Source organism: Leuciscus leuciscus (genome assembly GCF_965113295.1).
Source record: "Leuciscus leuciscus genome assembly, chromosome: 25".
In the NCBI taxonomy this organism is placed as follows: Eukaryota; Metazoa; Chordata; class Actinopteri; order Cypriniformes; family Leuciscidae; genus Leuciscus; species Leuciscus leuciscus.
In genome coordinates this window covers 29,474,390-29,762,747 of record NC_138724.1, presented here as the reverse complement: position 1 = coordinate 29,762,747, position 288,358 = coordinate 29,474,390, and the positions used below count along the sequence as shown (strand labels likewise).

The window sequence follows — 288,358 nt, the reverse complement described above, 5'->3', positions numbered from 1 at the left end:
CATCAACTGGTCACATGATAAGCAGGAAGTGCAAAATAAAAGCAAGTTAGATGAGCGCTTCCTGCAGCACCGCTCACAACCTCAGCGCCGGGGCTTACCATTTTTCCCTGATTTACACAAAGAGATCTCGAAATCATGGGATAAACCCCACTCATCTCGTGTCTCCTATCCTTGTGCTGTGGATTATAGCCATGTGGTAGGCGCGAGAGAGTTGGGGTATGGAAAGATGCCGTAGATGGAGGAGGCTCTTGACAGCTACCTCTCTCCTGAAGCGGCATCATCCCTAAAAGCCCCGGCGCCGCCCAGCAAACCATGCAGAGATACCTCTGCATTGGTGGGTAGGGCATATATGGCGGCAGGTCGGTTCATGTCTGCACACTATGGCCATCTTGGACAACCCCTGTTTGAACTGTTACCGTCAGGACGGCGACACAGATCACTGGCCACAAGAACATCCAGGCACAGGAACAGTTTCTTTCCACAGGCCATTTCCCTTCTGAACACTTAACATGCCCCCCAAGGCATATGCCTGTAAGTGCAATACTCCCACTGTCTAGTGCAATATTCTCTAAGTCAGGTGATATTTATATTTATATTATTCATACTACTCAAAATACTGTAAATATGTTCATAATCTGTAACATGCACTAGACTCCCACTGTCTAGTGTAATATTCTCTAACTCAGGTGATATTTATATTTATATTATAATTCATACTACTCAACATACTGTAAATATGTTCATAATCTGTAAATGTTTATTCAGACTAAACCCAACTGTGACCCCTTTTTTTACTTTTTATACTATTTTTTTTTTATATATATATTTTTTTAATATATTTTATTCTTAGAATTTGTATTACTATGTTTCTTTTTGTATTTGTATTTGTATATGTGCACTGGAAGCTTCAGTACCAAGAAAAATTCCTTGTGGGTGCAAGCACACTTGGCAATAAAGCTCTTTCTCATTCTGATTCTGATCTTGCAGGCATACTAGGCCGACCTATTGAAGGATTTAGATGAGGGCGAGGGACCTACGCTAGAGTTCTCAACGGGCCTGAAAATTACAAGCCGACCCGACCCGGCCCGTGGCTTTTAAAGCCCGGACCCGATGTAACCCGACACATCAACATGAATTATCTGCCCGAACCCGGCCCGCGGCCCGACGGTATTTTTTTTTCTCATACACGTATTATCATGACCAGCAGACGCGAATTCAAATCAACCTTTAATGTTCACGCCTTTTAACAATACAAACAACTGAAACAATAAACTTTAAATATATAAATAGGCTGTAGTAGCGAGTAGCGATGGTGAATTCACCTGCAGCAAGTTTACTTTCACCAACTCCATCTTCTTCTCCAGGCTAAAGGCGTGCACGCAGCGGCGTCTGCCCCCGCCCCTCTCCATGATGCACGTTGCGCGCAGCAGCCAGACTTTCTTTACGGTGAACAGCAGCAATGATTAATAAATGTTTTTTTTTTTTTTTTTTTACTGAGCGGAAAAGATTAAGCCCGAGGTCCGACCCGACCCGAGTCATTTGCTTATATTTTCGGCCCGAACCCGCGGGTCCAGTCGGGTTTGTCGGGCCGACCCGACCCGTTGAGAACTCTAAACTACGCCTGAAGATATTGCTGAATTTCGAAGAGCCACAGATTTGTCTCTCTGGGCTACTAAGGAGACGGCACGTGCTATCGGCCGCTCCATGTCAGTTCTGGTAGCCACGGAGAGGCATCTGTGGCTGAATTTATCAGGCAAAAAGGAAAAAGACAAGAGTTTTCTCCTGGATGCGCCGCTCTCGCCTTCTGGCCTGTTCGGTGACACAGTTACAACTGTCGTTGACAGGTTTTAGGAGGCGAGGAAGCAATCTGCGGCATTTCAGCAGTATCTCCCTCGCCGCTCAAAATCTAAATCCTGGCCAGCCTCAGCCGTCAACGAGCTCCTCATATTGGCAAGAACAGAAGGAGAGCGTTGCCTCTAGAGCCTCTCCCTCGGGAGCCTGGCAACAGAGGAAACGCTCTCACCCGAAGTCCTCTAGTAGTGCAGCAGATTAGTAAAAAAATCGTTCACTTTGGTATAGAAGCATGAAATTTGGCACAGATACTCTCTAAGGGCCACTATTTTGGAAAAAGGCGTTGGCCACTCAAAAATTCAATATGGCGGCCATTTTTCAAAATGGCCGCCATTGCTATTCAATGCTTATTATATCAATTATTCAAACAGTGATCCAAGCATAAAATTGTATACAAATACTCTCTAAAGGACATGTTAATAGAAAAAGATGCTTGTCCCTCAAAAATTCAAGATGGCCGCCATTTTTAAAGATGGCCACCGTTCCTGTCGAATATTAATTATTTCAAGTGTTCAAATGGTGATGCAAGCATAAAATTAGGCAGAAATACTCTTCAAGGAACACTCTTTTGGAAAAAGGTATGTGCCACTCAAAAATTCAGGATGGACACCATTTTCAAGATGGCCACCATTTCTGTCAAATAGTCATAATGTCTGCTTTGTCTGCCTCCTCTCCTTTGACCTGTCCAGCTTAGTTAAACTTGCCAGGGATATAAAATCCCCACCGGCATAGGTCTCAGGTTCATTGGAGTACACAAGCCTCTCCACCACGGCAAGGTGTAGTCCACAGAGAGGAAGTGCCACTGTTAGAAAAAGGATACGCTGCTGGTACAGGTTGCACATACAGTGGGGAGAACAAGTATTTGATACACTGCTGATTTTGAAGGTTTTCCTACTTACAAAGCATGTAGAGGTCTGTAATTTTTATCATAGGTACACTGAAACTTGAGAGACGGAATCTAAAACAAAAATCCAGAAAATCACATTGTATGATTTTTAAATAATTAATTTGCATTTTATTGCATGACATAAGTATTTGATCACCTACCAACCAGTAAGAATTCCGGCTCTCACAGACCTGTTAGTTTTTCTTTAAGAAGCCCTCCTGTTCTCCACTCATTACCTGTATTAACTGCACCTGTTTGAACTTGTTACCTGTATAAAAGACACCTGTCCACACACTCAATCAAACAGACTCCAACCTCTCCACAATGGCCAAGACCAGAGAGCTGTGTAATGGGCTACAGGACAATAGGCAAGCAGCTTGGTGAGAAGGCAACAACTGTTGGCACAATTATTAGAAAATGGAAGAAGTTCAAGATGACGGTTCATCTCCCTCGGTCTGGGGCACCATGCAAGATCTCACCTCGTGGGGCATCAATGATCATGAGGAAGGTGAGGGATCAGCCCAGAACTACACGGCAGGTCAATGACCTGAAGAGAGCTGGGACCACAGTCTCTAAGAAAACCATTAGTAACACACTACGCCATCATGGATTAAAATCCTACAGCGCACACAAGGTCCCCCTGCTCAAGCCAGTACATGTCCAGGCCCATCTGAAGTTTGCCAATGACCATCTGGATGATCCAGAGGAGGAATGGGAGAAGGTCATGTGGTCTGATGAGACAAAAATAGAGCTTTTTGGTCTAAACTCCACTTGCCGTGTTTGGAGGAAGAAGGAGGATGAGTACAACCCCAAGAACACCATCCCAACCGTGAAGCATGGAGGTGGAAACATCATTCTTTGGGGATACTTTTCTGCAAAGGGGACAGGACGACTGCACCGTATTGAGGGGAGGATGGATGGGGCCATGTATCGCGAGATCTTGGCCAACAACCTCCTTCCCTCAGTAAGAGCATTGAAGATAGGTTGTGGCTGGGTCTTCCAGCATGACAACGACCTGAAACACACAGCCAAGGCAACTAAGGAGTGCCTCTGTAAGAAGCATCTCAAGGTCCTGGAGTGGCCTAGCCAGTCTCCAGACCTGAACCCAATAAAAAATCTTTGGAGGGAGTTGAAAGTCTGTATTGCCCAGCGACAGCCCCGAAACCTGAAGGATCTGGAGAAGGTCTGGAGGAGTGTGCCAAAATCCCTGCTGCAGCGTGTGCAAACCTGGTCAAGAACTACAGGAAACGAATGATCTCTGTAATTGCAAACAAAGGTTTCTGTACCAAATATTAAGTTCTGCTTTTCTGATGTATCAAATACTTATGTCTTGCAATAAAATGCAAATTAATTACTTAAATCATACAATGTGATTTTCTGGATTTTTGTTTTAGATTCCGTCACTCACAGTTGAAGAATACATATGATAAAAATTACAGACTTCTACATGCTTTGTAAGTGGGAAAACCTGCAAAATCAGCAGTGTATCAAATACTTGTTCTCCCCACTGTATCTGCGAGACGGAAGGCGGAAGGACCATCAGAATTGAGACTGGTTTCAACAATATAGGTCACCAGTTCAGAAAGAGCCATAGGAAAGATGGCTGGTTGAATCGTTTCACTCTGTGACTCTTTCTCAAGCCTTCTGAGGTTTCTCTCTGTTGTAAAGATGAATGAGACGCAAATGATGGTATTTCAGCTCCTGTGCAATGGCATCAGCACCACTTAGTTGAGACAATAATTTAGCATCATTCAGTGTTTGTGCACATTCATGTAGTCTGTCATTCAGTTGCAGTGTCATTACCTGACGTAGGTCAGATTCAGGAGATATGTTATCACAAAGAAAGCAAACCTGATCATCTAGACTTTTCTGCATCATGGTTCTGCGATGCTTTGTTTGGCCTTCATCTATCTCACTACATTGAGCATCGGATTGTTGCTTCTGGGCACGAAGTAACTTTGTGTTGTTGAACCGAAGTCGACAATTGTAGTGATACTTCGCTTGGTTCCTTCTCAAAGCTTCTATACCACCACCTTCATCCAGTCGTTCCAGGTCCAGGGTCATTGGCATTTTGTTCATCTTGTGTAAGAGTGGAATGTTGGTGGCAATCATTTTATAGCCATCATGTTGAGAAACATGATGGGTAGGTGGTGATTGGAGGGGTTCCTTTGTGTCTGTCTGACAAAGACAACATTTCTTCCAATCAGTTGGCCTCTTGGCTGACATGGGATTTTCATTTGCCATTTTGGGGGTTTGTTGTCTGATTAAGGCCGAGGGGTTATCCTTTTACCACCTCAATCATAGACATAGTACACATTCAGGTATGGGATACAACTAGGTACGGGTCACCTACACCTAGCCCGATCATTCATCCAGTGCCATTTAAGTCCCGTGTGATCTGTACACCTTCCAGGTAAGCATACATGAACAAGTCATGTATTGCCCTGCTTACCCTTGGCTCGGCTCTCCCGCGCTGGCACAACCTGTCAATTCAGGTGCGGCTATCTAACTACATCTATTACTAGCTAATTGATGAGGGGCTGGTAGACAGCATTTGGGACACTAAACTTAGCTATACTATTACTACTAGTCAAGAACTACAGTGTAAGTAAAACTAGATCAGCTGACACTGAACCCCATGCTGAGTTCCACAGCAGTTAAGTCACCAGTGTGCCCTGGTTGTGTAATGACGTTCACTCTATTAAACAAAACCTTCCTTAACACATTAAATTGAGCTCTGACAGAAATGGTGGCCATCTTGAAAATGGTCACCATCTTGAATTTGAGCGGCACACACCTTTTTCCATGATAATGTTCCTTGAAGAATATTTGTACCAAATTTCATGATAGCAGCACCATTTGAAAAAAAGATGTAAGGATTCAAGAGAAATGGCGGCCATCTTGAAAACTGGTAGCCATCTTGAATTTTTGAGGGACAAGCACCGTTTTCCAAAAAAAACATTCTGAAGAGAGTATTTTCACAAAATGTTATGCCTACATCACTGTTTTAACAATTGACATAATGAGCATTTTAAAGAAATAGCGGCCATCTTGAAAAAATGGCCGCCATGTTGAATTTTTCGGTGGCCAACGCCTTTTTCCCAAAAAGTGACCCTTAGAGAGTATCTGTGCCAAATTTCATGCTTCTATACCAATTTGAACGATTCTCTTGAAATATGCCATTAATCTGCTGCACTATAGCTAGAAGGGCGACCTGAGGGATGTCCTTCAGGCGAAGAGGGCTTCGGGAAAGAGGTCCTAACTGGGGTGCTAGACTCAGATCGCGCCCTCTATCCAGACTAGTGCATCAGATTATTCTATGGTCCCAGGGGAAAATATTATCTATCAGAGCAATATATGTCCCGGGGGTTCAGAATCAGGGAGAAGACATCCTGTCGAGGCAGGGGCTGAGGCCCGGGGAATGGAGACTTCACCCAGATGTGGTGGAGTTGATTTGGCAGAGGTTTGGACCAATGGAAGTGGATCTATTTGCGTCTCGAGAGACGTCCCACTGTCCACTTTGGTTCTCCACTGGGGTTGGATGCCATGGTACAGGTCTGGCCGAGGCTTCGCCTGTACACTTTTCCCCCGATCGCTCTGCTCCCGGGGGTCCTGGAGAGGGTCCGTCAGGAGGGCATCAGTCTTCTTCTGGTAGCCCCGTTGTGGCCGGCCCGAGTATGGTTTTCAGACATCATTTCACTCCTGATAGCTCCGCCGTGTCAGATTCCTCTGAGGAGGGATCTGTTGTCTCAGGTGGAGGGCACAATATTCCACCCTTGCCCGGAGCTGTGGAAACTGTGGGTCTGGCCCCTGAGGGGGTCCAGTACCTAAATGCTGGTCTATCAGCCGGAGTGGTTGAAACCATACTTAGCTCTAGGGCTCCGTCCACTAGGAGATTATATGGCCTCAAGTGGAATGTCTTTTCCACTTGGTGTAGAGAATAGTGTTGTTTTTGGCGGCCTGTTTTAATTTTAGTTTTAGTCTAGTCTTTGTGTCAAGCTGTCGTTTTAGTTTTTATTAGTTTTAGTCACGTTCATACTCTTTTTAGTCTAGTCCAGTTTTAGTCGACGAAAACTGATGACATTTTAGTCTAGTTTTAGTCGACGAAAACTGATGACATTTAAGTCTAGTTTTAGTCAATGAAAATTTTATTTTAGTCTCTTTTTAGTAATGCAATTCTATTTAACCCAGTCAATATAGAATTTCAAACAAGGTTATCTTATTATATTTAGTATATTTAGGGCTGTGACGGTGGCAGTTTTTTTTTTTTTTTTTTTTTTTTTTTACCACCGCGGTAATGGACCAACTACCGGCGGTGGTTGGGGGGTTAATAAAAAAAAAAACTCGTTTTATATTTCCACACAAAGACGCGTGATATAGCCTATACTCTGCGCTCTGAGAGGGATGTGGGACACGAGCAGGAAAGAGACCATCGATCTCTTCATGATATCTTCGTGTTTTCTACTTGATGTGAATTGGTCTGAAGAGCGAATTTTATCCTCCACAAGGGCGAGATATATTTAGGCGATGTTTGAGATTGCGCTGCCAGAGAAAGCGAAACTAAAAATCACCCGCGCGTGTGAAACGCGCTTTACAACTAAACTTGACGCGACCTATGTCTAATATAACAAGCACAAACTGTGTTAAAAAGAATTTGACATGCAAGTACAAATGTAGGCTATCTGTCCTACAGCGTTTTTCTACTTTACCACAGTAAATAATACGAATATAATAGGCTTAAAAGCGAGCCAATGAAGAAACGTTTATAATCCCTTTAGAAAATGGGTGAGACGTGAGTGAAGATTTGGGAAAAGAAACAAGAGATTCCATGCAGGGATGAGTCACAATTTTTGGATATTCGATTAGTTTATTTAATTATAGAATATCGAATAGGTTGTGCGTGCGACTATTCTCTAATATAAAATCTCCATGTTCTGGTGCTGATGCGGTGACGCGTTCATGTAACCGCGGGTGACGCTGCCAATAACATACAGCTGTCACAAAGAACCGGCAAAAGTAATGATTATGAATGTGTCAAATATATCAATGAGACATTTTAATAGAATAACTAGAGTAATATTGTTAAATTCGCTGATAATCGGGTGACCAGATCGCAAACCAGAATTTAAACCCGACAAAGCTATGGGCACGCACAACTCTCATTCGTTGTGACGTTATAACATTTCGTCTCGTCTCGTTTTGGTCAACTAAAATGAAGAGACATTTTAGCATAGTTTTTATTTTGTAAACCACATTTAGTCTCGTTTTTATTCGTCAACGATATTGCATTATACATGTATTTTAGTCATCGTCACATTACCAGCATTTACGTCTCGTCTCGTCTCGTTTTCGTCAGGTGATAACGGTTCGTTGACGACAATATTTCGTCATAATTTTCGTTGACGAAAGCAACACTAGTAGAGAACATGAGTTAGATCCAGTTAACTGCCCGGTGGCTTCAGTTCTGGAGTTTCTCCAAGATCGTTTCTCTGCGGGTCTCTCCCCGTCCAGGTGTACGTGGCTGCCATTGCGGCTTTCCATGCACCACTGAGTGATGGGCCGCTGGGGAGGAGTTCCTGCCTGGGATCTGGCGGTGGTTCTTGAAGGGTTATCCCTGGCCCCCTTCGAACCACTTCAGTCGGCTTCACCTAAGGACTTGATGTTTAAGATTGCATTTCTCTTAGCCATTACCTCGCTTAAGAGGGTGGGAGATCTCCAAGCCCTGGCAGTTTCGCCAGCTTGCTTGGAGTTTGCCCCAGGAGGAGTTAAGGCCATCTTGCATCCGAGACCTGGCTTTCACGGAGACAGAGACGACAGACAAACTTTTGTCGTTAGCCTAATATGAATAAAGTTTACAGTTTTGAACGATGTAGGCTACTCTACTCTTATCTGTATGACCGAAAAACTACAGAGTAACCTATTAAGTTATTTTAGCTGTTAAGAGAAACATAAATCCAAATGAACGCGCCGCCGCGTTTGTCGAACACTAATTCAACATGCCAGAATAAAATAAATAATAAATCCTGGCTTTAGAACAATGCATAGCGCCACTCGTCGTGGTGTGCCAAAACACTTTATATATTATTATAAACTTCAATATTTCATTCAAAACAATCTCAAAACGCTCTGTGACATTTTGAAAAGCCGTGCATGCATTATTGCCACTGGAACCATGAACGTAACAGAATATTGGCGTGCCTCTTGCATATCTTTATTTTATATATTTTATGTGGTCTATTGAATTAGCATTATATATTTATATATTTTTTTAACAGAACTGCTTTTGAAATTACGATTGGAATTATTATAGGCTACAGAAGTAAAGTCATTGTATAATATTTGTTCCTTAGTGTAAAATAAAAATGCATGGTAATTTTATAAATATAAGCAAAAAACTATGGTGTAACAGAGTTTTAGAATTAGACAAATCTCTCTGCATCAATAATAGGCTATAAATGCATTAATAGGCTAATATAAAAATGTCAGTAGTCCAAGTTGGTTCGGGATTTGAACCCGTGTCATCAAAATGATCGCAACGTAAGTTCTACCACTCGCCCATGACTTTCTGCTCCGCCACCCGATGGACTTTCTGCTCCGCCCTGGCCGCCCGATGGACTGTCTGCTCCGCCCTGGCCGCCCGATGGACTGTCTGCTCCGCCCTGGCCGCCCGATGGTCTGTCTGCTCCACCCTGGCCGCCCGAGGGGAGGTCTCTGCCTTGGCTGCCCGATGGACTGTCTGTTTTGCCCTGGCCGCCGGCTAAGCTGTTCCCCCCTGTTCCTATTCCCCTCCATGGACCTGGCCCCCCATCCCGCCCCCTGATCCTCCACCATTTCACCTCCCGCCTGGACTCTTGTTTTGTTTATTGTTGGGTCTTGGAGCGTCTGGTAGCCGCTCCGTAGAGGGGGGGTTATGTCACAGTGTCTGGTTTGTGTTCCCTTGGTCTCCACTAGAGGTCCTCTTCCCCCACGGTGTCATTCACATCATGAACTGCGTTTCCCGTTCCCTTGTTAGTTTTGTGTGTATTTATACCCTGCCTGTTTTATCACTCGTTCTGGTATCCTTGTTTTATGTCACCCGCTTCTCTGTGTTCTTCATGACTGTTTATTGTGTTTTGGACTGCTTATATGGATTACGACCTTTTGCCTGTTATTGGATTATGATACGGATTACCCTAAATAAAACTGCGTTTGGATTATCACCTTTTCCTTCGAGTGCGTGTCGTGACAGTTAGATAATTGTGTCATTGATCAAATATATTTAATAGGTCTAGCTAAAAAAAATGGGATTTGTGTCTATAATGTTTTAAAAATAATAATTGGAAGATAAATTTTCCTCATTCATGGAAAGTTTCAAGGACATATAATCAATTTATAAAAAGGCATCAAATTATAATATTTTATAACAGTTGTCTACTTTCTACTATTACATCAGGGCTCACCTTCATGTCCTTTCACTTTATATTTCTCTTTTAATTATTTTGATGTACTAAAAATTAAATGTAATATTTGTTTCTTTCATGTCAGACCTGATGGAAGAGAGCGAGGAGAGAGAAGAACTGAGTGAAGTGGAGGAGGAACATCATGTCAAACGCTCAAAGACTAAAAATATATTTTTAAAGAAAAGAGCCAAGAAATGTTTCACCTGCACTCAGTGTGGAAAGAGTTTAACAACCAAACTAAATCTTGAGAATCACATGATGATCCACACCGGAGAGAAGCCGTTCACATGTGATCAGTGTGGGAACAGTTTCACATGCAAAATAAATTTTGACCGTCACATGAGGATCCACACCGGAGAGAAGCCGTTCACATGTGATCAGTGTGGAAACAGTTTCACATGCAAAATAAATTTTGACCGTCACATGAGGATCCACACCGGAGAGAAGCCGTTCTCATGTGATCAATGTGGAAACAGTTTCACATGCAAACAAAGTCTTAAGTTTCACATGAGGATCCACACCGGAGAGAAGCCGTTCTCATGTGATCAATGCAGCAAAACATTTTTCTGTGCATCACACCTGAAGAAACACCTGAGAGTTCACACGAAGGAGAGGCCGTATTCATGTTCTCTGTGTGGAAAGAGTTTTTCACAGTGGCAAAATTTACATGAACATGAGAAAATTCACACTGGTGTAAGAGAGTACATGTGCTTTGAGTGTGAGAAGACTTTCATTTCAGCGAACAATTTAAAACGGCACCAGAGAATTCACACTGGAGAAAAACCTTACAAGTGTTCACACTGTGACCAGAGATTCAGTCAGTCATCATCTCTGAAAACACATGAGAGAATTCACACTGGAGTAAAACCTTACAAGTGTCCACACTGTGACAAGAGATTCAGTCGATCAGAACATCTGAAAAGACATGAGAGGATCCACACTGGAGAAAAACCTTACAAGTGTCCACACTGTGACCAGAGATTCAGTCGATCATCATCTCTGAAAACACATGAGAGAATTCACACTGGAGTAAAACCTTACAAGTGTCCACATTGTGACAAGAGATTCAGTCGATCAGAACATCTGAAAAGACATGAGAGGATCCACACTGGAGAAAAACCTTACAAGTGTCCACACTGTGACCAGAGATTCAGTCGATCATCATCTCTGAAAACACATGAGAGAATTCACACTGGAGTAAAACCTTACAAGTGTCCACACTGTGACAAGAGATTCAGTCACTCATCATCTCTGAAAACACATGAGAGGATCCACACTGGAGAAAAACCTTACAAGTGTCCACACTGTAACCAGAGATTCAGTCAGTCATCATCTCTGAAAACACATGAGAGAATTCACACTGGAGTAAAACCTTACAAGTGTCCACACTGTGACAAGAGATTCAGTCGATCAGAACATCTGAAAAGCCATGAGAGGATCCACAGCAATTCCCGGTTTGTTAATAATAGTCTCTACTTTATTTAACTTTAATAATACACCGCACATACATTTCTAAATCAGCCATTGCAATAATCAAATGTGGACAATGAAAGATTTATGCAAATATTCAATTACAAGCTACCCTAAAAAATTTGTTTTAAGGTAAGATTTAAAAATGCTAAGAGATTTGTGACAAGTGCTGAATATATAGACATTCAATAGGCCTAATATTCAATATTCAGTAAAAGACTATACTTGCAGTGCATACAGAATACTATATGTTCACCTTATCAGTTGCAATTAGTAGGCTTTTTATGTAATTGCAAAAATGTTTTACTGCATACAATATTATTATTTTCTGTAATGTTCTGGAGGCTGTTTTCTCCATTTTTTGATGTAGTGTCTAATGGATGATCTGTAGTGCTTATTTTATTGACTCGTGTGTGTATGATCTGAAAGCATTGTTTGATTTTGAGAAGAGTCAATGGTTTTGTGAGTTTAGTTGAAAATTTGGATTTGTGTTTACAGTTTTTCTGAATTGCTAAAACACTAACTCCCATTCTCTGAACCAGGAATCAGTTTCCACAATCTCTGATCAGTTTCTTCAGTTCTGCACAGTTACTTTCACTGACATGTTTTTCTATTGACTTATTTTTCAGGCCATCTCCTCCAGTGAACAGAACGATGCTGAACTGAGCAGCTCTTGGACTGAAGATGCTAGGCTGTTCTGTTTCTTGTCTGTCGTCGCTATAGGCTGTTCTGTTTCTTGCCTGTCGTCGCTATAGGTTGTTCTGTTTCTTGTCTGTCGTCGCTATAGGTTGTTCTGTTTCTTGTCTGTCGTCGCTATAGGCTGTTCTGTTTCTTGTCTGTCGTCGCTATAGGCTGTTCTGTTTTTTGTCTGTCGTCGCTATAGGTTGTTCTGTTTCTTGTCTGTCGTCGCTATAGGCTGTTCTGTTTTTTGTCTGTCGTCGCTATAGGTTGTTCTGTTTCTTGTCTGTCGTCGCTATAGGTTGTTCTGTTTCTTGTCTGTCGTCGCTATAGGTTGTTCTGTTTCTTGTCTAGAGTGTTGGGTTGTTCTTTGAAAATAAAGTTAAGCTGTTGCAAGTAGATCCTGCATCCTTCCCTGCTTCAACCTGCTTCGTGACATGTTTTTGGTCATCACATTAAAAATAACAATAATATTTAGAGATGTGAAGAGCTGGAAAAAGTGTGAATGGCTTGAAAGTCCGTGAACGTAGGCTCACTATTGGCCGGCGCTGGTCATGGGTGTGATGCGTGTAATGCTGGCCAATAGTGAAGCCTACGTTCTGACGTACAACCCAGACGCGCTGCGCTATTACACTACGTGAACTCACTCAGAGGCCCACACAGAAGAACATGAAGGGTTGAATAAAGTCGTTATTTTTGTGCACAAGAAGTATTCTCGTCACTTGATAAACTTAAAGGTACACTTCACCCATTTACTTTGCATCGTTAGAAACCCAGTCATATTTTTGAATGGTTGTGCATTATTCCCTCATTTTCCCCTGAAAATAGATTAATATGAGTTCCGAAGATGAACGAAAGTCTTTTCCGGTTTGGAATGACATGAGAAATGTCAACAATTTTACACTTTTAAGTCAACTAACCCTTTTTTTTTTTAAATAACAGTTTATCTAGAGACGTAAAATGTACCCCTAATTCTACAATGACTCACACATGACTGAAATCAAGGCTTCATGAAGTCAGAACAATTGACCTTTCGCCGGCCCCTCCCCCAAAACGGCCATTGTCCAATCACACATCATAGCAACCGTTACTATGTGAGCAGGTCCGACAAACATTATCAAGATGGTGAAGCGTGCGCCCATGGCGTTTGTAAATCGGACACTAGATACCCCGAGAGATTGTCTGGAGGAGTTGTGTTCTTTCCATTCCCAAAGCCGAAAACACAAACAGTGTGGACGGCCCCACTCCCAGTTAAATGTGTTTAACATTACGAAGCATAAATACGTCTGCTGGCTGTGGTATCGATGGCTAACGTTACTTAATTATTATTTATTTTTTTCTGATCTGAAAAACTATCCTATCTGTAACTCAAAAAAACATAATATTGTCTGAACCGCGATTTTTATGATCCGTTGCCCCGGCACTAATAAATATTATGGTCTCAACCGCGATCTTTGTGATCCGTTGCCCCCCTAATAAATATTATGGTAAGTGCATTATGAAAGACAATCAAGGAAAGTTATTTAGATGCAAATTAAGGCTATGTCTGGTTAAACAGTTATTGTGTGATTTCGTTTATTGTGCTTTGTCAACTTGAAGCATGAATTTGAGAAAGAAAATCATTTTTGGAAGAAAACGCACCACATACATACTTTTGTCAATGATATAAGTAATAGCTAAAAGATTGTAAAAGCTTTCAGTTCTCCCTGCCTAATTGTAGTTGAAAAGTCAAATTAAGCTTGATTAATGATATAGTGACTGATCAAATAAACTACAGCATCGGGAATATAACTCCCATGTGTTTTGCAGCATTTAAAATGTCAGTCATTGTGTTATGCGAAAAAACACACATACAAAATTATTGCTAACAGCACTTTTATTTTCAGAGAGTTTTTTCTTTCACACAAAAACACAACAGTAAGTGTCTTTCAATGCTTTTAAACACTTGATTCCTCGTTCTTTGTCATATCACAAATGATGTGTGAACACCGGTAAGCATTAGCCTCGATAGAGAGACGTAGATAGTAGTCGTGTCTCCTTCATTGCGTATTTTTATATTTTGAATATATCCCTCCACTGCACTCTGTAACCCCTTTTGCCTCGATCTGGAGGATATCGCGGAGGTATTGCTCCAAAAATGGTCACTGACACGCACGGGTATACCTCTTTCCGTCATGGCAATCTGTCGCGCTGGTCGTGTTTGACCATTTGTTTGTCGGACGTAGCAACAGTAACTAAGGGGGGCGGGGCTCGGCGAAAGGTCAATTACTATGAACTTTAAACAACACACAGTTTCTACTAAAGTAAAGGCTTTGGGTGAAAGTACAGATACTACTGGTCAAATATTACTCCGTTACAAGTAAAAGTTGTAAAGACCTATTTTTACTTAAGTAAAAGTACAGAAGTACTCGTTTTTAAAAATACTTAAGTATCAAAAGTAAAAAGTAAATGTCAATGCATTGTTTTATTATTGTTGCATTGTTGTATGTAATACTTAAAGTACCGTATGCCTCTGAATCTATGCCTGCATATGTACCTTCCCTCATATCAATATCACATTTATTTCTAGAACACAGTTCCAGTAGTGGGATTGAATGTGAGATTGAATAAGTGCACTCAATAACGTCCACAATGGTTTCGGACACCCAAATGGCTGTTCCCTCAAATATTGCCCTATTTAAAGTTTTTTGGCTTTAAGTATGAATATGTTAGCCTTACTGTTATCTATAAGCTAGTGTGCAAAAAAGTGACAAAATTCGCATTTAGAAGACCAAACCCAACGTTGAAAATGAAAATCAGGTTTATGTCAGAATCCAATGCCAGATTGACGTTGATCTCCAACGTTGGACAGACGTTGTATTGTGGTTGAAAATGAAAATCGGGTTGACGTCAGAAACCAACATCAGTCGGGTTCTGACGTCAACCCTACTTTTATTTTCAATCAATATCCAACGTCAATCTGACGTCGGGTTCTGATGTCAATCAGATGCAGGGTTCTGACGTAAACCCGACTTTCATTTCCAACCAAAATGCAACCCCTGCAACCAAAATCATCCATTGACTGATGTTACTTTCTACTCAAGGACCTTGACAGAATTGTAGTGGAGTAAAAAGTACGATATTTGTCTTTCAAATGTAGTGAAGTTAAAGTAAAAAGTTTCCAGAAAAAATAATACTCAAGTAAAGTACAGATACTCAAAAAGTGTACTTAAGTACAGTACTCAAGTAAATGTACTTTGTTACTGTCCACCTCTGCTGTAAAGTAAACGTATAGGTATTCCACAGTCTGCTCGGAACCGATGCTCGAGCCAGATATGGTTCTCTCAGTGCTTAGGCCTAAATGGCTCGACGGCAATTTTTAAACTTTTTTTTCAATAATAAAAGGGAGAATAAAAGGCACATATTTTAAAATATCATTGAAGCCTGTTTGTTATGTATAATACACCGACCAATCAAGTAGTATTTCAAGTTACTTGTCACAAGTCTTTACTGTCACTTTTCTTTTAATCACTTTGGCACATCCTTGCTGAATATAATTATGAATTTCTTTAAAAAAATAAAGAAAGAAAAAACTGACCCCCAACTTTTGAACGGTATATATTGGTACAAAATATTTATATTTTAAGATGCTGTACTTTAACTAAGAATCCTGAAAAAAGTATTAAATGTTATGAGTATATTATAATAATTTGAATAATAATCAAAAATAATTATTTATATTTGGAAGAATTGTTTATATTATTTTCTTTATTTCTAGATACTTGTATTTTAATGAAGAAGCAGAATAATGTTAGGATTAGCAATAAAAATAATTAATGAATTGGCATCAGTTACTGTACGATGAATAGATAGACAGACATAAATGCTTAGAAGTGTCATTTATTATAAAAACAAACTCAGTAATTTAAATTTTTGATTTTGACAGATCAGCTCCTCCCACGTTGGAATACATCATCAGTGAAGCTCCTCCCACTGCAAAAACAAAGAGAACAAAGAAAGGTTGGTGTTTATTCTTCATTCATTCATGAAGCTGAAGAACATTCTTGTCAGAAACATTCAAGCACTTCATCAGATTTAGATAAACAGTTAAACAATGAAATGCAGAGCTCCAGACTGCTACCAAATATTTGAAGAAATCCATTGAATTCGCCCAAGAATTGATAACATCATCTCTGCGAGATCCAGTGGGAAACATCCCGATTCGGCACAGAGTTCTCTGTTATAAACCATAGCCTAGATATTAGATCAAACAGCACTGACGTGGAAACCAGGAGAGACACTTATAGAAGGCTTTCAGTCCACAAATCAGCAACATTCACCATGGATTTAATGTAACTGTAACCATAATGTGACAGAAAAAGTCAAACGCTTACAAGTACTACACATCTTTTTCCAGCACTTCAAAACTGTCATATTATATAAATGTTTTTTTTAATGTGATGACCAACACATTTTGGTTCATCCTTCAAAGATTGTCCTAAAACAAATCAAAATAAGATGTAGGAAAACTCTTATTTAAACTCTTATTTAAACACTTATTAAAAATAATAAAATAAATAAATTACCATTGTAAACAGTAGGATGCTCATTGGCTATTTTCACTCCCTAATATAATTTTTTTTTCACTCATTTAGCTTTTTAATTAATATTAAGACATAATGAATAATAATAATTAAAGTTAAAGGGACTATGTGTAGGAATTTCTCCCATCTAGAGGTGAAATTGTGTTTTGAATTCAAGCCTCACTTTTTCAAATGCGCGTTGCATCTACGGTAGCCGTTATGTACCAAAAAGCTATGACAGGATGTATTATAATAGCACTTCGAGTTTTTCTTCGCGTGAACAGGTTTGTTATTTAAAACAAACTGAAACTTGAAACAACGAAAAAAAGAATGTTACAGTATGAATTACTGACTGTGAAAAACATTAACTATGGTAACTAGTAGTAATGCCTTCTTTACTCGTTATATTTTTTGAAGTACGTGCATTGTTAGATATCATCATCATCAGAGCCTGCTCTAACATAGCTGCTATTCATCAAAGAGCCTGTTTAACTTTTAACTATAAATGTTCTACTGTCTATATAATAAAGTACACAACCAAGCAATGAAAAAAAAGCTTGTAATTAAGACCGTAACATTGACTTACCTGTCGAGAAGAAAGCAGGCAACTTCAGGATCTCTTTTGAAAGCTTTCTCCTGCATTAGCTTTCCCGACATTAACCCTTGTTTTTGTAATCTCCGGTCACGTTTCCTTTTACGGTCTATTTTGGACTTTTTCGACGACCAGGACTCCTTATCCTGTGACTCAGCATATGTATGAATGAACGGTGTATAAATAACCGTGCAGTGCAGCCTTTTAAACTTGCCGGTGCAGTGACAAGCGCCTCTCACTGCTCTGCTCCTCCGCTTCTGCTGGCTTCAGTCACGTGACGCTGGTTCTGAACGAAAACGCGTTGTGGAAACGCGTTGGCCTAGTACTTTTTGTCCCTCTCTGCTATTATAGTATTCAAGATGGCGGAACTACATGGAAGCTTCCGTGGACCTACCCGTCCCATGTATATAAAGATAATAAATTCTTCGTTTACGAGGATTAGTCTGATCATTGGCGAGGTATTTGTGCACCATTGAGGGCATATTTATGAATAAAAAATATTGATTTTAGATAATAAAATACCTAAAAAGCTACACATAGTCCCTTTAATTTCATCTACACCCTAAATTAACCCTCTGGGGTCTGAACTGTTTTCTGGCCCTGGAGGTGTTCTGACATGCTCTGACATTTGTGCTTATTTCTGTTACTTCTGACATTTTCATGGCTAAAGTCTGATTACACTGTATTTAGCACAAACTCTGCTACAATAATATGTCAGCAGCATGTATGTAAAAGTTTGTAGTTTTGAGATAATGACATTTATGCGTGGTTTGTGAAAATACCCAAAAAAATTGTCACTGAAATAAGGCCATGAAACCCATACTGATTATTTCTTCACAAGACTTTTGAAAATTGTATCACGTAGCCTAGAATATTTGCTCCAAAACTTTGTGAAAATCATCCTGACTGCTCATTCAGATAAGACAATATATTGATGCGGGAGGTGTAAACACATCCTGAATATGTATGGTTTTCACACCTGAGAAAGACAAAGACACTCCCCTAATGGCCCTATTAGGAGTTATCAGGCCCTGTCATTCTGAGCAACCTTGCACAAAGAATGAGGAGATTTAAAAAAGAATGGCTTTTAAATTGTTTGGATTTATTTACAACACAACATAATCCAAAGATACACAACAAATGACAAAAAAGCACATTATTGAAAACAATGATCCAAAGACAGAGACCTTTGTGCCATTCCTAAAAACATTGTACATACCTTTCATTTCCAAGGTGTTTAATTTTCACTTTACCATGTTCATGTACAGAGACTCATGTGAATGTGGAAGTCAGCAGCCCTGTTAAAAAAAAATAAAATAATAAAAAAAAACTGTCAAGTCATCTTCATTTATATAGCGCTTTTAACATTGTAGATTGTTTCAAAGCAGCTTTACAGAGATAAACGTATAATTTAAGGTAACAGAGATCGTTTTGGCTTTATAGCGGTTCTTTAATAAAGTTATTTTCCAGCTAAAGTTAGTTTTGATTGATTCGCTTCCGTCGCAACAATCATTTGTTATTAAATTAGGGGCCGCTAAGACGACACCATTCTCTCTACACAGACTTTAACGCGAACCGGTGAGAAACGCTGATGGCGTTCACATGCGCATTAAGAACTGGATCTATAGTTATGTGCGTTTGAATATATGTGCACAGGTTTGGAATTCTCTACAAACCAAGCCTAAACAAAGTACTGGTGTTTCCCTATAATTTTTGATACAGAATTTTATTTTATTTAATCAATTCGGGGTAGATAAGCGAATTGAGTTTCCCGACGACGCTTTATCTGTAGAGTGTAAAGGGATCCTCCATAGGGAGAGACTACATACTGAACATACTGATATCAAGAGAAACTATAGGGCTGCACGATTTTGGGAATAGATTTTAGATTTTTCTGGTTAAAATGTCTTTAAAATTCACAGAATACACACACACACACACAAATGTTTCCAACAATATATAATGAACAGGTTTGTTGTGCCTTGTAGGCATAGGCTACGCGCAGTGCTGCATAAAATAATAATAACAATAAATTAAATCTTCCAAAATATTTCAGTAACAACTACGCTAGAGAAAAAGATATTGATTACAATATAAAAACATGAAGCCTATTGTTTGGTGCGTTTTGCTTTTCAAATGCACAGCGTGCTCCAAAATCTGAAACATTCAAACGCAGAGCGCGCTCCAAAATATGATACATTCAAACGCAGAGCGCGCTCCAAAATATGATACATTCAAACGCAGAGTGCGCTCCAAAATATGAAACATTCAAACGCAGAGCGCGCTCCAAAATCTGAAACATTCAAACGCAGAGCGCGCTCCAAAATATGATACATTCAAACGCAGAGTGCGCTCCAAAATATGAAACATTCAAACGCAGAGCGCGCTCCAAAATATGATACATTCAAACGCAGAGCGCGCTCCAAAATATGATACATTCAAACGCAGAGTGCGCTCCAAAATATGAAACATTCAAACGCAGAGCGCGCTCCAAAATATGCAACATTCAAACGCAGAGCGCGCTCCAAAATATGATACATTCAAACGCAGAGCGCGCTCCAAAATATGAAACATTATGGTTACCATATTATACATATCTACGTTTGAGCAGATATCCACAGTAACGGTTCAACTGCAATGTGAAGTTTATGCAACAATAACATAAACTAATAATTAAGAATTTCTTACCTTACATCTTTCTTGTCTTCAAATCGCGTTCTTCTTCTTCTGAGGTAAATCCAATGTAAGCTCACGGCGTGTCTTCCAAACTCGACGAAAAGCAGAGACTTTGGTGAAGTTTGGTGCTTTGTTTTAGAGGTAACGAGCGCGTTCGTGTGAGGCGTGGGCGATTTGCATGTCAATCTCTTTTGCGCATGGGCGTGGTCAAATTAAAAATAATGAGCAAGCGCAAAAACTGGACATCTTGTTGGTTTTATACAAATTACTTAAGCAGAGAATATTTGTTTTCAGTTTGAATCCGATCATTTAAAAGTACACACTTAAATGATTATAAAGATATATGGCTCATAAATGTGTGACAAGTATTCGCTGAGTTTTGTTTCAGTTTATAGACGTGCTCAAGAAAAAAAAGTTCAGCGAGACAGAGAGGCAGAAAGCACACCCTGTTTATTTTATTTATTTTAAAAAAGCACAATGTTTTGATTTGATTGTAAGTGGACACATACAAAAGTAGAAATATCACAGATTCTTTTTTTATATTTCTTTTTTCTGTATGACCATAAATGACGGAGTAATTTAAGTTTATTGTGCTACAATGTGAAGAAAATCCAGCAAAACGCGGGGGCGTGTTTGCCGACCCCAGAGGGTTAAAGTGTGAAAAACTGTCTGCTAAATATTCTATATATAATAATTTACCCGCTGGCTTTCTAGAACTTTGAATCAATGTTTGCAATGTTGAATGGGCTTTAACCTGTCTTTGCTCTTTCTCACTCTGTCTTCTTCTAATTTTGTGAAGGCATTGCTTTTTGTCTACAAAATCTGCCGACAACAGAATATGTTATTTATTTATTAGTGTTTTATTTATTTATTAGTGTTATTTATATTAGATTAGATCAGGTAAAATAATTTGATTGAACAAGAATTCTAATTTTCTTCCAAGAACATGGATATTTTGCACAAGTTGTTAGCACTATTTGAAGACCAGGAGCAAAACATTACAGACAGAAATACAAAAACAAATTACCAAAATACTAATTTCATGGATCAACCACTGTCTGTAATGTGGATTGTAATTTCGTGGATCAACCACTGTCTGTAATGTGGATTGTAATTTCGTGGATCAACCACTGTCTGTAATGTGGATTGTAATTTGTAATAGACCTGTCAATGGGACGACATTCTATTCTGAAACTGTCGTCGGAGAGCGGGCACATACTTGTCTGTGAGTGATGCTGCGGAGCGAGCAGGAAAACATGGAGCGGATTAGCAGAATCAGTGGATCTTTAGCGGAGCGATAACAGAACGTTTTTATGGGAATCCTCTGGAGGGTTAGGGAGGGGGGCGAGAGGGGCACCTCAGCTGATGAGGGCAGAAGGGCAGTGGCTCTAGCCACCGGGCCACCCCCCTGTGCACGGCCCTGGTGCGCTGTGAGTTCTGCGCGTCTCGTGTGTGTAGTGTTGCTTTCGTCAACGAAAATTATGACGAAATATTGTCGTCAACGAACCGTTATCACCTGACGTAAACGAGGCGAGATGAGACGTAAATGCTGGTCATGTGACGATGACTAAAATACATGTATAATGCAATATCGTTGACGAATAAAAACGAGACTAAATGTGGTTTACAAAATAAAAACTATGCTAAAATGTCTCTTCATTTTCGTTGACCAAAACGAGACGAGACAAAATGTTATAACGTCAGGAGCTCACGACGAATGAGAGAGTTGTGCTTGCCCATAGCTTTGTCGGGTTTAAATTCTGGTTTGCGATCTGGTCACCCGAATATCAGCGAATTTAACAATATTACTCTAGTTATTCTATTAAAATGTCTCATTGATATATTTGACTCATTCATAATCATTACTTTTGCCGGTTCTTTGTGACAGCTGTATGTCATTGGCAGCGTCTCTGGTTACATGAACGCGTCAACGCATCAGCACCAGAACATGGAGATTTTATTTTAGAGAATAATCGCACAACCTATTCGATATTCTATAATTAAATAAACTAATCGAATATCCAAAAATCGTGACTCATCCCTGCATGGAATCTCCTGTTTCTTTTCCCAAATCTTCACTCACGTCTCACCCATTTTCTAAAGGGATTATAAACGTTTCTTCATTGGCTCGCTTTTAATTAGGCCTATTATATTCGTATTCTTTACTGTGGTAAAGTAGAAAAACGCTGTTGGACAGATAGCCTACATTTGTACTTGCATGTCTAATTATTTTTAACACAGTTTGTGCTTGTTATATTAGAAATAGGGCGCGTCAAGTTTAGTTGTAAAGCGCGTTTCACACGCGCGGGTGATTTTTAGTTTCACTTTATCTGGCAGCGCAATCTCAAACATAGCCTAAATATCTCGCCCTTGTGGAGGATAAAATTCGCTCTTCAGACCAATTCACATCAAGTAGAAAACACGAAGATATCATGAAGAGATCGATGGTCTCTTTCCTGCTCGTGTTCCACATCCCTCTCAGAGCGCAGAGTATAGGCTATATCACGCGTCTTTGTGTGGAAATATAAAACGATAAAAAAAAATTTTTTTTTTTTTTTTAAATAACCCCCCAACCACCGCCGGTAGTTGGTCCATTACCGCGGTGGTAAAAAAAAAAAAAAAAAAAAACTGCCACCGTCACAGCCCTAAATATACTAAATATAATAAGATAACCTTGTTTGAAATTCTATATTGACTGGGTTAAATAGAATTGCATTACTAAAAAGAGACTAAAATACAATTTTCATTGACTAAAACTAGACTTAAATGTCATCAGTTTTCGTCAACTAAAACTAGACTAAAATGTCATCAGTTTTCGTTGACTAAAACTAGACTAAAATGTCATCAGTTTTCGTCGACTAAAACTTGACTAGACTAAAAAGAGTATGAACGTGACTAAAACTAATAAAAACTAAAACGACAGCTTGACACAAAGACTAGACTAAAACTAAAATTAAAACAGGCTGCCAAAAACAACACTACGTGTGTGTAGAGTTTGCGTGTGTAGAGTTTGCGTGTATGTGCGTGAGCGACTTTAGGTGTGTTGTTGTGCATTTCATATGTATTTGTTTGAGCACTGACGTTGACGAGTTAACCCCTTAGGTATCGAAATCTGGTACCGAACAAGAAGTCATTTTTCGATACTCGATAGTATCGAGGCAATTCGGTCGGTACCTAAAAAGTATCGAACTCGATACCCAGCCCTAATCATAACAAGCAAAGCGTCTCAAAAAAAAAAAAAAAAAAATGCTGCGCTGCCAAATGCTCTCAAGGGCCCATAGCTAGTCGTTTTCAGCAGAGAGCCTAGCGTTTTCAGCTGGCTAAAAGCGGTTTGGTGGACACACGGCCTAAGGCAGGCAAAGGCGTTCGTTTTCAAGATGATTTCGCACGCCACTGCGCAATACACACACATTACGGTGGGATGAAGGGTGTTCATTTCATAAACTGTGAACAATGGTTAATTTAATGTATACATTTCATAAACTGTGAACAATGGTAGCTTATTTAATGTATAAATTAAGGGTATATGTCCCCCAAAAAATGGGCAATGTCATACTTTGTAGTAGTGCTATGGTGGCGTAATAATCTGTTTGGTTGTAAAATGTATTACCTGAATGAAATGAAATCGAATGTATCGTCCTGTGGAATCATTCATTCACAGACAGCTTACGAAGATGTTCAACTAATAAAGATCTTCATCGCTGGCAAACAATATGATGCATTTGCAGATTTGCTTTCACTACTGTAGGTCCACGGCCACTTCATCCAAAGCTCTTGATGTTCCCTTTCGAGGGAACTCGCACTACGTCGTTAAAAACGACTCTTTGGGGAAGCTCCCTGTAGGGATGGGCGATATGGCCTAAAAGATTTATCACGATAATTTCAGGTATTTATTGCGATAACGATACAAATGACGATAAATTATTTTCTTATATAAAATATCAGATTATGTTATGTTTAAGTTGTGTTCCAGTGACTGTGTTGAAAAACATCACACAACAACAATTACACAATAATAATTCAAATCAATTACAAGTTTAAAATGTAAACACAGATTCTGTATTTATTTATACTCTCATGGTGCAAAAATAGTGCAAACAGCAAAAGTAACAATCACCAACCATGTCTTCAGTTGTTGTAAGAAAGGTCACGCAGATGACTGTAAAGTCGTGTATGCACACCTCTGACGCATATTGATGTGCTCTAACGCACCCTTGAGCGCACGCAATGAGTAGCGCTCTGCTTCTGCGCAGATTCACGGACGATTCTGAAGCAGATGTGTGACAGGACGACGCGGCTGAGATTATTCTCCGTTTGGAGAGTGTTTAGATAATATTGTGTGCGTCACTGCTGAATAAAACACACATACATTCATCTAAATGCATAATGGAAGACTGTATGCCCATGTCTACTGCAACAGTTTATTAAACACCATTCATTCAGATCTTGGTCTGGTTCATGTGTTCTGACCGACACCCGAGAGTGATTACCACACTAAAGTAGTTCCAGCAATAGCATAAAATACAGTCCTTATAAGTCTCCCCAACAAATGGTCCTTCGAGCCGGAGGCTGTGGTAATTTCTCTCTAGAAGATGGATGATAGATTTTCAACCAGACCTAAGCGTCAGACTTATCCACCACGCCATTATGACGAGTATGAGATGGGGTACGTGCTGCCACCACGACATCCATCTGAATTAAGAATCAGTTGGCATGGGCAAGAAGAGGAGTTATATTCGTATGAGGAGGGAGCCGCCAAGATGACACCCTCTCCTTTCAGCGATCATCAGACACTGAGGGATGCTGGCTATACAAAAGAAGACTCATATGCTGAATTGAGACAGCGTACTTACAGACCTGGTCCTGGGAGTCAGCTAGCTGAACAGTACCCAAAAAGAGCACATCCTGAAAGGAGTATAGAATCAGCTCCACGTGTCTGGTCTACGACACTGCAAAATACCTTAGCAGAAATCCGACAGACTAGATCGGAGCTGAAGTTACTCACCGAGAAGGTGCGCAGTCTTCAGCAGACCCCTCAACTAGCTATAACACACTCTCATTCCAGTACATCGGACCCACTTATGCCTGCTCAATTCCCTACCTCCTCCCTAGACCACAGATATGTGCCTCCTCCTTGTGCAGAGCTCGACAGGGATGAAGTCAGCGAATGCAACGAAGTAGACTGGCCTGACCCTTCACCCTGGCCAGAGCCAGAGGAGCCACGGTCTGTTGGTGATGCTCCCATCATGGGCATTCTGGAGAAGATGATGAGTGAACTGCAAGTATTAAAGCAAGCTGTCAGCCATCCAAGTAGACCTCTTGCAGTTCCATCAGCGAGTCTTCCTGTCATAGATTCCAGACCTTCAGATCCTCAGACAAGTAGAATGCATCTGGGCCGTTCAAGTCAACGACAAAGCCTTCATCCTCAGCCACCTCTCAGAGCTGGTCCAGCTTATGAGTCAGAGCAGTACGAGAGTAACCTTCAAGGTGAGCATGCAGCAATCTCCCAGCCGTACCTGCAGAGGAGGGCTCAGCCAAGAACCCCACTTGATCTTCACCACCAGACTGTCCCACTCTCTGAGCCGACATACCGAGGTCCAATGCCAACGATCCCCCATTTCAGTCACAGAGACCCCAGCGAGTTTGCTAGATTGAAGATAGCTTTGGAGAATTTACTACCCCCAGATGGGACAGAGCTGTTTAAATACCAAATCCTAGTGGATCACTTGAAGCTGGAAGAGGCAAGGCTGATAGCAGATTCGTATCTGAACTCCCCCACACCTTACAGTAATACCATGGCTGCTCTTAACCAGAAGTTCGGCCAACCCCATCAGATGGCATTGAACAAAATAGCCAGTGTTATGGACTCGCCTGATATTCGACGTGGTGATCAAGCTGCCTTCGAGAAGTTCGCCCTACAGATCCAGGCACTCGTGGGTATGCTTAAATCCCTTGGCTCCCAAGGAGAGATAGAGCTACAGTGTGGATCTCACGTAGCTCGCCTGTTGAGTAAGTTGCCGCCAGAGATGAGAGCTGAATTCCGGCGCAGCAAGGTCCAATCATCCAGGAATAACCTATACCCTGACTGACCTTTCGGAGTGGCTGCAATATGAGTCCTGGTGTCAGGAATATGATGGTACGTCGCAGTTGAAGATCTCCAAGGAGAGACAAGGGCCTAGACAGGAACATCGCCAGAAGAAGTGGACCACCACCGTCTTGCATCGAGCCAGAGAGGCGACGGAGAGAGAAATTTCACCAATGCCTGCGAATATCCCTGTCAAGAACAGAATTAAGTCTTACTGCCCATTCTGTAACAACTCAGATCACTTCTTGAGCCAATGCACAGAGGTTGTAAAACTGACAAAGAACCAATTATCAGAGTGGATCCGTACAAATAAAAGGTGCTGGCGATGCGCTAGAAACCACCAAGCTGCGCAGTGCAACCTGCGGAAACCCTGCAGCATTTGTCAAGGTAAACACTTACCAGTACTGCACGAAGTTAATTCCATGACACCTAAGACTGTGATCAAGACAACCAAAGAGGAGAGCTGTCTGGTGAATACACCTTCGGACGTGCTGTATGTGGACAGACCAGTAGATGGCAGTCGTGTGCTATTAAAGGTTATTAAAGTATTACTCCACCATGGCAAGCACACCCTGAGCACATATGCCATCCTGGACGATGGCTCAGAACGGACTATGCTCCTACCGGCTGCAGCACGCCACCTGGGCCTCCGAGGGGAGCCAGAAGACCTTGCTCTGCGGACTATACGTCATGACATTCAAATCCTTCACGGGTCCATGGTGTCATTCCGTATTTCACCTGCCGAAAAGCCTCAGCATAGCTTCCTCATCACTGGTGCCTTCACCGCAGAACAACTGGGTCTTGCACTTCACTCTTACCCCATGGACAAATTGCAGAAGAAGTACAAGCACCTTGTTGCTCTTCCAATACAGTCATTCGAGCAGGTGCAGCCCTTGCTGCTCATTGGAGCTGACCACCCTCACTTAATTACACCAATCAAGCCAGTAAGGTTAGGACCCCCTGGAGGACCTGCAGCTCTTAAGACACGTTTAGGATGGACATTGCAGGGTCCCACTAGACTTGTCGAGCAGTCCATTCACCCGCAGCAGTGTTTGTTGACCTCCACCATTCCCCAAATGGCAGAGCTCTTCAGGAACGTCGAGAAACTGTGGCAAGTTGACGTACTTCCCTTCAGGAACGAAAAGGAGGTCACCAGGTCTCGACAAGACCAATATGCTGTTAACATGCTTGAATCGAAGACTACCCGAGTTGAGGTGGACGGAGTCTTACGTTATGCCACCCCTCTGCTTAGGCGTAAAGATATGCCACAGTTCCAAGCCTCAAAGGAAATGGTAATCCCCAGCCTCCGGAACACTGAACGGTGCCTCGCTAAACACCCAGATCGAGCCAAGGCGTACAGTGCTGAAATTCAGAAACTGACCCAGGCAGGAACTGTCAAGAAGTTGAGTTCCCATGAATTGACACAGTCAGGGGAATCATGGTATATCCCACATCACATGGTGACCTACAACAATAAGAACCGAATTGTGTTCAATTGTTCTTATCAGTACCAAGGTCTGAACTTAAATGAGTGGCTGTTACCTGGTCCCACCTTAGGACCTTCACTTTTAGGAGTGCTGTTGCGGTTCCGGGAACACACCGTAGCCATAAGTGGTGATGTGAAAGCCATGTTCCACCAGGTCCGCCTGCTCCCTGAAGATCGTCCCCTTCTGAGATTTGTCTGGCGTGACATGGAAGTAGACCGAAGTCCATCAGTGTTTGAGTGGCAAGTCCTGCCCTTCGGTACCACGTGTAGCCCGTGCTGTGCCACCTATGCCATGCAGCACCACGTTATCAGTCATAGCCAGCCAGAGGATGATGTGAGGTTTTCTATTGAGAGATGCTTCTACGTCGATAATTGTCTGCAAAGCCTCTCCTCCCCTGACCAAGCCCGGACATTGGTAGATAAGCTAAGGGAGCTTCTAGCCTCTGGTGGATTTGAACTCCGCCAATGGGCCAGCAATAAGCCAGAGGTCATCAGCCATCTACCTAAAGAAGCCCGATCAGACAGTCTAGAACTTTGGTTTGCTCACGACCTAAGAGATAATCCTGAATCCGCTCTGGGTCTCAGCTGGCATTGTCCCACAGACACACTGAGGTACAAACATCGACCAGTAAATTATGATGCTCCTACCATGCGGAACATCTACAAGGTTTTAGCCAGTCAGTATGACCCCCTCGGGTTTATTCTGCCGTATACCACTCGTGCCAAAATACTAGTGAGACAGCTTTGGGACAAACACAGGGACTGGGACGATCCCCTACTGCCCCATGATTTGCTGCAAGCTTGGAGAGACTGGGAGGGAGAGTTACAAGTCCTGCCAAGAATCTCCTTTCCCCGAGCATATGTACCTCCTGCCATGGATGAGAGAAACATTACTCATGAGATACATGTGTTTTGCGATGCTTCGGAGCAAGCATATGGAGCTGTCGCTTACCTGAGGACAGTAGACCGTCAAAATCAGCCTCATCTCTCCTTTGTTGTGGCCCATTCAAGGATTGCACCTAAACGACTGCATTCAATGCCCAGATTGGAGCTTTGTGCTGCCCTCACCGGAGCCCAACTCAGTAGGTTGATGGAGCAAGAACTTACCCTGCCAATAAGCCAGATTACCCTCTGGACCGATTCAACTACGGTCTTATCCTGGTTACAATCCGAGTCGTGCCGGTTTAAGGTATTTGTTGGCACCCGAGTGGCGGAAATACAGGAGCTCACCGATCGACATTCATGGCGATATGTTGACTCTGTGAATAATCCTGCGGATGATCTCACTAGAGGTAAGAAGCTAGAGGAGCTGGTTAAGCCTAACCTGTTGGAGCCATGGACCACCATTTCTCCTCCAAAGCTCAGATAAATGGCCAACCCTGCCAGCAACAGTAGTTGAGGAGTGCCATTCAGAAATTTGCAAGTCTGTATTCTGTGGAGTCGCGACCATACCTGATGAAGAGCAGCACATACCCAATGTGCATCAGTACACCACTTGGAAGGAACTTTTAGAGGCCACAGTGCAGACGCTTCACGGGGCGGCAGGTCAGAGTGGGAACCCTAATGCTGACAACTACCGTACAGCTGAGATTCTTATCCTGAGAGGGGCACAACTGGATAGCTTTGCAGAGGAGATCAGACTACTGCGAAATGGGAAACCAGTCCAACGAAGTAGCCGTTTACTTTCCCTGTCTCCAGAGCTGGACGAAACAGATGGTCTCATTAAGGTCGGGGGCAGATTGCGGCAATCTGAAGACTTAGACCTGGCTGCTATGCATCCTATCATCTTGGATCATTGCCATCCTACCACTAAGCTTCTGATTCAAGACTATGATACCCGGCTTTGCCACCCTGGCCCTGAGAGAGTGTTTGCAGAGATCCGTCGTAAGTTTTGGATCTTACGAGGTCGAGAGGCAGTTCGACGGTATCAACATGCTTGTACAGAGTGTCGTAGATGGAAAGCAAGCCCTCAAGTTCCTAAGATGTCAGACCTACCTGTAGCACGCCTACGCCTGTATAAGCCAGCATTCTATTCGACAGGCATGGACTGTTTTGGGCCCTTTATAGTGAAGGTGGGTAGGAGAACTGAGAAGAGGTGGGGAATTATCTTTAAGTGCCTTACAACAAGGTGTGTACATCTAGAGATCCTTACCAATCTGGATACTGACTCCTTCTTGATGGCCTTGAGGAGGTTCATCGCCAGGCGAGGGACACCAGCCGAGCTGTTCTCTGACCAGGGAACAAACTTCCGCGGAGGAGAAAGAGAGATGCGGGAGGCCCTTGCAGAATTATCCCCAGAACTCAGACTCCAGCTTGCCAAACACAAGATAAAGTTTCACTTTAACCCACCTGGTGCACCCCACTTCGGCGGAGCGTGGGAGAGGGAAATCCGCTCAGTGAAAACTGCACTGTACCGAGTGGTGGGCAGTCAAGCTGTTACAGAGGAAGTGCTACATACTGTTCTCCTGGAAGTGGAAGGCATGTTGAATGCTAAACCATTGGGATATGTGTCCTCCAACCCTAAGGACCTTGATCCGGTGACGCCCAATGTTCTGCTGATGGGGCGGCGGGATGGGTCCCTGCCCCAAGTTGTCTATCCTAAATCTGAGCTTCTGAGCAGACGTCGCTGGAGACATTCCCAAATTCTGGCTGACCAGTTTTGGTCTAGTTTCATTAAGAACTATCTCCCGAACCTCCAAACCCGCCAGAAATGGAATGCCAACCCTACGGAAATGACCCTAGGATCAGTGGTACTGATGATGGACCCTCAACTGCCCAGAGCATGTTGGCCGGTTGGTCTTGTCACCAAAGTTTACCCAAGTGCAGATGGACACATAAGGACAGTGGATGTAAGGATAAACAACAGAACTTACACTAGACCTGTAGCCAGATTGATAGTTCTACCAGAGGTTCCAGATGAAGATGATAACTAAGCCCTTATGCCTGTTCCCGGATACTAGACTGATCACCTATTCAGAAACAAATGTGCTGCACACATTTGGGGGCGGCTGTAAGAAAGGTCACGCAGATGACTGTAAAGTCGTGTATGCGCACCTCTGACGCATATTGATGTGCTCTAACGCACCCTTGAGCGCACGCAATGAGTAGCGCTCTGCTTCTGCGCAGATTCACGGACGATTCTGAAGCAGATGTGTGACAGGACGACGTGGCTGAGATTATTCTCCGTTTGGAGAGTGTTTAGATAATATTGTGTGCGTCACTGCTGAATAAAACACACATACACTCATCTAAATGCATAATGGAAGACTGTATGCCCATGTCTACTGCAACAGTTTATTAAACACCATTCATTCAGATCTTGGTCTGGTTCATGTGTTCTGACCGACACCCGAGAGTGATTACCACACTAAAGTAGTTCCAGCAATAGCATAAAATACAGTCCTTATAAGTCTCCCCAACAGTTGTGTTTCAAAATTACAACAGAGTACAACTGCAAATAAATCCTGATAAAGTAACAAACATGTTAAAGTAACCTGATAAAGTAAAGAAGTTCAGTGTGAAACAGTCAATGACACACTCTTAGAATGTAAATATAATACGTAAGTGGAACATGCTACCACCAATTAGGTAGTTACATTTTCAACACTCTTGTCCCATGGAACAAATTGTAAAAATAGTGCAAACACTGTGTCAAAAAGTAACGATCCCAACTATGTCTTCAGATGGTTTACAAAATAGTGCAAAACAAGATGATAAATTAAAAAACAAATCAATAAATTACATTTAAATAAAAGTTTAATTAAACTGTAAACACTGATATACTCTTGCAAAATGTAGAAATGAGGCTGACATGAACATGTCTGGTAGTGCAAGTTGTATAACACACATACTAGTGTGATTCAGTAGCTTTCAAAAAGAGAACAGGGCTCACACCTTAAGATTTTTGGTCAAGAAGACCAAAAGAATATTTTAAAACTATATTCACCGTAGCTGGTTTCAGAAGAGACCTTTGGCATGTCACTACATTTCCAGCAGCGCTGAACACCCTCTCTGAGGGTGTACTAGTGGCGGGGATGCACAAGTACTTTTTCACCAAACGACTGATGTTAGGAAAATTCACCTCATGTACCTTCCACCACGTAAGGGGATTGCTTTCACCATCTGCAAGTGGCCCATGCAGGTAGTTGTTTAATTCAGCCTCAATTTTCTCTGTTTCAGAAAGGGTGGTCATCTCAGCAGCTGGTTTCTTGAAAAAACTTCCAAGACTTTTCTTCTGCCTTTTAAATGCACTCTGAGCTTCTTTTGTTGATTCAGATGACGTTACAGGGGCAGAAGAGCCAGCATCACTTGGCATGACAGAAAGGGATTCCACCTCTCTGACTACTCTGGCTTTGATGACCAGGATCTCTTCTTGACTCATATACTGAGTGCGGAAGTGTGGATCAAGAATTGTTGCCATGTTGATCAGTTCCTGAACCTCTTGGTCACCATATTTGGTGTTCATGTAGTCCAATATTGAACTTTTAATTGTCCTGGTGAGATCTGTGTCTTCATCTTTCCCCTGCAGCAGCTCACTGTTGAATAGGTGAAGAGTAGGCTTCAAGCATGACACTGTGACATAGTTTTCAGAGGAGAGAGGGCATCTGTAAAATCAAGAAGAGGCCCAAGTGCTTTACTGACAGAGTCTAGGACATCAATATCCTGCCAAGTAGGCACCAGATGCCTGGTTGACCTGTCAGCAGCCAGGACTTGCGTAATGGCCTTCTCTAGCTCAAGTATCCGCTCGATCATCTTCTGCCTTGATCCCCATCGTGTTGCCGATTCAGTCACAAGTTTGTGTGGCGGAAGGCCAAGTTCTACTTGAGCATCTTTGAGTGTTCGCTGCTTTTTCCAGCTGTGCGAAAAAACACTGACAATCTTCTTACAGACTCCCACAGCTCTGTCAATCCTGGTATCCCTCATGCTTCTCTCTGCAAAACAACAACAAAACTTTTTGTTTATTTTTATGTATTTATTTATGTTTCTTTTGCACAAGAATAAAATAAATACAATAAAAAACAAGCAAAAACAAAAACCAAAAAGTTAAAAGAAAAAAGTTAAAGTTCAGTTAAAATTAAAATAGATGAAACTAAAAAAAATCATTTAAATAAATAAACATTTAATATTAAATGCACATAATATAAACATTAGCTAATGTAATGAATTACTGTTAAAAATACTGCATAGTCACATTACTAATGCAGAAACAAATACATAAATACAGTTAATATTAAGCTCATGTTTGCTCAGTGTGCATGCATTAAATATACTAACACTAAGAGAGAAAGAGTAAACTTACCAATAGCAATGTGTAGACAATGGCCAAAGCAAGACAGTCTTGTCCACATGTTTAGAGTGACTGCTTTTACTATATTGGCCCCGCTGTCCGTTGTTAGGCACACCTGTTTCTCCTCATCTAAATTCCATTCTTGAAGAAACTGCTCGCGATGTTTTCACCCGTGTGGTCATCTGGGAAAAAACTTGTCTGGATGCAACAGCTGTTCAAACTCCAGTCACTCGTTATGTAGTGGACCGTAAGGCTAATGTACGGCTCAGTCGCTCTGCTACTCCACATGTCTGCAGTTGAAGCATAAAAATCCGCCGTAGACAGTGATGTTTGTACCCTACCGCGGCACTCTTCATACATCGCTGGCAGGGCTGTTTTGGAAAAGTACTTCCTTGAGGGCATGTTGTATCTTGGGTCCAGTTTATGGATCATTCACTTGAATCCTTCTTTTTCGACAGTTTGGAATGGCAACATGTCTTTTGTCAAACAAAACGCCACTGCTTCCGTCAATTCGTTCCATCGTTTACTTTGCTTATCATAAGGGACGCAATTAGCAAATGCGCTGGCAATTTTCGTCTGGGTGGGAATTTTCTTACCCCTAGGTCCACTTGTAGTTTTCGCCTCCGTTGCCTCGCGTATCTTCAGACATTCTTCATACTCTGGTTTGTGTTTGTGTTTCAGATGGTGGAACAAATTGGACGTGTTTCCACTCTTTGTAACCACCGTTTTTCTGCAAACTTTGCATATTACGGTAGTCTGCTCCTCATCTGATTTTCTGTAACCAAACCAGTTCCAAATTGTGGAGGTAGCTCCTTGCTTAACAACAAGCTCCTCCTCAGCCTCACGTCCGCCTTCCGCCATGCCTGTTTTCACTCCGCACGTGAACAGTGAATCGGGCGCGCACAAAACTACGTCATCAACTAGACTTATCGTTATTATCGTGAGGAGACAAATTTTTATTGTGAGGAGAATTTTCAACGGTATATCGCAAACGATAAGATATCGCCCATCCCTAGCTCCCTGAGCGTGCGCCTCTGAAGTATGAATGAAACTATTCCAGTCCTGATTGGTGTTGCGTCATGACGTAACGTGACGGCATACCCGGAAGTATAAATAGACACCGGCACACACATGTTAGCTTTCGCTCTTCAGCAAGCGCTCTCTGTTCTGTCTGTTATATTTGGTGTTGTTTGTCACGTATATATCATTATTATGGCGAGTGAGCAGTTCAAGAAATGTGTGCACCCCTGCCCTAGATATATCACGGGTGGGGACACACATCAATTATGTGTGGACTGTTTGGGAGTGCAGCACGCACTCTCTCGAGGGAGCTGCTTGCGGTCATTGTGAATCACTCCCTATCAGAGTGCTGCGCTCCCGCCTGGCTGTATTTGATGATGATGGCCAGGCTCGCGTTCCCCGCGGTCCAGGTCCCGCGTCCGTTGAGGTGGCGCGGCGACTCAGATCGTGGGGTTCGCAAAAGGACCTTGCAGACGAGAATGAGACTGCTGCGGCACTTTCTCATTCTTCTTCTACCCGTGACGAGGGTCCGATGCTTGAGTTGTCTGCTTCTGAGGAAGTGGATGTACTCAGCATCGAGGCGGACGAACGTGAATTAGACTCGCCAGTTCACATTCCCGCCAGACTCAACATCAACTGGCCACATGATAAGCAGGAAGTGCAAAATAAAAGCAAGTTAGATGAGCGCTTCCTGCAGCACCGCTCACAACCTACCATTTTTCCCTGATTTACACAAAGAGATCTCGAAATCATGGGATAAACCCCACTCATCTCGTGTCTCCTATCCTTGTGCTGTGGATTATAGCCATGTGGTAGGCGCGAGAGAGTTGGGGTATGGGAAGATGCCGCAGATGGAGGAGGCTCTTGCCAGCTACCTCTCTCCTGAAGCGGCATCATCCCTAAAAGCCCCGGCGCTGCCCAGCAAACCATGCAGAGATACCTCTGCATTGGTGGGTAGGTCATATATGGCGGCAGGTCGGTTCATGTCTGCACACTATGGCCATCTTGCAGGCATACCAGGCCGACCTATTGAAGGATTTAGATGAGGGTGAGGGACCTACGCCTGAAGATACACTGTAAAAAATTCACCCGTAAATTTACAGTAAAATACTGGCAGCTGTGGTTCCAGCCCTTTACCGTAATTTTACGGTTTCAACAATGCTGTTATTTTACAGTAAAATACTGCTCTGTGGTTCCAGCCCTTTACCGTAATTTTACGGTTTCAACAATGCTGTAATTTTACAGTAAAATACTGGCAGCTGTGGTTCCAGCCATTTACTGTTATTTTACGGTTTCAACAATGCTGTAATTTCACAGTAAAGTACTGGCAGCTGTGGTTCCAGCCATTTACCGTAATTCTACAGTTTTTAATTTTATGGCTGTGCTTCACAAAGTACTGGCAGTAATGGTTCCAGCTATAATTCTATAGTATAAAAAGTTAGAATATAAATACTGTTTTCTATTTACTCTATTGTCCGATATCTATTAACATCCCTATATTTACTCAATGGAAAAAATGAAGAAAATATAGATTATGGTACAGTATTGTTTGCCATTTATTTAAAACAGCTAACAAGTTTTAACAATACACTAACAGTTAAGGAAAAAAAGTCACAGAAAATACATTGTAAAATTCAATGTGAGGAACCAGTAGGCAAACAAAGAAACCTTACATTCAAAATGTCACATCAGCATCCAGGCAAGAGAGGAATTCTGAGTCTGAGAGGAAAATATTGAGAACCAATGGATGAAAAATCCTTGATAGAGGCAAAAAAACTGCAGAAAACATCTCAAACATCTCATCTGAAAGATCTGGCCTGAGAGGAAGTCCGGATCTGAGAGGACAAGGGATCCAATGGGTGAAAAAACGTCAAACGGCAAAAAACAGCCAAAACGTCCCACATCAGCTTTTGACACATCTGGTCTGAGAGGAAATCCAGATCTGAGAGGAAAGAAAATCAAGAAAATCTTAGTGGTAAAATAAATCACATGACAAAAACTAGTGATCACATATTCTACGAACACTTTTAAAAGAGACATAAAATGATCATGTTATTGTACATAACTAATCTTAGAGATTATCTATACTTTACTAAACACATCTCATTAAATATTCACAGTGCTGCAGTAAGTGAACTTCTTGTTACTTAATGACCCACGAATGTTTTTTTGTTTGTTTTGTTTTTGTAATAGTTGTTCATGATTCACTTGTTTGTTCTGAGCAGTTAAACTGTCCACTGTTCTTCAGAATTAAATCATCACCCTGGCACCCTATATAACTAATGAGTAGTTCTCATTGTGAAAAGATGGATGTTAAAACCATGCAGTCACTATTGTAAAGGGTTTAATTGTTCAGAATGTGCTGGAAAACCAAAGACTGTGCAAGACATGGTGGATTTTTCTGAAGAACATTGGGCAGTTTAACTGCTCAGATCAAACAAGGTACTCATGAACAACCATCACAAAACAAAAACAGCATTTGTGGTTCATAGAGGTAACAATGTAGTCACTTACAAAATGTACATTTTTATTACACTGCACTGAGAGTGGCTAATGGGATGTTTAGTAAAGTCATGAAAGATTATAATTGTTTGTGTAGCTAGCTTAAACACTTTGTTTGTCTATACATGAACATTTTATGACCAATTAATGCAGAAAATCATCCAATTCCAAAGGGTTCAGATACTTTCTTACCACTGAATATGAATGCAGTTAAGAGGTGTTGATTCTTTTAGGAAGCTGCACAAATGTGAGTGTCAGTGGACATTTAAGTTTAGTTACCTAGACGAAGTTCCATTCAAAATCGATGAGGTTCTTCAGGAGAGAAGCAACTTTGGGACTGACAGTGGCAGACTTCTTGCTGACAAGTTTTCCAGTCTTCTTTGAAACCACCTTGCCTCTGCAGGTCTTCAAACCTCTTTCAGGGTTTATCCCAACAAATCGTCTAAGGGTAATAAAAAAAAACACACCCACAAACACATTAAAAAATAAAACTTACTAAATCTACCTTTTATCAATTTAAATATTAAATATAAAGGGTACTATAAAAGGTGATAAAATACCTTTGAATGAATTCCAAGGTGCCACATGCCTCCTCTAGATACTGAAGATTGAAGACGTAGAACATTGCAAACATGGTTGCTATTGCAGTCAGGAATCTTGGTTGTATGCCATCACAAACAACACAATCATCCAGCGTTCAGTACAGTTCTCTGCCCTCCCTGAAATGAATTTTATTTATTTTATTTTATTTTAAATAACAGTTTACACAATATTCTCAATTTTCTGATTATTTACTCACTCTAAGGCCATCCATGTGAAACTCACCAAAGATTAGGGCTGTGTACTGTCTCAGTAAAACATTTACATCAAGTGAATGATTCCTAGAAGAAAAAAAAGAAGAAATAATTATTATTTCGTCATCTTAAACCAAGCAAAGACATTCGACGTCGAGCACGGAGAACATTGAATAGTGAAATGCCTCAGCTGTTGATAACTGTCTGTCTTCAAAACGTGTTTCGCGCCGAAAAGTCGAGAATATCCGCCTCGTCTTTCAGAAATAACCTCTTTGACATTTTAATAGTATGTAAGTTACATGTGAATCTCACAAAAACACAGGTAACAGTTACTCGCACCACTATCTATTTTGCTTTGAGAATTTGAACAGCTTTACAACATAATTTGCATGGAAACTAAACAAATTGACCACTAACTTTTAATTATTATAATGAATCTGGATATTTCGAGTAGTTTTGTAATTATTCTCCATCTTATGTGCATGATATTATACGATTTACATTAATGCATCTGGTAAGATTCGCATCGTGTAACATTACTGAATCAGACATTCATGTAAATCGAGTTAAGGGTTACTACAAATGAAAGCCAAACTAATTTCTAAATGGTAACTTAACTTTAATCAAGCAAATAGTTCGCCGTGATAATCGGAGCTCAGAGAACATTCATTAGCAGGCGAAATGCCTCAACCGTTGAGAGCTCTACAAAACGCGATTCGCGCTCAGTAACAGCACAATCAAAAATACCTCATGAAAAAGGCGATTGTACAGGTTGGGGGAGCAACATAACAGAATAACAGTAAAGAAATAACTTACCTTGAACAGTGTCCTTCTTTAAGACCGTCTGAGTGTTGCGAAACAATTCTGTTATTTGACTGCTTTCTGTTCGAAATAGACCGCGTTGAAGATGCCCCGCCCCCACGTGCTATTTTTTACAGTCCAATACTGTTTTTTCCAGAAACAAATGGGTTTACACATAAATGCTGTAAATTTACGACAAGTAATTTATTTATGGAACATAGACTGTAAATTAACAGGATTAAACTGTTTATTGAAATAACAGTATTTTACTGTTGGAAATTCACTGTATTTTTACAGCAATTTTTAACAGTGTATTGCTGAACTTCGAAGAGCCACAGATTTGTCTCTCTGGGCTACTAAGGAGACGGCCCGTGCTATCGGCCGCTCCATGTCAGTTCTGGTAGCCACGGAGAGGCATCTGTGGCTGAATTTATCAGGCATAAAGGAAAAAGACGAGAGTTTTCTCCTGGATGCGTTGCTCTAGCCTTCTGGCCTGTTCAGTGACACAGTTACAACTGTCGTCGACAGGTTTCAGGAGGCGAGGAAGCAATGTGCGTCATTTCAGCAGTATCTCCCTCGCCGCTCAAAATCTAAATCCTGGCCAGCCTCAGCCGTCAACGAGCTCCTCATATCGGCAAGAACAGAAGGAGAGCGTTGCCTCTAGAGCCCCACCCTTGGGAGCCTGGCAACAGAGGATACGCTCTCACCCGAAGTCCTCTAGCTAGAAGGGCGACCTGAGGGATGTCCTTCAGGCGAAGAGGGCTTCGGGAAAGAGGTCCTAACTGGGGTGCTAGGATCTCGGAGGGCTGTTCCCCCCGCACGAGAACAACAGAGGTTGTTCTCGCAGCGGAGCCCTCAGGAAATCGATATCGGTTTCCCACCATCCACGACGCTTCGGGCCACATCAATTTTCAGCGAACGCACACGGTGTGGCGAAGAAAAAAAAGAAAAAGCGAAGAAAACAACGTTTCTTGGCGTGGTATGGAATTCGGTTACGATGCGGGCACGTATGTCTCCCGCACGTATCGAGTCCATCCTGGCCATGGTGTCCGGGATAAAGCTAGGCCAGGCCATCACTGTAAAGCAATTTCAAAGACTGCTGGGCCTCATGGCAGCAGCATCCAACATCCAATACCTTTGGGCCTTCTACACATGAGGCCCCTTCAGTGGTGGCTGAAAGCCAAGGGGTTTTCCCCGATGGGAAATCCGTTCCGTACAATCAGGATCACGCGCAGATGCCTTCGTTCCCTATTAATATGGAAGAAACCTTGGTTCCTGTCCCAAGGGCCAGTGTTAGGAGCGTCATGTTGCCGGAAAACCGTTTCGACAGACGCCTCCCTCACTGGCTGGGGCGCGGTCATGGACGGCCGCTTTGCCAGGGGTCTGTGGCAGGACCATCATCACTCTTGGCATATAAATTGCCTAGAGATGTTGGCTGTGTTCAGGGCTCTGAGGAGCTTCCTCCCAGACATCAAAGGTTATCACGTCCTGATACGTTCAGACAATACATCGGTGGTAGCTTATCTGAACCGACAAGGGGGACTCAGATCGCGCCCTTTATCCAGACTGGTGCATCAGATTATTCGATGGTCCGAGGGGAAAATATTAACAATCAGAGCAATATATGTCCCGGGGGTTCAGAATCAGGGAGCAGACATCCTGTCGAGGCAGGGGCTGAGGCCCAGGGAATGGAGACTCACCCAGATGTGGTGGAGTTGATTTGGCTGAGGTTTGGACCAATGGAAGTGGATCTATTTGCGTCTCGAGAGACGTCCCACTGTCCACTTTGGTTCTCCACTGGGGTTGGATGCCATGGTACAGCCCTGGCCGAGGCTTCGTCTGTACGCTTTTCCCCCGATCGCTCTGCTCCCGGGGGTCCTGGAGAGGGTCCGTCAGGAGGGGTGAGGAGGGATCTGTTGTCTCAGGTGGAGGGCACAATATTCCACCCTCGCCCGGAGCTGTGGAAACTGTGGGTCTGGCCCCTGAGGGGGTCCAGTACCTAAATGCTGGTCTATCAGCCGGGGTGGTTGAAACCATACTTAGCTCTAGGGCTCCGTCCACTAGGAGATTATATGGCCTCAAATGGAATGTCTTTTCCACTTGGTGTAGAGAACATGAGTTAGATCCAGTTAACTGCCCGGTGGCTTCAGTTCTGGAGTTTCTCCAAGATCGTTTCTCTGCGGGTCTCTCCCCGTCCACACTTAAGGTGTACGTGGCTGCCATTGCGGCTTTCCATGCACCACTGAGTGATGGGCCGCTGGGGAGGAACCAGCTGGTGATACGTTTTCTCCGTGGTACATGGAGGATGAGACCGACAACCAGGACCAGAGTTCCTGCCTGGGATCTGGCGGTGGTTCTTGAAGGGTGGTTCTATTGTCTCAGCCTACCAGGTGCGCAATCTGCCTTCACCTTTGGCCATAAGGGCTCATTCCACTAGAGCAGCGGTTCCCAAACTTTTTTTCCTGCGCACCCCCTACTATGTCCCAACCGGGTTGGCGCACCCCCAATCCCCACTTCAAAAAAAGAACGCAACAAAGCTTTGTTTTATCGCCATATAAAGACTCATGTTTAATCATGCGCAAATAACCAGAACACGCATGACAATAACAACATCAACAAAGTTTCAATATATTGCAACAAAGCTACGCTCAAGCTTCCACTTTTAAGAGGACGAGTGACAGACACAGGCTCAGTAACAGAAAGCACGGTTATTTTCAGCCGCGTAATTTAGTTTTATTTAAAAACGAAATATTTTGTAACATTACACGTGACATATTTTAAGGTCACTTTTGATCACTTTAATGCATCCTTACTGAAAAAAAATTCTGACTAACCAACACATTTTTGAACGGCAGTGTACATTCAGTTGGTCATTATTGCAATATAAACACTATCAGAGTGATCAACAAGGTATATCTTCATTTACCAGTCGAAGACGGAGCAGCTTTCTGCTCTTATGTTTACTCCGTGCACTGTCAAGGGCTTCATCATATTTGTCGTGGTACCGGTCTTTGCAGCAATTATTTTACCGCACATACTGCATCGCGCGCTGTTGGCATCGAGCCTGGAGAAATGTAGCCACTCTTTTGATCGACTTTTCCACATCTTTATGGTATTGTGTGTGTGTGCTCACGTCTCATATGAGTATGTGCGCGGAGAGTTTGTGTGTGCTCGGGTCACATTGAGTATGTGTATGTGCGCGAGTTTGTGTGTGTGTGTGTGTGCTCGCGTTTCATATAAGTATGTGCGTGGAGAGTTCCGCGCGTCTCGTCTGTGTAGAGTTTGCTTGTATGTGCGTGAGCGACTTTAGGTGTGTCATTGTGCATTTCATATGTATATGTTTTATCAAAAACTAATAAATTATAGTTTTTTTTTATTTAAAATAAAAGGAAAAGGAATTTACAAAGGAAATGTTTACTGTTCATGTTTTTTTTATTATGTGGAAAAATCCCACTTAAAAAAACAGACCGCCATTACATTTTTCCTCTCGCGCACCCCCTGGTGGTAGCTCGCGTAGCAGTCATTTAGCAGATGCTTTTGTCCAAAGCGACTTACAAATTGGGACTAAATTAAGCAAGTCATGGTGAAGAGGCAAAAAACAACGCAAGAAGTGCTCAAAATACGAAGTTCAGGCATTATTCAGAGTAGCATAAGCCCGATAAGCAAGAATTTACAAAAAAAAAAAAAAATATATATATATATATTATTTTTTTTTATTATTATTATTTTATTATTTTTTTTTTTTTTGGAGGTTAAGTGCTCACGGAAGAGAAGAGTTTTCAGCTCTTTTTTGAATGTTGTCATGGATTCTGCATTCCGGATGCCGGTGGGGAGATCATTCCACCAGCATGGAACTGTGAATGAGAAATGTTTTCTCTCTTTTAATTATTTTGATGTACTGAAAATTTAATTTAATATTTTTTTCTTTCATGTCAGACCTGATGGAAGAGAGCGAGGAGAGAGAAGAACTGAGTGAAGTGCATCATGTCAAACGCTCAAAGACTAAAAATATATTTGTAAAGAAAAGAGCCAAGAAATCTTTCACCTGCACTCAATGTGGAAAGAGTTTAACAACCAAACAAAGTCTTGAGAATCACATGAGAATCCACACCGGAGAGAAGCCGTTCACATGTGATCAATGTGGGAAGAGTTTCACAACCAACCAAAGTCTTGAGAATCACATGAGAATCCACACCGGAGAGAAGCCGTTCACATGTGATCAGTGCAGCAAAACACTTCTCTGTGCATCAGACCTGAAGAAACACCTGAGAGTTCACACGAAGGAGAAGCCATATTCATGTTCTGTGTGTGGAAAGAGTTTTTCACAGCAGGAAAGTTTACATGAACATGAGAAAATTCACACTGGTGTAAGAGAGTACATGTGCTTTGAGTGTGAGAAGACTTTCATTTCAGCAAACTGTTTAAAACTGCATCAGAGAATTCACACTGGAGAAAAACCTTACAAGTGTCCACACTGTGACCAGAGATTCAGTCGATCATCATCTCTGAAAAGACATGAGAGGATCCACAGCAATTCCCGGTTTGTTAATAATAGTCTCTACTTTATTTAACTTTAATAATACACCGCACATACATTTCTAAATCAGCCATTGCAATAATCAAATGTCGACAATGAAAGATTTATGCAAATATTCAATTACAAGCTACCCTAAAAAATTAGTTTTAAGGTAAGATTTAAAAATGCTAAGAGATTTGTGACAAGTGCTGAATATATAGACATTCAATAGGCCTAATATTCAATATTCAGTAAAAGACTATACTTGCAGTGCATACAGAATACTATATGTTCACCTTATCAGCTGCAATTACTAGGCTTTTTATGTAATTGCAAAAAGTGTTTACTGCATACAATATTATTATTTTCTGTAATGTTCTGGAGGCGGTTTTCTCCATTTTTTGATGTAGTGTCTAATGGATGATCTGTAGTGCTTATTTTATTGACTCGTGTGTGTATGATCTGAAAGCATTGTTTGATTTTGAGAAGAGTCGATGGTTTTGTGAGTTTAGTTGAAATTTTGGATTTGTGTTTACAGTTTTTCTGAATTGCTAAAACACGAACTCCCATTCTCTGAACCAGGAATCTGTTTCCACAATCTCTGATCAGTTTCTTCAGTTCTGCACAGTTACTTTCACTGACATATTTTTCTATTGACTTATTTTTCAGGCTATCTCCTCCAGTGAACAGAACGATGCTGAACTGAGCAGCTCTTGGACTGAAGATGCTAGGCTGTTCTGTTTCTTGTCTGTCGTCGCTATAGGCTGTTCTGTTTCTTGTCTGTCGTCACTGCTATATGCTAGGCTGTTCTGTTTCTTGTCTGTCGTCACTGTTATATGCTAGGCTGTTCTGTTTCTTGTCGGTCGTCACAGCTATATGCTAGGCTGTTCTGTTTCTTGTCGGTCGTCACAGCTATATGCTAGGCTGTTCTGTTTCTTGTCGGTCGTCACTGTTATATGCTAGGCTGTTCTGTTTCTTGTCTGTCGTCACTGTTATATGCTAGGCTGTTCTGTTTCTTGTCGGTCGTCACTGTTATATGCTAGGTTGTTCTGTTTCTTGTCTGTCATCACTGCTATATGCTAGGCTGTTCGATCTGTTTCTTGTCGGACGTCACTGTTATATGCTAGGCTGTTCTGTTTCTTGTCGGTCGTAGCTGTTATATGCTAGGCTGTTCTGTTTCTTGTCTGTCATCACTGCTATATGCTAGGCTGTTCTGTTTCTTGTCGGTCGTCACTGTTATATGCTAGGCTGTTCTGTTTCTTGTCGGTCGTCGCTGCTATATGCTAGGCTGTTCTGTTTCTTGTCTGTCGTCACTGTTATATGCTAGGTTGTTCTGTTTCTTGTCGGTCGTCACTGTTATATGCTAGGCTGTTCTGTTTCTTGTCTATCGTCACTGTTATATGCTAGGCTGTTCTATTTCTTGTCGGTCGTCACTGTTATATGCTAGGCTGTTCTGTTTCTTGTCTGTCGTCACTGCTATATGCTAGGCTGTTCTGTTTCTTGTCGGTCGTCACTGTTATATGCTAGGCTGTTCTGTTTCTTGTCGGTCGTCGCTGCTATATGCTAGGCTGTTCTGTTTCTTGTCGGTCGTCGCTGCTATATGCTAGGCTGTTCTGTTTCTTGTCGGTCGTCGCTGCTATATGCTAGGCTGTTCTGTTTCTTGTCGGTCGTCACTGTTATATGCTAGGCTGTTCTGTTTCTTGTCGGTCGTCGCTGCTATATGCTAGGCTGTTCTGTTTCTTGTCTGTCGTCACTGTTATGCTAGGCTGTTCTGTTTCTTGTCGGTCGTCACTGTTATATGCTAGGCTGTTCTGTTTCTTGTCGGTCGTCGCTGCTATATGCTAGGCTGTTCTGTTTCTTGTCGGTCGTCACTGTTATATGCTAGGCTGTTCTGTTTCTTGTCGGTCGTCGCTGCTATATGCTAGGCTGTTCTGTTTCTTGTCGGTCGTCACTGTTATATGCTAGGCTGTTCTGTTTCTTGTCTGTCGTCACTGTTATATGCTAGGTTGTTCTGTTTCTTGTCGGTCGTCACTGTTATATGCTAGGCTGTTCTGTTTCTTGTCTGTCGTCACTGTTATATGCTAGGCTGTTCTGTTTCTTGTCGGTCGTCACTGTTATATGCTAGGCTGTTCTGTTTCTTGTCGGTCGTCGCTGCTATATGCTAGGCTGTTATGTTTCTTGTCGGTCGTCACTGTTATATGCTAGGCTGTTCTGTTTCTTGTCGGTCGTCGCTGCTATATGCTAGGCTGTTCTGTTTCTTGTCGGTCGTCACTGTTATATGCTAGGCTGTTCTGTTTCTTGTCTGTCGTCACTGCTATATGCTAGGCTGTTCTGTTTCTTGTCTAGAGTGTTTGGTTTCTTTTATGTTCTTTGAAAATAAAGTTAAGCTTCTGCAAGTAGATCCTGCATCCTTCCCTGCTTCAACCTGCTTTGTGACACATGTTTTTGGTCATCACATTAAAAATAACAATAATATTTAGAGATGTGAAGAGCTGGAAAAAGTGTGAATGGCTTGAAAGTCCGTAGGCTCACTATCGGCCGAGTTCCGAAGATGAACGAAAGTCTTTTCCGGTTTGGAATGACATGAGAAATGTCAGCAATTTGACACTTTTAAGTCAACTAACCCTTTAACCTTTTGCAGTTTAATATCTTGAATTAAAGGAACACTTTTTGGGACTTTAGCTTATTCACCGTATCCCCCAGAGTTAGATAAGTCCATACATACCCTTTTTCATCTCCGTGAGTGCCGTAACTCTGTCTGACGCACCCACCGCTAGCCTAGCTTAGCACAAAGACTGGAGGTAACCGGCTCCAGCTAGCATACCGCTCCCAATAAGTGACAAAATAACGCCACCATTTTCCCATAATATATGTCAGTTGAGGCTAATATTTCCGAAAATTCAGTAATGCAATACAATTTAAATTAGGGCTCTAACTATCATGATAACAGAATTGACAAATAATGAATCTGCTATTGGTGTACCCTAAACATTTTGTACAAATGAATGAGAAAAGAATAATGACATACCTCACTGCCTTCTAGAGTTTCCTGCCAGAGGAAGTGACATCACTTGGTACAGTTCACATGCTTTTTCTATGAATACTTTGGAGATTTTTATGTTGTTTTATAGACACAAAATACATTTTTTAAAATCAATTAAATTACATAAAATACAAAAATATGAATATTCTATGCAACTGTTTATACAAGTAAAATATGACTTATTACATGATAGTTCAAGTTGAATACATGAATCAGGAGGCAATGACAGACAATAATAGGTGGAGTGGGAGTCATATTAGAATATTTCAATAAAGAATATTTTCTAAAAAAATGTCCCTAAATATACATAAATCATTATTTTAAATGATAGTGTAATATATGTAAGGGATAATGTAGACCGAGGCGGTTGTTATAGCAAATACAACCCTGACAGGCTGATCGGGACCCCGACGCGGAGCTTGAATCAGCCTGAAGGAAGGGGTTGTATTCGCTATCGCCTCGCTCTACATTATCCCGCTTATTACATGGCTACCCACCAAATAAATCCATAATTTGATACAAAATATTGATTTAAAAAGGAGTTTATTGATTTTTAAAAAACGATTGTATTGCTTCAGCTAAAGAAAATAGTCCGCTCCGTCTCTCCGGTTAGAATCCTGCGTCCATAGCAACGCTCTGTTTTTCATGGCAACGGTGTGTTATACTTCACAGCGTCTGTTATCAAGAAATAACACCATATTCTACATTAGAATTCAACCAAGCCATGTAATAAAGTATATTATTATTCAAAATTAATTAAATAAAGTTTTTTTTTTTAAATAACAGTTTATCTAGAGACGTAAAATGTACCCCTAATTCTAGAATGATTCACACATGACTGAAATCAAGGCTTCATGAAGTCAGAACAATTACTATGAACTTTAAACAACACACAGTTTCTACTAAATAAACTGAAATGATCTACATCTCAACACAGCTTTACACAACCAGCAGAAAGAGAGCAGTTGGAATAAAGACCAGTTTTTTTTTTTTTTTTGTGTGTGTTTTACTAGCCAGGTTTCCATCCAAGTGTTTCTTGCGAAAAAAGGTTTAGCGCATCAAAATGTTTACCGATATAGCTGATGGAAATGGCAATTATCGATATTTTTTTGCAAATGTTGACACAATCCTTTTCCGTTTAACTTTATTGCATACATTCTATGTCGATACTTTAAATGACGCTAAAAACTAGTTTGGAAACACTTTTTGTCGAGAAAAAGGGCTTTAACGCAAATAAATGTGGTGTCACATGATTTTCATCACGTGCAAGGTGCAGTCGTCACAACAAAAACCATGGCGGACTCGGAGCGGTACTCATGGACAGATGACGAGACTCTTTATTTTCTCCATTTAATTGAAGAAAATGATATTACATGTATTTTTGATGGAAAACGGCAAAGGAATGCTACAACATTTCAGGAGTTGCAACGAAAAATGGGTATTAATGGCTACACTAAGCCATGGCATATTCTTCGCAGCAAATGGAAGGAACTGAAACAGCGTTACCTGGTAGAAAAGCGTGACCTTTCACGTAGTGGTTCTGGGGGGAAAAAGAGGACGAAGTTTAAATTTTTCAGTGAAATGGATCACATACTGGGGCCAGAGGCCGATAGTATCGTCGTTCTCTACAAACATCAACAGCTCTGGTAAGTTCTGTACGGTAATTTGTTGTATCACGGACAGTTAACTCTATTTAATGTTATGTAATATTATATAGTTTTTTTGTGCAGTTTCTGTGCAATAGGTCTCTAAAACCTTTAAACAGAGTGTCTTTAAGAAATGTAATATTAAGAGTGTACGTAAAACTGCTTTTTAACAGACTTGTAGAGTCTTGTAAGAAGCGTACTTCTATTAGATATGTAACTTTACAGTACGAGTGCTATCTAAAAGTGAAAAGCTAAAGTTTATTTAAAGACTTACAAATAAACTAGGTTATTTTTTCATTGTATTAAACAGAGACCTCTGAGCTCTGTGAAGAGCAGGGAAATGAAGATGACTACAGTGTGTCTACAGGTAAGTCGTGATTTGCAAGCATGTCCCATTTCCAGTCATTTTGATGTATTTTGGTGTTGATAAAATTTTTAAGAAGTAGTTTTCTAGTTTTAAAAAAAATAGAAGAAAAAAATGCTTTGCTTATTCAATTTGATATGTTTGTAATGCTCCTTAATGAGTATGCTGTATTTAGATCGTGATGAATGTGAATTACATGATTGTCTTGTGGAGCTGTAAATGTTCAAGTAAAAAAAAAAAGTAAAATAAATAAGGTGTTTATATTGTTTAAAATCTTGAAAACTAACTCAAGTTTTTGGATTGTCTAGATCGTCCACCAAATGATTCACTCACCCCCTCTGATAGTGGACCAGTGACTGATTCAAATACGGAGTCACCCTCCCTGGACCAGCCTGATGAAACCGTACAACAGGATTCTGACCCACCACCCAATGCATCAAGATGGAGGCGAAGTCATCAGCATGCCCCAAAAAGGAAGCAGTTGGCTGAGTTGAAAGCCATTTTTCATGATTTCCTCGATCAGCAGCGTGAGCAAGCAGAGCGAGATCAGCAAGTCACTCAGTCAATTGCCAGTGTTATCTCTCAAGCTGTTCAATGTTTTGAGCGTTGTGCTAATGCTGCTGAAAGGCATGCTCATGCATCTGAGGTGATGGCTGGTTTGAGACAACCAACCCAGCTGCTCTAATCATCCAGTGCCCCATCTCCCCTACAACCAAGCAGGCATTTCAGCACCTTCTTTGAATACTCATCCTAATATGTCATTCACCACATACCTAAACTTGGATTAAGTAGTTTTGGCTATTGGTGAAGTTGGTGAAGTTTATGGTTTGTTCATTTAAAACAATGCCCGCAGAGAATGTTTTCAGTTTGTGCTCTTAAGAGTATCTTGAGTTTAATTTATATGCCATTTATTTCCACTATTACTATTGTTGTTGTATTCAAGAGAACAAAACAAAACATTGCAACTTTGTTTTATATACTTTATGTACCAGAAGAAATGTCTTATTTGAAATTAATCTGTTTTATGTTGCCTTAAATGTGCTACTCATACAACAAAGCTTTACAACAGGTTAAATATAGGCTATATATAAAATCTTTATAAAGAAAATGTACCACATATTTCTGTTACAAATAAAATGATTATTAATATGTTCGAGTTTGTGACTTAAATTAATAGTTAGACAGTAACAAATTAGATTTTACGATTCAAATACATTTTCCCATGACAGCCTACTGCCTTCCCAAGTGAGAAACATATTGCATGAGAGCATCCCTGATAAGCACAGCTTGTGCAGAAGGTCGGTCATCGCATTGCAAGCAACACAGTTGTCTCTCCCCTTCATTACATAAGTCTTCACAAGGTTGTATGAATCCTTGCTTATCCATCTCACAGATGTTATGTAGTACACAACATGCTGCCACAACTGTAGGCATGAAAGAGTGGTGAATGTCTGACCAGGATTCTGGCGCATCTGTTGCCAGGATGCGCCATCTTCCTTTCAGGTGTCCGAATGTGTGCTCCACCTTAACTCTCAATCCATTCAAGTGACGGTTGAATGCTTCCTGTTCTTCTGACAAATTGGGTCCAGGATAACCTTTGATGAGCCAAGGCAGTAGTGGATAGGCTGGGTCTCCTGCCACTAGCAGAGGCACCTGGACTCCCTCCACAACAAGTGTAGCCTGGGGGTGTCTCTCAGGGAGTCTGAGTAATAAACATACAGCAGAGCTCATTTACTGTGCAGGTCAAAAGATTTGACACACCTCACGTATTTAATTTTTTTTTACATTTTTTTTTATTAAATTGCAAATATTTCAAATTCTTTCCCATAATAATTGTACATACTTTAATACCCCCAATATTATTATTTTTTGTATAAATTAATGTGGTTCAGTGATGTTAAATAACGACTAAAGAAACCTGTTAATGTAGATGTTACCATTTTGTAGATGTTACCATTCAATTAGGAGCAGCATAATTCATATAGTTGTAAGACACAGAACAACAATTGTTAGCTTGTTTTAATCATAACAACACTTTAACAAAGTATTTTCATGATTTATCACAACTTTCTTTTGTCAAATAAAATTAGATGAACTAATATTTTTTACAGTGCACAACTTTTACAGACATTTTATTGTGTGTAAAGCTATTTCCGGCCTGGTAAAATATGTTGAATGGTTAGGCTTACCTGTACAGATCTGAGGCTGCAAACACAGCTGCGTCATGGGCACTTCCAGGAGTGCCAACACATATGTCTCGTATCATGCACCTGTCATCAACAAGTGCCTGGAGAACAATAGATGGCCACCCTTTGCGATTAATGTAATCGCAGTAGCCTTCTGTCGGGGGGAGAATTGGGATGTGCGTGCCATCCAGCGCACCAGAAACCTGTGGCACAAGATGCGCCAAGGAATTACGGTATGCAATTTCATTGGCCTCCGCTACATTTGGCAGCCTGATATAACGCCGCATTAATTTTTCTTTAATAGATGTGCACACAGCATATACATCGATGGACGGTTGTTTTACTAACCCCGAAAGTTTCGCCCACTACTCTATACTCGGCGCAGGTTGCCAGCTTGTACAGGGCAATGGCAATCCGCTTTCGTGTCGGAACCGGTGGTCGGTGGCAACCTGGGGTAGGCGCAACATCAGGACCAATGAATCCACACAGCATCTCAAACGTCGGCCGTGTCATTCTAAAATGTTGCACCCAGAGACTTTCTGTAAAGTGTCTCTCCACAACTTCCTCCCAGAACGCCTTATTGCGTGGTCTCTCCCAAACCCTTGGGCTTCGTCGCATAACGGTAGTTAATTCGAGCCCTATCAGATGAGCAACTGTTTCATTCTGCCGTCGTCTTCTGATATTTCGGACACTTGCAATTATTTGTGAAATTGAAATGACAGTAAGCTGGCAAATTTCAATTAACTGCCTGAATACTCTCTCCATTATTTTTTTTATTTTTTTGGTTTGTTTGTTTGGTGTTGGGGGGTGTGCTGACTGGAACCCCAAAAGGTAGAATTTGCGATAAAAAAAATAAAAATAAATAAATAAGATGTATGGAAACGGCTCAAGGGCACATTTTTTTGTGATACACCAAAACATATGCGACAAAACGCTTTCGTCATTCGTGATGTCATCACGCACTCGGTAAAAGGCCAATTGAATGGAAACAGTCTGGAGACGGCAAAGTTCGTAATGTTTTTTTATCGCATATTCACTTTGTCGATAACATAACAGCGCAAAAAGTGGATGGAAACTGTAACATATTATGTATGTTATACATATATGAGGTTATGAGGACATCTAGTGGTCATCTGATAGAATGACATCCAGAGTCACGTGTGTATGTTTTGTTACTGAAGGGAGTAAAATAAAGTTATGTGATGATGCAGCAGCTGGTGTTCGTCTATCTGTCTAAAGAACAGAACATGGTGTCAGAAGAAAACTGATAAAAACGCAGAAAAAGAGGATGGCACAGTTACAGCCACCACCGCCATTGATCCTGCAAGGAAATCTCTCGGAAAATTGGAAGAACTGGATACAGAGGTTCGAACTTTTCTCGCTAGCTAGTGGGGTAGCAGAGAAGTCTGAGACGGTGCAGTGTGCTACATTTCTGCACGTGGCGGGGGAAGAGGCCATAAAAGTATGTAATACATTTGAGTTCTCAGCAGAGGAGAGAAATAAAATACAAATACTAAAAGACAAGTTTAAAAATTACTGTGAGCCTCGAAAAAACCTCTTCACGAGATCGCAAGGGCCTGCTGAAACAAAAGACTGTGAGTTTGGTGATCTGCACGATTCTTTAATTCGTGATAGGATTGTATGTGGCATAAGAGAGGATCAACTAAAAGGCAGACTTCTAAGAGAAACGGATCTCACATTGGAAAAGGCCATAGACATTTGCAGGGCCAGCGAGATCACGTCGAGTCAAATGAAAGCACTCAATGATGAAGTAAATGTACACAAAGTTGAATCCATAAAGCCAAAGAAAAGAGACACCAAATCAGAGCAGACGTCAGTGATGAGAAAGGAATGCAGCAGATGCGGCAATAAGCACGAGTACAGAAAATGCCCAGCCTACGGGAAAACATGTAAGTCTTGTCAGAAGAAAAATCATTTTGCAAAGATGTGTAATAACAAAGACCTGCAGAGTCAGAGTAAAAGAATGCACGTGATTGAACAAGATGGTAACATGTTTATTGGTACAGTAACAGTGGAAAAAGAAAGAGCTGTACTCTCCATCAACTCAAGTAAGGAGGATGAACAATGAGTCGAGACAATCCAGATAAACAAGAATGATGTAAAAGTGACACTGGATACAGGAGCTGAATGTAATGTCATGTCAGAAAGAGTGTACAAGTTGCTAAACATAGCAGGGAGACTGCAGAGGTCAAGCTGCAAACTTGTTACATATTCTGGACACAAGATGGCGCCATTGGGCAAGAAAGCACTGAATTGTGTGTACAAAGGACAGAAATACAAAATCCTGTTTGAAATAATGAAGCATGATGCACCTGTCATTCTAGGACGATCTGCATGTCAGAAAATGGGCATGATTAAAAGACTGTACGAAATTGAAAAGAGCAGTGACATTCTCAAGGATTTTGACGATCTAGTTGAAGGATTAGGCTGTTTACCAGGAGAACACCACATACAAATTGATCCAAATATCAGACCAGTTGTGCATGCGCCAAGAAGGATACCTGTAGCTCTGCGGGAGAAAGTGGTTGAAGAACTACAAAGAATGGAGCAGATGGGGGTCATCGCAAAGCAAACTGGACCAACTGAATGGGTCAACAGCATGGTTACTGTAGTAACGTCGAAGAAAATGCGCATTTGTATGGATCCTAAAGATCTCAATCTGGCAATAAAAAGAGAGCATTATCCAATGCTGACAGTAGAAGATGTGGTCTCAAGAATGCCGAATGCAAAGTACTTTTCTGTACTAGATGCGAATCAAGGGTTTTGGCAGATAAAGCTGGATCATGAAAGTTCAAAGCTTTGCACAATGAACACACCAATTGGGCGATACCGTTTTCTTAGGTTACCTTTCGGTATATCCTCAGCGTCAGAAGTCTTTCAGAGATCCATTGCACAAATGATAGAAGGACTGGAAGGTGTGGTAAATATCATCGATGACTTGCTGGTGTGGGGAGACTCCATTCAAGAGCATGATGAAAGGCTAACAAAGCTGCTGGAATGTGCAAGAAAAAACAATTTAAAGCTCAACAGGAACAAGTGCAAAATAAGAATGACGGAGATCAAATACATAGGACACATACTGAGTGCTCAAGGAGTTAAGCCAGATGAAGAAAAGGTAAGGGCAGTGACTGAAATTCCACCACCACAAAGCAAGCAAGAACTGCAAAGATTTCTTGGAGTAGTGCAATATCTGGCAAAGTTCATTCCCAATATGTCTGACATAAGTGCACCTTTGAGGAAATTGCTGGAGAAAGAGACAGAGTGGCACTGGGAGGATGCTCAACAGCAAAGTTTCGAAAAACTGAAATATTTGGTTACTCAAAGTCCTACTTTGAATTTCTTTGATGTGAGCAAACCGGTCACATTGTCGGTAGATTCCAGTTCAGAAGGAATAGGAGCTGTGATTCTGCAAGAAGGAAGGCCAGTGGCTTATGGCTCGAGAGCTCTGAACGACTGTCAGCGTAGATACGCACAAATTGAAAAGGAATTGTTAGCCATAGTTTATGGATGTGAGAAATTTCACCAGTATGTGTATGGGAAGGAAATCACGGTTGAAAGTGATCACAAGCCATTAGAGAGCATATTTAAGAAGCCACTGCATCAGGCTCCTATGAGGTTACAAAGAATGCTTCTGCGACTACAGAGATACAGTCTGAAGGTGATGTACAAACCTGGGGCCGTATTCACAAAGCATTTTATCTTACCACTAGGAGTACTCCTAAATCGCACTAAAAGATTTTAGCTAGGAGTTTTCTCTTAAAAGTTATTCACAACGCCTTTCAGACCTACTCTTAGTAAAGAATAATGACAACTCCTAAACTAAGAGTGAGTCTTCGTTGCTATGGATGACGTCATTACTCATGCACGAGCTTGACTGAAGTGACCACCTTGATTGGCTGATGATTGTAACGCGGGAATGATTCCAAACACCTCCCCTACGATGATGAGTGACAGGTGACAGGTCTGAGAATGCGTGCGCTACACAAGTAGTGCGAAGGACGGAAGATGATGAATAACTGAATAAATAGCCTAAATGTATAAAGAGTAAGGCAAAACAAATAGCCTAGTAGCCTAATGAAACATATGGATTGATGCAATATCTTTGCAACATTATTGAATTAATCTGTCACTATATGCCTCTGCCTACGTTTGCAAAGAGAAGAACATTTTAATTTGAATTTATAATTAAATGTTACAATTAGTTTAGTAGCCTAGTTTTGGTTGTTGTTGGTGGCGTTATTGCATCCCTAGTTATGCCTACAATGCAAAATTGTTCCCTCGCGATGGGAAGCTCCTGTAGCCGCCGCATACGCATTTCAAAACATCGCAACGTGAAATGCCACAAAAAGCGGTTTGTGAATAGGTCTTAGTGAGTTAGGAGTCCTCTCGACTTCTTTTAAGCTGTCCCAGGCTTAGGTGCTACTTTTAGGGCTAAAATGCTTCGTGAATTACTCTTAGTCAAAAAAATTAGGAGTCCTAAAGTTAGGAGTGACACGCCCATTATTTTTAGGAGTTGCTCCTAAATTCGACAGTTACTTTTAGCCTTAAAATTCTTTGTGAATACGGCCCCAGGTAAGGAACTATACATAGCAGATGCTCTAAGTCGTGCTTATCTACACGAACAGAAGGAAAATCTGCTGGAAGAGGATCTAGCAGTGAACTGGATTACGCCACAACTTCCTATTTCAGAACAGAAACTGGATGCTTTCAAAAAAGCAACAGCAGAGGATGCAGAAATGCAAATGTTGAAAAATGCAGTGCTGAATGGGTGGGCGAAAGAGCGATCTATGATGCCAAGATCAATACAGCAATACTGGACATTTCGAGAGGAAATCAGTCATGAAGATGGTCTGTTATTTAAAGCAAATAAGCTCATTGTTCCAAATCAGCTAAGACAGGAAATGATCAACAAAATACACGAGTCACACCTGGGAATTGTCAAATGTAAGGCAAGAGGCAGAGACATTTTGTACTGGCCAGGTATGTCGACACAAATTGAGGATGCAGTATCCAGATGTGCTACCTGCAATGAGAACAGGAACAACAATCAAAAAGAGCCATTGTTCCAACATGAAGTGCCAGGGCGACATTGGGAAAAAATAGGTACGGACATTTTTTACCATAGTGGTTCAGCATTTCTGTTATGTGTGGACTACTTTTCGAAGTACATTGAGGTAAAACTACTCAGGGACACGACAAGCTGTGGAGTCATCAGGGAAATGAAGTCCATCTTTGCAAGACATGGAATTGCAGATATAGTAGTATCTGACAATGGACCTCAGTATGCAAGTGCTGAATTTTCAGGTTTTGCAGAGGAATGGGGATTCAAGCATGTGACTTCAAGTCCGGGTTATGCACAGTCTAATGGACAAGCCGAGAGAGCAGTGCAAACAGGGAAAAATCTCTTAAAGAAAGTACTTACTCTTAAAGTAAATACTTACCTGATCTGCAACCTGGAGAAGGAATAAGGATGCAAAAGGGAGATTCCTGGAAGCCAGCTGTTGTTCTGGAAAAGCATGAACAGCCACGTTCTTTTATAGTAAAGAATCCTGATGGAAAGCTGTTCAGACGAAATCGCAGACATTTGAGAAAAACAAGAGAAACAGACTCTTCAGCATTTGAGAGAAGAGTTGACATGGATACTGATAGTCAGCAGTCAGTTGATGCAATACAGAGCAATGCACTTGACAGTAAAGACATTTCAAATGAAAGAACTGAGAATGAAAGTGTAGAGAAAGAGCAAGCTTACCATACAAGGTCTGGAAGAAGGGTAAAAATACCTGAAAAATACAAAGACTGAGAGTTAATACAATGTATGTGCATTGTTAAATGTGCAATAAGTTGAAATGCAACAGTTTGTGTAAAAATGCATTTGTGAAAATGTGTTAAATAATTTTGTTGTTATGCTGAAAGTTTGGTAAATGAAACTCAAATGTTGTGTTTAAAAGTTTGTGCAAAGGTTCTATGCATCAGTATAAAGGAATATACTTAAGAAGGGGGATGTAACATATTATGTATGTTATACATATATGAGGTTATGAGGACATCTAGTGGTCATCTGATAGAATGACATCCAGAGTCACGTGTGTATGTTTTGTTACTGAAGGGAGTAAAATAAAGTAATGTGATGATGCAGCAGCTGGTGTTCGTCTATCTGTCTAAAGAACAAAACAGAAACTACTGTTGATGTCTATAGATGTTTTGTCGTTAAGAATAGTATTTTGGCGCGTCTTCGATCCTCTACAGTTGGCGGCCGATGACGTCACCGCTCGTTCGCGCCTCTTCAGTCTTTAGGTGTGTTCGACATCGGCTGCGGCTGGATGTAACCGATCGGCGAGAGTAGCCGCGTGCAGGCGGGGAGGAGCTGCAAACGGAGACGTGAAGTCGGACACTTTCTGGTTCCCGTAGTGACCGCTCACGTGGTGTTCGCGTACTTTACCACAGCTGAAGTGAAATAAATGTAATATTTGCCAAATAATACACAGATGTTTCAGAGACATTTTCATTCAATAGGCCTACTTTATGTACTGCTTCATACAGCGTCTGTTTGAACAAGAATAAAGTTCAACATAAGCTACTATCAATGAAGTGGAGTCTATATGTTTTTTAATCAGTTTTAATTTGATAACCATGACACAATATAACATCGCAACGACATGAAAAGAGTGTTTACTGTTATAAAAAAACTGATTTGTGAGCTTTAGATGAACTAAAGGTATAACCGCCAAAATTACACAGAGGGTTTGAAGTGGGCTAGTTGACGCGCTTCCCGTGGCTTGATTGTTTGTTTGAGAAATAACGTGACAAGAGTTCAAGTTCTGATTTCAACTCTGTCGTGAGAGATATGATTTATTGTCACACAAAGTCTTCATTATCCATAACAGAACAATATTCCATCTTCATCGACACTGTCACATTATCTAACATGTATTCACCACATCCGTAGCGGTCAAAAACTAGTTGGCCATTTCCCCTCTGGCAACACCTGCGTCTGATTACACCTACCCTCCCAAGTAGATGAGCCCTATTTAGCTATGCCATGACCGTAGTACCACCTACTGGCCAAACCTGGACATAAACACTGAAATGGCTCTTACAAAAGGTGTTCGAATAAACACGAAACACAAGTGATCGTTGTCATGCGGTGAATCCGGCCAATCGTGGAACAGCTGTGTTGTCATCAGCCCTCCTGCAGCCCAGTGCAGCCGCTCTTGAGAAGCTGCGCTGGCTGAGTACTCCGGCTACTCTCGAATCGCTCTCGCGGTACTTTGATGGCATACGTCACAGTCACGTGGCGTCGGCGCTGTATCAAGTCGGACAAAATTTCTAACCGGCATGCACTGCTTCAAGTCAGCCGCCGATCGGTCTGCGCAGAGCTTCATGAAGTCGAACAAGCCTATTGAGTTTCAGTCGAGTCAGAGCTGAGCAGGGGGGTAATCGAGCTCTCGATTTCCGTACCACCCCCGGCGGCCGCCATTGGCTAACAAGCCTTCACCTGCTGTTAGCATCCCATTGACTCCCATTCATTTTGGCGTCACTTTGACAGCGAATAACTTCACATCTGAGGCGTTTAAAGACTCCATTTGTCCATTATTTATTTCTAAAGAAACACGTGTATAAAATGCTCCATTACCTTGTATCTTACGTTATGGCCACGTAGAATCATGCTGAGTCCCAATTCGCATCCGTAGCGGTCAAAAACTAGTTGGCCATTTCCCCTCTGGCAACACCTGCGTCTGATTACACCTACCCTCCCAAGTAGATGAGCCCTATTTAGCTATGCCATGACCGTAGTACCACCTACTGGCCAAACCTGGACATAAACACTGAAATGGCTCTTACACAACCGGCCCCTAATTGAAATGGTTAACAAACATTACAATTCAAAACAAAACAAATTAAGGAGCCATTACCAACCTGACATAACATTTTATCCAAACATTTTAGTCACAGTGAGTTCACACACATTAACACTAAAATTGCCCATTTAACCAGCAGCCTCAAGCAACAGGCAGAGCTTTGTTACAGGACGTTGAATGACACTTGACTTTGTTTGCAGACGCACTGAACGCACAAATCCCTTTTTATCCCGGAAAGCTTCCAACACTCTTCCCAGTGGCCAAGAGCCTCGTGGGGCAGTAGGATCCATAATGACGACAATATCTCCAGGCTTTAGATTTCTCCTGATTTCATTCCATTTTTGCCTCTCTTGCAGCAAAGGTAGATATTCCCGTACCCAACGTTTCCAAAAAAGTTCAGCAATATACTGAACTTGCTTCCATCTGCGTTTTAAATACAAGTCATGTGGCTCAAACAATCCTGGCGGCAATGATGGATTTCCTTTCATTAGAAGAATGTGGTTGGGAGTAAGTGGCTCCAAATCATTTGGATCGTCAGAGAGTTTGGTGATAGGCCGATCATTTAGGATGGCTTCAGCTTCACACATAACTGTATGAAGCCCATCATCGTTCAGGGCCTGCTGTTGAAGAACTGAACTTAGAATCCTTCTCACCATGCGGATAACCCGCTCCCAAACCCCACCATGATGTGAACCTGCTGGAGGATTAAAACTCCACTTAACTCCCCTTTGCCGGAGAGCTCCCTGAATTCTTCCATGATCCAAAGCTGCGAGAGCCTCTCTTAGTTCCCTCTCTGCTCCTATAAAGTTGGTTCCATTGTCAGATAAAATACGAACAACTTGACCTCTTCTACAGATGAAACGCCGCAGAGCATTGATACATGCATCAGTGTCCAAAGAGTCAGCCACTTCGAGGTGGACTGCTCTGCTTGCCAGGCAAGTTAGTATCACGCCATAGCGTTTGGCTGTACCACGTCCTTTCCTCACTGTAATTGGGCCAAAATAATCAACGCCAACGTTGGTAAATGGGGGCTTGTCAGGAAGAATCCTTTCCTCTGGCAAATCTGCCATCTTTTGCTCCTGCATTTTTCCATTATACTTCTTGCAACAGACACATTCTGTAATGACTTTTCTTACAGCGGAGTTGGCACTAGTGACCCAATACTTCTTCCGCAGTGTTGATAGCGTGTGATTCCGACCACTATGGCGCTGCTGCTGATGGATGTGCCTGAGAATAAGAGTGGCCACATTTTGGTCCTTGGAGAGGATCAGCGGATGTTTAATCGACTCTGGCAAGGAACTTCTGGTCAGCCGCCCTCCAACTCTGAGAAACCCATCATCCAAGCATGGATCCAACCTGTAGATTGTACTAAGCCTGCTCACTGTAGAGTTCCCAGCTGACAACATGGCAATTTCCTCTCCAAATCTCTGTTGCTGACAATATCTAATGATTGCCAGCTCTGCTCCCAAAAGGTCATCAATGGACAAAATTTGCCGTCCCGGCTTGTCCTTAAACCCTCGTCTCCTCGGTGGCACATTATCTGTGCTCTGCTTACCAGTGACAGCAGCTGTCTCCTCCTCCCTCCTCCTGCAACTCCTTTCCAACAGAATGCTTTTCCATTTAAGAAACCAGGCTACTGCCACCTTAAGCTTACTCCAACTTGAGAAATAGGTCAGTAACCGGCTTGTGGCAACATGTGAGCCCTCCACAGACACAACATTCACTGTGACTTCCTTCTTGACCTCCTGATCATCTGGTTCTATGATAGTTTCTACCATGTTTGTTGTCCAGTTAGATTCTGGTTTACACAAAAAACCTGGACCCTCTATCCACCTCCTGCCATGAATGAAGTCTCCAACCCTCACTCCTCTGGATGCCTCATCAGCTGGATTCTCCTAGGAGCTGATATATCGCCATTGTGAAGTTTCAGTGGCCCCTCTTATAGTCGAAACCCTGTTCGCCACAAATGTATGGAAACGTTTATCCTCGTTTTTTATATACTTCAACACAGAAGTGCTGTCAGTCCAAAAGATGGACTGCTGCAACTGGAATCTCAACTCAGCCTTCAGCATCAGATCAACACGAACTGCAAGCACAGCAGCAGTCAGCTCCAGGCGAGGAATAGTAACGGTCTTTAAAGGTGTAACTCTGGCTCTGCCCATCAGGAATGCAACATGAATATCATTTCCATCATTCAGCATCCGGAGATATGTGACTGCTCCATATCCTGTTTCATTAGCGTCTGCAAAGTGATGAAGTTGAGCATGTCTTGGTTGTCCAAAGCCCTTGGGCTTAACGCAACGATCAACCTTAAATTCAGACAGCATATCCAAGTCCTCCAACCACCTGAGCCACTGTTGCGCAATGTCTTGTGGCACAGTCTCATCCCATCCAAAATTTCTTCTGCAAAGTTCCTGCAGCAGGATTTTGGCAGGCAATACCACAGGCGCAACAAATCCTAGGGGATCGTACACAGAACTAGCCACTGATAACATTCCACGCCTGGTGACTGGCTTTTGTTGGATCTCCATCTTGAACTTGAATGAATCACTCTCAACACACCATTGCAAGCCAAGAGCTCTCTCAAGAGGAAGTTTGTCTCTATCCAGATTCAGTTCAGTCAGGTCTTTAGCTCTGTGTTCCTCTGAAATACTCTGCAGTGTGGTGCGACTATTGCTCATCCATTTCATCAGAGTGAATCCTCCTTCCTGACAGAGAGTACTTAAATTTTTAACCATGAAGGCGGCTTCTTCTTCAGAGGGCATGCTCTTCAGACAATCATCCACATAAAAATTCTCCTTGACTGTTTGAAGCACTTCAGCTGGAAATTCAGACTGATTGTCATCTGCTGTTTTTCTCAGAGCAAAACTAGCACAACTCGGGGAGGACACCGCACCGAACAGATGGACAGTCATACGGAACTCAGCTACTTCCTTGGTGAGATCTCCCTCTGGCCACCATACAAAGCGCAGGAAGTCTCTATCCTCCTTTGCAACTCTGACCTGATGGAACATTGCTTGTATGTCACCCATAACTGCTACAGGTTCCAGCCTAAACCTGAGCAGGACACCAAGCAATGTACTGGTCAAATTGGGGCCTTGCAAGAGCTGCTGGTTCAAAGATGTTCCTTTGAAAGTCGCACCACAGTCGAACACCACCCGCAGACTCCTCTTCCTGGGGTGGTATACACCATGGTGCGGGAGATACCACACCCTACCACTGCTGTGATCCAACTGCTGTTCTGGAACTTGCTCTGCATAGCCCAGACTGATCACCCTGTTGAGGTTCATTTTATATTCCTCAAAAAACTGTTTATTATTAAGGAACCTCCTTTTCAACCCGAGCAACCTTTGCTTTACCACAGATAAATTGTTGGGCAGAGTGACATTGTTTCTTTTAAAAGGCAGCTTCAAACTGTAATGACCATCTTCAAGTGTGGCAGAGCTTTCCATAATCTCCATAAACTTGATGTCTTCCATTGAAGGGCCTTTCTCCTCTGTAGCTCTTTCACCGAAATCATGGTTATACTGACTGTTTAGCATTTCTTCCAAACGGCTCACTGAAATCCTGTTGACCACTACTGAAGGAACTTCTGTTTGCAAGCTGCTGTCATTAGCCTGAAAAGGGCCATTAAGGACCCAGCCCAATACTGTCTTAATTGCATATGGTCCTCCCCCTTGGCTATTTATGACCTCCCAAGGTTCCAATATCTTGGGAGCATTGCTTCCAATCAATAGGTCAACATTAGCCTCTAAACTAGGAATCTGTACCTTTGCCAGATATGACCATTTTGCCAACTCTCCTTCAGAGACAATACTGTCTGAACTTACAGGCATTTTCTTCTGTGTGAGGACTTCTGGTAGCTTATAAAAGACGTTGCTGTCCACACTAGACACCTCCAAGTCAAACAATAATTTTGCTGGCACGACCCTTTCCTGTCCCATGGTTTGTAGCAGAACGTGGGTTTGTTTACCAGACAGACCAAGCCTTTGCATAAGATGCTCTGAACAGAAAGTGGCTGAACTGCCGGGGTCCAGAAATGCGTATGTTTGTATTACTCTGTCCCCTTTGATGGATTTGACTTGGACTGGCAAGATGGAAAGAAGGCAGCGATCACTTCCGACCCCTACACTACCACAGGCTTCTTTAGATGCTGTGGTGTCAGGTCTCACAGGATCCTTAGGTCGCTCTGTGTCTACATTGGCTTTATCTCTCTTGTCAATATGAAGCACACTAGGATGGTTTTGACCGCAAATCCGACAAGTCGCACGCTGTCCACAATTGCGACTTATGTGCCCAGCACATAAACAGCCAAAGCAAAGCTCTTTCTCCTTTAGAAAGATTATTTTGTCCTGGTGCTTCTTCCATTTGAACTGTTGACATTCCTCTAAAGAGTGACTTTGCGAACACCACACACAAATTGACCCCACAGTAGAATTATTTTCTGACAAAACTGCCTTTCTCTCTCCAAAGTTCCCAGTTGAGTGTACAGGTCCAATGGTGGTGGCAAAGCTGTTTCCTTTAAATCTGTTGCCTGGCTGCAACTTCAGCCTGTCGACCTTAGCACCAACTGTTCCTGGTGCTGGGTCCTGAATATCACCAAACAAAGAGTCTGACAGAATACGAACATGTTTCTCAATGAATGCCACCAAATCTTTGAACAGAGCTCTGCGTTCAGATGTATCCATTATATTATGAGCCACTGACCTCCATTGCTCCCTCAGCTTGAATGGGAGCTTTGACATAACTGCCCTCATGTTGCTCGTCATGTCCAACTCCTGCATATATTGTATGTTCTCCATGACATTACAGCATGAGCGCAGAAAAAGTGAGTAGGCCTGCAGTGCGTTGGTATCTTCTGCTCTTATAGGTGGCCACGCCAAAACCTTTTCCATATATGCAGAGGCAACTTTATACTCGTTGCCGAAGTGTTGTTTAAGCAGCTGCTTTGCTTTAACATAACCTAGATCCGGTGCCATATGCTGGCAGCTTCGTACCAGTTCCCTCGGCTGTCCTCTCGTGAATTGTTCCAGATAATATAAACAATCACCTTGACTGACCTTATCCTCCACTGCCTGCTCAAACGCTCGCTTAAATGAAATATATTGAAGAGGATCCCCATCAAATAAGGGAATCTCTCTTGCAGGCAATAACATGAAGCGTTGCTGTTGGATCAATGCTGTAGTTATTTCATTTTGCCTTTCCATTATGGAACAGATGTTCCCCAGTTGGTGTTCTTCTACTGGCTGAGCACTAAATGGGTAGGATCTCAGAAGTTGTGGTGGTACAATATGGTGATCGTCCATTTGAGAACCAATCCTCTGGTTTAGCCCAGCCTGGCCTTGTTGACTAGCCTGCTGAGTTAGCATAGCTGTAGGTTGTAGATTGCCTGTTGGCAATGACCAATCCTGGCACTGCTGTGCTTTGTGGTGGTTTACAGGCCTGTATTCTTTTGCCATAGGATTAAGCTCGTTAACAGTTGCCGTTCTTTTACTTTTACGCATGTAAGAACTCATTCCATTAGATGTAGTATCAACAATGTCAGAGGCAGAGACCAGCACTTCTAGCTTAGCATTGGAGGCAGCTAGCATAGTTTCCAGCTCAAGTTGCTCTCTTCTCCTTTTTAAATGTTGCTCCTGTTCCTCCAATGCATGCCTTTCCTTTAAAGATGCAGCCCGAGCAAGCAGTGCAGCTCTTTCTGCCCTTTCCATTATTTTTGCAGAATTAGTGGATTTTCCACTGAGAAAACTCCTCCTGCTTGATTGCTTGCTAGGGACATTTGAGACACTATCCTCTGGCCGGATATCATCACCACATTCATCATCTTTTTTACCTTTCAATGAGGGAATAACACATAACCAACGGTTCACCTCAGATCGTAATTCATTATTGCAAATCATTTTTGCTTTGAACCAAATACCATGTTTTTCCCTTTCACTCTCAGGTAACATGACCAACAAGGAATCATGAACACATTTTGCATCATCACACAGATCAACAAGAGCACCCAGAGCACATTGTACTCCTCTTTATCACTTATTTGCATAAGCTCTTTAATACGTTCCCTTAGCTTAGAAGCTTTATTTAATTTAGCCTTCCTATCATTTTGCAGTCTTTCCAGCTTTTGTTCAAATGCCTTTGCAGTTAATGTTACAACACGTTTTTCTTTCTCTTTTAACACATCAAAACCGTTTGCTTTACTGTTCCATTCAGCTGATTGCGCAACCGCCTCAGCAGCTGACGCGTCTTTTTCAAGAAGACTCATTGTGTACATGAATGAACGTCACAAAGCTAATAAACAGTAGTCAATGTCATTTGCTTTCCACTACAAAATTCCTTTGTTCAGCTCTTTCTTTACCAATGCATTGGATTTTTACGCCCGGGTAAGTATAGTGTGCACACTTTATGAATGGCCATTCAAAACTTGTAGCGCTACAACATACCTTACGTGGGACGCCTTGATGAAATAAAAACAGCTCACGATGTCCTCACACTGGTGGATGATGAAAGAAGTTTCGTGTTGTCCTTGAACAGCTGACCAGACCTTGACTTAGCTCCGGGTCGGATGGAACAGCACCGCCGCATCCTCTCACCGATGCTACTTTCTCTCGCCGGGTTCCGATGTATAACACAGCCAGACAGATAAACAATGAGCAGCTTTCAGATGTCCGGTTTCCAGCGGGCACTCCGCATGGCTTTAAACTGTGAACATATAACTCCACACGCGACGATCTTCCAGCTTCATAAAGCCTAGTTTTTGACTTGTATAACCGCCAAAATTACACAGAGGGTTTGAAGTGGGCTAGTTGACGCGCTTCCCGTGGCTTGATTGTTTGTTTGAGAAATAACGTGACAAGAGTTCAAGTTCTGATTTCAACTCTGTCGTGAGAGATATGATTTATTGTCACACAAAGTCTTCATTATCCATAACAGAACAATATTCCATCTTCATCGACACTGTCACATTATCTAACATGTATTCACCACATCCGTAGCGGTCAAAAACTAGTTGGCCATTTCCCCTCTGGCAACACCTGCGTCTGATTACACCTACCCTCCCAAGTAGATGAGCCCTATTTAGCTATGCCATGACCGTAGTACCACCTACTGGCCAAACCTGGACATAAACACTGAAATGGCTCTTACAAAAGGTGTTCGAATAAACACGAAACACAAGTGATCGTTGTCATGCGGTGAATCCGGCCAATCGTGGAACAGCTGTGTTGTCATCAGCCCTCCTGCAGCCCAGTGCAGCCGCTCTTGAGAAGCTGCGCTGGCTGAGTACTCCGGCTACTCTCGAATCGCTCTCGCGGTACTTTGATGGCATACGTCACAGTCACGTGGCGTCGGCGCTGTATCAAGTCGGACAAAATTTCTAACCGGCATGCACTGCTTCAAGTCAGCCGCCGATCGGTCTGCGCAGAGCTTCATGAAGTCGAACAAGCCTATTGAGTTTCAGTCGAGTCAGAGCTGAGCAGGGGGGTAATCGAGCTCTCGATTTCCGTACCACCCCCGGCGGCCGCCATTGGCTAACAAGCCTTCACCTGCTGTTAGCATCCCATTGACTCCCATTCATTTTGGCGTCACTTTGACAGCGAATAACTTCACATCTGAGGCGTTTAAAGACTCCATTTGTCCATTATTTATTTCTAAAGAAACACGTGTATAAAATGCTCCATTACCTTGTATCTTACGTTATGGCCACGTAGAATCATGCTGAGTCCCAATTCGCATACTATCCGTCCTAAATAGTATGCGAAACTAGAATTAGTACGTCCCAAATCGTAGTATGTTGAAATGAGTATTCCAAAGATACCCGGATGGTCTACTATTTCCGGTTAGAATTCGAAGTGCAGATCAATGCATACTCTAACGGCTAATATTGCCCACAACCCATTGCGTCCGGGAGGGAGGAGCTTTGCGCTGATGGTGGTGATGTAAAGGCAGTCGGATGCAGCAGCGGAGATGCGCCCTCAGTTTTTAAGTGTAAGAATTCAAATGTTTAACCCTAATTAAAGTTATATTTTATTGTCTCGTAATATTAATGGGTTTATGTTGTGCCAATAAAGCACCGTGTTTATCTTGTAGTGTCCGATGAAGATACTGAGCGCCTCATTGCAGGCTACAAAACAATAAATAAAACGGCTCTAGTACAGTTTCATGCAAGTGTCTTTTTTTATGTATTTCTTTTGATGTTTCTGTCTGACTTATTTGTAGTAATTCTGTGGCTGTACAAATGTTAACATTATCAGTCCAACCAAAGAAACAGGGTTACTACACTTTTACTATAGTAAAAGCATGGTTCATTTTCATCTGGGTATTTTTAAGTATTATACATAAGTATAAGATAAGTATAAAATACGTTAAACAATAGTTACACTATAAACTTTAAATATTTTAACAGCCGCCTCACACACGACCTGCGTTTGGTTGATCTACGACGACGCCCTGCTTCACTCCTACATTTGGTAAAACACATTGTAAATGTATTGTGGAAAAAAAGATGGGAATAGTAAATAAAATTATATTGGATATATAAGAATGAATGAAATGTTAAATGTTTTGTTAACAGTCGCGGTGTGCGTAACTAGGCAACAACGTTCTCGTTTACGTTGCATGACGTCATCGAAGTATGTCCCAGAACGTGCATACTCTTTTGCTACACACTCAAAAGTATGTACTTTTCATCACAAAAAAAGTACATACTTTTAGGTCGTAGTATAAGTAGGCGAATTGGGACTCAGCCGCAGTTTTTGTAAAACAGGCTAATGATTGCGTCATAACCACGCGACTGTCTAGAAATTACCGTAGAGACAGGAGGAGAAGCTCGTGGTCAATCGGGGGGACGTGGAGGCATAAAGTCCGATAAAGTCAAGGGAGAAGCCCCTAGAGAATCATAAAGTTGCTCCTGCTCCTAGCACATGGTCAGCTCCTACTCACGCTCTCCGTCTCTGCAAGTTTCGGAAGGGAATGATTCAGATTTCTCTTGGCACAGCTACTAGAAGACTTACAACTGTCAGACAGGCTGCTCACGTCACATCCACGTCGTCAAGCTCAGTTTGAGTCTGCGCAGTTCGCTCGGCAATCAGGAAATGAGTGCTTCTAATTTGCTTCACTTTTCTCCGTTGAAACCTATTTTTTACAGTCTATGGTTGAAACCTATGGGGTCGCTGTGTCCAGTTTATATACTGTCTATGGAGCTGAGTCGAGTCTTCTGAGGTGAGGAGAGAAGTTCACGGTATTTATCATATTTACACAACCATCAAACACACTTTATACAGTTTGATTAAGTGACAGGCTCATTTCTGTATTGTTTTCATCGAATTGTGCGTCTTTTCTGTCGTCTTCCTACTGAAAAATGTACGTGCAGGGGTGGGGGGTCTTTGGGTGCCCCTTCACTTCAATAAAACAAAATGAATTTGATTATAATTAACATGACAATGTGTACAAAATAAAAGTTGCCTAAATTTACGTTTATTTTTACGTTTCTGTTAGTCTGAGGTGCCATAACGCGTTGCTATGGGTTACGTCACTTGCGTGTGACTGTCTTGCTTCGGACTTGACTGAAGAGTCACTCCGGATTAGTGTGTGTGTGTGTTATGCGTTCAGGTTATGCGTTTTAAAATGAAAATGCACTGGTGTAAACGTACAGGTATTCCACAGTCTGCTCGGAACCGATGCTCGAGCCAGATATGGTTCTCTCAGTGCTTAGGCCTAAATGGCTCGACGGCAATTTTTTTTCCCCAATAATAAAAGGTAGAATAAAAGGCACATATTTTAAAATGTTATTTAATTCATTGAAGCCTGTTTGTTATGTATAATACACCGACCAATCAAGTAGTATTTCAATGTCACTTGTCACAACAAGTCTTTACTGTCACTTTTCTTTTAATCAATTTGGCACATCCTTGCTGAATATAATTATGAATTTCTTTAAAAAAAGAAAGAAAGAAAAAGAAAATTACTGACCCCAAACTTTTGAACGGTATATTGGTACAAAATATTTCTATTTTAAGATGCTGTTCTTTAACTAAGAATCCTGAAAAAAGTAATAAATGTTATGAGTATATTATAATAATTTGAATAATAATCAAAAATAATTATTTATATTTGGAAGAATTGTTTATATTATTTTCTTTATTTCTAGATACTTGTATTTTAATGAAGAAGCAGAATAATGTTAGGATTAGCAATAAAAATAATTAATGAATTGGCATCAGTTACTGTACGATGAATAGATAGACAGACATAAATGCTTAGAAGTGTCATTTATTATAAAAACAAACTCAGTAATTGAAATTTAGAATTTTGGCAGATCAGCTCCTCCCACGTTGGAATACATCATCAGTGAAGCTCCTCCCACTGCAAGAACAAAGAGAACAAAGAAAGGTTGGTGTTTATTCTTCATTCATTCATGAAGCTGAAGAACATTCTTGTAAGAAACATTCAAGCACTTCATCAGATTTAGATAAACAGTTAAACAATGAAATGCAGAGCTCCAGACTGCTACCAAATGGTCGACTGGAGCCCTGCATTTTGCGAGCATTTTTCCTGCCGGTGCGACCAAATATTTGAAGAAATCCATTGAATACACCCCAGAATTGATAACATCATCTCTGCGAGATCCAGTGGGAAACATCCCGATTCGGCGCAGAGTTCTCTGTTATAAATAGGGTTGGGAACCGAAATACCGGAACAGTTTCGGTTCCGAAAACGGTTCTGGTGCGCTGTGTGGGCGATGTGCTGGGAGATTATCCTTCAATAGCGACGTCTCACCTCATATTAAAATAGTAATGAATGCACTGAAAAGCTAGCCTGGCTAACGTCAGACCAAGTCTCATTTGAGACTTGGTCTGGGAACCACATGTTAATTTTCTCGTATTTGAGGCGTGGTTTACGAATGCCCAGAGCCGTTTATTGGGCGCTATGAATGTCTATCAAATGCGCCTGTACGTAGCTCATAGCCAATCGATTCAATTATACCAGATGACGTATGTAGAGTGACAGAAATTCGACGAGGAAAAAGACGATGGGTCAAAGATTTATTTGTACACGATGGCGTTTAGCGAATATTACCGTTTGTGCAAGATAAACATGAGGGTAGAGGTAACGTCGAGTCTGATGCCATGTTGGATCCATAGATATAAACAAACTGCTTCGGTGTCGTCATCGTCTTGCTGCTCCCTCCCCGTTCTGTGATTGGTTCCCTTTTTCAGGGGAAAATCTGGTCCATGGTGTCCAGGCTGCCTAGCAGCGTGAATAAAATCGCGCTGCGAGCAAGGCGGCATGGGGAAACCCAGGCTACTGAAAAGCCCTCGCGCTACTCAAATACGTTTTGCGTCAGATATCGAGAGAGAGAGAGAGAGAGAGAGAGAGAGAGTATTAAAGACAGTAGAGCTGCACGATTAATCTTTAAAAGATCTCGATTCAAACACCCACGCGATCTTATTCCTAAATTACAAAAACCTCACCCCTGAACAATCAAATCTGTTTGCGCTGTCGCTGACCCAGAGAGAGCAGTTGTCAATATGAAACAGCTTTACAATCACATCACAGTATCGATATTTCTGTTACAAATATTCAAATGATCACACATCACAGAAGTACTGAGATAAAAGTTTATAATTCGAGTATAAACACTGATGTCTACGGTAGCAACCAAAACAGAGTAAATCACCTTTTGAAAGTCGCTGCCTTCAAATAACGAGTATATCGATTACATCTGATGCTTCAAAACATTCATAAAGACGCAGTCCGTAACTTTTTTGTGTTCAGAATTTACAAAATATATACAATGAGCGAGTGCATCATGAACTTATCCTGAATTACTACGTTAAGCCTGCAATAAGCGTTTATACTCGGACTATACTCTAGACTGGTGGATCGCAGCCGCTGCGGAGTAGCCCAGTGCCTGCGTGACTCGTCATAGACATAAATAGAGAGAAGTAGCTCCGGCAACAATGTTCTTCCGCAAGACGCATGCATTTCTTTTTATTAACTGCTAGAGCGCTGATTTATCCAGTAATGAAACAAGTAAAGTCTTTATGAATCAATCATTCAAAACGATTAAAAAAATAATCTGTTCTACACACATCTTATATTCAAGCGTATTCTACCCCTTCTGAGAGGGTATTCTCCACTGCTGGAGATTATACAATAAGCTATAGGAGAGGTCCCAAATTATTCTAGAGAATGCAGAAATTTTTATTTTCCTTCAGAAAAAACAATATTTTTTTGCAAAAATTGCTTAACAATAATTGAATTTGTTGACATTACCAGTCTGTTAAACTCATTTGACAAGTATAAGAAATAAACACAAAAAGGATTGTGGATTTTTCCCTTGCTACTATTTTTTTTTTGTTGTTTTAATATTTTTTATTGAATGGGAACCGGAACCGGAATCGTTTGGCGGAACCGGAATCGGAAAATTTCTTACGATTCCCAACCCTAGTTATAAACCATAGATATCAGATCAAACAGCGCTGACGTGGAAACCAGGAGAGACACTTATAGAAGGCTTTCAGTCCACAAATCAGCAACATTCACCATGGATTTAATGTAGTAACTGTAACCACAATGTGACAGAAAAAGTCAAACGCTTACAAGTACTACACATCTTTTTCCAGCACTTCAAAACTATCATATATAAATGTTTTTTTTTTTTTTTATGTGATGACCAACACATTTTGGTTCATCCTTCAAAGATTGTCCTAAAACAAAACAAAATAAGATGTAGGAAAACCCTTATTTAAACACTTATTTAAAAATAATAAAATAAATAAATTACCATTGTAAACAGTAGGTTGCTCATTGGCTATTTTCACTCCCTAATATCTTTTTTTTTCATTCATTTTGCTTTTTAATTAATATTAAGTCATCATGAATGATAATAATTAAAGTTAATTTCATCTACACCCTAACTGTGAACTTAAAACCTGCACATTGTAATATCTGTACGTTAAGTCTATTTATTATTAAATAATTTGTCAGTATTCAGTTATTTTGGGGGAAATTTGAATAATTGCATTGCAAGCTGATTTAAGGTGTGCCCCTACATTTTCTGCTTGCGCTCCTAAAATGTTCAGGCCATCCTTAAAAATATTCTTGTTTGCCGTAACCCGACCGACCCAATACATTTTTTTTTTTTCTTTTAGTCCGACCGACTTGCCGGTTTGCCGGTTGTAAACTTGCGTTTAAGTTTAACTTGCGGTTTTTTTTTTTTTTTTTTTTTTTTTTTTACTCTTCAAACAACTAATACAAATGCAATAAAATGATATTAATTATATTTTAGTAAGTATTGTGAATATAAATTATCCATAGGCCTACATAAAAATGTAGGCTACGCTCTTGCTTTTAAATAAAAACCCGTGGCGTCATCTATGATTATAGGGGCTGTAGGCTATATGCGAAATAAAACCGAAATCGCGACACTCAGGGCCACGAACCTGTGTCGCGGTGTGAGAAGGCAGAATGAGAGGCAGAATCGCGACACACCTCTTCCAACTCCCAGAGTTATCCTTCCCGTCCAGATCCAATGCTACCACATCTTTACATTATTATTGGGCAGTTCCAGCGTTATGGACGTGACATTTGCAGTCAAAACTTGAAATATAAATTAATATAAATACTAAAATATTGAAACGTCTGTTTATACATTCGTACTCCCTTAATAATGGAGTCCAGACCTTAGAAAAAATATCAGTATACACATGGGTTTTATATTTAATATGAGGGGAAATACACTTGCGTTACGGTCCGGACGTGACACAAAAAATCTTTAACTTTTAGGTGGTAAAATATGTTTAAGTAATTCTATGAATTACACTGCGCAAACCAAAAGTAATATACCCACCGGATGAAGAAGGGTCGGCTCTCCACAGAACATAATATATTCATTTTATTTAATTTTTCGTGTTCGCATTTATGAGGAAGAAACAATGTTACGGACGTGACCGCTCTGAAAGCGGCACTACAAGACTGCTTTAAAACTTTCACAGAGACCTCAAACAGGCATTTAAAACACCAAATATTAAGGATTGGAATATCAAGCAAAATAATATTCGATGATTGATCGAAAATCGTATCTCTCCCCCCACATGCTCACCGGCAAGACGCTCCGACATTAAATTTCTCTGTAGGCTACTGGCTAATATGCCTATGTGTTGTAGCCCAGTCATTAAAAAACGATTTAGTTTCATATTCATGTTTAAATAAAATAATATATATATTTTTATTTTATGTTGATTATATGAAAAGTGAAAAGCATGAATAAGATAAGATGATCCCGAAAATATCGGGAGACAAATGGAGTGGGCACATGATTCTGACCACTTCATTTAGTTTGTTTTTATAGAAAGGCTTTCTTTAAAGTGAATTTCGTTTTGTATTAATTGTATCTTAATTTTAATCAATGTTTCGTCAACCAATTGCCTGGATTTAATAAATAAGAAGTAAATATAGCCGGCAATATAATCAGGACACGGAGGCGCCGGCGCGTGAACTGGAGATCGTCTCTTAAATGAACCGAAACACAGCGTATAAGCTACTTGCCTCACAGACCTGAGAAATATAGATATATTGAAAGCATGAAATGTGTTCTTTTAAACAAAACAATTCAAAACGAAAGAAAACAGACTGCTCTCTGCTTGTAATCCGTATGAAATGTGCATTTCTCTCTGGCGCGTTCACTGCGAAGATCGCGAGTCAGCGCCGTCAACTTCATCTTTGACACAGAAAACACTTCTTTATTAAAGTCCCTGTGAACCGGAAGTTGCAAACGACTTTTCTCCAGTGTTATGATGTATTTCCAAGTGAAACGGAATATTGAACAGAGGGCAGGGTTTCACTCTAGCGCTCCTCCTCTCCATCTCTCGCTCATAGCAGACTAACGGTTTGAGGGGAGTGGTTAAGCGTTTTCAACCCAAGCCGTCAAACCTACGTCATCAGAAAAAGACGCCATTCCAGACCGGAAGTAACGTTTCAGATTTTGATTAACCCTCTGGGGTCTGATGTGTTTTTGGGGCCCTTGGGATGTTTTGACATGCCCTGACATTTGTGCTTTTTTCAGTTATTTATAAACATGTTAATGGCAAAGGTGTAAATTCACTCTATATAGCACAAACAGGGCTACCATAATATGTGAGGAACATGTATGTAGATGTTTGTATTTTTAAGAGAATAATGTTTATGCGTGGTTATTGAAAAAAAAAAAAAAGAAAGTTGCTGAAATAAGACCACAAAACTCATACTAAATATGCGTCAATAAGACTTTTGACTAATGGATGTTGTCGCTTCGAGTTCTGGCTTCAAAATTATGTGAAAATAGTCTTGCTTTATCGTTCACAATAAAACAATACATTGATTTAAATTGTGTAAAACAGGTTTTGCTTGGAAAGCCAATATGCGAGGGGGGCGTGAAGGAGGAGTGGTTTACACCTGAGAATACAATGTCCCACCCATTATGCGTAATGACTCGGCATAATGAGCCATTCATTCAGGTGTGACACTGACTGAGCCAAGAATGAATGCAAGGACAAAAGATATATTTAGAAGAAGACTTATATTGACCATTTAAGATTTTGCTCACATCTATCTTGTAAATATGTTTTGCTATTTTATTAAAAAGGTTACAATTACAACAATAATTACAATTTCAACAATATTTCAAGTGTACTCTTTCTTTGTAAAAAAAATGATTATAGCCCTACATTTTATCATATGTACTCATTAGTTTGAATATAGCCAACATTGGAACAGCTAACATCTTAGTTGATGACTTTATTTTTGACAAAAATAGTATTTTATATATAGTGTATATATATATACACTACTGGTCGAAAGTTTTAGATCGGTAAGATTTTTTATGTTTTTAAAAGAAGTCTCTTCTGCTCACCAAGGCTGCATTTATTTGATAAAAAACAATAAAACAAAACAGGATTATTGTGAAATATGATGACAATTTAAAATGACTGTTTTCTATTTTAATATATTTTAAAGTGTAATTTATTCCTGTGATCAAAGCTGAATTTTCAGCATCATTACTCCAGTCTTCAGTGTCACATGATCCTTCAGAAATCATTCTGATATGATGATTTGATGCTCAAAAAACATTCATTATTATTTTCAATGTTGAAAACAGTTGTGTACAATTTTTTTTTCAAAATTCTTTGATGAATAGAAAGTTCAAAAGAACAGCATTTATTTAAAATAGAATATTTTGTAACATTATAAATGTCTTTACTGTAACTTTTTATCAGTTTAACTCATCCTTGATTAATAAAAGTATTGATTTATTTTATTTATTTCCCCCCAAAATAAAATTAAAATTCTTACTGACTCCAAACTTTTGAATGGTAGTGTTTAATGTTACAAAAGCTTTCTATTTCAGATAAATGCTGTTCTTTTGAACTTTCTATTCATCATAGCATCATGAAATAAAATTGTAAAAAACAGTTTTCAACACTGATAATAATCATAAATGTTTCTTGATCCTCAAATCATCATATTAGAGTGATTTCTGAAGGATCATGTTACACTGAAGCCTGGAGTAATGATGCTGAAAATTCAGCTTTGATCACAGGAATAAATTACATTTTACTATATATTCACATAGAAAACAGCTGATTTAAATTGTAATAATATTTCACAATATGACTGTTTTTGTTTGTATTTTTAATCAAATAAATGCAGCCTTGGTGAGCAGAAGAGACTTCTTTTAAAAACATTAAAAATCTTACCGATCTAAAACTTTTGACCGGTAGTGTGTATATATATAGAACATATGAGCAGAAATTGCTAAACAAAAGCTTATTTGATGTGGCAGTATATTCTACAGTAAAAACTGTACCCAAATCTAGTCAACAAAATGTTGTCTTTCATATTTCGCCTGACTGTAACGTTGTTTTTATGAAATATTAGGGCATATAAATATTAATTTGCAGTTTAATACGTTGCTTATACAAAGACATTTTATTTCAACATATTTCAGTCGGTTTTTACTCATCTCAGTAGGCTATAGCAAAGCATTTTAGTTTATTAAAGCGGTTTATTCTTTCACACACAGACACGCGATTCATATTATAGAAACGCAATTCATCTTTTTGCGGTTTACATAGGCCTACACTAACGTTATTCCATAACGTTATTTATTCCACATTAACACTTGAGAAAAGATAACTTAGCCTACCTCACTCCTCAGCGGGATCTATTGCTCCTCATATCAGCACTGTTCTGAGGAAACTTTCCTCCAGGATTATTAGGTAGGCTATATTATGCCTCACTCGCGGCGCGCTGCATGTGTTTAAAGCTGATGTGGGCGTTTCACAGGTCTGAAATGGTTCTCAGAATTTGCGTTTGAATAGCGCGCGCTCTCCGGGGCGTGGTCACATTACATTTGAATGAGCGCTAATGAGCTCGACTGGAATCGCTCTCTTTTAATACAGATTTCACAAGCTGAGAATATTTGTGTTTTATATAAATTACTTCATTTAAAAGAAGAGAATTCAAGCTTCATGCCTGTGTGTCTGTATGCCTGTTTGACTGAGTATTCACTGAGTTACAGTTAATTTTTGGACGCGTTTCAGAATGGACTTCACTGACAGAGAGGAGGCAGAACTCACATCATGTTTATTTTTCTTTATTTGGCAAAAAGCACAACACTTTGTTTTTATTGTGAGTATACACAAAAATAATACACATTTAACAGAATCGATTGATGTATGAAACTTGTTTGTAATATCAAAGTCAACAGAGCAAAATGAATCTCTTTTGAACTGATAAAAAAAAAAGCGAGCTGGTATCGCTGGCGATACGGCCGACCCCAGGGGGTTAAAGATTACCATGGTAAATTACATTTTTTTTTTTATATATTTACTTGCACGGATTAATTGTTCACCACAAGACTAGTAATATGCGCTAACAAAGTAAATAGGGTCAATTTTGATTTCACGGGGACTTTAATAAACAATTGAAATGTCTCCTTGATATATGTGACATATTAATAATCATTACTTTTCCCAGCAGTTCTTTGTGACAGCTTTTAGGTGCGTTATTGGCAGCGCCACCCTTACACATGAACACGTCACCATGTATTTTTTTTTTTTTTTTTTTATCAAAATCTCTCTTTTTTTTCTCTCGACACCTCTTTAACTTGGCATGAAGTTCTGGAAAACTGTCAGTGAAGTCCCGATATGCAAATTTGTTTAAATTCTTACCTACGTAATCACCATGACCAAAATTTTACTTTTTTTTTTTTTACATTGAATCTTGCAACAAAAAAATATATAGTCCGACCTACCGACCCTTTTATTTTTTTATTTTTTTGCTGTTACGGCAAACCAAAATGTTTTTAAGGATGGCCTCAGTCAGGGGCTACAGCGCTCCTAGTAAAAAAAGTTAGTCTGGAGCCCTGAAATAATAGGTAATAGGCATTCTGGTTGGTTACCATCTGTATGTCTATGACGCGGGTGAGTCACTCAGGCACTGTGCTACTCCGCAGCGGTGCCGGTGTAAAGTAGTCAGAGTATAATCGCTTATTACAGGCTTACCGTAGTGATTCAGAGTAAGACAAAAACACGGTTTGAAAAAAGGCATTTATGATGTACTCGCTCATTATATACATTTAGTAAATTCTGAAGCGAATTTTCGTTATTTGAAGCGACTTTCAAAAGGTGATTTACTCTGTTTTGGTTTAATGCTACCGTATATTTGTATATTTCAGTACTTCTGTGATCATTTGAATATTTGTAACACCGAAATACCGATACTGTGTTGTTGAAAAGATTGTGAAAGTAAAGCTGTTTCATATTGACAACTCTCTCAGTGACAGCGCAAACAGATTTGAATGTTCCAGTGTGAAGTTTTTGTCATTTAGGAATAAGATCGTGTGGGTGTTTGAATTGAGATCGAGATCGTCTCTCTCTCTCTCTCTCTCTCTCTCTCTCTCAAAACGTATATGAATTTCGCACGGTTCCGGTATTTTTCAAAAAACACTACCGGTTCTGGATAAGAACCAGTTTTCGGTTTCCAACCCTAGTTAGTTGAGTAAGAGTAAAAAGTATACTATGAAAAAACGACTTAAGTAGCTAGTTACTAGTTACTTCGGATCATTTATAGGCCTATGTATATTCCTATACATACAACTACTGTATGTTCCAGTATTTGTGTTCACTACTGAACATCTGAACACAAACAACGATCAAATGCACATCGACGGATCTTCTTCCGTCTGTTCTCCAAAACATGCAATCAAATGTATATTTCTGCAAGCATGTTTAAACTGGTTAACTGTGTCTAAGGCCCTGTGTTCACCAAAGCGTTGTTTTATGCGTCTGGCGTATTTTTCCAATTGTTTTCCCGTGTTTCCCGTCCCATGAGCGTAACGAGGTGCTGAGTGTTTTTTTTTTACATGCTGAAGCGCTGAGAGCGTTTTTTACAGGTCGCCGAGAGTTGAAGAATGCTCAACTTAGGCATGTGCCGGTATCAAATTTTCATGCTGCGATTAATTGATTGAGCTTTTATCACTGTATATGGTATATCACAATATTTTAATTGCACAAGAGAAATGGAGAGATTGGGGGGGATGAAAAAAAAACAACTTGCATCACAATAGGTGTAATTGTGGTTGTCAAATCATAACTAAACAGAATTGTATTAAGTTTAGTGACAACATGTTACAATGTTTACACGGTACAATGACTGGTAGACTACTGTTTGTATTATTGCTTAACACAATTTTCACGATTTCAATTCAATTCTTGGTTTTTGATTTCAATGTTGATTCAATATTGACTAATTTGGATAAATATTAGGTAGGCTACAGTAGATAGCCTACATGTAAATTTTTCTTAAGAAAAAATACATCTCACATAATGCTGTAAACATACAGAGAGCCCAATCAGCTGGTATTATTAAAGGTTAAAAATATCAAATTAAATTAAATATAATGCGGTTTCCATTATAATAATGGTAAATGGTAAATGGACTGCATTTATATAGCGCTTTCACAGACCCAATGGCCACCAAAGCGCTTTACAATATTGCCTCACATTCACCCATTCACACACCGACGGCGGTGTCAGCCATGCAAGGCGATCCAGCTCGTCGGGAGCAGCTGGGGTTAGGTGTCTTGCTCAAGGACACCTCGACACTTGGTCAGGTGGAACCGGGGATTGAACCACCAACCTTCCGGTTTGTAGACAATCTACATGAACCACTGAGCCACTGCCGCCCCAATTATGTACAATTACAATAACAATTATGTAATGACACAAGTAAAAATATAATAAATATGTAATATAGTACACATATTTAGCAAAATACTCCTCTCTATATTTTTTCTAGTCAACTAACATGCTGGTCATTAAATGGCTTTCCTGAGGTAAATGTAACGTTCTATGACATAATTGTTGTCCTGCAGTTTTATTGACCTCTTTCCGTGGCTGAAAAACACTGATTGATTGATATTAAGAATGAGGCATATATACCTTTCGGTAAGTTGTACTGTATCTTTAAATAAAAAGTAACAGATGATCGGTTTACGTGAACTGAGGCGCTACAGCGATCGGTCACGTCACATTTACAAGCGCCAAAACGGTATTTTATTGTCTGAATTTCGTAATAAAATGGACGGAACCTGAGAGCTGAGAATTTTTTTCATATCAAAAGTAACCTGCTCTGTCTAGTCTGTCGGTGTCAGTGTCCTCTTTGCTCCGCGATTTTTCTCTGCGTGAGAAAATGGATGTGTGGCGCGAGAGCGTGTGAAAAGTGTAAATTGCGTGAGTCTCATGCTGAATGCGTAGAGTTGACAGCCCTGCTTTTAGAAGGGGGATAAAACGACGGCAGCGTTCCTGCCTTTAAACAAGTCTTTAAATGCCTCAGATGTAAAATGAATGGAAGTCAATGGAATGCTAACAGCAGGTGATGGCTTGTTAGCAAATGGCGGCCCCCGGGGGTGGTACGGAATTCGAGAGCTCGATTACCCCCCTGCTATTACAGTGGAGGAGGGGCGGGACTAATACCACACCGACCAATGGCCACATTCTGCTTGTAGCGTCAACAGATGACGACAACAAGCATAATAACGGAGCAAAATAATTTCAAACTAGAGCCAGAGCAAATACTTTATAATCTATCGACATTTTTATATTGAAACAACACAGACACAAAATATGTGTGAAATGAGATACTAGTAATACTTTCGCGGATATTCCATATCATAACAAGCAAAGCGTCTCAACTGAAAAAAAAAAAAATGCTGCGCTGCCAAAACGCTCTCAAGCGCCCATAGCTAGGCGTTTTCAGCAGAGCGCTAGGCGTTTTCAGCTGGCTAAAAGCGGTTTGGTGGACACACGGCCTAAGGCAGGCAAAGGCGTTAGTTTTCAAGACGATTTCGCACGCCACTGCGCAATACACACACATTACGGCGAGATGGCCGGTGTTCATTTCATAAACTGTGACAATGGCTAATTTAATGTATAAATTTCATAAACTGTGAACAATGGTAGCTTATTTAATGTATAAATTAAGGGTATATATCCAAAAAATGGGCAATGTCATACTTTGTAGTAGTGCTATGGTGGCGTAATAATCTGTTTGATTGTAAAATGTATTACCTGAATGAAATGAAATCGAATGTATCGTCCTGTAGAATCATTCATTCACAGACAGCTTACGAAGATGTTCAACTAATAAAGATCTTCATCGCTGGCAAACAATATGATGCATTTGCAGATTTGCTTTCACTACTGTAGGTCCACGGCCACTTCATCCAAAGCTCTTGATGTTCTTAAACCTTCCTGTTACGACTCCGAGTGTGAAACCGCTTCAGACAATTCAGTGTGTGAAGGAAACTGAACAAATCATTCAAACTGATTCGCAAACTGATTTAGACAGATCTGCCAACTTGTTTGATGAAGTCTTTGAACAGAGAATCAACTAAGTGTCACATGCCTGTCCTGTCTTGTGCTGCACATGGGTGTTTTGTTATTTTGGGCCATGTGCTCGTGTCTATTGTCTAGCCCCTCCCATCTTGTTATCTGATTATTGGTTAATTTGTCCCACCTGTCTGCCTCCTTTGTTTGTTCCCCTATTTAGCCTCCTTGTGTTTATAGTCTGGTGCTGGTTCGTTGTCCTAGTTGCTTGTTCCTGGTGTTTCCTTCCCGTTTTGCAAGTTTTTGAGTTTGTACCTTGTCTGCCGGTTAATAAATTTCCTCTGCATTTGAATCCTCGTCTCACATTCATCCATTCCGTGACAGAACGAACCAGCCTACTATGTGGATACAGCGGAGTGAGATTTTTCCTCAGGGAGAGGAGAAAGGATCTTCTATTTCCTTATTGGAATACTTCGCCAGGTGCGCTCAAAGGACTTTGGAGGAGGAGAGGACCACGGCTGACGACAGTCAGCTGAAAGGAGAGCCTTCACCGCTGATCCCGAAACGGAGGAGAGGGAAGAACCCCTCCGTGACAGTTCCGGTGGTCCCAGTTCCGGTGATCCCGAGTCCGGTGGTCCCGAGTCCGGTGGTCCCAGTTCCGGTGGTCCCAGTTCCGGTGGTCCCAGTTCCGGTGGTCCTGAAACGGAGGAGGAGAAGGAAGACTTCCTCCATGCCTGTTCCGGTGGTCCCAGTTCCGGTGGTCCCAGTTCCGGTGGTCCCAGTTCCGGTGGTCCCGAAACGGAGGAGGAGAAGGAAGACTTCCTCCATGCCTGTTCCGGTGGTCCCGAGTCCGGTGGTCCCAGTTCCGGTGATCCCGAGTCCGGTGGTCCCAGTTCCGGTGGTCCCGAAACGGAGGAGGAGAAGGAAGACTTCCTCCATGCCTGTTCCGGTGGTCCCGAGTCCGGTGGTCCCAGTTCCGGTGGTCCCGAAACGGAGGAGGAGAAGGAAGACTTCCTCCATGCCTGTTCCGGTGGTCCCGAGTCCGGTGATCCCAGTTCCGGTGATCTTGAGTCCGGTGGTCCCAGTTCCGGTGGTCCCAGTTCCGGAGGTCCCGAAACGGAGGAGGAGAAGGAAGACTTCCTCCATGCCTGTTCCGGTGGTCCCAGTTCCGGTGGTCCCAGTTCCGGTGGTCCCGAGTCCGGTGGTCCCAGTTCCGGTGGTCCCAGAACTCCCTATCATCAGTCCTGCCATGGCCAGGAGGGCCGTGCATCTCTTCTATGTTATAGTGGTACTGCATGCGTGGAGGAGACACAGCACGTCTGCCCAGCCAGACTGTTCACGTCACGTCTGCCCAGCCAGAGACTGTTCACGTCACGTCTGCCCAGCCAGAGACTGTTCACGTCACGTCTGCCCAGCCAGAGACTGTTCACGTCACGTCTGCCCAGCCAGAGACTGTTCCTGAGCCTATGTCTTTGGACAAGATGGCCGCCGCCGCCGAGCCTGGGTCTTCGGACAAGATGGCCGTCGCCGAGCCTGTTCACGTCACGCCTGCCGAGCCTGTGTCTTCGGACAAGATGGCCGCCGCCGAGGCTGTTCACGTCACGCCTGCCGAGCCTGTGTCTTCGGACAAGATGGCCGCCGCCGAACCTGTTCATGTCACGCCTGCCGAGCCTGTGTCCCCTGACAAGATGGCCGCCGTCGAGCCTGTGTCTGTTCCTGAGCCTGAGCCGGTAGTGTCTGTTCCAGTGCCTGAGCCGTTGGTGCCAGTTCCAGTGGTGCCAGTTCCAGTGCCTGAGCCGGTGGTGCCAGTTCCAGTCCCTGAGCCGTTGGTGCCAGTTCCAGTGCCAGTTCCGGTGGTGCCAGTTCCTGTTCCTGAGTCGGTGGTGCCAGTTCCTGTTCCTGAGTCAGTGGTGCCAGTTCCTGTTCCTGAGCCGGTGCCTGTTCCCTGGTCGCCCGATGGACTGTCGTCTCCGCCCTGGTCGCCCGATGGACTGTCGTCTCCGCCCTGGTCGCCCGATGGACTGTCGTCTCCGCCCTGGTCGCCCGATGGACTGTCGTCTCCGCCCTGGACTCCTGAACTTTTTGTGCCTCCCTGGCCTTCTGAACTGTCCGTGTCTCCCTGGCCTTCTGAACTGTCCGTGCCTCCCTGGCCTTCTGAACTGTCCATTCCCCTTTTCCCGCCCTGGTCTGTCCCTCCCGTCCCGCCCTGGTCTGTCCCTCCCGTCCCGCCCTGGTCTTATGGAGCGTCTGGTAGCCGCTCCGTAGGGAGGGGGTAATGTCACATGCCTGTCCTGTCTTGTGCTGCACATGGGTGTTTTGTTAGTTTGGGCCATGTGCTCGTGTCTATTGTCTAGCCCCTCCCATCTTGTTATCTGATTATTGGTTAATTTGTTCCACCTGTCTGTCTCATTACCCTCCTTTGTTTGTTCCCCTATTTAGCCTCCTTGTGTTTATAGTCTGGTGCTGGTTCGTTGTCCTAGTTGCTTGTTCCTGGTGTTTCCTTCCCGTTTTGCAATCTGAGTTTTTGAGTTTGTACCTTGTCTGCCGGTTAATAAATTTCCTCTGCATTTTGAATCCTCGTCTCACATTCATCCATTCCGTGACACTGAGTGATAATATCATGTTAGATGATTGTGTCATTGATCATATATATTTAATAGGTCTTGCTAAAAAAAAACATGGAATTCGTGTCTATAATGTTTTAAAAATAATAATTGGAAGATAAATTTTCCTCATTCATGGAAAGTTTCAATGACATATAATCAATTTATAAAAAGGCATCAAATTATCATAATATTTTATAACAGTTGTCTACTTTCTACTATTACATCAGGGCTCACTTTCATGTCCTTTCACTTTATATTTCTCTCTTTTAATTATTTTGATGTACTGACATTTTTCTTTCATAATTTTTTTCTTTCATGTCAGACCTGATGGAAGAGAGCGAGGAGAGAGAAGAACTGAGTGAAGTGGAGGAGGAACATCATGTCAAACGCTCAAAGACTAAAAATATATTTTTAAAGAAAAGAGCCAAGAAATCTTTCACCTGCACTCAATGTGGAAAGAGTTTAACAACCAAACAAAGGCTTGAGAGTCACATGATGATCCACACCGGAGAGAATCCATTCACATGTGATCAGTGTGGAAACAGTTTCACAACCAAACAAAGTCTTAAGAATCACATGATGATCCACACCGGAGAGAAGCCGTTCACATGTGATCAGTGTGGAAACAGTTTCACAACCAAACAAAGTCTTAAGAATCACTTGAGGATCCACACCGGAGAGAAGCCGTTCACATGTGATCAATGCAGCAAAACATTTCTTAGTGCATCAGACCTGAAGACACACCTGAGAGTTCACACGAAGGAGAAACCATATTCATGTTCTGTGTGTGGAAAGAGTTTTTCACAGTGGCAAAGTTTACATGAACATGAGAAAATTCACACTGGTGTAAGAGAGTACATGTGCTTTGAGTGTGAGAAGACTTTCATTTCAGCGAACTGTTTAAAACTGCATCAGAGAATTCACACTGGAGAAAAACCTTACAAGTGTTCACACTGTGACCAGAGATTCAGTCAGTCATCATCTCTGAAAACACATGAGAGGATCCACACTGGAGAAAAACCTTACAAGTGTCTACACTGTGACAAGAGATTCAGTCGATCATCATCTCTGAAAAAACATGAGAGGATCCACACTGGAGAAAAACCTTACAAGTGTCCACACTGTGACCAGAGATTCAGTCGATCATTATCTCTGAAAACACATGAGAGGATCCACACTGGAGAAAAACCTTACAAGTGTCCACACTGTGACCAGAGATTCAGTCAGTCATCAAATCTAAAATCACATGAGAGGATCCACACTGGAGAAAAACCTTACAAGTGTCCACACTGTGACCAGAGATTCAGTCGATCAACATCTCTGAAAAAACATGAGAGGATCCACACTGGAGAAAAACCTTACAAGTGTTCACACTGTGACCAGAGATTCAGTCAATCAGAACATCTGAAAACACATGAGAGGATCCACACTGGAGAAAAACCTTACAAGTGTCCACACTGTGACCAGAGATTCAGTCACTCATCATCTCTGAAAAGACATGATAGGATCCACACTGGAGAAAAACCTTACAAGTGTTCACACTGTGACCAGAGATTCAGTCAATCAGAACATCTGAAAACACATGAGAGGATCCACAGCAATTCCTGGTTTGTTAATATAGTCTCTACTTTATTTAACTTTAATAATACACCGCACATACATTTCTAAATCAGCCATTGCAATAATCAAATGTCGACAATGAAAGATTTATGCAAATATTCAATTACAAGCTACCCTAAAAAATTAGTTTTAAGCTAAGAGATTTGTGACAAGTGCTGAATATATAGACATTCAATAGGCCTAATATTCAATATTCAGTAAAAGACTATACTTGCAGTGCATACAGAATACAATATGTTCACCTTATCAGCTGCAATTACTAGGCTTTTTATGTAATTGCAAAAATTGTTTACTGCATACAATATTATTATTTTCTGTAATGTTCTGGATGCTGTTTTCTCCATTTTTTGATGTAGTGTCTAATGGATGATCTGTTGTGCTTATTTTATTGACTCGTGTGTGTATGATCTGAAAGCATTGTTTGATTTTGAGAAGAGTCGATGGTTTTGTGGGTTTAGTTGAAAATTTGGATTTGTGTTTACAGTTTTTCTGAATTGCTAAAACACTAACTCCCATTCTCTGAACCAGGAATCAGTTTCCACAATCTCTGATCAGTTTCTTCAGTTCTGCACAGTTACTTTCACTGACATGTTTTTCTATTGACTTATTTTTCAGGCTATCTCCTCCAGTGAACAGAACGATGCTGAACTGAGCAGCTCTTGGACTGAAGATGCTAGGCTGTTCTGTTTCTTGTCTGTCGTCGCTATAGGTTGTTCTGTTTCTTGTCTGTCATCACTGTTATATGCTAGGCTGTTCTGTTTCTTGTCTAGAGTGTTTGCTTTCTTTTATGTCCTTTGAAAATAAAGTTAAGCTGTTGCAAGTAGATCCTGCATCCTTCCCTGCTTCAACCTGCTTTGTGACACATGTTTTTGGTCATCACATTAAAAATAACAATAATATTTAGAGATGTGAAGAGCTGGAAAAAGTGTGAATGGCTTGAAAGTCCGTGAACGTAGGCTCACTATTGGCCGGCGCTGGTCATGTGTGTGATGCGTGTGATGCTGGCCAATAGTGAGCCTACGTTCTGACGTACAACCCAGACGCGCTGCGCTGTTACACTACGTGAACTCACTCGAGGCCCACACAGAAGAACATGAGTTGAATTAAGTCGTTATCTTTGTGCACAAGAAGTATTCTCGTCACTTGATAAACTTAAAGGGACACTTCACCCATTTGCTTTGCATCGTTAGAAACCCAGTCATATTTTGAATGGTCGTGCATTTTCCCCTGAAAATATATTAATTTGAGTTCCGAAAATGAACGAAAGTCTTTTCCGGTTTGGAATAACAGGAGAAATGTCAACAATTTTACACTTTTAAGTCAACTAACCCTTTTTTTAAAAAATAACAGTTTATCTAGAGATGTAAAATGTACCCCAAATTCTACAATGACTCACACATGACTGAAATCAAGGCTTCATGAAGTCAGAACAATTACTATGAACTTTAAACAACACACAGTTTCTACTAAATAAACTGAAATGATCTACAATTCAACACAGCTTTACACAACCAGCAGAAAGAGAGCAGTTGGAATAAAGACCAGTTATTTTTTAATTTTTTTGTGTGTTATTGCTGATGTCTATAGATGTTTTGTTGCTATGGATAGTATTTTGGCGCGTCTTAGGCCACATCCACACGAAGCCAGAGCTTTCCCTATCTGCTATTTTTTTTCCCCGTTTAAAAAAAAAAATTCCGTAAACACGGCGTCGTTTCAAGAAATATCTGCGTACACACGAAAGCACTGAAACCGACTCAAAACGATGTAGTATACATGCTAGACCATGTGGCGCTGTAATTCTGCCACAGACATACACTAAAAACGGAGAAGAAGACTTAAAGCATGTGCATAAACCTTGCGCGCTGTAAGTTATACAACAATAATATTAGGCACAGTAGCTTTTTTTTTTCTTTTCTTTTTTCTTTTTTAATCAAGAACTTTGTTGAACAATATGAAAAACCATAAATGTAGTTGCTGTGACTTAACGGTGTCTGACTAGTTGACACTTAGTGTGATGAAATCATCGTTTCACAAAAGGCTTCTTCGACTTCATGCAGCTCTGCGCAGACCGATCGGCGGCTGACTTAAAGCAGTGCATGCCGGTTCGAAATTTTGTCCGACTTGATACAGCGCCGACGCCACGTGACTAATGGCCAAATGGGAGGAGCTAGAGCTCCAGCTCCGTAAACACGGCCTATCACGTTAATGACGTAGCCTACGACATTGCAACCCAGTCTCACGTCAGTTCGTGATATGGTCACGTAATTTAATCTATTGATTCGTGCCACGGACACATTTATTTAGTTATTTTCGTAATACCAGCACGTTTTTTAAACTAATGTATTTTCAATGGGAAGCGTCTTTCGTGATCACAGCACGATTCTTTCTGCCTGTCGACTGCAGCAGAGAAGCTGTTTAATCAACATTTATTCACGAGACCTTATCTTATGGTTTATGTATTTTTTTATGTTATTATTTCGGTCTTATTGCCAGGGAAGCTGGATTGCTTTGCTGTTTATTGATAATTTTTTAATTATATTTTATCAGTAGGAAATCGCACTGAAGAAGTCTCGTTCCGAACACATCGCGATATTTGGCATCAGTTCACGTGTGTCAGATGTTGGTAAGTAGTAAATACCTAAATACGCTGTCCGAATAATGTGTGAAATAATGTCTTTTCTGTTTGTCGATATTAATCTGCCATTATATCTGCCATCTCCACGGAGACTTTGCGTTTCATTGCTTTCTAATTCAAAATAGGGTGATTAAACACCGCCTGTCACGTGACGTGCTATAGGCCTAGATATTCATATCAGATTAAAAATAGTACAATTAGTTCCAAAGTTGTATTTGTAGTTGAAGCACAGTACAAACAACACTTACCATGCTTTTACCACAGTAACATTAGTTTTACTGTGATAAGTGTAGTAAAAAGACAGTAATCACAAAACTTACCACGCTTTTACCACACTATTAGTAGTTTTAATGTGATACTTATTGTAAATGCACAGTAACCACAACACTTTTACATTTTACATTTACATTTATTCATTTAGCTGACGCTTTTATCCAAAGCGACTTACAATTGTACCACAGTAACCTTAGTTTTACTGTAATTGGTGTAGCAAAGGACAGTAATCACAAAACTGACCATGCTTTTACCTCAGCATTGATAGTTTTAAAGTGATATTTGATGTAAATGCATATTAACCACAACACTTGCCATGCTTTTTATGCTTTATAATGTAACATCCAATGTTTGTAAGGTAAATCAGTACTTTTTCCTTTAAATAATCCTATATATTATACATAATGATATTTTCTTTTCTCTTTTTTCAGCTGAAAAGACCAAAAAGGACCTTTCGGACTCAGTCAGCCCATTATTGTTTGAGGAGAAGTAAACGGAAGAGACGGACAGCTGCAAAGGCAAATATTCACAATGGTATGTATGTGTTGGTTTTAACCCTAAATCAAACATTTTATCAAGCATTTGTTGTTTCTTAAAACTTTTCTCACAAAACCCATAGCCCAATCAGTACGAACATAGTCTCAAAGTCTTAATAATTCACAAGATTTAACAAGTTGTCAAATTCGTATGATACTCGTACATATTTGTGTACTCGTACACAATCCTGCAGCTTTTACTCCTAGTGCTGTCATTGGCTACTGCCTCAATTCCTGTACATATTTATCGCGATATTTGTAAATCAGTTGCGCCACTTCTTGGAAAGTTGTTGGATGTCACACACACTGTCAGAAAGTTTATATTAATTGCAAATTGGTCCCCGTCTGTTTATGTTCCTGTGATACATGATGTCTCTCCACACCTCATAACCTAGCTCCTGTTTGCAAGAGTGGAAAAGCTTATCTGGCTTGTCACATGACATCAGATACTCGATTATTTTGTCATAATCAGATCAGTTACACTGCTGATAACTGTCCCGTTTGCATGTAAATCATTTTCATATGATTATTGCTTGCTATTAAAGACATACTTTTATTCATAGAAATGCCCACATATCAGTGAACTTATTACATAAAAATGCTTTTAACATTTAATTATGCAACACTCTTTACAGAAAACATATCCTACAGTTATAAACTGACTATTTGCAAGTAATGTATTAAAATTACCTCCTTTCTGTTACTTCCTTTCTGTTTTGCAGGATTACTTAGTCCTTTTTTTAAAGCTCTACCAATGTCAAACTCAACAGCTCTTTTAAGAGCCAACCCTCACAAGAGCTACTAGTGAGTCGCAGCGAATCTTGCCGGGATCAGCCCTTCCCAGGTGAAGTTTCTAGAATATTTCAATCAGTATTTACTCATCAAATGTTCTCTCCTGAATCATATGGTAAATTAACTTATTTATAACTGTCTTAATTTATGTTTCAAGAACAATAGTAATTGCACATAGAGTAAGTCGAGACTTTCTTGTTTTACAGCAGAGAAGGAAGACCAGTCCTTATATCAACGCAAGCTAATCGAATAAGTCCTTTGTTTTGGGTGAGGAAGGAACATCTGGTGCCCAAAGAAGACAGAAAGGTGTGTCTTGTATTGAAACAATGCTGTAATATGTAGAATATAATTTGATGTTGACAATTTTACATTGTACAGGTTATCACTTGGTTTTTGACCAAGTGAAGCTCTTGAAACAATTCACAGAAGAGTATGTAGTCTGGAAAGAAATCAAGCATCACTGGCAAAGGCTCAAAAGAGACCATGCCTTTCTTAAAAATCTTTTAAAATAGGTTGCTGTTGATATAACTGTTTTTGTTCAGTACTTAGCTTATATTATGTGCTGCAGTATTATATATATATAATACTTCAATGTGTATATTATATAATGTACTGACTGCTGCTTTGTAAATTTATGTAAGGAACAGGCAACTCTGGCCCTTTGCATTCTACTTTTTGAGGTTAATTAAGAGTTAACCTCCAACTCTAATCGAGCACATCTGGAAATTTTAACCAAAGTCTTCAGGTTTATTTCTAGACAATAGGCAGGTGGGTTTGAGGTCGGAGCTAAATCTGCAGGACAGTGGACGCTGAGGGCCAGAGTAGCCCATCACTGTTTTAAATAACGCAGAACATAAGCTGACCCGACTGTCCATTAAACAACTTATTTGAATGGTTTGTGTTTTTTGTTTTACTTTCAGACCAGGACTGGAGAACGCCTGACAATGGGATGTTGAGACTTCTTCCTCTGGTTGAGAAAAAGCTACACCACATCAGTGATCACATCTTCTGTTCTTCAACTGAACAAACTGTTTAGACGAGGAAGAAGAACATGAACATGATAGAGACGTACAGGGAAGAGCAAGAAACCAGTTTAGCTGTGATAATGAATCATTATTTTCCAACACAATATCAAATCTGTTTTCTGTAGGTGACTGAATATGATTCTCTGGCACTCGTTTTGTGGCTTCAGCAGCTGTGAATGGATTCATATGATGTTAACGTATTTTTGAAGACACATTTTTATTTATCTTGAATCTCATTTCTATTTATGCTACTTTATCAACTTTATGCTTTGTCCTTCAATAAAGTGTTGTTTAATAAAGTATGGTGACTATTGTGTATTGAAAGTGGTGTTTGGTTCTGTAAATATTCATTTTTATTTGAGAAATTTTAATTTCTTATTTCTTTAGTTTAATTAATTTAAAAATAACTACATATAATTAATAACTTATAAATAACTACATATAATTAAAAATAATAATAATTACAACTGGCCTGCAGATTAGGTACCTAGTCTTATTATTTTTTATTTCATAAATTAATCAGATGATTTAGATTAATTCACAAATAACACACACGTAAATGCGGTGGACAAAAAATAAATAGGGGTGCACTATCTAAGCTTTCACATTGCCTTTTAAGTCTAGTAATTTACATAATCATAGCAGACGCTTTTGTCCAAAGCAGCTTTAAAAGTGAGGAAAACAACGAAACCGTTATAAAGATAAAATAATAGGCTACATAGATACAAAGTTTCAACCGTTTTTAGAAACACACACACACACACACACACACACACACACACACACACACACACAGTGGCCCTCATTTATCAAAAGTGCATACACCAAATTTCCAGCGTACACCTGTTGTAGCCTACACCCAAAACCACGGTGACTTTGAGATTTATCAATATGGACGTTGGCGTACGGCACGCTCAAATCCTACGCCAGCTCAGAAGGTGGTGTACGCACGTTTTGAGTTAGTGCGGAAATGCGCAGAAAAACAATTCCTAACACCACAAAACGCACTGACAAACTAAAAGATATGATATATTATGACCCACTGTAAAAAAATAAATTAAAAAATTAGTAATTATAAACTTCAGTGTTTATTTTTGTGCAACATGGACTTCAATGTTTAATTTGTGTGACTTTACCAAAGCATTTGATTTGTAGGCATATGTATTCCTTCAGTTGCGAGCATGTGCGCTTTACGTTTCAAGCCATGGCTGCGTTCGAAACCGCATACTCAATGAGTAGGTACTTAATTTCAATAAGTACTTACTTAACGAGCGCTAAAAGAGTAGGTACTTTATAGCCAGATCTCGTTGAGTATGAATGCGAACCGGACATCTGCCATGTTGACGTTATCATGTGACCTACGACGCGTTATCACAAGAGCCACAACTTGAAAAATTTGAACGACACGTTTAATTCATCTATCTGTAAATATCTTGATATTGATTAAACTTGCTCATTTTGTGGTCTTTTTGAAGAAACTGCTGCCCATTTATGTTGTGAATACATTTAGGGTTGATTTAAGTTCTTATATTTAACCCTACTAATGTGACCCACCGTTTTATCCTTAACGATATTATTTATTTTTATTACAAAATCCCCAAATTGTCATCTCTTGAATATGTTGTTAATTTCTTTATTTTATATCCAAACATTTTCAGCCACAAGCAAAAGTGGCTAACTGCTTTATGTTTTCCTCTTTTTCTTGATGAATTTAACTCTCGTTTCATCCCTCAGGCCTAGCCTATAAATAACAAAAAATGATTTTTTTAAGTGTATTATAACTAATTATTTAAGAAAATATATATTACGATATTCAACCTTGTAGGTTCTTTTTTCCTGTGTATAAAATCTCATATTATGTATGCAAACCCATGATTGATATATGTGTGTTTGTGTGTGTATATATATATATATATATACACCTCATAACATCAGTAACTCAACAGCCCTACCTAGAACGGTTTTCCTCAGCGTTTGTAATGTCTGCACAAAGGGCAGCTGTGCGAAGATTCGCCTTTGGAGAAAACTGTTGATTTTATACTCGAAAAATGTAAGTATCATTAATGTTAAAAATTAATATCACCCCAGAATGAATTGTATTGCTATCCCACCCCAAAACATACAATAATAACAACGATAAATGCTGACCAATACTTAATTATATTAATTTTTACTGAAAATAATTCAATAAAACAAACAAAATGTAATGTATGTCATATGACATAGCTATGCATGAATACACTCTAGATGTGTATATAGTGAACATATCTACATTTTCATTCAAACAATAAATAAAGCATTCATTAAATATTTATATTTTATTTACTGACAACAATGAGAAATATTAATACATTTGTAAAAGAATGAATCAAAGTCACCATCACACAATAAACAAATGCATATACAAGTCAACACATGAAACAAAGCTTTATTCAAACTACAATCATGTATGTAGACTACAGGTGCTGAACCCCACATCCTTCTGCCATCTCAACACAGCGGTTCCCATTCTGAGGCTTTATTCTGATGAATCAGCTGACCACCAGAGGTGAGCCGTGCCTTCGTGCCTGAGGTTGTTGCGTATAGTGTTGTGCTCCACAATCTGAGGCAATAAGGGCAGGTGGAGTGATGGAGGGTCTTGGAAGGGCAGGTGGAGTGATGGAGGTCTCATCCATGGCACCATCTCCAGGATTCAGCTCTGGGCTCCTCATCCTCAGTGCTCACACCAGCCTGCTGACATTTCAGATCCTACAAAAATGCACAAACATAACACAAAAAACAGTCATTTTAACCGCACAATGTCATTTGATTTCAGTATTATTTAGAAGACAAAAACGTGTTTGTTTTTTTTCACAAATGCCGCCATCATCTTCCCTCGCAGGTCCTGCTCCACCACAAAAGCTTTGTGGCAAATGCACAGAAATCAAGAATCAGAAAAGTGCTGTAATAGCTCTGTTTGAAATTACAATAATTAAAATAAACTACAACTTAATATTTAAATAGTTGTTGTTATTTATTTCTGTAGTATACTCACTCAAAGCCTTTGATGGCAGCATTCTGCTTCATGAGCCACTCTCCTCCACTGCATAAACACACACGTTTTTCATCCGACCCTGTAACATCCAGACAAGTTTCACATTACCTCTGTGATTTATGAGCTCAACACTACATTTACATGTTGAGGTTGTTTTAACTTTTTATCCAACATAAATGTTCCTCAATTTATCAACAGTAATGGACAAATAAAATAGATAACTTATGTTTAGTTACTATATAGATTTGTTCTAGCACACATTCATCACTCAGATGTCTATTTCATGTAGTGATGTGCTCTTCTGCAATACTTACTGAAGATTTTCCTGTCAGATGTAAATAGACCTTTTAAATAAGCGTCTTTAAGATGTATATGGTTTATGTAAATCCACTTTAGAGACGTAACTTACGTGTCCTTACTGGAGCTCCCATGTTAGCTAACGTTATACATAGTAAAACGTGTTTTTACAGCAAAATCACAACTATACTATACTGTGTAACGTCTTTACACCTTCAACAATTCAACAGTTTACTCCACAGTAGTTCAACACATGCAATTTTAACACAAGGAACCGTGTTTACTCACATTTGAAAGCACCCGCGTCGCTGATCTCCGCGATGTTTGATAATGACGTATCCTCTCGCGTGGCCTCCTGGGATAGAAGAGTATCCACGGATCAGCACTCAAAAATCTGTGTGGAAGCAGTAAGCCATCCGGGAACTTCTCGCCTACTCTTTTATGAATACTGATGTTTCGAACGTACTGCTTCCTTCACGTACTGTTTTCGCCTACTATATAGTAGGAAAGTAGGCATATTCGAACGCACTTAAGTCCGAATCTCGCGATAATTAATACGTCACCCAGGTAATTCTCGCCTACTCTTTTGGATTCGTACATACTTTTTCGCTCGCCTACTCTTTTTCCCATACTAAATAGTAGGGAAGTATGCGGTTTCGAACGCAGCCCTTGTTTATACTTTCGCCTGGCTCCGCAGCGCGAGTCTCCGCAGACTGCGCGCGCACCTCCCCAAACGGACGAGGCGTTTATGACGCGCTCGTCGTTGTACTATTCTTTGAAACGATGGTTAGGCCAGGGTTAGGTGCGCACGGACTGGGTTCAGTAATGAAAGGCTTTCAATGACCAAAAAATAATTCAGACTGACAAAATAATAAAAATGACATTCTTCTTCTTTTAAATAATAATAATACAAATAATAATAATAATAACGACATTCTTCTTCTAAATAACAATAAGCGTCATTAATAATAAAAATCTAGATATCAATTTAGTTTCTTTCCACTTCCCTGGTGATGGTCTCGATCTCCACATCGGAGAAGTTTCTCTTCTTTGCCGTCTTCCGTGTGTCCATGGCGTAAAATGAGGGCGTGGGGGAAGCGGAGACTTGAATATATAGGGGCGTGTTATTCTAATGACGATCGTTTTCAGCCACGGCATTTATCAAGGGCAGGTATTGCGTACACCTGGATTTCAAAGGTACGTACAGCTTCATAAATCAGGCGATGAGAGGAGTGTAAGCATAATCTTACGCCAACATATAGGCCCGTTTCTACGCAAGAATGATAAATGAGGGCCAGTGTGAGCAATGTTCTTATTAGGTGTTTACGCGTTTGTCACAGAAACGATAAATATTTAATCATAATCACGACAAATATTCGAGAAAAATACAATATGATGTATGCCAGCATCTTGCGCATCAAAACAAACTTGTCCTTCCTCCATCACGGTTGAACTCGCACTAGATCCAGCAAGGGTGAGCTAGAACTCTAGCTCCTCCCATTTGACGCTGCAGCGAATCCCCGCTCACTAAATCTAGCAAGGTGGAGCTGGAGCTCCAGAAAAGGGGGAGCTCGAGCTCTAGCTCCTCCCATTTGGCTCTGCATCGAGCACCATCTCGAGAAAAGCGCTATATAAATAGGCTTGTTCGACTTCATACAGCTCTGCGCAGACCGATCGGCGGCTGACTTGAAGCAGTGCATGTCGGTTCGAAATTTTGTCCGACTTGATACAGCGCCGACGCCACGTGACTGTGACATATGCCATCAAAGTACCGCGAGAGCGATTCGAGAGTAGCCGGAGAACTCAGCCAGCGCAGCTTCTCAAGAGCGGCTGCACTGGGCTGCAGGAGGGCTGATGACGACACAGCTGTGCCACGATTGGCCGGATTCACCGCATGACAACGATCACGTGTGTTTCGTGTTTATTCGAACACCTTTAGTTCCTCTAAAGCTCACAAATCAGTTTTTTATAGCAGTAAACACTCTTTTCATGTCGTATGTTATATTGTGTCATGTTTATCAAATTAAAACTGATTAAAAAACGTATAGACTCCACTTCATTAATAGTAGCAATTATGTTGAACTTTATTCTTGTTCAAACAGACGCTGTATGAAGCAGTACATAAAGTAGGCCTATTGAATGAAAATGTCTCTGAAACATCTGTGTATTATTTGGCCAATATTACATTTATTTCACTTCAGCTGTGGTAAAGTACGCGAACACCACGTGAGCGGTCACTACGGGAACCAGAAAGTGTCCGACTTCACGTCTCCGTTTGCAGCTCCTCCCCGCCTGCACGCGGCTACTCTCGCCGATCGGTTACATCCAGCCGCAGCCGATGTCGAACACACCTAATTAGGGATGTCCCGATACCACTTTTTCACTTCCGATACCGATACCGATGCCTTAGCTTTGGCTATTTGCCGATACCGATATCAATCCGATATTTTTAGTTTATTCTTGAACTAATACTAATAATAACAATAAAATATATGGAAGCACTTTGCTTAATTAGCCACATAAAAACATCTCACTCAAATGGAGAACAAATACTTCTCCATTATATAGTCCACAACAACAGCTGATTATGAAAGACTGCCACTCTTTATTCAAAGTCAAACACTACAAAAATAAATAAATAAAAATAAGTTAAGTTAAAACAATTTAAACAGCAGCATTCAGCAATCAGCATTGCAAACAAATGAAATAAATATAAAACTATCCTTCACAGTGCAGCTATGTGCAAATCACAGTAATAACAAAAATGCACTGAAAGACATACATAAAAGTATAACATTCCAAATAAATAACATAACATTGACAAACATTTTAAACTTTACCTTGAACTTAAAGTTTAAACCTTACCTTGAACTTAAACAGTTTAAACCTTAACCTTACTAACCTAGCTGCTTTATTTTGAACAATTATAAAAATAAAAATAAATCACTTTCACAGGTGCCGTTTCTGTGTAACAAAGCTCTTACATAACCATGAGGGGCAGATTCTTCTTTAGGAAGATTAGTTTTTCAGCGTTTTCCGACGTCAGCCTGCTCCTCCTTTCATCAATGATATTTGAGGCTGTGCTAAAGAGCCTCTCACTCTCTACACTTGTGCAGGGAGCACAGAGAAACTTAGCTGCTGTGGCTGCCAGGGAGGGCATTCGAGGTTGGTTTACCTTCCAGTAAAGCAAGGGATTGTCCGACCGTGGAATATTTGCCTCACTTAGATATCTCTCCACTTGATTTTGTGCACTTGTGGTTATCTTAGGAACAGGTAATACTTGGCTCTCCTCCAGGATTTCGTTAAAGATGCTGCCAAGGCTGCTGGTACTTGTCCCTTTTGCCTCCATCCGTGGAGTTTTGTCTGCTGGCTCAGAGGCTGTAGTTTCAGATGTCTTCAACAATTCCTCCATCTTTCCTACCTCCGCAATTAATGCTTCCTTTCCAATTTTCATAGTGTGTGCATTTGTGAAGTACCTGGTATGATAAAACATATAAAATATTAATTAATAGTCTAGTAGTCTCTCACTCACACACACACACACACACACACACACACACACACACACACACACACACACACACACACCAAATTCCATACAGAGGTTCACATACAAATTCCATTCTCTCTCTCTCTCTCTCTCTCTCTCTCTCTCTCTCTCTCTCTCTCTTCAATTCAATTCAAAGGGGCTTTATTGGCATGAAAGTTTTTAAAAACAATGTTGCCAAAGCATATAAATAAAATATATGCATAATATATTATTATTATAATATATATAATATATATATACATAATATCTCTCTCTCTCTCTCTCTCTCTCTCTCTCTCACTCACACACACACACGCACGCACACACACACAGTTAAATCAGATAGGGCTAAATAAAGTTAACAGAAATTCCCTTACCTGTCTTTGTAACGTGGATCCAGCAGAGTAGCAACAGAGTATAATGGCTCAGATTCCACGTCATTAAAACGTCTGTTGACTGCGTCAAGGAGGGTACTTTTCATTGTCTTAATCCCCTGATCAGCCTCGTTTTCCCGACTGAGAACACGTTTCAGGACACACACAATGGGGATGACATCAGCTACAGATGCGGAGGAGGCACTCACCTCCCTTGTCATCTCCTCAAAAGGGGCCAGAACTGTGGAAACCTTCTCCAACAGCCCCCACTGGTTTGCTGTTAGTGTGGCTGGCAAGTCGTATTCAGCTGTATATGCAGATAGTGTCCGTTTTTGCACAATGAGGCTTTCAATCATGTACTGGGTGCTGTTCCATCTTGTTCGGACGTCCTGCAGCAGACGCTTAGGTTGCATATTTAGCTCCACTTGGATGTCTTCTAACCGCGAATACGCAAGCGGTGAGTGTTTGAAGTGGCCTACAATTTTTCTTGCATTGGCCAATGCGTCACTTACACTGCGCTGCGACAACAGTCCCTCGTGTACAATTAGCTGCAGTGTGTGCGCGAAGCATCCTAAACTTGCCACGCCAAGCTGATCCATTGCCTTTTTCATGTTTGTTGCGTTGTCCCTTAAAACTACATGGACTTTGTTTTTATTAATCTTCCATTCACGCAACATCTCCTCAATGGCTGCCGTAATAGAATCCCCTGTGTGCGAGCCACGAAACTCTCGGGTATGCAACACAGCTTTTTTCAAACTAAAATCAGAGTCTATCCATTGCGCGGTCAGACTTAACAAGGACATTGGACTCACGCCTGAGCTCCAAATGTCTGTTGTGAGACTAATCGCACCTGCATTCTCCAAAAGTTTAGAGAGGAAATCGCAAACTTCGTAGTGCATATGAGGGATTACCTTTTCCAATATATAATGGCGACTTGGCAAAGTGTAGCGAGGCTCGAGATGCTCAATTAAGCGTCGAAACCCCACGTTTTCTACCACCGAAAGGGGTTGGTCGTCCAGGACAATAAACTGAACTAGTTTCTCTGTTATCAATTTCGCCTTGTTGCTGCATGAGGGGAGTTTCTCTCGACTTTTTATTGATTCCTGCAATGTCTGCTGTCGGGGCGTTTTGCTCTTCTTTTCAGCTGTTGCTTGCAGAAAATCCTGATGTTGTTCCTTGTGGTGTTTTTCCAAATGCTTAATTAAGTTTGTGGTGTTAAACCGATCAACAGCACTGCCACCCCTCGAAACATTTGCGTTGCAAATTTTGCATTCGACCGTTGGACTTTTTTCATCTTTAAGGTTAAAATACGTCCACACTGCTGACATGGCTATTCTGTGTGTAAGTTAGCTGACGTTAACTGTCACACGCATGCGAGTGCATGCAACAGCGACTATGATTGGCTACTATTGTTATCACGTGACAGGCTGCGCAGCTTGACTGGATGTCGCAGCAAGGGAAATGATAATATTAAGCATTTAGGCGATGGTTTAAGCTAGATTTTCCCAAGGTTTGTTTTGGATAGGTATCGGATCATATATCGGATCATATTTTTTTCTCCCCTCCGATCTCCGATCTAGCGTTTTGGGCCAGTATCGGCGCGATACCGATGCCGTGGATCGGATTGGGACATCCCTACACCTAATGTAATGAATTATTTTGGCGCGTCTTCGATCCTCTACAGTTGGCGGCCGATGACGTCACCGCTCGTTCGCGCTTCTTCTTCAGGCAATAGGCTTGTTCGACTTGAACCGGCGCTGCACAGACCGATCGGTTTATGACATCAAAGTACCGCGAGAACAATTCAAAAGCATAAGGAGGCGTCTACTTTCTATTCGCTCTCGCGGTACTTTGATGTCATTCACCGATCGGTCTGTGCAGCGCCGGTTCAAGTCGAACAAGCCTATTGAGTTTCAGTCGAGTCAGAGCGGAGTCGAGTCTTCTGAAGTGAGGAGAAGTTCACGGTATTTATCATATTTACACACCCATCAAACACACTTTATACAGTTTGATTAAGTGACAGGCTCATTTCTGTATTGTTTTCATCGATGACAGCGATACTTGTGCGTCTTTCTGGCGTCTTCCTACTGAAACATTTACGGGCAGGGGTGGGGGGGCTTTGGGTGCCCCTTCACTTTAATAAAACAAAATGCATTTGATTATAATTAACATGACAATGTGTACAAAACTAAAGTTGCCTAAATTTATGTTTATTTGTAAGTTTCTGTCAGGGGGGTAATCGAGCTCTCGATTTCCGTACCACCCCCGGCGGCCGCCATTGGCTAACAAGCCTTCACCTGCTGTTAGCATCCCATTGACTCCCATTCATTTTGAATAACTTTACATCTGAGGCGTTTAAAGACTCCATTTGTTCATTATTTATTTCTAAAGAAACACGACAATGTATAAAATGCTCCATTACCTTGTATCTTACGTTATGGCCCCGTAGAAGCAGTTTTTGTAAAAACAGGCTAACGATTGCGTCATAACCACGCGACTCTCTGGAAATTACCGTAGAGACAGGAGGAGAAGCTCGCAGTCAGTCGGGGGGACGTGGAGGCATAAAGTCCGATAAAGTCAAGGGAGAAGCCCATAGAGAATTGTAAAGTTTCTCCTGCTCCTAGCTCATGGACAGCTCCTACTCACGCTCTCCGTCTCTGCAAGTTTTGGAAGGGAATGATTCAGATTTGTCTTGGCACAGCTCCTAGAAGACTTACAACTGTCAGACAGGCTGCTCACGTCACATCCACGTCGTCAAGCTCAGTTTGAGTCTGCGCAGTTCGCTCGGCAATCAGGAAATGAGTGCTTCTAATTTGCTTCACTTTTCTCCGTTGAAACCTATGGGGTCGCTGTGTCCAGTTTATATACTGTCTATGGTTTCTGTCAGTCTGAGGTGTCGTTGCCATAACGCGTTGCTATGGGTTACGTCACTTGCGTGTGACTGTCTTGCTTCGGACTTGACTGAAGAGTCACTCCGGATTAGTGTGTGTGTGTGTTATGCGTTCAGGTTATGCGTTTTAAAATGAAAATGCACTGTTGTAAACGTATAGGTATTCCACAGTCTGCTCGGAACCGATGCTCGAGCCAGATATGGTTCTCTTAGTGCTTAGGCCTAAATGGCGCGACGTCAATTTTGTTAACTTTTTTTTCAATAATAAAAGGTAGTGTGTCGACATATCACATATTTTAAAATATTACATAATTCATTGAAGCCTGTTTATGTACAGTACACCGACCAATCAAGTAGTATTTCAAGTCACTTGTTGTCACAAGTCTTTACTGTCAATTTTCTTTTAATCAATTTGGCACATCCTTGCTGAATATCATTATGAATTTCTTTAAAAAAAAGAAAGAAAGAAAATTACTGACCCCAAACTTTTGGATGGTATATATTGGTACAAAATATTTCTATTTTAAGATGCTGTTCTTTAACTAAGAATCCTGAAAAAAGTATTAAATGTTACGAGTATATTATAATAATTGAATAATAATCAAATATAAATATTTATATTTGGAAGAATTATTTATATTATTTTCTTTATTTCTAGATACTTGTATTTTAATTAAGAAGCAGAATAATGTTAGGATTAGCAATAAAAATAATGAATTGGTATCAGTTACTGTATGATGAATAGATAGACAGACATAAATGCTTAGAAGTGTCATTTATTATAAAAACAAACTCAGTAATTGAAATTTTTGATTTTGGTAGATCAGCTCCTCCCACATTGGAATACATCATCAGTGAAGCTCCTCCCACTGCAAGAACAAAGAGAACAAAGAAAGGTTGGTGTTTATTCTTTATTTCAATCATGAAGCTGAAGAACATTCTTGTTAGAAACATTCAAGCACTTCATCAGATTTAGATAAACAGTTAAACAATGAAATGCAGGGCTCCAGACTGCTACCAATTGGTCGACTGGAGCCCTGCATTTTGCGACCATTTTTCCTGCCGGTGCGACCAAATATTTGAAGAAATCCATTGAAGAAATCCATTGAATTCGCCCCAGAATTGATAACATCATCTCTGCGAGATCCAGTGGGAAACATTCTGATTCGGCGCAGAGTTCTCTGTTATAAACCATAGATATCAGATCAAACAGCGCTGACGTGGAAACCAGGAGAGACACTTATGGTGCTTTTCCATTACCAGAACCAGCTCAACTCGACTCGACTCGACTCGACTCGACTCGCCTCGCCTCGTCTCGTCTCGTCTCGGCTCGCTTTTCGCTCCGTTTTCCATTGCAGATAGTACCTCCACAATAGTACCTGGTCGTCATAGCGACGCCGCAGGAAACTGCCGTGACTTAATCTTCTACGCGAGACACACCGGCTACCCACACACACAGGACAATGGAGGAAATCAAGTGTATGCTGTTTTTGGATGTTTTTGTTTTTGCTGTTTTTTATTCAGGATACTCCGTCTGGCGTGTGCAATGATGACGCAGTGAATAGTGACGATTCTCTCTGACCAATCAGCAGTCTGTCGTGTTTTCACGTCACATTTTAGAATCGCCTCAGCTCGCTCAGAACCTCGCCGGAGGTGGTACGAAAAAAAGTACCTGGAAGCAGGTACAGGTACAACTTTTACACAGTGGAAAACCAAACAAAGCCGAGTCGAGTCGAGGCGAGGCGAGCCGAGCCGAGCTGGTACTGTGTAGTGGAAAAGCGCCATTATAGAAGGCGTTCAGTCCACAAATCAGCAACATTCACCATGGATTTAATGTAGTAACTGTAACCATAATGTGACAGAAAAAGTCAAACGCTTACAAGTACTACACATCTTTTTCCAGCACTTCAAAACTATCATATATAAATGTTTTTTTTTAATGTGATGACCAACACATTTTGGTTCATCCTTCAAAGATTGTCCTAAAACTTAAAAAAATTACCATTGTAAACAGTAGGATGCTCATTGGCTATTTTCACTCCCTAATATCTGTCACGGTTCATGAATTCACTGTTTTCTTCGTGTCTCGTGTATTTGTTGTTCTGTGTGTGTGTGAGTGGGCGTGGCCGCTCGTTTCAGCTGATCAGCGCGCCAGCTGATCTCATTCCCCGCACCAGTTGCTGCCAATTCACTCATCTATGAAGACTCATCGCACTCTCCTCTCTTTGTCAGATCGTTGTTTGGTGTCCTCAGTGTGTGTTCATCGTGTGCCTGTCTGCAGTCCTGTTTCTGGTTCGAGTTCCTGTTCAGTGTCTTCATGGTTTTCGTCTCGTCTGGATGTTCACCTGCACTGGATTCACCGTCACCACTCTTCACCAGCACGCTGACCATCTTGTCCCTGCGCCACTAGCCCACCTGAGTTCCTGAACTGTTTTTGTGTCTTCTGACCCATCAATAAAGAGTTACTTGCATTATTGCTTCCGCTTTGTGTTTTATGACAGAACGATCTGACCCAGCGATGGAAGCAGCAAGCGGACCCTCTTCTCCTCTGGAGGAATTCATCAAGTCCAGCATTTCACGGATGGATACCCAGGAGAGGAACATGAATGAGTCGGGTCGGGCTATTCAAGCTCTTGTGGCGCAGGTGTCCAAGCTCACCCAGCAATTACAACATCTGCAAGTTCCCACTGCGCCACCCACACCGCCCGCTCCCCCCGTACCACCAGAGAGCGTCTCCCAGTCAGAGCCCCGCCTACCTGTTCCCGAGCCATACAACGGTGAGCCTAACTATTGCAGAGCATTCCTAACACGCTGTTCGATGCACTTTTCTCTGCAGCCCAGGACCTTTGCCAGTGAACGGAGCAAGGTGGCATTGGTGCTCATGCTACTGACTGGGAGGGCAGCGCTATGGGGGACGGCGGTGTGGGAGAACCAAGATCCATGCTGTGCCTCGTTCCAGACATTCGCCGCCGAAATGAAGAGAGTGTTTGACCGCGCGGTCGCGGGAAGAGAAGCGGCACGGATTCTTGCGGACCTCAAGCAAGGCGAAAGATCTGTTTCTGATTACTCTATTGAGTTCCGGACTTTGGTGGCAGAGTGTCAGTGGAACGAGGAGGCGCAGTGGGATATGTTCCTGCATGGGCTGGCTGACCGTGTCCAGAGAGAGATTGATGCTCTGGACTTACCCACTACTCTCAATAAGCTGATTGAACTGGCGCTTCGTGTGGATTCCCGACTCTCCCGAGTCGAACGTCGGATGTTACCTGCTCGTGTTTCTGGAGCAACTGGGACTCTGCGAGCCAGCGGCGGGGACGCGGTCAGCCCCGTCTACGATCACGAGCCCATGCAGGTCGGGCGAGCTCGACTTTCCCGGGAGGAGAAGGAAAGGCGGAGATCCCAGGGCCTTTGCTTTTACTGTGGCGCTGCGGGTCATTTTGTTTATAACTGCCCGGTAAGGGCAAGCCCGGCAGTAAATCTGAGGCTACTGTCGGGTGGGATCTCCGCTGAGAAGACCTCATCGACATCTACGCTCCTCCCGGTAAGACTAAGATGGTCAGCCCACACTAACGACTGCCGAGCACCACTGGACTCCGGGGCCGAGGGTAACTTTATGGACTACACATTTGCACTCAAGATTCAAGCTCCTCTTCTACCCCTCACCCGTACCATCGCAGTTCACGCTCTCAACGGCCAAGCTCTTCCCACCATTTCATTTACCACTGGACCCATCACACTCATCGTATCTGGCAACCACACGGAAACTACTTCCTTCTACATTCTGGACTCCCCCCCTCGCACCCATCGTTTTAGGACACCCCTGGCTCATTAAACACAACCCCAAGATTGACTGGCAGCAGAGATCAGTGTTGGAGTGGAGCAGTAAATGTCATGAGTCCTGTCTTGTGTCTGCTTGTTCGTCTGTTTCTGTTTCTGCGTTTCAGGAGGAAGCAGTGGATTTGTCAAACGTGCCCACGGAGTATCAGGACCTGAAGGAAGTGTTCAGTAAGTCTCGTGCTGCTTCCCTCTGTTATAGCAAAAACAATAACTAACAAAACAGCATCAGGCATAAGAAACATTCAAAGTCAATTTGTATTAAAGAGAAGAAGTTTTATTCTCTTTAAGAGGTTTGTTCACAAAAAAATACCACGACAGCTACCTCGTGATAGGAACAAGACCTAATCACACAGAAACCAGACAGTCTTTTATACAGTCTCTTCTCCTGTAATTTTCCTGCTCCCCCCGTAAAACCAGATCGAGCTAGTTTATTTTCCTGCTCCCCCCGTAAAACCAGATCGAGACAATGGTTCTTCAACCCTCTCTGTCTTTCCTGAATAGGAACTCGTTCATGCCAGGTGACATACATGCACACTGAGAGAGAGTCACAAGCTAAATCAAAGGAAAAACCCACACAATATCTGAGAAGTAAATGGGAAAGAGTAAAATATAAAATTTCCATAACAATTCCTCCTCTTTATCATTCTCTGATAAACGATTTAGTTTCATTAACATTAGTTTTGATCAAATATTTTTGGTTGAGAACCAGACCCTCATTTCAGACCCTGCATCCTTCTAACCAATGTAGTTGTTCAAAATTCCCTCTAATACTTCCATTGCGGGCTGTCTTTCATAGCTTATTACACATCAGTTAATAGATTTTCTACATTTGCAGCTAACAAGTCAATACCTAGTTTGATACAATCAAATACAATCATCAAAATCAGCACAAAACATATTCTTCTGCTAAACTTAACCCTCTGGGGACCAAAAACGCGCCCGCGCGTTTTGCTCGTTTTTTTTTTTAGCAATGAAAAATAAACACAAAATGCTCTGTTAATTTTGATCTTTCATTTTCGTGTAATACATCAATCGATCCTGTTCAGTTTCTATTTTTTTTCTGTATACTCACAATACAAATAAAGTGTTTTGCTTTTTGACAAATAAAGAAAAACTAACATGATGCTATTTCTGCCTTCTCTCTGTCAGTAAACTCCCATTTGAAACGCGTTCGAAAATTATCTATAACTCCGCGAAAATTCAGTCAAACAGGCAAACAGACCCACGGGCATAAAGCTTGAGATCGCAGCTTTTAAATGAAGTCATTTATATAAAAAACAAATATTATCAGCTTCTGTAATCTGTATAAAAAGAGAGCGACTCCAGTCGAGCTCATTAGGAGCCATTCAAAAGTAATTTGACCACGCCCCGGAGAGCGCGTGCTATTCAAACGCAAATTCTGAGAACCATTTCAGTCTGTGAAACGCCCCCACATCAGCTGTAAACAAAGAGGCATAATATAGCCTACCTTATGGAGAAAATTTTCCGTGCTGATATGAGGAGCAGATCCCGCTGAGGAGTGAGGTAGGCTAAGTTATCCTTTCTCAAGTGTTAATGTGGAATAACGTTATGGAATAACGTTGTAGGCTTATGTAAACAAAAAGATGAATCGCGTTTCTATAATATGAATAGCGTTTCTGTGAGATGAATGAAGGGTACATATTTGTAAAGACTGTTTAGCCTAAATATGAATCGCGCGTCTGTGTGTGAAAGAATAAACTGCTTTTACAGTTACAGTTACTGCGTTACAGTCAGGCGAAGTATGAAAGACAACATTTTGTTGACTAGATTTGGGTACAGTTTTTACTGTAGAATATACTGTCACATCAAATAAGCTTTTCTGAATATATATAAAATACTATTTTGTCAAAAATAAAGTCATAGACTAAGATGTTCCAATGTTGGCTATATTCAAACTAATGAATACATATGATAAAATGTAGGCCTATAATCTTTTTTTTTTTTTTTTTTTACAAAGAAAGAGTACTTTTTTGCAGAAATATTGCTGAAATTGTAATTATTGTTGTAATTGTAACCTTTTTAATAAAATAGCAAAACATATTTACAAGATAGATGTAAGAAAAATCTTAAATGGTCAATATAAGTCTTCTTCAAAATATATATTTTGTCTTTGCATTGTGGCTCAGTCAGTGTCACACCTGAATGAATGGCTAATTATGCAGAGTCATTATGCAGAGTGGGTGGGACTGGGTAATCTAAGGTGTAAACTACTCCTCCCCCTCGCATATTGGCTTTCCAAGCAAAACCTGTTTTACACCATTTAAATCAATGTATTTTTTTTTGTGAACGATAAAGCAAGACTATTTTCACATAATTTTGAAGCTAGAACTGAAAGGGACAACATCCATTAGTCAAAAGTCTTGTGGGCACATATTTTGTATGAGTTTTGTGGTCTTATTTCAGCAACTTTCATTTTTATTTTTTTAAATAACCACGCATAAACATTATTCTCTTAAAAATACAAACATCTACATACATGTTGCTCGCATATTATGGTAGGCCTGTTTGTGCTATATAGAGTGAATTTACACCTTTGCCATTAACATGTTTATAAATAACTGAAAAAAGCACAAATGTCAGAGCATGTCAGAACATCTCAAGGGCCCCAAAAACAGCTTGGTCCCCAGAGGGTTAAACCATCAGTTGGTCCACATCTTTTTCCAGATGTGTTGATCATCTCGTTGCCCCATGGACGTTCCATCTTCACCATTTTGACACTTTGCGCATCGTTGAAATGGTCTTTCCAGCGTGGGCAATAGAGGAATGTTTCTAGCACATATCCTTGATCTCTCGCTTTATTCTTCGCGTTGGCGTGTGGGGTTGCTGATGTTGGTTGGTTGATTTTCAAATCCTTACAAGGTTTTCCCTTAGATCATGATCGCACCCCCACTGGAATGAGTCTTTTACTGTCTGCTGTCACCTGTGAATGCAGACCTTAAGTGATTTTGTTAGTGACCGCTTGTCTTGTCGTCCCTTTTGGTGTGACCTGTGGAATTTTCAACCTGAAACATATCACTGGATAATTTATTTCTCACTGAATAGCACTCAGGGTCCTTTTCCCCTGAAAAACACTCAAACCACGTTGCTCATGTTGCTCAAAACAATACAGAATCAGTTCTGTTTGGTTCAAAACATCCTGACATCCTGCAAAATGAAAATTTTAAGTTAGGCATTGCACAGTGTTAGGCACTGTTTCTTCACTTTGCTCATGTTAGCCAGACAATATGTATACATTTGGAACAGAATCAGTTCTGTTTGATGCAATCCGTTCTGACATCCTGAAAAATAAAAATGTTAAGTTATGCGCTGCGCAAGGTGTGGCATCTTTCTGCCACAATAATGACCCAGGCCAGGATTACTAGTCAAATTCATCTATAGCCATTGTTTTCACTGGGCACAGTCTGCCCTGCCCGTTTACTCCTGTATGACAAGATCAGCTGGTTTTAGACAAAAGGTCCTTCTAACCCCCTGGGGCTTTCCTAAATGCAAATGGTCCTTTTGACCCCCTGGGCTTTCCTGTCCTTCTGACCCCCTCTGAAGAGTTGAAAGGCTCTTATCTGACCATTTGTTCATGTGTGTGTGTGTGTCTTTGCTCATGCCATGTGCGCAAAAGTCTGCATCTTCTGTAAAGAAAAACAAATGTTGAGGTTATTGTCACATAGTTTTCTTTTGTCTGTTGTGCTGCCGCATCTGTCCTGGCGTTTCCTGTCGAAACAATTCTTGTTATTAGCACACTTAAAAATACAAACAATGCACACAGCAATTTTGTTCGGGGGAAAAATTACTTCTTGCAGGGCTTTTACCCAATTAAACCCAGTGTCCTTCCAACATTTATCTTCCCACCTGTGCGAATGCTTTCAGCAAATGTGAACCCCTTAGTAAACCATATTTGGCAACTGTTATCATCCTCCTCTTGATGCACGAGATCTCATCTTCTGCATCAATTTAACATCATAAGATTCTCTTACATTTATCAGACGCTTTTATCCAAAGCGACTTACATTCCAAGATACACATTTACATTCTTATCAGTTCTTGCTTTCCCTCGGAAATCAAACCCATGACCTTGGCGTTACAGGTGTCAAACTCTAATGTTTGAGCTACAGGAAAACTGCAATATTTGTTAATATTTATTTGGTAACATTTATTTGGATAAAGTTTGCTAACCCAAACATTGTCCTTCAGCCAAATTTCCTTTAGACATCTTTCTTTGCCTCTTAAACAAAAATATTACTTAAAGCCACAATTTCATCTTCTTATCAAATTGTTTTAAGGCAACGGCCCAGAGTCTCACAGCGTATCCTGCTTTTCAGGCCTGTTGTTGGTCTCGCAATTCAGTCATCTACAAACATTCTCCAGGTCATCAATTGGTCAGGTCAGGTTGTGGTTTCCACACTTCGTCAACGTCAGTCGAATAACAATCTCCCCCTTTTTACAATACATAACTGTTAAGGGCTCTCTGGATAATCTGATATTTACTTAGCCTACGTGTTTTTTGCTGTCAAATCTATAACATTTTCTCAGCACGTGACTGACGACTATCTACGACTTCACAATTCTAATTTACACATCAATCCTTAAACCTGTCCAGAAAGTAATTCAAATTTACTGCACATCATAAATGACTAAAATAACAATTAACAGACAGAGCTCGATGATCAATCAACTTAAAGCTCGTCCTATGTTCTGTGTTGCCTTCTCATCAGATTGACTCACAATCCTCAGCTTACTTTCAAATTTGTCATTTGCCTTAACCCATCTATAATACTAAAACACTCTTTCCAGAGGTTAATGACAAATTTATACACACTATTCAGACAGGATAGTTGTCCTTAACGAACACATAGGGCCCTATTTTAACGATCTGAAACGCAAGTGTCAAGCGCAAAGCGCAAGTAACTTTGTAGGCGGGTCTTGGGCGCTGTTGCTATTTTCCCGGCGGGATAAATGCCTCTTGCGACCGGCGCAAATCTAAAAGGGGTTGGTCTGAAGTAGCTTCATTATTCATAGGTGTGGTTTGGGCGTAACGTGAAATAAACCAATCAGAGCGACATCTCACATTCCCTTTAAGAGCAGGCGCGCTTGTTCTAAAGTGGATTCCTATTATAACGGCGGATTTGCCAGGCGCGCGCCAGGAGCGGTTCACAGCCAAGGAGACCGACGTTCTCGTCAGGGACATTGGGGATGGAGAAACCCACCCAAATTAACTTCGGTTAAACAGGCGTATGATAATTTGGGTAAATGTGTAAGCTAGATGTATGCTTTTATAATAAATTGTATATCTATCTATCTATCTATCTATAGTAATAATGTATGATTTGCAAAAATGAAAACTGCTGCTTCTGTGTAGATGAGCTCCTTATTTGAAACCAAGATGGCGGCGCGAGTACATCGCGAGGCTCGCGGTCTCTCCAGATTCTGCAATTTAGCAGTATTTTTCTTGCTCATTTCGGGTCTGTTCGTGCAGAACAGTTGTGCCTTAACATCGTACACCCAAGGTGAGCTTTTGGATATTGGTTTGCGAATTTCCGACAGTTTTATGGACAACCTTCGACTCCTTCCTGAGATCGCCAAAACACCCGAGGCTATGCACTCTGCCCGGCCGGGCGGAAGTGCTCGCAGGCGGCGTCGAGATCGTAAACAAAGGCGGGGGAAGCGCGGAGGACTAAGAGCTAAGCTAAAGCTAACACCACACCGGCTCTCTTTACCCAGCATTTTCCTTGCCAATGTACGGTCGCTGTTGAACAAAATGGAGGAGATTCGACTCAACATCACATACAGCAAGAGACTTTTGAACTGTAATGTTCTAATTTTCACGGAAACATGGTTAAACAGCGGAATACCGGACAACGCTATTGAGCTAGCGGGACGCCATACATTCCGGGCGGATAGAACATTAGATGGCTCCGGTAAGACCAGAGGTGGTGGATTGTGCATTTACATTAACAAAGCTTGGTGCACAAACTCTGCTATTGTTGGGAGACATTGTTCAGCTAACCTTGAGTTTCTCATGGTTAAATGTAGACCGTTTTATCTACCGCGGGAGTTCACTTCCACTATTATAACTGCAGCCTATATTCCCCCGGATGCTGATGCCAAGTTTGCTATGAAAGAACTTCACGCAGCCATCAGTAAACAACAGACCGTTCACCCGGAAGCTGCGTTTATTGTTGCGGGTGATTTTAATCATTCAAACTTAAAGTCAGTGCTACCGAAATTTCACCAGCATGTTTCCTGTCACACCAGAGGAAACAAAACCTTAGACCATGTTTACACAAACATGGCTGGAGCTTACGTCGCGACACCCCTCCCCCACCTGGGACAGTCAGATCACCTTTCTTTGTTCCTCACCCCCAAATATGCACCTCTCATCAATCGCGTGAAGCCATCAGTGAAGACCATCAAGGTGTGGCCTGTGGGGGCAGATTCCTCACTCCAGGAAAGGTTTCTACACACAGACTGGAGTATGTTTGCTTCTCAAGCCACCATTGACAGTGTTACAACCCAGAAGCAGATCACCACATACCCAAATCAGAAGCCATGGATGAACAGGGAAGTGCGACTCCTATTGAAGACACGCAACACTGCCTTCAGATCAGGAGATGCACAAGCCTATAGCACATCCAGAGCAAATCTGAAAAGGGGCATCAAAGAGGCCAAGCACTGCTACAAGCTTAAGATAGAGGGACACTTTTCCAACTCTGACCCTCGGCGCATGTGGCAGGGCATTCAGGCCATCAGTGACTACAAACCCTCTCACTCCACCCCCGCAGCCACTGATGTCAACTTCCTGAACGAGCTAAATGACTTTTATGCTCGCTTTGAAAGAGACAACAGAGAAACTGCCACCAAGCTCAAATCCTCAGCTGACCACCCGCCGATCACACTCTCCTCCACAGATGTCTGCAATGCACTGAGCAGGATCAGCGCGCACAAGGCTGCTGGACCAGACAACATCCCTGGACGCGTACTCAGGGCATGTGCGGAGCAGCTCGCTGGGGTTTTTACAGACATTTTCAACCTGTCTCTTGCCCAAGCAGCTGTACCAACATGCTTTAAATGCACTTCCATTGTGCCAGTGCCAAAACACTCCAGCCCGAAGTGCCTTAACGACTACCGCCCTGTAGCACTCACACCCATCGTAATGAAGTGCTTTGAGCGGCTGGTCCTGGCACACCTAAAAGACTCTCTTCCATCCACATTGGACTCACACCAGTTTGCCTACCGTAGCAATAGGAGCACAGAGGATGCAGTTTCCATGGCACTGCACTCTGTGCTCACACATCTGGACAATAAGAACACTTATGCACGCATGCTGTTTGTTGACTTCAGCTCAGCATTCAACACTGTCATCCCAACTAAGTTAATAGCCAAACTTGGAGACCTGGGCATCAACACCTCCATGTGCAACTGGATTTTGGACTTTTTGACCAACAGACCCCAGATTGTTCGATCAGGCTCCAACTGCTCCACGTCCATCACACTCAACACTGGTGTACCACAGGGCTGTGTGCTAAGCCCGTTTCTCTACTCCCTCTTCACCTCCGACTGCAAGCCTGTGTACGGATCTAATTCCATCGTCAAGTTTGCGGACGACACTACGGTGATTGGTCTCATCAGCAACAACGATGAGACTGCCTATAGGGAGGAGATCAAGCACCTGGCCACATGGTGCACTGAAAATAACCAGCTCCTCAACACCACCAAAACGAAGGAGCTCATCGTGGACTTCAGGAAAGTGTCAAGAGGCACACACGACACCATCCACATCAATGGAATGGCTGTTGAGCGTGTCTCCAGTTTCAAGTTCCTGGGGACCCACATCTCGGCGGACATGACCTGGACAACCAACACCTCCAGCCTGGTCAAGAAGGCTCACCAGCGCCTTTTCTTCCTGAGGACACTGAGGAAGAATCAGCTTTCCTCCACTATCCTGGTGAACTTCTATCGCTGTGCAATAGAAAGCATCCTGACCAACTGTGCTACAGTGTGGTATGGGAGCTGTTCTGTTGCAGAGCGCAAGGCACTGCAGCGGGTGGTGAAAACCGCCCAGCGCATCACTGGGACTCCACTACCTGCCATCGAGCACATCCAGAGGAAACGCTGTCTGCATCGAGCTCGCAGCATCCTTAAGGACTCCTCTCACCCAGCCCACAGACTGTTTTCTCTCCTGCCCTCCGGCAGGCGTTTCAGGTGCCTACGGACCAGGACCAGCAGACTAAAGAACAGTTTTTTCCCCAGAGCTGTCTCTTTATTAAACTCTAACCCTCGTTGATCCCACTCCCCTCATATAGTGATTGACTCTCCTCTCCCTCCTCACACCTGCCTCCATTTTGTTATTTGCAATACTATAATGTTCATTTGCACTGCTGACTGTTATTATAGAAACAACTGTTTACATATGCATCTTGCACTACTACCTTGACTGGAATATGCTCAATTTGCACTGCCGACTGTTTATTTACAGTACCGACTGTTTACATATACATTTGCAATACCGTACTTTAACTGTAATATGCAATTACTTCCACTGCACTTTCACTCGGATAGCTTCTGTCCAAACTTTATTTGCACTACTTTAAATCCATTGTTATACTGCTCATTTTAGCCTAACTTATACATATATCTATTTGTAAAATTCTGTTTATAGTAATAGCCATCTGTATATTATGCTCACATTCTGTTTATAGTAACACCCATCTGTATATATATTCATAGTACATATCTATCTGTAAAAATTCTGTTTATAGTAACAGTCATCTGTATATTATATTCAGTACATATCTATCTGTAAAAATGCTGTTTATAGTAATAGCCATCTGTATATTATATTCAGTACATATCTAGCTGTAAATTCTGTTCACAGTAATAGTTATCTGTATATTATATTCATAGGACAAATCTATCTGTAAATTTTTGTTTATAATAGTATTCAACTCTATATTTATTCAGTACATATCCATGTTCTGCACTTATGGAACCACTGTATATCCTGCACTTGCTGCTATTGCACTTCTGGTTAGACCTAAACTGCATTTCGTTGCCTTGTACCTGTACTTGTGTAATGACAATAAAGTTGAATCTAATCTAATCTAATCTAATGAGAAAATCAAAGTGCGCGTTGTGCACACGCTACATTGATTATGGCCAAGCATGCGCCCTTAAAATAGCATATGAATAACATGCGCAACGCGCCACTGACTTTAAACTATTTTTTTCCTGGTTAGTGGCGCAATTGTTTTCTAAACCTGCAAAATAGCATGAAGGAACGTTTGCGCCGGAACACGCCTCCTCTTTGCGCTGAACCGCCCCCGGGAGCGCAAGTGTATTTCTTAGTTAACCGACGTGCTTCTGTGGAGGGAAAAGTCCGCTTTGCGCGGGTGCAAATTAGGAATGATACATGCGTCGGTGTACAAAGTCAATTGCGCTGGGTGCAAGATAGGGCCCATACTGTACAAAACATGAATTAACACTCACACTCATCCCTGACTATGAACCGCTCATATTTCTTATTTATATCTTTTCTCTAAAAATATTTAAATTTTAAATGACATTTTAACCTTACATTTTCCTGTATCTTTTATCTAATGTTTTTTATGGCCTCTTAACCAGTTTCAAAGCATGTCTGTTCATTATTCATTTGATTTTAGAAAAGTCAGCTGGATTGTTTTGGTGCATTATCATTACTTTGCTTCAGCTTTCTTTGGCTGACTGATAACAGAAAGACAGACAGAGTACCATCCCTTCCTTCACTCAAGCAGTCTCTTTCTCTCTCACTATAAGCAAATAATCTTTTCAACAGCCTCCTAGGACTGTAACTAAAATAATCATAGTCATAGTCAATCCTTAATAGTTCACAAATGTCAAAATACAAATGTTTGACTCAAATTAGAACCATTACAACAATCTAAAATACATTATGCTATGATCTTTTCTAAGGTTATCTTTAGTTTAAATACTCAATTCACCTAACCTTCGTTTTCCAGAAATTTCTCTTGACTCATCACAAGCTGTTCTCATCTTTAGCCACCACCATGTCTAACAACCTTCAGGAGTTAAAACTAGTTCAATATCAAACATTTTTCCTTGCCCATAAGCAAACCAACATCATGTTCCTTATATAAATTAATACGTTTTGTTACTGTCTCCACAACAAATAATGACAATCACCTCACGGTCTCAGTTGGCTCTTAAAAGCCCATTTCCATTAGCTCTTAAGCAATAATTTTCTTTTCTTCAGGGTGTTGTCTCCCTGGCATAGTTGCAGACACTTGTCACAATGGAAAACAAGCCATACAATCAACGCGGTTTCTGGTGAGTGGTATATAGAGGAACTCACATTTTCTGGGTCAGACTGCCGTAACTTCTCACAGCTCATCTCGCCTCTCAATGATCTGCTGATGCTGGTGGCCTCTCAGTCAATCAGCGCCACTCTCATATCCATCTCACATAAAAACACCTCCATCAGGAAATGCCCAGTGTTTGTGGCGTGACCCCCCTGTCTTAGGTTGCCCTCTGGCCAAAGAGGATCTTACCCGTCCTTGGGGTAATCACTTCGTACACACTGGTAACCGCTCTTCCCCATTACAGAATCTGTGACCATTTTCTTCAACATAATCTGTTGTTTTCTGGAGCTTAGGAAAAGGCGCATTCAAGAGTCATCAGAGCCATTCGGACTGCCTACTAGCGTTAAACATAGGGAGACAGGTTAAATAACCGCAGTATTTAATCACTTAAATTCATTAATCATTTTAAAGGCAGCAACCTAGCTGCTTAGATTATACTCAGTGAATTTAGATCACAACCGTACATTCAGTGTACTGTTACTTCTGTAGCCGGAGCCATCGGCCCTGTTTCATGGTGGAGGCTAATATCAGACATCAGACTAATATCAAGTGGTCCCAAAATAAACTAGTCAAAAATATCACTTCTATCATTTAAGGTCTGCATTATTATTTTAAAGACTTACTTTAAATCATTCAGATTTATTTCTAAAACATTTACAAATTGTCCTCTAAATTTATCAAATCTGAACTGCCTATAGCATGATTTGTTTGAGCTTTTCCATATCTATGATTTTCAACTGGAACACTGTGCTTTACACAGGCTCAGACACCAGCTTTCAGCTGGCATTGAATGAGAGAGAGACTCTTGAGGCATTCAGGACTGATACACTGCATTCTCATAAACTTTTAACTTCAGACTTTATCTACCATCTTTTATCTTCTTTAGCCCATCTTAAGGCATCTTTTCCATAAATTACATGTATTGTAATTTAGACATTACAAATTTCCACTCAGAATGAGTCTCTGTTGCACTGAAACTTTGGCAGTTTCAGTCACAGCACATGCCAGATTTAGATAAGCAAACCTGTTTTGGCCAAATCACAAGCTTATCTTTTAAAATCAACATTAACAAGCTTTTGTTTAATCAAATGCCTTCTTACACATTTTACATTTAGCAACTGTTAATCCTGTAACACTGCTTCTGCTTATTTTATCTTAAAGAAATAATAATATTCTAGTTCTTAATAACGTTTCAAATTTCATTTCAATTTTAGTTGTCAAGTTTTCAATTACCATAATTTAATACCCGACTTCAATGTTTTCTCTAGGAGTTTATCAATCTGCTTCTATGATTCATACTAACTTTTAAGACTGCGCTCTCTGCTTGTCATACATTTTATGATTATCACTATAAATCATTCGTTAGATTTGTCTCTCTATATCATCTAAAACCTTATCAAAGTGTTTCATTCAAAACACAATCATCCTTTTAGTGACCGGTACTTTTAAAATATTTTGCAACTCATTTAGCTCATCTGTAATTCTACGTCAACCGGTACTTTTTATAATTCTTTCCTTTCAAAAGGAATTCCTTACACTTAATATCTTTCAATCTTCTTAACAACTTTCAAAAGTTCCATCTATCAACTTTCTTTTCTCCCTCATTTACTTTTACAGTCATACAGTGGGCATTTTACAGTCACTGAATGACCCCGCTGACCGCAGTAAAACACTCTGTTATTCTACCTACAGTCTTATCACTGTGATCTTTCTAAAATCTCCTCCCTACTTTACACCCCTGAAGCAGTGTGTTCTTATTCAGGCAAATGCAAACAGAGCCACTGATAAGTTCTCTGCATTTTCCCACACTGTCCCAGCTGCAAATTCAATTACAATAGCCGAATCATAGTCTTCATCATATTAACATTGATTTACTTTCTAACCCATATTAACACAGACTTTTCTTTAAATTTGTGTTATTTTGGCACTTTCTTTGTTTGGAGCCAGTCAAAGTTTATCTTTCCAATCAGAATCAAACTTTTACAAAAACATAAACTCTTTAAACTGAGAGCTTCAGAGCAGAGCTGCTTACAGCATTTGCTCTCTTTTGTATCAGGACTATTCAGTTACTCTTCATACAGTATAAAGAAATTCAGCATGTCATCAATTTCATTAACACTGGTTTTAAAAGCTTATTCTTCTATCAAACGGTTAGGTTGCAGATTCAACTTAAATCACAAGATTGTATTATAATTATTCAGTCCCACTTATCTCTACTGTTTCACAGAAATCACAAGATTCCTCAAATCTTGTTCTCAGTCTCTAAATTACACAGACAGCTATCCTAGCCGCTTGCACCTTCAAATAAAAATATGGCAATCTATTCTTAAATAACCTTGTTTTCATAACATTAATACAATAAAGCACATTCACATCATTATTATTGGCAGAACATTCATTTTCATAAGCGACATGGAAAATCAAAATCATTCTAAGCGGGTTTCACAAAGTTTCTGATTAACTTTAGTCAACCGTGTCTAGGGAAATTATCTCCAACCCATAATTTCCTTTATAAAACAGACAATGTCCAACATCTATCTAATTGTGTTATCATCAACAACACTGATTACAAATCACGTATATATTAACATCCGGAAGCTGGGTTGAACAAGCACATTTACATTTACATTTACATTTAGTCATTTAGCAGACGCCTTTATCCAAAGCGACTTACAAATTAGGACTAATTTCAGCGAGTCATCATAAAGAGGCAAAAGCAACAACAACGCAGGAAGTGGTCAAAATACGAAGTTCAGGTATAATTCAGAGTAGCATAAGCCTGATAAGTGATGTTTCAAAGGGAAAGGAATTTTTTTTTCTTTTTTTTTCTTTTTTTTTTTTCTATAAGGTTAAGTGCTCACGGAAGAGATTGGTTTTCAGCTGTTTTTTGAATGTTGTCAGGGATTCTGCATTCCGGATGAGGGTGGGGAGAGCGTTCCACCAGCATGGAACTGTGAATGAGAATGTTCTGGAAAGTGATTTTGTGGCTTTCTGTGATGGAACCACGAGACGTCGCTCGTTGACCGATAGTAGGTGTCTGGTAGGGATGTAGACTCGTAGGAGTGAGTGAAAGTAGGAGGGAGCTGAGCCTGTGATAGTTCTGTAAGCAAGCGTCAGTGCCTTGAACTTGATGCGAGCAGCTAGAGGTAGCCAGTGCAGAGAGATGAACAGAGGAGTGACGTGGGCCCTCTTGGGCTCGTTGAAGACAAGACGAGCTGCCGCATTCTGGATCATCTGTAGGGGTTTGGTTGCACATGCTGGGAGTCCAGCCAGAAGGGCATTGCAGTAGTCAAGCCTAGAGATGACCAGGGCCTGGATGATAAGTTGTGTTGCATGCTCAGTTAGGAAAGGCCTGATCTTCCTGATGTTGTGCAGTGCAAACCTGCATGATCGAGCTGTCTTTGAAATGTGATCTGTGAAGGTCAGCTGGTCATCAAACGTTACTCCAAGATTTCTGACCGATCTTGATGGGGTGATTAATGATGACTCTAGCTGGATGGTGAAGTCGTGCTGTAGAGATGGATTGGCAGGGAGGACGAGAAGCTCAGTCTTTGCCAGGTTGAGCTGCAGGTGATGTTCCTTCATCCATGTGGAGATGTCCGCCAGACAGCTTGAGACCCGTGCAGCTAATGTGGGATCATCTGGTTGAAAGGAGAGGAAGAGCTGCGTGTCATCAGCATAGCAGTGGTAGGAAAAACCGTGTGCCTGTATGATGTGTCCCAGTGATGTGGTGTAGATGGAGAAGAGGAGGGGACCAAGAACTGAACCCTGGGGAACCCCTGTGGTCAGCTGATGTGCTCTGGATACCTCACCTCTCCATGCGACCTTGAAGGACCTACCTGTGAGATAGGACTCAAACCAGTGGAGTGAAGTTCCTGTGATGCCCAGTGATGAGAGGGTGGACAGAAGGATCTGATGATTCACCGTGTCGAAGGCAGCAGACAGATCCAGGAGAATGAGGACTGAAGATTTGGAAGCAGCTTTTTCGATCCGTAGGGCTTCTGTGACTGACAGTAATGCAGTCTCAGTTGAATGTCCTTTCTTGAAGCCAGATTGGTTGACATCCAGCTGGTTGTTTAGAGACAAGAAGGATGTTAGTTGGTTGAAGACAGCTCTTTCAAGTGTCTTCGCAATGAATGGTAGGAGAGAGATAGGTCTGTAATTCTCTACAAATGATGTGTTTAGCGTTGGTTTTTTGAGCAGTGGAGTAACCCGAGCCTGCTTGAATGCTGTAGGGAAGGTGCCAGTGTGGAGGGATGAGTTGATGATGTGTGTGAGTGATGGTAGAAGTGTGGGAGAGATGGCTTGTAGAAGGTGTGAGGGGATGGGGTCAAGCGGGCAGGTGGTAGGGTGACTGGAGAGGAGAAGTGTAGATACTTCTTCCTCGGTTAGCGAAGAAAAGGAGGACAGAGGGGTATTGGCTGTGGAAGGGGTCGGTCTGGGTTCCTGTGTGTGTGGAGCTGAGAACTGACTGCTGATAGCTGTTGTTTTGTTGGTGAAGAAGGTCGCAAAATCGTCAGCAGTTAAGGAGGAGGCGGGAGGTGGTGGAGGTGGACAGAGGAGAGAGTTGAATGTCTTGAAGAGTAATCGTGTGTTGGAGGAGCTGTTGATCTTGTTGTGGAAGTATGAAGATTTTGCAGCATGAACATCAACAGAAAAGGAGGAGAGGAGAGATTGATACATACTCAGGTCAGATGTGTCTTTTGATTTGTGCCATTTCCTCTCCGCTGCCCTGAGTTCGGTCCGGTGTTCCCGAAGAACCTCAGATAACCAGGGATTAGAGGGAGTAGCGCGTGCTGGCCTGGAGGAGAGAGGGCAGATAATGTCTAGAGAAGAGATTAGAGTGGAGCATAAGTTGTCCGTTGCGGTATTCACATCCAGAGATGAGAATTGTGAGGGTGGGGGAAGAGAGGATGACACGGCAGAGGAAAGATGGGAGGGGGAAAGTGAGCGCAGGTTTCGTCTGAAAGTGACTGGTGGTGGGGGTGGTGGTGCAGGGGTAGAGAGTTGTAGACTGAAAGTAATGAGGAAATGATCTGAAACGTGGAGAGGTGTCACCAGGATGTTTTCTGTGGTGCAGTTGCGTGTGTAAACCAGGTCCAGTTGGTTGCCTGATTTGTGAGTAGCTGTGGTGATGAGTCGTTTGAGATCGAAAGAGGCTAGGAGAGAGGTGAAGTCTGTTGCATGTGGCTTTTCGAGATGAATGTTGAAGTCACCGAAGACTAGAAGTGGGGTGCCGTCCTCAGGGAAAGTGGACAGCAGCACATCCAGCTCATCTACAAAGTTACCCAGCTGACCTGGGGGGCGATAAATGACTACAATATGGATTTTAATGGGAGTTGTAAGTGTAATAGCATGATATTCAAATGAGTTGTTGTTGCATAGAGAAGAGAGCATGGAGTATTTGCAATTGTTAGAAACGAGAAGCCCTGTACCCCCACCTCTCCCAGACTGGCGAGGGGAGTGGGAGAAGGAGAAATTGCTAGAGAGAGCAGCAGGGGTTGCTGAGTCTTCTGGACGAATCCAGGTCTCAGTCAGCCCCAAGATACTAAGAGTAGAATGAGATGCAAAGGCTGGAATGAAGTCAGCTTTATTGACTGCTGACTGACAATTCCATAGACCCACGGAAAGAGAGAGAGGACTATGTGAGGATGTGAGGATGGGACGCAGATTGGCAGTATTGCGCTGTCTATTGTTCGTGATGAAAGGACGTTGCCGAGAGATAACAGGAATGTATTGAAAGCACATGTTGATTAAGGTGAACAATAAGGTAAGTAGAGGGAAGAGAAAGGGAAGAGGAGATACTTAAGTGCCTTTGTGGTGTCCTTGCTCGGTGGAGTCGCGCAGGTAGAGTCGCTGGTCTTTTCCCGAGTCGGTCTTCACACGAGGAGGCTGAACACGAGAGCTGAACGCTTCCGCTGACGCTTCCACGACAGCGCGCAAATTACACAGATATACGGATAATGCTTTCACCGCTTGAGTGAGTACAGCTGTTTCGGTCGGGCAATTAAGTGTAAATAACGCGAAAATGTGGCAATTCCAAACTGCTAGGAGCAAAGGCTTAAGTGCAAATGTAACAATAATTTTAATTTTCACTCGCGGCTGTTGTTAATTGTGCCAACGCGTCTCACTAAAATACAGAATTATGTGAAGTTAAAAATACAAAATAACAAGAGGATCGAAGATAGGCTTACCTTGACTAAAATACAACACTGAAATAACGGGGGAACAGAGTATTCTGGCAAAAACACTTGTGCGTTCTTGCTGTGCCTCTAGTATGCTTGTCGCTGGTCCTGCTGGAATGATCTGAAATTCCTCTATTTATATCTATTCTTACAGATGCTGTTTCGGTCGGGCAATTAAGTGTAAATAACGCGAAAATGTGGCAATTCCAAACTGCTAGGAGCAAAGGCTTAAGTGCAAATGTAACAATAATTTTAATTTTCACTCGCGGCTGTTGTTAACAAGCAAGCACTGTTGCTGTACTCCCAGCATAGCTGGACCCTTTAGGTTCAAAAGACAATGGTTGTCAAAATAAACATCATTTCAATAATTATTTTATCTCTAAAATATAGAATTTTTTTCCCATTCTACTTAATGAAACATGATTCCTTATCTTTATATCATGTTAATCCCTGTTAATCATAAAAATATTCTATCTTCCTACTATCTTTCCCTAAATGCCAGTTCTTTCTGCATTTATTTTCGTTTTCTTCTATCTTCTTCTTCAGTTCAACAAACTACTGTCTGTTCACAGTTTTACACTCATGCTGAACACAACTACAACAACCCTTTTGTTAAACAATTATCCGTTTCCCAATTTCTTGCATGCATTTCTGGCCGTAATTTTTCCCATTTGACCGAAAACTGGTGTAGCCTATAAAATTTAGTTCAAGCTTGCTTTGAGATGACCCCATATTGGTTGATTTCTATCTCTCCTGGATTTTCCTTCGACACGCGTCTAATAATCTGTGAGACGTCTCTTCACAGATCCGATTTTGTCACCTCAAATCGGCAAGGGTAGCAAATATGCTTTCTGTCTTAATCAGCTGTGGCTCTTCCGTCCACTTACTTAATCAGCTGTGGCTCTTCCGTCCACCTACGAGCTAGTTTTCGGCATAAAATTGACTTGACAGTGCCCTACGCTAACTTTTTCCAAGGAGTACGTGTACTCCTAAATGAAACGCAAATGCGAGTGAAATACTCACACTGTAGAGCCCTGCTTGTTACAATCTCCCCCTCGAAAACCTTCTCTGCCCGTACCAAAGAGATAGTTCCAGCCACTATGGTTCATTCACAGTTATATCAATTTACACCCAACAAAAAAAATAATTTTACTGTCTCTTACCCGAGATGCTTTTACTGCTGCTGAGTTCTTTTCTGATTCCAGTGGGTTCCTCCTGGCCCTGATATATCAGTTTTGGCTCTTCTCTCTCAATTTCAGCGAGGTAAGACTAAAGCCTTTTGTGCTTTAGGGTGATCAGTCCGTCAATCCGCTTTCTCAGGACCAGAAGAAACCTCATGAAATCCCTTCCTCGTCGCCAATTGTTATAGCAAAAACAATAACTAACAAAACAGCATCAGGCATAAGAAACATTCAAAGTCAATTTGTATTAAAGAGAAGAAGTTTTATTCTCTTTAAGAGGTTTGTTCACAAAAAAATACCACGACAGCTACCTCGTGATAGGAACAAGACCTAATCACACAGAAACCAGACAACCTGTAATTTTCCTGCTCCCCCCATAAAACCAGATCGAGCTAGTTTATTTTCCTGCTCCCCCCGTAAAACCAGATCGAGACAATGGTTCTTCAACCCTCTCTGTCTTTCCTGAATAGGAACTCGTTCATGCCAGGTGACATACATGCACACTGAGAGAGAATCACAAGCTAAATCAAAGGAAAAACCCACACAATATCTGAGAAGTAAATGGGAAAGAGTAAAATATAAAATTTCCATAACACCTCCCTCCGCATCGTCCCTATGACTGTGCTATAGAGTTACTGCCAGGTACGTCTCCGCCTAAAGGCAAGTTATATTCACTTTCTGTTCCAGAAAGAGAGGCTATGGAGGAATATATTTCTGATTCTCTAGCAGCGGGGTTCATCCGTCCCTCCTCTTCTCCAGCGGGGGCGGGGTTCTTTTTTGTGGGGAAGAAGGACGGATCCCTGCGACCTTGTATTGACTACCTGGGGCTGAACAGCATCACGGTAAAGAATACTTATCCTTTGCCGCTGATGTCTTCAGCCTTCGAGAGGTTGCAGGGAGCGTCAGTATTCACTAAATTGGACTTACGTAATGCTTATCATTTGGTCCGCATCAGGAAGGGGGATGAATGGAAGACTGCTTTTAACACCCCCAGGGGGCACTTTGAATACTTGGTCATGCCCTTCGGCTTGTCCAACTCCCCAGCAGTCTTCCAGGCACTCGTCAACGACGTGCTGCGAGATATGGTCGATCAGTTCATATATGTCTACCTGGATGACATATTGATTTTTTCTTCTTCTCTCCAGGAGCACGTGCAGCACGTTCGACGAGTGCTTCAGAGGCTGCTAGAGAATGGGCTTTTTGTCAAGGCGGAGAAATGCGCTTTTCATGCACAGTCTGTTCCTTTCTTAGGGTACATTGTGTCGTCTGAGGGAATGCGTATGGATCCTGAGAAGGTTAAGGCTGTGGTGGATTGGCCAAGTCCAGATTCCCGTAAGGCCCTACAGAGGTTTCTGGGGTTTGCCAATTTCTACCGGCGGTTCATTCGCAATTTCAGCCAACTAGCCTCACCTCTGACTGCCTTGACCTCCCCCAGAACTACGTTCAGGTGGTCAGACGCAGCTGAGGCTGCGTTTGCCAAACTGAAAGGCCGCTTTGTTTCAGCCCCCATCTTAGTTACCCCTGATCCATCACGTCAGTTCGTGGTGGAGGTCGATGCGTCAGAGGTGGGGGTAGGTGCAGTGCTATCCCAACGTTCTCCTGCAGACGACAGAATGCATCCATGCGCGTTTTTGTCTCACCGTTTGTCCCCTGCCGAACGTAATTATGATATTGGTAACAGAGAGTTGTTGGCAGTCAAGTTAGCATTGGAAGAATGGCGTCACTGGTTAGAAGGGTCGGGGGTACCTTTTATCGTTTGGACCGATCATAAGAATCTGGAATACATTAGAACCACTAAAAGATTGAACTCCAGGCAGGCTCGGTGGGCACTTTTTTTCGGACGTTCTGACTTTACTCTCTCGTACCGCCCGGGCTCCAAAAACATCAAGCCCGATTCTTTATCGCGCATTTTTGACCGCTTCGATCGCCCGTCTACTCCCGAGTGCATTTTTCCGGAGACCCTAATTATCTCCACACTCACATGGGAGGTCGAATCGAAGGTCAAAGCGGCCTTACAAGGGGTAATGCCTCCGGTCGGTTGTCCACCGAACCGTTTATTTGTGCCAGAGGGATTACGGTCCGACGTTATTCAGTGGGGGCATTGTTCCAATGTGGTTTGTCATCCAGGAGTCAGTCGCACTACATCTTTAGTCAAGCAACGATTTTGGTGGCCACGTATGGCTCGCGACGTTCACAGTTTTGTTTTGGCTTGCTCAGTTTGTGCCACTGGTAAGACTTCCATTCGACCCCCAGATGGGCTCCTTCAACCGCTGCCGATCCCTTCGAGACCCTGGTCCCATATCGCACTAGATTTTGTCACCGCCCTCCCACCCTCTCAGGGTAACACGGTAGTTTTGACCGTGGTGGACCGGTTCTCGAAGGCGGTCCACTTCATTCCCTTGCCCAAATTACCCTCAGCCAAGGAGACAGCGTTAACAGTCGTTAACCACGTCTTTCGGTTACATGGCCTCCCGACGGACGTGGTTTCCGACAGAGGACCCCAATTTGTGTCCAAATTTTGGCAAGAGTTTTGTAGATTACTGGGTGCGACTGTTAGTCTGTCCTCAGGGTTTCATCCCCAGAGCAATGGCCAAACTGAGAGAGCCAACCAGGATTTGGAGAGAACGTTGCGATGTCTGGTCTCCAAGAATCCTTCCTCATGGAGCCAACAACTGTCAATGGTGGAGTACGCCCACAATTCGTTACCAGTGTCATCTACGGGCCTATCTCCGTTTGAGTGTAGTCTAGGTTACCAGCCACCAATCTTTCCTAGTCTGGAATCCGAAGTCGCGGTCCCCTCCGCTCACGCTTTCGTCCAGAGGTGTCATCGCACTTGGACTAGAGCCCGCGAGACTCTTCTCCAAGTGGGAGCGTGCACCAAGGCCAAAGCCGATCGCCACCGGTCTAGGCCTCCCGTATACGTTGTTGGTCAAAAAGTGTGGCTTTCTACCAAGAACATTCCTCTCCGTTCCGTCTCTAATAAACTTGCTCCCAAATTTATCGGCCCGTTCACTGTCACCAAGATCATTAGCCCGGTGGCAGTCCGCCTCAAACTCCCTCCAGTGTACAGGAGGATTCATTCCGTCTTCCATGTTTCCAAAATAAAACCCGTGTTTCATTCTTGTATTAATCCGCCTGTCCCGGTCCCCCCCCCGCCGCGACTCGTAGAAGGGGAACCTACATATTCGGTTAATCGTATTCTGGACTCAAGGCGGAGGGGACGCGGGTTCCAGTACTTGGTGGACTGGGAAGGTTACGGTCCGGAGGAGAGAAGTTGGGTACCTGCTAGAGACATCCTGGATCACTCCCTTATTGATGATTACAATCGGCAGGTAAGGGAGTCTGGGGACGCCAGGAGGCGTTCCTAGGAGAGGGGGTACTGTCACGGTTCATGAATTCACTGTTTTCTTCGTGTCTCGTGTATTTGTTGTTCTGTGTGTGTGTGAGTGGGCGTGGCCGCTCGTTTCAGCTGATCAGCGCGCCAGCTGATCTCATTCCCCGCACCAGTTGCTGCCAATTCACTCATCTATAAAGACTCATCGCACTCTCCTCTCTTTGTCAGATCGTTGTTTGGTGTCCTCAGTGTGTGTTCATCGTGTGCCTGTCTGCAGTCCTGTTTCTGGTTCGAGTTCCTGTTCAGTGTCTTCATGGTTTTCGTCTCGTCTGGATGTTCACCTGCACTGGATTCACCGTCACCACTCTTCACCAGCACGCTGACCATCTTGTCCCTGCGCCACTAGCCCACCCGAGTTCCTGAACTGTTTTTGTGTCTTCTGACCCATCAATAAAGAGTTACTTGCATTATTGCTTCCGCTTTGTGTTTTATGACAATATCATTTTTTTTCACTCGTTTTGCTTTTTAATTAATATTAAGACATCATGAATGATAATAATTAAAGTTAATTTCATCTACACCCTAAATTAAGCTTAGTGCTTTATTGTCAGCCCCAGTCCTACCAGATATGTTTTGTTTGTTTCTGCAGAACTCAGTAGCAATGTTAGTCTGGAGCCTGTGAACTTAAAAAAAAAAAAAACTGCACATTGTACGTGAAGTCTATTTATTATTAAATAATGTGTCAGTATACAGTTATTTTGGGGGAAATTTGAATAATTGCATTGCAAGCTGATTTAAGGTGTGCCCCTACATTTTCTGCTTGCGCTCCTAAAATGTTCAGTCAGGGAACTCTTTGGGGACGCTCCCTGGGCATGCGCCTCTGAAGTATGAATGAAACTATTCCAGTCCTGATTGGTGTTGCGTCATGACGTAACATGTGACGGCATACCCGGAAGTATAAATAGACACCGGCACACACACACGTTAGCTTTCGCTCTTCAGCAAGCGCTCTCTGTTCTGTCTGTTATATTTGGTGTTGTTTGTCACGTATGTATCATTATTATGGCAAGTTAGCAGTTCAAGAAATGTGTGCACCCCTGCCCTAGATATATCACGGGTGGGGACACACATCAGTTATGTGTGGACTGTTTGGGAGTGCAGCACGCACTCTCTCGAGGGAGCTTCTTGCGGTCATTGTGAATCACTCCCTGTCAGAGTGCTGCGCTCCCGCCTGGCTGTATTTGATGATGATGGCCAGGCTCGCGTTCCCCGCGGTTCGGGTCCCGCGTCCGTTGAGGCGGCGAGGCGACTCAGATCGTGGGGTTCGCAAAAGGACCTTGCAGACGAGAATGAGACTGCTGCGGCACTTTCTCATTCTTCTTCTGCCTGTGACGAGGGTCCGATGCTTGAGTTGTCTGCTTCTGATGAAGTGGATGTACTCAGCATCGAGGCGGACAAACGTGAATTAGACTCGCCAGTTCACTTTCCCGCCAGACTCAACATCAACTGGTCACATGATAAGCAGGAAGTGCAAAATAAAAGCAAGTTAGATGAGCGCTCACAACCTCAGCGCCGGGGCTTACCATTTTTCCCTGATTTACACAAAGAGATCTCGAAATCATGAGATAAACCCCACTCATCTCGTGTCTCCTATCCTTGTGCTGTGGATTATAGCCATGTGGTAGGCGCGAGAGAGTTGGGGTATGGAAAGATGCCGCAGATGGAGGAGGCTCTTGCCAGCTACCTCTCTCCTCAAGCGGCATCATCCCTAAAAGCCCCGGCGCTGCCCAGCAAACCATGCAGAGATACCTCTGCATTGGTGGGTAGGGCATATATGGCGGCAGGTCGGTTCATGTCTGCACACTATGGCCATCTTGCAGGCATACCAGGCCGACCTATTGAAGGATTTAGATGAGGGCGAGGGACCTACGCCTGAAGATATTGCTGAATTTCGAAGAGCCACAGATTTGTCTCTCTGGGCTACTAAGGAGACGGCCTGTGCTATCGGCCGCTCCATGTCAGTTCTGGTAGCCACGGAGAGGCATCTGTGGCTGAATTTATCAGGCATAAAGGAAAAAGACAAGAGTTTTCTCCTGGATGCGCCGCTCTCGCCTTCTGGCCTGTTCGGTGACACAGTTACAACTGTCGTCGACAGGTTTTAGGAGGCGAGGAAGCAATCTGCGGCATTTCAGCAGTATCTCCCTCGCCGCTCAAAATCTAAATCCTGGCCAGCCTCAGCCGTCAACGAGCTCCTCATATCGGCAAGAACAGAAGGAGAGCGTTGCCTCTAGAGCCTCTCCCTCGGGAGCCTGGCAACAGAGGAAACGCTCTCACCCGAAGTCCTCTAGCTAGAAGGGCGACCTGAGGGATGTCCTTCAGGCGAAGAGGGCTTCGGGAAAGAGGTCCTAACTGGGGTGCTAGACTCAGATCGCGCCCTCTATCCAGACTGGTGCCAGGGGAAAATATTATCTATCAGAGCAATATATGTCCCGGGGGTTCAGAATCAGTGAGAAGACATCCTGTCGAGGCAGGGGCTGAGGCCCGGGGAATGGAGACTTCACCCAGATGTGGTGGAGTTGATTTGGCAGAGGTTTGGACCAATGGAAGTGGATCTATTTGCGTCTCGATAGACGTCCCACTGTCCACTTTGGTTCTCCACTGGGGTTGGATGCCATGGTACAGGTCTGGCCGAGGCTTTGCCTGTATACTTTTCACTTGTCCTGGAGAGGGTCCGTCAGGAGGGCATCAGTCTTCTTCTGGTAGCCCCGTTGTGGCCGGCCCGAGTATGGTTTTCAGACATCATTTCACTCCTGATAGCTCCGCCGTGGCAGATTCCTCTGAGGAGGGATCTGTTGTCTCAGGTGGAGGGCACAATATTCCACCCCTGCCCGGAGCTGTGGAAACTGTGGGTCTGGCCCCTGAGGGGGTCCAGTACCTAAATGCTGGTCTATCAGCCGGGGTGGTTGAAACCATACTTAGCTCTAGGGCTCCATCCACTAGGAGATTATATGGCCTCAAGTGGAATGTCTTTTCCACTTGGTGTAGAGAACATGAGTTAGATGCAGTTAACTGCCCGGTGGCTTCAGTTCTGGAGTTTCTCCAAGATCATTTCTCTGCGGGTCTCTCCCCGTCCACACTTAAGGTGTACGTGGCTGCCATTGCGGCTTTCCATGCACCACTGAGTGATGGGCTGCTGGGGAGGAACCAGCTGGTGATACGTTTTCTCCGTGGTACATGGAGGATGAGACCGACAACCAGGACCAGAGTTCCTGCCTGGGATCTGGCGGTGGTTCTTGAAAGGTGGTTCTATTGTCTCAGCCTACCAGGTGCGCAATCTGCCTTCACCTTTGGCCATAAGGGCTCATTCCACTAGAGGCATGGCTTCCTCTAGGGCCCTCTACTCGGGGGTGCCCCTCCAGGAGATCTGTGAGGCAGCCGGTTGGGCTTTTTTATTTTATAGTCTGCACCTCCCTAATACGCCCGGTAATACGCGGGTGCTCTCGCCCTAGCTTGTGCCTATCAGTTTCATACAGGGGCATTTTGATGCATGGCATAGTGTCAAAATATGGCAGTATTGTATATTTTAATGTTAATATCATGTTACATAATTGTGTCATGGATCAAATATATTTAATAGGTCTTGCTAAAAAAACATGGGATTCGTGCCTATAATGTTTTAAAAATAATAATTGGAATATAAATTTTCCTCATTCATGGAAAGTTTCAAGGACATATCCTTTCTATTTATAAAAAGGCATAAAATTATCATAATATTTTATAACAGTTGTCTACTTTCTACTATTACATCAGGGCTTTCATGTCCTTTCACTTTATATTTATTTTTACATTTACATTTAGTCATTTAGCAGACGCTTTTGTCCAAAGCGACTTACAAATTGGGACTAAATTAAGCAAGTCATGGTGAAGAGGCAAAAAACAACGCAAGAAGTGCTCAAAATACGAAGTTCAGGCATTATTCAGAGTAGCATAAGCCCGATAAGCAAGAATTTACAGAAAAAAAAAAGAAAAAAAAAATATATATATATATATATATATATATATATATATATATATATATATATATTTTTTTTTTAGGAGGTTAAGTGCTCACGGAAGAGAAGAGTTTTCAGCTCTTTTTTGAATGTTGTCATGGATTCTGCATTCCGGATGCCGGTGGGGAGATCATTCCACCAGCATGGAACTGTGAATGAGAAATGTTTTCTCTCTTTTAATTATTTTGATGTACTGAAAATTAAATTTAACATTTTTTCTTTCATGTCAGACCTGATGGAAGAGAGCGAGGAGAGAGAAGAACTGAGTGAAGTGCATCATGTCAAACGCTCAAAGACTAAAAATATATTTGTAAAGAAAAGAGCCAAGAAATCTTTCACCTGCACTCAGTGTGGAAAGAGTTTAACAACCAAACAAAGTCTTGAGAATCACATGAGAATCCACACCGGAGAGAAGCCGTTCACATGTGATCAATGTTGGAAGAGTTTCACAACCAAACAAAGTCTTGAGAATCACATGAGAATCCACACCGGAGAGAAGCCATTCTCATGTGATCAATGTGGGAAGAGTTTCCCACACAAACCAAGTCTTAAGGTTCACATGAGGATCCACACCGGAGAGAAGCCGTTCACATGTGATCAATGCAGCAAAACACTTCTCTGTGCATCACACCTGAAGAAACACCTGACAGTTCACATGAAGGAGAAGCCATATTCATGTTCTGTGTGTGGAAAGAGTTTTTCACAGCAGCAAAGTTTACATGAACATGAGAAAATTCACACTGGTGTAAGAGAGTACATGTGCTTTGAGTGTGAGAAGACTTTCATTTCAGCGAACTGTTTAAAACTGCATCAGAGAATTCACACTGGAGAAAAACCTTACAAGTGTCCACACTGTGACCAGAGATTCAGTCAGTCATCATCTCTGAAAAGACATGAGAGGATCCACAGCAATTCCCGGTTTGTTAATAATAGTCTCTTCTTTATTTAACTTTAATAATACACCGCACAAACATTTCTAAATCAGCCATTGCAATAATCATATGTGGACAATGAAACATTTATGCAAATATTCAATTACAAGCAACCCTAAAAAATTAGTTTTAAGGTAAGATTTAAAAATGCTAAGAGATTTGTGACAAGTGCTGAATATATAGACATTCAATAGGCCTAATATTCAATATTCAGTAAAAGACTATACTTGCAGTGCATACAGAATACTATATGTTCACCTTATCAGCTGCAATTACTAGGCTTTTTATGTAATTGCAAAAATTGTTTACTGCATACAATATTATTATTTTCTATAATGTTCTGGAGGCGGTTTTCTCCATTTTTTGATGTAGTGTCTAATGGATGATCTGTAGTGCTTATTTTATTGACTCGTGTCGTGTGTGTATGATCTGAAAGCATTGTTTGATTTTGAGAAGAGTCGATGGTTTTGTGAGTTTAGTTGAAAATTTGGATTTGTGTTTACAGTTTTTCTGAATTGCTAAAACACGAACTCCCATTCTCTGAACCAGGAATCTGTTTCCAAAATCTCTGATCAGTTTCTTCAGTTCTGCACTGTTACTTTCACTGACAAGTTTTTCTATTGACTTATTTTTCAGGCCATCTCCTCCAGTGAACAGAACGATGCTGAACTGAGCAGCTCTTGGACTGAAGATGCTAGGTTGTTCTGTTTCTTGTCTGTCGTCGCGATAGGTTGTTCTGTTTCTTGTCGGTCGTCACTGCTATATGCTAGGCTGTTCTGTTTCTTGTCGGTCGTCACTGCTAAATGCTAGGCTGTTCTGTTTCTTGTCTAGAGTGTTTGGTTTCTTTTATGTTCTTTGAAAATAAAGTTAAGCTGCTGCAAGTAGATCCTGCATCCTTCCCTGCTTCAACCTGCTTTGTGACACATGTTTTTGGTCATCACATTAAAAATAACAATAATATTTAGAGATGTGAAGAGCTGGAAAAAGTGTGAATGGCTTGAAAGTCCGTAGGCTCACTATCGGCCGAGTTCCGAAGATGAACGAAAGTCTTTTCCGGTTTGGAAAGACATGAGAAATGTCAGCAATTTTACACTTTTAAGTCAACTTGTTACAGTTTTGAGGTTTTTGAGTTCTGTTTTTGAATCTGTTTCAGTGTTTTTCAGTTCTGTGATCCGTTTCCCCCTGTCTTCTGTGATTTTGGTCTAGTCCTGTTTTCCCCGGTCTGTTTAATTATATCATCTGTGTCACCTGTTCTCTCCTCGACAGTGTTCATTGATACCTGTATTTAGTTTCCCTCTGTTCAGTCTTCAGTGTCGGTTCTACGTTGACGTATAGTGTGTGTACTGCCCGTTGTTCCCGTGTTTTGAGTTCTTTGGAATTAAACTCTTGAATTGAAGCGCTCTGTTGTCCTCACCTCCTTCCTCCTGCACAACACACCCGTAACACAACTAACCCTTTAACCTTTTGCAGTTTAATATCTTGAAATAAAGGAACACGCCGACTTTTTGGGACTTTAGCTTATTCACCGTATCCCCCAGAGTTAGATAAGTCCATACATACCCTTTTTCATCTCCGTGAGTGCCGTAACTCTGTCTGACGCACCCAACGCTAGCCTAGCTTAGCACAAAGACTGGAGGTAAGCGGCTCCAGCTAGCATACCGCTCCCAATAAGTGACAAAATAACGCCACCATTTTCCCATAATATATGTCAGTTGAGGCTAATATTTCCGAAAATTCAGTAATGCAATACAATTTAAATTAGGGCTCTTACTATCACGATAACAGAATTGACAAATAATTAATCTGCTATTGGTGAACCCTAAACATTTTGTACAAATGAATGAGAAAAGAATAATGACATACCTCACTGCCTTCTAGAGTTTCCTGCCAGAGGAAGTGACATCACTTGGTACAGTTCACATGCTTTTTCTATGAATACTTTGGAGATTTTTATGTTGTTTTTGTCACAGTGTCTGGTTTGTGTTCCCTGGGTCACCACTAGATGTCCTCCTTCCCCATGGTGTCTTCTTCTTCTTCTTCTTCTTTTTGATTGGCGGTTTGCAACTATTTCTTGTGCATTACCGCCACCACTGGACTGGAGTAGGCACGGGAGTTTCCCCACGGTGTCTGTCACATTCTTGAACTACATTCCCCACGATCCTTGTTTGCTCATTGCACTCAGCTGTCCCTTGTCACTAATCATTGCACTCAGCCTATTCCCAATAGACCCTTTTACAGGCCACGTGATCAAATAGTTGCGCGCACATTTTGGCAACGGAAGTGGTGTTTTTCTCCACTGGCTCTAACGTGTTAGCAACTCCGAAAGTTTATCAAAACGGTTTCCCAGCATCAAAATGTCTGGTTGTTGCGTTTACGGTTGCACTAATCGATATTCCACCAAGGGGCTTAAGTTTTATATTATTCCGACAGGATCACGGCCGTTTCAGAAGAGTGGCTGCAGGCGATTAAACGTGTTGATTGGCGCGAGGACATAATAAAAAATGCTCGCGTCTGTTGTTTAATCCGCTCGCGTAGCTTGACACGCTGCTGATTCTCGCCATACTTCCGTTGCCAATATCCGCGCGCATACGTCATCATTGTGTACAAACAGTAAAAGGGTCTATTAGCATTGTCATTTCCCTGTGTATATAAGCCCGTCTGTTTTAGTGTTTGTCACTGAGTCGTTGTTAGATGTCACACTACACTTTTGATCTGTGTTCCTAGTCTGTTCTTGTTTGTTTCTTGGTTATTTTGTATTTGGACTGCTATTATGGATTTTGACCCATGCATGGATGACTACGAGTTGGATTGCCCTAACATTAAAAATACTGCAAATGGATCTTCCTGTTTCCTGTGTGTGTTCCGTGACAGTTTTATAGACACAAAATCAATTTTTTTTAAATCAATTAAATTACATAAAATACAAAAATATGAATATTCTATGCAATTGTTTATACAAGTAAAATATGACTTGTTACATGATAGTTCAAGATGAATACATGAATCAGGAGGCAATGACAGACAATAATAGGTGGAGTGGGAGTCATATTAGAATATTTCAATAAAGAATATTTTCTAAAAAAATATACATAAAGCATTATCCCTAAATATACATAAAGCATTATTTTAAATGATAGTGTAATATATGTAAGGGATAATGTATTGCGAGGCGGTTATAGCGAATACCACCCTGACAGGCTGATCGGGACCCCGACGCGGAGCTTGAATCAGCCTGAAGGAAGGGGTTGTATTCGCTATAACAACCGCCTCGCTCTACATTATCCCGCTTATTACATGGCTACCCACCAAATAAATCAATAATTTGATACAAAATATTGATTTAAAAAGGAGTTTATTGATTTTTAAAAACGATTGTATTGCTTCCGCTAAAGAAAATAGTCCGTTCCGTCTCTACGGTTAGAATCCTGCGTCCATAGCAACGCTCTGTTTTTCATGGCAACGGTGTGTTATACTTCACACCGTCTGTTATCAAGAATTAACACCACATTCTACATTAGAATTCAACCAAGCCATGTAATAAAGTATATTATTATTCAAAATTAATTAAATAAAGTTTTTTTTTTTTAAATAACAGTTTATCTAGAGACGTAAAATGTACCCCTAATTCTAGAATGATTCACACATGACTGAAATCAAGGCTTCATGAAGTCAGAACAATTACTATGAACTTTAAACAACACACAGTTTCTACTAAATAAACTGAAATGATCTCCATCTCAACACAGCTTTACACAACCAGCAGAAAGAGAGCAGTTGGAATAAAGACCAGTTCTTTTTAATTTTTTTGTGTGTTACTAGCCAGGTTTCCATCCAAGTGTTTTTTTTGCGAAAAAAGGTTTAGCGCATCAAAATGTTTACCGATATAGCTGATGGAAATGGCAATTATCGATATTTTTTTGCAAATGTCGACACAATCCTTTTCCGTTTAACTTTAGTGCATACATTCTATGTCGATACTTTAAATGACGCGAAAAACTAGTTTGGAAACACTTTTTGTCGAGAAAAAGGGCTTTAACGCAAATAAATGTGGTGTCACATGATTTTCATCACGTGCAAGGTGCAGTCGTCACAACAAAAACCATGGCGGACTCGGAGCGGTACTCATGGACAGATGACGAGACTCGTTATTTTCTCCATTTAATTGAAGAAAATGATATTACATGTATTTTTGATGGAAAACGGCAAAGGAATGCTACAACATTTCAGGAGTTGCAACGAAAAATGGCTATTAATGGCTACACTAAGCCATGGCATATTCTTCGCAGCAAATGGAAGGTACTGAAACAGCGTTACCTGGTAGAAAAGCGTGACCTTTCACGTAGTGGTTCTGGGGGGGGAAAAGAGGACGAAGTTTAAATTTTTCAGTGAAATGGATCACATACTGGGCCAGAGGCCGATAGTATCGTCGTTCTCTACAAACATCAACAGCTCTGGTAAGTTCTGTACGGTAATTTGTTGTATCACGGACAGCTAACTCTATTTAATGTTATGTAATATTATATTTTTTGTGCAGTTTCTGTGCAATAGGTCTCTAAAACCTTTAAACAGAGTGTCTTTAAGAAATGTAATATTAAGAGTGTACGTAAAATTGCTTTTTAACAGACTTGTAGAGTCTTGTAAGAAGCGTACTTCTATTAGATATGTAACTTTACAGTACGAGTGCTATCTAAATAAACTAGGTTATTTTTTCATTGTATTAAACAGAGACCTCTGAGCTCTGTGAAGAGCAGGGAAATGAAGATGACTGCAGTGTCTACAGGTAAGTCGTGATTTGCAAGCATGTCCCATTTCCAGTCATTTTGATGTATTTTGGTGTTGATAAAATTTTAAAAAAGTAGTTTTCTAGTTTTTAAAAAAATAGAAGAAAAAAATGCTTTGCTTATTTGGCAAAGCATTTGATATGTTTGTAATGCTCCTTAATGAGTATGCTGTATTTAGATCGTGATGAATGTGAATTACATGATTGTCTTGTGGAGCTGTAAATGTTCAAGTAAAACAAAAAAGTAAAATAAATAAGGTGTTTATATTGTTTAAAATCTTGAAAACTAACTCAAGTTTTTGGATTGTCTAGATCGTCCACCAAATGATTCACTCACCCCCTCTGATAGTGGACCAGTGACTGATTCAAATACGGAGTCACCCTCCCTGGACCAGCCTGATGAAACCGTACAACAGGATTCTGACCCACCACCCAATGCATCAAGATGGAGGCGAAGTCATCAGCATGCCCCAAAAAGGAAGCAGTTGGCTGAGTTGAAAGCCATTTTTCATGATTTCCTCGATCAGCAGCGTGAGCAAGCAGAGCGAGATCAGCAAGTCACTCAGTCAATTGCCAGTGTTATCTCTCAAGCTGTTCAATGTTTTGAGCGTTGTGCTAATGCTGCTGAAAGGCATGCTCATGCATCTGAGGTGATGGCTGGTTTGAGACAACCAACCCAGCTGCTCTAATCATCCAGTGCCCCATCTCCCCTACAACCAAGCAGGCATTTCAGCACCTTCTTTGAATACTCATCCTAATATGTCATTCACCACATACCTAAACTTGGATTAAGTAGTTTTGGCTATTGGTGAAGTTGGTGAAGTTTATGGTTTGTTCATTTAAAACAATGCCCGCAGAGAATGTTTTCAGTTTGTGCTCTTAAGAGTATCTTGAGTTTAATTTATATGCCATTTATTTCCACTATTACTATTGTTGTTGTATTCAAGAGAACAAAACAAAACATTGCAACTTTGTTTTATATACTTTATGTACCAGAAGAAATGTCTTATTTGAAATTAATCTGTTTTATGTTGCCTTAAATGTGCTACTCATACAACAAAGCTTTACAACAGGTTAAATATAGGCTATATCTAAAATCTTTATAAAGAAAATGTACCACATATTTCTGTTACAAATAAAATGAATATTAATATGTTCGAGTTTGTGACTTAAATTAATAGTTAGACAGTAACAAATTTGATTTTACGATTCAAATACATTTTCCCATGACAGCCTACTGCCTTCCCAAGTGAGAAACATATTGCATGAGAGCGTCCCTGATAAGCACAGCTTGTGCAGAAGGTCGGTCATCGCATTGCAAGCAACACAGTTGTCTCTCCCCTTCATTACATAAGTCTTCACAAGATTGTATGAATCCTTGCTTATCCATCTCACAGATGTTATGTAGTACACAACATGCTGCCACAACTGTAGGCATGAAAGAGTGGTGAATGTCTGACCAGGATTCTGGCGCATCTGTTGCCAGGATGCGCCATCTTCCTTTCAGGTGTCCGAATGTGTGCTCCACCTTAACTCTCGATCCATTCAAGTGACGGTTGAATGCTTCCTGTTCTTCTGACAAATTGGGTCCAGAATGAACCTTTGATGAGCCAAGGCAGTAGTGGATAGGCTGGGTCTCCTGCCACTAGCAGAGGCACCTGGACTCCCTCCACAACAAGTGTAGCCTGGGGGTGTCTCTCAGGGAGTCTGAGTAATAAACATACAGCAGAGCTCATTTACTGTGCAGGGGCCTGTTCTTCGTACGTCGCTAACTCAGTTAGCTGGATTTGATTGTTGGCGATTTGGCATGATCTTGGATTGTTTGGTTCTTCGACGCTCATCCTCGACTTGCTGTCGTAGCAACAGGTCCGTAAGCTTAAACCTGCTCGCGAGCAGAGGCTTATTTCATGTTAACAGGATAGACTGCGGCTTCATAAGCGGAGCTGATACGGGAAGTCCAGCGCAGCGCGATAGTGCACTTTCTGAGATATATATTTTTTCTCGTGACTCGTGAGATTGTCGTTTACATTATTAATTTGTTGGAAACGCACATTTATTTTCGACTTTTCGGAGTCGGGCTTTAACTACAGCACAAACTGTTTGCATTGCCCTAAGATTATTTGCACTATTGGAAATATCTTTCCTATATCTATCTTTCCTTACACTATTGGAGATGCGGAGAACTTGATGGAAAGTGCTGTCTGTCGTGTCATTCAGAGTTTACCTGGCGCTATTAGGTTTAAAAAACAGTTTTAGGTTTTTTTTTTTTTTTTTTTGGCATTTCCAAGCCACTGTTGTAAAGCAGTTTTTTTTAAAGCAGTTTTTTTTTTTAGGCTATCATAATTTTTTATGAAGATCATGCAATCATGACCATGCCGATTACAGTATATGTCACTCAGGCTTCACTAACGTGATTGGTACCATAGACTGCCATCAAGGCCTCAATGAAGGGGATTATGTGAACAGAAAGGGGGTTCACAATGTAAATGTGCAGCCCAGTTACTATTGGGATTCTTAATATTCCAGATTAGTAATATTATATCAAATAAAAAAAAGGCAGTTGACTTAAATCTTCCATATCACACATGTGAAAGCAAAATGGCCAGGATCTGTGCATGACTTAAGAATTTTCAGAGATTCACATTTATGCACATTATTTGAAAGTGGTAAGGAAAGTTCCACAATTAAATATCAAGCTCACTGTATTACATACACTTATGCTGATCCTAACAGAACTGTATTTTTTCATAGGTGATTATGACATGGTCCTGCCTGCAGACAGGTGTTTTATGACCCCATTCCCTGACCCAAACCAGTTACAATGCAGCTCTAGCCAGGACAAGGGCACACAATGAAATTAACTGGCTAACTAAAGGGAAGATTTCAGTGTCTGATAAGTCTGAGGGTTGCACACCTGACAGGGCCTGTGACATTGTTGCATGTGCCATATTACACAACATTGCCAAACAAAAAACACTTTTCATTAAATGTTTAATAAAATACAAATATACTTAGTTCCTTGAGTTTTATTTCAATTGTTCTTAAAGAAAAGCCAGTGGTCAAGTGCCTGCAACAAGAGATATTAGACACATGCCTCATGCAACAAATAAAAAGGAAAAGTTGTCTATACACTGCCCACCTGTAGGCCTATGTGTCCTCTGTCTGTGCTGACTCTTCTGTAGGCCTTTCTGTAGATGTGGAATCCTGCCACTTATATTGCAGCCATAAAGCATACAAGTATAAATTAAGTAATTTATGTAAAAGTTATTTATGCACTTGCAGGTAGGCTAGTTCCTCCATATGACAGTTATCTGAGAGGGTTTATTCACTGTCCAGTGCAATGGAAACAAATGGACATTACAAAGTCTTATACTTTCTTTCCTTTGGAAAGTTAGAAAATGGGAACAGATACAAGTGTTGGTGTATTATGTAAAAGTGCACAAAAGAGGAAAACACAATGTCATTACAATGAACTACACTTGGGAAAAATGTGATCAATACTGTAACTCATGGCAAAATATTTTTACATTAACATAAGTTTATCAGTTTTCACTTTCACAAGTCAAAGCAATTCATCATTACTCAAGATTTAACAGTTGAAATGACTATACGGCCTTAATTTAATGCAGCAAAAATGATTTTACTGTGTAGGCTACTAAGATCTTTTTTCTTGGTTGCTTTTATAAACAGACAACCATTTATTTAACAGTGCCTTTTATAAAAGAGACTATAATATAACAAAAAATTACCATTATGTAAAATATTTTTGTACTTCACTTTTATTTGTTCCCATGTGTGGTGACTCTGACATTACAATGAACAAAGTAATTATGCAATTATTAAAATACAAATATATAGGCTAATAACTGATAAAAACATCTAACATGGCCACTTCTTACGGATTTAAATTGTCTGCTACTTTTTGCCAGCCCTCTCTCCTGGCTTTTGCAGACTTTGAGGTGTTCCCTGGCGTTTTGATTAAACATTAAAATTCCGAATTAACTTTGACTATTAGTTCTTGCTCTGCTGAGGAGAAAAACTGAGCGCGCTCTTTGGCCACACTGAACAGCCAATAGCAGCGTTGCTGATCAATGTTTCTACTATCGATACATGTCCCCTTTTAAACCAGTGCATGAACGCGCAACTATCTCACTAACTCAATCCAGCGATACTAATCATAACCAGCAGGTGTGTTCGAAGAACCTAATTTTTTTTTTTTTTTTTTTTTTTTTTTTCTCAAATTTGGATTTCTTTTTTTTTTTTTTTTTTTTTTTTTTATGCTCAAAAATAAACATCAGTATACAAAGCATACAACTTAATAGTACCCTTGCCAGGGGGATAGACATCACATACATTCAAACAAATTGTAAGTTATACAAATATTTCTAGTTTTCATAGCCTTTTTGTTCAATGAACCACTAATTAACTTTATATACGATAACATATCACAATAAAAATGTTAAAGGCCGGTTTTTGTTTTATATATTTGCATTTGTGGATATAGAATTTAGCTTGCACAATTAATAAATTTATAATAAAGAACATATCTTCTTTACTTTGTTTTCTAAAAAAACAAAACACAATATTTTCCCACTTCAAAGTAAAGTCCTTGTAAAGTTCTTTCATAATAAAGCTGCAGAAGTCCTTCCAGAAGGTTTTGGAGTGTGTGCAGATCCAAAAAAGGTGCTGGGTGGTCTCAGGGTGATTTCCGCAAAAAGAACAGTTCACATCAATGTCTCTTTTGAATTTCGTCATATAGTGGTTAGCAGGGTAGTACTTATGAATAATTTTGAAAGAAATTTCTTTAACCTTGTTTGTAACAAAAAACTTATTGGGAATTGTCCATACTTTTTTCCAATTAATATCATTTAAAAAAGAATTCCAATATGAAACAACATGTGGAACAGATATCACTTCTTTCTGAAACAAAGACCGTACATATTTATTGTTATTACTAGAAGAGGTCAGACAAATTTTACCTATATCTGAATCAATTGGATTGTATAAAGGAACAGGAGAGAAATTAAAATCAACACTTCTAAATAGTATTTTGACACCAGAAGGTATAGCATCATATACTATTGCATATTCTTTTGGTGTGGCTGGAAACTTATAGGTGTTTAAGAATTCTGTATAAGACATAAGTTGTCCATCACTATTGAACAGTTGAAACACTAAAATAATCTGTTTCTCAATCCAGTTAGAAAAAAATAATGACTTATTCTTATACAAAATATCTTGGTTGTTCCATATAATATATTTATGGGGAGAAAAGTTGTGCTTATATATGAGGGACCATGCTAACAAAACTTGTTTGTGAAATAAAGAGAGCTTTTCCGGTATTTTGTCTACATTGTAATTGCAACCTAATATGAAACTCAAACCACCAAATCTAGAAAATATATAGTTAGGAATAAAATTCCAAATGGAAACAGGATTTTTAAGAAAATGTTTGGCCCAGTTGATTTTAAAAGTATTGTTTAGAGTAGTAAAGTCTAACACATTTAGCCCACCATGTTCATAGTTATTCATTATGAAATTTTTCCTGATGTAATGTGTTCTATTCTTCCAAAGAAAGTTAACAAAGTATTTTCATGATTTATCACAACTTTCTTTTGTCAAATAAAATTAGATGAACTAATATTTTTTACAGTGCACAACTTTTACAGACATTTTATTGTGTGTAAAGCTATTTCCGGCCTGGTAAAATATGTTGAATGGTTAGGCTTACCTGTACAGATCTGAGGCTGCAAACACAGCTGCGTCATGGGCACTTCCAGGAGTGCCAACACATATGTCTCGTATCATGCACCTGTCATCAACAAGTGCCTGGAGAACAATAGATGGCCACCCTTTGCGATTAATGTAATCGCAGTAGCCTTCTGTCGGGGGGAGAATTGGGATGTGCGTGCCATCCAGCGCACCAGAAACCTGTGGCACAAGATGCGCCAAGGAATTACGGTATGCAATTTCATTGGCCTCCGCTACATTTGGCAGCCTGATATAACGCCGCATTAATTTTTCTTTAATAGATGTGCACACAGCATATACATCGATGGACGGTTGTTTTACTAACCCCGATAGTTTCGCCCACTACTCTATACTCGGCGCAGGTTGCCAGCTTGTACAGGGCAATGGCAATCCGCTTTCGTGTCGGAACCGGTGGTCGGTGGCAACCTGGGGTAGGCGCAACATCAGGACCAATGAATCCACACAGCATCTCAAACGTCGGCCGTGTCATTCTAAAATGTTGCACCCAGAGACTTTCTGTAAAGTGTCTCTCCACAACTTCCTCCCAGAACGCCTTATTGCGTGGTCTCTCCCAGACCCTTTGGCTTCGTCGCATAACGGTAGTTAATTCGAGCCCTATCAGATGAGCAACTGCCGTCGTCTTCTGATATTTCGGACACTTGCAATTATTTGTGAAATTGAAATGACAGTAAGCTGGCAAATTTCAATTAACTGCCTGAATACTCTCTCCATTATTTTATTTATTTTTTTGGTTTGTTTGTTTGGTGTTGGGGGGTGTGCTGACTGGAACCCCAAAAGGTAGAATTTGCGATAAAATAAATAAATAAAAATAAATAAGATGTATGGAAACGGCTCAAGGGCACATTTTTTTGTGATACACCAAAACATATGCGACAAATCGCTTACGTCATTCGTGACGTCATCACGCACACAATCTTATCGGTAAAAGGTCAATTGAATGGAAACAGTCTGGAGACGGCAAAGTTCGTAATGTTTTTTTATCGCATATTCACTTTGTCGATAACATAACAGCGCAAAAAGTGGATGGAAACTACTGTTGATGTCTATAGATGTTTTGTCGTTAAGAATAGTATTTTGGCGTCTTCGATCCTCTACAGTTGGCGGCCGATGACGTCACCGCTCGTTCGCGCCTCTTCAGTCATTTCAGTCGAGTCAGAGCTGAGTCGAGTCTTCTGAGGTGAGGAGAGAAGTTCACGGTATTTATCATATTTACACAACCATCAAACACACTTTATACAGTTTGATTAAGTGACAGGCTCATTTCTGTATTGTTTTCATCGAATTGTGCGTCTTTTCTGTCGTCTTCCTACTGAAAAATGTACGTGCAGGGGTGGGGGGTCTTTGGGTGCCCCTTCACTTCAATAAAACAAAATGGATTTGATTATAATTAACATGACAATGTGTACAAAATAAAAGTTGCCTAAATTTACGTTTATTTTTACGTTTCTGTCAGTCTGAGGTGTCGTTGCCATAACGCGTTGCTATGGGTTACGTCACTTGCGTGTGACTGTCTTGCTTCGGACTTGACTGAAGAGTCACTCCGGATTAGTGTGTGTGTGTGTGTGTGTGTGTGTGTGTGTGTGTGTGTGTGTGTTATGCGTTCAGGTTATGCGTTTTAAAATGAAAATGCACTGGTGTAAGCGTACAGGTATTCCACAGTCTGCTCGGAACCGATGCTCAAGCCAGATATGGTTCTCTCAGTGCTTAGGCCTAAATGGCTCGACGGCAATTTTTTTTACTTTTTTTTCCCCAATAATAAAAGGTAGAATAAAAGGCACATATTTTAAAATGTTATTTAATTCATTGAAGCCTGTTTGTTATGTATAATACACCGACCAATCAAGTAGTATTTCAATGTCACTTGTCACAACAAGTCTTTACTGTCACTTTTCTTTTAATCAATTTGGCACATCCTTGCTGAATATAATTATGAATTTCTTTAAAAAAAGAAAGAAAGAAAAAGAAAATTACTGACCCCAAACTTTTGAACGGTATATTGGTACAAAATATTTCTATTTTAAGATGCTGTTCTTTAACTAAGAATCCTGAAAAAAGTATTAAATGTTATGAGTATATTATAATAATTTGAATAATAATCAAAAATAATTATTTATATTTGGAAGAATTGTTTATATTATTTTCTTTATTTCTAGATACTTGTATTTTAATGAAGAAGCAGAATAATGTTAGGATTAGCAATAAAAATAATTAATGAATTGGCATCAGTTACTGTACGATGAATAGATAGACAGACATAAATGCTTAGAAGTGTCATTTATTATAAAAACAAACTCAGTAATTGAAATTTAGAATTTTGGCAGATCAGCTCCTCCCACGTTGGAATACATCATCAGTGAAGCTCCTCCCACTGCAAGAACAAAGAGAACAAAGAAAGGTTGGTGTTTATTCTTCATTCATTCATGAAGCTGAAGAACATTCTTGTAAGAAACATTCAAGCACTTCATCAGATTTAGATAAACAGTTAAACAATGAAATGCAGGGCTCCAGACTGCTACCAATTGGTCGACTGGAGCCCTGCATTTTGCGAGCATTTTTCCTGCCGGTGCGACCAAATATTTGAAGAAATCCATTGAATACGCCCCAGAATTGATAACATCATCTCTGCGAGATCCAGTGGGAAACATCCCGATTCGGCGCAGAGTTCTCTGTTATAAATCAGCTTTCCTGTAGCTCAAACAGTAGAGCGTTGGTGCTTGCAATGCCAAGGTCATGGGTTTGATTCCCAGGGAAAGCAAGAATTGATAAGAATGTAAATGTGTACCTTGAAATGCGATGTAAGTCGCTTTGGATAAAAGCGTCTGCCAAATGCATAAATGTAAATGAATAGGGTTGGGAACCGAAATACCGGAACCGTGCGAAATTCCTAAGTTTCGGTTCAGAAAACGGTTCTGGTGGGCGAAGTGCTGGGAGATCATCCTTCAATAGCGACGTCTCACCTCATATTAAAATAGTAATGAATGCACTGAAAAGCTAGCCTGGCTAACGGGCTAGCCTGAAAAGCTAGCCTGGGAACCACATGTTCATTTTCTCGTATTTGAGGCGTGGTTTACGAATGCCCAGAGCCGTTTATTGGGCGCTATGAATGTCTATCAAATGCGCCTGTACGTAGCTCATAGCCAATCGCTTCAATTATACCAGATGACGTATGTAGAGTGACAGAAATTCGACGAGGAAAAAGACGATGGGTCAAAGATTTATTTGTACACGATGGCGTTTAGCGAATATTACCGTTTGTGCAAGATAAACATGAGGGTAGAGGTAACGTCGAGTCTGATGCCATGTTGGATCCATAGATATAAACAAACTGCTTCGGTGTCGTCATACTCTTGCTGCTCCCTCCCCGTTCTGTGATTGGTTCCCTTTTTCAGGGGAAAATCTGGTCCATGGTGTCCTGGCTGCCTAGCAGCGTGAATAAAATCGCGCTGCGAGCAAGGAAGCATGGGGAAACCCAGGCTACTGAAAAGCCCTCGCGCTACTCAAATACGTTTTGCGTCAGATATCAACGCAGAGAGAGAGAGAGAGAGGGAGAGAGAGAGAGAGTATTAAAGACAGTAGAGCTGCACGATTAATCTTTAAAAGATCTCGATTCAAACACCCACGTGATCTTATTCCTAAATTACAAAAACCTCACCCCTGAACAATCAAATCTGTTTGCGCTGTCGCTGACCCAGAGAGAGCAGTTGTCAATATGAAACAGCTTTACAATCACATCACAGTATCGATATTTCTGTTACAAATATTCAAATGATCACACATCACAGAAGTACTGAGATAAAAGTTTATAATTCGAGTATAAACACTGATGTCTACGGTAGCAACCAAAACAGAGTAAATCACCTTTTGAAAGTCACTGCCTTCAAATAACGAGTGTATCGATTACATCTGATGCTTCAAAACATTCATAAAGACGCAGTCCGTAACTTTTTTGTGTTTAGAATTTACAAAATATATACAATGAGCGAGTGCATCATGAACTTATCCTGAATTACTACGTTAAGCCTGCAATAAGCGTTTATACTCGGACTATACTCTAGACTGGCGGATCGCAGCCGCTGCGGAGTAGCCCAGTGCCTGCGTGACTCGTCATAGACATAAATAGAGAGAAGTAGCTCCGGCAACAATGTTCTTCCGCAAGACGCATGCATTTCTTTTTATTAACTGCTAGAGCGCTGATTTATCCAGTAATGAAACAAGTAAAGTCTTTATGAATCAATCATTCAAAACGATTAAAAAAATAATCTGTTCTACACACATCTTACATTCAAGCGTATTCTACCCCTTCTGAGAGGGTATTCTCCACTGCTGGAGATTATACAATAAGCTATAGGAGAGGTCCCAAATTACTCTAGAGAATGCAGAAATTTTTATTTTCCTTCAGAAAAACTAATATTTTTTTGCAAAAATTGCTTAACAATATTTGACCCTGCCTGTGAAAACCCAGCTAAAGTCATTTTTTTGTGATTCAATGTTTTCTACATAAAATCATCCTACACAATGTGATCATGTGACACTGAAGCCTGGAGTAATGATGCTGAAAATTCAGCTTTGATCACAGGAATAAATTACATTTTACTATATATTCACATAGAAAACAGCTGATTTAAATTGTAATAATATTTCACAATATGACTGTTTTTGTTTGTATTTTTAATCAAATAAATGCAGCCTTGGTGAGCAGAAGAGACTTCTTTTAAAAACATTAAAAATCTTACCGATCTAAAACTTTTGACCGGTAGTGTGTATATATATAGAACATATGAGCAGAAATTGCTAAACAAAAGCTTATTTGATGTGGCAGTATATTCTACAGTAAAAACTGTACCCAAATCTAGTCAACAAAATGTTGTCTTTCATATTTCGCCTGACTGTAACGTTGTTTTTATGAAATATTAGGGCATATAAATATTAATTTGCAGTTTAATACGTTGCTTATACAAAGACATTTTATTTCAACATATTTCAGTCGGTTTTTACTCATCTCAGTAGGCTATAGCAAAGCATTTTAGTTTATTAAAGCGGTTTATTCTTTTACACACAGACACGCGATTCATATTATAGAAACGCGATTCATCTTTTTGCGGTTTACATAGGCCTACACTAACGTTATTCCATAACGTTATTTATTCCACATTAACACTTGAGAAAAGATAACTTAGCCTACCTCACTCCTCAGCGGGATCTATTGCTCCTCATATCAGCACTGTTCTGAGGAAACTTTTCTCCAGGATTATTAGGTAGGCTATATTATGCCTCACTCGCGGCGCGCTGTGTTTACAGCTGATGTGGGCGTTTCACAGGTCTGAAATGGTTCTCAATCATTTGCGTTTGAATAGCGCGCGCTCTCCGGGGCGTGGTCACATTACATTTGAATGAGCGCTAATGAGCTCGACTGGAATCGCTCTCTTTTAATACAGATTTCACAAGCTGAGAATATTTGTGTTTTATATAAATTACTTCATTTAAAAGAAGACAATTCAAGCTTCATGCCTGTGTGTCTGTATGCCTGTTTGACTGAGTATTCGCTGAGTTACAGTTAATTTTCGGACGCGTTTCAGAATGGACTTCACTGACAGAGAGGAGGCAGAACTCGCATCATGTTTATTTTTCTTTATTTGGCAAAAAGCACAACACTTGTTTTTATTGTGAGTATACACAAAATACACAAAACAGAATCGATTGATGTATGAAACTTGTTTGTAATATCAAAGTCAACAGAGCAAAATGAATCTCTTTTGAACTGATAAAAAAAAAAAGCGAGCTGGTATCGCTGGCGATACGGCCGACCCCAGGGGTTTAAAGATTACCATGGTAAATTATTATTTTTTTTATATATATTTACTTGCACGGATTAATTGTTCACCACAAGACTAGTAATATGCGCTAACAAAGTAAATAGGGTCAATTTTGATTTCACGGGGACTTTAATAAACAATTGAAACGTCTCCTTGATATATGTGACATATTAATAATCATTACTTTTCCCAGCAGTTCTTTGTGACAGCTTTTAGGTGCGTTATTGGCAGCGCCACCCTTACACATGAACACGTCACCATGTATTTTTTATTTTTTATTTTATTTTTATTTTTTTATCAAAATCTCTCTTTTTTTTCTCTCGACACCTCTTTAACTTGGCATGAAGTTCTGGAAAACTGTCAGTGAAGTCCCGATATGCAAATTTGTTTAAATTCTTACCTACGTAATCACCATGACCAAAATTTTACTTTTTTTTTTTTACATTGAATCTTGCAACAAAAAAATATATAGTCCGACCTACCGACCCTTTTTTTTTTTTTTTTTTTTGCTGTTACGGCAAACCAAAATGTTTTTAAGGATGGCCTCAGTCAGGGGCTACAGCGCTCCTAGTAAAAAAAGTTAGTCTGGAGCCCTGAAATAATAGGTAATAGGCATTCTGGTTGGTTACCATCTGTATGTCTATGACGCGGGTGAGTCACTCAGGCACTGTGCTACTCCGCAGCGGTGCCGGTGTAAAGTAGTCCGAGTATAATCGCTTATTACAGGCTTACCGTAGTGATTCAGAGTAAGACAAAAACACGGTTTGAAAAAAGGCATTTATGATGTACTCGCTCATTATATACATTTAGTAAATTCTGAAGCGAATTTTCGTTATTTGAAGCGACTTTCAAAAGGCGATTTACTCTGTTTTAGTTTAATGCTACCGTATATTTGTATATTTCAGTACTTCTGTGATCATTTGAATATTTGTAACACCGAAATACCGATACTGTGTTGTTGAAAAGATTGTGAAAGTAAAGCTGTTTCATATTGACAACTCTCTCAGTGACAGCGCAAACAGATTTGAATGTTCCAGTGTGAAGTTTTTGTCATTTAGGAATAAGATCGTGTGGTTGTTTGAATTGAGATCGAGATCGAGATCGTCTCTCTCTCTCTCTCTCTAAACGTATATGAATTTCGCACGGTTCCGGTATTTTTCAAAAAACACTACCGGTTCTGGATAAGAACCAGTTTTCGGTTTCCAACCCTAGTTAGTTGAGTAAGAGTAAAAAGTATACTATGAAAAAACGACTCAAGTAGCTAGTTACTAGTTACTTCGGATCATATATAGGCCTATGTATATTCCTATACATACAACTACTGTATGTTCCAGTATTTGTGTTCACTACTGAACATCTGAACACAAACAACGATCAAATGCACATCGACGGATCTTCTTCGGTCTGTTCTCCAAAACATGCAATCAAATGTATATTTCTGCAAGCATGTTTAAACTGGTTAACTGTGTCTAAGGCCCTGTGTTCACCAAAGTGTTGTTTTATGCGTCTGGCGTATTTTTCCAATTGTTTTCCCGTGTTTCCCGTCCCATGAGCGTAACGAGGTGCTGAGTGTTTTTTTTTTTACATGCTGAAGCGCTGAGAGCATTTTTTACAGGTCGCCGAGAGTTGAAGAATGCTCAACTTAGGCATGTGCCGGTATCAAATTTTCATGCTGCGATTAATTGATTGAGCTTTTATCACTGTATACGGTATATCACGATATTTTAATTGCACAAGAGAAATGGATAGATTGGGGGGGATGTAAAAAAAAACAACTTGCATCACAATAGGTGTAATTGTGATTGTCAAATCATAACTAAACAGAATTGTATTAAGTTTAGTGACAACATGTTACAATGTTTACACGGTATAATGACTGGTAGACTACTGTTTGTATTATTGCTTAACACAATTTTCACGATTTCAATTCAATTCTTGGATTTGATTTCAATGTTGATTTAATATTGACTCATTTGGATAAATATTAGGTAGGCTACAGTAGATAGCCTACATGTTAATTTTTCTTAAGAAAAAATACATCTCACATAATGCTGTAAACATACAGAGAGCCCAATCAGCTGGTATTATTAAAGGTTAAAAATATCAAATTAAATTAAATATAATGCGGTTTTCATTAGAATAACAATTATGTAATGACACAAGTAAAAATATAATAAATATGTAATATAGTACACATATTTAGCAAAATACTCCTCTCTATATTTTTTCTAGTCAACTAACATGCTGGTCATTAAATGGCTTTCCTGAGGTAAATGTAACGTTCTATGACATAATTGTTGTCCTGCAGTTTTATTGACCTCTTTCCGTGGCTGAAAAACACTGATTGATCGATATTATGTATGAGGCATATATACCTTTCGGTAAGTTGTACTGTATCTTTAAATAAAAAGTAACAGATGATCGGTTTACGTGAACTGAGGCGCTACAGCGATCGGTCACGTCACATTTACAAGCGCCAAAACGGTATTTTATTGTCTGAATTTCATAATAAAATGGACAGAACCTGAGAGCTGAGAATTTTTTTCATATCAAAAGTAACCTGCTCTGTCTAGTCTGTCGGTGTCAGTGTCCTCTTTGCTCCGCGATTTTTCTCTGCGTGAGAAAATGGATGTGTGGCGCGAGAGCGTGTGAAAAGTGTAAATTGCGTGAGTCTCACGCTGAATGCGTAGAGTTGACAGCCCTGCTTTTAGAAGGGGGATAAAACGACGGCAGCGTTCCTGCCTTTAAACGAGTCTTTAAATGCCTCAGATGTAAAGTTATTCGCTGTCAAAGTGACGCCAAAATGAATGGAAGTCAATGGAATGCTAACAGCAGGTGATGGCTTGTTAGCCAATGGCGGCCCCCGGGGGTGGTACGGAATTCGAGAGCTCGATTACCCCCCTGCTATTACAGTGGAGGAGGGGCGGGACTAATACCACACCGACCAATGGCCACATTCTGCTTGTAGCGTCAACAGATGACGACAACAAGCATAATTTCAAACTAGAGCCAGAGCAAATACTTTATAATCTATCGACATTTTTATATTGAAACAACATAGACACAAAATATGTGTGAAATGAGATACTAGTAACACTTTCGCGGATATTCCGTATCATAACAAGCAAAGCGTCTCAACTGGAAAAAAAAATATGCTGCGCTGCCAAAACGCTCTCAAGCGCCCATAGCTAGGCGTTTTCAGCAGAGCGCTAGGCGTTTTCAGCTGGCTAAAAGCGGTTTGGTGGACACACGGCCTAAGGCAGGCAAAGGCGTTCGTTTTCAAGACGATTTCGCACGCCACTGCGCAATACACACACATTACGGCGGGATGGCCGGTGTTCATTTCATAAACTGTGACAATGGCTAATTTAATGTATAAATTTCATAAACTGTGAACAATGGTTAATTTAATGTATAAATTTAATAAACTGTGAACAATGGTAGCTTACTTAATGTATAAATTAAGGGTATATATCCAAAAAATGGGTAATGTCATACTTTGTAGTAGTGCTATGGTGGCGTAATAATCTGTTTGGTTGTAAAATGTATTACCTGAATGAAATGAAATCGAATGTATCGTCCTGTAGAATCATTCATTCACAGACAGCTTACGAAGATGTTCAACTAATAAAGATCTTCATCGCTGGCAAACAATATGATGCATTTGCAGATTTGCTTTCACTACTGTAGGTCCACGGCCACTTCATCCAAAGCTCTTGATGTTCTTAAACCTTCCTGTTACGACTCCGAGTGTGAAACCACTTCAGACAATTCAGTGTGTGAAGGAAACTGAACAAATCATTCAAACTGATTCGCGAACTGATTTAGACAGATCTGCCAACTTGTTTGATGAAGTCTTTGAACAGAGAATCAACTAAGAGTGATAATATCATGTTAGATAATTGTGTCATTGATCAAATATATTTAATAGGTCTTGCTAAAAAAAACATGGGATTCGTGTCTATAATGTTTTAAAAATAATAATTGGAAGATACATTTTCCTCATTCATGGAAAGTTTCAATGACATATAATCAATTTATAAAAAGGCATCAAATTATCATAATATTTTATAACAGTTGTCTACTTTCTACTATTACATCAGGGCTCACTTTCATGTCCTTTCACTTTATATTTCTCTCTTTTAATTATTTTGATGTACTGAAATTTTAATTTCATAATTTTTTTCTTTCATGTCAGACTTGATGGAAGAGAGCGAGGAGAGAGAAGAACTGAGTGAAGTGGAGGAGGAACATCATGTCAAACGCTCAAAGACTAAAAATATATTTGTAAAGAAAAGAGCCAAGAAATCTTTCACCTGCACTCAGTGTGGAAAGAGTTTAACAACCAAACAAAGGCTTGAGCGTCACATGAGGATCCACACCGGAGAGAAGCCGTTCACATGTGATCAGTGTGGAAACAGTTTCACATGCAAACAAAGTCTTAAATTTCACATGAGGATCCACACCGGAGAGAAGCCGTTCTCATGTGATCAGTGTGGGAACAGTTTCACAACCAAACGAAGTCTTGAGAATCACATGAGGATCCACACCGGAGAGAAGCCGTTCTCATGTGATCAGTGTGGAAACAGTTTCACAACCAAACGAAGTCTTGAGAATCACATGAGGATCCACACCGGAGAGAAGCCGTTCTCATGTGATCAGTGTGGAAACAGTTTCACATGCAAACAAAGTCTTAAATTTCACATGAGGATCCACACCGGAGAGAAGCCGTTCTCATGTGATCAGTGTGGAAACAGTTTCACATGCAAACAAAGTCTTAAATTTCACATGAGGATCCACACCGGAGAGAAGCCGTTCACATGTGATCAGTGTGGGAACAGTTTCACAACCAAACGAAGTCTTGAGAATCACATGAGGATCCACACCGGAGAGAAGCCGTTCTCATGTGATCAGTGTGGAAACAGTTTCACATGCAAACAAAGTCTTAAATTTCACATGAGGATCCACACCGGAGAGAAGCCGTTCTCATGTGATCAATGCAGCAAAACATTTCTCTGTGCATCAGTCCTGAAGACACACCTGAGAGTTCACACGAAGGAGAAACCATATTCATGTTCTGTGTGTGGAAAGAGTTTTTCACTGCGGCAAAATTTACATGAACATGAGAAAATTCACACTGGTGTAAGAGAGTACATGTGCTTTGAGTGTGAGAAGACTTTCATTTCAGCAAACAAGTTAAAACGGCACCAGAGAATTCACACTGGAGAAAAACCTTACAAGTGTCCACACTGTGACCAGAGATTCAGTCGATCAGAACATCTGAAAAGACATGAGAGGATCCACACTGGAGAAAAACCTTACAAGTGTCCACACTGTGACCAGAGATTCAGTCAGTCATCATCTCTGAAAACACATGAGAGGATTCACACTGGAGTAAAACCTTACAAGTGTCCACACTGTGACCAGAGATTCAGTCAGTCATCAAATCTGAAAACACATGAGAGGATCCACACTGGAGAAAAACCTTACAAGTGTCCACACTGTGACCAGAGATTCAGTCAGTCATCATCTCTGAAAACACATGAGAGGATCCACAGCAATTCCCGGTTTGTTAATAATAGTCTCTACTTTATTTAACTTTAATAATACACCGCACAAACATTTCTAAATCAGCCATTGCAATAATCAAATGTGGACAATGAAACATTTATGCAAATATTCAATTACAAGCTACCCTAAAAAATTAGTTTTAAGGTAAGATTTAAAAATGCTAAGAGATTTGTGACAAGTGCTGAATATATAGACATTCAATAGGCCTAATATTCAATATTCAGTAAAAGACTATACTTGCAGTGCATACAGAATACAATATGTTCACCTTATCAGCTGCAATTACTAGGCTTTTTATGTAATTGCAAAAAGTGTTTACTGCATACAATATTATTATTTTCTGTAATGTTCTGGATGCTGTTTTCTCCATTTTTTTATGTAGTGTCTAATGGATGATCTGTAGTGCTTATTTTATTGACTCGTGTGTGTATGATCTGAAAGCATTGTTTAGAGGTCGACCGATTAATCGGTTTTGCCGATTAATCGGCTCCGATAGTTGATTGGTGGAACTATCGTTATCGGCAAAAATACATACCGATAGTTTTTCCTGGTTGCGTCTGTTGCTGGAGCGGCTGAGAAGCGCGCGCTGTCATTCATTACACAGTAAGAGAGAGCTGAGAAGGGTCTGCTGGCATCATGCAGTACAAGAGCGGCCTCTAGAGGTGTAATAAAAACTATCGCTGATGCCTCGTGTTGTTTATTTCGACACGTGATGCTGCGTGCTGCACTGAGAGCACACGCTGCGTGGAGAGCGCTGACATCGACAGCTGAAAGGTAGCCTATGTATACAGTACATTTTGTCATATCATTATAAAGTGATTAATTTGTTGACTAAATGCTGCATTAGTAGAGAAAGAACAGCGCAACAGTATGTTTGTTTGCCTTCGAGGCTGAGGGGACGCTAACATTAGTAGTAGCCTACCTCAAGCGGTTAAAACACTGACAAAAATAAAAAGTCCGACCCGAATGTTTAATGTCACAATTGTTACCATCTATTAGTTACCATCTATTAGCATTAGTTTATATCCAGCTGGTCACTTTTATGCATTTAATATGCAGAGAAGTTGCATATTTAAAGCTAGAGACGTAAGATAGCAAACTGATATGTTTATACACTACAGCCGACAGAAACATATAAACAAATCAGAAAAGCATTCGATTTCGGTTATTTTTTCGTCATCACTTTAATACATGTTTTGTTATTTTGATTAGATAATCATCAAGTGTTTATAAAATAGAAGCAAAAGTGTGAGACTATACATTTAATATTTATGTCATTTCAATGCTCTGGCATTGTAGATATTTAAGCATGACTGTTTGGATTTATATGAAATGATAAATCTTACAATAAAATTCCATATGTAACATTAACTAAGGTTAATAACTTCTGTATAAGGATTGTTCATTATTTGTTAATTAACATGTACTAATACATTTTTAAATTAAGGTTTTTATTTGTTAACCATAGTTAATGCACTATCAAACTAACATGAATGATCAAGGTGCAATTGTTTTGCTCAAATATTATACCGATCAAATTTTGTTACTTTTTTATTCATTAAGTTGGCTTGAAAAACAACAGTTTAATAGTTACATTTTGAATGTAACTGGTTTTATTTGTTATTTAGAGTATTACTTTTTGTTTCAGTTTGAATGAATGTCTTTTATTGACTTCAATATTTATTCATATTATATATTTATTTCATTTAGCATGTTTTCATGGTTCAATACAGTTTTATTATTTTTATAATAAAGTTCAGCACTGTTTTACTTGGAGTGTTATGTTTGTTTTTATCCAGTATCAATTTTAAAAACTATCGGTTGATTAATCGGTTATCGGCAAGTATAGCCCAACCTAGCTATCGTTATCGGTAAAATCCACTATCGGTCGACCTCTAGCATTGTTTGATTTTGAGAAGAGTCGATGGTTTTGTGAGTTTAGTTGAAAATTTGGATTTGTGTTTACAGTTTTTCTGAATTGCTAAAACACGAACTCCCATTCTCTGAACCAGGAATCTGTTTCCACAATCTCTGATCAGTTTCTTCAGTTCTGCACAGTTACTTTCACTGACATGTTCATGTTTTTCTATTGACTTATTTTTCAGGCCATCTCCTCCAGTGAACAGAACGATGCTGAACTGAGCAGCTCTTGGACTGAAGATGCTAGGCTGTTCTGTTTCTTGTCTGTCGTCGCTATAGGTTGTTCTGTTTCTTGTCTGTTGTAGCTATAGGTTGTTCTGTTTCTTGTCGGTCGTCACTGCTATATGCTAGGCTGTTCTGTTTGTCGTCTAGAGTGTTTGGTTTCTTTTATGTTCTTTAAAAATAAAGTTAAGCTTCTGCAAGTAGATCCTGCATCCTTCCCTGCTTCAACTTGCTTTGTGACACATGTTTTTGGTCATCACATTAAAAATAACAATAATATTTAGAGATGTGAAGAGCTGGAAAAAGTGTGAATGGCTTGAAAGTCCGTGAACGTAGGCTCACTATTGGCCGGTGCTGGTCATGTGTGTGATGCTGGCCAATAGTGAGCCTACGTTCTGACGTACAACTCAGACGCGCTGCGCTATTACACTACGTGAACTCACTCAGAGGCCCACACAGAAGAACATGAAGAGTTGAATAAAGTCGTTATTTTTGTGCACAAGAAGTATTCTCGTCACTTGATAAACTTAAAGGGACACTTCACCCATTTGCTTTGCATCGTTAGAAACCCAGTCATATTTTTGAATGGTCATGCATTATTCCCTCATTTTCCCCTGAAAATATATTAATTTGAGTTCCGAAGATGAACGAAAGTCTTTTCCGGTTTGGAATGACATGAGAAATGTCAACAATTTTACACTTTTAAGTCAACTAACCCTTTAACCTTTTGCAGTTTAATATCTTGAATTAAAGGAACACGCCGATTTTTTGGGACTTTAGCTTATTCACCGTATCCCCAAGAGTTAGATAAGTCCATACATACCCTTTCTCATCTCCGTGAGTGCCGTAACTCTGTCTGACGCACCCACCGCTAGCCTAGCTTAGCACAAAGACTGGAGGTAAGCGGCTCCAGCTAGCATACTGCTCCCAATAAGTGACAAAATAACACCAACATTTTCCCATAATATATGTCAGTTGAGGCTAATATTTCCAAAATTCAGTAATGCAATACAATTTAAATTAGGGCTCTTACTATCATGATAATAGATAATAATAGACAAATAATTAATCTGCTATTGGTGTACCCTAAACATTTTGTACAAATGAATGAGAAAAGAATAATGACATACCTCACTGCCTTCTAGAGTTTCCTGCCAGAGGAAGTGACATCACTTGGTACAGTTCACATGCTTTTTCTATGAATACTTTGGAGATGTTTATGTTGTTTTTAAATTAATTAAATTACATAAAATACAAAAATATGAATATTCTATGCAATTGTTTATATAAGTAAAATATGACTTATTACATGATAGTACAAGTTGAATACATGAATCAGGAGGCAATGACAGACAATAATAGGTGGAGTGGGAGTCGTATTAGAATATTTCAATAAAGAATATTTTCTAAAAAAATTCCCTAAATATACATAAAGCATTATTTTAAATGATAGTGTAATATATGTAAGGGATAATGTAGAGCGAGGCGGTTGTTATAGCGAATACTACCCTGACAGGCTGATCGGGACCCCGACGCGGAGCTTGAATCAGCCTGAAGGAAGGGGTTGTATTCGCTATAACAACCGCCTCGCTCTACATTATCCCGCTTATTACATGGCTACCCACCAAATAAATCAATAATTTGACACAAAATATTGATTTAAAAAGGAGTTTATTGATTTAAAAACGATTGTTTTGCTTCCGCTAAAGAAAATAGTCCGTTCCGTCTCTACGGTTAGAATCCTGCGTCCATAGCAACACTCTGTTTTTCATGGCAACGGTGTGTTATACTTCGCAGCGTCTGTTATCAAGAAATAACACCACATTCTACATTAGAATTCAACCAAGCCATGTAATAAAGTATATTATTATTCAAAATTAATTAAACTAGTGCAAAATGCCCGCGCAAAATCAGTTTTTGTGTGTGTTTTTAGTAATTGTTGGTTTGGTGCCTGTGAAAGAGACTGTGAACGCATTGAATTCAGGGAGCAGGCTAGGTTACTACAAATGATGGCTGTGAATAAACTATAATATTCAGAAGTAAACAGTGTAGCTGACTGAGTGTTTATGAATACCACAACCTTCTAAGTGCTAGTGCAAAATGCCCGTGTAAAATCAGTTTTTGAGTGTTTTTAGTAATTGTTGGTTTGGTGTGTTTGAGTGCTCATTGTTACAATTACACAGCAAAAGTTCAGTGACATTTTTATTTGTGCATGGTAGAAAGCACAAAGTGAACTATGAGAAAACGCTATGCTTGAGGAAACAGTTTGTGAATAGGCTACTACAAATGATGCCCGTGAAAGAGACTGTGAGCGCATTGAATAGTATGTTTAGTTGGTGAATAGCATAGACTACTATTACACAGTAGCGATAACTTTAAGTGCACCAGAATGAAATATAATATACAGAAGTAAACAGCATAGCTGACTTATAGATTCAGATTACATCCACAAATGAATAAGCGCGTCGATTCAGGGAGCAGTGCAAAGTGCCCGTGCAAAATCAGTTTTTGTGAGCTGATCGCAGTCAAAAAAGTTCAGGAGATATTTCTTAGTGATGGCTGATTTCAACAGTTTCAATATGATAGCATTTTGAAAAAAGAGTGTCATGAATTTATTGCATTTTTGGGGGAAAATAATCCGTTGTTATAAATAGATCTTTGAAAATCCAAATCTGGATTTGAATTTTTTATGATATTATAACCTAAAGATGCTATGTGAAAGTTTGAAACAGAAAATAGTGGTTTTCATCTTGCCACTTTCTTGGTAAAGAAAACACATTTTTACTCAAATTAATCAAAATGGATTTATCACGTTCTGGAACCAAACTATAATATTCAGAAGTAAACAGTGTAGCTGACTGAGTGTTTATGTCAGAATGTTTATTTTTAAACCACAACCTTCTTGGGGCTTCTTTGACCGATACAACCCTCTAATGTCAGAATGTTTATTTTTAAACCACAACCTTTTAAAAATGATATATTTAACGATATCTTTAGCATTTCTCATCCAAACAACGTCAAACTTGGCACTGCACTTACTCGTGACCGTAGCGAGACACCTGTCAAGTTTGAAATCCATCGGACTAACGGTTCGAGAGATATGTGGTTAACAGACACACACACACACAGACAGACAGACAGACAGACGTTTCTGTAATTTATAGATAGATAGATAAAGTTTTTTTTTTTTTAAATAACAGTTTATCTAGAGACCCCTAATTCTAGAATGACTCACACATGACTGAAATCAAGGCTTCATGAATTCAGAACAATTGACCCTTCGCTAAGCCACGCCAGAAAACCGCCACAGCAGGCCAATCGTGGCTTAGCAACCGTAACTAGGCGCGGGAGGTCTGGCAAGCTTTCGAGCGAGAGGGAAACATGCCGAAGCGTTGTGTGTATGGATTGTGCAAATCTAATACCCGGTATCCTAAAAGTTTGGACGGGGTGGTGGATTTTGTTCCCTTCCCGAAACCTAAAACCCAAGGGAAGAAATGCCGGGCGTCATCATCATCATTTATATAGCGCTTTTAACAATGTAGATTGTTCCAAAGCAGCTTTACATTGATAATAGGAAATTTAAAGTAAAGTGTTTTGGCTTTATAGCAGCTCTAGAATAAAGTTACTGTCAAGCTCGTGGATCAAGCAGTGTGATTAAAGGCAAGACGGAGGCTCACTGACATAACTAACTTATATATTTCAGCATTTTGTTAATCGACGGCCTAACTAGTAACTTACCCCAATCCGATCGCGACTCTCCTGGTGTTGTTAGTTCTAGTAAAAGTAAAAGGTACGTTAGTTAGTAAAAGGAGGGAACATCAGGGGGCTTGCCGGAGATCTCCAAGGAAAAGGTTGGTATGCAAACTTAATCAGTTCATAACAGTAACGTTAGTCACTTATGTGACCCACGACGTGTGAGCATTAGCCTGGCGCGCTAAAAATATAAGCGGGAGAATGTTATCATTGCAAAGTGGTCAGGCTAATGTCTTGTGTTTATTCCACAAGATTTATTGATAAGCTGTTTGATTTATAATTATTAGATTATTTTCAAATTTCACTTACCATAACTGTTCCTCAATTTGTGTGTTTCCCATTTGAATGGTCAGCGTATGAGGCGGCTGCTGCTTGCGCTGGGACCTACAGTATAGCCTTTAGCTTCTATTTTGATTATTCTCTACTCGGTTGCATATTATGTCGTGGATATATCCATCGAATGCATACTGCAGTCCCTTTTGTCTTGCTCTCTCAGATTTTCACCTGTTCGCCAAAAATGACTAAATATCTCCTTGGGAATGTCTGACACCAGTGCATTCATACTGTAATAGAGTGCCAGGCGCAAAAGCTTGACAGGCGTAGCAACAGTAACTAAGGAGGGCGGGGCTTAGCGAAGGGTCAATTACTATGAACTTTAAACAACACACAGTTTCTACTAAATAAACTGAAATGATCTACATCTCAACACAGCTTTACACAACCAGCAGAAAGAGAGCAGTTGGAATAAAGACCAGTTATTTTTTTATATTTGTGTGTTATTGTTGATGTCTATAGATGTTTTGTCGTTATGAATAGTATTTTGGCGCGTCTTCGATCCTCTACAGTTGGCGGCCGATGACGTCGTCAGCGCTCGTTCGCACCTCTTCAGTCATTGTTTCAGTCGAGTCAGAGCTGAGTCGAGTCTTCTGAGGTGAGGAGAGAAGTTCACGGTATTTATCATATTTACACAACCACCCAACACACTTTATACAGTTTGATTAAGTGACAGGCTCATTTCTGTATTGTTTTCATCGATCACAGCGATACTTGTGCTTATATTTTGAATTTGATGAATTTCTGGCGTCTCCCTACTGAAATGTGCAGGGGTGGTGGGGGGCTTTGGGTGCCCCTTCACTTTAATAAAACAAAATGCATTTGATTATAATTAACATGACAATGTGTACAAAATTAAAGTTTACGTTTATTTTTACGTTTCTGTCAGTCTGAGGTGTCGTTGCCATAACGCGTTGCTATGGGTTACGTCACTTGCGTGTGACTGTCTTGCTTCGGACTTGACTGAAAAGTCAGTCTCTGTTTTCGAGGGTCGAAAACGTACTCGGTTACTAACGTAACCTCGGTTCTCTCTAGAAGAGGGAACGAGTACTTGCGTAAGATATCTTACGCTAGGGGAAAACCTCTTTTCCTCGAGATATTGAAGCCAAAAATTATCCTTAATTTTGCAATAATGTAATTGCATTATTGCTTCGCGCCCATTACGTCATGTCCCGCCGAAATTGGGTGGGGCCAGGGCTATAAATACGGCCCAGAGAGGCTGGTTTGGTCAGTTTTTCATCGCTGAAGCGAATCAGAACATGACGCATGCACGGCAAGATACGCAAGTACTCGTTCCCTCTTCTAGAGAGAACCGAGGTTACGTTAGTAACCGAGTATGTTCTCTTACGAGAGGTCTCTCGTACTTGCGTAAGATATCTTACGCTAGGGGAACACAATGTAAAACGCCGTGCGTGCTTGAGACATAACACTAAAGTCCCAAGGGCAGGTGCCCGGGGCTCATACAGTGCCTAATCACAAGGGACTCACAGAGAATCCGGGAAGAGGGGCTAGAATAGCATCATTCCTGTAATATGGAGCTCTGATAAGAGCATGTTATATCAAGTGTTCCACACAGCCAGGGCGAACTCGGCCTGGACTGGTAAATATGGGGGACTTTCGCACTGCCCACAGAAGTATACAGACGATCAGTGATCGACGCTCTAGCAGTTTCAGCATCCTGAGCTGATAGCATCGGGCGGGCAATACTGAAAATTAAACCGAGAGCAACCTAGCTTGCAAAGCGGGAACCTCGAGGTTATAAAACCTTATAAATGTAGACGGGGAGGCCCAGCCTGCCGCCATACAGATATTTTGCAAGGCAATCCCACTGGACCAAGCCCACGACGAGGCCATTAGTGGTGTGAACCTACACTGGTCTCACGGTTCGGTTCGATTACGATTATCATGTCATCAATTCAGTTCAATTCGATATCACAATGCATCGCGATGCACCGCATCCTCAATTTTAAATTTGACTTAAAAAGTGATGTGTGCGCGCGTGCTCGCCTGTTCGGGAAGTCGCAGTGACAGAAACAGTGACATTCCAGTTCAAGTTTCAAGGGAGTAAAGCTTGTTTATGCCATTAAGAAAAGGAAAATCTGTCAAATACATTTTGTTTTAAAGAAATGTTCATTTAAAAGCAGCGCTCATTAATCAGTTGTGTTACCATAGAGATGCGCGCATCAACCGTCGCCGAGTCCGCTGTTGAAGGTGACGATCATCCATTTATAATCACGCGTAACAACACAGAATAAATGTAATTTGACCATCGGGTGCAGATACTTAAATCAGAGAAAGTTATTGGGGCGGGCGGATGATTTATTTTTGGCTGTGGATTCGAGTGACGTTGGAGCTCATCCGCGCATCTCTAAAGCAGTCAGACTCCGCCAGGCGTTAACAGCTCGGGGTGAAAACAGCTAACGTGGTTTATCAAGTTAGTGGTATTACCTCCTGCATATTCTATTTGTCCGTGACATGAGCGCACACAGTGCGTGTTTTCTGCAGGTCGTGCTTACCAGGTTGTTCATAAAAGCCGAAATGTGCCCACTGCCCAGATGTTGGCTTTAAAGTAGTTGGAGCATTTTAAATTTTCTCTCACTCGCGTCTCTCCTCCCTCTGCCATTGGATGCTACCGCGACAAAGACAAAGCACATACGCCACAAATGACGTCAGAAAAGCGTCAGTACATTATAATCGGTTATGGTCTATTACTGAACCGATACCGAATCGTCCTCTTCTGCATCGCGATGCATCGTAGAAACGGTAAATTTTGACACCCCTAGAGGCCATGCCTCTTGTGGAGTGCGCTTTGACACCTATCGGGCATTGCAGGCCCCTGGATGTGTAAGCTAGCGCTATAGCATCAACTATCCATCTGGATAGACTCTGTTTTGACGCAGCTAGTCCCTTAGAACGTCCGCTGAACAAAACAAAGAGCTGCTCCGTCTGTCTGAAAACAGATGAGCGAGACACATAGGCCCTTAACGCCCTGACCGGGCAAAGGAAGCCTGCGTCCCCTTCCTCTTCAGATACCGGCAGGGCCGACAGGGAGATCACCTGTGCCCTAAACGGTGTATTGAGGGATTTAGGAACATATCCGTGCTTTGGTTTGAGTATGACTCTCGAGTCATTAGGCCCAAACTCCATACACGTCGTGCTCACTGAGAGCGCTTGCAAATCCCCTATGCGCTTCACTGAAGCGAGAGCCAGAAGAAACACTGTTTTGAAAGACAAGAGTTTCAGGTCTATTGACTGTATTGGCTCGAATGGGGCACCTTTCATGGCTTCCAGAACCGTGGAAAGGTCCCAAACGGGAACTGAGGGAGGTCTGGGAGGGTTCAGCCTCTTAGCTCCTCTAAGGAAGCGAATGACCAGATCGTTCCTTCCTAATGACTGGCCGAGCGGTGGTTCAGCGAACGCTGCTATGGCCGCCACATAAACTTTGAGCGTGGATGGGGTTCTGCCCTTATCCAGAAGCTCTTGTAAAAAGGAGAGAACCTCCGTCACCCCACAGCGTGAGGGCGGAGTACCACTCGCTGTACACCAGCTAGTGAACACAGACCATTTTGAGGAATAGAGCCGCCTCGTAGATGGAGCTCTAGCCTGTGTGATCGTGTTTAACACTCCCGCTGGGAGGTTAACGGGTACCCGTTGATGGCCCACACATGTAGGGACCAACGCTCCGGGCAAGGATGCCAGATCGAGCCGTTTGCCTGCGAGAGGAGATCCCTCCTCACCGGTATCGGCCACGGGGCGGTACTCGTCAGACTGGAAACCAGGCTTGGTTTGTCCAAAAATGGGGCGACGAGTAGCACTGGGCATCCGCTCTCCCTGATTCGCTCTAACACCTGGGGTAGGAGCGTGACAGGGGGAAACGCATAGAGCGGGCAGCGGGGCCAGACGTGAGCCAACGCGTCCCTGCTCTTGGAGAAAAATTCTTGACAATGAGCGTTCTCTTGAGACGCAAATAGGTCTATTTTCGCTCTGCCAAATGTCCTCCATAGCAGTTCGACTGTCTGTGGGTGTAAAGACCATTCTCCTGTCGGAAGATTGTTTCTGGACAGTCTGTCTGGTCCCACATTCAGATGGCCGGGCACATGCGCTGCCCTGAGTGAGCGCAGACTGTGCTGAGCCCAGACCAGGAGGCGTTCCGTCAGCCTGTGAAGGATTCTGGATCTGATACCTCCTTGGTGATTTATATAAGCCACCACTGACATGTTGTCCGAACGGGCCAAGACGTGGTGTCTTTTTATCTGGGGACAAAAGCGCCTCAGCGCGTTGTCGACTGCCATCATTTCCAGGCAGTTTATATGCAGAAGCTTCTCCCGTTCCGACCACTGGCCGAATAACGGTCTGCCCTCGAGCAGCGCTCCCCATCCCGAGGTTGAGGCGTCCGTAGACACCACCTTCACACTCGAGGAAGTCCCCAGGCTTACTCCTGACCGGTACCAGTCGGTCACTGTCCAAGGTTTCAGAGCTGCGACGCATTTCTGATCGACCTTGAGGCGCGCGAGACCGGAGGTCCAAGCTCTGCGCGGCACGCGTGCTTTTAACCAATACTGCAGCGGGCGCATGCGAAGCAGACCCAGCTGAAGCACTGAGGATGCTGAAGCCATGAGACCCAGCATCCTTTGAAAACTTTTTGAGCGGGACTAAAGCGCCGTGGCGAAAATTCTCTGTCATGCGCTGCGGCGACAGCTGTGCTGTCATAGACAGCGAGTCCAGATCTGTGCCCAGAAAAGATATTTTCTGACTGGGAGACAGCGAACTCTTCGCCCAATTGACTGTGAGACCTAAATTCTCGAGGTGATCGAGTAATATGGTCCTGTGTTCTATGAGCCCCGACTGTGATCGAGCTAGAACCAGCCAATCGTCCAAATAATTCAGCACTCGTATGCCTCGGAGCCTGAGGGGTGCGAGCGCTGCATCCATGCACATTGTGAATGCGCGAGGTGCCAGGGATAGGCCAAATGGCAGGACTGTGTACTGATATGCCTGACCCTCGAAGGCGAATCTCAAAAAATCGCCTGTGACGTGACGCTATTTGTATTTGAAAATAAGCGTCTTTCAGATCTATCGACATGAACCAGTCCCCTTGGCAAATTTGCGAGAGGATTTTCTTGGTCGTGAGCATTCTGAACTGTCGTTTCAGAAGTGCTTTGTTTAGTCGTCTTAGATCTAGAATGGGTCTGAGACCCCCGTCTTTTTTGGGTACCAGAAAATATCTGCTGTACATGCCCCCTTCGCTCTGAGCTTGTGATAAGGGTTCTATAGCCCCTTTGCTCAGTAACTTCGCTATTTCGGCCCGAAGTAGGTGTGCTACTTCCTTTTTCACCGTAGTATTGATTCGCGCCGCTTTGCGTTGTGGGCGTCGACCGAACTGTAGCGAATAGCCTCTTTCTATAATGTCTAGCACCCAAACCCCGGGTAGCCTTGCCCATGCATTTGCACGAATGGCTAGGGGTTGAATGCGAAGCGCGCTCTGGTCGCTCAGCGACAGAGGGGCTTCGGTGTGCTGCAACATAAGCGTCGCGCTTATGACATTTGAGGCAGGGGGCGCGCTGATAACAGCGGGCAGATTGCCCGCGCTCGACTCCTCTGCGGTGGTCAACCGAGAGGGGGAGGGCTGGGCGAGTCCCGTAGGACCTGTCATGTCTATGTGTGAATGTGGGCGTGGGATAGCGGGCACATTTACAACACTGAGAGCATTGTCTGCCTGAGCAGAGCGAATGCATGTTGGTTTCGTTTTACAGAAACCTTGAGACATGCAGAACGTAGTGTTTGTGGGCACTGGGCAGTGGGCACATTTACCACATTTAATGCGCAATCGATCTGGGTCGATTTCATGTGCGCGAGCCCTGTGCGACGGGCTGTGTGTTTCCGTGTAGGAATGAGCACTGGGCAGTGAGCATTTTGTCCACACTCATAACACCATCGGCCGTGGCCGGAACACCAGAAAATACACTCTTATGGGATTTATCTGGGTAGCCGTAAAAGCGGCGTTTGTGTGCAGGCAAGCGGGCTGTGTCGCCGACTTGCTTACTGCAGAGTACACTGGAACAGTCGCATTTACTGGAACTGAACGAGCGAGAAGTTGCTATAGAAACAGAGAGCGTCAACATGCTGGCGTTTGTTTGCATGTGAGCGTGTATTACAATAGGCTCGTCCACTGCAATATTGACATTTCCAGAGAAATGTGTGAGAATGGAGGTAGTGACGCACGGAAACCATAGAAACGGTGCTTGGGTGCAGGCGAGCGGGTTGTACAACGCGCTCGTTGGCTGCAAAAATACACATCTGCAGTCGCCTTTTCAGGGAACTGACAGAGCGAGCATTGACGGCATAACATTTTTTTTTTTTGCCAGTAGACCCGGGATCGAACACGGGTCTCTCGCGTGAAAACCTGAGAATCTGCCACTGGGCCACAGGGGAAGACACATAGGCATTTAGATAGCGCGAGTATTATCAGAGAGCGTCAACATGCTGGCGTTTGTTTGCAGGCGTGCGTGCATTACAACAGGCTCGCTCACTGCAGTATGACATTTCCAGTCGCCTGAACTTCAGAGGGGAATGAGAAATGTGTGAGGAATAGAATTCGGCCCGGCCGCTGCGGGACATTAACACTCTTTTCTCCTTTCGCCAGTGACGCACGGGAACCATAGAAACGGTGTTTGGGTGCAGGCGAGCGGGTTGTACAACGCGCTCGTTGGCTGCAAAATGCACATCTGCAGTCGCCTTTCAGGGAACTGACAGAGCGAAGCATTGGAGGCATAATTGATCTGCTGTTAGACCGGGATTCGAACACCGGTCTCTCGTGTGAAAAACCAAAGATTCCGCCATTGAGCCACAGGGGGGAACACAAAGGCTTTTAGATGCACGAGCATATAAGAGCGTCAACATCTTTTCTTCGGCGTTTGCTTGCAGGCGCTGCAATATTTATATTTCCAGTCGCCTGATCAGGGAACTGAGAAATGTGTGAGAAAATTCAGGTCAGTCCGGCGGGACTAAACACTATTTTCTCCTTTCGCCGGTGAGTGACGCGTGAATGGGGCGCAGGGGCAGGGTAGCTTTCTTGTACGTAAAGAAAAACTAACCCCGACCGTCCGCTTCCAGCTTCCCCTGTGAACGGCGCATTTTGCGCGGCTCGAACAGAGGGAGAGAGAAAGCTAGCCCCGTGACCGTCCGCTCTTGAAAAAGACGCCCGGCTCTTTTAGTGCAATGAGAGTGTGTGTCGCGGCGGCGAACACACACACATACACAAAACACAGTAGCAGAGGAAAGGATATGTACGCCGGAAAGCGTCAGCAGAAACGGCGACTGAAGGCGGCGAGATGTCGACCAGCAGCTTCAGATGCACTAATCCCGCTGGGTGCTTGACTCAGACGGCGTGGCTTCCTCTCAGGATCCAGCGATGCGAAGGCCCGCTGAAGAGATGAAAAACTGACCAAACCAGCCTCTCTGGGCCGTATTTATAGCCCTGGCCCCACCCGATTTCGGCGGGACATGACGTAATGGGCGCGAAGCGCCCTCATTGGTTCTGACGTCATGAGGAGCCTCTATCGATAGGCTAGTGCAGTTGCCGCAGAGCAGCCAATGGGCGCGCGAGCTGTCTCGCCCATGTCTGCATGCTGCTGCAATGCGTTTTACATTATTGCAAAATTAAGGATAATTTTTGGCTTCAATATCTCGAGGAAAAGAGGTTTTCCCCTAGCGTAAGATATCTTACGCAAGTACGAGAGACCTCTCGTAAGAGAACTCCGGATTAGTGTGTGTGTGTGTGTGTGTGTGTGTGTGTGTGTGTGTGTGTGTGTGTGTGTGTGTGTGTGTGTGTGTGTTATGCGTTCAGGTTATGCATTTTAAAATGAAAATGCACTGGTGTAAACGTACAGGTATTCCAGTCTCCTCGGAACCGATGCTCGAGCCAGATATGGTTCTCTCACTGCTTAGGCCTAAATGGCTCGACGACAATTTTTAAACTTTTTTTTCAATAATAAAAGGCAGAATAAAAGGCACATATTTTAAAATATTATATAATTAATTGAAGCCTGTTTGTTATGTATAGTACACCGACCAATCAAGTAGTATTTCAAGTCACTTGTCACAAGTCTTTACTGTCACTTTATAATCTTTTAATCAATTTGGCACATCCTTGCTGAATATAATTATGAATTTCTTTAAAGAAAGAAAGAAAGAAAGAAAATTACTGACCCCAAACTTTTGAATGGTATATATTGGTACAAAATATTTCTATTTTAAGATGCTGTTCTTTAACTAAGAATCCTGAAAAAAGTATTAAATGTTATGAGTATATTATAATAATTTGAATAATAATTAAACATAATTATTTATATTTGGAAGAATTATTTATATTATTTTCTTTATTTCTAGATACTTGTATTTTAATGAAGAAGCAGAATAATGTTAGGATAAGCAATAAAAATAATAATGAATTGGCATCAGTTACTGTACGATGAATAGATAGACAGACATAAATGCTTAGAAGTGTCATTTATTATAAAAAACAAACTCAGTAATTGAAATTTTGGATTTTGGCAGATCAGCTCCTCCCACGTTGGAATACATCATCAGTTACTACGTTTACATGCAGCCAATAACCCGTTCAAAACCAGGATATTAGCAATAACCCGGTCGCGCACGGCCATGTAAACACCGGCAAAACCCCGGATATGCTCATATCCCGGTTTTTAAAAACCCGGATATTATCCCTGGGGTACCCCTTTTCTAACCCGAATATTTGGTCATGTAAACGCGTATCGGCATATCCCCATCAAAAGGAACATTGATTTTTGTTCTGCGCATGTTCTATTCGCAAGGAATCTTGGTCTTTTGAGTATAGACGGCGCATACAAAAACCCGCGTGCAGTATACCGGAAGTAAACAAGAAGTAGAGGTAAACATGGCGAGACGCAGCACAGCACCAGACTTTTGGAGCGAGGAGGAAAGCGCAAACAAAGGCGATCGCTATCTGCCCCGACTATTCATTATCCGCGTGCTGCTGCTGTTGTTGTTGCCTTTGGATACAGGAAGAAGAATCGGAAATGACGCACATTGCGTCTTAACATTGTCCGTACGTCCAGACGCTAACCGTGCGTCGCCGTTTACATCGGGATATTGCCAATTGATTACAAATTCCATGTATACAGGAGTAACTCTCTCTACTCACGCATGTAAACGGGTTATTCCGAATGTTTCAGAAACCCAAATAGTGACCTTAACCCGACCATAACCCAATATTTGACTGCATGTAAACATAGTCAGTGAAGCTCCTCCCACTGAGAGAACAAAGATAGGTTGGTGTTTATTCTTCATTCATTCATGAAGCTGAAGAACATTCTTGTTAGAAACATTCAAGCACTTCATCAGCAGATTTAGCAGGGCTCCAGACTAACTTTTTGCCTTGGTTGCACTGGTGCGCCTAACTTTTTTATTTAGGTGCACCAGCACAAAATTTGGGTGCACGCAAATTTTTCCTCGGCTCGCGTCACCTTTAACGCCACAATTTCAAGGTCACCTTTTTATCACGCTCTATATACATTCATATATATTATGTTATGATTTTAAACAAGAATAAGGTGTAGGTAAATATTTTTTTTATTTGAAGCACAATTATACTGTATATAAAAATAAAAATCTTTTTTTTAAATAAAAAATGTTTAAAGTGCTTCACTGAGCTGCCAAACTAACTATTTACACAGCACCTACACAGTGCTTTAATTTCAGGAAGGTCTACTAACATTACTGTTCAGGTATGGTCTAAAAAGAAATCTAATAAAGTAATCAAATGTAAAATAACAATGCATAATTTATCATAAATAGAATAATGCTTATTAAAGCTGAAGTGATTTTTCTCTTGTTGTTTGATTCGCAGTAATGGCGCAATCGTCAGCATGTTTATTAGACTGCGGCCACTTTAAGACCGAGGCTACTGACATAGTCAGTAGCGTCGATTACGGGGGGGACGGGGGGGACGCGTACCCACCAGATTTCGTCATGAGTCATTTTGTATCCACCACTTTTAACTTCCGTCCATATTAATTTGACTTTTGGTTAAATTTTTTTTGACTGTTTTCAGTGGTTATGAGGAGCAATATGAGAGAAATTTGGTAATCATTGTCTGACCCAACAAAAAAAAAACATTATAATATTTATTTTTATTTTATTTTTCGTGTTCGCATTTATGAGGGAAAAAAACAACGTGTCAGTTCTCGGACGTGAGCGCTCTGAAAGCGACCGCACGCATAAAGATTGCCACAAAGAACAGGTAAAAGTAATGATTGTGCGCTTGAGTGCGGCTATATTACGTAAACGCTCATTATCCTGTTGGCTATATAAGTAATTCAATTAATATAAAGGGGAGATTTGTCCACGAATGACTTAAATGAACAACTAGCCTACTAGTCGACTAGAAAAAAAAAATAGAAAAAAAACTTTTAGTCGGAAGCAGCCCTTATTCCACATATTTTCGAACCAGGCAACAGGACATCTGGGTTGAGCGAGCGACCCTGCGGAATGAACGAGCGGAGCGGAATATTCAGAAATGCGCTCTCCACTCACGAGCTCTGATCGGAACAAACCCGAACCTGACTGTCTGCTGCACTTGCGCAGAAACATCAAAATTAAACCAGCTTTTTAAAATGGTTTTTAAAACTAAACACTATTTTAGCACAAATTATGAGCTTATTGGCGTTTTTTTTTTTATAATTATTGACAAAATTCGAATAGGCCTAAAAGTTTTTTTTTTTTTTTTTTTTTTTTGTGAAAGTTTTGGGTGGGCCTGTTGAAAAGTGCCTGAGCTAGTACATCGTCTTTCAAAACATAACCTGCGCGAAAGAGAGAAAAAAAAATGAATGCGTCATTGTACCCAGCACTTCTGAAAATGCACTTCCGAATGCGTCTCTGTCCCCAGCACATTTCAAACCAAACTGACGCCCATGGCTACTGATGCACCATATTCTCCCAACTATGTCCATAACTACGTCCATTTAAGACATAAACAGTTTTTAGTGAATCTCCAAGCATACTTTTGTGTACATTTGATCGTTTAGACGCGCACATGAAACCCAAAGTATAATTTGCTTGCCTCGGTCTGTTTCGGAGCGCGCGCCGCCTTGCGAACAGCATCTCTTTTTTTGTGCTTTTAATAGCTCTTTTAATTATTTAACGCGTCCCGCAATTTAGCAACAGTAGCTAGACTGCATTTTACAACAATCACCGATCGTGCTGATTCTGTCATTAAGTTTGAGTTTTAGGGAGAAATGACAGCGTAATGCTGCGAAGGGAAGAAGTTGCACAAGACAGAATGCGGATATAGTTTTTAACGGTTTTACCTCAATATATTACTTTTTATAATCTTTGGAAGCCGAAATCTAAAATGAAATCAGACTAATATCACTTAAGTGTAACCAGGCTACGTTTGAATGTTTAATTCTGTCCTCCGTCGTCACTCATTAAGCAGGGCTGTAGTGTTGTGCGAGCTGTGGCACCGCGTGAGAGAAGAGTGTGAGTTCCCATGAGTGTGAGTTCCGTCAAAGGAGTAGTGATGGGAAGTCCGGTTCTTTTCCGCGAACCGGTTCTTTCGGACAGTTCGTTTCAATGAACCGGTTCAAAAAACCGGTTCACCAGTTCTTTTACGTCATCACGTAATGACGTCAATTCTATCATCCCAGCGGATAAATATACATTCAAATAAAGGCATTTGTAATCATAACTTCAGTTAAATAATAGTGCTCATCGTCATAATCATCTTGGATAGGTTTCTTACATTTACGTTTTGAAAATTAACCCTGTAGTAGGCCTAAGGCGATGCGCAAACGCGGATGTTTTACATGTCTTAAAGTGAATAAACTTCATCATTTTTATTTTATGTGTAATTAAATAACCTTACATTTCGCCGAATTCGGCCCCTCATTCAAGTCCTTGGTTCACCCGTGCTCATGTATCAGCACAGCACATAGATATAAACACAGCATCAGTTGGCCAAAAGAAAGTTCGGTTCAGAGACGGTGTTGTTATCACGCATGCGCAGTCTCTCCAGCTCGTCGGTTCTCTGTATCGAACGTTTCCGAAAGAAACAGTTCTCGGTTCTGTACTGGTGATGCGAGAACTGCTGCAACAACCAGTTCTTGACTCGAGAACCGCCTGTGTGTGAGCTGAGAACTACTGAAACCTTACTAGGCTATAGCATTCAGTCGACAAAACAAAAAACTTGATGCATATCTATGTTTAATACGTTATGTTTTGATTAACACATTATAAACATTTACTTTGCACCCTTTAAAACCTTGGCAAGAGTTTACGTCAAAAATGTATATCAACTTACTTAGAAATTAAATGATCTGTTCCAGAAAATAATGTTTTAGTATAATAATAAATGTTTAGTTTTACAATCCATTCATTGTGTTTCCAATCTTTAAAATAATACAGTGAAAAGGCAGTAGCCTATGTGATAAAAATGTTTCTAACATGTTTTATTTTGTTACACTTATTGATGTTCAGTAAAATACTTGAGATTTGCATGCATTTCGTCCCTCTGAAAAAATTGCACGCATGCTCAGCTCATCAGCTCATCGGTTCTCCGTATCGAACGTGTCCGAAAGAAACAGTTCTCGGTTCTGTACTGGTGGTCCGAGAACGTCTCAGGTTACGACTGTAACCTATGTTCCCTGAGAACAGGGAACGAGACACTACGTCAGAATGACGCTATGGGGAACGCCTCAGGCGTGACAGGTGTCTGAAATCAAGTATCAACTCACGTCAATCATGTTGACCGGCGACAGCCCGTGAATCATCAGCTTGAATGATTAACGCGCGACCTGGATGTATAAAGGGGAGCCTTGCACACATGACAACATCCTATCGTCTGAAGGGACTGTTGCAGGCAGGCCCCGAGGCATGGCAGGGAGACGTAGTGTCTCGTTCCCTGTTCTCAGGGAACATAGGTTACAGTCGTAACCTGAGACGTTCCCTTTCGAAAGGGAACTCTACACTACGTCAGAATGACGCTATGGGGAACGATATACCAACTCCACCATGCTGAGGGGAGTGCATGCCCAAAGGCAGTGACAACTGTCCGAACCAGTAATTAGAAAACACTGGAACCACTCACCCCTAGGTCACATCGGGCTGTCAGTGACAGCACTCCCTACCGGTCATAGCCCAAGCTAATGACCCAAGAGACCGCCAGAACACAGTTAATGGGGGGTATATCTGGGCCAGCTCAAAGGCTTAGGACCACAGCTTCCAATAGAAGGGGTCACTTCTAGGGAGTGTGGCTAGGGGACCCAAGGGACCCCCAGCCAGTCACTATTCAGGGGAGCGTGCCACCTGAAATACCACCAGGCTGGCCTGGTGATCTATACTAAGACACACAGTCTGGCCATAGCCTGTCTGTCCGAGACAGAGCCTCTGGAAGTTGCCTTGGATAAGGCATCCAGAAACCAAAGGCCTGCGAAGCTGGCAGAAACCATTCAGTTCCGGAACACAGAGACGGGATCTCCCGGAGAGTGTGACTCAACCTCAAGAAACGACGGAAGTCGTCCACTCAATCCACGGGTCTACCCAGTGCTCGCTCCGAACACTGGTGAAGTAAGAGAGGGTTCAAACCAGGAAGGTCTACTGAGACCTAAGACCTGATGACCTCCTCATATGGAGAGCTCCAGTACATGAGGGCTCATATCAGGAAGGCCGGTGAGGCCTGTAACCCGGCGACCACAATATGTGGGAGCTCATACTCAGGAAGGCCTGAGAGGCCTGAAACCTGGTGACCACAGTAAGTGGGAGCTCGTATTCAGGAAGGCCGGAGAGGCCTGTAACCTGACAACCACACAATGTGGGGCTACCTTCAGAAAGGCCTAATGAGGCCTGTTACCACAAAATGTGGGAGATAGCTTGAAAGGGAGGCGCCTGTCGTAAAACATTGCGACAGCAAGACGCATCTAGAGTGGGACCCAAGTGAAGAACCGGAGTCTGAGCCACGTAAAAAAGGGAATGAAGCAGAAGCGCATTACCCTTACCATAAATATGGATTCAAAAAAGTACGTGAAACGAAAGTGCGTGTACTTATGCCAGTCTGAATCCAGGAAAGGCCTGGTGAGGCCTCTAACCTGGCGACCACAGTAAGTGGGAGCTCGTTTACAGGAAGGCCGGAGAGGCCTGTAACCTGACAGCCACACAATGTGGAGCTACCTTCAGAAAGGCCTAACAAAGCCTGTAACCACAGAATGTGGGAGATAGCTTAAAAGGTAGGCGTCTGTCGTAAAACATAGTGACAACAAGACGCATTTAGAGTGGGACTCGAGGTGAAGAACCGGGGTCTGAGCCACGTAAAAAAGGGAATGAAGCGGAAGCGCATTACCCTTACCATAAATATGGATTCAAGAAAGTACACGAAACGAAAGTGCGTGTACTTATGCCAGTCTGAATCCAGGAAGGCCTGGTGAGGCCTCTAACCTGGCGACCACAGTATGTGGGAGCTCATACTCAGGAAGGCCTGTGAGGCCTAAAACCTGGCGACCACAGTAAGTGGGAGCTTGTATTCAGGAAGGCCGGAGAGGCCTGTAACCTGACAGCCACAAAAACGTGGGGCTACCTTCAGAAAGGCCTAACGAGGCCTGTTACCACAAAATGTGGGAGATAGCCTGAAAGGGAGGCGCCTGTCGTAATACTTTGCGACAGCAAGACGCATCTAGAGTGGGACCAGAGGTGAAGAACCGAAGTCTGAACCACATAAAAAAGGGAACGAAGCGTACTGCGCATAACCCTTACCATAAATATGGATTTTTAGAAAGTGCACGAAACGAAAGTGCGTGTACTTCATTCTAAATCCAGGAAGGCCTGGTGAGGCCTCTAACCTGGTGACCCCAGCATGTGGGATTTCACAATGCGTGGGAGCTCACATTCAGGAAGGCCTGATGAGCCTGCATCCTGACATGTGGAAGCTCACAACCAGCGAGGCCTATACCCTAGCGACCACAGTGAATGGGAGTTCACATTCAGGAAGGCCGGATGAGGCCTGTAACCTGACATGTGAAACTCATAACCAGGAAGGCCTAGGAGGCCTGAAGCCTGGTGACCACTGAATGTGGGAGCTCATACTCAGGAAGGCCTATGAGGCCTGAAACCTGGTGACCACAGTATGTGGGAACTCACATTCAGGAAGGCCGGATGAGGCCTGTAACCTGACATGAGGAAGCTCATAACTAGGAAGACCTGCGACCACGGTGTGTGGGAGCTCACATTCGGGAAGGCCGGATGAGGCCTGTAACCTGACATGTAGAAGCTCATCACCAGGAAGGCCGAGGAGGCCTAGAGCCTGGTGATCACTGAATGTGGGAGCTTAATACTCAGGAAGGCAGTGAAGCCTGTAACCTGGCGACCACAGTGTGTGGAAGCTCATATTCAGGAAGGCCGGGTGAGGCCTGTACCCTGATAACCACAGTATGTGGGGGCTATATTCAAGAAGGCCTGGTGAGGCCTATAACTTGACAACCACAGTATGTGGGAGCTCCTATTCAACCACAGTATGTAGGAGCTCCTAACCAGGAAGGCCGGATGAGGCCTGTAACCTGATAACCACCTTATGTAGGAGCTCACATTCAGGAAGGCCGGGTGAGGCCTGTAACCTGGCGACCACAGTATGTGGGAGCTCATATTCAGGAAGGCCTGGTGAGGCCTGTAACCTGGCGACCACCATGAGTGGGAGCTCATATTCAGGAAGGCCTAGTAAGGCCTGTAACCTGAAACCCAGTACGTGGGAGCTCATAACCAGGAAGGCCGGATGAGGCCTGTAACCTGATACCCACAGTATGTGGGAGCTCAGCTCACTACAATACATTACCTGCCTACCAAATATGTCCCAGGCTCTGTACAGGAGACGAGTTCTGAAAAAGAAGAGAAGAAAAAATGTTATTTGCGCACAAAACATTTTCACTCAATATAAAGCCTGCGGCGTGCTTGGAATGAAGCACGCCAGGACTCAGAAACTCAGAAAAACCTAAGTTTTACTGTTTCACCAGCCTGGTTGGAAGGCGCTCCTATCAACCAAGCTGAAGCGGGCCATCAGAGAATTCTTGAACTCATCATGGGCCCTGCCCCAGGCCTGATGTAGGAGGAGCCTGGGAACGATGGTGGTTCGGGGGCAAGATCCAGGGAGGTGATGTCTAGCGTTCAGTCTGAGAACGTTTATTCTGGATCACCTCCCTGAGATCCTGCCTCCTGCGGGAGTTACGCCTCCTGCGCGCCCTGCCCCCTCTATTAGGAGGAGGGGGCGCACGGGAAGCGACACTGGCCCTCTGGGTCTGCCTGTGATCCTCAGACCACGACGGACCAGGCTCTCCCGCCTGCCTGGGCTGAGCCGAGGACCTCCGCGGTATAAAGCTCTTAAATGCCTCAGAGCGCGCCCTCGCCTCCCTGAACTTATCGACCACCGTCTCAACGGAAGGCCCGAAAAGCTCAGAAGGCGAAACCGGCGAATCGAGGAGAAAGGTCTTTTCTTTCTCCCCGATGTCGGCCTGGTTAAGCCACAGATGCCTCTCCGTGGTCACCATAGCCGCCATCGCACGACCGACGGAAACGGCTGACTGTTTGGTGGCCCGGAGAGCCAAATCCGTGGTGCGCCGCAGCTCTGCCATCGCGTCAGGGGGCAGGCCGGCCCCCTGATCGAGGTCCCGCAGCAGGTCGGCCTGGTAGGCCTGAAGGACCGCAAGGGTGTGCAGAACCGCACCTGCCTGACCTGCTGCCGTGTACGCTCTGCCATTCAAGCGTGATGTTGTTTTCAGCGGCTTGGATGGCAGGGTTGGAGCTCCCAGTGACGATGGCCGACCAGAGGCGAGATAGTTAGCCAACGTCTCGTCTACTGGCGGCATCGACACATACCCGTGCTCTGCGGCCCCCTCCACAGCAGCGAAACTGGCCCGCTGATGCAAATGAAGGCGCGCAGAGAACGGGTTCTTCCATGCCTTCTCGATCTCAGAGTGGAGATCGGGAAGGAATGGAAGGCTCGTCCGAGCCGGTGGCCTACGGGTGGGGAGGAACCGATCGTCCAACACACCACGAACAGGTTCCTCCCGGACGCGCCTCCACTGCAGCTGCAGTCTGTTGGTGGCGCGCCCCATAACGTCCACCAGCTCAGCGTACACTGGGCAGGAGGGCTGAAGTGGTTCAGTCTCAACCAGACTGACATCATCAGCAGCCAACTCCTGCCCGGCCCGAAGAGAACCAGTTACAGATCCATCAGAGAGAGACAAAACATCTTCCACATCGACCTGTAACTCACCCTCGTCAGCTGGCAGATCATCCGTGAGGTTAACGCCCCTCTCCAGCTGATCTGCCAGCTCCATCTGAGAGCCCCACGAACTCAAGCGCCGCTGAGCCTCAGCCCGAGCGGGACCAAAACCGCGGGGTTCAGATGCCGCGCTCACTTCCCTCGAGAAGTGAGACAGACGAGAGCGGAGCGTTCTCAAAGAAAAACGCTCGCAGTTTGCGCAGGAAGCTCCCTCGAGAGCTCCCCGCGCGTGCTCTTCACCCAGGCAGAACACGCACAGATCGTGTGAATCCTCCGGTGTCAGAAATCTGGGACACGGGTCGGCACACTTGCGGAAGGTATTCCTCTGCTTCTCTGTACGTTTCATTTTCTTTGATTGCACTCGAGAAAATACTCTATTCAAACAAAGCAGTCCCTGAAGACGAAAAGATGTTGTCATGTGTGCAAGGCTCCCCTTTATACATCCAGGTCGCGCGTTAATCATTCAAGCTGATGATTCACGGGCTGTCGCCGGTCAACATGATTGACGTGAGTTGATACTTGATTTCAGACACCTGTCACGCCTGAGGCGTTCCCCATAGCGTCATTCTGACGTAGTGTAGAGTTCCCTTTCGAAAGGGAACCGCTGTACCTGTACGTTCGGTAGTGCGCGCATGCTCAGTATCAACTGCTCGTGCTCATCACTTCTCTCAGCACGTCTCAGTTCAGTGAACTGTTGGATTTACTAGAGTAACATATATGCCTACTCCGGGATATTGGTTTATTTTGAGTAGAGGTGACTGTCAGGATTCAGGCATGTCCGAAAGTGAGTAACTTTACTAACTTGTTGTGGATCAGTGCTGACGCAAGACGCGAACTGTTTCGAACGATTCAGTCCGATTTAGTGTACTGGTTCGACCAGTTCACTAAAAAGAACCGGTTCAAAAGAACGATTCGTTCACGAACCGGACATCACTACAAAGGAGAACAAACGCTTAGTTCGTGGAGAGGCAGCGGATGTGAGGACGTTAGGTGCACCAGTGCGACCCAGGAAAAAATTTTGTCGCACCATTACAAAATTTGGTCGCACTCTAGAGCCCTGTTTAGATAAACAGTTAAACAATGAAATGCAGGGCTCCAGACTGCTACCAATTGGTCACATTTTGCGACCATTTTTCCTGCCGGTGCGACCAAATATTTGAAGAAATCCATTGAATTAGCCCCAGAATTGATAACATCATCTCTGCGAGATCCAGTGGGAAACATTTCGATTCGGCGCAGAGTTCTCTGTTATAAACCATAGATATCAGATCAAACAGCGCTGACGTGGAAACCAGGAGAGACACTAGAAGGCTTTCAGTCCACAAATCAGCAACATTCACCATGGATTTAATGTAGTAACTGTAACCATAATGTGACAGAAAAAGTCAAACGCTTACAAGTACTACACATCTTTTTCCAGCACTTCAAAACTATCATATATATATATAAAAAAAAAAAGTTATGTGATGACCAACACATTTTGGTTCATCCTTCAAAGATTGTCCTAAAACAAAACAAAATAAGATGTAGGAAAACTCTTATTTAAACACTTATTTAAAAATAATAAAATAAATAAATTACCATTGTAAACAGTAGGATGCTCATTGGCTTTTTTGCTCGTTTTGCTTTTTAATTAATATTAACACATCATGAATGATAATAATTAAAGTTAATTTCATCTACACCCTAAATTAAGCTCAGTGCTTTATTGTCAGCCCCAGTCCTATATTCCCAGTATATGCCAATGTTGTTTTAAAAAAAAAACATTTGCACAAAGCAAGCCAATCCACTTTTCCATGGTGATAAGAGCATTAAAATGAGAACAAATAATGGGGAAAAAAGAAATCAAGAGACATTTAGAATAGATAAAAATGTGTGATTAATTGCGAGTTAACTATGACATTAATGTGATTAATCGCGATTAAATATTTTAATCGTTTGACAGCACTAATAATAAAGTTAATTTCATCTACACCCTAAATTAAGCTTAGTGCTTTATTGTCAGCCCCAGTCCTACCAGATATGTTTTGCTTGTTTCTGTAGAGCTTAGTGTCTGCGGTGCCGCTGCCCTCAGATGTTAGTCTGGAGCCTGTGAACAAAAAAAACATTTTCAGGTCAAAATGGCAAACTAATTCGTGAGGCATAGCTATGATTTATCAAAACGATTCCATTTACACCTGGTCACATAAATGTATTTTTGCGAAACGGATTTAAATTCGATCTTCAATTCTCGCGCTATATGCAGATTTAATGGAGTGCACGTCACCGAGATATGAGCTGCATTTTATAGATCATCAGCTAAAATTTCAAAATCAAAGACCGCAATAAGAGAGAGCAGTAACAGCCCTGGTAAGATCATTTCGTTTCTTTACTTTTAATGATGAAGATTGTGTGTTAAGCGTCTGCGACTTACTTTCACTTTGATTTGCGATAGTTTGCACGTTGGCTTGATGCAGTTGCTCATCTGCGGTGATGCGTGTTCCAGTCGTCATATCTGGATATAACATAATAGAGCCCTATACAACGCTCTCACACGTTTTTTAAAAATTTTTTTTGCATTTTTGGGAGTACAATTTACATATGTGGTTTCAACAACCATATGCATTTACACTTGTCCAGTTTCGTCTGGAATGCGTCTCAGATCTCCTCCTGAAGTGGTTTGAGCGGTCGGATTCAAATCCGTCTCAAATGCGTTTCGGAGGGCATTTAAACCTGGACTTTTCACGATCGGATAGCTATCCGATCTGAGAAAATGCATGAAGTGGCCATGTGTAAACAACCCCCATGACAAAAACATACGCACGAAAGCCGAAAACAAACGCTGGTTGGCCTCTCACGTCCAAATTTGAGGAAGTGGTGGGGGAAGTGACGTATGCCGTAAAGCAGTCGAATTTTGTAGTTCTTTTTGTGCTCTTGTTACTACCCGAACACCGAAGTTACATAGTGCCAGTAAAAGCGATACAGACCCTGTCAGGCTATGGCAGACGTGTCATTCAACCTATTGTAAGTCGATGTACCATCACAAGGATCTTGGAAATATATTATGAAGGTTGAAAAGTTACATAGTGTCGCTTTAAATTGTACACATGGGGTACTTTTTATCCTTGTGTGCACCAAACACATATAGCGTGTTTGCTGCCAAAAAGCTCTTTTTTTAGTTTCATCTGACCACAGAACCCTGTGTTGTGTGAAGTTCCAGTCGTGTCTGACCACTGAATATGCTGGAGTTTGTTTTTGGATGAGCGAGGAGCATTTTTCTTGAAACCCTCCCAAACAACATGTGGGGATGTAGGGGTTGTTTGATTTTTTTTATAGGCTTTCTGACCCCAAGACTCAACTAATCTCTGCAATTCTCCATCTTTGATCCTTGAAGAGTCTTTGGTCACTCAAACCATCCTCCTCACCGTGCATTAAGACAATATAGACACACGTCCTCTTCCTGGCAGATTTGTAACATTTTTACTTGATAATAACTTCTTAATTATTGCCCTGATGGTCAAAATGGGTATTTTCAATTCTTTAGCTATTTTCTTACAGCCACTTTCTATTTTGTGACGCTCAACAATCTTTTGCTGCAAATCAGAACTGTATTATTTGGTTTTACACATTGTGACGGATGATTAAGGGAATTTGGCCTTTGTGTTTCCTCATATTTAAAATCCTGTGAAACAAGAAGTCATGGCTGGACAATTTCATGTTCATAGTCTTCTAAAAAAGGTAAATATTAATGGGAATATACTTCAGAGATATTTTATTCATAAAACATTCTAGGGGTATGAATAATTGTGGCCAACATGTTTTGGAGAAAAACATTTATTTCATAATGTGATTTCCCCCCCAATTTGAATTATTTTACTTCAATGAAAGGTTAGATTTTTGCCAATTTTTTTAATGAAAGATCAAATTTTTTGAATGAAAGATTTATTTTTTACAGCCATTTTTGATCATATTTACCGGGGGTATGAATACTTTCCGTACCCACTGTATCCTGTATATTCCCAAATGAATCCAGTTACCAAATTGAGAGCCCATATCAGCGTGGTGAAAATTTGTGTTACCAGTCAGTGTGGATAGGATAGGCAAGCTCTGATTATACTTGAGAGACCTTCTAATCTGTGACCATGTTTGGACAACTCTGATAATGAGAGGGTTTTCTTTTACCTTGTCAGGGATTTGGGTTTTCTGGTCTAATAAATTAATCAGAGAAACTGGATTGCAAAACTGTTGTTCTACATCTACCCACAGAGCATCTTCAGGTTTGTGTATCCAATCTAGGAGAATCCTAGCCTGTATTGCCCATCCATAATATTTAAAATTTGGAAGTGACCATCCACCTGTGTCAGTGGGTAATTGTAACGTTTGTAGTTTAACTTTAGATCACTTACCGGCCCAGATAAATTTAGACATGGCTTTGTTAATATCTTTTATATGAACATTTGTCAAATTTAAAAAAGTCATGGATAGCGGGTATATAATCTTTGGGAAGATTATCATTTTTATAAGTTTTATCCTTCCTGAGAAGGAGACTGGTAGTTTTGACCATCTTGTGAAGTCTTCCTTGATACGGAGTATTGATGTTTTGATATTAGCGTCATAAAGTTGTGAAAGTTTGCGTGTAATACGGATACCTAAATATTTAATACCTTTAGGAGACCATTTAAATGGCTTAACGAAATTGGGCTCAGATATATTTTGTGGTCCTAATGGCACAATCTCTGACTTGTGAAAATTAACTTTATATCCAGAAATGACTCCAAACTGCTTAATACAGTCAGTTAATTCAGGTAATGATGTTTGCGGGTTGGTTATAGTTAACAAAATATCATCTGCATAGAGCAGTATCTTTTGTTCTCTGTTACCAATACTAACACCGTAAATGTTTTGATTATTTCAAATATAAATTGCCAAGGGTTCTATCGCCATGGCGAATAATAAAGGGGACAAGGGGCAACCCTGTGTTCCCCTATGAAGTACGAATGAGTCAGAGAGAATGCCATTAGTTAATACGGCAGCTTTTGGTGACGTATAGAGTAATCTGACCCATTTTATAAAGTTTTCACCAATTCCAAATCTGGCCATAACATCAAACATATACCTCCACTCCACCCTATCGAATGCCTTTTCGGCGTCCATCACTAGTAAGATTCCAGGTATGGAGTTTTGGTCAAGGTGGCATATTATATTAAATAATCTTCTAGTGTTACAATAGGAGTGGCGGCCTTTTATAAACCCTGTTTGGTCTGGGTCTATAATGTCCAGAATTACATGCTCAAGACGTTTAGCCAAGATTTTAGCCAGAACCTTTAAATCTACATTTAACAAACTTATTGGCCTGTAAGAGCTGCATTCCTCTGGATCCTTTCCCTTTTTGTGTATTACAGTAATATTAGCTGCATTCATATAATTAGGAAGTTTAGATGTGTGAAACGAGGTATTGACAGCCTTCAGGAGGTAGGGACTTAATTTAACATACATAACCTTAAAAACTTCCACTGGGTACCCATCAGGTCCTGGTGATTTCCCTGACTGTAGAGAGTTTATTGCACTTTTAATTTCTAAAAGGGAAATGGGGGCTTCTAAGAGTTCTTGTTGTTTATTGTTTATTTTAGGAATGCAAAGATCTTTGGAAAAAGTATTTTCCGATGTAGTTTGTGTATCTATATCTGAGCTATATAGTTTTTCGTAATATTGTCTAAACATCCCATTTATTTTTTTGTTTTCTGTTATTCTGCATCCCAAGGGATCTTTAATCGCTGGGATATATCCTTTTATGGACATCTTTTTAACTATCCTAGCGAGTAGGCGGTTAGGTTTATTACCCATTTCAAAAAATCTTTGTCTCGCAAATAACATATCCCTATCTGCCTTCCTAGTGAGCAATTGGTTTAATTGAGCTCTCAGAGATTTAAGTTCAACAAGAAGTTGCGCTGATTTAGAGGAGTGAAACTGTTTTTCTATTGTTATAATTCTCTTTTCCAGTTTCATTTGCTCAGATAATGCGTCCCTTTTCTTTTTACTGGTGTAGGCAATTATCATTCCTCTAAGAAAAGCCTTGTAAGCTTCCCATATTGTTCTAGGAACCGTTCCATCTGTATCATTACATTGAAAATATACATCTGTCTGTTCTTTTAAATAATCAACTAATTTCTCATCAAGGAGATGGAAGGGATTGAGTTTCCATATCCAGGATTGATAATTAGGTCGTGGTGATAACTGTCACGGGTGATCTCAGGTTGACAAGGATACAGTAGGCAGAAGACTCCGTTGTGTGAGTTTATTAACCAGTATAACTCAGACAGATACAAGAAGACCAGAAACACGCTCAAAAACAGACTAGATATAAACAACGACCGACCAGGGGCTCGTTCTTCGTACGTTGCTTATTACATCCGAGATCAAATGATACATCCAAGATGATATCATCGTGCTAATCATGATCTGGCTAACTCGGTTCTTCGAACACACTTGCCGGATATGATTAGTATAGCTGGATTGAGTTATCTGAGATAATTGCACGTTCATGCACTGGGTTAAAAGGGGATATGTATCGATAGTAGAAACATTGATCAGCAACGCTGCTATTGGCTGTTCAGCGTGGCCAAAGAGCGCGCTCAGTTTTTCTCCTCAGCAGAGCAAGAACTAATAGTCGAAGTTTCTTCGGAATTTTAATGTTTAATCAAAACGCCAGGGAACACCTCAAAGTCTGCAAAAGCCAGGAGAGAGGGCTGGCAAAAAGTAGCAGACAATATAAATCCGTTAGAAGTGGCCATGTTAGATGTTTTTTTTATCACTTAATAGCCTATATTTTTGTATTTTAATAGTTGCATAATTACTTTGTTCATTGTAATGTCAGAGTCACCACACTAGAACATGGGAACAAATAAAAGTGAAGTACAAAAATATTCTACATAATGGTAATGTTTAGTTATATTATAGTCTCTTTTATAAAAGGCACTGTTAAATAAATGGTTGTCTGTTTATAAAAGCAATCAAGAAAAAGATCTTAGCCTACACTGTAAAATAATTTTTGCTGCATTAAATTAAGGCCATATAGTCATTTCAACTGTTAAATCTTGAGTAATGATGAATTGCTTTGACTTGTGAAAGTGAAAACTGATAAACTTGTTAATGTAAAAATATTTTGCCATGAGTTATTGATCACATTTTTCCCTGTTCATTGTAATGACATTGTGTTTTCCTCTTTTGTGCACTTTTACATAATACACTTTTACATAAAACACCAACACTTGGTGGCTGAAATATGTGCAGTAAGTGGACATTTTCTAACTTTCCAAAGGAAAGAAAGTATAAGACTTTGTAATGTCCATTTGTTTCCATTGCACTGGACAGTGAATAAACCCTCTCTGATAACTGTCATATGGAGGAACTAGCCTACCTGCAAGTGCATAAATAACTTTACTTAATTTATACTTGTATGCTTTATGGCTGCAATATAAGTTGCAGGATTCCACATCTACAGAAAGGCCTACAGAAGAGTCTGCACAGACAGAGGACACATAGGCCTACAGGTGGGCAGTGTATAGCCAACTTTTCCTTTTTATTTGTTGCATGAGGCATGTGTCTAATATCTCTTGTTGCAGGCATTTGAACACTGGCTTTTCTTTACAAAGAACAATTGAAATAAAACTCAAGGAACTAAGCATATTTGTCTTTTATTAAACATTTAATGAAAAGTGTTTTTTTTTGTGTGTGTGTTTTTTTGGCAATGTTGTGTAATATGGCACATGCAACAATGTCACAGGCCCTGTCAGGTGTGCAACCCTCAGACTTATCAGACACTGAAATCTTCCCTTTAGTTAGCCAAAGTTCATTTGATTGTGTGCCCTTGTCCTGGCTAGAGCTGCGTTGTAACTGGTTTGGGTCAGGGAATGGGGTCATACTGTCTGCAGGCAGGAACATGTCATAATCACCTATGAAGAAATGCAGTTCTGTTAGGATCAGCATAAGTGTATGTAATACAGTGAGCTTGATATTTAATTGTGGAACTTTCCTTACCACTTTCAAATAATGTGCATAAATGTGAATTTCTGAAAATTCTTAAGTCATGCACAGATCCTGGCCATTTTGCTTTCACATTTGTGATATGGAAGATTTTAGTCAACTGCCTTTTTTAAATTTGATATAATATTATTAATCTGGAATATTAAGAATCCCAATAGTAACTGGGCTGCACATTTACATTGTGAACCCCCTTTCTGTTCACATAATCAATGAAGGGCATTGAGGCCTTGATGGCAGTCTATGGTCTAGCCTATAGTCTATGGTACCAATCACGTTAGTGAAGCCTGAGTGACATATACTGTAATCGGCATGGTCATGATGGCATGATCTTCATAAAAAATTATGATAGCCTAAAAAAAAAAAAAACTGCTTTAAAAAAAACTGCTTTACAACATTGGGTCTTCTTAAGTGGCTTGGAAATGCCACAAAAAAACTAAAAGCGCCAGGTAAACTCCGAATGACACGACAGACAGCACTTTTCATCAAGTTCTCCGCATCTCCAATAGTGTAAAGGAAAGAGACACTCGCAAATAATCTCAGAGCAATGCAAACAGTTTGTGCTGTAGTTAAAGCCCGACTCCGACAAGTCGAAAATAAATGTGCGTTTCCAACAATTTTATAATGTAAACGACAATCTCACGAGTCACGAAAAAAATATATACATCTCAGAAAGTGCACTATCGCGCTGCGCTGGACTTCCCCATGGACTTCCCATATCAGCTCCGCTTATGAAGCCGCAGTCTAATCCTGTTTACATGAAATAAGCCTGCTCCCGAGCAGGTTCAAGTTTGCGCACCTGTTGCTATGACAGCAAGTCCAGGATGTGCGTCGAAGAACCAAACAATCCAAGATCATGCCAAATCGTGAACAATCAAATCCAGCTAACTGAGTTAGCGACGTACGAAGAACGGGCCCCAGGACAGGTAAAACAGAAGGAGACTAAATACAAAACACTAATGGACAGAACCAGGTGACACAGATGAACTAATAAACAGGACACAGGTGATTAAACTGAACTGATTATGGTTGACATGGTGACAAATGAAATGACAGGAAAACAAGGACATGTGACTAATGAAAACAAGACAATGAACAAGACAGATGAACATAACGTGACAATAACATAGTAGCGGTTACAGGTGCATGGTCTGATAGAGTCATCGGGCCTATGTTTGATTTCTCAGCCAGTCTTATAATCTGATTTGAGAAGAATATGTAATCAATGCATGAAGCAGTTTTATGTGGGTAGGAATAAAATGTATAAGCCTTAACAGTAGGGTTTAAAAATCTCCATATATCAATCAGTCCAAGCTCCTGACATGAGGTTTTAATAATATTAGCGATTTTAGGGTCTGTGTCAACTGCTGGTGATTTAACCATATCTGGGTTAAGATGACAGTTAAAGTCACCCCCAAGGATTACATTGTTACAGTCTAAATTCGCTATTTTATTATAAACCCGAGCAAAGTACTCTTTATCATGTATATTTGGGGCATATATATTTGCTATCACAACTTCCTCTCCATACAATAGGCCCGTTATTATGACCATTCTACCTTCTTTATCAGAGTAGCTTGTTTGTAGTTGAAATGGTAAATTTTTGTGGATCAGTATTATTACACCACGCTTTTTGGAGGAGAAAGATGAAAAATTTAGTTGTCCAACCCAGTCTCTGCCAAATTTTTGGTGTTCCAGATCATTTAAATGGGTTTCTTGTTGTAGAGCAATATTAATTTGGTCTCTTTTCAAAATATTTAGGATCTTTTTCCGTTTAACAACATTATTGACACCCTTTACATTCCAAGTACGTATCCTTATGCTTGAATTATAGGTACTACTCATTTACACTGCAAAGAGGAAATAAAAAGCATAGCAATAACTGAGTAAGAGGGTAAACCACAGCTGCTTGAAACATGAAACAGAGAAAATAAAAATAAAATAAAAAACACCCTCCTGCATTAAAACAGAACTGTGCAGGTATATAGTGTGTTTTCAAAACTCGAACGGGGGATGTAACACTGTGAGAAAACAAAAAATATAGCATTTTGGAACCTCTCACATTCGCTGGCTGATCCTGTTAAGGGTAACGTTAGCCAGGAAAACACAAGGCAGAGAGGTAACAGCGTGGGAGTCTTATTATACTCATAATTTTTTGACACTAAGATGTTTTCTCTGCGTATCATAGATTAAAGTTATTCGTGTCAACTTTGCTTCAAGCCAAACAAGCTAATGTTTATCACAGTCGTCCTATGCAGACAAAATGCAATAGTACTTTTCACGTTATGTACGTCATAAGTACCTGAGGGGAATATTATATTTGCGGAGTCGATTCCAAGAAGGTGTTCACCTGCGTTGAACACTCTTATACACAAGTTAACGCGCCAAATCACGGGCGGCGCCATAACTGTACACAAATGCACTTCATTTCCGCCGGAAGTGGTTTGCGTAGCGTCTGCCGGTGTAAACACAGCGATTATTTGACCATTGTAGCCTAGGCCTATGTCTTTTTTATTGTTGGTATCCGAACTACATCATAGGTAGGGATGGGAATTGAATTCGCATGTTTAACTGAAAGAACGAGCAGAGAGAGAGAGACCCGGCGCACTCTCTCTCTCTTCGGAGCCAGGCGAAAGTGTAAACAAGACTTCACCGTCTCCAAACTAAGCGCCGTCTTGCTCTCTCTCCCGCGCGCATATTAATCAAAATAAAACGACATGATGGTAAAAGGTCGGAAGACCAAAGTTTCATGTGGAGCATTTTTTTTTCCTGAATTACCGCTGGGTGTGAATCAGTGTTAATTTCGTTAACGACATTTTTTCACAGACGAAAACGAGACGATAACTAAATAAAAACTAGTTTTGAATGACAAAAACTATGACGAAAATCTATTGACTTTTTCGTCAACGAATAAAATCTAGACGAAAATGTTAGATAGTGACGATTTGGGAAGCGATCCAGTCTGATGTCCTGCATTTGTGGTAGATGTGCACAATTGTGCTGTAACGTGATCTACCCAGCGGCACACGAGTTGGCATGCGCTGCATGTCTCATAAAACGTTAAAACATGTAAACGTCTGGGAGAATGAATAGAGCAGACATGAAGATCTGAATAAGAGTGACGACGCAAAAAAAGAGCTATATTCGGTACGGTTTTCTGTGCGCACACACCCGACCCGAAGCGTGCAGCCATTCACATAGACACCTAGCCTATACAGCGCGCGAGTACAGAATTGAGCTTTCTTTCATGTCTGAATGGACAAATACACACAAATATTATGTCTAAATGTCCGTTTTGGAGAGTATTCACGTAAATTATGTCGGTTATGTCTTAAACAGTTGTGAGTGTATCGCATGTGCATCAGTGCAATTCTGGATCCGCATGTCATTGGACATGATCCGATGTCTTAAAGTGACAGTGGGTAATAAACCTAATGCGGTCTGTGTCCTTAATATTGATCAAGCAACAAAAGAAAAAGAGAAAAGCATTCACTGCTCGTTAATAGCTTTAATGAGGATTAATTATATTTAATTCATACAAATAAATATGTCTGCTTGAAAGAATATAGAGAATGATGTATGCAAGTTGTTACATTTTGAATTTAGCTGGATCAATGTGCACTGACCGCCACAGTGTTCTTGTCAGAGAACTCAGAGTCATGGATAGATGATAGCCTTTTAATGATTGCTTTGGCATCAACATAGATGGACATGTGCAAGGTTTTCTAAAACAATGAAAGAAAATAATAATCAACATTACATTGTAGATATAAATGAAAAACTCAACATGAAGTATTTGCTTCCTTATACAAGTTATAACGATCGCTATTTAAACTTCAAAGGATTGACGGCATATGATACAGCGTGCAATTCACGTGCGGTAAATCGGCCGCTTTAATATAGACGAATAAACTTAGAAACACTATCTACAACAAATACTCTTGCAATATAACATTAATATTCAAATAACACTGGACTTACTTGTCCGTTACTCGTACAATGTCCTTATAATGCAAGCAATCCTGCGAACTTTCCAGTCAGAACGGCTGATGCAACTCTATGGCGCTACGCTTATTCTCAGTCTACTAAATCAGCGTAGGCTCCGCAACTGCGCTTGTTGCGCACTATTCAGTGACATACAGCGCTGATTCTGTGCGCATCTCCGTTATTATGCTAAACATGGAGAATTCAGAACACAAGTAGTTATAAAGAATTCATATATCATTCATTGAAAAAAAGACTGTCTTCTACTTTAGGAAAAGTGGTTTTATTTAATTTTAAGATATTTTTTAAGTTACAGTAGTTAAATCTGTATCTGTATTGCACATTCAAACTTTAAAATCATTCATATTAGCAGGTTATATGTTTTCTCCGGGAGTATATGGGTTTGGACATTTTAGAGAAATTCTAAATAAATGCATTTAAATTGAAACCCATTATATTTTAGTCGACTAAATCTACTGTAGATTTAGTCGACTAAAATCTTATTGTATTTCGTCGACTAAAACTAGACTAAAACTAAAACAATTCAGATGACTAAAATATGACTAAAACTAAATGGCATTTTAGTCAAAAGACTATGACTAAAACTAAATCAAAATTTGCTGTCAAAATTAACACTGGTGTGAATTGTGCTAAAATACGTTGCCTTATCCTCTCTGAAATGCGTTCCGCACATTCAGCTGCCATAAAAATCACACTCTTAATAAACGTAAAAACCTATCCAGTGATGTAATGTTTTCTGTGTTGACACAAACCTTGTGGGATATCCATGTCCTAACTGCTGGGATAAATGTCCAATTCGTGAACTAATGACTCCTTTGAACCGATTCATTTTAATGAATAGTTAAAACCTGTCTATGGTTAAAACAACTGATCTTTCCAACACTGAACTCACGAGACGTCTGAATCGATGTATAACTAATCGGTAACACTTTACAATAAGGTTCCATTTATTACATAAATTACATAAAAAGTACAGTTTTTTGCCGAAAAAGCATATGAATACTTTTTCCACACAGTGCTATCAGGAATCGATAAGAGAATCGTAAAAAAATTTAAACAATGGAGCGCATGGACATTGCCTCTTCGTAGCTGGTTTGTGGTCGTAGCACTCCCTATCTAACCACTCGTTCAGGTGCTTTCTCGAGTGTTTGCAACCAACTACCGCACACGTCGTTCCCGAACCACTTTTCTTCATGTTGTAATTGTTATATCCTCTTTGTCACTGCGATATCAGTGCTTTGTCGGCACAACGGAGCTAGCTAGCAAAACAAACCAAGCCCGCCAGAACGGAAGTGGATTGCATCGATGGGAGGAGTTTAGGATGTAGAGCGGAAACGGCTCAAAACCCTGTGTATAGTGGCAGGGTAGATGAAGGCATATTTGAATCCTGCTTCCCACAGTCGCCTCCGGGCCTCCGCTCTCTTCTTCTGCACGCCAGCCGAGAAATCTTGAAAAAACGACACTTTCTTCCCCTCAATATTTAGGTCGCTCAAACTTAGGTCGCTGCTTCTAGAATCATTCTTTTGTCTTTGTAATTGTGTAGTCGCACGATCACAGGTCTCGCTCTCGGATGTTCGCCCTCGTTTCTCAATGGTCCGGTGCGATGCGCTCTTTCCAGTTTGATCCGTCCGTCTTTGGCACTCATTTTTAGTGCGGTCGGGATCCATGATTCAAAGAAAGCTATCGGGTCGCTCTCCTCAGTGCCTTCCTTGAGACCAACAATTCTGATATTCTGCCGCCGGCTTCTGTTTTCAAGGTCCTCTACACGTTCGAGTGTTTTTTGCAGGGATGACTATATAGATGCAAAGCGCGTTGAGCTATTAGCTTGGTTATCCTCAAGGTCAGAAATTCTCTGCTCGGCCTCCACAACTCTCTTGATCATGTTGTCCAACTTGCCTGATATTTCAGAAATTGTATCACGTATCGCCTGCAGCTTGTTTTCAAGAACCATCGACACTTTTTAGACAATACAGTTCACTGCATCTCCCGATATCGTGGTCTCGCTAGAGGCAACTTGAACTGGGCCTGAGTTTTTGCCATCTTGCTCAGCGACCGTGCCCTTATTTTGGCGTGTTTGTTTCTTCTAGCTTGTTTGTTTGTCGAGTCTGATTGCGACCAAAAAGTGTCAAGGGACATCCTGATCATTTAATCATCAATTCTATAAACTTTTGAAACGAGTGGGACGACTATTTAAAACAAAAAATTCAGCTACACGATGAGGTGCTCGGTCGAACACGTCTTGCCGCTCTCAAAGCATCACGTGACCGACAGACACTGCAATGGTCGTGATATGACGTGACACTCTGCGCAGAGCTGGGAAGAGTATCCAAAAACTGTACTCAAGTTTTTTTTTACCCAGCCTTCCAATTACAGTGGAGGAGGGGCGGGACTAATACCACACCGACCAATCGCCACATTCTGCTTGTAGCGTCAACCGATGACAACAACAAGCATAATAACGGAGCAAAATAATTTCTATAAAACTAGAGCCAGAGCAAATACTTTATAATCTATCGACATTTTTATATTGAAACAACACAGAAACAAAATATGTGTGAAATGAGATACTAGTAACACTTTCGCGGATATTCGTATCATAACAAGCAAAGCGTCTCAACTGGAGAAAAAAAAAAATGCTGCGCTGCCAAAAAGCTCTCAAGCGCCCATAGCTAGGCGTTTTCAGCAGAGCGCTAGGCGTTTTCAGCTGGCTAAAAGCGGTTTGGTGGACACACGGCCTAAGGCAGGCAAAGGCGTTCGTTTTCAAGACGATTTCGCACGCCACTGCGCAATACACACACATTACGGCGGGATGGCGGGTGTTCATTTCATAAACTGTGAACAATGGCTAATTTAATGTATAAATTTCATAAACTGTGAACAATGGTAGCTTTTTTAATGTATAAATTAAGGGTATATGTCCAAAAAATGGGCAATGTCATACTTTGTAGTAGTACTATGGTGGCGTAATAATCTGTTTGGTTGTAAAATGTATTACCTGAATGAAATGAAATCGAATGTATCGTCCTGTAGAATCATTCATTCACAGACAGCTTACGAAGATGTTCAAATAATAAAGATCTTCATCGCTGTCAAACAATATGATGCATTTGCAGATTTGCTTTCACTTGACAGTAGGTCCACGACCACTTCTTCCAACGCTCTTGATGTTCCCTTTCAAGGGAACTACGTCATTAAAAACGACTCTTTGGGGAAGCTCCCTGAGCGTGCGCCTCTGAAGTATGAATGAAACTATTCCAGTCCTGATTGGTGTTGCGTCATGACGTAACATGTGATGGCATACCCAGAAGTATAAAAGGACACCGGCACACACACGCGTTAGGTTTCGCTCTTCAGCAAGCGCTCTCTGTTCTGTCTGTTATATTTGGTGTTGTTTGTCACGTATCATTATTATGGCGAGTGAGCAGTTCAAGAAATGTGTGCACCCCTGCCCTAGATATATCACGGGTGGGGACACACACCAGTTATGTGTGGTCTGTTTGGGAGTGCAGCACGCACTCTCTCGAGGGAGCTGCTTGCGGTCATCGTGAATCACTCCCTATCAGAGTGCTGCGCTCCCGCCTGGCTGTCTTTGATGATGATGGCCAGGCTTGCGTTCCCCGCGGTTCGGGTCCTGCGTCCGTTGAGGCGGCGTGGCGACTCAGATAGTGGGGTTCGCAAAAGGACCTTGCAGATGAGAATGAGACTGCTGCGGCACTTTCTCATTCTTTGTCTGAAGGTTCTGAAGCCCCTGTTCATGGTGCAGAAGCCTGTGCTGCGGCTTCTTCTGCCCGTGACGAGGGTCCGATGCTTGAGTTGTCTGCTTCTGAGGAAGTGGATGTACTCAGAATCGAGGCGGACGAACGTGAATTAGACTCCCCAGTAGGCTTGGGCGTTATCCAAATTTTGATACCGTCAAACCTCCTCCCTATTTTACCGGGGTATACGGTATTATCGTGACTAATTAAAAATGATGACAAGGCTCAGACAGCGTCACCAAACTGTTGGCTTGTTGCCTACACCATTCAGAAACTGAATACCAGATCGGGCAAAAAAAAAAGAAAAAAAGAAATCAAGCCCAACCTGTGCACGTTGTGTCCGAGCCCGGCTGACGGCATTAAATGTAATTATGAGTGCAAGCCCGATTTAGACTTGACTATTTTTAATACGTGGGCCGTTATAATATGACGGCGCCAAATAATTTTTTACCGCAGGTGCTGAAGGGGTGCTAGATAATATAAATACATGATCAAAAATGGGACACTTAATATATAATATTTAATTATTTTAATTATCACAATTAAAGTATTAATTTGATTAAATTAAAGGTCCCATGACATGCTACTTTTTGTAGGCTTTAATATAGTCCTTAGTGGTCCTTAGTACTGTATCTGAAATCTCTTTCCAAAAATTCAGCTTCGGTGCAGAATTATAGTCACTACAAGCCAGTCCCAGAATGAGCTTCCTTCAGACGGGCCGTTTCGGTGTCTGTAGCTTTAAATACTAATGAGGAGGAGAAAGGCAGCGCAAGGTGGAGGGTGGGTGTGGCCTTGACCATCTTGCGCAACGGTACCATCCATGTTTACGTTGGATATATTGCAATGGCACGAAGACACGCAGTCGTTTAAGCATTTCAGTTTGACCCAGAATCTGATCCAGATGGAGAAGCAACGGGTGACGAAGTTGCAACTCAGCGGCTCCAGCAGGACGTTTCCGAATGGTTAGTTTAAAATATTATGTCTGGATACGGTACTTTATTCGGATGGTTTACAGTTATCATCATGTAGCTAACGCTAACCTACTGTTGCCTTTTCATGAGAGATCTGTAACGTCTGTAATTTATCTTATTACAATTACATCAAGCTCTGCGATCTTGAAATGCGGATATCGCGCTCGCCATATAACCAACAGGAAAACGATTATCCAAATAACAAAGAAATGTACAACACTCGCGTTACAGTATGTGTAACTTGATGCTGTGTACCTTTACATTAGCGTGAGTAACTGCATAGCTGCATAGCTAATGTGACAGCCACATTCTACGTGTAAGAAGCTAGGTAACCATAAACGGTAAAGCAACACACTTATATATCATTTGTTGACTTACTTGTCCGACGTTCAGCAAGCCCAGCTCTGTATTGACCATTCGATGTTCATTTGTACATCCAATTATTGATCAATTATTATGCTTCGCTCGCTCAAAAGCCATGATATCTCTCGTGGACAAACTAAAATCGCGCGCGCGTTCTACTTCCTCGCTCATTTTCTCATGGGCGAGAAATATTCTCTGGGCGGGCAAAGCAGAGAAAGGGGAGGTAACATTTCTCCTTATGACGTCATACGGAGGAGATTCAAGATCAGCCCGGTTGAGCTTCCATTTTCTCAAAGGCAGAGAAAGATAGCAAAAGCTCGATTTACACAGATTAAAATTTTTAGAAACTTGGGGACCATATACAGGCTAGGGGAACTCATATTAATGTTAAAAAACCTCAGAAAGTGGAAATTTCATGTCATGGGACCTTTAAACAAGCACAACATTCAACATTCAATCAAATATTATTAAAGATTTATTATTATTAATACATTTTTTCAACATAATATCTTAATATTTTGAAATGTGTGCGTGCAACAAGCAAGAAGTGCATTTGTAAATCCGGTGACACGCGTTCATTGATTTGTATTACACAACTTTTCTGTCAGCGTCTGCTGTAAAGATTAAGTTGACGATCGCCATCTCCTAGTTAACGCGCATATAGAGAGAAATGCAAATCATGGATTACATAATCAGAAGGTATAGGCTAGCCTTTTTCTTTTCGTTTTGAATTGTTTCGTTTAAAGAAATTGACGATCGGCATCTCCGTAGTGAACGCGCCCATAGAGAGAAATGCATCATGGATTAATCAGAGATGCTGCCTATATTTCTTTTCGTTTTGAATAGTTTTGTTTAGTGAATTTGATGATCGCCATCTCCATAGTGAACGATAGAGAGAAATGCACATCATGGATTACATAATCAGAGAGTAAGCTAGCCTATTTCTTTTCGTTTTGAATAGTTTCGTTTAGTGAATTTGATGATCGCCATCTCCGCATGAACGCGCATAGAGAAATGCACATCATGGATTAAATAATCAGCGAGTGGCCTATTTCTTTTCGTTTTGAGTTGTTTCGTGTAATGAAATTTCAAGCTTTATTTAGATATAGGCCTATCTGTCATGTCTGTGAGGCATACACTGAGTTTCGGTTAATTTATGATGAGATTTCAATGCAAGTGACCGCGGCGCGCCAGCGATCTTCTCATGATATTGTCTGCTATATTTGTTTCTTATTTATTAAATCCAGGCAATTGGTTGATGAAAAATGTATTAAAATTAAGATACAATTTATACAAAACGAAATTCACTTTAAAGAAAGGCCTTTTACAAAACAAAACAAAATTAAGTGGTCAAAATGTCTGACTCCCGATGCATCCCATCTTACTCGTGCTGTTCACTTTTTATTATCAACATAGATGAAAAAAATAACATTATAATATTTTAACAAATATGAACTAATGCGCTTATTTAATGAACTCGGGGCAAAATGCATCCTCGCAGCAGTGAGCGGGTGGTTGTTTCGGAGATGCAACATTAGGTTAGAGGTGTTTCCATCTCTCGCGTTCACCTTTTTATTGCAAAATTTACAAATTGCCTCGTCAGTATTTACCGCCTCTCCCTTCTCTCTCTCTCTCTTTCTCCTCCACACTGTCACTTGATGACAACCACACGCATTTTTAGGCATTATATAAATAATATTTATATATTATATATAAGTGCCGGTAATGACGGTATTGAAACTGATACCGTTGCTATTTTAAGACCCCGCGGTATACGATTTTACCGTAATACCGCCCAACCCTACTCGCCAGTTCACGTTCCCGCTTATGAGGAGCTCGTTGAGGTTGTGACGCGTGCAGTGGCCAGACTCAACATCAACTGGCCACATGATAAGCAGGAAGTGCAAAATAAAAGCAAGTTAGATGAGCGCTTCCTGCAGCACCGCTCACAACGTCAGCGCCGGGGCTTACCATTTTTCCCTGATTTACACAAAGAGATCTCGAAATCATGGGATAAACCCCACTCATCTTGTGTCTCCTATCCTTCTGCTGTGGATTATAGCCATGTGGTAGGTGCGAGAGAGTTGGGGTATGGGAAGATGCCGCAGATGGAGGAGGCTCTTACCAGCTACCTCTCTCCTGAAGTGGCATCATCCCTAAAAGCCCCGGCGCTGCCCAGCAAACCATGCAGAGATACCTCTGCATTGGTGGGTAGGGCATATATGGCGGCAGGTTGGTTCATGTCTGCACACTATGGCCATCTTGCAGGCATTCCAGGCCGACCTATTGAAGGATTTAGATGAGGGCGAGGGACCTACGCCTGAAGATATTGCTGAACTTTGAAGAGCCACAGATTTGTCTCTCCGGGCTACAAAGGAGACAGCCCGTGCTATCGGCCGCTCCATGTTAGCTCTGGTAGCCACGGAGAGGCATCTGTGGCTGAATTTATCAGGCATAAAGGAAAAAGACAAGAGTTTTCTCTTGGATGCGCCGCTCTCGCCTTCTGGCCTGTTCGGCTACACATTTACAACTGTCGTCGACAGGTTTCAGGAGGCGAGGAAGCAATATGCGGAATTTCAGCAGTATCTCCCTCGCCGCTCAAAATCTAAATCCTGGCCAGTCTCAGCCGTCAACGAGCTCCTCATATCGGCAAGAACAGAAGGAGAGCATTGCCTCTAGAGCCCATCCCTCGGGAGCCTGGCAACAGAGTAAACGCTCTCACCCGAAGTCCTCTAGCTAGAAGGGCGACCCGAGGAATGTCCTTCAGGCGAAGAGGTCCTAACTGGGGTGCTAGGATCTCGGAGGGCTGTCCCCCCGCACGAGAACATCAGAGGTTGTTCTTGCAGCGGAGCCCTCAGGAAATCGAAGACGGTTTCCCGCCGTCCACGACGTTTCGGGCCACATCAATTTCCAGCGAACGCACGCGGTGTGCTCCCGGGGGTCCTGGAGAGGGTCTGTCAGGAGGGCATCAGTCTTCTTCTGGTAGCCCCGTTGTGGCCGGCCCGAGTATGGTTTTCAGACATCATTTCACTCCTGATAGCTCCGCCGTGGCAGATTCCTCTGAGGAGGGATCTGTTGTCTCAGGTGGAGGGCACAATATTCCACCCTTGCCCGGAGCTGTGGAAACTGTGGGTCTGACCCCTGTACCTAAATGCTGGTCTATCAGCCGGGGTGGTTGAAACCATACTTAGCTCTAGGGCTCCGTCCACTAGGAGATTATATGGACTTATATTTTCCACTTGGTGTAGAGAACATGAGTTAGATCCAGTTAACTGCCCGGTGGCTTCAGTTCTGGAGTTTCTCCAAGATCGTTTCTCTGCGGGTCTCTCCCCGTCCACACTTAACCATCTGGGGACCAAGGTGTTTTTGGGGCCCTTGAGATGTTCTGACATGCCCTGACATTTGTGCTTTTTTCAGTTATTTATAAACATGTTAATGGCAAAGGTGTAAATTCACTCTATATAGCACAAACAGGGTTAGCATAATATGTGAGCAACATGTATGTAGATGTTTGTATTTTTAAGAGAATAATGTTTATGCGTGGTTATAAAAAAATAAAAAAAAGAAAGTTGTTGAAATAAGACCACAAAACTCATACTAAATATGTGTCCACAAGTGTCTTGCTTTATCGTTCACATAAAACAATACATTGATTTAAATTGTGTAAGACAGGTTTTGCTTGGAAAGCCAATATGCGAGGGGGGCGTGAAGGAGGAGTGGTTTACACCTGAGAATACAAGACTGAGCCACAAGAATGAATGCAAGGACAAAAGATATATTTAGAAGAAGACTTATATTGACCATTTAAGATTTTGCTTACATCTATCGTGTAAATATGTTTTGCTATTTTATTAAAAATTTTACAATTACAACAATAATTACAATTTCAACAATATTTCAAGTGTACTCTTTCTTTGTAAAAAAAATATTATAAGCCTACATTTTATCGTATTCATTAGTTTGAATATAGCCAACATTGGAACAGCTAACATCTTAGTTGATGACTTTATTTTTGACAAAAATAGTATTTTATATATATATATATATATATATATATATATATATATATATATATATATATATATATATATATATATATATATATATATTTGATGTGGCAGTATATTCTACAGTAAAAACTGTACCCAAATCTAGTCAACAAAATGTTGTCTTTCATATTTCGCCTGACTGTAACATTGTTTTTATGAAATATTAGGGCATATAAATGTTAATTTGCAGTTTAATACGTTGCTTATACAAAGACATTTTATTTCAACATATTTCAGTCGATTTTTACTCATCTCAGTAGGCTATAGCAAAGCATTTTAGTTGATTAAAGCGGTTTATTCTTTCACACACAGACACGCGATTCATATTTAGGCTAAACAGTCTTTACAAATATGTACCCTTCATTCATCTCACAGAAACGCGATTCATATTATAGAAACGCGATTCATCTTTTTGCGGTTTACATAGGTACACTAACGTTTTTCCATAACGTTATTCCACATAACACTTGAGAAAAGATAACTTAGCCTACCTCACTCCTCATCTATTGCTCCTCATATCAGCACTGTTCTCAGGAAACTTTTCTCCAGGATTATTAGGTAGGCTATGCCTCACTCGCGGCGCGCTGCATGTGTTTACAGCTGATGTGGGCGTTTCACAGGTCTGAAATGGTTCAGAATTTGCGTTTGAATAGCGCGCGCTCTCCTGGGCGTGGTTACATTACATTTGAATGAGCTCTAATAAGTCATCTCGACTGGAATCGCTCTCTTTTAATACAGATTTCACAAGCTGAGAATATTTGTTTTTTATATAAATTACTTCATTCAAGAGAAGCGATTTCAAGCTTTATGCCCGTGGGTATGTTTACCTGTTTGACTGAATTTTCGCGGAGTATCAGATCATTTTCGAACGCGTTTCAAATTGGACTTCACAGACAGAGAGAGTGCAGAACTTGAATCATGTTTATTTTTCTTTGTTTGGCAAAAAGCACAACACTTTATTTTTATTGTGAGTATACAGAAAAAAAATAGAAACTGAACAGGATCGATTGATGTATAACACGAAAATGAAAGATCAAAATTAACAGAGCAGTTTGAGCTTATTTTACATTGCTAAAAAAAAAAACGAGCAAAACGCGGGGGCGCGTTTTTGGTCCCCAGAGGGTTAAGGTGTACGTGGCTGCCATTGCGGCTTTCCATGCACCACTGAGTGATGGGCCACTGGGGAGGAACCAGCTGGTGATACGTTTTCCCTGTGGTACATGGAAGATGAGACCGACAACCAGGACCAGAGTTCCTGCCTGGGATCTGGCGGTGGTTCTTTAAGGGTTATCCTTGGCCCCCTTCGAACCACTTCAGTCGGCTTCACCTAAGGACTTGACGTTTAAGATGGCGTTTCTCTTAGCCATTAAGAGGGTAGGAGATCTCCCGGGAGGAGTTAAGGCCATCTTGCATCCGAGACCTGGCTATGTGCCCAAGGTGCCTTCCAACGTGGCAAGGTCTATCATCTTGCAGGCATTTCATCCTCCACCACATGTGTCGGCAGAAGAAGAGAGACTTCACGTGCTTTGTCCTGTCAGAGTATTTACCTTAAAGGGATAGTTCACTTTGAAATTAAATTTTGGTATGTTTTAGCTTACCTCAAGGGCATCCAAGATGTAGGTGTCTTTTTTTCCACAGTAGTATCAATTTTGATATTTTTAGGTCAAACCGTTCTTGTCTGTCAGTCATATAATGCAGGTCTGTGGTCACCACCTCAAAGAGCATGCACAGAGTCCAAATTAAAACAATTCCCCATCGTCCAAATTAAACAATTCCCCATCGTAATTACACATTGATGGCCTAAGACACAAAACGAGCGGTTTGTGTGAGAAAACGAACAGTATTTATATCGTTTTTACCTTTTGTACACAGCCACGTCCAAGTGATCTGAGGGCGGACTGGTGCATAGATATATACACTAGATGTCGCCTTGGCTACGGCATTCGTTCAATGAACTGCCGTCGCCAAGGCGACATCTAGTGTATATTTCTATGCACCAGTCTGCGTACACATCGCACACTAGGAAGCGCCCGCGCCCTCAGATCACTTGGACGTGGCTGTGTACAAAAGGTAAAAACGATATAAATACTGTTCGTTTTCTCACACAAACCGCTCGTTTCGTGTCTTAGGCCATCAATGTGTACTTACGATGGGGAATTGTTTAATTTGGACAATGGGGAATTGTTTTAATTTGGACTCTGTGCATGCTCTTTGAGGTGGTGACCACAGACCTGCATTATATGACTGACAGACAAGAACAGTTTGACCTAAAAATATCAAAATTGAATCTACTGCGGAAAAAAAGACACCTACATCTTGGATGCCCTTGAGGTAAGCTAAAACATACCAAAATTTAATTTCAAAGTGAACTATCCCTTTAAGAGGTCCTCTTCTTGGAGGAGGTCAGACCAACTGTTAGTGTGTTTTGGGTCACCTAAGAAAGGGGCTCCCTGCATCCAAAAAAACAATCAGTAACTGGATTGTACAGTCTATTATCTCGGCCTACCAGGTGTGCAATCTGCCTTCACTTTGGACCATAAGGGCTCATTCCACTAGAGGCATGGCTTCCTCTAGGGCCCTCTACTCAGGGGTGCCCCTCCAAGAGATCTGTGAGGCATCCGGTTGGGCTTTTTTTTTTTAATAGTCTGCACCTCCCTAATACGCCTGATGCGCGGGTGCTCTCACCCAGCTTGTGCCTATCAGTTTCATACAGGGGCATTTTGATGCATGGCATAGTGGGTATTTGTTCCCCAAAGAGTCGTTCAGGATTGGAATAGTTTCATTCATACTTCAGAGGCGCACGCTCAGGGAGCGTCCCCAAAGAGTTGTTTTTAACGACGCAGTGTCTCGTTCCCTTCTCAGGGAACAAGGGTTACAGACATAACCCGAGACGTTCTTAAACCTTCCTGTCACGACTCTGAGTGTGAAACTGCTTCAGACAATTCAGTGTTTGAAGGAAACTGAACAAATCTTTCAAACTGATTGGCGAACTGATTTAGACAGATCTGCCAACTTGTTTGATGAAGTCTTTGAACAATGAATCGACTTGAAAGAGTGATTCATTTGTGAATTGAGCATCGCTCATGCCTAGAAAAAAGATACAGCGTGCTTGGAATAAACTACGCATTTAACAACATGTATTGCATTAAAATAAAGTAACGAGAGGAACGTCGCCCAACGTAACAAAGTAAAAGTACAGTTTTTTCATTAGAAATGTATCGAGTTAAAGTAAAAGTACCCACATTTAAATCTACTCTACTTCATTTTTTCAGAAAAATACTCAAGTAAATTTAATGAAGTAAATGTACTTCGTTACTACCCACCACTGACTCTGCGGCAGCTTTTTTACAAACATACATTTAACATATAACAAATAATAATAATTCAAATATAAAAAATAAACAATCCACTCCACTTGAATACTAAACGTGTGTGTTATTTCTCACAGGGTAATTCACTTGAGCTTGTGTTTCTGGTGTCCCACATTAACATGCGCATGAATGGAAGTCAGAGCAAGGAAAAGTCTAGTGTGAACGGCCATTAATAATTAAAATGTTTTTAGTAAAATAAATATAAATCTCAAAGTTGGTGTCAAAATATGGCAGTATTGTATATTTTAATGTTAATATCATGTTAGATAATTGTGTCATTGATCCAATATATTTACTAGGTCTTGCTAAAAAAAAAACATGGGATTCGTGTCTATAATGTTTTAAAACTAATAATTGGAAGATACATTTACCTCATTCATGGAAAGTTTCAAGGACATATAATCAATTTATAAAAAGGCATCAGATTATCATAATATTTTTATAACAGTTGTCTACTTTCTACTATTACATCAGGGCTCACTTTCATGTCCTTTCACTTTATATTTCTCTCTTTTAATTATTTTGATGTACTGAAATTTTAATTTCATAATTTTTTTCTTTCATGTCAGACCTGATGGAAGAGAGTGAGGAGAGAGAAGAACTGAGTGAAGTGGAGGATGTCAAACGCTCAAAGACTAAAAATATATTTTTAAAGAAAAGAGCCAAGAAATCTTTCACCTGCACTCAGTGTGGAAAGAGTTTAACAACCAAACCAAGTCTTGAGCGTCACATGAGGATCCACACCGGAGAGAAGCCGTTCACATGTGATCAGTGTGGAAACAGTTTCACATGCAAAAAAAATGTTGACCGTCACATGAGGATCCACACCGGAGAGAAGCCATTCTCATGTGATCAATGTGGGAAGAGTTTCCCACACAAACCAAGTCTTAAGGTTCACATGAGGATCCACACCGGAGAGAAGCCGTTCACATGTGATCAATGCAGCAAAACATTTCTCTGTGCATCAGACCTGAAGAAACACCTGAGAGTTCACACGAAGGAGAAGCCATATTCATGTTCTGTGTGTGGAAAGAGTTTTTCACTGCGGCAAAATTTACATGAACAAGAGAAAATTCACACTGGTGTAAGAGAGTACATGTGCTTTGAGTGTGAGAAGACTTTCATTTCAGCAAACTGTTTAAAACTGCACCAGAGAATTCACACTGGAGAAAAACCTTACAAGTGTCCACACTGTGACCAGAGATTCAGTCACTCATCAACTCTGAAAAGACATGAGAGGATCCACACTGGAGAAAAACCTTACAAGTGTCCACACTGTGACCAGAGATTCAGTCAGTCATCAAATCTAAAATCACATGAGAGGATCCACAGCAATTCCCGGTTTGTTAATAATAGTCTCTACTTTATTTAACTTTAATAATACACCGCACATACATTTCTTGTTGACATTCAATTGAAAAAACGGAGGCTAGCTAGACCCTCCCTCCTCCACATCCCGTCTCCTCCCTCCTCCCCTCCCTTCCGGCATAAAGGAAAGTCAAAGTAGTCACTACAAACAAAGTTAAGTTTTACTGATACTTCATTCAATGTGTAATGTCGCCAAGTTAGATAAATGCTTTTATATATTGCAGAACAGAATGCAATAGCCTATAAATGAACATTCAAATTCATAAAAAACAGTGAATGAAAACATCATTCACACAAATTCTCGCCCTACTGTGAATTTGCTTGATCATTTACAATAAAGATTGATCGCTAGAGAAACATACATGTTGTGTTGACCAAAGTTAACGCTGACTGCATAGTTCTAGCTAATTACATCCTTGTGTTGGTTTGGCGAACATGAATGTCTGTTTAGAAACAAAAATGGATTTACCCTGTTCTGCAAAAACAGAGCAACTGAATGTCGGATTGGAAGCCCTTCTGCCGGCGGAGTTCTCGCCACCTTTCGAGGGTTTTTCCGATGTAAATTCGGTACTTCACGCGTTTCTTATCCTTGTCCCTCTTCTTTACAATTTGTTCATCGGAACGTCGTCTCTTTGGTCGTGTGTCGGCTATAATTCAAACTTCCCTCTTCATGCTTCTCTCTCCTCCACACCCCCTTCGTGTGTACGCGCACTAACCCCCCAGACCCCACCCTCAAATACTTCTTGTCGGTGATTGGCTGGAGCACTGTTTGTTGTGTTTCGTGGTGCGGGTGAGCCCAGTTTGTTTTTGTTGCCGTTTGTGGAGCCTGTGGTGTCTACAGAGACCGCGTTTTTTTACAGTGTGTTCAGGGGACAGGCAGCTAGCGGATAGTGAGGAGATGTCTGCTGTATTTGACAAAAAAAATGTTTGGCCTAAAAAACGCGTGGCATCGCTTAGAGCACCTTTAACTTTAAAGCTGCCGTCGGCAACATTTTTTTGATCATATTCAGTGTAATCGACACTATAATCCGACAGAACAACATAAATAAGGTGGTTTTAGAAAAAAAACCGAGCTTCTAACTCCACCTGGAGCGTGTTATTTGTTTTGCAAAAATCCAGCGCTCCCGCTTCATCAGGTCCAATCAGCGCAGGGGGGTGTGAGATCTGACTGTCAATCACAGGTCGTGCACACGCCACAGATCCCCCCTCACTCGCGCACGTTAATATCACATGCACACGCCACGCCTGAAGTTCGCCTGGAGATTGCATGAAGCGTGATGGCGGAGAGAAAATCTACTAACAAGCTTCCAATTCCTCGGTTATTGCTATCTATGGATAGATTAGCCAGGGCAGCCTACCTCCGAGTCCATGGTGTTGATAGATGCTGAAGAGACGGACGCGTTCACAGAAAATCAGGTACACACGCACAGTGACGCACTGACGAGCACGACCTCGATGGGAGGGTGCTCGCTGGTAGTGGGGAGGGGCATGAGAGTTGTAAACATTCAAAATTTTGGCTAATCGACCCAATCTGCCAGACTTGCCGACGGCAGCTTTAATAATACACCGCACATACATTTCTAAATCAGCCATTGCAATAATCAAATGTGGACAATGAAAGATTTATGCAAATATTCAATTACAAGCTACCCTAAAAAATTAGTTTTAAGGTAAGATTTAAAAATGCTAAGAGATTTGTGACAAGTGCTGAATATATAGACATTCAATAGGCCTAATATTCAATATTCAGTAAAAGACTATACTTGCAGTGCATACAGAATACAATATGTTCACCTTATCAGCTGCAATTACTAGGCTTTTTATGTAATTGCAAAAATTGTTTACTGCATACAATATTATTATTTTCTGTAATGTTCTGGAGGCGGTTTTCTCCATTTTTTGATGTAGTGTCTAATGGATGATCTGTAGTGCTTATTTTATTGACTCGTGAGTGTATGATCTGAAAGAATTGTTTGATTTTGAGAAGAGTCAATGGTTTTGTGAGTTTAGTTGAAAATTTGGATTTGTGTTTACAGTTTTTCTGAATTGCTAAAACACTAACTCCCATTCTCTGAACCAGGAATCTGTTTCCACAATCTCTGATCAGTTTCTTCAGTTCTGCACAGTTACTTTCACTGACATATTTTTCTATTGACTTATTTTTCAGGTTATCTCCTCCAGTGAACAGAACGATGCTGAACTGAGCAGCTCTTGGACTGAAGATGCTAGGCTGTTCTGTTTCTTGTCTGTCGTCGCTATAGGTTGTTCTGTTTGTTGTCGGTCGTCACTGCTATATGCTAGGCTGTTCTGTTTCTTGTCTAGAGTGTTTTGTTTCTTTTACTGTATGTTCTTTGAAAATAAAGTTAAGCTGCTGCAAGTAGATCCTGCATCCTTCCCTGCTTCAACCTGCTTTGTGACACATGTTTTTGGTCATCACATTAAAAATAACAATAATATTTAGAGATGTGAAGAGCTGGAAAAAGTGTGAATGGCTTGAAAGTCCGTGAACGTAGGCTCACTATTGGCCGGCGCTGGTCATGTGTGTGATGCGTGTGATGCTGGCCAATAGTGAGCCTACGTTCTGACGTACAACCCAGACGCGCTGCGCTGTTACACTACGTGAACTCACTCAGAGGCCCACACAGAAGAACATGAAGAGTTGAATAAAGTCGTTATTTTTGTGCACAAGAAGTATTCTCGTCACTTGATAAACTTAAAGGGACACTTCACCCATTTGCTTTGCATCGTTAGAAACCCAGTCATATTTTTGAATGGTCATGCATTATTCCCTCATTTTCCCTTTAAAATATATTAATTTGAGTTCCAAAGATGAACGAAAGTCTTTTCCGGTTTGGAATGACATGAGAAATGTCAACTATTTTACTCTTTTAAGTCAACTAACCCTTTAACTTTTTGCAGTTTAATATCTTGAATTAAAGGAACATGCCGACTTTTTGGGACTTCAGCTTATTCACCGTATCCCCAAGAGTTAGATTAGTCCATACATACCCTTCTCATCTCCGTGAGTGCCGTAACTCTGTCTGACGCACCCACCGCTAGCCTAGCTTAGCACAAAGACTGGAGGTAAGTGGCTCCAGCTTGCATACCGCTCCCAATAAGTGACAAAATAACGCCAACAACGCCAAATATATGTCAGTTGAGGCTAATATTTCCAAAATTCAGTAATACAATACAATTTATAAAACGGTTAGTTCCAATCCTTGATTCTGATTGGTCAATAGCTGTGCTTTATTCACGATAAAACACGGCTATGACCGCTTCACCCAATGGTTCTATGTATCACTACAACACCCCTAGCAACCACTCTTAGCAACTTAAACACATGTGTGATCTCATTGATATTGTTCATTGAAGCTATAGTGGAGTATTGTGAGAGATCGAGAAAGCGAGTGTAAAGTTACCTGCATTCACAGTAGACATTGGATTTTCCTTCAGGTCAGTCCTATATTCATAATAAAATAATCCGTTTGAATGTCCGCTGCGACATCTTGTCCTTTTAACTGTTAACTGTTAATGGGTTTTCCCATGCCTATAGCGTTAGTCATCTGTCAGTTGCGTCTTCCTTCTCCGTGAAAACAAGTTTGAGTCTTTTCAATATAAAAGTCTTCTCTACCGACTGACTCATTCATAAGACAGTCTTTGCCGCCATCTATTGGCGAAATAATGTATGTAACTTCTGTTGCTGTTTACGGTCAGGGACTATTTTTTCCAGCGGAAGGAATGCTTTTAGGACCGCCTTCGACACGGTGAATCATCAGATCCTTCTGTCCACCCTCTCATCACTGGGCATCACAGGAACTTCACTCCACTGGTTTGAGTCCTATCTCACAGGTAGGTCCTTCAAGGTCGCATGGAGAGGCAAGGTATCCAGAGCACATCAGCTGACCACAGGGGTTCCCCAGGGTTCAGTTCTTGATCCCCTCCTCTTCTCCATCTACACCACATCACTGGGACACATCATACAGGCACACGGTTTTTCCTACCACTGCTATGCTGATGACACACAGCTCTTCCTCTCCTTTCAACCAGATGATCCCACAGTAGCTGCACGGGTCTCAAGCTGTCTGGCGGACATCTCCACATGGATGAAGGAACACCACCTGCAGCTCAACCTGGCAAAGACTGAGCTTCTCGTCCTCCCTGCCAATCCGTCTCTACAGCACGACTTCACCATCCAGCTAGAGTCATCATTAATCACCCCATCAAGATCGGTCAGAAATCTTGGAGTAACGTTTGATGACCAGCTGACCTTCACAGATCACATTTCAAAGACAGCTCGATCATGCAGGTTTGCACTGCACAACATCAGGAAGATCAGGCCTTTCCTAACTGAGCATGCAACACAACTTATCGTCCAGGCCCTGGTCATCTCTAGGCTTGACTACTGCAATGCCCTTCTGGCTGGACTCCCAGCATGTGCGACCAAACCCCTACAGATGATCCAGAATGCTGCAGCTCGTCTTGTCTTCAACGAGCCCAAGAGGGCCCACGTCACTCCTCTGTTCATCTCTCTGCACTGGCTACCTCTAGCTGCTCGCATCAAGTTCAAGGCACTGACGCTTGCTTACAGAACTATCACAGGCTCAGCTCCCTCCTACTTTCACTCACTCCTACGAGTCTACATCCCTACCAGACACCTACGATCGGTCAACGAGCGACGTCTCGTGGTTCCATCACAGAAAGCCACAAAATCACTTTCCAGAACATTCTCATTTACAGTTCCATGCTGGTGGAACGCTCTCCCCACCCTCATCCGGAATGCAGAATCCCTGACAACATTCAAAAAACAGCTGAAAACCAATCTCTTCCGTGAGCACTTAACCTTATAGAAAAAAAAAAAAAAAAATCCTTTCCCTTTGAAACATCACTTATCAGGCTTATGCTACTCTGAATAATACCTGAACTTCGTATTTTGAGCACTTCCTGCGTTGTTGTTGCTTTTGCCTCTTTATGATGACTCGCTGAACTTAGTCCTAATTTGTAAGTCGCTTTGGATAAGGGCGTCTGCTAAATGACTAAATGTAAATGTAAATGTTTTAGTGATTTTACTTATGAAAGTTGCATAGATAAATATTTTTCGGCTTTAATATTTGTATTGTGTGGCAACCGTTTTATAAAAGCAATAAGGTACCCGAGGCAAGTGCTGTATCGTGAATAAGTAACGGCTGAAGTGGTAACGGCTGAAGTAACTCCGCTTCGTGTCGTGCCTAACAACGCCCTTCAGTCGTTACTTATTCAAGATACAGCACAGCCTCTCGTACCTTATTGCTTACTTAAATTAGGGCTCTTACTATCACGATAACAGAGGCCCTGTCCCAAATGGCGCACTTCATGCGGACTTTCGGTCTCGTGGACTTGAATTGCGCGTGCTCGCTGAGTCTACGAGTCCGTAGGGCGTCCCATTCAGCATTTTACCGCTCTGAAGTGTGCTCAGCAGCGCCCCCTTTGTACCCTTGAAGCGGTCTTCCGCGAAGCCCGCATAGAAGCAGGCTTCACGCACTTTAACTACCCAGGAATCCTTGCGAAAGGCCAATCAGACAACAGATGGGAGGAGATTTCACTCACGGATAATTTTTGACATGGCTGAGAAGAAAATATTACGTTTTTTATGACCTAAATGTACATTTTACCAGTTGTTACCTACAGTTTATACAAACATTATGGTCATCGAGCAGTGGTTGATGTCTCAAACATAATAATAGTGCGTTTAATAATACGGTCGCATTATGATTCATTAAATAAATAGAACCGAATGTCAGGGCTTTACTGAGTCATATGTAAACATAGTATTAATATTGAAACCTGTAAATTGAAAAAATTATGTTTAAATTATGTTTTAAAATTGTAATCTTAGTTCAAATGGAACATTATGTAGCCTATTATTATGTATAACTGTATACATCATTTAAATAAGCATGATATATCTATTGTTTAATGCCCAGATGGCATGCACAATATCAAAATATAGAACTGTAAAATTAGGATGTGTAGTTGACATGCAGATAAGACGTCGGAGCGCAAAAATTTGAGATTTCTCCTGTCCAACAACAACCAGACCGTTATTTCCGGCGTGCCGATCGAGTCTGTCCCAAAAATACCTCTCAATGCGCCCTTGTGGACTCGCGCCAAGGGCCCTATAGGTCTGCACTACATGACGTCACCAAAGTGTGGACTCTGAGGAAGTCCACAAGTCCGGAGTGTGCCATTTGGGACAGGGCCAGATTTGACAAATAATTAATCTGCTATTGGTGTACCCTAAACATTTTGTACAAATGAATGAGAAAAGAATAATGACATTTCTGCCAGAGGAAGTGACATCACTTGGTACAGTTCACATGCTTTTTCTTTGAATACTTTGGAGATTTTTATGTTGTTTTATAATTTATAGACACAAAATCTATTTTTTAAAATTAATTAAATTACATAAAAAACAAAAATATGAATATTCTATGCAATTGTTTATATAAGTAAAAAATGACTTATTACATGATAGTTCAAGTTGAATACATGAATCAGGAGGCAATGAAAGACAATAATAGGTGGAGTGGGAGTCGTATTAGAATATTTAAATAAAGAATATTTTCTAAAAAAATGTCCCTAAATATACATAAAGCATTATTTTAAATGATAGTGTAATATATGTAAGGGATAATGTAGAGCGAGGCGGTTGTTATAGTGAATACAACCCGACAGGGTGATCGGGACCCGACGCGGAGCTTGAATCAGCCTGAAGGAAGGGGTTGTATTCGCTATAACAACCGCCTCGCACTACATTATCCCGCTTATTACATGGCTACCCACCAAATAAATCAATAATTTGACACAAAATATTGATTTAAAAAGGAGTTTATTGATTTAAAAAAAATCCGCTAAAGAAAATAGTCCGTTCCGTCTCTCCGGTTAGAATCCTGCGTCCATAGCAACGCTCTGTTTTTCATGGCAACGGTGTGTTATACTTCGCAGCGTCTGTTATCAAGAAATAACACACCGTATTATACATTAGAATTCAACCAAGCCATGTAATAAAGTAGCCTATATTATTATTCAAAATTAATTAAAGTTTTTTTTTTTAATAACAGTTTATCTAGAGACATAAAATTTACCCCTAATTCTAGAATGACTCACACATGACTGAAATCAAGGCTTCATGAAGTCAGAACAATTACTATGAACTTTAAACAACACACAGTTTCTACTAAATAAACTGAAATGATCTACATCTCAAAACAGCTTTACACAACCAGCAGAAAGAGAGCAGTTGGAATAAAGACCAGTTATTTATTTATTTATTTATTTATTTTTGTGTTATTGTTGATGTCTATAGATGTTTTGTCGTTATGAATAGTATTTTGGCGCGTCTTCGATCCTCTACGGTTGGCGGCCGATGACGTGACCGCTCGTTCGCGCCTCTTCAGTCATTGGGCTTGTTCGACTTCATGCAGCTCTGCGCAGAACGATCGGCGGCTGACTTGAAGCAGTGCATGCCGGTTAGAAATTTTGTCCGACTTGATACAGCGCCGACGCCACGTGACTGTGACGTATGGCATCAAAGTACCGCGAGAGCGTTTCGAGAGTAGCCGGAGAACTCAGCCAGCGCAGCTTCTCAAGAGCGGCTGCACTGGGCTGCAGGAGGGCTGATGACGACACAGCTGTTCCACGATTGGCCGGATTCACCGCATGACAACGATCACGTGTGTTTCGTGTTTATTCGAACACCTTTAGTTCCTCTAATGCTCTCAAATCAGTTTATTATAACAGTGAACACTCTTTTCATGTCGTTGTCATGTTATATTGTGTCATGTTTATCAAATTAAAACTGCTTAAAAAACGTAGACTCCACTTCATTGATAGTTGCTTATGTTGAACTTTATTCTTGTTCAAACAGACGCTGTATGAAGCAGTACATAAAGTATTGAATGAACATGTCTCATGAAATGAAACATCTGTGTATTATTTGGCAAATATTGCATTTATTTCACTGCAGCTGTGGTAAAGTATGCAAACACCACGTGAGCGGTCACTACGGGAACCAGAAAGTGTCCGACTTCACGTCTCCGTTTGCAGCTCCTCCCCGCCTGCACGCGGCTACTCTCGCCGATCGGTTACATCCAGCCGCAGCCGATGTCGAACACACCTATTGAGTTTCAGTCGAGTCAGAGCTGAGTCGAGTCTTCTGAGGTGAGGAGAAGTTCACGGTATTTATCATATTTACACACCCATCAAACACTTTATACAGTTTGATTAAGTGACAGGCTCATTTCTGTATTGTTTTCATCGATCACAGCGATACTTGTGCGTCTTTTCTTGCGTCTTCCTACTGAAACATTTACGTGCAGGGGTGGGGGGGCTTTGGGTGCCCCTTCACTTTAATAAAACAAAATGCATTTGATTATAATTAACATGACAATGTGTACAAAATTAAAGTTGCCTAAATTTACGTTTATTTTTACGTTTCTGTCAGTCTGAGGTGTCATTGCCATAACGCGTTGCTATGGGTTACGTCACTTGCGTGTGACTGTCTTGCTTCGGACTTGACTGAAGAGTCACTCCGGATTAGTGTGTGTGTGTGTGTGTGTGTGTGTGTGTGTGTGTGTGTGTGTGTGTGTGTGTGTGTGTGTGTTATGCGTTTTAAAATGAAAACGCACTGGTGTAAGCGTACAGGTATTCCACAGTCTCCTCGGAACCGATGCTCGAGCCAGATATAGTTCTCTCAGTGCTTAGGCCTAAATGGCTCGACGGCAATTAAAAAAAAAAAATGTTTTCAATAATAAAAGGTAGAATAAAAGGCACATATATTAAAATATTACATAATTCATTGAAGCCTGTTTGTTATGTATAGTACACCGACCAATCAAGTAGTATTTCAAGTCACTTGTCACAAGTCTTTACTGTCACTTTTCTTTTAATCACTTTGGCACATCCTTGCTGAATATAATTATGAATTTCTTTAAAAAAAGAAAGAAAGAAAGAAAATTACTGACCCCAAACTTTTGAACGGTATATATTGGTACAAAATATTTATATTTTAAGATGCTGTTCTTTAACTAAGAATCCTGAAAAAATTATTAAATGTTATGAGTATATTATAATAATTTGAATAATAATCAAACATAATTATTTATATTTGGAAGATTATTTATATTATTTTCTTTATTTCTAGATACTTGTATTTTAATGAAGAAGCAGAAGAATGTTAGGATTAGCAATAAAAATAATTAATGAATTGGCATCAGTTACTGTACGATGAATAGATAGACAGACATAAATGCTTAGAAGTGTCATTTATTATAAAAACAAACTCAGTAATTTAAATATTTGATTTTGGCAGATCAGCTCCTCCCACATTGGAATACATCATCAGTGAAGCTCCTCCCACTGCAAGAACAAAGAGAACAAAGAAAGGTTGGTGTTTATTCTTCATTCATTCATGAAGCTGAAGAACATTCTTGTTAGAAACATTCAAGCACTTCATCAGATTTAGATAAACAGTTAAACAATGAAATGCAGAGCTCCAGACTGCGACCAATTGGTCGCATTTTGCGACCATTTTTCCTGCCGGTGAGACCAAATATTTGAAGAAATCCATTGAATTCGCCCCAGAATTGATAACATCATCTCTGCGAGATCCAGTGGGAAACATTACGATTTGGCGCAGAGTTCTCTGTTATAAACCATAGTTTATCAGAATCAGAATCAGAAAGAGCTTTATTGCCAAGTGTGCTTGCACCCACAAGGAATTTTTCTTGGTACTGAAGCTTCCAGTGTACATATACAAATACAAATACAACAAGAAACATAGTAATACAAATTCTAAGAATAAAATATATTAAAAAAAATAAAAATAGTATAAATGTAAAAAAAAGGGGTCACAGTTGGGTTTAGTCTGAATAAACATTTACAGATTATGAACATATTTACAGTATTTTGAGTAGTATGAATAATATAAGTATAAATATCACCTGAGTTAGAGAATATTACACTAGACAGTGGGAGTCTAGTGCATGTTACAGATTATGAACATATTTACAGTATTTTGAGTAGTATGAATAATATAAATATAAATATCACCTGAGTTAGAGAATATTGCACTAGACAGTGGGAGTATTGCACTTACAGGCATATGCCTTGGGGGGCATGTTAAGTGTTCAGAAGGGAAATGGCCTGTGGAAAGAAACTGTTCCTGTGCTTGGATGTTCTTGTGGCCAGTGATCTGTGTCGCCGTCCTGACGGTAACAGTTCAAACAGGGGGTGTCCAGGGTGAGTGGAGTCTGTGATGATTTTACCTGCTCTCTTCCTCACTCTGGAAGAGTACAGGTCCTGGAGGGTTGGCAAGGGGGCACCAATAATCCTCTCTGCAGTCCGGACTGTCCGTTGTAGTCTCCTGATGTCCGATTTGGTAGCTGAACCAAACCAGACAGTGATGGAAGTGCTTAAAACAGACTCAATGACGGCTGAGTAGAACTGGATCAGCAGCTCCTGTGGCAGATTGAACTTCTTCAGCTGGTGAAGGAAGTACAGTCTCTGCTGGGCCTTTTTCACAATGGAGTCAATGTGATTTGCCCACTTCAGGTCCTGAGAGATGGTAGAGCCCAGGAACCTGAATGACTCCACTGCTTCCACAGTGCTGTTCATGATGGTGAGAGGGGGAGTGCTGGGGATTTTCTCCTGAAATCCACAATCATCTCCACTGTTTTGAGCGTGTTCAGCTCAAGGTTGTTATAGCTGCACCAGACAGCCAGCTGTTCAACCCCCAGTCTGTAAGCAGACTCGTCACCATTTTGGATGAGACCGATGACGGTGGTGTCGTCTGCAAATTTCAGGAGCTTGACAGAGGGGTCTTTAGAAGTGCAGTCATTAGTGTACAGGGAGAAGAGCAGTGGGGAGAGAACACACCCTTGGGGGGCGCCAGTGCTGATGGTGAGGGTCCTGGATGTGAGCTTCCCCAGTCTCACTCGCTGCTGCCGGTCCGTCAGGAAGCTGGAGATCCACTGACAGATTGAGGATGGCATGGAGAGCTGAGTCAGTTTGGCTGTGAGAAGATCAGGGATGATGGTATTGAAGGCCGAACTAAAGTCCACAAATAAGATCCGTGCATAAGTCCCAGGTCTGTCAAGATGTTGCAGGATATAGTGCAGTCCCATGTTGACTGCATCATCCACAGACCTGTTTGCTCTGTAAGCAAACTGAAAGGGATCCAGCAGGGGTCCAGTGATGTCCTTCAGAAAGGCTAACACCAGTCTTTCAAACGACTTCATGACCACAGACGTGAGAGCGACAGGTCTGTAGTCATTAAGTCCAGTGATTTTAGGTTTTTTGGGAACCGGAATGATAGTGGAGTGTTTGAAGCAGCAGGGAACTTCACACTGCTCCAATGATCTGTTGAAGATCTGCGTGAAGACTGGGGCCAGTTGGTCAGCGCAGGCTTTTAGACAAGCAGATGAGATGCCGTCTGGGCCTGAAGCTTTCCTAGTCTTCTGTTTTTTGAAGACTCGGCTCACATCCTCCACACAGACCTTAAGCTCAGGTTGGATGGCAGAAGGGGGGAGGAAAGGGGTTGCAGGAGGTGATGGTGGATGTGTGAAGTGCACATCAGAGCGGGTGTGAGGTGTGAGTCTGGGCTTCTCAAACCTGCAATAGAATGCATTGAGAGTGTCAGCCAGTTGTTGATTCTCCACAGATCGGGGGGATGGTGATTTGTAGTTGGTGATGTTCCTCAGGCCTCTCCAGACTGATGCCGGGTCGTTGGCTGAAAACTGTTTTTTCAGCTTTTCAGAGTAGCTTCTTTTTGTTTCTGGCCTGGTTATACAAGATTTTATCCCCACTTCTGTAAGCATCCTCTTTGGCATGACGAAGCTGTTTGAGTTTCCCAGTAAACCATGGTTTATCATTAGTGAATGATAAGAATGTCCTGGTAGGAATGCATGTATCCTCACAGAAACTGATATATGATGTTACAGTATCTGTGAGCTCATCCAGATCGGTGGCTGCAGCTTCAAAAACAGTCCAATCAGTGCAATCGAAGCAGGCCTGTAGATCCTGCTCTGCTTCGTTGGTCCATCTTTTTACAGTCCTTATTACAGGTTTAGCTGATTTCAGTTTCTGCCTGTAGGTCGGTAAAAGATGAACCAAACAGTGATCAGAGAGCCCCAAAGCTGCCCGTGGGACGGAGTGATACGCATTCTTTATCATGGTGTAACAGTGGTCCAATATATTACTGTCTCTGGTAGGACATGTAACATGCTGTCTGTATTTTGGCAGTTCACGGGAGAGATTTGCTTTGTTAAAATCCCCAAGAATGATTAAAAGAGAGTCTGGGTACCTTTGTTCCATTTCAGCTATATGTTCAGCCAGCTGTTGTATCGCCGCGCTCACACACGCGTCTGGAGGAATGTAAACATTCGCGAGAATGAATGAGGAAAACTCCCGCGGCGAGTAGAAAGGTTTACAGTTTATGAAATGCGCCTCTAAGTTAGGAGAGCACATCTTCTTCAGTGTTGTTACATCTGAACACCAACTTTTGTTAATGTAGAAACACAATCCACCACCTCTCGTTTTCCCCGTTAGTTCCGCGATGCGATGCGCTCGGAACAGCTGGAAGCCCGGCAGATGTAGTGCGTTGTCCGGTATGGCTTCACTCAGCCAGGTTTCAGTGAAGCACAGAGCAGCGGAGTTTAAAAAATCCTTGTTAGTGCGGGTGAGGAGAAGAAGTTCGTCCATTTTGTTAGGAAGAGATCGGAGATTCGCAAGATGAATACTGGGGAGTGCAGTGCGGAGGCTGCGCTCGCGGAGTTTAACCAGCGCGCTTCCCGCGTTTGCGTCTGACCGCGTGTTTGAACAACACCGCTGCCCCTCCAACGAGAATGTCCAGTAAAACGTCTGAGTAATCAAAATCTGTAAAAAAGTTGTCTGGTGTGTGTTTCCTAATGTCCAGTAGTTTGTCTTTGGTGAAACTGATAGGAAAAGAATGACTAAACGCAGAACAAACCAACAAAAACAACACAATAACCGGAGAGCTCCACACCGAGGCAGCCATCCGCGGCGCCATCTTGGTTTCATCTGTGGCCGTTCGTCTGTTATAGGACCGTTCGTCTGTTATAGGACAACTTAGTTTGAATAAAATTTATATTTGTGTAGTGTTCAATGTTGTTATCAATAGAGATACGCGGATGGGGTATTAGTTCATCCGCAACCGCATCACAAAACTCATCATCCGCACCAACGTTTTTTGACCAGATTTCAAAGCCTCACCCGCCCGCCATCCGCTGATTGTTTTGCGGTCTATGGACGATGCAATGCTCTGCTGATGCAAGCCGCAAGAAAGCCCTTGTCTGTTCTAGAAAGGATGCAGCAGCAAAGATATTTAATGCTAATGTATGAGGCATAGGCCTACGCTGAGTTTCATTCATTTACGATGAGATGCGCTCTACTTCACAATGCAATGCAATTGTGCAAGCTCCATGTCACGGTTATTATATTGTCTCCTATATTTGCTTTTTATTTATTAAATACATGCAATTGGTTGATGAAACATTTCTTAAAATTAAGATACAATTTGTACAAAACGAAATTCGCTTCAAAGAAAGGCTTTCTACAAAGCAAAACTTAATGAAGTGGTAAAAATCATGTCTGACGATTTACAAAACAAAACTTCATTAAGTGGTAAAAACCATGTCTCCCGATTGCAAATGTTCATTGCTAATGTTTATTATTGCAAATATTTTTCATTTGTTTAATAAATCTCATAATGATGGCACATCACTATATCATAGCTTTTATTTCTATCTCAAATGATTGGCGGTCGGTCAAGGGGTACTTGGCAAAGAATCAAATACAGTTGGAAACGACGTAGACCATTAATAACACAGACTGTTAACAATTGTTTTTAATTAGTATTTAAACATTCTCTATGATAAAAAATGTTTGTAAAAAATATTTTAATTATACAGTTTTGGTGGTTATAGTTGTAATGACGGTGTTCAACTATAACCGTCGGTCTCACGGTTATATACTAACCGTCACAACCCTATTTGAATATCATTTAGTGCTCCAGCTTTGAAGCTGTAAAAGCAACAATGGATAATTCACCTCAGATCTTCAAATTAAACAAACTAGTGCAAAATGCCCGTGCAAAATCAGTTTATGTGTGTGTTTTTAGTAATTGTTGGTTTGGTGTGTTTGAGTGCACATTATTACAATTACACAGCAAAAGTTCAGTGACATTTTTATTTGTCCATGGTAGAAAGCACACAGTGAACTCCAAGAAAACGCTATGCTTGAGCAAACAGTTTTTGAATAGGCTACTACAAATGATGCCTGTGAAAGAGACTGTGAACGCATTGAATAGGATATGTTTAGTTGGTGAAAAGTATAGGCTAATATTACACAGTAGCGTTTTTAGCATATTACATAGTAATTAAGTGCACCAGAATTAAATATAATATTCAGAAATAAACAGCATAGCTGACTTACAGATTCAGTTTACATCCACAAATGAATAAGCGTGTCGATTCAGGGAGCAGTGCAAAGTGCCCGTGCAAAATCAGTTCCCTTTCGTTGTCACTCCGAGTTACGTCGGATGACGACGAATGGGGTTTCGCTTAGAAAGCCTGTCATCTTCGAGTATATAAAACGAGCCTATGGCAATAAAATGCCATGGGTCTGCGGAATTTGCATTGCGTAACTCCGCCCCACCCTGGGGGTATATAAGGAAGTACGCTGGCAACATGCAGATATGTTTTCGCTTCGGAGCCAAGAGTTTTCTTCACTCCTACAAGCCATTCTGTATCATCTTCACTCTACGAGACGAGCGGCTCTTCAGTGTGTTTGTGTGACGGCGTGTTCCAGCGAGATCGCATTGCCTGCTGCTGATCTGTGCAGTGATCTGCCGACAGTGTGTGTGTTTCTCCCTGGGCGCTTCAGCACTCTGCTGAGCTTTTCCTCTCTCTAAAAGAGCTGCACGCGGCACGTCTTTTTCAAGACGGTTCGCCCGTGTATTTACTGGATGTGGGCGCGTGATTCATCCGCCTAACGGTCACGAGCGCTGTTTCACGTGTTGGGCTTATTCACGCTCGGCAGCGCTCGTGGATGAGTCACGTTTTCTTTGCGGGAACGTGACCATCGCGATGTTTATAGATCGAGACTCAATGATCTCCGTGTGGGTAGAGTCCCCTCTACCACACCCCAATCTATCTCTTCCTCGAGAGGGGATACTTTGGCTGGTGGCCAGGGTGATCTGAGGGTAACAGTGTGGCATAATACCGACGAGCATTCCTCGGGCCACGCCCCCCTCCACATCGCAAACCGTGGGGCTTCCGTGTGTGCCTGGTTTCTCTCGGGGACCCAGTGTTTTCATTCGGGGCTCCAGCAGGTGGTGTCATGTCACTCACAGCATCACAAGGCGGGCTTGATTCCTCTGGAAATGAGGATTCGACTGCGTTGCCTCCCTCTGGAGTGTCAGCGTTAGTCGGGTCAGATCCAGAGCTGATGGCCATGCTTTCCCGGGCAGCTGAAAGCATCGGTTGGAGTGGTGCCGCCCTCCCCCAGGACGCTTCCGTCAGGGCGTCCTCCGCCTTCGCTGCACTCGATCGCGTGGCGATCATGGGCTGTATGTTCTCTGTCACTATCGTGGCACAGGCATGCAGTGCTGTGTGTCGCCTTCGCCTTCGAGGCAGTGCTGACTCGGGAGTTCTGTCAGACCAGGCCGCCTTGGAACGCTGGTCCTTCCCTGGCCAACACTGACAGAACGCGGAAACTCGACCACGCCCCCACGCAGGGACGCTATGCCTCCCATGTCTGGGCTGGTCGATCCGCCACGCACACTACTGACCTCGCTCTACGGGCGACATCGGTACCCGCGTGATCCCGGGGCCAGGTGATGTCCACAGCTGTGGTCCAGGAATGGGCTCAGCCAGGTTGATGTGAGGGGGTCTGAGAATTCATTTTCTCAGCTCCCCCATGTCCCAGGCTGGGCTCCTCGGCGGTGTGGTTGAGGACTGTACCCTACAGTTTTTGACCCCCCCAGAAGCAGACTGAGGCCTTCTGCACCGACGTCATCCGTCCGTGCGGTCTCCTTAGTCTGCTTCCCGCCGAGGCCGCCTCCCTGCGGCCCCTCCCCTCGAGCCTTCACTGGCCCCGAGCAGGAGAGGGTTGCAGGAGGGCGGCACCGCCCGTCTCTGCCCCTTAGCCGGCCAAACGCCAGGCTAAGCAGCATTCTCGAGACGGGTGGCTTGCTCGGCGGTGTGATTGAGGACTGCGCCCAACAGTCTTTGATCCTCCCCTGAAGTGGACTGAGGCCTTCTGCACCAATGGTCATCCTTCCGTGCGGTCTCCTTAGTTTGCTTCCCGCCGAGGCCACCTCCCTGCGGCTCCTCCCCTCGAGCCTTCACCGGCCCCGGGCTGGAGGGGGATGCAGGAGGGCGGCACTGCCCGTCTCCGCCCCTTAGCTGGCCAGACACCAGGCTAAGCAGCACTTTCGAGACGGGCAGCTTGGAGTTAGGGCTCAGTTCTTTTCAGGAGTTGGTAGCAGGGCCACTCCATCCCCCGGTGGAGGGCCGCGGGAGAATCTCTTATTTCAAGAACTGATGCCCTTCCTCCGAGCCCCAAGAGGCTGTGGATGACAGTGCGCGCCGCTCACGAGCCTCGCCACTCTCGTCCCCTTCTGTCGCCAGACCCCTGCCAGAGTACGCCCCCGTGGGACGCTGGTCCTCCCCTGGCCTCCTCTGGCAGGGCGCGGCTAATGACCGTGCCCCCACACCGGGCCGCTATGCCACCCACGTCTGGGCCGGTCATTCCGCTTCGCTGCACCACCAGTGTACGTCTGGCTCGCTTGACCCCGCTGGTACAGCTTTTGGGAGCTTACCAGACTGTCCCGTTGGGTCGCGAGAACCATCAGGCTTGGCTACGCGATTCAGTTCGCACGGTCTTCTCCCCGCTTCAGGGGAGTCCGCTTCACTATGGTCGGTGGCAATGCCCCTGTCATGAGAGTGGAGGTCGCCACCCTACTGGCGAAGGGTGCGATCGAGATTGTCCCTCCAGCCGAAATGAAGTCCGGCTTTTACAGCCCCTACTTCATTGTACCGAAGGCAGCGATCGACCTGAAGGACGCCTACTTCCATGTCTCCATTCTTCCTATTTGACACAGACCGTTCCTACGGTTTGCTTTCGAGGGGCAGGCATACCAGTACGCGGTTTTCCCTTTCGGGCTAGCCCTGTCTCCTCGCGTCTTCACGAAGGTCGTCGAGGCAGCCCTTGTTCCTCTACGGGAACACGGGGTTCGCATCCTGAACTATCTCGTCGACTGGCTGATCCTAGCTCACTCTCGAGACCAGGTTTGCGAACACAGGGACCTAGTGCTCCGGCACCAAGCTCGTCTGGGCCTTCGGGTCAACTGGGAGAAGAGCAAACTCTGCCCCGTGCAGAGGATCTCTTTTCTCGGTATGGAAATCGACTCGGTCGCCATGTGCGCGCAGCTTGCGAGCGCGCGCAATCACTGCTGACTTGCCTTCGTCAATTCGAGGGTAAGAGTGCGGATCCACTGAAACTATTCAGAGGCTCCTGGGGCATATGGCATCCACAGCCGCAGTAACGCTGCTCGGATTACTTCATATGAGACCGCTTCAGCTTTGGCTTCGCGATCGAGTCCCGAGGTGGGCATGGCAACACGGCACGCTCCGAGTCCCAGTGACTCCGACCTGCCGTCAGACCTTCACCCCGTGGTCGAACCTCAGTTTTCTTCGGGCCAGTGTGCCCTTAGAATGAGCTTCCAGGCATGTTGTTGTATCAACAGATGCCTCCACCATGGGCTGGGGTGCCATGTGCAATGGACATGCTGCCGCGGGTTCCTGGACAGGTCCCCAACGCCTTTGACATGTCAATTGCCTCGAGTTGCTGGCTGTACGCCTTGCCCTGCACCGCTTCCGGGCGCTGCTCAGGGGTCAACACGTACTAGTCTGATCAGACAATACCGCCACAGTAGCGTACATCAACCGTCAAGGTGGTCTACGCTCCCGCCGTATGTCGCAACTCGCCCGCCACCTCCTCATATGGAGTCAGAAGCATCTGAGGTCGCTTCGAGCCATTTATATCCCGGGAGAGCTGAACCGTGCGGCCGACGAGCTGGAGAATGGAGACTCCATCCCCAGTCGGTCCAGCTGATTTGGGATCAGTTCGGGGACGCTCAGATAGATCTGTTTGCCTCCCACGACTCTTCCCATTGCGACCTGTTTTATTCCCTGACCGAGGGCACGCTCGGCACGGATGCTAATACAAACAAACTGTATTTTTGTATTTTCATTGCATTTTTAATTTATTAAAAGTTAAAGAAATAATGAATTTCAATATAAAAATATTAATGATTAATCGATAGTCGATCGTTAATTCTCCCGACGATCGACTAAGAAAATGTAATCGAATGCCCATCCCTAATTGCCGCACATCACGACGCAGTTGAAGGTAAGTCTCTAGGGAAGCACGACCTGATCGTCAGGTTCCTGAGGGGAGCGAGGAGACTGAATCCTCCTCGTCCTCCCCTCGTGCCCTCTTGGGACCTCTCAGTGGTTTTTAACTGCCCTGCAGAGTGCTCCCTTTGAGCCTCTGCAATCAGTGGAGCTTAAGTTCCTGTCTATGATGACAGCGCTCCTGGTTGCATTGGCCTCCATCAAGAGGGTAGGGGACCTGCACGCATTTCGGTTGACGAAGCGTGCCTGGAGTTTGGGCCGGCTAATTCTCACGTGATCCTGAGACCCCGGCCTGGATATGTGCCCAAGGTTCCCACCACACCCTTTCGAGACCAGGTGGTGAACCTGCAAGCGCTGCCCTTGGAGGAGGCAGACCCAGCCTTGGCACTGCTCTGTCCAGTACGCGCCCTCCGTGCTTACGTAGACAGAACGCAGTGTTTCAGGACCTCTGACCAGCTCTTTGTCTGTCATGGTGGGAAGCTGAAGGGAAAGGCTCTCTCCAAGCAAAGGTTGTCTCACTGGATAGTGGACGCCATTGCTTTGGCTTACCAGCAGCAAGGTCGACCATGCCCTCTTGGTGTGACGGCCCACTCCACCCGGAGTGTGGCATCCTCTTGGGCTCTAGCGCATGGCGCCTCGCTAACAGACATTTGCAGAGCTGCAGGCTGGGCGACACCTAACACATTCGCCAGATTCTATAATCTCCGAGTGGAGCCAGTTTCTTCTCATGTACTCGCTTCAACCAGCCGGTACTAGATTCTGCTCCAGTTCCTCCAGCACTGTTGACGTCAACGCCAGAGTTATGCCACCGGCAGCTTTCGCGCTTGGCTAGGTGCCTCCATGTGCATGGTTCCCCCTCTGGGCGACCCCCACATGTGTATTCCACTGTAAGCCTCCTTGAGCATGTGTCTTTCCCTCGGCAAGCCACCTTGCCACCCCTGGGGTTGAAATATTCCACCTGCGGCTGGACACCCCAGTGTTCTCCATATGCAGCCCCGCGGGGTCATATGTGTATTCCAAACCCCACCCTTCGGGCTGGGCGTGATTGCATATTTCCACTGAGATATGCTTCCCAGTGTGCCTTGGTATAATCCTGTGTTAAGTAGGAGTCCTTCGTCCATGCCAGTCTCACGACAGGGAGCTCAGACTTACGCAGGGCACTGGAAGACAGACGAGAGGTGGCGTGATTTCACTGGGAACCCCATTCGTCGTCATCCGACGTAACTCGGAGTGACAACGAAAGGGAACGTCTCGGTTACGTATGTAACCCTCGTTCCCTGAGTAGGGAACGGATACGTTACGTCTCCCTGCCACTTTCGCTGTACCGCTGGAACGCCTGAGTTCAGTCTCGGCTCCTCAGCGAAGACATATCTGCATGTTGCCAGCGTACTTCCTTATATACCCCCAGGGTGGGGTGGAGTTACGCAATGCAAATTCCGCAGACCCATGGCATTTTATTGCCATAGGCTCGTTTTATATACTCGAAGATGACAGGCTTTCTAAGCGAAACCCCATTCGTCGTCATCCGACGTAACGTCTCCGTTCCCTACTCAGGGAACGAGGGTTACATACGTAACCGAGACGTTTTTGTGTGTGTTTTTAGTAATTGTTGGTTTAGTGTGTTTGAGTGCTCATTGTTACAATTACACAGCAAAAGTTTAGAGACATTTTTATTTGTGCATGGTAGGAAGCAAATACTGATACTGACATAATGACATACAATAAATGTGGAAAATTGAACTACACGCTTGAGGGAGCAGGCTACACAGTGAACACAGAGAAAACGCTACTTATGCTCCGCTGCTTTCTTCGACCCTCTCTGTCTCTGGTCCTGGGCTGTGCTCACTCAGTGTCAGTGTGAGAGGGGGAGTGGCCAGCGGCTAGAGCGGTAAAAGCCAGTGTGTGCTTCTTTTACTGATATATATTTACCGATATCTTTTGCATTTCTAATCCAAACAACGTCAAACTTGGCACTGCACTTACTCGTGCCCGTAGAAAGACACCTGTCAAGTTTGAAATCCATCGGACTAACGATTCCAGAGATATGCGAATAACAGACACACACAGACAGATACACAGACAGACAGACAGACGTTTCTGTAATTTATAGATAGATGGGAACAAGAATGTTCAAACTGTAAACAAACAAGTGTATTCTTTGACAAAGATTGTTTTAGTAACTCAGCCTATGTATTTTTAATAATGTTTAAATGGTGTAATATTAGTGAATTTGATTTATGTAGCTACTTATCCATTTTCTTACGAGTGCCGTCAAGAGATTACTTTCTGGTGCTGTGCACTCGCCGCGAGACTCCGCCCACACACTGTTCTGATTGGCTCTGGGTTTTGATTGATTTTGGCGCATCTCGCAGTCGTGTCACGTCTAGTGTGGACAGACACATTATTTGTCGCTGGAATCTTGTCGCGTCGCGTCTGGTTAGGACATGGTGTAAGAATAAACAGTAAACACCAAGTTACTGATAGTTGTATTTGACAAATTTCATACAAGTTTTTCATAGTTATAGAGATTCTTCTTACAGTAACTTTGGTAACAGGGTTGATGAATGCAGTCAATCTATGGATTGAGATTATTTTCTTATCCTCCCATCATGCTGTAGAAAAAGCCCAGATGATTTCACAATTTTAATGTTGCGTTCACACCGAACGGGAATTGAGTGTCAAATTCGCTTCTATCGCGTCTAGTTGGACGCTTGAACATTTTGAATCTACTCACGCATCCAAAGCGAATTGGACGAGCGTTTGAAGCGAATAGACGCGTGTCCGAGGCGAAATCCGCTTCTTCTGGGAGGGGCAAGTGCTAGGCGGTGGTCTGTTTGCAAGATGGCTGATGTTGATCGAGCATTCATCGAGAGAGTCACCACTCGTATTTGCTCTGGAGAGCAGAAGAGCGGCGTAGGGGTAATCGTCGCCGTACTTGAGTCCACCAGACCCTCCGGAGGCGTACCCAGTTTGGCGAGTTTCACCACTTGCTCCAGGAGCTGCGCCTGGATGACGGCCCCTTTCAGCTGTACTTCCGCCTGTCCCGCGATCAGTTTGATGACCTGTTGTCCCGCATCGGAATGAGGATCACCCTCCAGGACACTGGTCACTTCACCCCGTGAAAGCAGCAAGCAGACTCCTGATTGGTTAACGCGGCTTGAACAGACACCAAAGTTCAGATTTTTCAACTCTGGCGTCAGACGCGAATTCTCTAAGATAAATTTGTGAAATAAAATCACTTGCGCCAGACGCTCAATTCGCCTCTTTCGTGCAAAATGGACGCGCGAATGAGGCGAAATCGCGTCCATCGCGCCGCACTAAATGCGCCTATCGCGCCGCAGGACCTCCAGACGCGCGTCAATGTGTCTTTACATTGACTTAACATGGAAATCACTCGCTCCAGACGCTAGGGCTGGGTACCGAGTTCGATACTTTTTAGGTACCGACCGAATTGCCTCGATACTATCGAGTATCGAAAAATGACTTGTTGTTCAGTACCAGATTTCGATACCTAAGGGGTTAACTCGTCAACGTCAGTGCTAAAAAAAATACATATGAAATGCACAACAACACACCTAAAGTCGGTCACGCAAACTCTACACACACGAGACACGCGGAACTCTCTGCGCACATAGTCATATGAGACGCGAGCACACACACACACAAACCCACGCACATACTCAATGAGACGTGAGCACACACACACACGCACAAACTCTCCGCGCACATACTCATATGAGACGCGAGCACACACACATAATACCCTAAAGATGTGGATAAGTCAATCAAAAGTGTGGCTACATTTCTCCAGGCTCGATGCCAACAATACAGTATTTGCGGTAAAATAATTGCTGCAAAGACCGGTACCACGGCAAATATGATGAAGACCTTGACAGTGCACGGAGTAAACATAATAGCAGAAAGTTGCTCCGTCTTCGAAAGGGTAAATGAAGAGGTACCTTGTTGATCACTCTGACAGTGTTTATATTGCAATAATGACCTACTGAATGTACACTGCTGTTCAAAAATGTGTTGGTTAGTTAATTTTTCAGACATCCCAACCTGCAAAAAGTCATTTCAGGGAGGTACCCCCAAAACAGTTTTTTATTTATATTCCATTGGAACTTTAAACAGGTATAAGGAGTTTGTTGTTTTCATGTAGCCTTGGCAACTAGCCGGCCTGAATAATATGCACATGAAATGAAACTTGTTGAACTCACCTCAACATGTCTTTTACAATCATTTAACCCGCCATGGGCAATGCTGAAGTCACCGTTACAAACTGTACAGCATGCAAGACTGTCATTATGTTTTACTCTTATAAGACAGGGGTACACTTTCGTGTAGTCATGACGTAAAATGTGTCTTATACTTTCATTTTATGTGGCACTCTCCCTCTACCATGGCGCTCCTGTGTCTAGATCAAGCGGCAACATTCTGATCTGAAAAATGAAGCCTACCTGGAAGTGCGAAAAACTGCAATACATCGAAAATCCGCTAGGGCGAGGTCCCAAAAGGGAGCAAATGTCCATAGCCCCCATGTTAAAATGTCCGTTGTCACAGCATAAATTCATGTTTTTACAGGTTGGTCCCATGGACTTTTATTGTATTTTTCGATAGGTTCCGAGTTCCTGACAACCATGAGGGCTGTGAATTTTTTTCTAACTCGTTAGTTTAGATCGTATTTAGATATAAAATGTATGACAATAAGGGCGCGGTTAACTTTGATTGACAGCTTGATTGACAGCTGACAAGGCAGCGCCACGGAGAATGACAACATAAGAAGAGCCATTTTTTAATACAGTTGACATTAGGGATGGGACGGTATGAAAATTTCATATCACGATTATAGTGACCAAAATTATCGTGATTATCAATATTATCACGGTTTTGTTAAAACGAGATGAAAGTGTTCAAAAAGAACTGATGCTCACACTAAAAACAGTTTAATATTTGAAAATCAACAAACAACAAATAAAACAAGCAGCTCTATGCACTTTTTCAAGCAAGATTATATTCTGTGGCATTTCCTTCCTTATAATGACCGTCGTCAATAGCAACACATTATAACACCGCGCACATCCATGAATCGCAGCGGACGCGCACGCGCTCTCTCGTTTCATTCAAATACAACTTGCCGTCTTGCGTCTCCGTTCTTCGCGATTGTTTTGTACGCTGTACAAAATGGATTTATAACAGGTAAGATTTAAAACATTAATCTCAATTCAATATGTCCCTGTAATTGTGTGGTAAAAAAAAATAAAAAAAATAAATCGGTGTAATAAGTGTACAATGATAGTCTTGTTTGAACTTGTTCGCTCGTCTTTGGCTCAAAGCCACTTGCTGCGAACTTGTATTCGCGGAAGCTTCACGTTTATTTCAAGTGAGTGAGATAAAATATTTCAACTCAAAACAACATTTTGTGCCCAATTATTTCCCAGACGTAGTTTTTGGTAAGTTAACTTGCCTTGCGTTCGCTATAAACAGTGGGTGATGGTCACAAAAGAGGACTCGGCAGATTTCCTCGGCAGACTCGTGTTTCCCCCTTATTGTAGTGACCATCCTCGATTAAGTTTCACTCAGGACTTTTGTAAAAGCCAAAATATGACCACACCTCAGATTTGGTCCTCTTAAAAGGCTGAAAAATCGCCCGAGCACGGCCACTGCCTTTCGCCATTCCTTCTTGAATAAAAAAACAACAACATTGCGCGCTGCGCCTGCGTCAGACTGTTGCTGGCTGGACAGGATTTACAGTGAGTTATTAAAATCGCGATAATCAAACACGGTTTTAATGATAATTAAATTTTGAACGATAATACTAATCGTCAGTACTAGGGCTGAACGATATATCGTTATCGTATCTATATCTAGATATGAACTTTCAAGATATTACTATCGAAAAAAGCAACGATATAGACGATATAGATTTCCCCTCTCCGCGCTCGCCCTGCATACAACTCTGGCAGTCACACAGTTTTATGAGTGCCCTTGAATGCACCGCTAAAGCCAGCGCGCACACACTAGTACCAGGGACGTGGGAACTATATTGTGAGAGGGGGGGCGGCGTTTCCATGGTGACGCGTCATTGCTTGTCACGTGACACACCGCAGCAGCAACAGCGCTGAATGAATGATGCTTTTATGTAATTTTTCCTTTTTTATTCAGAATATTCACAAATGTGTTAGCTATGGCATGAAATATCTGATATTCCGATTGTCAAATACATGCAAGTGGAAGTATATTGTTGTTTAAACACCTTTATAATGATCGCGTTAGTTGAGCTGTATGCGCGATGGGCGCCGCCGTGTTAGTTTGTGCCGCAGACGCAGTTGAGAGAATCGGATCTGTTGGATTTACAACCTCTATGTTTACAACACGTGAATTCATCCACTTCTCCCGAAATACTTAAAAGTAAGTGGCTGGTGAACTGGGAATAGAATAGAGTAAACATTGAAGTTACTTACACAATGTGTATCTGATATGAATAAAACGTGTCGAATTATAATGGAAAGGATTATTATTACCTCTTCCATAGACATCAGTGTGTATTTTACAAACTCTAAATGTATTGTTTTTTTAGTACTTATGTGAATTTATATGTTTGAAACCTAAAATAAATAGCCTGACTACGTCAGACTTCGTACTTCCGCTCAATTTCATATCACTTCTGTACTCAGTCTGAGACAGCGTCATAGCTTTCCGTTTTCCTCCGGCCTGAAAACAGCCGGGCCAATCAATGAACAGAGGGCGGGCTGAGAGCCGTGACGTAGACGCTGATTGTACCGTGGATGCATAGATTTACTTCACAATATCTGCAAAAGTCGTTCACAGCCATGTTCACTCCGGTATTTTGCTCGATGGTTTTTGTTTTCGCATCATACATGTGTTTACAGTGGAAGTTAGATGCGGCTGAGCATGCGCATAACACACGCCATAACCAAACGTTATGTGATTGGCTTACGGGTAACCAATGATTTTAAACTTCAGTCAAGCGCCCCCCCGCGAGAGAGAAAACACTTCTCTATTATGCCATTCCAGACTCTGTCTACGAAGCAAAGCGAAGTAGCAGAGTTTGGTATTACCAGGCTATAAAATAAACAGTATGTGGTTGAAAACACTGAAAAGTTGTGATATATGACAGCTCTGAGCGCGCCTGTCTCTGGCTAAATTCAACATTTGAATTTAGCAGTTGATCATGTGATGCACTTGATCGTACGCTCCAGGGACCAGCCTAGACTGATTACACCTGTGTGATCGTACGTGCGAAAGGCTTAAAAACAATACTTTTTCTGACACAAAATTTTGAAATGTAGGCTTAAATCAAACACATTTTAATTCAGATTCTGTATTTTTATATATATATAAATAAAAACAATATATATAGATATAAAAAAACAACGGAAAACAAAAACAACGAACAAACCCCCCCCCCCCCAGCTGCCTGACCCCGAGAGGGGTGGAGAAAGGGGAGGGGGGCGGTACATTTAATCGTGGTTTATAGTGAAACCGGTAATCGTCCCATCCCTAGTTGACATATAATACTACTGTTTCTGTATCATGAAATGTAGTTTTAAGAGTTTTTCAGGCGAGAATGTAGTTCAAATCCTCAAATCTGTGGTTTATTTATAAAGATTTATGAAAATTGTATCCAGTTGTGAGATCCAGCGATGACCGGGCGCTCGGCGTTCATGTACAGGAACAGCCTTTCCTCGGCTAGTCTTTCTGACATTTGCCGCTGACTCTGACGTCTCTGTAGTGGTTAAACATGAGATATAATTTGTCTTGTGTATATCTAACGGGCGATTTTTGGTCTTGTAAATCTATAATTTGTTCCCTGGCCAATCGGTTTGGCTGAGGGGAAGTTTATAAGCTATTTAACTTTACCATTGTATGGTTAGACTAGATCGAGCGCTGACTTTGTATGTTTGACAGAATTGTTTGCTTTATTTGTATAGCTTCTTGTACCTTTTACTTATACTTTTATAATAGCTCAGTGTTTCCCCTACAATGTATTAAGCAGCGGCGCAGCAAAAATCTTCACATGATCAGTAATATCACGACATTCACTTAAAAACACTGAAACATGGCGACCGGCGGCACTGCTAATGCGATGGCTCTGAATCCACTTGTTGACAAGAAAGGAGGAAAGAGCCACAAATGGAAATATTTTGATTAGGCTAATGTCACGTTGCCATAAGGGGCCGTTCACATGCAAATATTTCAAATGTGGGCGCGCGGCAAGCGCGCTCATAATAGAAGCGACGCGGCGCGCTCGTTTTCTCTGCGCGCCTCTGTTCATGGTTGCATAGCAATGACAGACGCCACGGGAGAGCGAGCAAGCCTGTGGAAAGGAGAAAGCGGTACGAACTTTTCTACGTTGAAGTCTATGGGGTCGCTGTGTCCATTTTTTTACTGTCTATGGAAAATATGCCGTCCCGCCCCTCCGTGTTCGGCGATCAGGTTTCATTCTCGCGCAGCTTGTTTAGTAACTTTACGTACGGGTCTTTTCTGCTCCGTGTTTGCGCCGCGCTCTCCGTTCCGTGTGTGTGTGTGTGTGTGTGTCGGCGCACTGCGCTCTCTGCTCAATGTTCAATGTTCCCCTCCTTGTTTTTACTGCGGGTTCTGCTCTGTGGTTCACGGCCTAAACGCTCCAATCATGTACCGATCACGCACTGGAAAAGCAAAGTCCGCTCAAATAACGTGAAATTTCTCAGTAGTAGACTTCTGTTTGCTGAGCTGGAATAGCCATGTTGGGCAACAATGGTAAAATGACCTGCTCTGATCACATGCTCTGGTAATAATAGCTTTCTATGACTGGTAACGTTACTTTATTTTGATAATTAGTCAAAAAATAAATCTGTTAAATCCGAGTATGTTGCATAGAACTGAATGAAGAATAATATATTGATGTTTTATATTTTAATATAGGGCTATTTTATGTCCAATTTGTGTGGACATTTTTCTTTTTTTCCCCTTTTTTGTGTGTTATTTAATTGAATTATTGATTCTACATTTAAATATTGATGATTACAAGTTTTGGGGAATGCGATTAATTGTGATTAATCACAGCAAATTGTGCGTTTTTAATTCTAAAAAAATTTTTAATCGATTCCCAGCCGTAATATATATATAAATTTGTATGTCTCAAAATGTCCATTTCTATCCACAAAACTTGCCAGAAGTCATGGTTTAAGGGGTTATTAAAAAAAAAAAATCTTCCGGGGGTGCATGCCCCCAGACCCCCCGCGAGTGGCTTGGTAACAACCTCCGGCACGTAACAGCACCGCTGCTGGAAAAATTTATAGGGGAAACACTGTAGCTAATATTGATAAAACTGAAATTTAACAAAAAGAGACTGGGTTGAGTTTTGTCATTTTAAATTTTAATACAACGAATATGATCTGTAATTTTGTTTACTGCAACATCTGTTGTTTAGTACAAATGCACATATTGCCAGGACCATATTAAAATGTTTAATATTTTTATATTATATTTAAAATGAAAAGAGGCAGGTTTGTGTTTTATATTTTGTTTGTTTTTTTATAAATAGGCAAACGTTATGTGCAGTGAATATAATCAATACGCGTTGCCTGAACCACATTTGTGTGGCTATAATGTTTAAGATTTCTTTAAATGAAAACGAAAAGAGTTAGTATGGTGTTTTATAACATATTTCGTTGCCTAAATATACACAGAGATAACCGAAGTAGCAGAGCGAGCGAGTGACGCGCGCTGCGTCAGAAGGTGGGCGAGGTTAGGATTTTCCAAGATGGCGCCGCCCATACCCCCCATAAACATTTTTTACAGTCTATGGTCTAGATACACTGAACTGATTAATTCGGTTCGGGTGAAGAGATAAAAGACCGCCCACACTGACAATTGATTGGTTGATTTACCGAAACAGGCCAATCAGATGCTCTCTATCTTACATGCACTTCATGATGAGGCACACTAGCACACACACGCAAGGTCTCTCGCTCCCTCTCCCTCTCTGCCGTGCGCGCGCTACACGGTTTGGAACAGTCTCTGTCTCGCATGCGCGCTCTTGCTCGCTCGCTCTAGATTCCGGGAGATTTTAACTAATTTGCGGGCATCAGGGAGCCGCTAGCAATATGCGGGAGACTCCCGGAACTTCCGGGAGACTTGGGATGTCAGATTTTTTTTTCAGTAAGGATGCATTAAAGTGATCATCTTAAAACATGTGTAATGTTACAAAAGATTTCTGTTTCAAATAAATGCTGTTCTTTTGAAATTTGTATTCATCAAAGAATCATGAAAAAGTATCATAGTTTCCAAAATATTAAGCAGCACATTGGTTTCATATTTCTGAAGGATCATATGACACTGAAGTAATGATTTAGAAAATTGAAAATTCAGCTTTGACATCACAGGAATAAATTACATTTTGAAATATATTCAAATAAGATTTCAAGTTGTAATACTATTTCACAATTTTACAAGTTTTACTGTATTTTTGATCAAACAAAATCAGCTTTAGTGAGCATGAGCTCTTTATAAAAAATTTTCTTTTTTTTCTTTGTCCACTGGCTAAGGAGCATGAGTCAAACTGAAAAAATAAAACCAAAGTTTTTCTGAGGCAATGTGTTATGTAATCTTGTTAAAATGGATTTCATAAAATTGGTATCGAAAAAAGTATCGTTCAGGAACCAGTATCGAAATCAAGGTATCGGTATCAGTATTGGTATCGAAATTTTTTGAACGATACCCAGCCCTACCAGACGCTCAATTCGCTTTCGGTGTGAACGCAGCATAAGAAATGCTCTGTTTTTGAAAGGAGGAAAATCATGTCAGAAGTAACAGGGTTGAGTAAAACATGTAGGACACAGTTAAAGCTAATAAAATCAAAAAAGTATACTATGAAAAAACTACTCAAGTAGCTAGTTACTGGTTACTTCGGATCATATATAGGCCTATGTATGTTCCTATACATACAACTACTGTATGTTCCTGAACATCTGAACACAAACAACGATCAAATGCACATCGACAGATCTTCTTCCGTCTGTTCTCCAAAACATGCAATCAAATGTATATTTCTGCAAGCATGTTTAAACTGGTTAACTGTGTCTAAGGCCCTGTGTTCACCAAAGCGTTGTTTTATGCGGCTGGCGTATTTTTCCAATTGTTTTCCCGTGTTTTTTTAAAACGGCATGAGCGTAACGAGGTGCTGAGTGTTTTTTTTACATGCTGAAGCGCTGAGAGCGTTTTTTACAGGTCGCCGAGAGTTGAAGAATGTTCAACTTTGGGTAAAATGCAGCGCTCATCACTGTCACTTTTTACCCAGCCTTCCAATCACAGTGGAGGAGGGGCGGGACTAATACCACACCGACCAATCGCCACATTCTGCTTGTAGAATAGAATAGAATAGAATGAGGCATTTATATAGCGCTTTCATATGTACTACTGTACACCCAAAGCGCTTTACAATCATATCAGGGGATCTCTCCTCAACCACCACCAGTGTGTAGCATTCACTTGGATGATGCGATGGCAGCCACAGTACAATGGCGCCAGTGCGCTCACCACACACCAGCTATAGGTGGAGAGAGGAGAGAGAGTGATAGAGTCAATTCAATGTAAGGGGATTATTAGGAGGCCATGATTGGTAAGGGCCAATGAGTGGAATGTGGCCAGGACACCGGGGTTACACCCCTACTCTTTACGAGAAATGCCATGGGATTTTTAATGACCACAGAGAGTCAGGACCTCGGTTTTACGTCTCATCCGAAGGACGTAGCGTCAACCGATGACGACAACAAGCATAATAACGGAGCAAAATAATTTCAAACTAGAGCCAGAGCAAATACTTTATAATCTATCAACATTTTTATATTGAAACAACACAGAAACAAAATATGTGTGAAATGAGATACTAGTAACACTTTCGCGGATATTCCGTATCATAACAAGCAAAGCGTCTCAACTGGAGAAAAAAAAAATGCTGCGCTGCCAAAACGCTCTCAAGCGCCCATAGCTAGGCGTTTTCAGCAGAGCGCTAGGTGTTTTCAGCAGAGCGCTAGGCGTTTTCAGCTGGCTAAAAGCGGTTTGGTGGACACACGGCCTAAGGCAGGCAAAGGCGTTAGTTTTCAAGACGATTTCGCACGCCACTGCGCAATACACACACATTACGGCGAGATGGCGGGTGTTCATTTCATAAACTGTGAACAATGGCTAATTTAATGTATAAATTTCATAAACTGTGAACAATGGTAGCTTATTTAATGTATAAATTAAGGGTATATGTCCAAAAAATGGGCAATGTCATACTTTGTAGTAGTGCTATGGTGGCGTAATAATCTGTTTGGTTGTAAAATGTATTACCTGAATGAAATGAAATCGAATGTATCGTCCTGTAGAATCATTCATTCACAGACAGCTTACGAAGATGTTCAACTAATAAAGATCTTCATCGCTGGCAAACAATATGATGCATTTGCAGATTTGCTTTCACTACTGTAGGTCCACGGCCACTTCATCCAAAGCTCTTGATGTTCTTAAACCTTCCTGTTACGACTCCGAGTGTGAAACCGCTTCAGACAATTCAGTGTTTGAAGGAAACCGAACAAATCATTCAAACTGATTGGCGAACTGATTTAGACAGATCTGCCAACTTGTTTGATGAAGTCTTTGAACAATGAATCGACTTGAAAGAGTGATTCATTTGTGAATTGAGCATCGCTCATGCCCAGAAAAAAGATACAGCGCGCTTGGAATAAACTACGTATTTAACAACATGTATTGCATTCAAATAAAGTAACGAGAGGAACGTCGCCCAACGTAACAAAGTAAAAGTACAGTTTTTTCATTAGAAATGTACTCGAGTTAAAGTAAAAGTACCCACATTTAAATCTACTCTACTTACTTTTTTCAGAAAAATACTCAAGTAAATTTAATGAAGTAAATGTACTTCGTTACTACCCACCACTGACTCTGCGGCAGCTTTTTTACAAACATACATTTAACATATAACAAATAATAATAATTCAAATATAAAAAATATACAATCCACTCCACTTGAATACTAAACGTGTGTGTTATTTCTCACAGGGTAATTCACTTGAGCTTGTGTTTCTGGTGTCCCACATTAACATGCGCATGAATGGAAGTCAGTGCAAGGAAAAGTCTAGTGTGAACGGCCATTAATAATTAAAATGTTTTTAGTAAAATAAATATAAATATCAAAGTTGGTGTCAAAATATGGCAGTATTGTATATTTTAATGTTAATATCATGTTAGATAATTGTGTCATTGATCAAATCTATTTAATAGGTCTTGCTAAAAAAAATGGGATTCGTGTCTATAATGTTTTAAAAATAATAATTGGAAGATAAATTTACCTCGTTCATGGAAAGTTTCAATGAAATATAATCAATTTATAAAAAGGCATAAAATTATAATATTTTATAACAGTTGTCTACTTTCTACTATTACATCAGGGCTCACCTTCATGTCCTTTCACTTTATATTTCTCTTTTAATTATTTTGATGTACTGAAAATTAAATGTAATATTTGTTTCTTTCATGTCAGACCTGATGTAAGAGAGCGAGGAGAGAGAAGAACTGAGTGAAGTGGAGGAGGAACATCATGTCAAACGCTCAAAGACTAAAAATATATTTTTAAAGAAACGAGCCAAGAAATCTTTCACCTGCACTCAATGTGGAAAGAGTTTAACAACCAAACAAAATCTTGAGAATCACATGAGGATCCACACCGGAGAGAAGCCGTTCACATGTGATCAGTGTGGAAACAGTTTCACAACCAAACAAAGTCTTGAGGTTCACATGAGGATCCACACCGGAGAGAAGCCGTTCTCATGTGATCAGTGTGGAAACAGTTTCACAACCAAACAAAGTCTTGAGAATCACATGAGGATCCACACCGGAGAGAAGCCGTTCTCATGTGATCAATGCAGCAAAACATTTCTCTGTGCATCACACCTGAAGACACACCTGAGAGTTCACACGAAGGAGAAGCCATATTCATGTTCTGTGTGTGGAAAGAGTTTTTCACGGCGGCAAAGTTTACATGAACATGAGAAAATTCACACTGGTGTAAGAGAGTACATGTGCTTTGAGTGTGAGAAGACTTTCATTTCAGCAAACAAGTTAAAACTGCATCAGAGAATTCACACTGGAGAAAAACCTTACAAGTGTTCACACTGTGACCAGAGATTCAGTCGATCATCATCTCTGAAATCACATGAGAGGATCCACACTGGAGAAAAACCTTACAAGTGTCCACACTGTGACAAGAGATTCAGTCAGTCATCAAATCTGAAAACACATGAGAGGATCCACACTGGAGAAAAACCTTACAAGTGTCCACACTGTGACCAGAGATTCAGTCGATCATCATCTCTGAAATCACATGAGAGGATCCACACTGGAGAAAAACCTTACAAGTGTCCACACTGTGACAAGAGATTCAGTCAGTCATCAAATCTGAAAACACATGAGAGGATCCACACTGGAGAAAACCCTTACAAGTGTCCACACTGTGACCAGAGATTCAGTCAGTCAGAACATCTGAAAACACATGAGAGGATCCACAGCAATTCCCGGTTTGTTAATAATAGTCTCTACTAGGGATGGGCATTCGATTAAATTTTATTAGTCGATCGTCGGGAGAATTAACGATCGACTATCGATTAATCATTAATATTTTTATATTGAAATTTATTATTTCTTTAACTTTTTATAAATTAAAAATGCAATGAAAATACAAAAATACAGTTTGTTTGTCCTCGATGAGATCTTTATTACAAGAAGATCAACTTGTGGCAGTGAAACTGGACGTTCGGTAGACTTGAAGATTCCTGCGGTGCTCTAAACCAGCGGAACCTGCAGCTGCGAGCCGGCGTTCTTAAACAGAGACCCATGGCCACTTCATCCGTTTTCTGTGATCGGATAGCTATCCGGTCGTGAAAAGACCAAATCTAAATGCCCTCCGAAACGCATTCGAGACAGATTTAAATCCGATCGCTCAAACCACTTTATACTTTATATCTGAGACGCATTCCAGACGAAACTGGACAAGAGTAAATGCATCTGGTTGTTGAAACCACATATGTAAATTTGAGTTATCCCAAAAATGATAAGAAATAAACGTGTGAGAGCGTGTTATAGGCTATATGTCATGTTATATCCAGATATGACGACGCTACTTCAACACGCATCACCACAGATGAGCATCTATTCATCAAGCTAACGTGCAAACTATCGCAAATCAAAGTGAAAGTCATTCATCAACACACAATCATCTTCATTAAAAGTAAAGAACCGAAATGATCTTACCAGGGCTGTTGCCGCAATATCTTGTTGCGGTCTTTGATTTAGAAATTTTCGCTGATGATCAATAAAATGCAGCTCATATCAGTTGCATTCGATGACGTGCAACAATTTAAATATGCATAAAGCGCGGGAATTCAAGATCGGATTTATATCCGTTTTGCAAAAACACATTTATGTGACCAGGTGTAAATGGAATCGTTTTGATAAATCAGATAGCTATCCGATCTGAGAAAACGCATGAAGTTCCCATAGAACTTCTGCACCAGTCTACTGATTTCTGTTGAGAAAGATAAGCATATTGACATGATCTGGGATCAGACGCGACCGCAACCTGGTGACAGCCAGTCCAGCCGCCGAAAACACCCGCTCTGAGCAGCCCGGTCTCACCCCAAAACGTCATATACTGACGCGTCTTGACCATGCGTCAACATACGACGAAAAGGGTACCCCTTTAACGTCAATATGAGACGCAGACAGAAGCGCACCAGCAGCGCCTCCTAGCGGTACCCTAACGCATACCTAAACCTACCCATAACCCGAATTGTCACACATGGACGTTATGGGGGTACCCTTTTCGTCGTATGTTGACGCATGGTCAAGACGCGTCAGTATATGACGTTTTGGGGTGAGACTGTCAAGCCGGGGCAGCCGGGGACTGACGTTGCCGGGATGCACAGGTACCTCCGCGCTAAAATTAATTCCATTGCTTCAAGACACACTACGCAACGCAACCTGCATTAGTTTAATCGATAACAAATAAACGTGATCGACGAAATTCTTAACGATCAATTATCGATCGTCGATTAATCATGCCCATCCCTAGTCTCTACTTTATTTAACTTTAATAATACACCGCACATACATTTCTAAATCAGCCATTGCAATAATCAGATGTCGACAATGAAAGATTTATGCAAATATTCAATTACAAGCTACCCTAAAAAATTTGTTTTAAGGTAAGATTTAAAAATGCTAAGAGATTTGTGACAAGTGCTGAATATATAGACATTCAATAGGCCTAATATTCAATATTCAGTAAAAGACTATACTTGCAGTGCATACAGAATACTATATGTTCACTTTATCAGTTGCAATTACTAGGCTTTTTATGTAATTGCAAAAAGTGTTTACTGCATACAATATTATTATTTTCTGTAATGTTCTGGAGGCGGTTTTCTCCATTTTTTGATGTAGTGTCTAATGGATGATCTGTTATGCTTATTTTATTGACTCGTGTGTGTATGATCTGAAAGCATTGTTTGATTTTGAGAAGAGTCAATGGTTTTGTGAGTTTAGTTGAAAATTTGGATTTGTGTTTACAGTTTTTCTGAATTGCTAAAACACGAACTCCCATTCTCTGAACCAGGAATCTGTTTCCACAATCTCTGATCAGTTTCTTCAGTTCTGCACAGTTACTTTCACTGACATGTTTTTCTATTGACTTATTTTTCAGGCCATCTCCTCCAGTGAACAGAACGATGCTGAACTGAGCAGCTCTTGGACTGAAGATGCTAGGCTGTTCTGTTTCTTGTCTGTCGTCGCTATAGGTTGTTCTGTTTCTTGTCTGTCGTCGCTATAGGTTGTTCTGTTTCTTGTCTAGAGTGTTGGGTTGTTCTTTGAAAATAAAGTTAAGCTGCTGCAAGTAGATCCTGCATCCTTCCCTGCTTCAACCTGCTTTGTGACACATATTTTTGGTCATCACATTAAAAATAACAATAATATTTAGAGATGTGAAGAGCTGGGGCCTGTTTCAGAAAGGAGGTTCAACCAACTCTGAGTTAAAACTTGAACTCTGAGTTGACTTACCCTGAGATGGGAAACTCTGAGTTTTCGGTTACAGAACAGCTGAAATTAGTTAGTTCAATCAACTCTGAGTTGACCTACTCTGAGTTAAGCGCGTGCACCACAACTATAAAAAGCCATTATCAATGGAGCGCAGATATTATGAGTCACCATGGCAACAGCGCCAGACAAAAAGAGTTCTGCACGTTTCTCACCTTTACATTTTAATGAGTTATATAGTGTTGGGTGTAATTAATTACCAAGTCATCTAAATACTGCAATTTAATTAAAGGGATTACTCTTAATTTTTCTGTAATTTAAAGTAAAATCTGATGTAATTGCATTAGACTATAGAACAATTCTGTATATTTAACATTTTTAAAAGGTATATTTTTTATGTAACCTTCTCCCTCTACACACTTTGGTCAATTCAAGAATAATTCATGCAATTGTATATTGTTTATTTGAAAGCATGAAGTGCAGTTTCTTGTCTCTCCTTGTATTGTTCAAGTGGTTGAGGTTGATATGGGATTTAGTAATTAGTAATAAGTAGACATTAATCTAATTACACTGTTGAAGATGTCATTTGTAGTTAGTAATACAAGTAACTTATCCAACTGTTATAATATCAGAGGTGAAAGAACAGTATGTTATTCAACCTAATTTTCATTTTCATGTAGGTACAATCCTGCAGGTATTAAAAGAACATGGCAGCAGCTGAAAATGAAATATAAAAACATAATTCAATTAGGTAAGGCTTGAGCATATCATGAGTGTAGGCTACCTGACTTTACATTTTATATATTTAACTAAATAGCATCCAGTGTCTAGCAGTGCAGCAGCATTTTCGGTTGAGGGAATTCCTGGAGGGACTTCAGAGCCAGTCACTCCCGAAGATCCAAGGGCCTTCATAAAATGTAAGAGGTTTACATGTGTCATTTTTTATATAGGCTATTTTTGATATTTCCATTTATTTTACTTTGGGTTGGGTTTTTTGTTGGTCCCAACATATTCTGATGGTAATATCTGTCTTTTGGAGCCTCCTGTCCCAACAGAACCCCAGGCAGTTGTAAGTAGCCTATACACCAGAAATTATGATAAATAGTGTTATAAAGTGGTCTCAACCAAATGCTCATCTTCACATGACAATGAGGATAAAGAGTTTCTGCTGCCACAGAGAGGTAATGTTAATATTATGTGTCTACACATCACACAATCTACACATTCAGATTTTTTTCACATATTTATGTGGAGTAGCCAATAGAATATAAGTTTATATCCAAGTATAAACGGGTATTCTTATCCCCCCCTTCCCCCCTTCCCCTCTTCCCCCCTTCCCCCCACTTCTGGTGCACAGATGAACACAGTTCAGTGATTTTCAGTAAATGCCACAGTTTAATTCTGTAGAATTTGTTTAGAACTACATTATGTAACTCTAATCTACTACTGTATTTTCATTTGCCAGTTAAGGAGTTATATAGACGTCATCTTATAAAAAAAAATAAAAAAACAGCAGTAAAAATAGCAATATTTTATTTATTATTTTTATTAATAAAAATTTACTGAAAGAATTAATGAGGTGTTTAAACACCACTTCCTCTTTAAAAAGGGGAGGAGACCGAAATAAACTCTGGGTTTACTGAAGAAAACCTGCTCCCGACCAGGTTAGGTTCACAGAGTAAGTTACCATGGTAACTGACTCTGAGTATAAGTTACCTCTCTTTCAGAAACAGGCTTGACTTACTCTGCTTTCTCAGGTTTAACATACCTCCCATTCTGAAACAGAAAACTCAGAGTTTCCCTCATTTCAGGGTTAACATACTCAGAGTTTTCACTTAACCTCCTTTCTGAAACAGGCCCCTGGAAAAAGTGTGAATGGCTTGAAAGTCCGTGAATGTAGGCTCACTATTGGCCGGCGCTGGTCATGTGTGTGATGCGTGTGATGCTGGCCAATAGTGAGCCTACGTTCTGACGTACAACCCAGACGCGCTGCGCTGTTACACTACGTGAACTCACTCAGAGGCCCACACAGAAGAACATGAAGAGTTGAATAAAGTCGTTATTTTTGTGCACAAGAAGTATTCTCGTCACTTGATAAACTTAAAGGGACACTTCACCCATTTGCTTTGCATCGTTAGAAACCCAGTCATATTTTTGAATGGTCATGCATTATTCCCTCATTTTCCCCTTAAAATATATTAATTTGAGTTCCGAAGATGAACGAAAGTCTTTTCCGGTTTGGAATGACATGAGAAATGTCAACTATTTTACTCTTTTAAGTCAGCTAACCCTTTCACTTTTTGCAGTTTAATATCTTGAATTAAAGGAACATGCCGACTTTTTGGGACTTTAGCTTATTCACCGTATCCCCCAGAGTTAGATAAGTCCATACATACCCTTTTTCATCTCCGTGAGTGCCGTAACTCTGTCTGACGCACCCACCGCTAGCCTAGCTTAGCACAAAGACTGGAGGTAAGTGGCTCCAGCTAGCATACTGCTCCCAATAAGTGACAAAATAACGCCAACATTTTCCTATAATATATGTCAGTTGAGGCTAATATTTCCAAAATTCAGTAATACAATACAATTTATAAAACGGTTAGTTCCAATCCTTGATTCTGATTGGTCAATAGCTGTGCTTTATTCATGATAAAACACGGCTATGACCGCTTCACCCAATGGTTCTATGTATCACTACAACACCCCTAGCAACCACTCTTAGCAACTTAAACACATGTGTGATCTCATTGATATTGTTCATTGAAGCTATAGTGGAGTATTGTGAGAGATCGAGAAAGCGAGTGTAAAGTTACCTGCATTCACAGTAGACATTGGATTTTCCTTCAGGTCAGTCCTATATTCATAATAAAATAATCCGTTTGAATGTCCGCTGCGATATCTTGTCCTTTTAACAGTTAACCGTTAAGGGGTTTTCCCATGCCTATTATGTTAGTCATCTGTCAGTTGCGTCTTCCTTCTCCGTGAAAACAAGTTTGAGTCTTTTCAATATAAAAGTCTTCTCTACCGACTGACTCATTCATAAGACAGTCTTTGCCGCCATCTATTGGCGAAATAATGTATGTAACTTCTGTTGCTGTTTACGGTCAGGGACTATTTTTTCCAGCGGAAGGAATGCTTTTAGTGATTTTACTTATGAAAGTTGCATAGATAAATATTTTTCGGCTTTAATATTTGTATTGTGTGGCAACCGTTTTATAAAAGCAATAAGGTACTCGAGGCAAGTGCTGTATCGTGAATAAGTAACGGCTGAAGTGGTAACGGCTGAAGTAACTCCGCTTCGTGTCGTGCCTAACAACGCCCTTCAGCCGTTACTTATTCACGATACAGCACAGCCTCTCGTACCTTATTGCTTACTTAAATTAGGGCTCTTACTATCACGATAACAGATTTTACAAATAATGAATCTGCTATTGGTGTACCCTAAACATTTTGTACAAATGAATGAGAAAAGAATAATGACATACCTCACTGCCTTCTAGAGTTTCCTGCCAGAGGAAGTGACATCACTTGGTACAGTTCACATGCTTTTTCTTTGAATACTTTGGAGATTTTTATGTTGTTTTATAATTTATAGACACAAAATCAATTTTTTTTAAATTAATTAAATTACATAAAATACAAAAATATGAATATTCTATGCAATTGTTTATATAAGTAAAACATGACTTATTACATGATAGTTCAAGTTCAAGAATACATGAATCAGGAGGCAATGACAGACAATAATAGGTGGAGTGGGAGTCGTATTAGAATATTTCAATAAAGAATATTTTCTAAAAAAATGTCCCTAAATATACATAAAGCATTATTTTAAATGATAGTGTAATATATGTAAGGGATAATGTAGTGCGAGGCGGTTATAGCAAATACAACCCCGACAGGCTGATCGGGACCCCGACACGGAGCTTGAATCAGCCTGAAGGAAGGGGTTGTATTCGCTATAACAACCGCCTCGCCTATATTATCCCACTTATTACATGGCTACCCACCAAATAAATCAATAATTTGACACAAAATATTGATTTAAAAAGGAGTTTATTGATTTAAAAAATCCGCTAAAGAAAATAGTCCGCTCCGTCTCTCCGGTAAGAATCCTGCATCCATAGCAACGCTCTGTTTTTCATGGCAACGGTGTGTTATACTTCACAGCGTCTGTTATCAAGAAATAACACCACATTCTACATTAGAATTCAACCAAGCCATGTAATAAAGTATATTATTATTCAAAATTAATTAAATAAAGTTTTTTTTTTTTTTTTTTAATAACAGTTTATCTAGAGATGTAAAATGTACCCCTAATTCTACAATGACTCACACATGACTGAAATCAAGGCTTCATGAAGTCAGAACAATTACTATGAACTTTAAACAACACACAGTTTCTACTAAATAAACTGAAATGATCTACATCTCAACACAGCTTTACACAACCAGCAGAAAGAGAGCAGTTGGAATAAAGACCAGTTATTAATTTATTTATTTTTGTGTTATTGCTGATGTCTATAGATGTTTTGTCGTTATGAATAGTGTTTTGGCGCGTCTTTGATCCTCTACAGTTGGCGGCCGATGACGTCACCGCTCGTTCGCGCCTCTTCAGTCATTGAGTTTCAGTCGAGTCAGAGCTGAGTCGAGTCTTCTGAGGTGAGGAGAGAAGTTCACGGTATTTATCATATTTACACAACCATCAAACACTTTATACAGTTTGATTAAGTGACAGGCTCATTTCTGTATTGTTTTCATCGATCACAGCGATACTTGTGCGTCTTTTCTGGCGTCTTCCTACTGAAACATTTACGTGCAGGGGTGGGGGGGCTTTGGGTGCCCCTTCAGCCTTCACTTTAATAAAACAAAATGCATTTGATTATAATTAACATAACAATGTGTACAAAATTAAAGTTGCCTAAATTTACGTTTATTTTTACGTTTCTGTCAGTCTGAGGTGTCGTTGCCATAACGCGTTGCTATGGGTTACGTCACTTGCGTGTGACTGTCTTGCTTCTGACTTGACTGAAGAGCCAGTCTCTGTTTTCGAGGGTCGAAAACTCCGGATTAGTGTGAGTGTGTGTGTGTGTGTGAGTTATACGTTCAGGTTATGCGTTTTAAAATGAAAATGCACTGGTGTAAACATACAGGTATTCCACAGTCTGCTCGGAACCGATGCTCGAGCCAGATATGGTTCTCTCAGTGCTTAGGCCTAAATGGCTCGACGGCAATTATTTGTAAAAAAAAATTTCAGTAATAAAAGGTAGAATAAAAGGCACATATTTTAAAATATTACATAATTCATTGAAGCTAGGAGCTATGTTGTCTGGGGCTATATGCCCCTGGTAGGGTCTCCCAAGGCAAACAGGTCCTAGGCGACGGGTCAGACTAAGAGCGGTTCAAAACCCCTTATGATGCCCAAAAAAAGGAGGACCGTGACGTCGCCCGGTATGGCGCAGCCGGGGCCCCACCCTGGAGCCAGGCCCGGGGTTGGGGCTCGTATGCGAGCGCCTGGTGGTCGGGCCTCCCCCCATGGGGTCCGGCCGGGCTCAGCCCGAAGGAGTGACGTGGGGCCACCCTCCCGTGGACCCACCACCTGCAGGAGGGACCGTAAGGGGCCGGTGCTAAGTGGATCGGGCGGCAGTCGAAGGCGGGAGCCTAGACAATCCGATCCCTGGACGCGGAATCTAGCTCTAGGGACATGGAATGTCACCTCTCTGGCGGGGAAGGAGCCTGAGTTTGTGCGTGAGGTTCAGAGATTCCGACTAGAGATAGTTGGGATCACCTCTACGCACGGCTTGGGCTCTGGAACCACACTCCTCGAGAGAGGATGGACTCTTCACCACTCTGGAGTTGCCCATGGTGAGAGGCGGCGGGCTGGTGTGGGTTTGCTTATAGCCCCCCAGCTCAGCCGCCATGTGTTGGAGTTCACCCCGGTGAACGAGAGGGTCGCTTCCCTACGCCTTCGGGTCGGGGATAGGTCTCTCACTGTCGTTTGTGCTTACGGGCCGAACGGCAGTGCAGAGTACCCGGCCTTCTTGGAGTCTCTGGGAGGGGTGCTGGAAAGTGCTCCGACTGGGGACTCCATCGTTTTACTGGGGGACTTCAACGCCCACGTGGGCAGCGACAGTGACACCTGGAGGGGCGTGATTGGGAGGAACGGCCCCCCTGATCTGAACCCGAGTGGTGTTCTGTTATTGGACTTCTGTGCTAGTTACAGTTTGTCCATAACGAACACCATGTTCAAGCATAAGGGTGTCCATCAGTGCACATGGCACCAGGACACCCTAGGCCGGAGGTCGATGATCGACTTTGTGGTTGTTTCATCTGACCTCCGGCCGTATGTCTTGGACACTCGGGCGAAGAGAGGGGCGGAGCTGTCAACTGATCACCACCTGGTGGTGAGTTGGATCCGATGGCGGGGGAGGAAGCTGGACAGACTCGGCAGACCCAAACGTACTGTGAGGGTCTGTTTGGGAACGTTTGGCCGAATCTCCTGTCAGAGAGATCTTCAACTCCCACCTCCGGCAGAGCTTCGACCAGATCCCGAGGGAGTCTGGAGATATTGAGTCCGAGTGGACCATGTTCTCCAACTCCATTGTCAACGCGGCCACTCGGAGCTGTGGCCGTAAGGTCTCCGGTGCCTGTCGAGGCGGCAATCCCCGAACCCGGTGGTGGACACCGGAAGTAAGGGATGCCGTCAAGCTGAAGAAGGAGTCCTATCGGGCCTGGCTGGCTTGTGGGACTCCTGAGGCAGCTGATGGGTACCGACGGGCCAAGCGGACTGCAGCCCGGGTGGTTGCGGAGGCAAAAACTCGGGCCTGGGAGGAGTTCGGTGAGGCCATGGAGAAGGACTATCGGTCGGCCTCGAAGAGATTCTGGCAAACCGTCCGGCGCCTCAGGAGGGGGAAGCAGTGCCCTACCAACGCTGTTTACAGTGGAGGTGGGCAGCTGTTGACCTCGACTGGGGATATCACCGGACGGTGGAAGGAATACTTCGAGGATCTCCTCAATCCTGCCGCCACGTCTTCCATTGAGGAAGCAGAGGCTGAGGGCTCGGAGGCGGACTCGTCCATCACCCAAGCTGAAGTCACCGAGGTAGTCAAGAAACTCCTCGGTGGCAAGGCACCGGGGGTGGATGAGATCCGCCCTGAGTACCTCAAGTCTCTGGATGTTGTGGGGCTGTCTTGGCTGACACGCCTCTGCAACATCGCGTGGCGGTTGGGGACAGTACCTTTGGACTGGCAGACCGGGGTGGTGGTCCCTCTTTTCAAGAAGGGGGATCGGAGGGTGTGCTCCAACTATAGGGGGATCACACTTCTCAGCCTCCCTGGGAAAGTCTATGCCAGGGTACTGGAGAGGAGAATCCGGCCGATAGTAGAACCTCGGATTCAGGAGGAACAGTGTGGTTTTCGTCCCGGTCGTGGAACACTGGACCAGCTCTATACCCTCTACAGGGTGCTGGAGGGCTCATGGGAGTTTGCCCAACCAATCTACATGTGCTTTGTGGATTTGGAGAAGGCATTCGACTGTGTCCCTCGCGGCGACCTGTGGAGGGTGCTCCGGGAGTATGGGGTCCGGGGCCCTTTACTAAGGGCTATCCGGTCCCTGTACGACCGGAGCAGGAGCTTGGTTCGTATTGCCAGCAGTAAGTCAGACTTGTTCCCGGTGCGTGTTGGACTCCGGCAGGGCTGCCCTTTGTCGCCGGTTCTGTTCATAATTTTTATGGACAGAATTTCTAGGCGCAGCCAGGGGCCGGAGGGGGTCGGGTTTGGGGACCACACGATTTCATCTCTGCTCTTTGCGGATGATGTTGTCGTGTTGGCCTCATCAGACCAGAACCTCCAGCATGCACTGGGACGGTTTGCAGCCGAGTGTGAAGCGGCTGGGATGAAAATCAGCACCTCCAAGTCCGAGGCCATGGTTCTCAGTCGGAAAAGGGTGGCTTGCTCGCTTCAGGTTGGTGGAGAGTTCCTGCCTCAAGTGGAGGAGTTCAAGTATCTTGGGGTCTTGTTCACGAGTGAGGGAAGGATGGAACGGGAGATTGACAGGCGGATCGGTGCAGCTTCTGCAGTAATGCGGTCCCTGTACCGGTCTGTCGTGGTAAAGAAGGAGCTGAGCCGCAAGGCGAAGCTCTCGATTTACCAGTCAATCTACGTTCCTACTCTCACCTATGGTCATGAGCTGTGGGTCATGACCGAAAGGACAAGATCCCGGATACAAGCGGCCGAAATGAGCTTTCTCCGTAGGGTGGCTGGGCGATCCCTTAGAGATAGGGTGAGAAGCTCGGTCACTCGGGAGGAGCTCAGAGTAGAGCCGCTGCTCCTCCACATCGAGAGGGGTCAGTTGAGGTGGCTCGGGCATCTTTTCCGGATGCCTCCTGGACGCCTTCCTGGGAAGGTGTTCCGGGCATGTCCCACCGGGAGGAGACCCCGGGGAAGACCTAGGACACGCTGGAGAGACTATGTCTCCCGGCTGGCCTGGGAACGCCTCGGTGTCCCCCCGGAAGAGCTGGAGGAAGTGTCTAGGGAGAGGGAAGTCTGGGCATCCCTGCTTAGACTGCTGCCCCCGCGACCCGGCCCCGGATAAGCGGTAGAAGATGGATGAAGCCTGTTTGTTATGTATAGTACACCGACCAATCAAGTAGTATTTCAAGTCACTTGTCACAAGTCTTTACTGTCACTTTTCTTTTAATCAATTTGGCACGTAGGCCTATCCTTGCTGAATATAATTATGAATTTCTTTAAAAAAAGAAAGAAAGAAAGAAAATTACTGACCCCAAACTTTTGAACGGTATTGGTACAAAATATTTATATTTTAAGATGCTACGTTCGTCTGTTGTAGGACAACTTAGTTTGAATAAAATTAATATTTGTGTAGTGTTCAATGTTGTTATCAATAGAGATACGTGGATGGGGTATTAGTTCATCCGCAACCGCATCACAAAACTCATCATCCGCACCAACGTTTTTTGACTAGATTTCAAAGCCTCACCCGCCCGCCATCCGCTGATTGTTTTGCGGTCTATGGACGATGCAATGCTCTGCTGATGCAAGCCGCAAGAAAGCCCTTGTCTGTTCTAGAAAGGATGCAGCAGCAAAGATATTTAATGCTAATGTATGAGGCATAGGCCTACGCTGAGTTTCATTCATTTACGATGAGATGCGCTCTACTTCACAATGCAATGCAAGTGAACGCGCTCCATGTCACGGTTATTATATAGTCTCCTATATTTGCTTTTTATTTATTAAATACATGCAATTGGTTGATGAAACATTTCTTAAAATTAAGATACAATTTGTACAAAACGAAATTCGCTTTAAAGAAAGGCTTTCTACAAAGCAAAACTTAATGAAGTGGTAAAAATTCTGTCTGACGATTTACAAAACAAAACTTCATTAAGTGGTAAAAACCATGTCTCCCGATTGCAAATGTTCATTGCTAATGTTTATTATTGCAAATATTTTTCATTTGTTTAATAAATCTCATAATGATGGCACATCACTATATCATAGCTTTTATTTCTATCTAAAATGATTGGCGGTCGGTCAAGGGGTACTTGGCAAAGAATCAAATACAGTTGGAAACGACGTAGACCATTAATAACACAGACTGTTAACAATTGTTTTTAATTAGTATTTAAACATTCTCTATGATAAAAAATGTTTGTAAAAAATATTTTAATAACACGGTTTTGGCGGTTATAGAGTTGTAATGACGGTGTTCAACTATAACCGTCGGTCTCACGGTTATATACTAACCGTCACAACCCTATTTGAATATCATTTAGGGCTCCAGCTTTGAAGCTGTAAAAGCAACAATGGATAATTCACCTCAGATCTTCAAATTAAACAAACTAGTGCAAAATGCCCGTGCAAAATCAGTTTATGTGTGTGTTTTTAGTAATTGTTGATTTGGTGTGTTTGAGTTAGGGGTGGGCGATATGGCAAAAATATCATATCACGATTTTTTTTCAGGAAAATCACGATTCACGATTTTATCACGATTCTTTTTTTATGTTGGTTTTACTATTTTGTGACTGAGCATTACAGCCAAACTAATGTCCATATTTTAAAAACAAAGCCTTAGGTAACAAAATATAAAATAAAAAAGAATGGCAGACGGGGCGAAGATAAAAAATATTTGTCGTTATTTTCTTTGTTATTAAATATTAAGATCAAAGATACACATTACACATACACAACTTAATATACAAATTAAATAAACAGTGCTTTGTTTTCAGCTACAGTAGGTGTATTTAACAGTAGCATTGAAGAAAGTAATTAAATGAACAAATATGAAAATAAAACAAAACATAGACTTCACTGTATAAATTATAAATTGATGCTTATTAAAGCTACTATTAAAGTTATCAGTCAAGAGCAGTGAGTGATTTTCTCTTTGCATTTTGTTGTTTTATTAACAATAAAGGGATAGTTCTCCTAAAAATTCTAATTGTCATAATTTACTCTCTCAAGTTGTTTTAAACTCGAATAAGTTTCTTTCTTCTGTTGAAAATAAAAGTTATTTGGAAGAATGTGACTTCCATAGTATATTTTTCTCCTATGGAAGTCAATGGGGACCAGCTACTGTTTGGATAGCCACATTCTTCAAAATATTAATATTAGAAAAATATTAGAAAATATTAGAAGGAAATGAATACAGGCTTGGAACAACATTATAGTGCGTAAATAATGAGATCATTTTTATTTTTGGGTGAATATCCCTTTAAGGAAAAACGGCAGCGTGTTTACTATTACTACTGTCTCTTTAAGAGCTGCACTCGACGCGTCTTTTATACACACATTTGACAAGCAGATTTTCTCTCAATTTTCTCAAGTTTGCTTTCACTTTAGACATCACCGACTTTGTTTATGTAAACCTTGTGTGTATTTGACAGTATTAGCACAATAAGACTCGAAAGATAACTTAGACCAGTATCCAGGCGCTGGTAGACAGGCTTTTAGTGCATGTGAGCTTCGCATGTACGCGCTGAGAAACGCACACGTTAGAACAGCGCATCAGCACGCGAATTAAATGTTTAACCGACAAGGCATTAAAGCACATGCAAATTATGAACTTTTGTGAACTGTAGTGTCCCGTTCCGCTGCGTTAACATTTGATCTGAATATACGTCGCGTTGTTCAGTATGTTGGGACAGAGGCGCCAGAACAGCAACTGAGAATGCGCGATACTACGATATTTCTTCAAAAGCAGATCGTGGAGACATTTTAATCGTCCACGATCAAAAATCGTCATATCGCACACCCCTAGTTTGAGTGCACATTATTACAATTACACAGCAAAAGTTCAGTGACATTTTTATATGTCCATGGTAGAAAGCACACAGTGAACTCCGAGAAAACGCTATGCTTGAGCAAACAGTTTTTGAATAGGCTACTACATATGATGCCTGTGAAAGAGACTGTGAACGCATTGAATAGGATATGTTTAGTTGGTGAAAAGTATAGGCTAATATTATACAGTAGCGTTTTTAGCATATTACATAGTAGTTAAGTGCACCAGAATGAAATATAATATTCAGAAGTAAACAGCATAGCTGACTTACAGATTCAGTTTACATCCACAAATGAATAAGCGTGTCGATTCAGGGAGCAGTGCAAAGTGCCCGTGCAAAATCAGTTTTTGTGTGTGTTTTTAGTAATTGTTGGTTTAGTGTGTTTGAGTGCTCATTGTTCCCTATCGTCCGGTCACTACGACGTACGTCGTGGTGAACGACGAATAGGAATCTCGCTAGAGAGGCCAATCTACTTCGAGTGAAACTAAAACAAGCCAATACACATTGGCGTGCAATCATTTGCATCAGCTGCGCAGCCTCGCAGCGCGGGTATTTAACGAGCAGCTGGTGTGATTGCACTTCAGCTTTTTGCTTCGGAGCCAAGCACTTCGATGCGTCTTCTGAGAGTGATATCAGACGAGCCGCTGGATCTCTCTTTCGGTGCGGGTGTAAGAACACGGCAGCGGGGACAGTCTTCTCTTTGTGTTTGTTTGTTTTTCTGTGTTTTGTCCGGTAAAAACTGAGCAAACAAAAAGCTGTTCTTACAGCTGGTAAGGTGCGCCGTTGAGCGCTCAAAGGCTGTTGTCACAGCTGGTAAGACAGCGAGAAGAGAGAGAGCGCACAGACGGGTGCACATTCCCGTCTGTGTTCGCAGTGTCTGTTCCCCCTGCGTGTTTCAGCACCAGTGAGAGCAGTCCCTAAAAGAGCTTGCACAGATAGAGAGCGTTTTTTTCAAAAAGAGAAAAAATGACTTTCTATCTGTGTGTTTCTGGATGCGGTCGTTACCTGGGTTCACGGGATGGTCACCAACGCTGCCTCGTGTGTCTGGGCATTAAACACGCTGAGGCAGCGTTGGTGGATGAGTCATGTACCCATTGTGGGAAGATGACCATCGCGGAGCTGCGGTCGAGACTCACGTTCCTGCAAAGGGGCGGAGTCCCCGTGCCTCTGCCTCGATCCAATCCTCCTCAGAGGGTTGCTTCGGGCAGTGACACGGGTGACCTGAGGATTACGGTGAGCGCGTCTCCTTCGGGGAACCAACCCCCTAGGAACCCTCACCCCTCTCACGCTCCGCAGCCAGTGGAGCCCCCATTGGAGAAAGCTGGACCATCCTCGCGGTGTGTACCGGTTGTCTCCTTTGGGGCTCCCCCTGAAGACCAGATGTCGATCGCTGCATCGGAGGGTGGGTCAGACCTCTCTGCGGACGACGACTCGGCACCGCTGCCTCCTTCGGGTGTGCCAGCGGTGCCTGAGACGGACCCGGAGATGATGGCCATGCTTTCCCGGGCCGCCAAAGGGGTCGGGCTCGTGTGGAATCCTCCACCGTGTCCCGAACCCTCGAGGTTGGACGATTGGTATCTCGGGGTGGCGCGTGCTGGTTCTCAGCAACCCACCCCAGTGCCTTTCTTCCCGGAAGTGCATGAGGAGCTTACGGGGACATGGACGGCACCTTTCACTGCCAGAAACCGTCCCAGTGGTTCCTCCTCCCTCACCACCCTTGATGGCGGGGCGGCTAAGGGATACACGCGTATCCCGCCAGTGGAACGGGCCGTTGCGATGCAACTGTGCCCTAACTCCACTTGGCGTGGAGAACAGTGTCTTCCTTCCCGGGCCTGTAAGTACTCGTCGGATTTAACCGGCAAGGCTTACAAGGCCTGTGGGGAAGCCGCCTCTGCCATGCACGCTATGGCGTTGCTGCAGGTCCATCAAGCCAAGGCACTGAAGGACCTGCACGAGGGTGGTCACGATCCCCAAGTTCTTCAGGAACTTCGTATCGCGACGGACCTCGCGCTTCGTGCGACGAAGGTGACCGCGCGGTCGGTGGGTCGTGCAATGTCCACCATGGTGGTCCAGGAACGCCATCTCTGGCTGTGTCTGGCCGACATGAGGGAGACCGACAAGCTCCGGTTCCTTAACTCCCCCGTGTCCCAGACCGGCCTCTTCGGCGACGCGGTCGAGAACTTCGCCCAGCAGTTCTCGGCTGTACAAAAGCAGACTGAGGCCATCAGACACATCCTGCCGCGACGGCCAGCTGCTGCTCCCACCCCACCGCCTGCGGCCCCTCAGTCTGCTCGTCGCCGAGGGCGGCCTCCTGCGTCTGCCCCTGCTCCCGCGCCGCCGCAGCAGCCTCCATCTAAACGGCGCCGTGGAGCCAGTCGCAGGCGGGCCGCCCCGCCCGTCCAGGACCCCGCTAAGAAGGGCGGCAAAGCCAGGAGCAAGCGGCCCTAGGACGGGCGACCCAGAGATGGCAGGGACTGCTCTCCAGGAGACGATGACCGCATCGCTCCATCCCCCGGAAGAGGGCCGGGTGGAAAATCCTTTATTTCCTTTTGTTTTTGTTCCGCCGCTGGCCTCAAAACCAGCGGTACCCAAATTTTCAATAAAAGAGCAGTTTCTTCCGTCTCTGGGTCCGAAGAGGGCCCGGAGAGCAGTGGGGGGAGAGAATCCTCACCACTCTCATCCGCCTCTTCTATCGCCAGCAGGCAGCAGTGTGCAGTTCGAGAACGCAACCAAGCCGCCTCCTGCACCTCCGGCCTCGTGGAACCAGGTAAGTGTTGCACAGCACACTCAGACTCCGCTACGGGCCGCCTCCCAGAGAGAGCCTCCCGAGCCGAGCCCCTGTGTTCCACCTCGCTGCCCCACTCCGGGTACGCCTACGGTCCCTTTGGTCCCGCTTGTACGGTCTCTGCGAGCCTGGCTAGCGCTCCCCAGTCCGTCTCGCTGGCTCATTCGGACCATCAGGCTCGGCTATGCGATTCAGTTCGCCCGGCGTCCCCCCAAGTTTCGGGCCATCCACTCCACTACAGTGAGAGCAGCCGATGCCCATGTCTTGCGCGCAGAGATCGCAGTCCTACTGGCGAAGGACGCGATAGAGCCGGTCCCTCCAGCCGATATGAGGTCAGGGCACTACAGTCCCTACTTCATTGTACCCAAGAAAGGTGGTGGGTTACGACCGATCTTGGACCTGCGAGTTTTGAATCGGAGCCTTCACAAGCTACCGTTCAAAATGCTTACGCAGAAACGCATTTTCGAATGCATCCGTCCCCAGGATTGGTTTGCAGCGATCGACCTGAAGGACGCGTACTTTCATGTCTCGATTCTTCCTCGACACAGGCCGTTTCTGCGCTTTGCGTTCGAGGGTCGACCATATCAGTACAAGGTCCTGCCCTTCGGGCTGGCCCTGTCTCCTCGTGTCTTCACGAAAGTCACGGAGGGGGCCCTTGTTCCCATGAGAGAACAGGGCGTTCGCATTCTCAACTATCTCGACGACTGGCTCATACTGGCACACTCTCGAGATCAGTTATGCGAACACAGGGACCTCGTGCTCAGGCACCTCAGCCAGCTGGGCCTTCAGGTCAACTGGGAGAAGAGCAAACTCGCCCCCGTGCAGAGGATCTCTTATCTCGGTATGGAGTTGGATTCGGTCGCCCAGACAGCGCGTCTCACAGAGCAACGCGCTCAGTCGGTGCTGAACTGCTTGAACACGTTCAAAGGCAGGACGGCGGTCCCACTGAAATTCTTTCAGAGGCTCCTGGGGCATATGGCAGCGGCAGCAGCGGTAACTCCGCTCGGGCTGCTTCATATGAGACCGCTTCAGCACTGGCTTCACGGCCGAGTCCCGAGATGGGCGTGGCATCACGGCACTCACCGGGTGGCAATCACACCGGCGTGCCGCCAGACCTTCAGCCCGTGGTCAGACCCCTTGTTCCTTCGGGCAGGAGTCCCCTTGGAACAGGTGTCCAGGCATGCTGTGGTATTCACAGATGCCTCTGCCACCGGCTGGGGTGCCACGTACAACGGGCATGCAGTATCAGGGGTGTGGACGGGCCCCCAACTGCACTGGCACATCAACTGCCTCGAGTTGCTAGCAGTTCGTCTCGCTCTGAGCCGCCTAAAAAGGCCGCTACAGGGCAGAGACGTGCTGGTCCGTACGGACAACACTGCGACCGTTGCGTACATCAACCGTCAAGGTGGTCTACGCTCCCGTCGCATGTCGCAACTCGCCCGCCATCTCCTCCTTTGGAGTCAGAAGCATCTGAGGTCGCTTCGAGCCATGTATGTCCCCGGTGTGCTCAACCGTGTGGCCGACGAGCTATCACGAGCTGTGCTCCCGGGAGAATGGCGACTCCACCCCCAGGTGGTTCAGCTGATCTGGAGAGAGTTCGGAGAGGCTCAGGTAGACCTGTTTGCCTCCTCAGAGACCTCCCACTGCCAGTTGTTTTACTCCCTGACCGAGGGAACACTCGGCACGGATGCACTGGCACACAGCTGGCCCCGGGGCCTCCGCAAATATGCATTTCCCCCAGTGAGCCTACTTGCACAGACCCTGTGCAAAGTCAGGGAGGACGAGGAGCAGGTCCTTCTGGTGGCTCCCTATTGGCCCACCCGGACTTGGTTCCCAGAACTCATGCTCCTCGTGACAGTCCCTCCCTGGCCCATTCCTCTGAGGAAGGATCTTCTGACTCAGAGACGGGGCACCCTATGGCACCCGCGTCCGGACCTCTGGAAACTCCATGTCTGGTCCCTGGACGGGACGCGGAGGTTCTAGGTGACTTACCCCCAGAGGTACTTAACACCATCACTTCTGCGCGAGCACCGTCTACGAGACGTGTGTATTTCTTGAAGTGGAACCTGTTCGTCGAGTGGTGTTCCTCCCGTAGAGAGGACCCCCGAAGATGTTCGATAGGGTCAGTGCTTTCCTTCTTGCAGCAAGGGTTGGAGCGAAGGCTGTCTCCCTCCACCCTTAAAGTACATGCTGCTGCTATTTCAGCATATCATGACCACATAGATGGAAAAACAGTTGGGAAGCACGACCTGGTCGTCAGGTTCCTTAGGGGGGCGAGACGATTAAATCCTCCTCGTCCCCCCTCCATACCCTCTTGGGACCTTTCCCTGGTGCTCCGAGCACTTCAGGATGCTCCCTTTGAGCCTTTGCAGTCAGCAGACTTAAAGCTTCTCTCCTTGAAGACTTTGCTGCTGATTGCACTGGCTTCGATCAAGAGGGTAGGGGACCTGCAAGCATTTTCGGTCGACGAATCGTGCCTAGAGTTCGGGCCGGGTGACAACCATGTTGTACTGAGACCCCGGCCTGGCTATGTGCCCAAGGTTCCTACCACTCCCTTTAGAGATCAGGTAGTGAACCTGCAAGCGCTGCCCCTGGAGGAGGCAGACCCAGCCCTGGCTTTGCTCTGTCCCGTTCGCGCTCTGCGTATGTACGTGGACAGAACTCAAAGCATCAGGACCTCAGACCAGCTCTTTGTCTGTTACGGAGGCCAGCAGAAGGGGAAGGCTGTCTCCAAGCAGAGGATGGCCCACTGGATAGTGGATGCCATCGCCTTGGCTTACCAAGCTCAAGGCGTGCCCTGCCCGCTCAGGTTGCATGCACACTCCACGAGAGGCGTTGCATCCTCCTGGGCGCTGGCACGTGGCTCCTCGCTAACAGATATCTGTAGAGCTGCGGGCTGGGCGACACCTAACACGTTCGCTAGATTCTATAGCCTACGTGTAGAGCCCGTGTCCTCCCGTGTTCTCACCCTAAACGGGTAGAAGCACTGTGAGTACCGGCTCTGTCGGCTTGCTGCATCCTACTGTGCACCTTATTACTCCAGAGTCAAAACCTGTTGAGTCCTCCAAACACCCTCGGCCCGGACATGGCGGAGTGTCCGGTGCCAGGCCTTGTCCGCTGAATCCTTGAGAACCGGGTCTAGGCTGGGTCCCATATGTGTGACCCTACGGGGATCCCATATGTGTATATTCTCCACGGCTGCTCCTAATGGAAGCCCGTGTCTTTCCCTTGGGCTAAGTCACCCATTACTCATATGCAGTACAACCCTCGGGTTAGTCCATATGTCTATTCCCACTTAACTCTCCTTAAGAATGTGGCTCCCGCAGCGTTCCCCTCCCTCAGATCGGGCACGCTTTCCCAGTGTTATCCAATAATCTCACTGTATGGGTTATAACGGAACAACAGTGACGGATACTCTCGGTGTAAGCCCTCTCCTATCGTCCTTCCAGGCAAGAAGGTGTGGAGGCTTACACGGGGCGCTGGATGGGGTGCAGCAGCTGTGGCGCTTTACTAGGGATTCCTATTCGTCGTTCACCACGACGTACGTCGTAGTGACCGGACGATAGGGAACGTCTCGGTTACATATGGTAACCCTCGTTCCCTGAGGGAGGGAACGGAGACGTACGTCCCGTCGCCACATCTGCTGCTACCCGCCGGGGCGACCAGCTTTTCAGGCTTGGCTCCTCAGCAAAAAACTGAAGTGCAATCACACCAGCTGCTCGTTAAATACCCGCGCTGCGAGGCTGCGCAGCTGATGCAAATGATTGCACGCCAATGTGTATTGGCTTGTTTTAGTTTCACTCGAAGTAGATTGGCCTCTCTAGCGAGATTCCTATTCGTCGTTCACCACAACGTACGTCTCCGTTCCCTCCCTCAGGGAACGAGGGTTACCATATGTAACCGAGACGTTACAATTACACAGCAAAAGTTTAGAGACATTTTTATTTGTGCATGGTAGGAAGCAAATACTGATACTGACATAATGACATACAATAAATGTGGAAAATTGAACTACACGCTTGAGGGAGCAGGCTACACAGTGAACACAGAGAAAACGCTACTTATGCTCCGCTGCTTTCTTCGACCCTCTCTGTCTCTGGTCCTGGGCTGTGCTCACTCAGTGTCAGTGTGAGAGGGAGAGTGGCCTGCGGCTAGAGCGGTAAAAGCCAGTGTGTGCTTCTTTTACTGATATATATTTACCAATATCTTTTGCATTTCTAATCCAAACAACGTCAAACTTGGCACTGCACTTACTCGTGCCCGTAGAAAGACACCTGTCAAGTTTGAAATCCATCGGACTAACGATTCCAGAGATATGCGAATAACAGACACACACAGACAGATACACAGACAGACAGACAGACAGACGTTTCTGTAATTTATAGATAGATGGGAACAAGAATGTTCAAACTGTGAACAAACAAGTGTATTCTTTGACAAAGATTGTTTTAGTAACTCAGCCTATATGTATTTTTAATAATGTTTAAATGGTGTAATATTAGTGAATTTGATTTATGTAGCTACTTATCCTTTTTATTACGAGTGCCGTCAAGAGATTACTTTCTGGTGCTGTGCACTCGCCGCGAGACTCCGCCCACACACTGTTCTGATTGGCTCTGGGTTTTGATTGATTTTGGCGCATCTCGCAGTCGTGTCGCGTCTAGTGTGGACAGACACATTATTTGTCGCTGGAATCTTGTCGCGTCGCGTCTGGTTAGGACATGGTGTAAGAATAAACAGTAAACACCAAGTTACTGATAGTTGTATTTGACAAATATCATACAAGTTTTTCATAGTTATAGAGATTCTTCTTACAGTAACTTTGGTAACAGGCTTGATGAATGCAGTCAATCTATGGATTGAGATTATTTTCTTATCCTCCCATCATGCTGTAGAAAAAGCCCAGATGATTTCACAATTTTAATGTTGCGTTCACACCGAACGGGAATTGAGTGTCAAATTCGCTTCTATCGCGTCTAGTTGGACGCTTGAACATTTTGAATCTACTCACGCATCCAAAGCGAATTGGACGAGCGTTTGAAGCGAATAGACGCGTGTTCGAGGCGAAATCCGCTTCTTCTGGGAGGGGCAAGTGCTAGGCGGTGGTCTGTTTGCAAGATGGCTGATGTTGATCGAGCATTCATCGAGAGCAGAAGAGCGGCGTAGGGGTAATCGTCGCCGTACTTGGGTCCACCAGACCCTCCGGAGGCGTACCCAGTTTGGCGAGTTTCACCACTTGCTCCAGGAGCTGCGCCTGGATGTCCGCCCCTTTCAGCTGTACTTCCACCTGTCCCGCGATCAGTTTGATGATCTGTTGTCCCACATCGGAATGAGGATCACCCTCCAGGACACTGGTCACTTTACCCCGTGACAGCAGCAAGCAGACTCCTGATTGGTTAACGCGGCTTGAACAGACACCAAAGTTCAGATTTTTCAACTCGGGCGTCAGACGCGAATTCTCTAAGATAAATTTGTGAAATAAAATCACTTGCGCCAGACGCTCAATTCGCCTCTTTCGTGCAAAATGGACGCGCGAATGAGGCGAAATCGCGTCCATCGTGCCGCACTAAATGCGCCTATCGCGCCGCAGGACCTCCAGACGCGCGTCAATGTGTCTTTACATTGACTTAACATGGAAATCACTCGCTCCAGACGCTAGGGCTGGGTACCGAGTTCGATACTTTTTAGGTACCGACCGAATTGCCTCGATACTATCGAGTATCGAAAAATGACTTGTTCAGTACCAGATTTCGATACCTAAGGGGTTAACTCGTCAACGTCAGTGCTCAAAAAAATACATATGAAATGCACAACAACACACCTAAAGTCGGTCACGCAAACTCTACACACACGAGACACGCGGAACTCTCTGCGCACATACTCATATGAGACGCGCGCACACACACACACAAACTCTCCACGCACATAGTCATATGAGACGCGAGCACACACACACACAAACCCACGCACATACTCAATGAGACGTGAGCACACACACACACACACGCACAAACTCTCCGCGCACATACTCATATGAGACGCGAGGACACACATAATACCCTAAATGTGAAAATTTCATATCACGATTATAGTGACCAAAATTATCGTGATTATCAATATTATCACGGTTTTGTTAAAACGAGATGAAAGTGTTCAAAAAGAACTGATGCTCACACTAAAAACAGTTTAATATTTGAAAATCAACAAACAACAAATAAAAAATGCAGCTCTATGCACTTTTTCAAGCAAGATTATATTCTGTGGCATTTCCTTCCTTATAAAGACCGTCGTCAATAGCAACACATTATAACACCGCGCACATCCATGAATCGCAGCGGACGCGCACGCGCTCTCTCGTTTCATTCAAATACAACTTGCCGTCTTGCGTCTCCGTTCTTCGGCGATTGTTTTGTACGCTGTACATAATGGATTTATAACAGGTAAGATTTAAAACATTAATCTCAATTCAATATGTCCCCGTAATTGTGTGGTAAAAAAAAGAAATCGGTGTAATAAGTGTACAATGATAGTCTTGTTTGAACTTGTTCGCTCGTCTTTGGCTCAAAGTCACTTGCTGCGAACTTGTATTCGCGGAAGCTTCACGTTTATTTCAAGTGAGTGAGATAAAATATTTCAACTGAAAACAACATTTTGTGCCCAATTATTTCCAAGACGTAGTTTTTGGTAAGTTAACTTGCCTTGCGTTCGCTATAAACAGTGGGTGATGGTCACTAGGGATGCAACGATTATAGATTTTGTTGGTAAGATTATAGTCTGAGGAATAATCACGGTTTCACGGTTATCACGATTATTTTGCATTCATTAATTTCACAACACTATTAGTTTATAAAATCACACGAAAACTCCTTATATTTTAAAGTGTTATTTATTGCTGCTCAGCAACCAAATAATACACCACAAAATAATAATACAAACAAACAAAAGTCCATTTCTCTCTTTGGAATTAAAGAAAAGTGAAAAAAAGATTTTTGACTAAAACATAAGTAATACTTTAACACTGAAAATAAATAACAATCTAAATAAAAATAGCCTTTGTCTATTTGGAATTAAATATAAGCTACATATTAGCTAAGAATTTCCATTTAAAGAAAACAAATGTAGTCAAAGGCTGCTGGACCTCTGCCTGAAAGGCTCTTTTGATCAACTATATTACAAAATTGTTTTGTATTTTCATTGTGTGTATTTTTTTTTCTTTTTGGACCCGAGTAGAAACACCAAAGTGAAAACTAAAAAACTCTAGCTGGCTTTTGACTTCAACGGTATAGCTGCCTTTTGAAAAATGAGTAATACAGTACAGTGAAAATAAATAAAAAGAAACAAGGTCCACATCTCTGGAATTGAATATTAGCTAGCTATACATATCCTTTTGGAACAAAACAAGGAGTCAAAAGCTGCAGGACCCATCATGTACATCAGGGCCTTTTTTACAATTTTCTCACTTATTTCCAGTCCTTTCAGTTCATATTATAGTGCAGAAATGTCAGCATGTTCACATTCTCGGTGCTCAGTCTTGACCGATGAAGAGACAGGATATGGCCACTTGCACTAAACACCCTTTCGGAGGGCACACTTGTTGCAGGGATGCAGAGGTACTTTCTGGCCACTTTTGAAAGCACTGGCATTTCTTCCACATGTGCCTTCCATCAAAGCCAGTGGGTCAGAATCAGCACTGATTGCAGGAAGGGACAAGTATAGTTTTACCTCTGAGTCAATTTTTTCTTGGATTGATGGCATTGCATGTCCTGAAGCTTGTGACCTGTTCTTCTTTGCACTGGTGATTTGCTGTAACAGTCCAGACAGGCTCTTTTTGGTGGTGATGGATGAGGTGCTCTCACTGCTCTGTGTGGTTGATGCTAGAGGATCTTCTGTGTCTGGATGTGATGCAAGTGTCATTGCTTCATCGCTGCATGCCTTGATTGTGTCATCCAAATTCTCAGCAAAGCTTCCTTTGAACCTGGGATCCACAAAACTGGATATGTTTAGAACATTCTTCATGTCCTCTGTATATCGCAGCTGCATTAACAGGTCTTCTCTTATTACAGATTTCATTTGTTTAGTGAGAGCACAGTCTTCCTCTTGATCTTGAAGAATCTCATTGTTAATGTGCTCCAAGACTGGCTTCAGGGAGGAAAGTGTGACTTGTTTCTCTGAGGCCAGGACATCAGTGAAATCATGGAGAGGACAAAGAAGTTGGCTGAGTTTCTCCAGGACAGTGATGTCAGTGTCTTTAGGCATAAGATGCCAGGTGCTTCTGTCTCCTGCTAGCACCCCACAGATGGCCTGCTGCTGCTCCAAGAACCTGGAAATCATTTCATAAGTGGATCCCCATCTGGTGACCACATCATGTATCAGTGAATGCTCAGGGATGTTCAAATCTGCCTGCTTCTTTTGAAGTTCACGTTTCCGTTTCCAGCTTCGAGAAAAGCCTTGAACCAAATGTCGGCATGCTCTGGTAGCGGATTCAACCCTTGGCATCTTGAGGACTTTGGAAATGGCCAAATTTAAATTATGACCAAAACAAGGAAACCAAACACAGGGAAATGATGCAAAGGCTTTCTTCATGTTACTGGCATTGTCTGTTGTAATTCCAGACAGATTCTCTTTCTTTATCTTCCAGTCCAGGAGCATGTTTTCTATCATTTCAGTGATATGCTCTGCTGTGTGGTCTTCTGGAAAATAAAGAGCCTCAAGACAGTGAGTCTTAAGCTTCCAATCAGTAGAGAGGTAGTGCACTGTAAAGCTCATAAAGGGTTCTCCTCCACCACCATGGCTGGTCCACAGGTCTGTGGTTACGCCAAACCACACACCCTCTGCCAGCTGTTCCTCCACACTTGCTCGTACTTCCTTGTACATGGCTGGGATTTTGTTTGTGGAGAAGTAGCTTCTTGTTGGAACTTTGTATTGTGGCACTGCCTTTTTCATCAGATGAAGAAATCCAGGTTTCTCTACAATCTGAAATGGCATCATATCTTTGGAGATGAAATAGGCCACTGCTTTATTCAAATCCTGGGCTTGTTTTGAAGAGGGAGCATAAGTCACACACTTTGCAAAAGATTCTGCAACAGTTGGTTGTTGAACTGCAGCTACACCACTAGTCTTGAGCTAAAAGTGAATAAGAAAAATTTAAAATAAATAATCCATACCAAGATGAACTTTGACTGGACTTGCAGTAATGATTTAAGTTGATTTTCAGTATTTAATTATATTAACAATTATATTTCTATAATTTTTAATATTATTATTAATATAAAAGACTAATATTATCTTAACTGAACTGCTATTGTCATCAGCTTTAATCTATACATAATCATTTTAATAATTCATCTAATTTTACACGTGTCTTTCTTTACACGTGACACATTGTTTGTTTACACTGCACTGAAAGCCCACAACTCTCACCGATATGGCATTAATTTGTGACACATTTATATTTAATTCCCTACCAACATATTTCATTAAAGGGGGGGTGAAATGCTATTTCATGCATACTGATTTTTTTACACTGTTAAAGAGTTGGATTCCCATGCTAAACATAGACAAAGTTTAAAAAATTAAGTTGTACGTTTGATGGAGTATTTCTGTGCCAAAAATACTCCTTCCGGTTTGTCACAAGTTTCGGAAAGTTTTTTTCGAGTATGGGCATTTGTGACGTCAGCTGGAGCGGAATTGCCTTATAAGGGTCCTAAGGGCACTTCTCTCGGGAGGGCGCGCGCGCACCCGTAGTAGACCAGAGTGAGCGAGAGAGCGAAACCATCAAAGCGCTGTGCTCGCTGCTAGTGCATTTCAACGATGATTGTTTTATAAACAAGGCCAGTTCGACGCCGGATTTGCAGATCGTCTAATGCTTAAGGATGGAGCAGTCCCAACGATAAAGGTTAACGGTCGTGCGTTGGAAACGTGAGTAAAACTGCTTCAAATGTCTGTGTGTTGTTAGCTATCGGCGCGTAAGCACAGCCTCCAGCCACTCGTTTTTTTTCCGGAAAGACTCGGAACTGCCTATCTTTCTTTTATAAATATAATAAAACTAAAGACTTTTTGGAGATATGAAGGGTGCAATACTACTCTATAGGTGCTCAAGATTAACATGAGATTGACTGAAACTGAGTGTTTCACCCCCCCTTTAAGTAATTTGCCACGGAATTTAACTTTAATACATTTGCCACGGAATGTATTACCTTTACTTGAGCGTGCAAAGCTGGGTGGTGATCCCGCAGGTGCTGCATCAAATTTGATGTATTCGATCCTTTAGCAGCAACCTTTTTACAGCACGTTTTGCAAATAGGTGATCCGTCATCTTCAATGACGCCCTGGTCATTCTTTGTGTACCCAAAATAATCCCAAACTGCCGACTTCAGGCGCTTCTTTGGAGGAAACAGAGTTTCGCTGCTAGGTGCCTCTGCCATTGTTAATCCAGCGTGCGTGCGTAATGGCCTATGAGCTCCGCCTCCGTGTCTCTTATAAGCTCTTATAATGAATTTGTTTTCATTTTGCGCAAGATGCAACATTTCCGTTCCGTGAAACAGAAATGCGGTGTTGCGGAGCCTTTACGATTAATTAACCGTGACGAATTAAAGCGCGGTTAATAGTGAAATCGGTTAATCGTTGCATCCCTAATGGTCACAAAAGAGGACTCGGCCGATTTCCTCGGCAGACTCGTGTTTCCCCCTTATTGTAGTGACCATCCTCGATTAAGTTTCACTCAGGACTTTTGTAAAAGCCAAAATATGACCACACCTCAGATTTGGTCCTCTTAAAAGGCTAAAAAATCTCCCGAGCACGGCCACTGCCTTTCGCCATTCCTTCTTGAATAAAAAAACAACAACATTGCGCGCTGCGCCTGCGTCAGACTGTTGCTGGCTGGACAGGATTTACAGTGAGTTATTAAAATAGCGATAATCAAACACGGTTTTAATGATAATTAAATTTTGAACGATAATACTGTAAGGCCCGCTATATTTGGCCCAATCTCCGGTTCGCCAATACACGGGGAAGGTTATCACGCGTTCTGTCCTCACTCATGCAAAGTATTGGTTGGTTAAATTTGCAATACATTAATCATATGTATTTACTCGTTAATTCATCTGACTCCATAAATGAAAGGTTTTAATAATATCTGTGCCTCACTAAAAGTGAGCGAATGTTTGACTATTCCTTTTAACCATTAAATAAACAATGTCAAACACAGTTGGAATAATCACATTGTAGCAATTTAATATTTCAGATATCAGAGATCAATTCCACAATCAATTCAAATATCTAGAACATGGTTATACATTGGTTACACCAAAGAATCTTACCCAGCTTGTACCTGAGATAGAGAGAGAGAAAGGAAAAGAGAGAGAGAGAGAGAGAGAGAGAGAGAGAGAGAGAGAGAGAAACCACCTATCCAATTCCACGTCCAGCCAAGAAGAAGAGACAGAGAGAGCCAGAACACCTTCCTTTATCCTCTGACCAGGTGACAAGGGGGATGGGGTGAGACCCCCTCAAATGGCTTCTATCCCACAGAAGGGGGTTTGCCTTATCTGGCCTTATCTCTAAACCAGTTTTCTATGAACTTCTATAAACCTTATTTCCTTTTATTTTATCTATCTGGATATGAGATATCTGTACCACTCACTTTGAGACATTTCAAATGACACCAAAAGCATAACAGTCAATGATAAACATTCACATTAAACCATGTTCTTGTGTGAGTTCTTTGTTGTTAGTTCATGTGCTTCTGTGAGTTCAAATGTTAACCCTCTGGGGTCTGAGCTGTTTTCTGGGCCCTGGAGGTGTTCTGACATGCTCTGACATTTGTGTTTTTTTCTGTTACTTGTGACATTTTCATGGCTAAAGTCTAATTACACTGTATTTAGCACAAACTCTGCTACAATAATATATCAGCAGCATGTATGTAAAAGTTTGTAGTTTTGAGATAATGACATTTATGCGTGGTTTGTGAAAATACAAAAAAAAATTCTCACTGAAATAAGGCCATGAAACCCATACTGATTATTTCTTCACAAGACTTTTGAAAATTGTATGACGTAGCCTAGAATATTTGCTCCAAAACGATGTGAAAATCACCTTGACTGCTCATTCAGATAAGACAATATATTGATTTTAAATTTCTAAGACGTGTTTTGTGTGAAAAAGCCTTATGCGAAAAGGCGTGATCATCTCATGAATATGTAAGGCTTTAACACCTGAGAAAGACAAAGACACTCCCCTAACTGCCCTATTAGGAGCGATCAGGCCCTGTCATTCAGAGCAACCTTGCACAAAGAATGAGGAGATTTAAAAAAGAATGGCTTTTAGATTGTTTGGATTTATTTACAACACAACATAATCCATAAATACACAACAAATGACAAAAGAGCACATTGAAAACAATGATCCAAAGACAGAGACCTTTGTACCATTCCTAAAAACATTGTACATCCCTTTCATTTCCAAGGTGTTTGATTTTCACTTTACCATGTTCATGTACAGAGACTCATGTGAATGTTGAAGTCAGCAGGACTCAGTTGCATCTGGTCCCTGAAAGAAAAAGAAAAAAAAAGAAAAAACTGTGAACATACTGATATCAAGAGAAACTATAGGGCTGCACGATTTTGGGAATAGATTTTAGATTTTTCTGGTTAAAATTTCTTTTTAAAATTCACAGAATTTTACACACACACACACACGTTTCCAACAATATATAATGAACACCAGGTTTGTTGTGCCTTGTAGGCATAGGCTACGCAGTGCTGCATAAAATAATAATAACAATAAATTAAATCTTCCAAAAGATTTCAAGAACAACTACGCTAGAGAAAAATATATTGATTATCATATGTTACTTCAAATGTTTCCATTCGTTATGATGATATGAAATGAGATAATAGTAAAAACATAAAGCCTAATGTTTGGTGCATTTTTCCTTTCAAACGCAATCGCGCTCCAAAATATGATACATTCAAACGCACAGCGCGCTCCAAAATATGATACATTCAAACGCACAGCGCGCTCCAAAATATGATACATTCAAACGCGATCGCGCTCCAAAATATGATACATTCAAACGCACAGCGCGCTCCAAAATATGATACATTCAAACGCGATCGCGCTCCAAAATATGATACATTCAAACCCACAGCGCGCTCCAAAATATGATACATTCAAACGCACAGCGCGCTCCAAAATATGATACATTCAAACCCACAGCGCGCTCCAAAATATGATACATTCAAACGCCATCGCGCTCCAAAATATGATACATTCAAACCCACAGCGCGCTCCAAAATATGATACATTCAAACGCCATCGCGCTCCAAAATATTAAACATTATGGTTATACATATCTATGTTTGAGCAGATATCCACAAACAGTATTTAACAGTAAACACGGGTCTAAATAGTATAATATTCACCATATATCTAGCAACAGTTCAACTGCAATGTGAAGTTTATGCAACAATACCATAAACTAATAAGTAAGAATTTCTTACCTTACATCTTTCTTGTCTTCAAATCGCGTTCTTCTTCTTCTGGGGGTAAATCCAATGTAAGCTCACAGCGTGTCTTCCAAACTCGACGAAAAGCAGAGACTTGTGAAGTGTTTTGGTGTTTTGTGTTTGAGGTAACGAGGGCGTTCGCGTCCCATGTGGAGATTTGCATGTGAATCTCTTTTGCGCGAGTGGGCGTGTCGAATTAAAAAGTAATTAGCAAGCGTTTGAGATACTGGACATCCTGTTGGTTTTATACAAATTACTTAAACAGAGAATATTTGTTTTCAGTTTGAATCCGATCATTTAAAAGTACACACTTAAATGTGTATAAAGGTGTATGGCTCATAAATGTGTGACAAGTATTCGCTGAGTTTTGTTTCAGTTTATAGATGTGCTCAAGAAAAAAAAGTTCACCGCGACGGAGAGGCAGAACGCACACCCTGTTTATTTTCTTTATTTTACAAAAGCACAATGTTTTGATTTGATTGTAAGTGGACACATACAAAAGTAGAAATATCACAGATAATTTTTTTATATTTCTTTTTTCTGTATAACCATAAATGACGAAGTAATTTCTTTCAAGAAATTTCTTTAAAAAACTTTCAAGATATTACTATCGAAAAAAGCAACGATATAGATGATATAGATTTCCCCTCTCCGTGCTCGCCCTGCATACAACTCTGGCAGTCACAACAAACATCAGTTTTACGAGTGCCCTTGAATGCACCGCTAAAGCCAGCGCGCACACACTAGTACCAGGGACGTGGGAACTATATTGTGAGAGGGGGGGCGGCGTTTCCATGGTGACGCGTCATTGCTTGTCACGTGACACACCGCAGCAGCAACAGCGCTGAATGAATGATGATCTGCTTTTATGTCATTTTTCCTTTTTTATTCAGAATATTCACAAATGTGTTAGCTATGGCATGAAATATCTGATATTCCGATTGTCAAATACATGCAAGTGGAAGTATATTGTTGTTTAAACACCTTTATAATGATCGCGTTAGTTGAGCTGTATGTGCGATGGGCGCCGCCGTGTTAGTTTGTGCCGCAGACGCAGTTCAGAGAATCGGATCTGTTGGATTTACAACCTCTATGTTTACAACACGTGAATTCATCCACTTCTCCCAAAATACTTAAAAGTAAGTGGCTGGTGAACTGGGAATAGAATAGAGGGGGAGGGGGGTGGGGAAAGGGGGAGGGGGCGGCCGCCATAGACTGTAAAAAATATGGACAAAGCGTCTGTGACGTCACCCATAGACTTCTGAAGAACGGTTTTGAGGCCGTTTATGGGGGGTATGGGCGGCGCCATATTTCAATACAAATGTTCAGAAAGGATAACTTACAGGTATGATGTGTTGTGTCAGATCATGGCCGAGACGTCAAATTTCAGGAATTCCACTCGGCGCAGCCTATGCTCGTTGTCAGCTGTCAATCAAGCTTTCAATCGCGCCCTTATTTGTCATACATTTTATATCTAAATACGATCTAAACTAACGAGTTAGAAAAAAATTCACCCCCCTCACAGTTGTCAGGCACTCGGAAACTATCGAAAAATACAATAAAAGTCCATTGGACCAACCTGTAAAAACATGAATTTATGCTGTGAAAACGGACATTTTAACATGGGGGTGTATGGACATTTGCTCCCTTTTGGGACCTGCCCCTAGTGGATTTTCGATGTATTGCAGTTTTTCGCACTTCAGGGTAGGCTTCATTTTTCAGATTAGAATGTTGCCGCTTGGCTGTTTCTGTATCATGAAATGTAGTTTTAAGAGTTTTTCAGGCGAGAATGTAGTTGTTTAAAGCTCAAATCTGTGGTTTATTTATAAAGATTTATGAAAATTGTATCCAGTTGTGAGATCCAGCGATGACCGGGCGCACGGCGTTCATGTACCCCGCCTGGAAATGCCTTTCTTCGGCTAGTCGTTCTGACATTTGCCGCTGACTCTGACGTCTCTGTAGTGGTTAAACATGAGATATAATTTGTCTTGTGTCTAACGGGCGATTTTTGGTCTTGTAAATCTATAATTTGTTCCCTGGCCAATCGGTTTGGCTGAGGGGAAGTTTCATAAGTTTATAAGCTATTTAACTTTACCATTGTATGGTTAGACTAGATCGAGCGCTGACTTTGTATGTTTGACAGAATTGTTTGCTTTATTTGTATAGCTTCTTGTACCTTTTACTTATACTTTTATAATAGCTAATATTGATAAAACTGAAATTTAACAAAAAGAGACTGGGTTGAGTTTTGTCATTTTAAATTTTAATACAACGAATATGATCTGTAATGTTGTTTACTGCAACATCTGTTGTTTAGTACAAATGCACATATTGCCTGGACCATATTAAAATGTTTAATATTTTTATATTATATTTAAAATGAAAAGAGGCAGGTTTGTGTTTTATATTTTGTTTGTTTTTTTATAAATAGGCAAACGTTATGTGCAGTGAATATAATCAATACGCGTTGCCTGAACCACATTTGTGTGGCTATAATGTTTAAGATTTCTTTAAATGAAAACGAAAAGAGTTTGTATGGTGTTTTATAACATATTTCGTTGCCTAAATATACACAGAGATAACCGAAGTAGCAGAGCGAGCGAGTGACGCGCGCTGTGTCAGAAGGTGGGCGGGGTTAGGATTTCCCAAGATTTTCCAAGATGGCGCCGCCCATACCCCCCATAAACGGCTTCAAACCCGTTCTTCAGAAAGTCTATGGGTGACATCACAGACGCTTTGTCCATATTTTTTACAGTCTATGGTCTAGATACACTGAACTGATTAATTCGGTTCGGGTGAAGAGATAAAAGCCCGCCCACACTGACAATTGATTGGTTGATTTACCGAAACAGGCCAATCAGATGCTCTCTATCTTACATGCACTTCATGATGAGGCACACTAGCACACACACGCAAGGTCTCTCGCTCCCTCTCCCTCTCTGCCGTGCGCGCGCTACACGGTTTGGAACAGTCTCTGTCTCGCATGCGCGCTCTTGCTCGCTCGCTCTAGATTCCGGGAGATTTTAACTAATTTGCGGGCATCAGCAACTTCCGGGAGACTTGGGATGTCAGATTTTTTTTCAGTAAGGATGCATTAAAGTGATCAAAAATGACCTTAAAACATGTGTAATGTTAAAAAAGATTTCTGTTTCAAATAAATGCTGTTCTTTTGAAATTTGTATTCATCAAAGAATCATGAAAAAGTATCATAGTTTCCAAAATATTAAGCAGCACATTGGTTTCATATTTCTGAAGGATCATGTGACACTGAAGTAATGATTTAGAAAATTGAAAATTCAGCTTTGACATCACAGGAATAAATTACATTTTGAAATATATTCAAATAAGATTTCAAGTTGTAATACTATTTCACAATTTTACAAGTTTTACTGTATTTTTGATCAAACAAAATCAGCTTTGGTGAGCATGAGCTCTTTATAAAAATTTTTTTTTCTTTTCTTTGTGCACTGGCTAAGGAGCATGAGTCAAACTGAAAAAATAAAACCAAAGTTTTTGAAAGGAGGAAAATCATGTCAGAAGTAACAGGGTTGAGTAAAACATTTAGGACACAGTTAAAGCTAATAAAATGTGTTAATTTAAAACTAGTTAAAGCCACGGCCACTCTACACTTTGAGCATGTGAAGTTTCTAAAGACACTGCAATGGTCGTGATATGACGTCACACTCTGCGCAGAGCTGGGAAGAGTATCCAAAAACTGTACTCAAGTAAAAGTACAAACTACTTATAGAAATATTTACTCAAAGTAAAAATAAAAGTAAAAATCTTAATAGTTAGTTGAGTAAGAGTAAAAAGTATACTATGAAAAAACTACTCAATTAGCTAGTTACTAGTTACTTCGGATCATATATAGGCCTATGTATGTTCCTATACAACTACTGTATGTTCCTGAACATCTGAACACAAACAACGATCAAATGCACATCGACAGATCTTCTTCCGTCTGTTCTCCAAAACATGCAATCAAATGTATATTTCTGCAAGCATGTTTAAACTGGTTAACTGTGTCTAAGGCCCTGTGTTCACCAAAGCGTTGTTTTATGTGGCTGGCGTATTTTTCCAATTGTTTTCCCGTGTTTTTTTAAAACGCCATGAGCGTAACGAGGTGCTGAGTGTTTTTTTTACATGCTGAAGCGCTGAGAGCGTTTTTTACAGGTCGCCGAGAGTTGAAGAATGTTCAACTTTGGGTAAAATGCAGCGCTCATCACTGTCACTTTTTACCCAGCCTTCCAATCACAGTGGAGGAGGGGCGGGACTAATACCACACCGACCAATCGCCACATTCTGCTTGTAGCGTCAACAGATGACGACAACAAGCATAATAACGGAGCAAAATAATTTCAAACTAGAGCCAGAGCAAATACTTTATAATCTATCGACATTTTTATATTGAAACAACACAGAAACAAAATATGTGTGAAATGAGATACTAGTAACACTTTCGCGGATATTCCGTATCATAACAAGCAAAGCGTCTCAACTAGAGCCCGACCGATAAAGGATTTTTAAGGCCGATACCGATACAAATATTTGGTGATTTAAAAATCCGATATTCCGATATATCGGCCGATATATATATATATATATATATATATATATATTTTTTTTATTTTTTTTTTTATCCAGAAACGCGTAACAAAACATGAACAGATTTCCCTAACATTAGTTATTTGTCGTTATTTAAGAGTCCTCAGCCTTACTAAAATAATATGATAATGCAGTTTAAAAATAAACTTGTTTGTTTTATTGTCACAACAGAACAGAATATATTAAAGTTCTGATAAATATAATGTATAAAAATACAAACTTAAGATATGAAACTTAAAGTCCTTTGAACAAAAAAAAGTCAACTAATATTATTAATATTGACAGTAATAAATCAATTATGTAATAATGTGTGTGTGTGTGTGTGAAGAACTGATAAGATTGTAAATGTGTACCTGCCAAATGTCAATGTTATAAGCTACCTTATAATTACAATGTCAACTTGCTTATCCCTTTACCTGCACTCTTTTAATTCTATCCATCTATTCCATCAAGCTACAACAAACCATTTTCAATCATCATTTGCTGCCTGTCTTCTAAAATCTACTACTCAGTGATGCACTAAATACATTATGTGACTCGTTAATGCTGCGGCTAAACGAAGTCAGCAACGCACACTTGGAGTTCACACACGTGTAAAAGAAAAGCTAACTTTTATGCACAGGCTGTGTTTGATACTTTTTCTCTATGTCTAAATGTTCACTCCTCGCGTGCCTAACTTACGTTTTACAATGCAGAGACTGGAACTACAGATATGCTAGTTATAAAATACAGTAATCATTACTTTATTTAGGCAGAATAAGTTTGTTGTGATTTCCAAGCTCATTAGCCGCGTTTCCACTGTCGGGCCAGTGCGAGCCAGGGCAAAAAAAAAAAAACGCTTCAGTGCGCCGACGAACAGGTTAAACAGGCCGTGCCGGGCTAATAGCCTCGGGCTAATAGTTGTTTACCACAGGTTTACAATAAAAAGTGATACATTGATCATAATGAATTCATTTATGTCAAAATTGCACATTAGTCACTCAGAAATAAATTACCGTTAGGTCTATTTCACAAAAGAAAGAGGACACTTACTTACTTCTTCAGTCGCGTCTGTTACTGTTTATCTGGTAGTTACAGGACATATTTACATCACATTTAGAAAGAATGATAATTTCTACAAATATATGCCACCAAAAATACGACCCGAGGAGCTTTAGCACTCTCTCGACTCCCATACAGATATTTTCAGTCAGAGAAACAGAGGAAGCTCCCGAAAAAAAAGTTGCTTTATTTTGTCATGATAGTCCGGTATAAAGAGACGAGACGTAGGCTACTGACACATAAAATAAAAACATGACTGTGATAGCCTTTATGATTGGTCTGATTTCTTCAAGCGTTCACTATGTTTTTACACTATGCGTATCTTCAAGCGTTTACTATGTTTTTACACTATGTGTTGGCGCACATTTAAGTCGTTTTTGCACGCGTGCTTACCGGCATGCTGTTTCCTTGTAGCTTAAAATATAAATAATACACTTTCAAAACTGTGAACTTAAAGTTGGATATATCAATCCATTTAATAAAATAACAAAAAACAAAAACAATTCAGTCTACAATTCGCCGTGTCTCACGGCTCACGCATGGGTTTCACGGTCAAAAACCATATGCCTCGCTGTACGCCACACCTGCACTAATTAACCCCAGTGTTAAATAGACCTGTGGCAGAAACAGTGCCATGCCATGGCATTACTCAGAATGGCTCCAACACAACCGGCCCCTAATTGTTCATGGCACTTCAGGACATAACAATTATAAACATATTCATGTATGGAGACATTCATACAACAAAAAAACATTTTGCAATAAAAATAATAATCAAATAAACAAACAAATAAACCCCTCCTTTGGTGTATTCGTTCACTTTTATATTGACTGCTCTACCAATAGTCCTAGTTTTGTAACTGGTCTTTCAATTACATTTGTTTTGGTTTTGATTTGCACAGATCTAACTAGGCCTGATTTGTCTGGAAAGCATTTAATAATCCTTCCAATTATCCAAGAATTTCGGGGTGCTGTAGCATCTGCAATAAAAACAATATCTCCTGCTGTAAGATTACGTTTTGTTTTGTTCCACTTTTGTCTTTTCTGTAGAGTAACAAGATACTCTTTTGTCCACCTCTTCCAGAATAGATCTGAAAGATACTGAGCCTGTTTCCATCTTCGTCTTACGTATTGGTCCCTTTCATCAAACAGACCTGGGGGCAAAACTGGCTTCCTTTTCAAAGTAAGAAGATGATTAGGTGTTAGTGGCTCTAAATCATTAGGATCCTCAGAAACTCTCGTAAGTGGTCTATCATTTAAGATTGCTTCAGCTTCGCATAAGACTGTAACTAAGGTTTCATCGGTTAAAGTCTGTAGATGTAACACAGATACCAAGACCTTCCTGACCAGTCTGATCATGCTTTCCCAAGCACCGCCATGATGGGAAGCTGCAGGTGGGTTGAACGTCCACTTGATGTTATCATGAATTAGAGCTTTCTCAATTGATTTGTGGTTTAATTCTGCAATTGCTCTTTTTAGTTCCTTTTCTGCACCTGTGAAATTTGTGCCATTGTCGGAGCGAAAGTGTGCTACAGGTCCTCTTCTGCATATGAATCGACGAATAGCACTAATGCAGGAGTCTGTGTCTAAGGAGTGTGCCACTTCTAAATGAATAGCCCTGCTAGCCATGCATGTAAAGATAACCCCATAGCGTTTCACATAAGAACGTCCTTGTTTTACCTCAATGGGCCCGAAATAGTCCACTCCCACGTTAGTAAATGGAGGTAAGTCTGGAGTAATCCTTTCTTTGGGCAGATCAGCCATTTTTTGATCGCACAATTTTCCTTGGTGACGTCTGCAAAAAGCACAATTTGACAAGATTTTCCTTGCTGTTGCATTGGCATGAGTGACCCAGAACTTTTCTCTCAATTTGGAAAGGATGTAATTTCTCCCACCGTGCCTTGTCTGTTCATGAATATTTTTAAGAATTAACATGGAGATGTGCTGATCTTTACATAGGATGACTGGATGTTTGCTCTCTTCGGGCATTGCAGTCCTGGACAATCTTCCACCAACTCTTACCAGTCCATCCTCAAGAACAGGATTAAGCTTGTAGATAGGGCTACACCCTTTTACAGGTTTTCCTGTAGTTAGTGCACAAATCTCGGTGTCAAATCTTTCTCTCTGACAAAACTGAAGGATAGCCTTTTCTGCTGCTAATAGATCCTCAGTTGATACACGTTCACGTTTCAATGACTTTCTGACTTCCAATATTTTCTTGTTAACATCAAGATTAGGCATTCCATCTTTCACAAGTTGCTTCCTTCTTTGACTCAACTCCAATAGAGTCTTTTTTACCTCGAGTAACCATGCAACTGCGACCTTCAACCTTTTCCAGTCAGAGAAATAGGTGATGAGTTGGCTGGTCGCATTATCCTTTTGAATGGTTATTGTGTTTGTAGAGATCTCCATTTTGACCTCTGGATCATCCTCCTCCAATGTGGGCTCTACTTCATACTGTAACCATGTTTCTCTTGCTCTCCACAGGAATTCTGGACCTGATAGCCACGTTTTGCTGTTCAGAAGCTTATGGACTGTCAGAATCAGAATCAGAATCAGAATCAGAAAGAGCTTTATTGCCAAGTATGCTTGCGCATACGAGGAATTTGTCTTGGTGACAGTAGCTTCCAGTACACATACAATACAAAGTGACAAGACAAGTGACAAGTAACAGGTATAAATAAAAAATAAAAAAAATAAAAAAATAAAAATAGAAAAAATAAAATAAAAAGATTATAAATTATAAATATATATAAAGTTATAAGGTGCTATAATGAAATGTCTGAGGGAAGTATTGCACATGTTTGTTCCACAGTAGGGGAACATTTAAGTGTTCATGAGGTAGATGGCCTGGGGAAAGAAACTTTTCCTGTGTCTGGTTGTTTTTGTGCTCGGTGCTCTGTAGCGTCGACCAGACGGTAACAGTTCAAACAGAGAGTGTGCTGGGTGTGACGGGTCCAGAGTGATTTTGCGAGCCCTTTTACTCACTCTGGATGAGTGCAGTACTTTGAGTGTGGGAAGGGTAGTGCCAGTGATTCGCTCAGCAGTCCGAACTATCCGCTGTAGTCTACGGAGGTCGGTTTTGGTAGCAGAGCCGAACCAGACGGTGATGGAAGTGCAGAGGATGGACTGGATGACAGCTGAGTAGAACTGTACGAGCAGCTCCTGTGGCAGGTTGAATTTCCTCAGCTGACGCAGGAAGTACAGTCTCTGTTGGGCTTTCTTCACAATAGAGTCTATGTGAGTGTCCCACTTCAGATCCTGAGAGATGGTGGTGCCCAGGAACCTGAATGACTCTACTGCAGTCACAGTGCTGTCCATGATGGTGAGTGAAGGGAGTGCAGGGGGGTTTCTCCTGAAGTCCACGATCATCTCCACTGTTTTGAGCGTGTTCAGCTCCAGGTTGTTATAACTGCACCAAAGAGCCAGCTGCTCCACCTCCTGTCTGTACGCAGACTCGTCACCGTTCCGGATGAGTCCGATAACAGTAGTGTCGTCTGCAAACTTCAGGAGCTTGACAGAGGTGTCTTTAGAGGTGCAGTCATTTGTGTACAGGGAGAAGAGCAGTGGTGAGAGAACACATCCCTGTGGAGCACCGGTGCTGATGGTGCGGCTGTCGGACGTGATTTTGCCCATTCTGACTAGCTGTTGTCTGTCTGTCAGAAAGCTGGTGATCCATTGACAGATGGAGCTAGGGACAGAGAGCTGGGTCAGTTTGGTCTGGAGCAGTGATGGGACGATGGTGTTGAAGGCAGAACTAAAGTCCACGAACAGAATCCTTGCATAGGTCCCTGGTTTGTCCAGATGTTGTAGGGTGTAATGCAGTCCCATATTGACCACATCATCCACAGACCGGTTTGCTCTGTAGGCAAACTGCAGGGGGTCCAGCAAGGGTCCAGTGATGTCCTGTCAGTCCTCTAGATGCGTCATCTGCAGGATTTTGTTTTGTGTGAACATACCGCCATTGTGCTGGGTCTGAATCTTCCCTAATGATGGCTATTCTGTTGGCCACAAATGTTCTAAACCTTTTGTTTTCATTGATGATGTACTTCAAGACTGTACTACTATCAGTCCAGAAACAGGATTCTGACAAAGAAAGCTGTAACTCTGATTTTACCATCTTGTCCACCCGAACAGCCAAAACAGCAGCAGTGAGTTCCAAACGAGGAATGGTTACAGATTTAAGAGGTGCCACTCTGGACTTTCCAAGAAGAAATGAAACATGAACTTGACCTGTTTTGTTCTGTAACCTCAGGTAAGTTACCGTGCCATATCCCCTTTCGCTGGCATCAGCAAAGTGATGTAACTGGGCATGGACTGGTGTTCCAAAGTCGTGTGGTTTCAAGCACCTACTCACTCTGAACTCTGAGATCTCCTTCAAGTCAGTTAACCACTTTATCCATTGCTGTTTTAATGTTTGTGGAATTTCTTCATCCCAGCCATAATTCCTTCTGCACAACTCTTGTAATATGTGCTTAGCTGGAAGAAGGACTGGCGCAACGTACCCCAAGGGATCGTACACTGAACTAGTGACCGATAGAATCCCTCGTCGTGTTTGCATCCGTTCTTTGCAGTTCACATGGAAGGTAAACTTGTCATTTTCCAGACACCAATGTAGCCCCAATGCTCTTTCAACTGGAAGTTGGTCTATGTCCAAATTGAGTTCACTCACGCTTTTAGAATGTTCTTTCTCAGGAATTGTTTCAAGGACTTCGCGACTGTTACTTATCCACTGTGTAAGATGAAACCCTCCTTTCTGGCAAAGGTCAGCAAGGTCATGGACGATCTTTACTGCTTTCTGCACAGATGGTGAGCTTTTCAGACAATCGTCCACATAGAAATTTCTATGTACTGTGTCAATCACTTCATCTGAATAATTCTTCCGATTGTCGTCTGCAGTCTTCCTTAAAGCATAACATGCACAACTAGGCGACGACACTGCTCCAAAGAGATGTACAGTCATTCTGTATTCTTCTACTTGCTTGCACAGATCTCCATTAGGCCACCACAGGAACCGTAGAAAGTCTTTGTCTTCCTCAGCCACTCTAACTTGATAGAACATAGATTTCACATCAGACATAAAAGCAACTGGTTCTTGCCTGAATCGTAGAAACACTCCTATTAAGGAACTTGTGAGGTTCGGACCCTGCAGAAGTTGTTCATTCAGAGAAGTTCCTTTAAACTTAGCTCCACAATCGAAAACAACTCGCAACTTGCCCTTTCGTGGGTGATATACTCCATGATGAGGAATATAGAACAGGTTATCTTCTCCACAACGCAATTCATCCTGTGGTACTATTTCTGCATAGCCACTACTGATGACATTTTCAAGAAAGCTTGTGTATTCTTGATGGAACTTCTCATTTCGTTCCATTTTCCTTTTTAGTCCAATGAGGCGCTGTTGAGCAATACAACGATTGTTTGGCAGAGTAACCTCTTGGGCTTTGAATGGCAACTTTAAACTGTAATGTCCGTCCTTTAACTTTACAGATTGGTCCATTATTTCAATAAATCTTGCCTCTTGCCTTGACATTTCTTCTTTGTCGTCTGCGACTTTTTCATTGAAGTCACTTTGATACTGCTTCTCCAATAGCAGCTGAAGTGATTCTACAGATATTCGGTTTACAGTAACAGTAGGATAACCAATGTCATTCATGTTGTCTTTGGAATCCTTTCCTAAGCCATTGATCACCCACCCTAATAGGGTTTTAACAGCAAAGGGACCCTCACCTTGGCTATTCACAATGTCCCATGGTTCTAGCAACTTTGAAGCATTAGTACCTATTAATAACTCCACGTTAGCATCAATTTCAGGGATTTCAATGTGATCAAGGTAAGGCCACTGAGTAATGTCCTCTTGTTTTATGATGTTTGCTGTATCAACTGGCATTGTTTTCTGTGTGTAAACATCTGGAAGACTGTAGTACCTTGTTCCATTAAGGCTTGCTACTTCAAGTCCATTCACAATGTAGGTTGACACTGATGTTTTTGGGCTCATCGTTAACAAACATATTTTTGACTTTGTCCCAGTGAGATTAAGTCTACGCATAAGAGCTTCAGAGCAGAATGTGGATGTTGAGCCATTGTCCAGAAAAGCATAAGTCTGAATGACCTTGTTGCCTTTTTGTGCTTTTACCTGAACTGGGAGGATGGAGAGCATTCCACTACTACCGGCCCCGGTCTGGCTCCCAAATGTCTGAGCTGACACAAGTGTATGGTTTACAGCTGGTTTAGGTTCATAGATGTTACCGCTGATGTTCATCGATTTGTCTTCTTGTTTGACGTAAATGTGTAAAGCTGTTGGATGGCTCTGTTTGCATTTTTTACAGGTTTTACGCTTATCGCAATTTTTGCTCAAATGCCCAATGTTGAGACACCCAAAACATACCCCTTTTTCCTTTAAGAAGTTGATCTTTTCACGATGTTTGTTCTTTGCAAATCGTTGACACTCATCCATACTGTGATCTTGTAAACAGAATAAACAATTGATGCTGATGTTGTGGTCTCTTGGTTTACCTTCTTGTGTGTCCTTGTGTTGCACTTTGCTAACAGCACAGACGTTTGTAGCAAAGTTATCTCGCTTCAACTTAGACTTGGCTGTATACACATCCCTTTTAACCTGCTTTTCTCTTTCAGTAGTTTGAATATCACCAAAAATAGGATCAGACAAGATTTTGACTTGATATTCCACAAATTGTACAACGTCTTTAAAGTTAGGTCTGCGGAGGTGTCGCTCCCGAATATCACATGCAGAACTTTTAAATTTTTCCCTCAATTTAAAAGGAAGTTTTGAAACTATAATTTTGAGGTTAGCCGGCAAGTCCAGCTCTTTCATGTCCTCAAAATCTGACATTGCATTATAGCATCCACGTAAAAATAATGCATAATCCTGTAGTAACAAAACACTTTCAGGCTTCACCACAGGCTAGTTGAGAACTTTTACCATATATGCTGCTGTAATCTTGGTTTCATTACCGAAGTGTTCACGTAGGAGAGCTTTAGCTGTTTCAAAGCCTCTCTCCGCACTCATATGGAAACAGCTTTGCACAAGGTCGTGAGGGCGCCCCCTGGTGTACCTTTCTAAAAAATACATGCAATCACCTTTAGATGCAGCTTTCTCCTCCACACAATGCTTAAAGGCTTGCATGAACATTTCGAACTTCAGTGGATCACCTTCAAAAACAGGTATTTGTCTTGGTGGCAGTTGGCTTGCTTTGTGTTGTTGTAAGAGCAGCTCGGATATTTCATTTTGCCTTTGCAAAATCTGTTGTGTAGAATTGTCATCAACTGCATGTGCAACATTAGCAGTGGATCTTGCAACTGCAACAGGTAAATTTTTACTACTCATCAATCTGGTAGATTTCTCAAACTTTACATCAGAAATGTCAGATTTTTCTTTCAATTTTTGCTTCTCAAAGTAAGATTCCATTCCATCCTGATCTGAAAATGTTTGCAGTACTGCCAACTCTGCATCTGAGGCTTCAATCTCAGCATCCATTTCCACTTGTTCCAGTTTTTTACGTATTGACTCCGCCTCCTCTTCCAATTCATGCTTCTTTTTTAATGCTGCTGCACGTGCTAGGAGTGCAGCTTTCTTGGCTTTTGCTTGTGCATGTGCAACTTCCAATGCAACTTTGCTTGATCGACTTGATCTTTCACTGGTGCTGCTTTTAGTGCATGATGATGTTTCAACATTTGATACACTGTCCGTTGGCTTTATATCATCCACAAGGGAAACAGTTTCAGTAGTACCATTTGTACTCTTAAAATGATTTTCTACACACTGGCAAAATTCATTCACACTTAAAAGCTTTGCTTTGAACCAGGTTTCATGCTTTTCTTTTTCATCCGCAGGTAGCAACTCAAGCAGCTTGTTATGTGCAACTTTTGCTTCTTTAATCAAGGCTTGATATTTGCTGAAGCTACTTTTTATTTCAGTTTTATAACCAGAGTGACATATTAAACCCTGAACAGTTTGTTTTATGTTGGCAGCTTTACTTAATTTAGATTTTCTTAACGTCTCTAGGTCACTTAGTTTAGAAAGCAGTGCTTTTGCTGTCAGTTTTATAGATCTTTTCCTCACAGAGGCTTCATCCTCATTAACTTGTAAGTCAGCTGAAACCACATTTGTTACCTCAGTACTTTGACTATTTTCATCCATTTTACCTCGTTTTTAAATCAACAACCCAAAAACAACAGCAATATTTCAAAATATCATGGAAACGAGCATCAGAATCAGAAATAAAGCATAAACACTTTCATCATCTTTTTTTTTTTTTTTTTTGAACACAAATGTCTCTTATTTCAAGTCCTCGTTTGAAAATGTCAAGTTCAATAAATCAAATGTCAATGCATTGTGTTCTTGTCACTCTTGCCGTTTACACTTTAGTAACTGCAGGCAGTTCTGGTTCATGTGTCTTCTTACGTGTGTGTGTTATCTGCTCATACCTCATTTACTCGTGCAGGTCCAACAGAACTTTCCTTCACTTGGTGATGTGTCCAATCCTCACTGACCAATGCGAGAACGCTCACCAACCTCCGTCGTGACCTTGTCCGGACAGCCACACCATCCACTGTGAGGCTCAAAGCGTCCGTCATCCGCTACCGATCACCGCTCATCCGTCACCGACCTCCGCCCATCATCACTGCGTGGCTGCCTCACTGTCCAGTGTGAGACCCGCTGCGCCAGTAGTATAGGCCTACTATATCAATGCACGCGCCAGCGTTTCCACTCAGCCGATCGCCGTCAAAGACAAGGTGCTCCCACCGCACAAGGATCGTGTCGTTAAAACTTGATCAGTCTTTTTCTCTTACAGAGGGGTTTTTGACTAATTGTTGGCGCACATTTAAGTCGTTTTTGCACGCGTGCTTACCGGCATGCTGTTTCCTTGTAGCTTAAAATATAAATAATACACTTTCAAAACTGTGAACTTAAAGTTGGATATATCAATCCATTTAATAAAATAACAAAAAACAAAAACAATTCAGTCTACAATTCGCCGTGTCTCACGGCTCACGCATGGGTTTCACGGTCAAAAACCATATGCCTCGCTGTACGCCACACCTGCACTAATTAACCCCAGTGTTAAATAGACCTGTGGCAGAAACAGCGCCATGCCATGGCATTACTCAGAATGGCTCCAACACTATGCGTAAAGTAAAAGATTAGAAATGTACTCGAGTTAAAGTAAAAGTACCCACATTTAAATCTACTCTACTTACTTTTTTCAGAAAAATACTCAATTAATTTAATGAAGTAAATGTACTTCGTTACTACCCACCACTGACTCTGCGGCAGCTTTTTTACAAACATACATTTAACATATAACAAATAATAATAATTCAAATATAAAAAATATACAATCCACTCCGCTTGAATACTAAACGTGTGTGTTATTTCTCACAGGGTAATTAACTTGAGCTTGTGTTTCTGGTGTCCCACATTCACATGCGCATGAATGGAAGTCAGTGCAAGGAAAAGTCTAGTAATTAAAATGTTTTTAGTAAAATAAATATAAATCTCAAAGTTGGTGTCAAAATATGGCAGTATTGTATATTTTAATGTTAATATCATGTTAGATAATTGTGTCATTGATCAAATATATTTAATAGGTCTTGCTAAAGAAACATGGGATTCGTGCCTATAATGTTTTAAAAATAATAATTGGAAGATAAATTTACCTCATTCATGGAAAGTTTCAATGACATATAATCCATTTATAAAAAGGCATCAAATTATAATATTTTATAACAGTTGTCTACTTTCTACTATTACATCAGGGCTCACCTTCATGTCCTTTCACTTTATATTTCTCTTTTAATTATTTTGATGTACTGAAAATTAAATGTAATATTTGTTTCTTTCATGTCAGACCTGATGGAAGAGAGCGAGGAGAGAGAAGAACTGAGTGAAGTGGAGGAGGAACATCATGTCAAACGCTCAAAGACTACAAATATATTTTTAAAGAAACGAGCCAAGAAATCTTTCACCTGCACTCAATGTGGAAAGAGTTTAACAACCAAACCAAGTCTTGAGCGTCACATGATGATCCACACCGGAGAGAAGCCGTTCTCATGTGATCAGTGTGGAAACAGTTTCACAACCAAACAAAATCTTAATAATCACATGAGGATCCACACCGGAGAGAAGCCGTTCTCATGTGATCAATGCAGCAAAACATTTCTCTGTGCATCAGACCTGAAGAAACACCTGAGAGTTCACACGAAGGAGAAGCCATATTCATGTTCTGTGTGTGGAAAGAGTTTTTCACTGCGGCAAAGTTTACATGAACATGAGAAAATTCACACTGGTGTAAGAGAGTACATGTGCTTTGAGTGTGAGAAGACTTTCATTTCAGCGAACTGTTTAAAACTGCATCAGAGAATTCACACTGGAGAAAAACCTTACAAGTGTCCACACTGTGACCAGAGATTCAGTCGATCATCAACTCTGAAATCACATGAGAGGATCCACACTGGAGAAAAACCTTACAAGTGTCCACACTGTGACCAGAGATTCAGTCAGTCATCAAATCTGAAAAGACATGAGAGGATCCACAGCAATTCCCGGTTTGTTAATAATAATCTCTACTTTATTTAACTTTAATAATACACCGCACATACATTTCTAAATCAGCTATTGCAATAATCAAATGTGGACAATGAAAGATTTATGCAAATATTCAATTACAAGCTACCCTAAAAAATTAGTTTTAAGGTAAGATTTAAAAATGCTAAGAGATTTGTGACAAGTGCTGAATATATAGACATTCAATAGGCCTAATATTCAACATTCAGTAAAAGACTATACTTGCAGTGCATACAGAATACAATATGTTCACCTTATCAGCTGCAATTACTAGGCTTTTTATGTAATTGCAAAAAGTGTTTACTGAATACAATATTATTATTTTCTGTAATGTTCTGGAGGCGGTTTTCTCCATTTTTTGATGTAGTGTCTAATGGATGATCTGTAGTGCTTATTTTATTGACTCGTGTCGTGTGTGTATGATCTGAAAGCATTGTTTGATTTTGAGAAGAGTCAATGGTTTTGTGAGTTTAGTTGAAAATTTGGATTTGTGTTTACAGTTTTTCTGAATGGCTAAAACACTAACGTCTCGGTTACGGATGTAACCCTCGTTCCCTGAGTGGGAACGGAGACGTTACGTCGGATGACGACGATTGGGGTTTCGCTTAGAAGCCTATCACCTTCGAGTATATAAAACGAGCCAATGGCAATGAAATGCCATGGGTCTGCGGAATTTGCATAGCGTAACTCCGCCCGCCGCAGGGGGTATATAAGGAAGTACGCTGGCACAATGCAGATATGTCTTCGCTGAGGAGCCGAGACTAGCCCCAGGCGTTTTTCAGCGGTACAGCGGAAGTGGCAGGAAGACGTAACGTCTCCGTTCCCACTCAGGGAACGAGGGTTACATCCGTAACCGAGACGTTCCCTTTCGTGGTCACTCCGAGTTACGTCGGATGACGACGATTGGGGTTCCAGTCTAATCACGCCACCTCGGCTGTCTTCCAGTGCCCTGCGTAAGTCTGAGCTCCCTGTTGTGAGACTAGCACGAACGAAGGAGTCCTACTTAACACAGGGATACCAAGGTACACTGGGAAGCATATCTCCAGAGAGAAATATGCAATTATGCCCAGCCATTGATGGGGGGGACTTAGAATACACATATGACCCAGAGGGCTGCATATGGAAAATCACTGGGGTGTCCAGCCGCAGGTGGAATTTTAAACCCCAGGGGTGGCAAGGTGGCTTGCCAAGGGAAAGACACACGCTCACAAGGAGACTTACAGTGGAATACACATGTGGGGGTCGCCCAGAGGGGAACCATGCACATGGAGGCACCTAGTCAAGCGCAAAAGCTGCGTTATGGCAGATTGGCATAACTCAGGCGTTGACATAACCAGTGCTGGAGGAAACTCAGACTCACCTGAGAGAAATATCGCACGTATTCCGTCCGTGGAGAGGAATGGCGAGCAAGCGAAGACACCTGAGCAGAATCTAGCACCGGCTGGTTGAAGCGAGTACATGAGAAGAAACTGGCTCTACTCGGAGATTATAGAATCTCGCGAATGTGTTGGGTGTCGCCCAGCCTGCAGCTCTACAAATGTCTGTTAGCGAGGCGCCATGCGCTAGAGCCCAAGAGGAAGCCACACTACGTGTGGAGTGGGCTTTCACACCAAGGGGGCACGGACGACCTTGCTGCTGGTATGCCAAAGCAATGGTATCCACTATCCAGTGGGATAACCTTTGCTTTGAGAGAGCCTTTCCCTTCAGCTTCCCACCATGACAGACAAAGAGCTGGTCTGAGGTCCTGAAACACCGCGTTCTGTCTACGTAAGCACGGAGGGCGCGTACTGGACAGAGCAGTGCCAAGGCTGGGTCTGCCTCCTCCAAGGGCAGCGCTTGCAGGTTCACTACCTGGTCTCGAAAGGGTGTGGTTGGAACCTTGGGCACGTATCCAAGCCGGGGTCTCAGGATCACGTGAGAGTTAGCCGGCCCGAATTCCAGGCACGCTTCGTCAACCGAAAATGCCTGCAGGTCCCCTACCCTCTTGATGGAGGCCAATGCAACCAGGAGCGCTGTCTTCATTGACAGGAACTTAAGCTCCACTGACTGTAAAGGCTCAAATGGAGCACTCTGCAGGGCAGTTAGAACCACTGAGAGGTCCCAAGAGGGTACGAAGGGAGGACGAGGAGGATTTAGTCTCCTCGCTCCCCTCAGGAACCTGACGATCAGGTCGTGCCTTCCCAGAGACTTACCATCAACTGCTTCGTGATGTGCGGCAATGGCGGCAACATACACTTTCAGGGTGGAGGGAGACAGCCTTCGCTCCAACCCTTCTTGCAGGAAGGAAAGCACGACACTGATCGGGCATTTCGTGGGTTCTTGATGTTTAGAAGAACACCAGTTGACGAAGAGGTTCCACTTCAACGCATAGGCATGTCTCGTGGACGATGCTCTAGCGGAAGTGATGGTAGCCACCACCGCAGGTGGTAGGGTACTCAAACCTGCCTCGTCCCGTCCAGGAGCCACACATGGAGGTTCCAAAGATCGGGACGAGGGTGCCATAAGGTGCCCCGTCCCTGAGAAAGGAGGTCCTTCCTCAGAGGAATTGGCCAGGGAGGTGCTGTCGCGAGGAGTACTAGTTCGGAGAACCAGGTCCGGTTGGGCCAATACGGGGCAACCAAAATGACCTGCTCCTCGTCCTCCCTGATCTTGCGCAAGGTCTGCGCAAGAAGGCTCACTGGGGGAAACGCATACTTGCGTAGGCCCCGCGGCCAGCTGAGCGCCAGTGCATCCGTGCCGAGCGTGCCCTCGGTCAGGGAGTAAAACAGGTCGCAATGGGACGAGTCGTGGGAGGCAAACAGGTCTACCTGTGCGTCGCCGAACTGATCCCAAATCAGCTGGGCCGTCTGGGGATGGAGTCGCCATTCTCCAGCGAGAGGCCGAACTCGAGACAGCTCGTCGGCCGCCTGGTTCAGGTGTCCCGGGATATAAATGGCTCGAAGCGACCTCAGATGCTTCTGACTCCATATGAGGAGGTGGCGAGCGAGTTGCGACATACGGCGGGAGCGTAGACCACCCTGGTGGTTGATGTACGCTACTGTTGCGGTATTGTCTGATCGGACTAGTACGTGCTGGCCCCTGAGCAGCGCATGGAAGCGGTGCAGGGCGAGACGTACAGCCAGCAACTCGAGGCAATTGACATGCCAAAGGCGCTGGGGTCCTGTCCAGGAGCCTGCGGCAGCATGACCATTGCACATGGCGCCCCAGCCCGTGTTGGAGGCATCTGTTGACACAACAACATGCCGGGAAACTCGTTCTAAGGGCACTCCGGCCCGTAGAAAATTGAGGTTCGCCCACGGGGTGAAGGTCTGACGGCAGGCTGGAGTCACTGGGACTCGGAGCGTGCCGTGTTGCCATGCCCACCTCGGGACTCGATCGCGAAGCCAAAGCTGAAGCGGTCTCATATGAAGCAATCCCAGCGGCGTTACTGCGGCTGCGGATGCCATATGCCCCAGGAGCCTCTGAAAAAGTTTCAGTGGAACCGCACTCTTGTCCTCGAACTGACGAAGACAAGTCAGCAGTGACTGCGCGCGCTCGCTCGTAAGCTGGGCGCACATGGCGACCGAGTCGATCTCCATACCGAGAAAAGAGATCCTCTGCACGGGGCAGAGTTTGCTCTTCTCCCAGTTGACCCGAAGGCCCAGACGGACTAGGTGCCGGAGCACTAGGTCCCTGTGTTCGCAAACCTGGTCTCGAGAGTGAGCTAGGATAAGCCAGTCGTCGAGATAGTTCAGGATGCGAACCCCGTGTTCCCGAAGGGGAACAAGGGCTGCCTCGACGACCTTCGTAAAGACGCGAGGAGACAGGGCTAGCCCGAAAGGGAGAACCGCGTACTGGTATGCCTGCCCCTCGAAAGCAAACCGTAGAAACGGTCTGTGTCGAGGTAAAATGGAGACATGGAAGTAGGCGTCCTTCAGGTCGATCGCTGCAAACCAATCCTGCGGCCGCACACACTGGAGGATGTGTTTGGCCGTTAGCATCTTGAACGGCAGCCTGTAAAGGGAGCGGTTCAAGACGCGCAGGTCGAGGATTGGCCGTAACCCACCGGACTTCTTGGGTACAATGAAGTAAGGGCTGTAGAAGCCGGACCTCATTTCGGCTGGAGGGACAATCTCGATCGCACCCTTCGCCAGCAGGGTGACGACCTCCGCTCTCATGACAGGGGCATTGCCACCGACCATAGTGAAGCGGACTCCGCTGAAGCGGGGAGGAGATCGCGCGAACTGAATCGCGTAGCCGAGCCTGATGGTTCTCGCGACCCAGCGGGACAGTCTGGGAAGCTCTAGCCAGGCCTCCAGAAAGTGCACCAGCGGGGTCATACGAACCACAGACGTACCGTCGGTGGGGCAGCGAGGCGGAATGACCGGCCCCGGCGAGGGTGGCATCGCGGCCCTGTGCGGGGGCACGGTCATTAACCGCGTCCTGCCAGAGGAGGCCAGGGGAGGGCGCGCGTCCCACGGGGGCGTGCTCTGGCAGGGGTCTGGCGACAGAGGGGGATGAGAGGAGCGTGGCCCGTGGGCGGCGCGTGCTGTCATCCCAGACCTCTGGGACAGAGGAGGGCGGCAGTGGCGGGACCCGAGGGTGGCGCGCACTGCGGCCCTCTGGCTCTGTAGGCTCAGGATTGGGGATTTCGATTCTTTCTTTAACCACATTAGGGTGCTGCCCGTCGTGGGACGAGCAGCGGGGAGTGGAGAACAAAAGATTCTCCCCCGGCCCTCCACCGGGGGAAGGAGTGGCCCTGCTACCACCTCCTGTAGAGAAAAGAAAGCCAATCCTGAGCTGCCCGTCTCAGGAGCGCCGCTTAGCCTGGCGTTTAGCGGGCTGCGGGGCTGGAGAGGGCTTTGGCGCCTTCCTACGGCTTCCTCCACGACGCGGCCCAGATGAAGCCTGCTGGTGGGGCCGTGCGGGAGGGGCGGGAGCCGCGGGAGGGCGCCCTCGGCGGCGAGCAGGCTGAGGATTCTGTACCGACGGCTGAGCAGCAGAGCGTCGGGGCAGAATGTGCTTAATCGCCTCAGTCTGCTTCTGAGCAGTCGAGAACTGTTGGGCAAAGTCCTCGACTGCACCGCCGAAAAGGCCGGCCTGGGATATGGGAGCGTCAAGCAGACGAGTCCGCTCGGGCTCACGCATATCAGCCAGGTTCAGCCAGAGATGTCTCTCCTGGACCACAGCTGTGGACATCACCAAACCCAGGGAGCGCGCGGTCACCTTCGTCGCCCGGAGAGCGAGGTCGGTGGCGGCGCGCAGCTCATCGAAGAGCCCTGGGTCTGTCCTACCCTCGTGCATGTCACGAAGCATCTTGGCCTGGTAGACCTGTAAGATGGCCATGGCATGCAAAGAGGCAGCTGCCTGTCCCGCCGCTCTGTAAGATTTCGCCACCATGGTAGACGAGAATCTACAGGCTTTGGACGGGTGCTTAGGATCACCACGTGATGAAGCGCTTGTCGGACACAGCTGCATCGCGACAGAACGTTCAACCGTGGGAATCCCAGTGTACCCACAAGCATCAGCTCTATCGAGGGGAGGAAAGGCGGAGAAAGCCGACGAACAATCACGGGAAGACATGGGAGCCTTCCAGGACCGCGTGACTTCCTCATGCACTTCCGGGAAGAATGGTATTGGGGTTGGGCGGCGACGGGTGTCAGCGGCCGCTCCCAAAAACCAATCATCCAGCCGCGAGCGCACTGGATCAGGTGGCGGGGACCACTCAATACCAATGGCCGCGGCTGCCCGGGAAAGCATGGCGGTCAGCTCGGGATCAGACTCGGGCAATGCTGGCACACCCGAGGGCGGCAACACAGCCGAATCCTCACTTCCCGAGGACTCGCGCCCACCTTGTGATGCAGCGATGGACATAGTATCTTCCTCTGGAGCTCCAAACGAGACGCGCTGGGGCTCCGAAGAGGGACCAGCGGTCTCAGTTTGAACACTCGCGGGTGCTGATGCTGGAGAGGGGTGTGTGGACCGTGGACGTGTCGGCGGTATGTCCCACACAGTCACCCTCAGGTCACCCCGGCCACCAGCCGAAGTACTAGCCCTCTCGGGACCAGTAGATCGGGGTGTGGGTAGGGGGACTCTCGCTCTAGTGAGCTCATTGAGTCTCGACCGCAGCATAGAGATGGTCATGTTCCCGCAGTGGGAACATGAGTCATCCACGAACGCTGCTTTAGCGTGATCAACGCTCAAACACGTTAAGCAGCGATCGTGCCCATCAGAGAAAAATATCTCGCCACCGCAACCAGAAGTGCACGGGCGAGGCATCTTTAAAAAGACGTGCCACGTGCAATGCTCTTTTTGTGAGAGGAAAAACTCTGCGGATGCTGAAGCGAACAGGGAGAAACACACTATCTGTCAGATCACTGACAAGATCAGCAGGGTAGTGAGCACTCGCTGAAATCGCCGTCACACCAACACCGGAGAGTTCGCTCGTCTCGAAGGTAAGAGAAGACTAACTCAGAATATTTGGCTTGCAGGAGTGGAGAAGTTCTCGGCTCCGAAGCGAAAACATATCTGCATTGTGCCAGCGTACTTCCTTATATACCCCCTGCGGCGGGCGGAGTTACGCTATGCAAATTCCGCAGACCCATGGCATTTCATTGCCATTGGCTCGTTTTATATACTCGAAGGTGATAGGCTTCTAAGCGAAACCCCAATCGTCGTCATCCGACGTAACTCGGAGTGACCACGAAAGGGAACTCCCATTCTCTGAACCAGGAATCTGTTTCCACAATCTCTGATCAGTTTCTTCAGTTCTACACAGTTACTTTCACTGACATATTTTTCTATTGACTTATTTTTCAGGTTATCTCCTCCAGTGAACAGAACGATGCTGAACTAAGCAGCTCTTGGACTCAAGATGCTAGGCTGTTCTGTTTCTTGTCTGTCGTCGCTATTGGTTGTTCTGTTTCTTGTCTGTCGTCGCGATAGGTTGTTCTGTTTGTTGTCGGTCGTCACTGCTATATGCTAGGCTGTTCTGTTTCTTGTCGGTCGTCACTGCTATATGCTAGGCTGTTCTGTTTGTTGTCGGTCGTCACTGCTAAATGCTAGGCTGTTCTGTTTCTTGTCTAGAGTGTTTGGTTTCTTTTATTTTTCTTTGAAAATAAAGTTAAGCTTCTGCAAGTAGATCCTGCATCCTTCCCTGCTTCAACCTGCTTTGTGACACAGGTTTTTGGTCATCACATTAAAAATAACAATAATATTTAGAGATGTGAAGAGCTGGAAAAAGTGTGAATGGCTTGAAAGTCCGTAGGCTCACTATTGGCCGAGTTCCGAAGTTGAACGAAAGTCTTTTCCGGTTTGGAATGTCATGAGAAATGTCAGCAATTTTACACTTTTAAGTCAACTAACCCTTTAACCTTTTGCAGATTAATATCTTGAATTAAAGGAACACGCCGACTTTTTGGGACTTTAGCTTATTCACCGTATCCCCCAGAGTTAGATAAGTCCATACATACCCTTTTTCATCTCCGTGAGTGCCGTAACTCTGTCTGACGCACCCACCGCTAGCCTAGCTTAGCACAAAGACTGGAGGTAAGCGGCTCCAGCTAGCATACCGCTCCCAATAAGTGACAAAATAACGCCACAATTTTCCCATAATATATGTCAGTTGAGGCTAATATTTCTGAAAATTCAGTAATGCAATACAATTTAAATTAGGGCTCTTACTATCACGATAACAGATTTGACAAATAATTAATCTGCTATTGGTGTACCCTAAACATTTTGTACAAATGAATGAGAAAAGAATAATGACATACCTCACTGCCTTCTAGAGTTTCCTGCCAGAGGAAGTGACATCACTTGGTACAGTTCACATGCTTTTTCTATGAATACTTTGGAGATTTTTATGTTGTTTTATAGACACAAAATCTAATTTTTTTAATCAATTAAATTACATAAAATACAAAAATATGAATATTCTATGCAATTGTTTATACAAGTAAAATATGACTTATTACATGATAGTTCAAGTTGAATACATGAATCAGGAGGCAATGACAGACAATAATAGGTGGAGTGGGAGTCATATTAGAATATTTCAATAAAGAATATTTTCTAAAAAATGTCCCTAAATATACATAAAGTATTATTTTAAATGATATTGTAATATATGTAAGGGATAATGTAGACCGAGGCGGTTGTTATAGCGAATACAACCCTGACAGGCTGATCGGGACCCCGACGCGGAGCTTGAATCAGCCTGAAGGAAGGGGTTGTATTCACTATAACAACCGCCTCGCTCTACATTATCCCGCTTATTACATGGCTACCCACCAAATAAATCAATAATTTGACACAAAATATTGATTTAAAAAGGAGTTTATTGATTTAAAAACGATTGTTTTGCTTCCGCTAAAGAAAATAGTCCGTTCCGTCTCTACGGTTAGAATCCTGCGTCCATAGCAACACTCTGTTTTTCATGGCAACGGTGTGTTATACTTCACAGCGTCTGTTATCAAGAAATAACACACC

The 288,358-nt window shown here is 42.2% G+C and overlaps 4 protein-coding genes and 1 long non-coding RNA gene across 5 annotated transcripts; 2 read left to right on the top strand and 3 right to left on the bottom strand.

Annotated features, from left to right (window-relative positions):
• Positions 1-48,664: 48,664 nt before the first annotated feature.
• On the bottom strand, positions 48,665-57,544 carry LOC309491275 (uncharacterized protein). Its single transcript, XM_082160782.1, has 4 exons — positions 57,539-57,544; positions 55,655-55,685; positions 49,888-50,087; positions 48,665-49,400 (listed from the first exon to the last, which is right to left on the bottom strand). The coding sequence occupies exons 2-4, from the start codon at positions 55,655-55,657 to the stop codon at positions 48,929-48,931; spliced, it is 675 nt and encodes a 224-aa protein (XP_082016908.1). The 5' UTR covers positions 55,658-55,685; positions 57,539-57,544; the 3' UTR covers positions 48,665-48,928.
• Positions 57,545-91,530: 33,986 nt separating this feature from the next.
• Positions 91,531-226,059, bottom strand: LOC309491292. Its single transcript, XR_014202995.1, has 3 exons — positions 225,658-226,059; positions 92,740-93,119; positions 91,531-91,868 (listed from the first exon to the last, which is right to left on the bottom strand). It is a non-coding gene; the product is annotated as an uncharacterized lncRNA (long non-coding RNA).
• Positions 140,845-153,285, top strand: LOC309491234 (uncharacterized protein). Its single transcript, XM_082160706.1, has 4 exons — positions 140,845-140,858; positions 142,003-142,076; positions 149,693-151,061; positions 153,171-153,285. Exons 3-4 carry the CDS (start codon positions 149,698-149,700, stop codon positions 153,205-153,207), a joined length of 1,401 nt encoding a protein of 466 aa, XP_082016832.1. The 5' UTR covers positions 140,845-140,858; positions 142,003-142,076; positions 149,693-149,697; the 3' UTR covers positions 153,208-153,285.
• LOC309491259 (uncharacterized protein) lies at positions 208,677-236,019 on the top strand. The gene is made up of 4 exons (XM_082160751.1): positions 208,677-208,712; positions 209,851-209,919; positions 232,522-233,554; positions 235,738-236,019. Exons 3-4 carry the CDS (start codon positions 232,692-232,694, stop codon positions 235,772-235,774), a joined length of 900 nt encoding a protein of 299 aa, XP_082016877.1. The 5' UTR covers positions 208,677-208,712; positions 209,851-209,919; positions 232,522-232,691; the 3' UTR covers positions 235,775-236,019.
• A 20,870-nt stretch (positions 236,020-256,889) lies between these two features.
• LOC309490738 (E3 SUMO-protein ligase ZBED1-like) lies at positions 256,890-260,706 on the bottom strand. The gene is made up of 2 exons (XM_082159978.1): positions 260,350-260,706; positions 256,890-259,276 (listed from the first exon to the last, which is right to left on the bottom strand). The coding sequence occupies exons 1-2, from the start codon at positions 260,677-260,679 to the stop codon at positions 257,720-257,722; spliced, it is 1,887 nt and encodes a 628-aa protein (XP_082016104.1). The 5' UTR covers positions 260,680-260,706; the 3' UTR covers positions 256,890-257,719.
• Between the last annotated feature and the right edge of the window lie 27,652 nt (positions 260,707-288,358).

Excerpts from the sequence above, each read along its gene's own strand:
- LOC309491275 (XM_082160782.1), bottom strand. Across the intron at positions 49,401-49,887 it reads GCAGCCTCAGATCTGTACAG|ACTCCCTGAGAGACACCCCC; the intron begins GTAAGCCTAACC and ends TTTATTACTCAG.
- LOC309491234 (XM_082160706.1), top strand. The coding sequence starts at position 149,698 with ATGGAAGAGAGCGAGGAGAGAGAAGAACTGAGTGAAGTGGAGGAGGAA. Across the intron at positions 151,062-153,170 it reads AGGATCCACAGCAATTCCCG|GCCATCTCCTCCAGTGAACA; the intron begins GTTTGTTAATAA and ends CTTATTTTTCAG.
- LOC309491259 (XM_082160751.1), top strand. The coding sequence starts at position 232,692 with ATGAGGATCCACACCGGAGAGAAGCCGTTCACATGTGATCAGTGTGGA. Across the intron at positions 233,555-235,737 it reads AGGATCCACAGCAATTCCCG|GCCATCTCCTCCAGTGAACA; the intron begins GTTTGTTAATAA and ends CTTATTTTTCAG.
- LOC309490738 (XM_082159978.1), bottom strand. The coding sequence starts at position 260,679 with ATGTTGCATCTTGCGCAAAATGAAAACAAATTCATTATAAGAGCTTAT. Across the intron at positions 259,277-260,349 it reads CTTTGCACGCTCAAGTAAAG|CTCAAGACTAGTGGTGTAGC; the intron begins GTAATACATTCC and ends ATTCACTTTTAG.